At 43.0% G+C, this 288,358-nt stretch overlaps 1 protein-coding gene across 1 annotated transcript; it reads right to left on the reverse strand.

Moving 5' to 3' along the window:
* Positions 1 to 29,696: 29,696 nt before the first annotated feature.
* ADGRB1 (adhesion G protein-coupled receptor B1) lies at positions 29,697 to 239,544 on the reverse strand (the record flags this gene model as incomplete). The annotated part of the gene is made up of 32 exons (XM_080338844.1): positions 29,697 to 30,095; positions 43,207 to 43,311; positions 44,687 to 44,722; positions 45,710 to 46,389; positions 50,643 to 50,697; positions 53,353 to 53,448; positions 55,047 to 55,218; positions 63,314 to 63,412; positions 68,780 to 68,865; positions 73,269 to 73,335; positions 81,332 to 81,401; positions 85,870 to 86,020; positions 90,297 to 90,399; positions 95,493 to 95,588; positions 96,749 to 96,852; positions 116,917 to 117,058; positions 146,267 to 146,310; positions 148,547 to 148,649; positions 152,774 to 152,849; positions 155,861 to 156,004; positions 157,293 to 157,401; positions 161,211 to 161,279; positions 162,313 to 162,507; positions 163,271 to 163,377; positions 164,897 to 164,998; positions 168,403 to 168,567; positions 170,906 to 171,079; positions 174,555 to 174,719; positions 176,269 to 176,433; positions 182,953 to 183,060; positions 191,897 to 192,055; positions 238,797 to 239,544. The coding sequence occupies 32 exons, from the start codon at positions 239,542 to 239,544 to the stop codon at positions 29,898 to 29,900; spliced, it is 4,893 nt and encodes a 1,630-aa protein (XP_080194970.1). The 3' UTR covers positions 29,697 to 29,897.
* Between the last annotated feature and the right edge of the window lie 48,814 nt (positions 239,545 to 288,358).

Consider the following 288,358-nt stretch of genomic DNA (forward strand, 5'->3'; position numbering starts at 1 on the left):
GAGAGATTTCTTTTAGTCCCAGGACTGAAAACTAGAGGGTGTTTCAAGTTTGAGGGCAGTAGCATTTCTTACAGGTCTTTGGAGTGCATCGTTAGAAATATATTAATTTCTAAGAGATGCTAGCTGCAGTGCAGTTTAATTAAAAAACCAAAATACAATGTAGCAATACATCCTTTTGTTTTTAAAAAATAATAACTCTTATTTATGTGCTAATTTTCAAAAAATTTATGCAGCCTGACATTTTGTAACAATATGAGGCAACCTATAATCTAAATAGATAGATCTTAATATATAGATTATAATTGCTAGTTGACAAGACAAAAGGATGTGAGGCAAGGAACAAAGCTCCACTGAGTGGTCAAGTCTACTTTCCTAAAGCCATACAGTGAAGATCATTTCAGCAAAGAATTCATGGAGATGCACTGTACAGAAGCACATAGATGACAATAAATACAGGCTTACTGAACAGACTCTTCAATTCTCTGTTCTGCTAATAGAAAGCTTTTTTTATTCATATTCTTCCCATATCTGTCTCTCATCTTACCCTTCTTAACCTTTTCTCCCAGTGCTGTTTACTGACAGCATTGACCTTTTGTAGTAACTCAAGCACACAAGGGTGGACCTTACAACATGCAAAGATAGAAGCAGAGCTAAATTTAAGTGTAGGGATTGACCCTTGAAATACACCTATGATCTGTTTTGGTTTGTTATTTGCATAATCATATGCAACAAAAAGATAAAGATATTATGGAATAAATGAATAAATAAACACGCAAACAAGCAGTTAAATAAAATGAAGTATGCGTGTGCATGTGTATATGTGAGTATACAGAAGATTCAAGAAATAAATTACGAGCATTGGCAAAAATAAATATTTAAGCAAAAGAATATAAAAAATGCAAGGAGCAGTGTGACAGTTCTGCAGCTTTCTCTGGAGATGCTGGTGACATTCTCTAGTCTCTTCCATAGGCTTAGTTTACTAATTTACTAATAAGAAAGTGGACTTCAAGATGTTGAGGTGCATGTTCAAACACAGATGTTAAATGAGGTCAGACTATGTATCAGAAAAAACATTTCACACTGACCACTTCCCCAGACCAGCTCCAGAGTTTTGAGCCTGGTCAAGTGATAGAAGGATATTAACAGGAGATTTCTGGTCTTAAAAGTTCAGAAATTATATTTGCAGGTTTTATGCTGCTGTATTCCCCCTAATTCTGGGATATCTGGTCCAAAATAAAGCTATGGAACTCATACTGCAGGAGTATCTGCATCTCCAGCTGTCCATACAACACACAAAAAAAGGAAAAAAGAGACATCATTGTGTTTTGTATAATCATATAATCACACTTAATGTAACTAATCAAATAAATGGACTACACACATTACCTCTCTTTTTGCCCCCTTTTAGCTAATACTTGTGAATCCTTCAGCCTTTTATTCTTTAGAGACACAAGCAGTAATAAAACATTATGCCCAGAGAGAATATTCTGTCTCAGTCTTTTGGCTGTTGGAAGGTCTCCAGGACAAGATATTTCTCTTGGTTTTTGGGGTACCTAAAGTAATAACATCTCTGTGATAAGTGATGAACCTCAGCACCAAAGGGTGGATCTGCAGTTGGAGACTCTCCCCTTAGGCAGGGACACCACCTAAGGAAACTTCTCAAGATTAACATGCTTTGTCTTGTAGGCAAGCGATTGAACATTTCGAATCACCATTCCAAAGTCTGGGGATCCCCAGAGTCAGCTGTGTGGTAAGTGGATTTCCCTTGGTTTCTCGAACCTGTGCTTTACTGAATGTTTCTCAGAGCACAAAGTGATTTTGATTAAGAATATGTTTTATTCTTCATTTGTCACCAGTTCAATTATTTTGGTCAGGAGAAGAAAAAATAATTCCCTTTTGAGTCTTCCATCTCCCTGAGTTGATTTTTTTACTTTGTCTGTCTCTGCGACACATGGACCTTAGGGTCAGCCTTAGGGTCAACCTTGGGATCAACAAATGTATTACAGTCTGTTATATCAGAAATTATTGCTGATTTATCCTCATTTGCAACCTGGTCCAAAAGTGTGTGGTCATGGCTTGCAGCAGGCTTAGGCCAGCTTTTAAAATCAGCTCTCACCATGAACAAATAATTTTGCATTTCTCATTACTGGTGGTGAGAGAAAGAGTTAACACATCCTAGAAATGTTCCTATTCCCCATTGAAAGCTGTTGACTACAATAAGCCTGGAAACTGAAAGAACATTCCTGAAGGTCTCAACCATTCCCCAGGCTCAGAAGCCTGTCTAAAACTTATAATCAAAGACAAAGCTACCCTAAAAGAATCATGGAGGTGATGAATAAACTTCTTTAGCTGCAGTCTGCTGTTTTCTGAAAAGCCTGATGGAAATATTTGTTATACCTGGTTAAAATGAAAAATAAGTTACAACAGTGGGACATGCTACCAGACAGGAGGCCAAAGAAAAGAACAAGAATTGTGTCACTTCTCATGCCAAGAAAACAAGCCGAACCCAGCCTCTTGGTATGTTTAAATCACAGTGTTTCTATGCAGAGGCGAGGATTAACTGTCCCCTTGCAGATCTTCAGTACAACAATCACATAATCCCTCCACTGTCGTATATTAAAGATCTTTTCTCTTCTATAGCTGAGGGTCAAAAGTTTAGTGAAATTAATTTGCCAGAATATTGTTCTTTTATTTACAGGAGAAGCTGTGTTGCTTAAGCTCCAGTGTAACTACTGAAGCATGAAGCTGTAGTCATATCTAACAGGGCTGTAGCCCTCTTCTCCTTCATTGCCCTGTCTGCAAGGGAGGAGAAAAAATGCAGGGAGGGCAAACAGAACCCTTGCCCTGGGTATTGCAGTGTTATAGTCATAGATCAAGCCTATTCTTGAAGATGGATCTATCATTATAAATGTTGAAGACAATGCTATAGGCAGAAACGCTGGAGCTCTTTAAATGAGGAGCTGCTGAGCGTATTAAACCCATTGCAGCAGCCCAGATTTATGAGCAGATCCATGAGTGGAGGATTCAGAATCACAAAGATTCCCATGATTCCAAAATCTGCCATCAACAAATTTATTTAATGAAGTCTACAAAGGTGAGCATTCATGTACTGCAATGACCAGCTCTGGTACATCAAGGCCCAAAATCTTCACTGCATATATAGGTGGCGGAGGATGTCTCAAGAAACAAGTTATCCAGAAAGCACCTTTGTCTTCTAAAAGCATCACAATGATGTTGCTTGTCTTCTGCTTTGCCTGATCTTCCTACAGATCCTACATTTGCTGAGGCAGTAGAAATGCTGGGAGAAGGCAGAGGCTATTTTTTCATTTACTTTTGTGACAAAGAATTACAGAGTTGGAGTGCAACTTTGTGAGTTTGGTCTATGGTCTTTCATCTTTCTTTATGTAAACTTTGAGTTACCATGGACAAAAATGGTACAATCACTGAAAAATCTTTAAAACTGAAGGACAAAAATGCACAATGTCTGTTTCAGAATAAGTGGGTAAAATGAACAATTTAAACTGTTTCTTTGTATTGTGAGGCTTTTTTGAGGCAGACAAAAATATCTGCAGATGCAGAGTGTCTTCTGTTAAGATGAGTATGGTTAGATTAACTTTATGAACACCACTTTGTTGAACCAGGCTGTGAACTGAGCATCTGTGAGCTGTGAACTGTGAGACTTAGAGCAACCACATCTCAAGAATCACAAGGTTGCTGCACGATGCATAGCTGTAAGGATAATGTGAGTTATCCTGTCTGTGTAATGAGATTTAACATATTAAGAAGCCTGTCATATGTTAAACTCCATGTAAAAAATAAAAGGACACCAAAGACTCTGAGACACTTTGTGGAGAAGCTGGAAGATTCACTTTGTAGGAATAAACAGTCTCCGTAAAATACTTGTGTGCTTGGTTTTAAAAATATATAGACCTTTTTGTTCAAAGGGAGACACTAAGAATCTGAGGCCCCTCTTTTCCTTCTCAAAGACTAATTTTCAAAGCTTTCTGCAGATGGTCAGATTCAGTGTTTACCAGCTTGCCTTGGCATTTTGCGTTAGGAGAACATGACTCTGCTGCACCTTATCTTATAGGTTAGCACAGACCAAATCCATAGAGGTGTTTCTCCAACAGGACACTTTCTGAACCAGAACTGCTCAAACTGACCCCAGTTTGAGCTCCTATCAAAATTGTCATCTGTGCTGTCACGTCTATTTATTTTAGCTTTTTTCCATACAATGAGCTGCTGCTTGGAAATTATGTCTTTTCTTTTAGTTCTATGAAATCTAATAATTTAGAGGCCAATAGAATCTCTGAGATTCTCTCTGCTTTTAATAGCTGCTCATTCAAATGCTACAGTCCTGTAAGTAAAAAGGCAACTGAAAGCTTTCTCTTCTCACCTTGTTTTAGCAGCTAACAAAATAATGGTGGGGCATGGGAACAGAAATCCATAAATACTAGGAATTAGAGCCAAATATTGTCACGTCAAAGGCCATTGCTTTTAATTCACCAGTTCCCAGAGGATTATTCCAACTGCTTCTTGTGTGACCCAGCTTCTCTTTGTGCAAATGACTCAGCCCAAGAGAACATTTTAGATGACATTTGTTATTTACATTTTTATATCCCTTTGGATATTCCTTCCCTTTTCACTGTGCCCACACATCTTTTTTTTTTTTCTGATTTCTGTCCCAGCTTTCTCACTGTGCTGTATCATTGTGACTGTGAGAGTCAGAGATGAGGAATGTATTCAAGACCATTTAATGGAATGGTTAATCTGTCGAAATTTTAGTTATAACTCAGTGTACTAAGTCAGTGAAACAGCTTGAATTTTCGTGTAGAATTTAATCCCAAAGGGCTTTGTAGTAAAGATAATTTAGCAGGCAGCACTTTTCCCTTATTCAGTCACAACAAAACACTGTTTTGCTGGATATAGTGTTTTCATGATAACATAAGACCACACTATTCCTAATACGCAGCCACAGTTTGCCTTTATTTTTTTCACGCATCTCACAATTCCTTTAGCTTTCCTGCAGGTATGGGTAGAATTGTTAATTTTAGCTCAGAGGTGGCTGTTGAGAGGGGTAAGAGCATGTGGGTGAGGAATAGCATAGAATTATCTAAGAGTAACTTCCAATTGCAACTGAATACAAAATTATTTTCCCACACTATGAAGCATGTTAATAATCTATCTCCAAATCTTTCCATCCTTTCCAGGAGTAACCCTTGCATTTCATTATTCTTGTGTGAGAAAAAAGAAATCCTTTGCTTTGCCTGAGAAGTGGAGAAGTCATTGGAGAGGTAGGAGAAGCAGAGTTTGCCTGATCCAAAGGAAGGATTTTGGCCAGAGCAAACAGCCTTCCCTGGGTCTTTCTGGAGGACCAAGTTGAACTTTCTTCCCTTCTCTTCTTAATGCTGTTACACAGTGATGCCGTCTGCTACTTCAGAGCACACCTGGCTATCCAATGAGACATTCAGGCTCTTACATCTTCCATGTGAATCATCTTCAAGATTCCCAAAGAGCAACTGCTGAGATACCTTAACTCATGTTAGCAAAGGTGAGTTCAACCTTTGCTGAAATGACCCAAATACAGGTCTTGCTCTCACTGATGAATGAGGTAGCTCCACATATTCCATATTTTAATAAGAAACGTAAGGAAGTTACTCATTTAAATACATTCCTCAGCCACTAAAGAACAGGAGGTATTACTTATAAAGTAGTCCATTTTTAATGTGTCGATGTCTGAACTGATAATTTGTTCCACAATCACTCTCATTTGCAGCACTTCTGTGCATCTGTATATGATCTGTAAAGACTAGATATTTTAAATTATAATTTGCAAATCTGAAGCACCTTTTAGCCAAAGACAATAAGACAATTTACTAATCTACAATCCTGGTTAGTCCTTTTTACCTCTCCCTTAGTAGCAGGAACAAAGATATTTAGAGACATGTTGTCATTCATGTACTTTGCTACCTTTGCAGTGCGTGTTGGGACAGCAAGAGAGAAAAGTTTCTGTTTTCAAATGTAAAAGAAAGAGGAAAAGTAAGAGGTGGAGAATTTATGGCAGAGAGAATCACAGAATCATAGAATGGTTTGGGTTGGATGGGACATTCAAATGTCACCTAGTGCAAACCCCCTATAATAAGCAGGGACATCTTCAACTAGCTCAGGTTGCTGAGAACCCCATCCAGCCTGGCCTGGGATGTCTCCAGGGATGGGGCATCCACAACCTTTCTGGGCAACCTGGGTCAGTGTTTCACCACCCTCATTGTAAAAAAAAAATTTTCTCATGTCTAGATGAATTTGGCATTTACTCTAGACAATTCCAGAGGGGTTTTCCAGAGGCCACAACAGACCCCAGTGGGGTAAGCCTGACTTCTTGATATCACTAAGGATTGTGGTACTGACTTTCATCTAACCAAGTTTGCACAGAATACTTCAGGTTGTGAGCAAAAATGCTTCTTCCCACTCACATGACTTCCCTGTGTTTGCACTTCCAAAACCCATGCTCAGCTGTGCATCTACACTCCCTGCTAAGATCAGGGCAGGACTGGCACAAAGGCTACAGAGGAGGCTGTTTGATGTCTTGGTTTTGTAGGTGGTTAATAACCACTAACCTTTCTGAGCGATGGCCTTTGCCTACAGAGTAGGGCAGGAACCTGGGGCTGAAACATCTGTGCTCTGAGAAAGGGACTGACTTCATGAACTTTTCTCCTTTGTTAATGTACGAAGGGACATTGCAGTGTGTAAGATACCTCAAGTTCAGACATCTGGTGTTCTGTGCAACTTCAGGCACATTCAACAACTTCCCCAAAGTAATAGTTATCTCCTGGAGGGAATAAATACTGTTTGGAGACACTAAAAGGGGGAGGGATGCATTTTAATTCTGTAGGTCTGAACTCCCAGTGAGCACAGACTGTCCCAGCAGGGAAGCAGCTGGGAAAGAAGCATGTGCATATGTCTGCTAGACCACAGCATGAAAAAATGTTTGTGGCTTCATTGGCACTTTCTTTAAAAAAGTAGAGTTTTTGCTGTTTGGAATGGTACCAAAAAAATTGTCAAATCTGAAGGAAATGTTTCAAGTCACTCAGTGCTTTGAACTGTGGAAATGTTTCAATGATTTTTTTTTTCTTTTTTTTGTAAAATGAAGAAAATATAGAAATGAGAGTCTGTTTCAAACACCAAGTGTGTTTCATACAGGGAAAATTAGAAAGCAATTATCCTGCTTTTTCAGCTCCCTATGCTCTTTCTTTCCATTGAAACTTCAAACACCCTTCAGGCTCTTTACTCATTCATAAACCCAGGACACTGTCACTAATTTAAGAAGAAAACTTATTAAGGAAATGTAAGAGGATCATTCACACACCGGATAACTCAATATCTCAGAATTTATTCTCATTTACCAAGGGACTATTCTTGTTTACCAACATCATTGGGGAGCCAATCAAACAAATAAGATTTGGTAAATATGATTTGGAAGCCTGGCATGGGATAAAAAGCACACAACCCTTTGCAATCAGCACTATCTACTGCAAGGTACCACTGCTGTTTTCATACCCCAGCTTCGTATGAAGACTTTGATAGACAGTGCAATAATAGCACTTCGAAAACGGTAAGTGGCACATTAAACTCTGCTCCAGTTCCCTAGCTCCCAGTGATAACAAGCATTCACCAAGAAATATTAGTTATAAAGATACAGCACAACATGTGCCAGGCAATTATAGACAGAAAAATCAATCACCTCAGATGACATGAATGCAGCACTAACCTGAGCTCTAAAAGACAGAACTTCTAGTTTTGTGCCTAAAATGTCCTGGCAGAAAAGATCTTATCACGTGCTGAAATGAAAAGTTCAGCTTTTTAAGAACATGTTTCTGAACCCAAGGAAGAAATGTCAGTATTCATTTTTGGAGGAAGGAATTCAGTATTCTCTCTTCTGCATCTGAAAACTTATAGAAGGTGGAGATATTGTGTGTTAAAGGAAATGCAATAAGTCACTGATTTGTGGCTGGTAAATTCAGAGTATCGCCCCTATTGGTAATGTTTGTAGAGCCTATACTTAATGCAAGATGAATGAAAGACAATTTTCAAGCCTTACTAGACTCTTCTGAATGGCTCAATAACCTTTCTGTGAATTTATAATTTGATGTTGCTTTTCAAAATGCCATGCACGAAAGAGAGGGAGAGAGACTTGGAAAGGTAGTTAGCAAGTGGATAGGGTTATTGGGGAAGATGATTGAAGAATCTCATTGTGCTGAAGTTTTACTGACATTTCTTTCTACAGCAGGCAGCCTGCCATCTCAGCATTTCTTCACCTATCCTTGAAGTGTCTTATCTTTTCAGCCATGTGTTCATATGCTGTGTTAATGAGCATGATATATAATACATTTCACATAGAGCCAGTGCAAACCTGATTTACAAAGGATGGGTGAAAACCTGCCTTTGCAATTGGATGTGAATCCTAATGTAGCAGAATTTCCTGCAAATGCAATATAGTTGTAAATAATGAAAGAAGGATAAGAATAGACAAGTCAAGCCAATACCCGAGTTGCATCTTAATTACCTTTCTTGGCACAAACAATTATCAACACATGTTGCTTCAAGTGAGCTCAGCTGGGCAAATATTTTAATGCTTTTGGCCCAATTTTTATGACTTGCAGTAGTTATGGATTATAGATCTATTAGTCAACCTGCCCCATCTGAGTTACACTAGTGCAAGAGGAAAGGCTAGTCCTGTCTCACTGAGATTTGTTTAGCTATGTATGAAATATTTTTCAGACCTCTGAGCTGGCTATGTTTTGAGGTCTACAGAAAAGTTTGGTGACACTAAACTCAGTGGGGAAGTGAACACTTCGGAAAAGAGAGCCACCCTGCAAGAAGACCTGCATAGACTGCAACGGTGGGCTAACAAGAACATTATGAAGTTCAACAGAGACAAATGCAAGATCTTGAACCTGGGAAAACATAATCCAGGAGTGTAGCACAGGCTGGGATCTACCAAGATGAGGAGCAGGTCTGTGGAAAGGGATTTGGGGGTCCTGGTGGACAAGCTCAATATGAGTGAACAATGTGCTATTGTGACACAAAGACAACAGGATGGTGGGTTGCATTAGCAAGGACATCACCAGCAGAAACAAAGAAGTCACTTGTCAGGCCACGCCTGGAATATTGTGTTCAGTTTCAGTCCTCACTATAAAAAAATGTGGACAGGCTGAAGAGGGTCCACAAAAGGTCCATAATGTCCCAAATGACAGAGAAGCTGCCATGTGAGGAAAGGCTGAAAGAATTGGGTTTGTTCAGTATGTTCCACTATTTAAAGGGTGACTACAAAGAAGATGGAGACTCCTTTTGTACACAAAGTCACATGGAAAAGATGAGGGGTAATGGGTACACGCTACTCCTGGGTACATTCTGATTGGACAATAGAGGAATTTTTCCACAATGAGAACAGTCAGCCATTGGAATAATCTTCCCAGGGAAGTGGTGGATTCTCCAACATTGGACACCTTTAAGATTCAACTGGACAAGTGCTGGGACACCTTGTGTAGACTGTGCTTTTGCCAAGGAAGGCTGGACCAGATAATTCTGGAAGTTCCTTCCAAATGGTATTCTATGATTCTGTTATACAGAACTAGGCTTCTCTGAGCAGATCAAAGAAGGAGATATTCAGCTATATTCAGACTCAGCACAGATTTATAGGTCTTTATGGGGACAAACAGATTTGCTTCCTCCTATTACTCCATTTCACTTGTGCCTTTACTTTTTCTTCCTTTCAAACCTTTTCCTAAAGTGTATTGAAATCACTCTTGTATTCACTGTTGCAAATGTAGGACAACCCTCAGTACTAAAATCCATAAGGATCTCTTTGACCCTTGGTTTTTCAGATATATATGTTTTCCTAAGAGTTCAAAATGAAGTTTTAACAAGACAGAATAACTTGAGATATTGGACTACTGTTTCCCTTTGAATTACAAAAGATTTTGTCTGCCACTGCAAAAAATATTCTCCTTTCCACTGTGAGAATCAGATATCAAACCTTCTCTACTGCTTACTGTGCCCTCACAGAGAACAGGTTGGAGTGTGCACAGCAGGCTGGGAGGGAACACAACCAAGGAAATGACCAAAACAAACCAAAGAGATATTCCATACCATATATCATCAGCAATAAAAATTGGGGAAATAAGGAGAAGAAAGGAGGGACATTAGGAGTGATGGTGTTTGTCATTATGCACAATGAAGCCCTGCTTTTGTGGAAATGGTTAAACATGTGCCTGCTAATGGCATGTCATGATTTTTTCATTGTTTGTACATGCAGTTTTTTCTTTACCTATTAAATTGTCTTTATTTTCTATCTTTTGCCCTTCAGATTTCTTTCCCCATTCTACTGTGGGGCAAGTGAGTGAGCAGCTCTGTAGGTCTTAGCTGCATACCAGGGTTAACTAGGGCAACCCTAGTTAATCAGTATTTTCCAGTTAAAGATTATGGTTTAGGAAAATCTGATTTTTAAAAAAGGAAAACAGTATCACATAAACTGTGGTCAATTCGGTGGAGGACCATTGCGATGGCTGGGGCACATACCCTGTGCAGAGAGGCTGCAGAACCAGGGCTTGCTCATCCTGGAGAAGAAACAACTTTGGAGAACACCTAAACAGCAGCCTTCTGTACCAAGGAGATTGTCAAGGAGACAATCAGACCCTTTGGAGGGATGCATGGATAGAGGATGAGGCATTAGTCACAAGTGGAAATAAGGGATATTAAAAGTGGATTGAAGGATAAACTTTTCAACAATGAGTAACAGGCTGGCCAAAGAGTGTGTAGTCTGCATCCCTGGAGGTTTTCAAGACCTCAGTGGATGAAGACCCGGACAGCTTGGTATAACATCATAGCTGACCCTACTTTGAGTTGACGGTTGAGCTAGAGACCTCCTGGGTCCCTTCCAGACTGAATTAATCTGTGATCCTACTGTGTAGACACTACAGTTTCCCACCTACTTTTCATAGTATAAAAAAGAGTATTTTCCCTGAGGAATAATATGTTTGAAATCTAATACAAAACAATGCACTAAAGCAAGTTTTCAGGACTCCAGGTTCTTGCTGCTACTTCATCACAATGAGTAGTCCTTATTTGGGAACAAAATTCTCAATTTCTTTGGGGTTTATTGAAACAGAGATGAAAACAAATGATAGCCATTGAAAGCTGAAATGCTCTGGCCTGCTATGACTCAGTCAGCTGCTCCTGTGACAAAGTACTGTCTATATACTCAGCAGCCAGAAATTCATTTTCCTGAGAATTGTCCTTAGAAGCACACACAATTTTTTCGTCAACATATACCTGAGCTCTTCAGGTAAGACTCATGTCTGCTGCAAGATTCAATGGCACTGAGAGAGACATCAGGCACTTCTTTCAAGGTTGTTGAGGTCCTTAAGTATAGGTCCTTAAATATACAAGATGAATAGATGTGCCTTGAAAATAATGTTTACTAAACATCCACCATCTCCTAGTAGTAGCTTTTCCAGGAAGCAAAAACTTGGAATTACACAGAGTCAGAGTTCAACATCTGAATCAGAAAAATAAGTGGGTGTGTTTCAGCTGGATTCGTACAAAACTGAAAGTTTAGTTGGTTTGGTTTGAAATTTACTTTCATGTTTTCTTCACTTGTAATTGAATGTTTTGCTTCATTTTCAGGTTGTTAAAGTATTTCAGAAAAATCTTTATAGCTAGACACCAGCTGAAACATACAAACAAACAAAAGCAAAAAACAAAACAAAACAAAAAGCAAAACCAAACCAAACCAATCCAAGCCCAAAACAAACCAAAACAAACCAAACCAAAATAAAACAAAACCTGTTATTTCAGAAAGTAGGAGTCAAAGCATTCTTCTTCCACAGAAATTTGGTAGATCTTTCCAAAATGTTCCAATGGAAATTTATACCACACAGTGCATAACTTTATTTATTTGATGATTGAAAGGAATGACCTTATTCAACTCAATCCAAACCATTTAAAGAACAATTTTCATCTCTTTGGATGTCCATTTTTTCTTGATTTTTAAATATTTAGTTAAAAATATTAAAAAGGGAATAAAAGAAAAAAAAAACAAAAACAAACAACACACTAGAAAAAACACTCAGAATAACCCACACCCAAAAAAGCAAACAAAACAAAGCAAACCTAAGTAAACTAAAACCAAACAAAAAATGAAAACCTTAATTCAGATATAGTCAGAAAGAGTTTAACCAAAAACATATGTTGAAAGCTCTGTTGTAAAGACCTTGCCCAGTCATCTTGTCACTAACCAAAAATGCCTAAATAAAAAGAACGCAAACTCCCCAGAGCACCTTCAAACCATTGCCTTTGTAAACACACAGAGGCTGATCCTTTGCAACATCTTATGATCCCTTACATAGGACCAACATGTTCCTTAATTTAATGAGGCAGAAGATTTGATAAAAAAGAAAAAAATCCTTTGAGCTCTTACCTAGGTGTATGTACTTCCTGTATTTACCAGGAAGGGAACTACCATCTTCCACATGAAATACAGTTTCAATAGAAAAAACAGATAATAAAATTCAGTTTCTCCAATATATGAAGCCACCATAGCTTGCTGTATTATACACTGTCTTCCTCACTCCATATGACTTCTAATGCAGTATTTTTCTTTAATTTACGTTAACATTAAACTTTTCTTAGGATTTAGAGGAGTTTCTTTTAATGCTCTTACTTGCCACATCATCAGCATTACTCTTTACTAGTAAGCACTTGTTAAATCTTCTCCCATGTGTAATCCAGCAATAAAGTGCTATAGAATGGATGGAACGGAATCTTAATGCATTTGGAAAAAAATGGTACCCTTGTAGGACAAGGGGAAAAAAAAATAAAAAAAAAATAAATAAAAAAAAATGTCAGTTTAATTTTTATTAAGAACATCTATATTGGAATTCAGAAAATCAGGACATTTTCTTTTGAATCTTGATGTGCTACTGTAATTTCTTTTGGGGGATGATGGGAAGCTGGGAAAAGGGGGTAAACAAGGGAGCGCTAAATTACAGGAAAGCTATCTGAGCATTTTGCTAAAATGACAATTGATAGGGATCAGTACAACCTGATATTTAACCACCATTTGTACCGGTAACTGGAGCGTACCTCTTCTTCCAGAAGACTCACTACAATTCCACATGGGGCTCAACCAGATTTCAAAGTGCAGCTTAGAAAGAAATTACATCCTGGTGCACTGGAGCAGGACATATGGGATGAATAAACAACTTTTTCCATTTGTCTAATTTAATGTTAACCTCTGGTGCTGAAAACACACATCTTTGTACCTTGAAATAAGGATCAAGCTATGGGCTAGAGCTAGTAGAAGAAAATTTTGATTAAAGGCACTATTTATCTCAGAATCCAGTGTAAAAGACTATTCTTCTATGTAGGTGGAGCACAGCTTTTGTGACCTGAAATAACAAGATTCCTAGCTAGATTTCCGCGTGCATCATGGCAAAGATATGGAGCAACACCCTCTACTACAGAAGTATGAACTACAGACCCAGAGACCCAGGGCTTGGATTTAATCAAAAGGAAAAAAAAAAAACAAACGAGCACAGGTCATGTTTTTCCCTGCAGAAATGCCATGACCTCACCAGTGAATTGCTTGCTGGCACTGGTTTTAAGCATGAAAGTATGGCCCTGGTAGAGCTTTTTGTAAGCATCAGAGCCAGCTGAAGTGCCTTCATTTTTTTGGAAAGTATCCCTGGAAACCATGTATTGGAGAAGAAGCACAGAGAGAGATCAGCATAGCCAACTGACTGGTTCACCTTCCTCGGTCTTCAAAGAGTTGTGATGAATATTTCTGCTTTCACAATTTTAAATTATAAAACCAGGGGAATAAGTAAAAGGTACAATGTGATTAGATTGTTGTCCATTGTCTATTCTTCTGGACAGATCATTTTCAAGCACCTACTGACTAAAACGCTAAGACATAGAGCTAGTCCGAGTTGCAGCAGAAAATCAAACTCAGTAAACTGCTACAAGAAGTCTCTTTCTTTCCTTCCTCTGCTTTAAGGAATCAATCCAGGTAACATTACATCTGGAACACTGGCAGGAATCAATACTATTGTGCATTATCTTGTAAATCTGTTTCTTAATAAGAGAGTAAATATTGACTCCTTGAGGTAAAAGTCTTTGGTAATTTCTAATCAGACCATTTTTTTCTAAGAGTTAGACATTCCAAGACAAGAAGTCTCTTTTCTCCAGCACCTTGATTCTTCTTCAATCATTTGCACTCCTCTGAACCAACCTGATCAATACATAGTTAATGAAAAGCACCAATGGAGCTGGTCATGGAGAAACTAGAAGGCAGGGCTGGACTAATTTCATCCACATTGAAGGAACTGTGGTTTGTCTCCCTACAACCTTGTCACTCATTTTAAAGTGCACAAAGAGAAAAAGGTGGATCTGATAAGTGATTCAAGTGACATATTTTGAGTGTCTAAGATAGGATGCTTCAAACTCCATTTCTAAGGTTGATGACCTCTCTGTGGACTATCAAGGGAGTATGGAGTCACCAGTTTAGGTGACATTGTCTGCACCAAATCCCAAAACAACTGACCTGCCCAAAGCCTTATGACTGAGATTACTGAACCGCCAGAAAAAGGTAAGTTGTCCAAAAATCATGCTCCAAGGTCCTTTGTGCTGGCCCAGAATCTTCTCCCACCATTTGGGCTCTGATCTCTAAATTCAAACAAGAGGCTTTCCATTGCTTTGGAAAATGCCAGTTGGTTGCGTTTGTGTTTACAAGCCACTTGTCTTTGAATGCTCAGAGGAAACAATTCTGTCAATTTTTCTTTCACATCAATATTTACAACTCAGTCGTAGGGACTGAGGTGGTTTATTTCAGGGTGAGTAATCATACCAGGGATTTTGTACGTGAAAAATTACCAAAAGAAGAAACTGATTAATTTATTTGATCTTTACATGGAGGTAGAAAAAAGCCAAACTGTTCTGATAAGGAAAAATGTCCTGTTTAAAGCTTGTACTCATGTTGTGAAGGTTATCTTAATTAAGGGCAGCTGTAATTCAGTATTGTATAGGCAGTTTCGCTCCTTGGTTCTCTACAGCGTTTTCCCACTCAGCCCTCTCCGGTGGATTCACCCATTCTCACATCACATATAGGTGTTTTCCTCTCCGTCGCACGTATATGCATGGCATAGGAAAGAAAAAACACATGGGGGGTTGGCACAGAGCTCCCATTGATCCCCCATCTGGTAGAGCCCAGGACCTCTGTTCATCTCCCTGGCTCCAACTACTTGACTGAACTCGATTTTTTTGATAAGGAGTTATTTAATAAGATTTTTTTTTTTTTTTAATTGGCTTTCTCTAGGTTTTGTATGGACCAAATTAAACCCATAATGTGTGCAGATAAATGTACTGCCACCCCAGGGCTGGTATATCACACAGTGAGATGCTCTTTATTAAACCAATTTTTCTTTTTAAATCACCTTCCTCAGAAGAGAGTTAGAAGAGAAGGAAGATGCTCTCGTGGCCCACAAGCCAGGCTGGAGACATGCTCCCTGTTCTTTGCTACAGCCCATGATGACTAAATATGAATGTATATGAATGCAAGGGGAGCTGCTTGTTTCTTCGCCTAAGTTCACCTTTGATCAATGTGTATAAAAATAAAACTCCTGGAGCAAGGCACATCTTCTAGGGCAGTGTATGAAGCCCAGCAGCCAAACTCCTCTTGCTAAACTCAAGCATGACTGGAGGCTTAAGTACTTTAACCACTATATGTGTATTTTTTATGTCACAACCTAAAGTACATAATTTGATTGAGATAGAACAGAGATATGAGAAAGCCCTGGAAAATCTACATTGTCTGTACCACTGAGAGAGCTAGGAAACCAGTTGCTCTGGTAGCTTCTTGGGGTCACTGCAGTCAATAGTTTCTTTGTGTTTTCCCTGATAGGCTGGTTCATAAAAAAAGGGCCTGATCCCTTTGCTCATAAAACTCAAGCAAGCACACTTGGGCTTTAAGAGCAAAGGTCTCTTTTTCAGGAACCAGGATCACAAATAGGGAGTGGGACCCATTTCACAAAACAGAGTAAAATCATCTTTATCAATAATGTTGCCAATGTGGCTTTAAACTATGTATTTCAGAGGACTTGGTAACAGTTCACAATTAATTGAGGGAATTGGAGGTCAGGGTAGTAAGTACCGAAGTGATGAATGAAAGGCCCAGGAAGAATGGAAACAAGTTAGAAAATTGTTATCTTCCCATGCTTTTGCACAAATGGCTGGCAAACAAGCAGAGGAGAGAGATTTGCTGCACAGTTTCCTCTGCAGTGCCATAACGACACCCCTGAAATGACAGAAATGTGATGGGACAAGCTTGCAGGACTGAATCCTACAATGGATATTATGGGCTCCCTAGGACAGGCAGATAGGTCAGACCAGAGACCTCCAGAGATGCCCTCCAATCTGTGTATTTAGGAATCTGAATTTGTACTCAGAAAATTGCTAGTAGCAAATAATATCATTCAAAGCAGGTGATCTGTGGAAGATTGCACTCCTGCTGCACTGAATACACAAAAGCTGTTTTGAGCTGTGACTTGGGAAGATGAGAAAGGACAGTGTGCACAGCCAGTTTTGAATGTGATGCAGTCGGTACTCCTCAAAAATGTGCTTGATAATATAGGAATGTGCCTATCTCCCTGATGGTCACTTAGGCAGAGGGACAGATCCCTGCAAAAAGCAGATAGAAATATGAAACAGAGCCAAGGTCAGGATGAAAGATTTTCCCTTCCTGCCCAGATGACCTGCTAGGGAGGATTTTTCTCATTCTCCTTTGCTGAGTCTAAGAGATGCACCCTTAGAAGAATTTGTTTCAAGGGAGAGAGAGTAAGGGATGAGAAATGAAGGTGAGGCTGAAAATGGAGAAAACCTGGAGCAGGACAGGACCAAGAGAAAGTGATTCCCTGATTGTGCCAGATTTGTGTCCTGGTGGGTTGGCTTACAGCATGTGTGCAAAGGCGAGTGGAAACAACTAGACAATAGGAAACGCGACGGCCCACCTGCAAGATGGGATAGTTATCATGTCTGTCTTTCTGCCCAAGGAACATACTGCCCCACCAGTAAGTATTTCTACAGGGCTAATCCTCCAGAGCTCAAAACCAGAGATATGTTGTTAGAGCCATTTCCAAGCACAAGAGACACTCATATGAATGAAACACTGCAGGAAATCACATCAGCTTTTTCCTGACATTTTATGCCTGGAGTTTTGCTTGTTTTCTCGTGAGAAAAAGGAGGATGAAGGAATGAGAGGTGCATCAGGAAAACAAATAAAAGAGATAATGTAAAATATGAGAGGTCAAGGAAAAAAAAAAAGATAAAAGGGGATTGGACACAAGGACGAAACATCCAGGGAAAAGAAGAAGGAAGACATATACTGGCTTTGCTAGTCAGTTACATGAGAAATAACCAAGATCTGCAGTGTTGGACAGATGTGTAGGACCCCATCAGATAGCAAGAGATGGAGAAAGGGAGAGAAGAAAGATAGAAGAAGAAAGAAGGGAGAAATTAAAGCAGCAGTAAGTGAAAAATAATCAAAGATAAATAGACACAAAAAAATGACTTTCATTTTCTATTGCAGGCATTCTGAAGTGAGACGTACAAGAAGAGACTTTAATTTGCCTCCTTCCTACAAACTCAGCCCTGCTGATTCATTCAACTCGGCAAGGCTACGCTGCTCACTAACCTATAGTACCAATTTATATGCTAATCACCTTCGTTTGTAAATCAAGGCAGTCTTCTCCAATGCCTCCCCCCCAGCCTAAATTCACTGGCTCGAAATACTGTCCATCTCTGTACGCAGGGCTGGGAATTGCCGACTCTGAGATTAAAAAGACATCAAATCCTAAATAATTGGAGTTCATCCCTGTGGATTAAGTTGCTGTTTCATCTCAGGCCCTCACCTGCTCAGCAGGAGCCTTTCCAAAGAGTTCTATAATTAGTCAAGCCTGGGAAAGAAAACATAAATCCCTCCTTTTCCTCTCTGTCCTCCAGTTTTCCCTGATTTTCTTCTTCATAGATCTTCTTGGAAAGACAAGTCAGAACAGAAAAGGGACACTGTTTGTTTCCTACATCCCTTTTCCACTTTTGAAAGAGTCTATGACTACTTGAATAGGGCAAGTCTGGGAGGAACCTGCCCATATCCAGAGGACAAAGTGGAAATCAAATGGAACTAGTAAAGTCCTCAATTATTTCCAGTTTCCTGCTGAAGTACTCCCAAGGGACCAAAGAAAAAAAAGCATCCTGATCTCCCAAAGGAAAGACGCCTTTGGAAATCTTTGGAAAAACAAGAAGTCTGTTTTCTTTAACAGAGGTTGGGATTGTGCTTAATTCATCACCAGATTCAAATGAGATCTTTTGATCCCTTCCATTCCCTCTGGGAGAATCTCCTCTCACTGTACAGTGCTGCTCCAAGCACCCAATTGGGTTATGAATCATCCTAAACAGAAAGGGATGTGAGTCTGGGTCTCCTACTGCACCACTAGATATTCTGCAGTGGACACACATGCTCAGATACTTTGCACAGAAAGTCTGTCCTCTTCTTGAGAAATAATATTTTACAATTGCTGGATTTCCAGAAGCCAGTGAAAACAGCATAGTTTGGTATGCAAAGGTTGTTACTTGGAGAAATTAATGCTGACCTTTAACACTCCAAGACTCCCAGTCAAGTTTCTACCAATTAATAAGAAAAAAAAAGGAAGAAAGTTATAGACAAATCATGCACTTCTACCTCCACAGGCAGGCCCATCTCTTCCTGGAAGCTCTTTCTTCAATATATTTTTGCGTCCTTGCTGTCAGCTTTTGTGTTTTATGGCACCTAAAGGGATCATCAGCATTCCTATATGGACAGAGGAAACCCTCTGCTGAGTCTCTAGACTGGACCCCTAGGTTTCGTAGATGGCCTTTGGGTGAACTTTGTCCACTTTCCTCTTTATTTGAAAACAATAACTTTCAGAAGTCCTGTATTCACAGCAATGGAGGTAAAAACTTAATGAACGGCAAAGGTGGCACAGGGACATCCACATCTCTCAAGCTTCAGGTCAGGGCACTGATGTCAAACCCTTCACCTGACCACCATAGTGTCCTGTCTTCTTATTAGATGTTATCCTTAAGGATTTTCTGTCCCGCTTTGATCTGCTGTCTGTATCTTGAACCTATGTGTCTCTCTCTTGAAGCATCTCCATGTTATTATGTCCCCAGTTCTCCCTCAGTTTGGAATTACCACGCTGACAGATAGAAAACACATCCTAACTTCCAACCTTAATTTTTCCATTTTTGTCCTTATAATTAGAGACTCTTACGCCATCAGCATCCTTAAAGTTAAAGAATTCTTGTTCTCTTTTCCTGTTTCCTCGCTCTCTTCAACAGTCATCAGCAACAGTTATGAACCTCTTGATATGGTTTAAACAAACTAAAGGAAACAATATCTCTCAACCTAACCACATGGTCTCAGTTCATCTGAGCCTTTGAATAGCCCTTCACAGTTTGAAACTCTCTTCTCTGACCATGCATGACTGGTTGTGCAGGTCTCACCACCAAGGAGGCACCAGGAGCTCAGGCAGAAACACACAAAATGCTTCAGAGGAATCTCACTGGGTTCTTGCAAAATGCCATCTTATTTTATTACTACTGGAAATGTCTTTCCTGGTACCCCCTGAGGTTGGCATTTGATTTTTCTCTGATTGATAAGGGTCCTGAATGCATATAAGCCTCTCTCCCTTGCCGCTCCCATCTGCCGAGCCTTCCAGGCTGCAGCATGAGCTCTGCATTTAGCTTGACCGTGTGCGTTGTACTATAAAATGTTATTCTGTTCCTCTTCCTGATCTCACCAGGCATCTAGTTCTCCTTGGATGATGTCTCAATCCTTCTCTGCATTGGCAACATGCCTCAAAATTTCAAGTCCAAATCTTTTATTGACAAACACTTAACTTTTTTTGTTTGTTTGTTTGTCCCAAGGCTTCAAATATACTAAAGACAAAATCTCCAGCTTAATTGAGGAACATGATTATTAATTCCTGCCCTACTCTCATCATAGTCTTTTATCTCCCAACACCTTCCTTATCCCCCACCCACATTTTCTCCACCCATATCACAATGCAATAAATAGTCTATGAGACACTTTACTGAGAAGAGACAAATTATTCTGATTGCAGATCTAAGTTTGGGAAATTCAGCTGTTTTATTTAAGGAAGATAATTAATTACTATGGAAAAGAACTCTTTAATCAACCATCTATGGAGTGTGATCCATTTTGTATTTCTTTTTGCCTTTATTGATTCTTATACTAGGTTCAGAGCCCTGCCTGACACTGAATGGGAGTGACCTTCTATAAACCAAACTAATTTACATTGTCCTGACCTAGCTGTACTAAGATCACCAATGAGGCCAGGCTTTTAAATCACTTTATTTCATTAACAAACAGTAGGTGTCAGTCCTGAAATGTCACCTGTTCCGCATCTCAGGTCAGAAGAGAGCTTATTTCATGGGCAGCAATTGCAACCCAGTGATTTCTTCTAGACCTTTGACCCCTTCCAGAAAATCTGGCACAAATGAGTGAGAAGATTCAGTACCTCAAATGGTCACATGGCTTGGCCTAAAGAGCATCTGTGGGGCAACCAGATGGTGAACATTTAGCCCTTCCCTCTGCTGCTGGATTTTCTGTGCTCAAGTCAAGACTCCCTGCCTTGCTCTTGTATTTCAAACAGGTTTCCAGGCTTTTGAAGAGGACATGGCCTCTTATTTCCTATCTAAATGCAAAACACCTACAAGTGATGGAAGCCTATGTTGGCTGAGGCCTCAAAGCTTGAGTTACAATATTAATAATAGGTCCACACATGAGCTAATGTGAAGGAGCTGTCAATTATTTCAGACAACAATTGATCAAAGCCAAGAAACTCCTGTTATACATTAAGCAACACTTTGATTGCCCATTCCCTGAAAACCCTCAGCCCACACAGACCAGGAGATGACAATTTGCCTTTTCAGTCAATTATTTCTTCTGAACAGAGACTCCCCTGCACTTGCCTTTCTTCCTGCAGAATTTGCCTTGTTCTTTCTCTCCTGCTTTCAAATCACTTCCAATATTTGCAGAAATTTCTTTGGTCATTGCTCCAGCTCTGGAGAGGTCACTTGTCAAAGTGTTGTTGTGAAGCGTGATATTTTAATTTTAAATTTCCATGTCTTTGAAGCTGACATTTTCCATTAAAGATAAAAAAACATGTCTTTGTCCTGCTGCATACCACACAAAGCACAGATATGTGCCAACAACAGCAGCAGGATGCTTTGCAAAATCTGACGGACACACAGGGAAATGTAGCCACGCTGGGTACCACCATCAGTGCCCAACAAATTGGAGAGGCCAAAATGTGGGAAGACTGTCACGGTTCATTCGGTGATGGACTCATGATGCTTCTTTTACCTTGATCTGGAAGTGCAAAATTAAAGCAACCAAAATGTGAGGGGGTTATAATTCAACCAAGCAATGTTACTTTATTAATTTGCCGGTAAAGCGGCACGCGATAGAGAAAGAGAGTAAGAAAAAGAAAAGGGAAAAGAAATAGGGAAAAGTGAAAGTAAAGATGAGAAATGAGGTTGCGTTTATCACCAGTCCAGTTCCAGAAGCTCCCTCTGGTCTCTGGGTCCCATGGAGTTCTGCTGGTCCTCCATCAGGGTTCAGGATTCTCTGGTGGGAAGACCTTCAACAGTGTCCATTCTGGAGTCATCTTTTACGCTTCTTCACCCCGCCTCACTCCCATTGTTTGAGGCCAGTCTCTGCCTTGATTTCAGAACCCAGGCTTGTACTGCACAGGCTCAAAAGATTCACACTTTCTTTTGCCAGCACTTACGTGTCCAGCATTCAGGGGTCTTTCTCTGGTCCATTGGGTGACCTCAAGACCGTTGGCAAGCTTCTGGGCATGCTTCTTTTCATTGGCCATTGTTTGGGGGAGCAGGTGGGGAACACATGTAACTGAGGCTGCAGGTGAGAACACATCTTCTGGATGGCAGCTGTTGTCCCTGGGTCAAAGAGACTCTCATAACAATCACTTTCAGGAGGTGGGGGCTGGTTTGGCTGAAGCAGCAGGTGAAGTCCATACAGCAGCTATTGTTAGTGCCAGCCCCCCCCATATCAGAGAAACCAGTGCAACACAATGCTTCTCCTCGGGCCTCTCTCCAAGTCATTGTCCATGTGTTCTTTCTGTCAGGGCCTCAGTTCTCTAAGTTCTTGATGGTGATGTTCAGGCAAATACTGCTCCATCTTCGGACTGACTCTCACAGAAGACTAAGGCATTTATGCTGCAAGGAAGCCTGTGACAAAAATAGAAGCTGAGTCTCCATCTCAGGAGTCTCCGATCAGTATCTGCTCCACAGCAAAATTCAAATTGTCTTCTGTGATTCTACTCCCAAATAGAAACCCAAGCTTGTTTTTCACCCCCATGCCCTGAGCTCTGTGGTTTTCATACCTGTCCTGATCTCTGCAGGAGGGCAGCATCTTGCTGAGTTTAGAATTAAATAGTTAATTTGCAGTTGTTCACCTGCGGGAGGCAAAACTGAAGCAGTCCCATAGGATCAGGTGAGAAATGTAGTCCTGCTTTGCTTTTCCTTTGCCAAAGCTTGACTTTATTACCAGTCTGACTGGTTAAAAAATCAGGTTCCACATCATAAATAAATAAGGAAAAAAAATAAAGGAAAAGAAATTAAAAAGCCATTGCATATGTGCAGATCAGACAAATGCTACTGCAGCTAATTAATTCCTTTATCTTGTTTAATTCACATGCTCTTTCTGGAGTCCACTGAGCACATTTTACACATAAATCATAGCTGCTGTCTCAGTGCCTTTTTCAAGTCAGTTTGCCATAAGAAAAGTGTGATGTTTAACCTGTCTCTATATATTTTAATGGTTCTTTCCATGTATTGATATTTACCTGTGTGTTTATGGACCAGTGGTTGTGTGCATGGGTGCGTGTATGAATATTTATATATATGGGTCTGTGTATATACATGTGTATGTGTCAGAGATTGAGGATCAGAGTGCTGTTTTGCATCATGTAAGATATTTTACCCCACAAACCATGTGTAGGACATGGTAGTGGCTCTCAGCACAGGGTTGCATACACACACTGAGCACTCCTTGGGCATGTGAAAATGCTAAAGGACTCCTACTCCCACCAGAAAAATGCTGGGAGATAAATGCTGACTTTACTTGGGACATGTTGATTTTGATGATCAGGCAGGTACTTGTTTTTCTTTAGAAATCTGGATTAATTAACTGAAGTGATACCATGGTAATGTCTTGTTTTCTGCATGATGCTCTAAGCTTTTGAATTTTAACCTCTTCTAATGAAGAAGTGCTGCCCAGCTGCAGCTGCTAAGGGAGCTGCAGGCATTCACACAGCAGAAAATTTCATGCTAATGACTTCTTTCCTCAAATTTGGCCTTTTACCCAAAGGACTTTAAAGGCAATGGAAAGTGGTGGTGGTGAGGACTCAGACTTGGTGTGTCTCTGCAGATATGGAGTCATCTAACACAAACCAGGGTGCAACAACTGAGAGTGGCACACTTGGACTTATTTCTTAAATTAAATCTGCAAGGTGAAAAAGCAAACAAAACCATCCAAACCTTCCATAGTTTTTTCTCCTCACAGGCTGACAGTCCTGCTCGTCCTCTGTTTGCTCACAAATTACATCTGTCCTTTCTTTCCTAATGTAGAAATTCAAGTGGTTCTTGCAAACTCAACAGGAACCAAGAGATGATGCTTTTCAAAGAAGCAAAGAGCTGTAAAGCAGCGGGGTGGTAGGAACCTGAGCCAGGGCTGTCATCTTGAGAATTCCTCTCTCAAGATGCCACAATTCTTCTGGCTGTCGTGGTGGTTGCATACTCTCTTCAGAAGCCACATTGCTCCTCACTGATAAGTCAACACCACAGTGTCTCTGGGACACAGGAGGAGATGAGCAAGGCTGACCTGCCTGTGGTACAGCTCCACAGAGAGTTGTTAGGGAGAAGGAAAGTAGTTCATGTTGCACGGTTGACTTTTCTCAAAATGATCAGCAAAGTGCCTTACTGGAGTGAGTTCAGAGATGGGCAATGAAGCTAGCGAAGTATCTGGAGCACAAGTCTGATAAGGACCAGCTGAGGGACCTGAAGTTGTTTAGCCTGGAGAAAAGAAGGCTGAGGGGAGACTTTCATGTTCTCTACAACTACCTGAAAGGAGATTGTAGCATGGAAGGTGTTGGTCTCTTCTCTCAGGTATCAAGTGATATGACAAGAAGAAAAGGCCTCAAGTTGCATCAAGGAAGGTTCAGATTGAATATTAGGAAAAAATTCTCCACAGAAAAGGTTGTCAGGCATTGGAACAGGCTGCCCGGGGAAGTGGTAGAGTCACCTGGAGGTATTTAAAAGATGCGGAGATCAGATTCTCAGGGACATGGTTTAGTGTCAGTGTTGGGTTAATGGTTGGACTCTATGACCTTAAAGGTCTTTTCCAACCAAAATGATTCTATAATTCTGTGAGACTGAAGAGTGGTTGAAACCTGACTACCGCATTCCCCTGGGTCTCTCTTTTGGCATTATTGTCATAACAACTACTCAACTTGCTAACAAGCCAATGTAATGAGTGATGCTCATTACTCAAACATAACATGCATGTAATCAGCAGTGAGGTTTGGTTTGTTTTTTTTTTTTTTTTTTTCTGTTGCTGCTATTTGTCATCATGTCCTAAAAGTATGCTTAAGTTTTTAAGACTAGGAAGGAATGATTTTGACCATCCAACATGATGTCCTGCATGTCCCCGGTTTAGGAAATGTGGTTGTCTTCTATGTTGTAATTTCTAAGGGTTGGTGTGAAATCAGCCTAGCCAAGGGACTTACTAGCATAAGGGAGCTTTCAGCTTCAGATACATAAAAGGGTTTTTGGAAAATCATGAATGAAAATAGGTTTGAGTGCACAAACACCTGGAGAGGTCCTCCACATGGATTCCCTGAGGGGTCCTTACTCAGAAGGCTGTTGAAAGCTACTTTGAAGGTGTTTTCTATTTGCTTGAAAGCTGCAAAGCAGACAAGTCTCTGGGGAGGCACTGACCTGTTTCTGAGAGGACTGGGCTGATGAAAATAAGAAGGAAAAAACCCAACAGTCATCTTCCTTCTTCTCTGTTTACGTCTAGTCACAACAGAAGCTTAGGAACAGATATTCAACTCAGGCCCAGATCCACCCTAACTTATCTTGGACACCTCAGATAGAAGCGTAGTGAGCCCAAGTACTCTCTTCAGCCACAAAATAGACCTTAGAGAGTTAGCCCTCTGCCTTGCTCCAAATCTTTCAGGATCAGTGTCTTGCTCCATATGGGCTATTTCCTATATGGGCAGCCCAGGGGAAATGGTTTGCATTTTCTTCAGTTTTCAGATTCTTCTAATTTTTTCCAGTACAGCCAAATTTTCTCAGTGTAGCAACCAAGAGCGATTTCTTACATGTACAATATGCTATTTATCCACTGTCACAGAATGGTTTTGCTTCCTCCTTGGAAGACCATGTTATATGTACAGATTTTCTCTGCCCCATGGCTAAAGCCTGGGGTGGCTGCAAGACAGCGTCTCATGATGATGGGATGGTTCAGGATGACTTCAGGAGGCCCTTTCCAAGCTGAATTATCCCAAGACCCTCTCTTGCAGCCACACCACCTTATAACCACAGTGCAAACCAAAATCACTTGTACATACACTGACCTCCTGCACCTACCACCTCAGACGATGCTGTTGTTTATTGTCTAATGAACCCAGCAGGAACTAGTGCTCCTTCCTCCCAGTTTCCTTTGATGAGAAGCAGCAGGATCTTCTGATCTTCAGGGCTGTGATCTGAGCTTTGGGCTCTCCTGCCCTTCCGGGCCATCACTTCACATGGTGCTTGGTGGTTAGTATTTCCTCTCTGCCTGTTAATGCTACAGAATCATGGTATGGGAGATGTAGGACAAGAAACACCCCTGCAGAAAGAATGGAGAAGTCCTGAGACTCACCAGCAGGTGCTGCTGATTGAAGAAAGTTTGGATCATGGGGGAACTGGGCTAAGAGCCTCCATCCAGACACCCCACACCTCTGCCACAATTTCAGTTGTTTCAGGACACACAATTCATTTCAGTTGAGCCAAGATAAGTCATTTCATCGGGGGGACCTTCTGGGACATGGTGGCTTTGGATCAAGGCTCTGAAAAGCAGCAGCCTTGGATCTGATTTGCTGGACCCCCTTAAACCTCCTGCAGTCCTGCCTATAAACCTAAAAACTGTCAGTCAGGTGATACAGCAGAGTCGAGGAGATAAGGACACATTTTCTTGCTGGAGGATTTCAGCCATTTGAGGATAATTGAATAATCCCTAGCTCAATTCATTTCTTCTCATCTTTCATGACTGATATCCTCAAGCCCCTCGTGCACTGAGTCATGCTCCTGCTTGCAGCCTGGTAATGCAGGAGGTGGCAGGGAAATCCAGGTGAAGTTGAGATGATTTGTTTTGTAACCATGCAGGCAAGGTAGCATCAGCATCACCCTGATTCGATTGGAAACTATATCCTAGCACTGCTGCCCTCTACCAGTAAAGCTAGTTGATCTGTGTTAAATATTGATCATCTCACATCATATGTTGGGATGAAGGTGCCAAGGCTTGGGTTAGAGATACACAGAAAATGGAACTCCTGATGCACTGGAAAAGTCCATCATAGGAGAACATATTTTTTGGGCTGTCGAGAAGCTACAGAGCTAAAAGCAAAAGGAGACAGACTTTTCAGCAGGGCCTGTTGTGATAGGACAGGGGGTAATGGATTGAAACCAAAGGAGGGGAGATTTCCACTAGACATGAGGAAGAAATTTTTCACATTGAGGATGATAGAACATGGCAAAAGTCACCCAGAGAGGTGGTGGATGCCCCATCCCTGGAGACATCCCCGGCCAGGCTGGACGGGGCTCTGAGCAAACTGAGCTGGTGAAGATGTCCCTGCTCATGGCAGGGGTGGCACTGGGTGAGCTTTGAAGGTCCCTTCGAACCCAAACTATCCTATAATTCTGTGATTCTATGATAAAAGATGTAGTCATTGGGGCAAGTTTGGCCACAAGCTATGGCTCTTCCAGAATAGAGAGCCAACGTGGCAGTTTGCAGATCCAGGAGAGGTGTTTCTCAGCACCCGGGCACAATGCAAACTGCCCATTGGGCATGGGCAGGGGCGCTTTTAACAAGCAGACATCGCTAGAGTTTACACCTCTTTTATTAGAAATAAGACACATTCATTTTGTGCTCTGAAAACTGTACAGAAAAAAAAAAGTTGACGAACACAGAGAGGAGGGAGGGGAAGGCATGGCACGGGGCAGGGCATGGAGAAACAGAATTAACCGGAGGAGCTGAGCAGAGAAAGTCGAATATCAACAGTTATTAAACAAACATTTATCTCTCTAATTACATAACACTGTTAATGTCCTGTAAGTTTTCTGGAGTTGAATGGGTGAATGGGGAAGGTTGGAGAGAAGAGGGCAGGCTCAGGGGAAGGGAAAAGAAAAAAAGATAAAAGAATTAAAACACAGTAGAAAGATATCTGTATGCTAAAATTCATAATGTGTAATTATAATAATTACAATATCATACAACCTGGCATCTGAGGGAGGCCTTTGTGCTTTCCTGTTTCATAGAATAATCTAAAGTTGAACAATAATATCACAGTTTTTATAAGCAATTCATTTCCCTATTTTTAACTATTTGGATTTTTTTAAAAAGTTTTTCTTTCCATCCTTCATATAATACAATTAATGGCAAGGTAAATGCCACTGTCCTTAAAGATAACCCAGGTGGCCCAAAGGAAAGTGGAAGCAGAGACATTTGCTTGTCAAGCAACATTTCTCAGTGGGGGAAGCATAACTGAGGTCAGTGATTGTTTTGCATCTTGTAACCATTGCTAGATGTTTCCTAAAAATATTTTGTTTTGTTTTTATTTTTTTTTTTAGACACCCAAAACCACTGTGATAACTCAGACTCTGATCAAGACTTACTGCTGCCTGGCACAATCTGGCCAATCACAACCAGAGGTTTGTCACCACAGATTTCCAAACCTGGGAGATTTGTTCCAAACATCAGACAGTGCTGGGAATGATTAGAAAAATGAAGTCTGCATGTAATGTCAGTTGTATATTTTTTAATGATTAAAAACATTGCACAATATTTTTGTAGGTGAAATGCAGATACCTTATTTTTAACATGTATATATGTATAGCCTTGAAAAATGTTTAATGAAAAACAAAAAAAATCATGGTGAAATAAAAAGGCAGTATTTTATGATGAGGAATATCCTCTTCTCCTGACCAGCTCCACCTCTTCCTTCTTGTAGGGCCACAAACCTGCTTGCTTGGCTCTGGGCAGTGGGGAGGGAGGAGAAGAGCCAATGAGGGGAAAATAACCAAAGCCCAAAGTGAATAAAACAAAGCAAAACAAACATTGCAAGCTAGCAGCACAGGAGCTGTGTGTTCCCACCATCCCAAACTTTCCACGGATCAACTTGCCTTCCACCTTCAGCAGGTGGCATCCTTACCCCATGCCTGCGCAGTCCTAGAGCACAGAAAGGCATTCGAAATGACAAGAACCAAAGAAAAGAAAGGTCTTGGGTTTCAAGTTCTCTTTTTATTGAAGAAAAGAAAAGAAGAAGGAAAAAAATAGATTATTTTGTTTGTTTGTTTCCAAGTGGACGTTATTCATGTTGTCAGTTTGTCTCAATGTCCTAAGGCAACATCTCTGTATACCAAATATCTCCAGGTACATTGGCAGATCTGTCTTTCCCTGTTTCTCTCTCTGCCTTCCAGGGAGGGGCAGCTTCAAATAAATCTGAGTCCAAAAGCAAGGAAAATAACAGAAAAAAAAGGATGAGGCCAAGAGGAATTTTGCAAGGCCTGTGTTGAGTTTATCTATTTAACAGTCAATGAAACAACTTATATTCTTCTTATTGGTCTGTTTTTCTAACACTTCCAACCCTCTCCCTGGAGACGAGAAGTTTTTTGGAGGTGGTCCTTTCCTCCTGCACCTGTCTCACTCCTTGGAGTATGCAGAAGCTCTGCTGTAGAGGGATGAGAGGAGGAAGCCCCACCTTACCTCTCCACCTAAGCCACTGATGATGCCACCACTTCCTGCTCCAGGCCTTGTGGTGACTTGCTGCGGGGATGTCACGATGCCAGGTCACGATGTGTCACATAGGAGTGGGAATGTCTTCTCAGCCACCGCTGTAAACATCCCAAGCATCCTGTCTCCTTCCTTCTTAGACGAGCCCGTGTGAGAGAGGTGAGGGGGAAAGGATCAGCAAGGGATGGGTCTCCCCTCAAGGTTGGGTCTCCCCCAGTGATCTACGGCCAGGCTGCACCCCAGCAACGCTCCCACTGGTGTCACTTCTTGTGGTCCACAAACAAACCTCGATCTTGGCCCTTCATGGTGGCTGCTGGGCGTCCTTCCACACCTCCCATGGCAGAGCAGAAAGGGTTCCGGCATGTGGCAGCAACCCAAAAGCATCTTGGTAGGGCTTGTCCCCTGCAGCCCCTCCCCACCCTCTGCCTCCTCCTCGCTCTCTTCCAGGTTCACTTCTTCTCCAGTCCTACCTGGGAAAGCACATGTTGTCCTGAACCTACAGCTACTATACTCTATGAAGTAATATTCCCCCTCTCTGCTGAGAACAATACAAAAGTTACTCTGTCTTACCAAAGGTTTCAAAAGAAACCAAACACTTCTCTTGCTCTGTTCCGATTTAATTTAATCATTTCTTTAAAACGTGGTTTTGTTTTGTTTGTTTCATTTGTTTTCTGGAAAAAAAAAAAAAGTCCCTTTCTTCCCTTTCTGCTCAGACCTCTGTCTGAAGGTCAATAATGTCTTGTCCCACCAGGGGAATGGTGGCTCCTGTTTTCTCCCACTCTACAGTTTTTAGTTCTAGGGGAGACTGTGCCACAGGTTCGATGTCCTTTTTAACCCATGATGGTGGGGACTGGACTTTCCTGATTCCTTCCCAGGGTCTCTTGTTTGGTGTCTGCTGTTTTTCTTGCTGCAAGAGGAGGAAGGTATAAGAAAGGAGAGAGAGAAAGAAAGATAAGTTAGTATTATACAACAAAAAATTTTTTTTCATCTCCTTCTCTTATATCAAAGGCATTTTTTTTCTGTGAAACTCCTGATTCAAAATAAAGCGGTGTTTCAACGAAAATTACACTTGGTGAATAAACTGTCTATTTTCAGGAAGAAAATACGCATTTTTTTTTTCTTTCCCATGGCTATCTCTATCACCTAATGCCTAGATATTTCAGCTTTCAGCTGAAGTTTTTGCCACTTGCCTTTCCACTAAAAAAACTGAATGTGGTTATGAGAATTTAAGATTTTTTTTCTCCCTCTGCAGAATATCCCCACATAGAAATCCAGATTACAATGAGGCTTTTGTGAACATACATCGGCTGCATTTTATATAGATGTGAATACATTCCTTATGTAGCACAGCTATTTATAGGCTATTTAATTGCAGCAAAACATGCTAACTATTTAGCCAGTGAGCCCATGCTGTTTGATGGGCTGTATCATCTGCTCTGAAACTGGAAGCATTTCCATCAACTCCTCACCAAGCCTTCGAGGCTTTATCGACTGCCATTAGCCCAGTCTCATGCCAGCATCCCACCATGGATATCAATCTAGAGACCATCTTTCAATGTTTCTGCTGATAAGACACTGGGGAGAACTTAGGGTCTGTAAAATGGGTGTATTCTTCAGTGCGTCTATGAAGAGAGTTCATGCAAAGACTTTAAATGAGTTGTTCCCATAAGTTTCTTGCCCCCCACACACCCCACACTGTTTCTCACAGTTAATTATCCCCAAAAAACACTCCAGCACTGGGTGAGAAAAGGCTTCTTTGCACATAAGAGGAGCACAGAGCCCTTTCAAGCCATCTGCGGAAAGGAAAGTAGCTATGAGATGAACAGGTGGGAAGAAATGCAGCTGCTTGGAGGATGACAATGAGGACAGAAACAGCTTGGGGATAAGGCGAGGAGACAGACATGCAGGTGACATGCAGCCCAGGAGGAGTCATAGCTCGATGCTGTCACCTAATTGTGTTGACTTTAGGGAGATGAAGCCACATGTAGACTGCAGTGTCATCATCCTACTCCAGGATGCTGCAGATTGCTGTAGCCCCATAGGAAAACTAAATACCCATCCACTACATGCTAATCCACCTGTCTTAGCTTCTGATTTTGCACTTACCTAAGAGGCTTTTGTTAAGTCTGTTTTTTATCCCACCTCCATATTGCAACACCGATAGGAAAGACACTGTAGCATTATCCCTACAGACACAGTTTTCATCATGTCCCTCAAGCCAGGAACTTTACTTTTCCACTCTCTCACTCTTAATATAAAAATAAGATACATTTGAAGTCTGCTCCTGCATGCTTGCTGCTGCTCAGAGGTGAGGTCATCTGGCAGCTAGAGAATGGCAAACGTAGAATCATAGAATCATTTTGATTGGGAAAGACCTTTAAGCTCATCAAGTCCAACTGTAATGAGCCACCTAAAGCTAGTCTTCTCCATGTGAAGTAAAAACATTCTGACACTCTCTTTATTTCACTTCAAAGGGGGAAAAATAACTTTCTTTTAAAGTCCTTTTGAAAGAGAATTGTTTATTTATAAAGTCAAGTTTTAGAAAAGTACTGTTCAGAAGAATGTAAAACAGTTCTTTAAATCTGCAGCTGAGGTTTTCATTAAACTCTATGACACAGAGCTTTTCATATGCTGTTGGTGTTCATTATTCTTGCTTTATTCCATGATGTAGCACAATGATGATAAATACTAGTACGAAAGGAAAGTTGATAAAATTGTTGTCTTCTTCCATTATCTATTTTGGAACTTATTTAAGAACCACTACAAGAAAAAAACCGAAAACTTTTTATCTCTGTGTGTGTCTTAATGAGACAAATTTGAGACTTGCTGCAGTGAAATTGCTTCCTACAGTGTTTTTGCAAGCCATTAGGTGCCATGGAAAGATGTAGCAAGAAGGTACACATAAGGACAAAAGCACATATAGAGCAAAAAAATTTAATGAAACTAAGAGATTCTCAAGAGGCGAAGAAAGAAAAGCTTTCAGAATAGCTCTTCTCAATGAAAAATATTTTGTTTTGCCCCACAGTTGCTGTGATGCCACAAGTTTTTGAAGTTACCAATGTCCACACCTGTATTATTAAACAGAAAGCAGCACAAATGATTGTGTGTACAAAGTTTATATATTTTCCCTCAACTAAAATCCCTTCTTTGATGGTATTATTTCTGGACACCTTCAGCATCAGGTTCTTCTATTCCCAGCCAATCTCTGTTTTAACAGTCCCTCCGTCTACCATGCTCCTGACCTTCAGCCTATTCTCTGTGTTGTGAGGATGAAGGACCCAGATCTGATCACGTACGGTGAATGTGATCAGCAAAACTCAGAGCCATTCTTGTCATGGGCTGCCTTTGATCTACTGAGCAAGTGCAGCTGCAAAGACATTTAGGGAACAGAAACTGAGGAGCAAACAAACAAACAAAACCCCAAACAATAAATTATGAGTTAACAACTACAGAAATAGCCTCTGATAGATGTGTCACTGGGCAACAAGACCTAAGGGTTCCAGTAATTATTCAATGGTGATAAAAACCAGACATTAAATGTTGTCAGTTAATAAGAGTAGATAATATAGAAAGAAGGAGAGAATGAAACAGAAAACATGACTATACCATTGCATAACTCCACTCTACACCTGAATCTGGAATATTATGTGCTCTCCATTGACTTCCTGATAGAAGGATATAGGGGAAGTGATAAGGGTGGACATTTTACAGCCATGAACAAAGTTAAGGAGCGTGTTCTGTAGGAGCAAAGATTACACAGACTACCACATTTCAGGCTTGAAAAGAGATTATGGATGGATGTGAAAGAGGTCTATGAAATTCTCAGTGGCTTGTTGACAGTAGGAACAAACTACTGAAGATACGGATCATCTCTTCAACACAAGAACCATAGAGTATGATGAGACACCAACAAGTGCTTGGCCAAGATTGAAGCCCAGGAGCTAGTCCTGCACACAGTGCCCATCTCAGCTGCAGACCACATTTCCACAGCTCTCTGTTGATGCTTAAAACTTGCAAAGCTATGAAAAGTGTGTGGAAACATTTAGAAAAGCAAGATTCGTTCAGTACTATGAAGTAAAGTGACACAATTCTGCATCCGTGGGTCTTTAAGTGCAAATCACTGGAGGTTTGGGGATCTTTTTCAGGATGCATTACCACATGGTTGTCCTGCTCTTTCATTTTTCCAAGATGCTTTAGAATCTGCTATGCAGAGGAGGCAGGGCCAGACAGGCCTGGGGTATGATCACATATGGCTGTTCCTATCTTGAATATCAGTGTGGTAACTTATCTAGCTATGACTGTGGCAAGTTTAGTGACTCCAAACACATCTACCACAGCTAGAAGATGAAAAGTTAGCCTCAGGAGACCAGCAAATGGAAAGAGGAGGCTTGCTTTTAGTTTACCAGTTCTTAGCAAGTAATTAGATTTCTCCAGTGATGATGGGAGCAGAGGTGCTCTCTCAGCAGTGGGATGCACCAGCCGTACACCACAGTGCACCAGCAGATCACAGAGCTGCATGCACAGCTGTGAAACTGAGTACAGGTGCAGAAGAACTCAGAGCCTGGTCGGATCTCCAAACATGCTAAATACAATCAGCCTGGCTGAGCTCTGGCAAAAATGCTGGAAGATAAAAGAAAATCTTCTCCTCTTGGCAAGAGGCACCCTGGGAATTGGTAGCAGGCTCCTGGGAACCGCTCCCTTTTTTTTTCCCTCCATATGGAAAAGGTTTTTATTGGGTCTTGGCCACTTGAACAGCATATATAAGCAGCCACTGGGCTCATAGTTCAACTCTGGCATTTTCCTCCAGCCCTACTGTGGAGTCTTAACAATCCTTGCAGACAGGACTAATGCACAGAAAAGAAGAAAAAAACCTGGAGAGAGGGCTGTGTAATCTGGCTGTAAAAGGCGCTGGTGCTGGCCCAGTGCCTGGAGACTTGGAGACAGCCAGGAATGGCCCGAGACAGGAGGTGAAAGCAGTGAAGGCTGTTCTGCCAGTAACTCACAGAGACAGAGCCATTACTCTGGCCTGACACAGCCCACGAGCTTCTGGCCATTGTAGAGGTGGAGAAATCTTAATTCATTCCTGCCTGGTGCCGGGACAGCAAATCAGAATGCCCTGGCAGAGAGGTGGGAAGGGAGGGAGTGCCCAGACCCAAGGCTGAGGCAAAATCTGCCATTCATGGCATGCTAGAGGTCTTCATCACCCTGGTGGCATTCAGAGTTTCCTTCATTCAGTCGTGGCTTTCATTTTGGCTGCATATCTTCAAGGCAGAGGGAGAGTACTTGAGAAAAAAAGCATTTAAGATGCAGTGGCAAAAAAAAGCTAACCACAGAATCATAGAATAATTTCAGTTAGAAAAGACCTTCAAAATCATGGAGCCAGACGGTTAGCCTAACACTGTCATTAAACCACGTCCTTAATAACCTAATCTATGCATCTTTTAAGCACCTCCAGGGATGGTGACTCAACCACTTTCCTGGGCAGCCTGTTCCAATGCTTGTCAGACTGCAAGGAGTCACCCGAGCTGGACTCATGGTGACTATGGGAAGGTGATGGTGGTGAAGTGAGGTATCTCCCTACCATGGGTTCTTCTGTACATTGTCTCTCTGCTGCCATTAAAGGTCCATGCTGGCTTCATTCAGAATAACTGGATCCTAGTGCATCTCTTTGGCTTAGGAGCAGCACCAGTGTATTGCATAAGGTGAAAAGCATCCTGGCGTGCATCAAGATTAGTGTGGCCAGCAGGAGTAGGGAAGTGATTGTCCCCCTTTACTGGGCACTGGTAAGGCTGCACATCAAATCCTGTGTTCAGTTTTGGGCATCTCATGACAAGAAAGCCCTTGAAGTGCTGGAGCGAGTTGAGAGAAGGGAATGGAGCTGGGGAGGAGGCTGGAGCACAAGTGTGATGGGAGTGGCTGAGGGACCTGGGAGGTTCAGCCTGGAGAACAGGAGCTGAGGGGAGAGATTCTGATCTCTGAACTGCCTGAAAGGAGGATGGAGCATGGAGGGTGTTGGTCTCCTCTCCCAAGTAACAAGTGATAGGATGAGAGGAAATGGCCTCAAGCTGTGCTGAGGTTTGAAATTGGATACTGGGAAAAATTTCTTCCTGGAAAGCATTGCCAGACACTGGAACAGGCTGCCCAGGGCAGTGGTGGAGTCACCACCCCTGGTGGTGTTTAAAAGACCTGTAGATGAGGTTCTTAGGGACATGGGTTAGTTGTAGAGTTAGGTTATGGTTGAACTTGATAATTGTGAGTGTCTCTTCCAACCAAAATTATTCTATGATTCTATACATATAGCATGGGAGACTGACTGATTGCTCTAAGATGCAGCTTTCATTTCACACTTTTGTTGAACATGATATAATGTCCAAGCTGCATCTCCTTGTGTTTGTGTTTTTTTGGGTTTTTTTTGGTTTTTTTTTTTTTTTTGGTTTTTTTGGTTTTTTTTTTTAAATATATATCTACTTTTTATAACCTGATGAGCACATCAGTGATTTCTACAGAGCACTCCAGGATAACTCCCCTGTAACCAGCTACTCCCATGCTGTTTTCATTGTTGCTAATGTCAACTTCAAGGATATTTCATGACCCAAATGGTCTCTCCCCATGACATTGATGACTCTGGGTCTGGAATGAAGTTATTCAGACTATATAGCAGGGAATCTGAAAGATAAATGTGGCTCACATTGTCTAATCCATCTTCAGATCAATGTCGATGAAAAGTGATTAGAAAATAGGAAAGCTGTCTTGTTTTTCTAAAGAATGACAAATTTTACTTTCCTTGTTTGAAACAAGTAGCTGGAGTTTCTTCATTTTATGCTACTGAACTAAAAATAAGTGGGTTTTTTTGTTTTTGTTTTTGTGGGGGTTTTTTTGCTTTTTTTTGTTGTTGTTTTCTGTTTTGTTTTTGTTTTTGTTTTTTTCATTTAGGAGAAAAGCAAAATAAAAGGAAGTGGCTGTCTTTGTTCAGAAATTCATTTTTTTTTATAAAGAGAAGAAAGAATTTGTGGTTTTAGATTGTAATGATGGAAATCAGTTAGGAAACTTGAAATACCCAGCATTTACTGGGTTATAAAAATATATCTTCTGTTTCTGTATCCTCTTAAGTTCAGATGGTCTAACCTGCAGAGGTTGCTGTGAGACAAAGTCTAGTGAGGCTGTGAACAGCTGAAGGTGAACAGGCACCGAATAAAGGTCTTTCACAGACTCTGAGGAGTTATTTTCATTGATTCATAAACTGCCTTCTGCCTCAAGGTTTTAGAAAAAGCCCATGGTCCCACCAGCATGCACAATAAACTGTTCTCCAAGCTATTTTGCCATTAATTCATCTGGTTAACATACCTTTCTTTTTGTGGACAATGCTTATGGTATACTCAAGAGTACACTTCACCAGGTAGACATGGAGGACTGGGTGTTGCCCAAAATGCTGAAATCATTCAAGGTTGTCCCATGCCTCACAGGGGCACCTAGGGACTCCAGAAGGGGACCAAGAGTACCCAAAGCATGATTCTTTATAAAGCCCTTTTTTAACCAGCCTAAACATACAGGAGCTTCAATCTTCTGGTAGCCACTGCACAGTTTTAGAACAGCTGATAGCTGGCTGGCTTCAAAAGGCATGGCAAGAACTGACTGTTGGTACAGAGGATATGGGGAATAAGATGTTTTTCTGAGCAATAGAGTAACTGATGCCCGATCCTTGGGACATGAGGTATCAGATGATCTACAGGAGGAGGTGAACTGCTGATTGATGGTATATTTGGACACCTGACAGCTGACAGATGGTTTATGGCTGGATGAATTAAGGTTTGACATTATTTTTTTAATAGAATTTATTGCAGTAATTATTATACTTTATGTAGCATTCCTCACTATAAAACTTACCCTAACCGGTCTTTTGAAATTTGCCAGTTACCAAAGAGGATTAAACACATGGCACAGAGGAGACACCCTACGCATAAGTGGAGCTTTCCTTGCAGAGGCATGACAGCCTGAGGGGTGCAGCTTCCCAATATTTTAATTCCTCAGTGAAGAATGAGCCTGAGTTTGACGCAACCACCACTCCTCAAGCTCTTCCAACTCCAGCTTCAGCCCATGCAATGAGTTTTCCATGGACAGGAGCCAAATTTTCTCACCTGGGAGCAGGGCTGCCAGCTCCCCAGTCAGCTGGCAAAAGGACAGGTAGTCACCAAGAAAGTGAATTAATTCTGCCATGCAGCAGAACATGTCAGAGAGACACACAGCCCTGACTGTTAATGAGCTGCAATATTGATCAATATTCCTTTCTTTTTCACTACTCTGTTAGATGCCAAAACAAGTGCTGGTGGAATGGATATATCCTCCAGGTGTCCAAAGAGAAAACCTAAGAAAAATCTCAGCCTGAAAAGAGAAAGTGAGTAGTCGAGACAGAACCACTGTCTAGAAGGACATAAGAAAATGTCATTAGAATCATAGAATAGAATCACAAAATAATTTGAGTTGGAAGGGACCTTCAAAGCTCATCCAGTCCAACCATGAGCAGGGACATCTTCACCCAGATCAGGTTGCTTAGAGCCCCATCCAGCCTGGCCTGGGATGTCTCCAGGGATGGGGCATCCACCACCTCTCTGGGAAATCTGAACCAGGGTCTCACCTCCCTCATTGTAGAAAATTTCTTCCTCATGTCTGGCCTGAATCTCCCCTCCTTTAGTTTAAAACCATCACCCCTTGTCATATCACAACAGGCCCTGCTAAAAAGTCTGTCCTCATCCTTCTTATAGACACCTTTTAAGTACTGAAAGGTTGCAACAGAAAGGCAGAAAGAATTTTCTTTGTATTTTTTTTTTTTTTTCCACTGGGTTTCAGAGCCAATGCTTTTTCAGGACCAACAGAGAGACGGGACTGAATTTGAGACCTGAGTAACAGACAATCAGATCCTGTTTGTGGGCTCCAGGACAGAGCTCCAGCCAAAGCAAAAGCCATTTGAGCTGCAGAAAGCTGAACGTAGTAACTCACTAATAAGCAAGAATGAGAAAATTGGAAATTTGCAGAGCTCTGTTTGGCATGACTTTTGCTGACCTCGGCACAAGTAAAGAGCCACTGTTTAAAATGAATGCAAAGACAGATGCCAACAAGAGAGGAATATGTATGTGATTCAAACTTCTCTAATGGAGCTGAATCAAAGGACTCCTGCCGAGGGGGAAGGCAGGAGTGTCACTTCCATCGCTTTCAAAGCTGGTGCTAAGCATAGAAGAAACAAAGCTTTCGCTTCCTTTAATGGCTGCAAAACCTTCACTTTCTTACCGTGCTGTTGCAGAGCATGTCAACCCCTCCCAATGCCCAGCCCAAGCAGTGGAAATCCTTTAGCAATTAACTCATAGGGAGGAGCAGTGTTGGAGATGCTTTACCGTGACATTACAGATCTGCACAGGAAACTATTTCCACTGTGGTACAAAGTAGCTTGAAAATAGCGGCTACCCTGCTTTAATGTGCAGAGCTCCCAGCTGCAACAATTTAGACCTTGAGAAGTGTGTGTATTTAGGAGGTAGCAGGGAAACAAAATTGCATATTGGAGCCTACAGTCTGCCAGGCAAAGGGCAGACTTTTAAATGGAGAAACAAACTTGCAGTAAGGTTTCCAACAATGGGATTTCTCTTCTCTTCTCTTCTCTTCTCTTCTCTTCTCTTCTCTTCTCTTCTCTTCTCTTCTCTTCTCTTCTCTTCTCTTCTCTTCTCTTCTCTTCTCCTCTTCTCTTCTCTTCTCTTCTCTTCTCTTCTCTTCTCTTCTTTCTCTTTTCCTTTATAGTTTATCTTCTTTTTTCTTTTTTTTCTTTTTTCTTTTTTTTTCTTTTTTTTCTTTTTTCTTTTTTTTTCTTTTTTTTTTTTTTTTTTTTTCCCCCAGCAATCACATAGGTAAAGAATAATTCAAATTGATGGAAGAGATTAGGAAGGAAAAGCTCTGCTGTCTGAGTCAGTACCAACCTACCTAATGTTTCAATATGCATCCATTTAGGCCAAAAAATGTACCTTAAAGCTCCTATAAGGACATATATATGATCCCTATACAAGCTACTCACTACTTATTGTAACTTTAAAAAATGAAGGGTTGGTGGCTCCTGGACACTAAGTTTTTAATTTTAATCACTTAGGAGGTGTGATGTGGATGGCTGGGGGTTTTTTAATGCAAAACCTGTTGTGATTGTCTCCAAGTCTTTGGTTCCTTTAATGCTTCCTGGCTGCAAATCAGTTGTCTAGGAGATAAATATTCAACAAACACAGCTCATTCAGTTTTCTGCTCAGGGTCTACAGAAGCTTCCAGTTTGTTCTGGGATAAAGTGAGAGAGCTACAGTGTACAACCTCAACACATAGGCTGGCTGCAAGTCCTTTGGGAGAAGGATGAGCAGAGTAATCCCAGCTGTTCCTGAGATACCCTAGATTCAATGTCCCTTCAAGTAGACAGAGATAACCTGCCCCAGATTCCATCATAACAGCAGCAAAGAAGTCTTGTCTACAAGCCTGTAACTTCCTTTTTTAGTAAGAGCTGATTTTTCAAGAATCATCTCCATCTTCCTTGCCTAATCTGAATGTGAAGACTGTAAGAGAGAGAAAAGTTACCATAACCTATGGTAAGGTCATACAGAAATCTTTTAGTGCCTTAAAAAAATGACTTTTCAACTTGAAGTCATCAGATCTTGCTGTATGTCAGTCTACTGATATCTTGATTCCCCCTCACTGAAAAGTTAGCTTTGGATAAGAGTGTCTGCATCCCTGATTAGTTCATAAAGCCACAAAGGACTGAGACCCTTTTACTCTGCTTTGGGCGACCTGGTCTAGTGGAAGGTGTCCCTGTCCATGGCAATGGGTCTGGGACTAGAAGATCTTTAACATCCTTTCCAACCCAAAGCATTCTATGATGATTTTGTGATATTTCCAGCTCTGCTTGTAACTACTCTGTGACAGTGGGCAAAGGACAGTCTTCTTTATCTTTCAAGTATACACTGCAGTAATACTTATCCAAAGTGTAAATGTGTCAGAATACATAGAGAGAAGGAATATATGTGTGGGTACAAACCTTCAGGTCTTTGATGAAGACCCCTTAAAAATAAGGTTTTACCGCTGAAACTGAAGAAAATTCTCAGCAGTAAACACATTTGGTGGTTGAATTTTCAACCCCTCTTCGTATAGAGACAGAAGATATGTTCCTTCCATTCTTCCATTGGTGCTTCCTTCAAATGTGACAATCATAGAATCACAGAATTGTAGCATCATAGAATAGTTTGAGCAGTTCATAAGAGAGTTCAGTGTGATGGAGCAATCAGTTTTGGCCAGTGCACTGAAGTACAGAGAGGACTAGCATTTACATCAAAACCAAACCCCCAAAACAATCCCTAAAAAGGGCCAGCACCATTCCTAGGAATTCCCAACGGAGTTCTGTCCTATACAGACATTTACTTTAAGCCTCAGCAGCATCTTTCTGACCTTGGAGTTGAAGGAGGAGAGGAAATGCAAGAGGATTAGAAAAAGCATCATATCATGGAAAGGACTGAGGACAATGGGACATGCTGCCAAGAGAGGCTGAGAAACTGCCAGGGATGGAGAGAGACTTCGTAGCTTGACTTTGTGGTTGTTTATTTAAAAGATAAATCAAAGATACAGCAATGCAGGCAGATGGACCTGACCCAGTAAAGATCCCTTCAGTTCTTTGATGCTACACCTGAAGGGGTTCGGGGGTATTCCAGGATCCTTATGACCTTGTTGATGCCCCCAAAGCAAGGAGTTTCCTGCTGGTGAAGTAAATGTTTTCAGATTTGTCCATCATGGAAGAGTTTGGGACAGGTCTACAATGCTCTTCAATGTTAAATGAAAGACAGACTTATGCTAACATTAGTTTTATCACTTACACCAGAAGAAATACTCCATCATTTTATAACCTAATCATACTTAAAAGATAAAAATGTCTTTTATTGATATTTTAATCCCTGGTATCTGCAGCTTGCCTCTCAGGACAAGCTGAAGATGGGACATGATTTCCAAAGGGGTCACCCGCAGCAAATGGTAGAAAAAGTGTTTGGGGGGGAAATGCTATTCATTTTTCTTTGTACTGCTTTGGATGTTGCAAAACCAAGACCCACTACTGACTTGTCAATACTGATCTTTGCAAGTTCACCCTCTCAGGTTACATCCAAGGAAAAATCCCAACTTCAAAAAGATTCAGACAAAAGGCAAAGGCCACCTCCACAGCTTCTTTCCAGCAATTCAAAGCTTTTTGATGCTGACACTGGCATCTTTAATTCTAGATAGATGCGTTTCTGAAATGCCCTGAACATGTCAATCCATAAAACTCTCCTGCAAACATGCTACAGTTTAGCTTTTACATGGTATTTAAGCATTTCTGATTTTACAGCTGTGTCATACTTAAATAATAGGAGAAAAAATAATAAAAAAAAAAAAAAAAAAGCAGAGAGATGGAATTCAGTGCTTTGTGATTCTGGGCAAACATAGGCTTCTCTGATCTGAACCTGACTGCTAGATTCACTATTCCTCTTACTCTGTAACACTGGACAGTCCATAATGACACCTTGTCACACAAAATAAAAGTAAGATTTCCTGGGACCACATCTCTCTGGAACTCAGTACAGCAATGCTGTGAGATCTGAAGGGCTCTGCTTCCATAAAGAACCAAACTAAGCCTCTTGTTTAATCACCTTCTTAGCTCTGGTCTTGTCTCTAAGGGATTCCAATCAAAATAAGCTCCATTAGTGTAGTCTTGGCCATTCTGCAGGTGACTGTGCATCCCTGATGTGACATTGCTTAAAAGCAACTGGGAATGTCATAAACAGCTCACCTTGCTCCTCTCCTGAGTACAGGTACAACCCAAATTTAACTTTTTACTGCTGGCCTGGGTCTGCTACTTGTTTTTCCCTTCTATTGGAGCTGATATACTTCCTTGCAACCTTTTGTCTCCTTCCCAGCAGGCCTAATGGGCTGACACATCATCCTGCCTTTGCTTATTTGTGTTATCCATGTTGCCAACTACACAGGCTCCTGATACTCATTTCTAGTACCAAATATCTGCCTCTCTGAAAGACTGCAAGGTTCTTCCCTCAGACTGCCTCCCTCTAAGTCTTTTCTTGTTCTGGCAGCTTGCTCCTGTGGAGGAAAGTCGTGTATATGCTCATCAACTGCCACAAATACTTAGCATGAAGTTCCCAAGAAGTTCCCAAGAACTACTGCCACCATAGAATCATAGAATCATTTTCAAATCCAACTGTTAACACTGTCAAGTCCAACACTACACTATGTCCACAAGAACCTCATCTACACATCTTTAAACCCCTCCAGGGATAACAACACCACCACTTCCCTGAGCAGCTTGTTCCAATGCCTGACAACCCTTTCCCTGACGATATTTTTCCAAATATCCAAACTAAACCTCCCCTGGCACAACTTGTGGCCATTTTGTCTCATCCTATTGCTTGTTACTTGGGAGAAGAGACCAACACCCTCCATGCTCCAAACTCCTTTCAGGTAGCTGTAGAGAGTGATCACAGCTTAAATCCCATTGCAGTGGTTTTCCTAAATAACTATGCCCAACACTGTTGCCTTGGCTTCCAACACAACCTCTGCAAGTGAGACAGAAGATTCCGGCTGTCCCCACCTTCTCTCCTTTCCCTTTTCCACCTCAAGGCTCTTCTGGCTTCCAGTTGCTAGCTACGAGTGGATGGAGATGACTTTAATGGGGATGACAAGAACAGACAAAGGGAAGAGACTAACAAGACAACACAAATGCCATTCACCACAAACAGACAGCAGGACAGACATTCTCCTTCTGAGCTGCTGACCACTCTGTAGATAAGCTAATGGTACCTCTGTGACTCTCCATGTCCTGTGTGGTGCACATGTGCTTGTGGCAAAACGCATGGGCAGAAAATCAAGGTAAAGCACTCAATGAGTGCTCCTAAAATTTCCTGCTTCTTCCCATGCTCCTGCTGGCACTAAAGAGCTCTAGCAAATGATGGTTCTGCAAGTGTCTGACTCACCTTGCTGTCCGTTGTTGGAGATTCCTTCTCCTTCTCTGCGTGCTGGAGTTTTCTGTTCAGGTCTTGGAACATGTCTTGGTGACGTTTTCTTGTGTGCATGATTTTCTGAAGCAAACACAAGTGACACAGGTCAGCAGCTGTACAGAAACAAGAAGTCTTCCCCCCAAAGTTACATACATTATTAAAATGTCCCTCTGTCTCCCTGAAGGTGCAATCTGGTGAGCCTAAAATACCTTCATATTCACTGAGGACCCAGTGTAGCACTGCCTTTATTTTCAGGATGAGATAATGGGACAAAGTGAAAAGACTAATTTTTGACCATATGGTTACCATAAACCTGAAACTGCCAGCTGTTTATGCTGCATAATCTGTTTTTGACTGGCAATACTCTACCAACTATACCTAGGAAGTTTTGCTGACCTTCATTAACTGACACCTGACCCAATGCCCACTCTGTTCTGAGTGTGTCTTCTTTGCAAATGTGTTCAGAGTTTACCCAAACAAGTAGAATTTGGGTACAAGAAGTTTCATCAGAAACTCTTCCACAAATTCATTTTCTTCGTATTTTGGCCCTTCTGCATTTCAGTCCTACCTTCTACTGCTCAGAAGGAGAGGCAAGACTAATTTCCATAAGGATTTCTCTGTGCGTGTAAAAGCACACTGAATATGGCTTTTTTGTGTTCTGCCAAGTGATATATAATCAGAGAAGGTGGCTCAAATAGAATCACAGAATCATTTTGATTGGAAAAGTCCCTAAAGATTATTAAGTTCAACCATTAACCTAACACTCTGACTAAACTATGTTCCTAAGAACCTCATCTACATGTCTTTTAAACACCTCCAAGGATGGTGACTCTACCGCTTCTTTGGGCAGCCTGTTCCAATGCCTGACAACCCTTTCTCTGAATAATTTTTTCCTAATATACAATCTAAACCTTCCCTTGCACAACTTCAGGCCATTTCCTCTCATCCTATCAGTTGCTACAAGGGAAAACAGATGAAGAGCCTCCATTCTACAACCTCCTTTTGGGTAGCTGTAGGGAGCAAGGTCTCTCCTCAGCCTCCTTTTCTCCAGGATAGTTTGAGACCAACCTGAAGTGTCAGCTTAGCTGTTTTGGAATAAGCTGCCAGCTTTGAAGGGAAAGGATAGGTCTGCCTAGAAGGATGTAGGGCAAACCAATGTAGAATCTTGATTTACAGATGTTTACATAGAAGCTACTGGTCCATAAATTAAGCATGAACCAATATAAATCACACATTTGTTTAGCTGCAGAAGGTAACCTTTTAGCAGGCATCCAGCACAAGCCTTTTAGCCCATCATTTTTAAGCCCTTGAAGAAGCTCTTTAGCAAAGGCAGCACTTCTGTAAAGGTATCAGGAATAAAAAACCAACAAACAAACAGCATTTCTCATTCTCATCCTACCCCTCAAGCAAGCAAACAAACAAACAAACAAACACATTCATAAAGGGAGCTACTCACCTCAAAATCTAGCTCTGCATACCGGGATTTCCGCCTCTGGGTATTCAAAAGAAAAAGAGATGAGCAGAGGTTAGTAAGGCATTGATGCTGGTGAGTGGGCACAAACTCAAACACACAGTAGATAAAATAGAGAGAGTCCTTTGCCTTTTTCTTCTTCCTACACTTTGACATGTTTTTCTGGCTCTTCATGATGGAAATTGCCAGCCACTTAGAGTGATCCCTACCAAAACACACTGAGCACCAAGGAGTGCTGAGCACAGACTAAGCATGGGAGTTTGGCCAATTCAAGCCTCTGTCCTAGTGATAAGCTTGCAGGTGGTTCTGTGAATGGAAATCACAGAGGCTGAACCAGCTCATCTGCTGGAGCTTTTGAGCACCGGTCAGCCAAGACTGAAATTTGGACAGCAATGGCTGACACCTATTCTCTACCATCGTAGGGAAGAAAAGACACAGATGCTGGAAAGTGCAAAACCAGACATCAGCATAAGATCTATGGTCTAGGAAAATGTGCTAATACATGTAATGAGTTACCACAGATCAGGAGAGGCTGTATTTATGCAAGACCTCTGCCATCCCTCTGAAGCTAAGAACATTATAGGGCATGCCTTAGGGACATTTTACACCTTCAATCAATCACAAGGGCTTCCTCATCTGTTTGGTGACTGAAGCCATCAAAATGAGAAAGAGAGCAAGAACTCAGAAGGAGAAGAGGTAACGTAAACCATCTTCCTTGCATTAAAATGAACAGTCTTTGACCAACTAATATTTTTATTGAAATTTACATTGCCTGTAAGGCTAAAGACAGTTTATCCAGCAATGGAACACATCTCTGGAAGTCATGAAAGATTTTAATAATTATATTACAAAATAGTATCGTATGCCAGTGATCCCTCATGAAAATCTAATACTGTCACTGCATGGTGGGCTGCGTTTGGTGTAAGGTGCTTCTCTTGAAACACCTGAAGTAGCCACCATCAAGGCATCATTTTGGGCTGAGAACAATACAGTAATTTACATGCTTACCTCCAAGGAGCTCATGGAGAGGGTAGAGACGGTCTCACTCTTGGACACCACACCTGAGTTCCCTGAGTCACCTGTGTCACACAGGCTGTTGGGAATCTGTGACTCACTGGGGATATTTTGTGGTGCCAGCTGCTGCTGTTGTTGTATCATGGGGGAACCTTGCACCTCAGTGCATGTCATGGTTACAGGCTCCCGTGGAGGACTCTTGACAACAAAGCCTGGGTCAGTAGCCATACTGAGGTGGATGAGTCGTGTTTGTGGCATCTGGTCAATATTGATGCTGTATTTGCTCTCATCTTTGGGTGGTTTGGCCCGTAAGGTAGATGTGTTGGTAGGCAGAATGACATAGCTGGTGTCCAGTGTTTGCTCTTGAGCTCGGGAGAGTTCTGAGTCCAACTTCTTGAAGATGTCCCCATCACATATATAGATGGACTTAGGTGGTTGGTTCTTGTCCTTCTTCAGAGTGAGACTGTGATTACTGAACTCATTCAGGTTGATGGCCCCCAGGTAGTGTGGTGAGCCCTGAAGATGCATCTTGGAGACATTGGCTGGAAGACTATTAAAGTTTGATGACCCCTTCTGGTGATTGAGTTTCAATTTCTCTTCATCTGGCAGTGATGGACGCTTCAATGTTCCTGTGATTGTTGAGGTCCTGCAGGTGGTGATGTCTTTATTCAGCACTAGGGAGACAGATAAGTATCCTTAATATCTCACCTAGGTTTTTGTTAACACATCAACACACCTACCAGAGTCACACCATGCCAGCATGTTCTCTTGGACCTCTCAGAAAGAGGCTATGGTGGAAGAACAGTGTTTTATACTGTTTTTTGTTTCTTTCTTTCTTTCTTTCTTTTTTAATCCAAGATACTGAAGATAAAGCAAAAGTTACAAAAGAAAAAAAAAAACAAAAAACAACGTTCTCATTTTAAGAGAGTTCTCTTTGATGTGAATTTTCCTACAAAATCATGGCCAAAACTCCCAACTAGGCCAAGATATATTATCATGTTGATAATAATATCTTGAAAAGCAAATACTTGTATGTATATATGTAGCAAATGCAGTACACTTACATATGTGAAAAATACATATATTACTAGCCTATGGAGATGTAGAATTCTTTAAAATAAAAGGTTGCTTTCATGTAAAAAATTATTTTGATTCAGAAAATAGTTGAAATGCAGCAGTATCAATGATTTCAAATGTATTTTAATTTTTTTTTAATTAAAAAAACCCTTGCTGAATTGTTTCAGGTTGCTCATTTCCCTTGAAGAATTTCAGTATCAATAATCTTGTATTTTAAAATACACCACATTTTGTTATAAATTTCTAACTGTTCTCCAAAAAAACTTACATTCTAGTAATCACGCCAAGCCTTTGTGAGAGCTAATTATTTAGTGTTTCTCAGTTTCCCTTGAGGAAAGACAGAAGTGCCATGAATATTCCTTAATAGGAGAGGCAAATCTCAAGCTGAAGACGAGGTGAACATGCCAATTAGAAGGTATATAAAGAACACACAGACACTCATTCCCACATAACACTGCCCACAAAAAGACATCTGTTCCTTTTCTAGGCGCAAAAATCTATTGCTCAGTTGATTTCAGGCTGCAACAAAGATCTTAGGATGATAATGACATCAGCTTCAATGCCTCCAGGAGATGGAAATCACAAACTGTGGGGCAAGAGCAAAGTGGTGCAGGACTGAAAGCTACTTACCCAGTATTTCAGCACTGAAAAGGAGAGAGAAATGTCCCCCTTTCACCCATCTCAGAAGGAAAAATAAAAAAAAAAAGGCTTTTTACCAATTTTTTTCTCAATGGACCAGAGAAAAAGGATCTTTGATGTAACCTGATACTATCCAGCTGCTCCACCTGGGACAGAGGCAGGACATGATATAGACATCCCATGGAACTGAGGACACACTAAGTTTTCTGCCATCTCATACTGACAGTGATGGGTGCTGGAAGCTCCTCAAAGACTACAGAGCGGGCACGGCAGGATGACAAGGATCCAAGGAAAATAAAATAACTTTAAAAAGGTTTTAAAGCTAAACACACTGGCTGTAACTATGGCAGCTGTGGTCATCTTGACATTGCTGGTGGACAGATTAGAATGAATCAGAGCATTACAGTGTATTCACAGCATACACTGCAGGAAGATGTTACTGAAGTCAAACCATTTATTTGGGACAGTCGTTAAGGTTTATTGATTCAGAATTTTCTCCATGTTCATATGCAGAAAGCAGATTTGGAGAGGTTTGCAATCCTCAAGCATGGAGTGGAGTGAGCTTTCAAAGCTGAGCCACGGACACTGTCCTAACAGTGAACCCAAGGGAGGAGGTTATGAGAGGTATCAGGCATACCTCCAGTCCATCAAAACACAGAAGCTGGTGGCTCCAGGAGAAATGACAGCCAAAAAACAATGGAAAGATTTCTATTTTTGATTATTCAATAAGCATAATTAGTAGGATGATGCACCCTGTAGAAGGGTCTCTGAAATAGGGAATATTATCAACTACTTAGCTTGGTGCCGACTAACAGCACTTTATCAGAGGAGAAATATCTCTTCAAGCATACATCAACAAAAAAAAAACCTTCTGATCCGGGGTCTTCTGCCCTGAAGTCATATGAAAACAATCAGCTCCTTCCTTTCCTCTGGAAAGCTCAATTTGGGAGCAAGAAACTTGGTAAGAAATCCAAAAAGGCTCCTTTATTACAGGAGTCCAGGATCTGCCTTGGTTTCCAACAAACAGCTGTGTAGCTGGGTGTGTATGACAATGCCCAGCCTGGATGCATGTTCATTGAGTGTGCATTCAAGTCAGATCTGGTCTCACATGCCATGTTTTTCGCACATGATTTTTTTTTGGAAATGAGATCTTTGGTGTCAAAAAGGAAGGAGGAAGATGGACGAGAAGAGTGAGGCAGCTAGAAATTAGATTAGAGAGTGTGAGACAGAGAAACAGAAAGAAAAAAAAATGGGCAGACCCTGAAAAGAGATAAATGGACAGAAAGAGACCATGAAATAAGATATTACAGGGATAAGTGAGATAAATATACCGTGACTGTGATAAGCATAGGGAGGGGGAGCGAGGCAGAGAGAGGGACGAGAAAAGATAAATAAGATATAGATAGATATTAGATAAATAAATGACAGTGACAGTGATAGACAATACACAGAAACACAGTGACAGAGATAAACGTTGACAGAGATAGAAATACATAAATAACAGGTACAGCAAGACAGACAGCCGAGGACAGAGATAAATAAGTGATTGCAAGACAGGGAGAAAGAAATGAATTATAGATAAACACATTAGAAGCAGATAAATAAATGATAGATAAGATAACAAAAAAAGATAAATGAAGGGGACAGGTAGCTGTGTATAGAACAAGAAAAACGGAGAGAGGGAAGGAAGGAAGGAAGGAAGGAAGGAAGGAAGGAAGGAAGGAAGGAAGGAAGGAAGGGAAGGAGAGAGAGAAAGAAAGAGAGAAAGAGAGAAAGAAAGAAAGACAAAGAGAGAGAAAGAGAGAAAGGGAAAAAGGGAGAAAAAATAAAAAGAGAGAGAAAGAGAAAGAGAGAGGAAAGAAAGAAAGAAAGAAAGAAAGAGAGAGAGAAAGAGAGAAAGAAAGAAAGACAAAGAGAGAGAAAGAGAGAAAGGGAAAAAGGGAGAAAAAATAAAAAGAGAGAGAGAGAAAGGGAAAAAGGGAGAAAAAATAAAAAGAGAGAGAGAGAAAGAGAAAAAGAGAAAAGAAAGAAAGAAAGAAAGAAAGAAAGAAAGAAAGAAAGAAAGGATAGAGAAAGAGAGAAAGAGAAAAAGGGAGAAAAAATAAAAAGAGAGAGAGAAAGAGAGAGAGAAAGAGAGAAAGAGAGAGAGAAAAAGAGAGAGAAAGAGAGAAAAGAAAGAAAGAAAGAGAGAAAAGAAAGGAATAAAGAGAGAAAAGAAAGAGAGAAAGAGAGAAGAAAGAAAGAAAGAAAAGGAAAGAAAAGGAAGAAAGAAAGGAAGAAAGAAAGAAAGGAAAGGAAAGAAAAATAAATTTTCCATGATGGTAACTCAACACACAATATGTACTGTCCTTGGCTAGGGGAGATCCTGGTTTGGAAGATATGAATCAGATGCAAGTGCCAAGCAAGCTAGTAAGTCTCTTGCTTAGGATAGGGTAGAAGTCTAGGAGAGTAAATTAAAGCCTAAGTATCTACAAAGGGTGAGAAAAAAATCCCCAGCCAAATGGTCAGTCATGCCAGGACCAGGAGAGGAGAAAATCTGCAGAGACAAACAGGCAGCAAAGGAGAATCCAGATAGCACAGACACCCCCAGGGGAACAAGAGAAAAGGGAGTTATTGGAGAAAGGAACTGTCAACTCATGCAGAATTTCAGGATCAAAATGCACGTGTGTGACTGAACACACAGCAGAAAGGTGAAGGCAATGGAGGAGAGACCTGACCCAACTCCATATGTACTGGCAGCTTATGACTGCACTGGAAGTGTGCATGGAGCCAGGTAAAGTGGTGGGAAGGTTCTCCAGATTCCAGACCTTCTCAAAGACACCTCCCTTGAGCACAGAGCCATCAGAGGTTGGTGTGACCCCCTCGGGCAGGAGTTGCTAAAGTAAAAAAAGATCAGAGTAGGAAGAGATGGATCCAATCTCTTCTTCCTTGATACGCTTCTCTGCCATTGTGTTACATGGGCCACAGGTAAGAAATAATATCTTGGAGGCAAGGCTTAATCTTAGTTAAAAGGTCAAGAGAGCTACAGGAAAATAGGATAAGCAAAGCATAAGGGAGAATTAAGGGTCTTGCTTTCTTTTTGGCCAGGGTTGAGAGTAAGGGCAGCACACAAAAGTACATGCAAGCCACTAAGACATACACAAATAAAACAGAAAGGTAAAAAAAAATGGCCTAGTTCAATCCCCAAACCAGGTCACTTGTTGATTCTCACCTGTGATGTGCTCACCTGATCTACAAGCCATATCCACATCCTTCTCAAAATCGGTCTGAAAGACAGAGAACACAGGTTATGGTCAAAAGGAGGTGGTGGGGGGAAGACATTTTGAAAATGCAAAAACTCACTTTAATTAGTAGTGCAGACACAACCAGAAGAGTGGAAGAGCAAAGCTTTGTTCGGGCTTTGAAACATGGCAAACACACCACTTGTTCCCACCTGTGGCTTTGTACCCCAGGCAGTGTTAAAACTTTAACATTGCTTTTCAGCTGGATTCATCTGCTCATCCATATACTAATTTCTAGAACAGGTTTATATGCAATCCTAAAAATAGGGGACAGGTTCCTGGCCTGATCTGCTTTGGATATATCACCCCACATATAGTCTAAATGGATTCTCCTCCACTCATTAAAAAGATCTGGGGATGAGAGTTGTGAATGCTTCATACCCACTGGGCTTTCCTGTGATCTATCACCAAGTCACATGAAGTGGAAACAAGTCCCTGCTTTTGAAACTCTTAGTGTATAAAATCAATGGTCCCTGCAGGTACAAAGGCTGAATAACTTTTTCAAGCATTCTGTACAGCCAAATGAAACTCCTTTCTTTTCCCAGTATGAGTTAATCTCTTTTTCTAAAGCTTTTAGCAGATAACATTTCAAAGAACTGGATACACTGAGTCACAGTGGGCCCTGCGTTTTCATGGAGTAATGGAAAAGTCACAGACTAGTAAAAGGCAGAAGAGTTCACTAATTATTTCTAATGTAATTTCAGAAGGAAGACACTTAATATAATTATATTAATGTGATTAAATGCATTCCAGTTTAACACTACGAAGAGCTTGAAAAAAAATCTCCATCTCTCTGGGATAAACACTTTAATATTAACAGGTTGAGATCCAAGAGTTTTTGAAGAGCTGGTTGAGGAATAATCTCAACCTTCTTTATGCTAATTTCTTAGTAAATTATTTGGGATACCAAATAAATCTGAAAAGAACAGTAGAGAAAGAAGACTAAACTAAAGTTTAAATAGGCAAGTGGGATGACACAGAAAAATATAATCTCATTTTCGTGCTAGGAGTTCCAGAAAAATGTAACTGAACAGCCTGTACTAGTTCTACTGATAGAAAAATAAAAAAAAAAATAGGTTTATATTTAATACCAGTCAACAAGATTTTGTGGAAAACAGTTCTACTCAGCTAAGCTTCTTTTCACTTATTGGGCAGATTCTGAGTTCACTAGAAAAGGTAACAGCAAAAATGCCATTCTGCAAATTTTTAGTTATTTTAAACTCAGTCACTGTAAAATAACATTATCTCCTTCTAAAAATATCAGTGAGGAGTCATAATTCACTTCTAGATTCTGGAGTTTTTTGTGCCTGAATGCAAAGAAACTGTAAACTCTTTACTTCTCAACACATCCATCAACAGTGCAGAAGTAAATGTAATCTCGTTGCTAAAAATCTTGTAGCTGACACAGAATTTTGTGAAGTGGTTGATAATAAGTGAAAACAGGGATTTATACAGAGGCAGAAATCTAAAATTTCAGAATACAGTGGTTGGGATGGTGACAATAGAACAACAAATACAGCATCCACATTTCTAAAGGATGGTAAGAGTCTGAACAGCATGTGGAAAAGGGTTATATAAATAATTTGAAGGCAAATGTCTTGCAGAGGGAGAATAAAAAAACTTATTGTGTTTAACTCATTGAAAGGAAGATTGAGACTAGATATGATTATGGTGTCTGTTATTGAAAGAGTGAAAGTAGCACGCAAGGGGCTTTCTAATTATATATAAATAGGCACAGCAAGAACCTGTCCGAAAATGAGAAGACTATGCATCTAAATTAGAAATGAGGCCCCTGTTTTTAACAAACACCTATGAGGTGTAATAGAATTAAGTATCATTTGATGTCTTGACTTAAAGATTTTGCTGTTTGAAATGAGACCTTGTACCCAAGCATAAGCTACTTAGCACAGGAGTGACCAGAAAAACAAAACCAAACACCATTGTGTTATGATATAGTTCTAATATTAACTAGACCTTTCAGAAGTTGTTCAAATATTGTGATTGCCTTGATGTCCTTACCCCAGCCTCAGAAATCAAATGCTTCTTATATTATCTATATCATAACAGCGAAGCAGGTGCAAGACCATTCCCCATAGCTTATTCTTCTACAGCCTTATCTGGACTTTGTAAAGGACTTACACAAGAGGACTAAGGTTTACAATGCTTAAACTATATTCCCAGCAAAGTAATGTAAATACATGTGTTTTTCAGAGAAACAAATCCCTTTGAGATGGCATCTTTATAATAATGAGCCAACACACTGTGATAAAAACAGTATTAAACTACAGCTTCCTAGCTCCACCTAGGACAAGGCAATGTGATGGGGATGAAAAGGTCTAGAAGACCTGGGAGGTATATTTTGGCTTTTCATTTTCTGGGAAAGAAAGAATCTCACAAGATGTCTGCAAAACCCACTGTGTAACTTTAAGTCCTTTAATATTATGATGAAAAGAAACTGGATTTCTGTGAAAGAGCCTGTGTTGAGTGCTATGTTTGTTCAAGTGTGGGTTTAAAGGAAAAAAAAAAAAATAATAATTGTGATTGCAAAATCTATGATGGACAGAGCCTTTTGTTTACCAGTTATGAGTTAAAAATCCCCATAGGTCCCTTAAAAATAGACTAGGTGGTAGTTTTTCCTACCATTAGCTGAGCATGTCCATTCTGAAATGACCCCCCTGAGTCTCCATTGCCTTCTTCCTGACGATCTACTACTCGGCACTTCACAGCATCCTGAACCTGCAGGAGTAAATGGACATGCACAAGTCAGAGTCAGGTAGGAATATCAAACCATGTTAAATTCTGCTGAAGAAAAAAACAAAACAAAACAAAAGAAAACAAAACAAAAAACCACACACCAAAAAACACAAGTCCAAGAAACTCAGATTTTTTACATATATCGTGGGTCACCATGTAGGCCACTTCTAGTTCTTGATGTATATAGTCAAGAATAAAAACATTTTCTACTTCGCAGCTTCAATGTGTCTACATAGAATGCTATTGTATAAATCATTTTATTGGGGTCTACAGTGTCTGATCATGATCTTATATCAGCTGTAACATAGCTCTGATCGAAAACTCACTGAAATCAATGGAAAAAAATGCCAGTGACTGCAATGGGACTTTAATGCAGGCCCATATTAATAATGTAGTTAGTTGACGGAGTCCCAGCCAAATAGGTGGTGTAATTCTATTGATTTCATTGGCATGACATAAGAAATTAATCTGTTTTACCTAATTTAAAAGAGCTGTAAGAAGATAAAATGAATATTGAAAAAAACTCTTTCCTGTCTCTGTTATTAATAATCTATCCACTCAGTAGAATGAAAAGAATAAAAGAAACATAAAAGATTCATCCTTTTCTTCCCTGATATAATTTACCATTTTAAATCTCCACAGGGAAGCTGAAGAGAATTTACTCAATTTCCTTGGTTGGTTATTGTTAGCTTTCCTTTCTAGCCAGGATATCTAGGTGCAAATGCCAATGTCTAACTGAACTGTAAACCTCGATGCAAGATTCCTCTCTTGAAATCAAGAGATCAAATTGTTTTTCTTAATATTCTATTTTCAGAGATGGGGTGCAAACATTATGGAAATATCAATTTTGGAGTTAAACAAGCAAAACTTGACATGTTAGCTAATCTAAGGCTGTCTCTCAAATTCCACTCGTCCATATACTCATCATGACAAACATGGATTAATTCTTCTTTCCCTCTGACGGATACTTTCTTGTTCATTTTTAATAGAATCATAGAATCATTTTGGTTGGAAAGGACTCTCAAGATCATAGAGTCCACCTATTAATCTAACACTGGCATTAAACCATGTCCCTGAGAACCTCATCTACACGTCTTTTAAACACCTCCAAGGATGGTGACTCCACCACTTCTCTGGGCAGCCTCTTCCAATGCCTGACAAACCTTTCTCTTAATGATTTTTTTCCTAATATCCAATCTAAACCTCCCCTGGTGCAACTTGAAGCCATTTCCTCTCATTCTATAACTTGTTATTTGTCAGAAGATACCAAACCCCTCCATGCTCCAACCTCCTTTCAGGCAGTTCAGAGATCATAATGTCTCACCTAGCTCCTGTTCTCCAGGCTGAATCCCCCAGGTCCCTTAGCTGCTCCCCAGCACTCTTGTCCTCCAGACCCTTCACCAGCTTTGTTGCCCTTCTCTGAACTCACTCCAGCACCTCAGCATCTGTTTCTGTGGTCTCTGTCTACACTGTCAAAAGTTCACAGGAATAGAAAAGCTACCAGGCTCACCAGACATTTTTTGATGTTTTCTATGGGAAGTATGTTGGTTATATAAAAGAGAAAGACTCATTCATCTCACCTCCCGCCTTAGGATGCAATGCACCATAACAATGACAAAACCCTCCAATGAGTCAAAGACGGCAAAAAGGATCTGGAAGAGTGCTGACCGCCGATCTGTGATTGCCAGAACTGCAGACATCCAGGTGAGAGCCAGGAGAGGTAGGACCACACAGGAACTCCAAAGGGATGCCCTGTCAAAGGAGAAGAAAAGAGAATTCAGCTCCACCTCAGTGCCACCCACTTTCATGTGGGATGGTAATTCAGCCTCCTGATCCCATAGGGCTTCAGAAGACTTCTTCAGCAAATGTATACTTCTGCTAGATGTCTTTTGAGCCCCTGTGGCAGGGAAGTAGGAGGATGCTTCGCACACTCACGCTACCAAAACAGGTGACACGTGTTTCTACAGGAGGGTCTACTTTTCAATGGTGCAGTCATGCATAAAACTTGAGGTGGGGAGGAAGGATGCAGATACCTCACTCCCCCTTTCACACCCTTCCCACTCTATGTCACTAGCCCACAACAATGGCATTTCCCAAGGCGGGGAGACAAAACACAATCACTGTAGGTTGCCAAAGGGAACGAGAACAGTTGCAGCAGAGACTGGTTTGTCACGATGGCTGTCAGCACTTGGGTTACAAACACTTGGACTTCCACAGCACATGGAAGACACCAACACTGGGGACATGTGTCACGGTTTCAAGTGACTAAAACGGACAAGAATAGAGCTGATGTGGAGACTCATCTTTTGCTGTTGCTCTCTTGCTCTACAGCTGATGGTCCTTACAACACTACATTAATGAACATCAGGAAAACTGAAATTTGTCCAGATTTTTCAGTGAGCAGAAAATTTTCTGCTTTCTTTTGGGATCTCGCTAGCTGAATGCTTTGGAAAAAAATACAGTTGATTGTATATTTAGCAATTATTATAAATAAGTTTATTCTTAGGTGGACATTCTGGGTCAAAATAACTTAAGATTCAAGACACTTCCAAATTCAGAAGACAGAAAACCGAACAAAATGGTTTTCTGTAATGCAAGTACTACCCCTTGAACCTCCACTTTATCTATGAATGATGTGTCTAGAAATGGAAAAGCAACTCTGTTCCCAAGGACTATTTAGCCATTCAGCTTTCTGATCAAAAAGGGTCCCAAGCAAATTTAACAGATTACTAGAGAGATTTTAAGCTGTCAGTCATGCTACGTTTTTGGCAGCACTGGTGCACCGAGAGTATCAGAAGAATTCCTCTGTGGGCTTTTATCTAACATAAGAGCAGACCTATGAACAGGCTGCATAACAACTTGAGCTAAAAGATCTTTCTGTGTAGAAAACCTCAGCCTATATACTAACAAATAAATACAGGCAACACAATAAATTACAGGACAGATATCATGACACACATTTTACAGTACTTACATGGGACTTGTACCATTCTCTGATATATGATCAAATTTTTAATAATGTTTACTTGCTGGTTATCCAGGTACCACTCTCACAGAGGTCAGCAAGAGTTTTACCTGAACAAAGCTGGATCTTGGACGTGGGTAGGGACATCAGGATTTAACATCCTGGCTTCAGTTAAGAGTTTTTCAAGGATTGTTACATCAATTCTGCTGTAATGACCAAATACTGAATGGACAGGTTATTTTTATAGTTATAATGATATTCTGATTGCAAATATTTCTACAGCCTGTCCAGACTTAGATGTATTCATTAGTGGTATAATTGAGAAATTTATTTTACCTAAGGGAGTAGCAAAATAGACTACAGTTGTGTGTTGTGATATTTATTTATTTATTTATTTCTTCAATTAAAACAAGCATTACGAGACTTCCATGTAAGGTAGAAGTCATAACATAAACTGATACCTCATAATTTTGTAAAGGATGGCAAACTGAATGCTCTTTAATGTCCAATATGAACTATAATTTCAAAGTATTATTTAAAAATAAAACAAAGAAAAAAATGCAGTAACCAGACAGCCCTCAACCAAGCAACTGCTAAACAGAAGTTTTTATTCCACTTCTCCCTCAGCCCTCTGAAATCTGCCTCATTATTCTGAAATATTTTTTTGCTATTGTTTCCAGTGGGACATTAATAAACCTGGCTCAGCAGTTAAGTGCAGCAAAAAAAATCAGAGAGGCAGAAAAGACAAATGGAAATATAAAGCTTTCTCCATAACAGGCCACTTTAGATGTGTCTTCCACGCAAGTGTCACCAACACAACATGTCTGATATATGGCTTGGTAGATGAAGTCATTCCAGTAGCAGCTTGCAATTGGGATTGCTGGAAAAGAGCAAAAATCAATAGAGGCTGCTAGAAATGGCTTGTATCAAACTCTGCTTCCTGGAATTATCTGGTCTCCCAGCATGTGTACATTACTACCACCAATGTGCAAACAAGAAACCTGGCAACCACATCTGAGAATGGATCTGACCAGTAAGTAGGGGTCTGAAGCACCCATCTAAATTTGGATGTGTTTTTCTATTCTTGAAAAGAACTACCATCAGATGGACAATGATTTGGATCTATATCCAAGATTTAGATGCAGATTTGGGGTTGTAAAGGATGCTGCTGAGGAGGTAAACTATGTTGTTCTTCAGCAAACAGTTAGATTTCAATCCACTAGCTTGAAAACATGTTTTAAAAAAATACATATGCGAGCAAGCTGCTTTGGCAAGGTACTGTGTGAGTCTATTTGCTACTCAGAGCATAGATGCAATGACCCATAACTACAGTGGGCTCCCTTCAGAGCTCCTGCTCTGGACTCAGTGAGTCCTTCCCAGCCCCTTGCTCTATGTGTCTATATAGACAAACTATTAAACTTCTTTCTGAGTCATGGAATCATAGAATCATTTCTGTTGGAAGAGACCATCAGGATTACTGAGTCCAATCATAACCTAACTCTAGCACTAGAGTTGAGACATCCTGTTGGACTTCACTGTCGGTCTCAACATAAGCAATGGCAAATCACCCTTGAAATCTCTGGCCTACCAACCAGATAATGAAAACATCATCTGCCCTTCCAACTTGAATGATGAAAACAGTCTTATGCCACACATCCTGCTGGAATAAATCAGTATTTTCCCAACTGAGTTGTGCTGATTTACACCACTTAGGATATGATCTTTCTGCTCTCGTTGTGATTCACCTTGCAGATGCCTTCTCAACCTTATTCATCCCTTTCAAATGTTATGGAAATATTGCCTGACACTAAATGCCTAATCTTTATTCTCAGGCAGCAATGTCAACAGGTCACAGGAATGCAGCTTATTCTAATGTCACTTTCAGAGCTCTGCTTAGCTTTTGAAATATTAAATTCAAAAAAAGTTCCACTTAAAAAAACATCATATCAAGATTGAAATTTCAGAAGAATACTCAGGGAAAGATAAATGAGTTTCCTGTGACATTGTGCTTAATTTTACTTGCTCTGAGCTGAATTCATAGCAGATCTCATACTTCTGCCACCTTTCAACCCCTCCCTTCTTTAGGAGGTACTGTGTATCCTTAAAAGGTTCCAGAAGAACTTAACAGGACATAAAAAATTTTATGTTATGGCGACACATGATGTGAAATGAAATTACAATTTGTTATATAATAACACTATGATTACTTAATGAGTCTTCGTTATGGATTATCTATGATCAATGAATCCAGGATTTTTATTGCTCAAGACAAAGGCATTAGCTGTCAGATCCTGTTATTTGTCCCACACATGACAAAACTCATTATGAGTGACGGCAACATCAAGGGACATTCATTATACTAAATTTGGAAGCATGATGCTGGTTTATTGTGTGAGGACCATGACATGACAATGTTACTCAGCAGTACAGTTGTAGTGTTACATTGTTCCTCTCCACCACCCTACGCAACTGTTACATTGCAGAAGAAGGACATCACTTTGGAATATAGCAATGCCACAGCCCGGTGCAAACAAATACGACGTGTAGCAACATGGCCACAGGATAACATCATCCACAGCTTTATCGAACATGGCAAAGACTTAGCCTTATGAAAGCGCATAGCAGGCCCAGCTCTGGCCACAAGCAGGTGACAGCCTTTGGTCATAATGACAAAAACTAGCTTTGGTTTTATTCTTTAGCTAGCTGACAGCCTTGAGAGTCTTCATCTTTACAGAAGCAGCAGGATAAAGTGATGGCACTTAGAGGACAGCAACGGAAAGAGCAAAAAAAAAAAAAAAAAATTTTTGGAAACAAAGATCTACATGAAGAAAGATTAAGAGAGATGCACCCTGAAAAAAGACAAGTACAGAGGGACACACAGTACATGTCAACAAAGATGCAAAATGCCATTATGAAGATGTAAGTCATCAATTCTTCTCATTACACAACACTGACAAGGCAGTCACTACCATAAGCTAAAGCAGCAGAAGGAGAAATAATTTTATAATTCAGAAAAAGATCCTGTAGAGGAACTCCGAAAACAAAAATGGTAGCTGGACTCAACACATAGAATCATGGAATCATTTTGGTTGGAAAAGACCCTTAAGATCATCAAGTCCAGCCATAACCTAACTCTAGCACTAAAACCGTGTCCCTAAGAGCCTCATCTATAGGTCATTTAAACAACATGGATAGCTCCTTACATGCTGCTAGGAGTGGCACATACAGTTTCACTATTCTGATGAACATGCTGTTCCTGCATTCAGCTGTTACACCACAGGAAACCCACGGTATAAGGATTTGTTTTATTAATTCTCCCCTGCTTTATCCCTCCTCTAACTTGTATTCCTCCTAAAACCAAAAGTGTCACCTCAATTTTAGGGACAGAAACAGAGAAAACCCATTTAACTCAATGTCCATATAACGAAGATAGGAAATCTGTAGCTAGAAAAGAGGGGGCACTGTGCATTCTTTTCCCATACACAGGCAACATAGAAACACAGGATATTTCTGTTTTCTCCAAAAGATGATTATATGATTCTTCTCTCAGTTGCTGAACCATATAACTAAGGGAAAAGGAAATAAAATGCCTCTAACTGGGACAGGCAGGTAATGAAGCAGCCGTGTGCAGATTGCTCAGTTATTCACTCCTAATAAGGGAATTTGTTCTCTAAAAGCCCAAGCAAAGATCTGCAGGGCCCAAGTATCATATTATGCCAAGCTAAGGATATGATTTCAAGTTCTTTGAACTATGAGAACAACACTCTCCTGAGTAACAGTCTCCTCCATAAAACCAGTCATGCATAGAAATATTGATTCACATTAGTCCTGGAACTATAGTATGGGCTGAAAATTTGACATCTAGGACTTTCTGAAATGACTTTGAGCCAATAAAAAAGATCAAATCCTTCACATGAGAGATTTGACAGATGAGCTGTTGATGACATAAGAGGGATGATGCATGAGAAAGGTCATGAGGAATCCCTGACACTGACTCTTGGGTGGGTTCCCAGCAAGAAGAATACAGTGTGTCAGAACTTTAGTCTTGGGTCAGTCTCTTCCGTATGGTGAGAACTTGAGAGTCCATATTTGTAATGCACTGGCTGGAAGGAATTAAATCCATCCATCCATCCATCCATCCATCCATCCATCCATCCATCCAATAGCAGAGCCAATAATTATAATGAAATGTCATGCACCTGAGATATTTTTTTCCCTGTCTCAGATTAAAAAAACAAAAAAAACAAGTAGGAAATTCAAATTCATTATAAGGCAGTATTTCACTGGCTGAGGCTACCCTACAAACAGCAACAAAAGGAAGGAAATGTGGGAACGAAGATATTCCAATGGCAAAATATGCCCAGCATCTTCTCCAGAGCAACCTAAAGGGAAGGGTTTTTTTTACCCACACCTGCTAAGTCTAGGTAACCCTTAACAGGTCATAGACATCCAAGTCTTTCCTTTTTATATAATTTCCTAAGTCAAAAAATAGCACAATTTCCAATGCTTATTTATTTACTTCTGTCATGATTACTACCTGCTCTTCCATCAGTGGTTTACCACATTTTCCCTCAGGTACATATCCCCTTCTCCGGTCCCTTCTCTTTTAGACACAGATACTACCACAAAGAGTTGCTAAAAATGTATATGATTTCGAAAAGCCAAGAAAAATGTACTAAGGGATCTATCCCCATACTATCCCAGAAATGAGCCTCTGAAACCTATGGGAGGTAAACTGGGAAAGGCATGAGCAACCCCAGCAGAAACAAGGCAGGAACATCCTTGGTGTCCTCTCTACCAAAAAGCTATGGCTAATTGTAGGTCAGAGAGGAGCCAGGAATCCTCTCAGCATCTGATTTACATTACAAGTCTTCAAAAGTAAATGGCAAAGCTGGTCCAAGATCTGGGATGAAGGCCAGCAGAATGGTAGCAGTGGCATGAAGCACAATCAGGGCTCTGCCCTGTTAACAGCCTCATTTACAATAGATTTGGAAGAAGAAAAACAGAAACAGTTCAACTGTAGAATGAAGTGGACGACAAGGGTAGATGCAAGCTGAGCGAACTAATTTCTGTATTATCCAGTAGTCCTTTTGTATGGACAAGGCCATAGGACACTTCAGGACAAACAACAAAACCAGGACTGGAATTTATCATCTAAGGTATTCTATCTGCAGGGAAGCAAAAGATGATCTCTTACGAAAGCCCTTTAATTTCTATTAAACCACTCAAATTAGAAAAGCAGGATAAGTAGCAGATCTAGATTTAATATATTTTATTTTTTTTCTGATTTGAAGATGAATCAATATGACAGAACAACGTTCAGAAAATACGGGAGAAAGACTCGAGATTGTTTTACTTTTTAAATTAATTTACTATGAGCTGAAAGCCTATCCTATTTAACAGTCTCATTTATTAATAGTAAAGCTTCTGTTGTTTTAGCATTCCTTTGCAGTCGTAGGAAACCAAAATGCTAATTTCAGACTTGTGGTACGTGTGTCTGGACCAATTTGTCTCACCGTCTCAGCAGGGCACTGTTGCAAAAGGTAAGTAAACTACTTCAGCAGTGAAAAATAAATGAGGTTTTGTTTAGTTTTTGCATCTTATAGAAACTGCTAGCTCTTAATAGAGTTGATTGCATGTTCTGTTTTTCAAACACTTTTTTTTTTTTTCAGAAATGTACATTTTTCCCTACATTCTTTTGTATTTTATATAAATGGCTCAGTTTTCAGGAAAATAATAATAATGCTTAAAAAAAAAAAAGGATATAACCTTGTGTTTTGTTTTTCTTTTATATTTCTACATTTTGAAATTTGGTACTCAGCTGCCTACTCTTGTTTAGATTAATTAAAGGTGGGAGTTTTCAAACTGCAAATGTCTAGATCTGAGACTGTTTCTTTCACATATTTTGGGTATATTACTTTAGACTTTGAAACCAAAATATAGCATCACTTGGAAATGATGTAGATAATAAAATTTCAAAAATAGAAGGAAGAAAGACAAACCTTCCATCATCACTCTTCTTCCCACCTTAACCTTTTGGAAAAAAAAGTCAACTATATAAATAGCAACAATTTCTCCAGCAGAACAAAGCTCTGGCATTTTTTATATATTATTTTATATATATTTTTTTTCTTATATATATATTTCTTTCTAACTCCAGCTGCATCTAAGAAGAGACTTAACAGCATTTGATTTATGTAATTCAAAGCTATGAAACACTTTAAGATTTTGAGAACTAATTCTGAGTGCTTTTAGGAGTCCAAAAGAGGCAGTCAACACTTATCAAATCAGAACCGCAGCCCTACAAGGTATTAAACTTAATTCTAGCCTTTTATAAGAGAAAAAAAAAAAAAAAAAAAAAAGCAAACACAACACTTATAGGTGATTCACCAACTCACTTAAATGATACTTAATGCTCTGCAGCCTCTGGAGTAAAAAAAATCAAGCACATGCTTAGGTGTTTGGCTCTCATCTATCATCAAAATTAATGGGAACCACAGCTTTAAGCCTGTAACTCCAATAACTAAAATAAATGGGGGCATTAAACATATACCTAGTTCCAAACAAATTAAGAGTCCCTTTGTCTTCCATGGGCTGTTCACATGCTTAAATCTAAGCATGTCATAAAGTGCTTTTCAGGATGCAGCCCATCAGCTTTCCCTCCAGGGATGTTGCAGGAGCCCTACACTACTCATGACCCACAGAATGAGGTCAGGGAGAGCTGGGGATGTAAGGAGGTTGGCAGGGACATGGGGAGAGAAAACAAACAAGGCTGGTGAGTGCAGGGAAATGAAAGAGGGAAATAAAATACAGAAAAAAGAAAAAAGAAAAAAAAAAAAGAAGTGGAAAGAAAGAAAAGAAGTTGAAATTAGAGGAACTAACATGGCGTTACTGGTGGCTGTGGCCGAAACTTCAGCAGAAGAAACTACTCCACACTTGGAACATTTGAGCGTCATGCCGTAAAGGGGCACTGCCATCTGACTGCAATTAAAACCAAAAGACTGAAACAAAACAAAACACTTTGCTTATGAACACAAACGTAGAAAGGAAAGGGAAAGAGAAGCCAAAAGAACGAACGAAAGAAAGGAAGAAAGGGAACCAACCAACCATACTCAGTTTGAAAAGAGAAATGAAAGACAGGCAGGAATAAAACTCTTTCATCTGTACCACTCCAGATGCGGGAAATGGGAAAAATGTAAAATTCGGAGATGTGTTGTTGCCGCTGGAGAGGGTGGAACTGTGTTGGTGAATGTTTTGCCAGATTCAGGATTTCTCTCTCTGCCACCCATGGAAGAGAAACCAGTACTGCTCTCCCAGTCTCCACCTCCTTCTTTTGGTTTGTTTTTGAGAAATGGTTCTTTTTCCTCCCTGGCCTTTTTGCTCCAAAACAAAAAAGGTGTCAGTGTTGTACAGTAGAAGGCAAGAAGTAGGGCTGTGGGGACTGTGCCTGCTTATCTTCTCTCCTGAAGCAATGCAAGGGAAAAGTCAACTATTTTCTCCAATGGCCCTTGTGTGCTAATCTTCATCTTGGTGGGGATACCCACGTGGCAGCTGACAATATCGGGAGATAGGCCACTCTTTGGTTGCTTAATCTGTGATGAAGGACATGCAAATGGGGTTGTTTATGCCCTGGAAGATAAGCATGAGCTCAGGTGTTTTGTAAGACCATCACCCTGTGCTGAAAGGAGCTGGACTGGCTAACTACTTTTGAGACATTTCATCTCTCAGATCTTGCTTTGGAGCTGAAAACGTCTATGGGATGAACCCTGAGACATCTCCACATGGGATGCTCTCACTTTTTCTAGATGGGATTAACCACAGAGCCAGGCCATTGTGGGCTGCTGCTATAAGGGGCTGCAGGGATCTGCTAAAGGGCATGTCCTCATGATTTTTAGAATCTGATGTGCATGAATCTATCTAACTGACAAGCCAGCTCTTACTCAGGAGCCCAGAAGCCACATCAGCTTGGCACTGGCCCCGTTTCTTCCCAGAATTTACTAGTTGGTATGAACCCTCTTATTTGCACAGATCCATATCAGATCTGGCTTAGAAAATGGACAAGAGTCTACAAAACATCCTACAGACCTGTATGCAGTGCCTAGTATCAGATAAGGCATGAACATCACTGCCAAAGGACAGTGGGACTGCCACTCTTGGGTGGCGACAGTGCACTGATGGTGGGTGATATTTGCAGGTACCAAATGTTGGGGGGTTTTACATCCTTACCCTGCATGGGAGAGAGATTAGGAAACTTGACAGATTGTTTCTTAGCTTTTATGGCTTTGTGTTCAGTCTCACTGCAACAAAGGGCATCCCCATGAACACCAACACAGCTTTATCAGTGGTCCTAGTGTCTCACTTTCAAGTGGCTGTTGAGTGGTCTTCTAATTAACTACAGTGACATAAGCTATTAGTGCCTTCCAGAAAAATGGCTAAGGTATCCCACAGAAAAATTCAGCCTTCAGACACAGAGAAATTTAGCTCCTGTGTCAATAGATACATATCTTCCAGGAAAGATGGTGTAAATCCAGTGAGGACAATGGCTGAAAAAATTATAAAATGGGTCTTGAGAGGCATTAAGTGCATGACCCTTTAAAAAAAAGACCGCTTATCCCCGGATCTGTAAGCCACAAAGAACAGATAAGCAGAGAGACAGAGAAAGGCAGAGATAGGCAGCAAAAAGAAAATAGATTGATTTGAGGATTTTGATGGAAAACTATACCAGAAAAAACATGAATGACAATCACAAAGAACTGGCCAAAAAGACCACTATAACACACAACTGTAACTGCCATTGGGTGTATTTATGCAGAAAGTTGTAAACAGTAGGCACAGATGTGGATACATTTATATTCTAACTTGTTCTTGTTGGGGATATGAGATTGTTAATATATTAGATTTCCATAGCAGGTTTATATTGTTGCCTGTATGTATGAAAGGGTAGCTAATGAAATAATCACAGTGAATAATGCATTCATTTAATTTAGCTTTTTCCGTTTCCTAAATACCCACAAACAGCTCACGGACTCATCTGGTGTGTTCACTGGAGCCTGGACTTTTCTGCCTTTTATTGAACAGTGCTTTACACCATGCATGGCCCAAAGAGCAGGTGCATCACTTCAAACGAGAAACATCCCCAGATGAAGAGTAATCCAAATCTGCCCCTATTTTAATATTGTTATTATCTTTCCAATTACTTTATTCTCTGTGCACCGACAATCCAGCTCTGTTATACTCCGCCAAGAAAGTTGTAGAGAGAATATTTCATACAAGGTATTGGGGCAAACTTTCTCAAGTCCTCTCTATAATCAACAGAGATAAAAGAAGTGAAGGTCCTCTAAGGGGCAAGTTGGAAACAACTAAATAAGGCTTCCGTCTCTCTCCAGTAGTTACAGAGGAAGCCTAGGGAGATTAAACTCAGCAGGCTAAAATTAGACTTTGTGAATAAACCCTGTATTCTCATTCTTCTTCCCTGGCTGCATGAGCACACAAATGCTTCTGGAATAAATGCTGGCTGAATAAATTAAAAAATCATTTTAAAGGTTCCTGCTTCTGACATTAAAACATTCATTTTTAGTTGCACTCTCCCATCAATAGAGCTTGAACGTTGTCAGTGCAGCTGACCATGAACAGCGCCAGTTCTACTAAGAGACACTTGCATGGTTTTCTCTCGTGCCCAGACAGGAGTTGGGTGAGCTGTGTGCATTTCTCCAGGTAATCACACCCATCTCTCTACAGCCTGGTTTTGTGATATATCTATAAAGTCACTGCTATTAGAAAGTCAACATTTTCTGACAGATGCAACCACAGTAATCATAGCAATTTCCTCTGCTTAAGTATAGGGAAAAACCTATTATGTCTTGGATATTATTTCGCAGGAACTATGAGCACTGATTAATTTGTGGCAATCAATCTACACTATGTGTGCTGGGCTCCTCTTAATGTTCAACAGGTCTTTTTTTTTCCTCCCTTTTTCTGTTTTTCTCTCTATTTTTTTTTCCTCTTTGTTTTTGTGTTTGCAACACTGAACCATACTTCTTGCCTCTGCTAAAGGAAACACGTTTCTTTATACCATCTCCTCAGATCCAAACATCTTCAAGGCCATTACTCATTCTGATTATCTTCAAATCTACCTTCCAACACGGTTCCCAAACCCAGGCCAGAAGCGGCTAGCTAAAGGAAAGGGGCACCAGAGCTCTCAAAAGTGCTTCCACGCTCTCGGCGGGTGCACTTCGAAAGGAGAACAAAATCACTGAGCACAGAGAAGGCTTAAAAGTGCTGCACACACACACATGGACACAAAAGAGGGGGAAAATAGAGAAAAGAAAGAAAAAAAACAAAGAACATCAAAACTTTTTTTTTTTCTTTGTAGGTTTTGTTTTCAAAGTACAACTATGAATGTGATCAATAACCAGCTGCTATGTATTAAATAAAGTCATTCTGTATGCAGTTTAGATTAGAGAGGGAGAGACTGATAGACAGTAACTTGCTGCACAGTTAATCCAATAAACCATTTATTTCAGCGCTGACTTTCAAGTGCAATTATCTTGTTTCAGAGCCTGCCTGCAGTTCGAGTATTTTCTTTAGTTCTCTCTTTGTGAAGAAGGCATCACCTAGAACAAAGCACTTGCTTGATAGAAGCTGCTTTAGGCAATGCAATGCACCAAGGTCACTTCTTTGCCTACCTGTTCAACTCACTGGCAACTGGCACCTCTTGTCTTAAATCTCCTCTTATTATTATGACCATGGCACTGCTCAGGCATTGAGATTTCCCTCTTTGCTGCACCAAGGGACCATGTAAACAGCACTGATAAAACATGAACCTTCACAGGTCCCTGCACTTCTCTCCTGGCTGAGTAAGAGCTTGCTTCTGCCTTCATTTTGCTGCCATCACTCAATGAAAAAACACTTCCACCAGAACTACTCAATAGTGTAATGACAGGGATATTGAACCTCATCTGTTCCTTCCTCCTCTGCCCTCTGAGACACGATTTTAGGGCCCAAGGCTTTTGCAGCACTGCAGTGGATAAAGCAACTTAAGCTCTCTGTGAAGACTGGAAATGCAGCAAACAAGGCTGGTATCCACCAGGCTCCCTCTGCTTTCATAGGTAGGGTATATCCTGTGTCTTCTCCACCAACTTTCTGAGGTTTTAGTCTCAGAATACCTCTTCCTCTCCTTGTCTCTTTGTAAAAAATTTCTTCCTTCAAGAACACAATCGTTATCCACAGTGATAAATCAAATGCTGTCAATGAACAAGTGAGAGCACACAACACTGTCTTTCCTAGCAGCAGGTAAGGAGAGAGTTTCTCTGACTGCAACAGCAAGCCAAGTAAGGCAGGGGAAAATAACATACTAACATCACCAAACAGATTGACCTATGCATCTGATTTGACTCAGAGTATCAGCATGCCATTTCTGTCCTTTGCTCGCAGCACAGCATAACTCAGGGATAAAATCTGACCAGGCTGCAGACTCCTTTCTAGAAATGAAGTTGAAGGGGGAGGTCTTATTCTGCTGGAGCCGATGACAAAATAGCCATTCTCAACACAGTTTGTTAGTAACTCAACCAAGATCCCTGCATGGTAGCAGCTGCCCCAGACAATCCCTAGAGACCAGGGCGATAAGAACTATGGAGTCAGCTCTTCAATTTATAATACAGAATAAAACCAAGTAGCCCAAGCACCAGACTTCAGGAATGGAGGTTGGGGTAGTGGCTGTGGGGGAGATAAAGAACCTCAGGTGACATCAGAAATGTTTCTTGCAGAAGAGGTATTTGTATTTACCCGTCCTCTTCTTTACACATCCATACATCTAATAACCTGTTCACTGCTAAACCTCCAAAGACCCTTTCCTTAAAAGTATCACACACCCTTGTTGTCCCTCAGACATGTGCCAGCCATTTTCATGACTTCTCTGTCACACAGCCCATGCCAAGTGCTACGCTCAGCAATGGTGAGTCTCCCCCTTCGATCCAGCTGTTGTCTCTAGGAGTTAGTGAGAAGAATCACTTTGCTCTCCCTAATCTTTGGCAGGATACATCAGCCTGGGATGAAGCCATTTTAACAAAGAGATGAACTTCTAACCTTCCCCCATAGTAACGTAGTGCTGCTTCTTGGATCTTCTGTCTCTGCTGCACTGAATGACAAGGCAGAGAGATTAAACCAACTGTTCAGTAGTTTGTTTTTGTTTTTTTTTTTTTCTTTTTAAATTTTGTTCAAATCTGCTTTTGCTTTTTGTTTCCATCTCCAATCTCTTTTTGCATTCCTTGCCTGGTTATTGATCACGACCTTCAGTCACTTTTTTTCTTTTTTTTTCATTCTTTACTTAGATGTATTGATAAGGCATACCCTGCCCGTTCCTTCAGTTTCTTATCTGTTATTCCATCTTTGGATACAAGTTTGTTAAAAACCAGAATGCCAATAACCATGTTCACCTGTCAAAAGAGAAACAACACACATTTTTTTTTTCTCAAGTGGGTGAAGTGAAACTTGGTAGCACAGAAGGTAAAAAACCCAACATTTGACGAGCTTAGTCTTTCCCGTTTCTCCCAAAGCCAGGTAGCGTGGTCACACTTCTGCAGGCCACCACCGCTTCTGTCCCCCTCCACTCATCCCACCTCCCTTGGCCATGCATCAGTGAGTCCAGGAGAGCAGAATGCAGCTGGCAGCAGATTTGAGAGGTCTCCATGAACCAGGATAAGACTGTAATGATTGTTGTAAGGCTGTTTGAAACCCAAAAGATGCTTGGTGTCTAGCAAGGTAAACTCTAGGCACAAGAACAATTTTTCAGGGTAATACAAATAGAAGGTTGCCAATAGAGGGGAGAACAGTGGGTTGACACGGTCTACTTTGAAAAGTGCCTTCTGGAGTCTGTGCTACCAAAGCAGCAACCTCAAGAGCAAGAGGTGATGTGGTGCAGACAGCTTGTCATAGTTCTTGCTTGGTGAACCAGAACCTCGGTTCTCAAAAAAAAGAGGTGGAGGGGCACTGCAGCAAGCAAAACCACCAGCTACTATAGTGAGTTGTCTTGACAGATACTGTAGATGACACCTCACATGGATTATCCATCTAATAATTTAAAAACTAATCAGTGGGCAGGATAACTGCAGGCAGTTCTTCAGTCTGCTTTGTTAAGGTGAGAGCATTGATGCCTGTATCAATCATGTATAAATATTCACAGTAAAGTGTAGACTGTGCAGAGTTGGGATCTTGCAAAGTGAGCCTAAACTTCTCACTGTGTCTTTCTGACTGCATTCACTGCTGCCAGCTGCATCTGTTTTACAAACCTCATCCAAACCTCAGCAACCTCTGAATGTGAACACATTAGTAACATATGAGCACCACCCTCTTCGTGGAGGCACAGCACTGATGGTGGAAAAAAGTGACATTGTCCTGGTTTTGCTCACAGTGAAACATCTGGTGTTGGTAAAATGATGTGCTAGATGCTATTCTGCATGTGGAAATTGCAAATAAATGTTTAAGGACAGATTCAGAGATGTACAACATCACATGTTAGCTGAGAGCCTTGGTGAGTTTAATAGATCCTTGAGAGGTAGTCTCAAGAGACATCTAGTACAATACATACCCCAAAGGAAGGGAGATGTCTGCAGCACACTAAGCCTCAATCTAATTATCTAAATCATTCTCAAGAATGAGCAATCTTTCTGAGTTTGGATTGCTGGTTTCAGCGGGACATGACCCAGCTCACTGATGCGGAGTTCGCAGCTGGGAATAAATGGAAGAACTCACAAATAGCAGTTATTTTCCTTTGCATCAGCTGCTGGGGCAGTGGACTACTTTCCACAGCTGTGAGTCCATTTCTAGAGCATATCACGGTATTGTTTCAGAAGAGACAACACTGGCAAATCATATGCAGTAACTCAGCCAAGGATCAGCGGGAAATCAAACCCTGATTATGTGCTTGAAGAGAGAGCTCACTTTCAGTTCACTGATCCTTCTTCACCATGCTGAAGGCTGGTGAGTACAAGAGATACTTTTGTTTAAGATGCAGGAAGGCAGTAAGAAAGATGGAGTTGAAGTCTGGCAGGCTGGATGGCTCCTGAGGCTGGGCATGACATGCTGTTTTAATAAACAAATCCAATACACTGACTATCATGATCAGCATCCTGCAGAAACCTGTTGCCTTCATCATGCACAGGATTATCACTGGGTTGCTTCCCTTGAGATAGGTAAGTAAAACTGTTTGCAACAGGTCTGAATTTCAGTTTGCCAGGATTTCTAGGGCTAAATATCAAAACTTTCCAGTCATTCAGTGCTAGTGGACTGGCTGCAGGTCCCAATTATTGCTGATGCTGCAGGTCCACCCTCTTAAGAATATTGAGTATTCTCCAAGCCAAAGCCTTTTTTCCAATGTAGAGAATAACAAGAGAGGGTGTGGAGGAAGGAGGTTACTATAGGAAACAGAAAAATCGTGTTGATAGGAGAACTGCCATACAGAGATACTTGAATACCTTGGGAGGAGTGAGCACAAGTCTAGCCTGGCCAGGGCTAAAGTAGAGGTAACAAACTCACCTGGAGCTAAGTCAGCTCTGTGCAAAGTTACTTGGGTGTCTATGTATCACACTCAGAGTTTTATGTGAAAAGGAGTTCATGCATTGAGTCAAGTAGCACCTCGATCTGTGCATCCCTGCACAACAGGGTATTGTCTCTGAAGAAGACCTGTTCTGAGTGCAGTACACCTGCACATCCCCTGTGCAGCCCTGCAAGAACCTGACTGTCTTCATGTTGAGTCAGGTGGAATGTTTCCCCATTACTGGCATGGCCAACATGGCATCAGGACAAAACACATGGAAAACAGACAGCTGTTCAGTCTTGTGGACAGCCCATGCTTGAGAACTGCGTATTCAACTTCTTGCTTGGTTACAAAGTCACAGGGTTAATCTGGGCAATTTACTGAGCTTATAGTTTCTCAGGATCCCGTATATAAAAAGGCTTCCAATGCTGCTTCTTCCTCTCCTTCTCCAAGCTTCCCAGGATATATATGGCATGTTGGGCAGCATTCACTTCTCACTTTAGCCAATGAGTCAGGTAATCTAAACTAAGTGTGCAAGATCTCTCTGTATGCACTGAATAGAGATGGACACCCCCAGAAATGATTCTCCACTTCCTAAGATCAGCTGTATGAACCAGCATTTGCAGGTGTTGACCTCTCCGTAAGAACACTTCCATTTCCAGCTTCAATGATGACTGAAGCTGAGATGACAAATGGAAGCAGGTTTGTGTGTTTTCTTGCACTTTAAAAAACACTAAGGAAAGATGAAGAATTACTCCTCTTGTTGTTGGCACAACAAAAGCATGATGGCTTGAGGCAGCAGATTGACTCCCCCTTCTCTGGGAACTCCCAAAGCTCCTTCCCTCCTAATCACTGCTGCGTATTGAGCATTCCAACCACTGAGCCAGAGCTATCAGCTCTTATGTTGTTTGGGCAAAGAGCTAGTTCATCTGAAAACACTAAGCCACTTAGTACTCCTGTCAATTATCCTGGCTAAAAAAGAAAACCCCGACCTCCATCAGCTACATTATGGAGGGAAATCCAACTATCACGTGCCTACAGAGATCTAATGACTGGATGGCATGAACATCTGCTTATCCCCTCTCTTTGCTGGATGCTATCAGAAGGTGCAAGTATGTATTGAAAGCCCTATGATAAAAAAAAAGACCCTAACTGATATAAGCTTTACTTTATTATAGAGGAGGGTAACTGCTGGCTTGTATTTTTGTCATCGTGATGAAATGATGGCACCAATGTGGTTTGATGTGTGATGACGGCAGTGAGAATAGAGGTAGCAAGAGCTTTTGTGCAGTTATTCTTCTGTAATCCTGATCCTGCTGCAGGGCAGTTATAACCCCCTCGGCAATGCATGAAACAAAAGCCTGATCCAAAAAAGAAATTGTGCATGTCAACAAGCCCATTCCTGTGGGACCCTCTAGGGCACCTGAGCCTTAGAAGACATACAGACCCTCCACTGGATAAAATGTTGGGCTGGAGAGAAACCGCAGATTATCACTTATATGTAGGGGACCAAATGTGGCATTAATCTTGTCTGAAATTGCTTCAGGAGGGATTTCATAGAGGACTGGCAGTTCTCAAGTTCTTTGAACCCTGACAGTTGAGATTTCTTGTGGCCAGTGAGTCTTTGACAGCAGGGAACCTTGATGAAAGGTATGTCATGTCTGGAGTGACACCTTCAACTCAAGTAATAACTGGCCAAGGCTGACTTTGGTGCTATGTTGAGACAAGGGTGAGGGGACAATAGAACAGACTCCCACCATGCACAAGCTGGTGGAATGTTCACTTTAACCATGACATCTTTTTGAACTAGAAGCAAACGTGATGTTTTTAAGGTCCCAGAGGCACTGATTTGAAGACCTGCATGTCACCTGCAACCAAGGAAGCTGCTCACGTGCACTGGCCATCTAAGACAGACTAGGAATAAATGCTGGCTGTGGAGGTACAGCCTGGTCTGAAAGCAACTGCTGGCTGCAGAAACAGCAGTTTCTGAAGGACTTATGTCAGAGTTTTCCACCATCATCCTGCTTTTCCATCCAGATAGGGAAAAACCAAGGCGTCATTAATCAGACATTTAGGGCACTCCAGAGAGGTCTGAGGTGGAAGGCTGAGAGCTGAGGCATATTATATTTCGGAATCAAACCCATCCCAGATTGCTGTCCTCTAATACTTTGATCTTCATTCCTGAAGGAGAAAACTATTCAAAACATGAGTGGAAATAAAGAGGGGCAGTCTTGGGTTGAAAGAACAAGCAAAGTACTATAAGAGAAAAAAAAAAAAAAAGAGCTTTCAGCTGAGCTTAAATACCAAAACGACAGCAGCCGCCGGTCCCACGAAGGCATAGAGAAGACCTCCCTCTAATGACAGCCAGCAGCTGGAAAATGGAGAAAAAAAAAAGAAAGTTACCCAGTGGCTAGCATCACTGACAGACATGTCTCTTTGCCTGCAGAGTTCATCCTGGGAGGTGAAACCCCATGGTAAAAAGAAGTCTCAGACTTTACAGAAGCAAGTTTTGCTTCCTTTTTCTCCTGAACTTGTACAAAGGCTCATTTGCCCATAGCTCTGCCTGTAGATTGGCATTTGACTGTTGACAGAAGAATGTATGCAAAATTTATGATGGTACTCTGTTTCAGACTAGGTCCTGGAAGCAATTTCATCAGCTTGTGGGCAAGATGATGCTCATGTCCTACTCACTCAGGCAAAGAAGTGGAAACAGTGGAAACTGTCCCTCGTTCACTTGCTAAACACTATGCCTGCCAGAAGCTCAGGTCCTGGAGTGCAGCTTATTTCTTCTCCTGGATCCTCCCTTTTGGGCTTGTTGCCATGGGGAAATTTTGCAACACAGCAGCAAGGTGGAAATTCATAGTGCCCCTTAAGTGGGTGCTCTTAGAGAATGAACATGAAGTTCCTGGTGCCTCTTCTGGAAACCAGCTTGTTCCTTCTCCCTCACACCATGTAACTTGAGGACTTCTCCTTTCTCCACTGACCACATGTGGAATTAGGGCTCCTAAACTGCCTGGTGCCCATATCCTGGAAAACTCTTCTAAGTGCTGATATGTACCATATTGGTGCCTACCACAGAGCCAGTTTCTCTTGATAGCATTTCTAGTCATTAGAGATCCAATCCACAAGATCCAAAGGAGTCCAGGATGAGGTATCTACATTCAAATCAGATTAATCACATCCTGAATTCCATTGACTGCTTTGATCAGATCTTTACCATCTAAGTAAGCAATACACCTAACCCAGTTGGAGACATCACTGGGAAAGTGAATCTTGTCTCTCATGTAAATAGTAGGAATATGTTTCAGGGGTCCTCACGATGCTCCTGCTGCACCATACATTCTGGTGCACTGCACATTACACACTGACATCCCCATACTGACAAACCTGGTGTAAAAAAAAACAAAAACAAAAACAAAAACCAAACCATTCTCACAGCTGAGCAGCTTGGGGTGTCTGGAGAGCCAAAAGGGACTTTCAGGCTGGACCATAAAATCAGGAAGGAGACCCTTTTACACTGTGAGGACAACCAGGCACTGACACAAGCTGATCAGGGGTGTTGTGGACTCTCCAACCCTGGAGATATTCTAAAGCAGTCTGGACACGATCCTGGGCAGCTAGCTCTGGGTAACCCTGCTTGAGTGAGGTGGTTGGACCAGCAATTCAGAGCATGGACACATAAATTCCAGGGCAAGAGAGGATGCAAATTTACACCGCACACAGCAACCCCACAGAAAGTTTGCGTGCTTTGACATCGCAGTGCCCTGGAGAAAATGTGTGATGCAGTAATCCTGTTTCAGCAGTAAACTACCGTACCTTTGCCACAGAATAAAAGCAGGCAACCACAATGGAGAGAAGACTCTCTCAAAGCTCTTAACCCATCTAACCCTGTGGTAATTCAGTTATGTGTCTGTACTCCTGGCAATATGGTTTCATTCTGCATCAGAAGCAAACTGATGTTGCCTTTCAGAGTCTCCCAGGAAATAAAGCCTTCCTGGAAAAATTTCTGGTTTGTTGATCACCCTCATATGTTTTTGTTAGCAATTCTGACTTGCAGAAAATGTTATTTTTTCACCCCAAAACACTGAACATTTGGGAAAAGAAAAAAAAAAAATAAAATCAAGAATTGAAAGCAGGACATTCTGTTTTTCTCTGAGGCCTGAATCTTGTTTATTTCTAAATTAAACCTGTAATGTGTTAATTTAATCAATTCTGATTTCTTCCTGATAGCAAGTTGCTCTGTTACAAACTGTTTGAGCAGCTGTAATAATAAAACAAGTAATCAGCTGGGGAGGGAGGGAATAAGAATGAAGCTTTGCAGGGCTGCAATAACTAGAGGTCTCCCTAAATGCAAGGAGAGGGCAGGGAGAACGGAAAAGACAGGGAGAACCAGGAAGGCTCCCAAATCCCAGTCCTTGCCTGGAACCTTTTCACAAATGCTCAATCCTAATTTCAACACTGTTTTTCTCAGGGTTTCTTCCAACTGACAGCTCAGCTGAAGAAAGGAGCTGACAGTCCTGCGTTCCAATTAGCAATGAGGATGTGGTGCAATGAGGACTCTCCTCCATGTCAGGTTGCTGGCAGCCCCTCTTCCCCTCTGAGCATCAGGATTTCTGAAGGCGAGTTCACACATCACCAAACACTGGTCCTTATCCCTTCTGACTGCCTGACCTCCCTGCCAGAGCATTTAATCAAAGCGTTTCCAAAGCTGTCAGAGGTGGTGGCTGACAGCAAGGGAAGAAAAAGGGTGAAGTGATATCTGAGAAGGGGAACTGACAGCAGACTCCAGCAATATATTAATCTAGTGGAGACGCTTTTAGCCTTCTGCCTACTAGGCGCAGAAAGATTTGCATTTCGCTAAGAGGTTCCCCAGGACTCGTCAAGGGATCTCTTAATAGATCTTTTAAATAAAATTACCACTAGAAGGGAGTGAGTGGTTTAACAATGCTCAGCAATGCCAGACTACTGCTTCCAAGCAGCACTTCCCCAATTGACAGCCGCTCTTGTGTTCAGAGCCAAAGACCTCTTTGCAAAACATCTGATCCTTTTGTGAATCTGCCACAGCAAAGATGTGAGGTTGGATGGCTTTTGTCCTGGTTCCGCGAAGAGCTGGCTTCTACCAAGACCTTCTTGATTACACTGTACAGCACTGCCAACAACAGGTCTCACCTCGCTCATGTGCAAAATTAAACAGCCCCAGTGAAACAACCAAGATGTTTGTATACCTAAGACTACAGCTGGACATCAAGGATGTCCCGCCAGTGTTAATTTAGAAATTAATACAGGAGCTGCTGAGATACCTGTGGGTGACAGAAGCCCTGATGCAATGACACACAAGGACCTCTGGAAGTTTGTAGTGTCCTGGCACTGCCCTCAGAAAAAATTTCGTAGACTCTCTTGTGGGGAAGGATATGAGTTCCCAGCTACAAGTAGCACAACCTCAATTACTCCCTTCAAGCTTTAGGAGGCAGTTGTTCAAGATTTAAAGGTCCAGAGTCAGTCTCTGGAGCAGTGGCTAAAAGGAAAGTTATTATTTAGGCATTCAGCCCATTACAAGGAGGTGAGCAGTGGCAGGTCCTCTGGAACTCCATTACATTTAAGACTTTCTTTAGGACTAGAAGTACAGCCTGAACCCTACTCCAGCAAGTCTCAAAAAATCTGCTAAATCTCCTTTCAAATATTGTTCATATTAGTAAAAAGAAAAATCCCCTTGTGTCCTCCTCCCCTCATTGTAGATGGAGAGTTCACACCACTGCAGAAGTGTCCTGAGCAATTAAGGCCTCTGAGTGAATGGCTGCTGGGGAATCACTGCTCAGAAAACAAGAGAAACAAAGCCCAAATCCTGCAGTACATATTCAAGTTTCGTCTTACCACTTGGTGACTCAGTCTGGCCAGCTAAATGGTAAATATTAAACGTTATCTTCAACCTTCTCTCATTTAGCACTGTGTGTGTTCTCTCTGTGTTATGCCTTGGAGACATGGCCAACCCTTCACCTGCCACCACATCTTGATGGGACAGGTCTCCATACTGCTGACCAGTTGTGTTTCACCATTACAGAACAGCTTCATCCCACGTACAAAAATAAGATAAGACAAAGGTGGGTGAAATCTTGCTTAGGGCCCAGGTAAACCACACTGTTGGAGGTTCCTTCCTTAACTTGCTCCACTGCAGCTGGCCACCTTGGTGTACCCTGCAGGTGTACAGTTTCAGTCATCATGAAAATAAGACATGTCAAGCATTTCATGCTCTGTCCCTTCCACCAGCTTTGCCCTGGGAATCTCTATTATGAAAATTAGTGCTACAATGCCTTCAACAGTTGCAATTGTCCCCAAAATTCTCTCTTGATCATATTCCACAGATGGATGCCAGGATTTGTGAGTGACATGAGAAAAAAAATCTTATGTTGAGTGTCGAATCCTGTGCTCAGCTAAATATTCAGAGCCCTGCGCTGTCTTAATGCTAATTTCCACAAGAAAATCAATGGGTGCTAATGCACTGCTCTCAGGATCAAGAAATTGAAGGGTTGGAAGAAGCTTTGGAAGACACTATGAAGTCCCTTGTGGTTTATCATGTCAGGTCCTGTCCCCTGCTTCACAGGGACGGATATGTTGTGGCTAGTATCTTTTCTTCTTTCTGCAAGATGGAAACATCATGTCTTGAAAGTCTGTCACTGTCCAGTTGAAATGTCCTGTGCCTGCCCTGTACTAACTAGAGACAAACCTAAACCAGCTTCTGAGCTCTGGCTGTAGCCTTTGCAACTACCTCACACATTTCTGCAATGCTCAGAAACCAAAAAACATCATGGGACAAGCTTGGATCCAAGTCTGTTTTCTGTTTATATGCCTTTCACTTTAAAAAGTGTTAAATCCAGGTCTGAACAACCTCAAGTTTTTGAGTTCAGCTCTGAAATTAGTGCTATGTAATGTTGACTTGGCTCTAGAGGAGGGCTAAAAACCAAGGGCCTCCTAACATGTAAATGTAAGAGAGCTTTTATGACTTCTGAGCAGGAAAACAAGGGTAAGTGTGAATGCACTGCAGTCTGTCGGGGCACCCTGCCTAGCTTGGTCCATATGAACATTTGTTTCGGGTTTTAAAATGCACCAATGTGCAAATGTAACTCTTGCTCCAGTGATTCTGTGATCCAGGGAACTGCTTGAGAGAGTCCAGCGTAGCCATGAAGATGATTAAGGGAGTGGAGCATCTCCCTTATGAGGAAAGGCTGAGGGAGCTGGGGCTCTTGAGCTTGGAGGAGACTGAGGGGTGACCTCATTAATGTATATAAATATGTGAAGGGTGAGTGTCAGGAGGATGGAGCCAGGCTCTTCTCGGTGACAACCAATGACAGGGCAAGGGGTAATGGGTATAAATTGGAACACAGCAGGTTCCACTTAAATTTGAGAAGAAACTTCTTCATAGTGAGGGTGCCAAAGCCTGGAGACATTTAAACCTGCCTGGACACCTTCCTGTGTAATCTCACCTGGGTGTTCCTGCTCCGGTGGGGGAATTGGACTGGATGATCTCTTGAGGTCGCTTCCAGTCCCTAACATTCTGTGATTCTGTGATGTTCAGCACCACTTTATGCTCAGCATCATGGCTTATGAACCCATCACGCCACCCATCTGGTGCAAAACCCAACTCGCCCCTCACTCCATGGAGATAGGACTGGGACCTCTTAACCAGCACACATGGGGACATCCATGCTGCTCGGGGCAGAGATGCAGGCTTGAATGCATTGCCAGTAAGTCATCTCTCTTTAGCTTTGGCTCTCGATAAGGCCAAAACCAGGAATTACAATAAGACGATAGTGTTAGGAATGTCTAATGGGCTCTCAGTGGAACTCTCACAACTTTGCTGGGACTCACTAGGATTCATAGAATCATAGACTCATAGAATAGTTCAGGTTGAAAGGGACCTTCAAAGATCATCTAGTACACCCCCTTTACAATCAGCAGGGACATCTTCACCCAGCTGAGATTGCTCAGAGTCCCATCCAGCCTGACCTGGGATGTCTCCAGGGATGAAGCATCCACCACCTCTCTAGGCAATCTGATCCCAGTTTACCACACACGGGGCTGCAGCATGAAAGAAGGACCAAACTGGTCTTGCTGGGGGATGAAGACCCCCTGTTATTTCAGTGACAAGCACTGTGATAGCAGAATGAGGAGACTGTGTCACTTGGGCTGCAGTTCACGGTGAGAGCAGAGAATCCTCTGCTACCCTCAGGCAACCAGCCAGACCATCAGGCTGCAAGGCCAGCAACATCCAGCAATTGGATGCAAGGAATGACAGAGCTTTTAGGGCTGAAACAAGTCACAGGATTAGCAGCAGCAAAAGAGTAGAGCTGCTGTGGTTAAACTTCCCCTGGAAATGATGGAAAATTGGGGCAGCCTGTTTGCCACCTCGCTGGTATGACAATTTGAGAGCAAAGCCCAAGGCCAGCAGATTTTGTCATGAGTTGACACCCTTTTGGCTGCAGTCTGGGAGGGCTTTACTCTGGAAAAAGGGGAGAGTTTTTGGCACACAGTGCTCCAGGCAAGTGAAACAGGGTGTGAGTTCCTGCACGTTCCTCCCTTCCTCATCCAGGTTCTTTTGTGTGGTCAACGTTGACGGGAAAACTGTGCTCTGGCTCTTAAGCATTAATGGGAAATGAGCTACCAAGCTTTTTTGCACCAGTTCCCACCAGTCTATGAGCAGAAAAGGAAGCAGAAATATTCAGGATATCCTTTTCATTTCCCTGATGCTTGCTCAACAAGTGATAGCACAAGAGGAAATGGCCTCAAGTTGCACCAGGGAATGTTCAGATTGGATATTAGAAAAAAATTCTTCCCAGAAAGGGTTGTGAAGTGTTGGAACAGGCTGCCCAGGGAAGTGGTGCAGTCACCATCACTGAAGGGGTTTAGAAGGCACGTAGACAAGTTTCTTAGGGACATAGCTCAGTGCTAGAGTTACACTATGTTATGGTTGGACTCAATGATCTTGAGAGTCTCTTCCAACTGGAATGATTCTGTGATTCTATGATTCATTATGAATTGTTCTCATGGACTTGCACAGCATAAAGTACCAGAAACAGCAGACTCATAGAAAAAAAGCTAAAGGGAATTTGGGATCTCAGCATCAATCCAGAAAACCAGGCTGTGTGTTGTCCTCCTTTGAGTCATACAACAAACACTGGATTCGTCTCCACTAGAACACACTGAGCTGGGTTGGGCAAGTCCAGACAGGTACAGCCAATGAACACAGATACCAGCACAGGCTTCAGCAATTGTATCTATGGATTTGCATTTGAGATACCCACTTTCCTGAGCACCCTGTTTTGTACAGGAATTTAGACTGCAGTGATTTAGACTGCAGAGTAAACTGAGAATGCTGCTGCTGCTGTGTTGTTTTAACACTCTCCTGCAATCTAAATGCAAACCCTGGACCATTTGGTCGTGGGTGTGCAGAATTACGGTGGGAATTGAGAAAGAGCAGGGATTTCACGTGACATCTTCTTAGTGGACCTGTCAAACTCTCGTCTATTGCTGGCCACATCTCCAGCTTCTGTCTTAAATGTTGTTCGCGGAGAAGACAAACGACTGGCCAAGAAGGCTCTGGGTAATGACAGGCTGCCGTAGGGATGGGCCTGATTTATTGCTAAATAGAATATTATCATTTTGTTGCCACTATGCATAGAATTTCTAAGCTATCTTTTCCACAACACAAAAATTAACTCTCTTTTTCTTCTTTTTTTTTTTTTCAGTTGTACTAATGTTCAGCTCTGAGTGATTCCAGCCTTGCCTTAACATATTTTTCACCTCTGCACAGTCTTATTCTGTTATTTCTACCCTGCTTTCCTTCCCTCATTATATACAAATAAGAGTTTCCTAAATGCAAATCCTGTGAAATTCAGAAAATGAGCAAATCCAGATTGCTTTCACAATCTTGGTTTGAAAAACCCATACTCATTCTAGTGCCTAAAAGTGAGCTGAGCTATTTTGAAATCCTGGGACCAATCAAGTAAAGCATTAAATAGATAAATACAAAAGCTGTTTTTAAATATCCTAAATTTCAAATGTGGCACATTTCCTCCTAAAGAATATATTAAAAAAAAAAACACTCAGTAAGAGAGATTTAGATCAAAGTGATGTCATACATGCAAGAGTTAAATCTAACTAGTCCCTATGAATTTGTTTTTAAAGGGATAAACAATTCACCTGGGCCACCTGATGGCTTGAACAGACAGGGAGGCATAATCCCTGCTTCTCTCTGCCATGGGCAGCACATCAGAATTTAGCTCCTGCCCTGATCTTGTGGGTCAATAACTGGATTTTGACAGAAGGGATGGAGAGTCAGATAGGAAGAATAAAGGAAAAAGAGCTTTACTCACTAGTTCACAGTGCCGTACCCCTTGGCTTTAGTAAATCCCACAGAAATGGCAACCACCAAGGCAGGGAGCCCTACGGAAATGAAACAAGAGAAAATTGGTCATTCAAGCATATGTGCATTTCTTCTCCCACTCAACCACATAATATGCCCCATTCTTCCAAGTGTTATCCTAGCACCATCTCTTCTACCCTGGATCTTCTGCAGAGACTGAATTCAGGACCTTCAGAGCCAAAAGCACGAACCCTTATTACCTCTGCTAATGAAGTAAATGCCATCAGCTGTAATTAGCTCATATCCTGTTGTGGTGTCAGCAGTTGTGTAGGGACTGACAGTACATGCAGATGCATAAAATACATTTATTTTATTCTTAGGTGCACAGGCTGCCCAAGAATATATAAGGGTGTCTCCTGAAGATGGAATATTCAGCCACAACCTAACACAAAAAAAACTAGCAAGGAGGAGATTAAGGGCTATGTTTGCTCTTAAAATAAAGTATCATGAACAATCCAGGTTCAAATCTCACCCTAAGTGAGACAGGAAAAGAAAAGGAAGCTGAATTTGCCCCCATCCCAAACAGGTCCCTTAAGTGCTGGGTCATGATCTATAACACAATTGACCAGGTGCCTTTGAAAAATAATGGGAAAGAGCATCAGAACATCAGGTCTTTCTGTAAAATAGACTACTACTTCTCTTGACAGAGAACTGCTCTCTTTTTGTGTCCAAAAGTGGAATAAACAAGAGAAACCAGCTGCCCTTAAGAAGACAGACTTTGTTATGCGTGTTGCAAAGGATGAGCAAGTTAGTCTGTGGCTGGGACACCACAATGTACAAAGTACAATGTATCTTCAGAGATGCCAGCATGGGGTGTCATTTCAGGTGCATAAAGGGGCAGAAGTACGGCCTTGATCTTACTGTTAGAATTTTCCACAGAATTAGGGTGAGAAGCATAAAGAAATCCTACTGGTTATTGGCCTAAAACTCTTAAATTCTGAAATTCTTAGGCCCTTGAACACCTAGACACAATCAGAACTAGCAAAAGACGCTAAATCTTGCTAATAGTCTTCTGATCCTTCTTATCCCTGCCACAGTAAACTGCTCAAGGATCTACAGAGGAGATTGGGAACTTTTCTGGTTCACTAGCACCAACCCCGTTCTTCCCTTTCACTAAAGAAATGTCTGGATGTCGGCTGGTAACATCTGCTTCTTCAGCTAAAGGGGTCTCTGTGTGGCTTTTTATAGCCCTCCTTCCTTGTGACATGATGAATTAAGCTGTCTCAATGCTAAAGATGGGCAAATCCCATGAAGAATTAGCAGGATCAGTAGCCAGCCAGGATTAGTGTTTCTTGACAAGACCCTAATTCGTGTACTGTAGAGGTCACAGCAGGTGGCTGCAGAAGATGCTGTAGATCGAAGAGTGTGTGTGCAGACACAGCATCCAAACTATAACCCTGGCAAGGTGGCCACTCAGCAATAAAAATCATTGCAAGATTGATTAATAGTGAGGGTCTGCAGCCAGCTGGGAGCTGTAAGGCCAAATTGGATGGAATATACAGCATTTGAGATTTATCATAAGGAGAAATGTTTCTATTCCCATATAAAATTTCCAAGCACAGTTCACATTTGATTGGTACAAAACCAACAGGAAGTGGGTTTAAAAGATACATGTTTGGGGTTTATTTGGTTTAATGTTCTTCTTTTTTTTTTTTTTTCCTTTTCTATTTTATTTATTTATTTTTAATTAATGTTATTTTTGTCACTTGTTTCTCTTGCTGAGCCTCCTTTACACCTCCTCTGGATATATCCCGGTTCCTGAATTCACCATGATGCCATCACTATGGCATCCCATGGCAAGCACACCAAGAAATCACATGTGGAAGGACTTTTACAGGAGTATAGTTTGATGCAACAGACCCTGTGAAAGAGGAAAAGTTGGCAAAGACTCTGCCAAAAATAGCAACTTGTTCCTTGCAAAATGTTTCTCTTAGACGTGATAATTATGCAGAAATACAGACTTGGGCTGTGAACTCGCTGGGTTACAGGGACTGGCTTATACTGAGCCTGGCTAGGAGTCTCGGCTTGTACTGAAAATGGATCTGTACAAGCAGCGTTTACTGAAGGTGGTAGCTATACCATGGTACCCTGTTTCCCCGAAAATAAGACAGGGCCTTACACAGTTTCTGTTGCAAAAGGTGCTTATTTTTTTACATGTATGGCTGCCTGAATGCTATTTAAATTAACTTTCTTAATGAACTGTAACTGGGGCTTATTTTTGGAGTATGACATGTATTTTGAGCATCCTCAAATATCCTGAAAAATCATGCTAGGGCTTATTTTTGGGTAGGGCATTTGGGGTAGGATTTTTGGCTAGCTGAGTCAAAGAGCATCCTAACGAGGGGTGCTGTACTCCTTTGTCTTGGGAGACCTGTTAATGGTCTAATCACAGTTAGATTTGATTAGATTGAAAATAAAAATATCAAAAATTTTAATCTACTTTTTGATTATTTGAAAGGAAGTTATTCCTAACTGTTCTGTTCCATATACTGTGTGTGTTTTGTATCTTTCTAGGCAGTTACTCATGCTATGTAGTCACTGGCAAGATTTTTGGGAGCTTTCTGCAAAAAGTGAGTTTTACATTCACAATTCCAAAGAAATGCATTAGAAACCTGTTTTGAAGAGTTTTGTACTTCCAAGTCAAAGGAGAATCAGGTCGTGTATTCATCATGTCCCACTAGAAAAGGTTGTTTGCTAGTAATTACCAAGAGCTGAAACTCTTATGGATAACTGACAACCCACTCAAAGCTTGAGACATGGCAGCATTAAAAATCCAGTTGTGGAATCTATTAACACGGTTGTGAAAAGACTGACAAAATTATTTCTTCTTTAGTGGGGTTAAATATGATGACTGAATTGTTTCTAGGGAATAGTTTGTTTATCTGTCCTAAAAAATAACAGAAAAAAAGTCTCTATTTGCTAAAAACTCTTTTCTGGAAAGGCAAAGTTACGTGCCCAAGAGGAGAAAAAAAAAAAGGGAACAAATGTCACTTCTGATGAAAACCACTGTAGCTTCAATGAGCTACAGCTGACAGCAACTGAGAACTTGGCAAAGATGTCTAGAAAAAGGGCTTAGAGAAATGCTAATACGTGAAGGGGGAGTGGGGGAGAATGAGCCTATGACAAAGTAAATTGTGCTAATGATTTCAGATTATGCTCTTTAAAGCATATTTTCAGCTTCTTTCCTCTTAGAAGTACCATTAATCCCAGCTCTACAGCTAAAGTCTAGCAGGATGCTAAATATCAGAAATTCCCTTGCTGCTTTAGCAGGCAAGAATGTTCTTCATTTCTTGTCCTAACCTATTCTAAATGGTTATTATGCATCATTTATCAGCCGGTGCATCCTAGCTCAGACATGATTACATTTTACTAACAGTGCAAATTATGCTTCTACACATGTAGGGTTTTTTTTCTTTTAATCTGTACAGACTACAAATGTGAATGTTGCTCATCCAAAATTCCATTGGCTAATGCACCCATCTGTCCCAGCTTTTAAAAAACAGAAAAAAGAAATCCCTTTTTATTACCTAGAAAAGCTATTAGTCTGTTGTGTTTGATATCCTTAATGTTCTTTGTGTCACAGAGTGTTTGTGTATTAACATATGCACAAAAACACACAGGCACATGCAGCCTGTGCTTTGCACTCCTGCTACACACAATCACTATAATTCAATAATACAATTTATCTTCTACTGTAAGCAAAAGCTAGGAGGGAAAACTTAAAGGGATGCAGGTGCTGGAATGAGGACGGCTCTTGATGTGCCAGAATAAATCACATCAGGGAACTTCGTAAGCATCAGAAATATCTTGCCTGGGGTGAAATGCTAGACTTCAGTAGTAAAATGAGACACTAATACAGCTCAGACATACAACGCTTTCTCTCTCCCTTTCTCTTTTTTGCCTGCTTGCTTTTGAGCAACTTTTTGTTCAAACGCACGCGTGTTATTGCTTTGAAAGCCCAGGTTATGAATTTGTGTTTGTTTTCTACTACAGAATGCATCATTTAAGGCTAATAAATTAAACATACGGAAGAGGCAGAGGGAGAAAAATTAGCTACAAGCATCTGCACCAGTCTCATAGTTTATTTGTCTACAAAAGGCCCTGCTGCCATGGAGACAGGATTTCAGAGCTTGTTTCACTCCAGATTGCACGTGGAAGGAGATAGCAAGAGAGAGAAAAGAAGAAAGCCAGAAAGAGACTCACATCCAGGAGAAACCACCCCCAGTACACCCTTTAAAAACTCATCCCCTCTCAACTCATCTATTTTGTGTGACCCTTGGGTGCACTGGGCAGCAGGCAGGACTTACAGCCCCCGCTTATGTTATTTTTAACCATCTCAAACCCTCTTGACACCCTCAAAAGTGTTGCAAGCAACTTCTGACAAATCTTCTACAGAGCATCAGTCCCTCTTGTGGCCCCGTATCCTGGAGGGAGACACCATTTCACCACCCACCCTGAGGAGATGCCCCACAGAGCCAGGATCCTCACCCCATCCGAGACACAAGAAGCGCTTGCGGATGATGCGGTTCCGTAACCGGCCCGTCACGGCCATGTAGGACTGCCAAGCCTCGGTCAGCACCCAGCAGAAAGAGGAGAGGAAGAAGAAGTGCAAGAAAGCCGCCACTAGCGTGCAAATCACCTGGAGAGAGGAGGGAAGGAGGACACATGAGAGGAGCAGCAGGCAGAGAGGATAGCAGAAGGAGCAGGGAGATGCTTCCAAACCAGGCTCTGGAAGACAGAGTCATGGAGATCAGGAGATGAAAAGACATTCTAGGAGGGGGCAGTCCCCCCACAAGCTTCAACCTAGCAAAGGACCAAATAGTTTGCTTCAAATTTAAGTACTGCATGGAAATCGGCTTTTCTTAAGCATGAGCTCTAAAATAATCCTAAGGTGTTAGGGCAAGTGGTGATGATTTTAAACTAAAGGAGTGGAGATTCAGGCTGGACATGAGAAAGACATTTTTTACAATGAGGATGGTGAAACACTGGCCCAGGTTGCCCAGAGAGGTGGTGGATTCCCCGTCCCTGGAAACATCCCAGGCCAGGCTGGACGGGGCTCTGAACAACCTGATCTGTGTGAAGACGTCCTTGCTCATGGTAAGGGTTGGACTGGATGAGCTTTCACTGTCCCTTCCAACCCAAACTATCCCATGATTCTATAGATTCTATAAGTCCACAGTTAACATTTTTGTTGAAGTCGTGAGCCCACATCCCATCCTGGTGCTTTCTTGGCTTCAGTAAGCTATATTTTTTTCCAAGCAATCAAAGCCATTGCCACAATACTTTCAGGGAGGACGGAGGAGTTAGTAAGCCATGCACTAATCTGAGCTCAAAAGGTCTGCAAAACAGCATGTCGTTGACAGCTGAGCCATAGAAATGTAATCAGAGGAAGGCAATTTAGACAGTGTCGCTGCCAGGGAAGGATCGCTGAGGGAAGGAGTTAAGTGAAAGAGTTAAGCTGTGAGAGTCAGGTGAAAAAAAAAAAAAGCACACAACAAAACCTACATTAGAAGGAATTTCATAATGGTGAGCTCTACTACTCGGTGGGGAAATCTCTCAAAGGAAATGTAGGAGCTAAGCCATTTAAAATTAAACTGAGGAAAGTACTAGCAAATGCATTATGAAGAACAATCTTGTAGTGCCAGGGAGATGGACTGGAAAGCTGACAAGCTCGTCTTTGTTTTTAACTCAGCAAGGCCAAATCTTTCACTGGTGCAAATTGGTGCCGCTCTGTTTAACTCTGCCAGAGCTGTGCTTAATTTCCACCATCTGCGAGCTGGAAAATGTAGATCAATTTACTCAAGAAGAAAATGATGGAAGGAAACTTCAGTGGCTGCTAAGGAGAAGGGAGAGAAAATGGACTTTAAAAGTGACTCAGGAAAAAAAAAAAAATGGCTTAAGGGATTCAGGGTAGGGGGATGGGGAGGTTTATAATGAAGAATTTCTCTGCTTTGAGCTATATTAGGAAACACGGACTTTGGGTTTACGGTCAATGAGTCTTCCTCTTTTTTCATTCACCAGCATCTTTTAACACAGAGTTCTCACGCACGGAATGTCTTTTATCATGATTTTATCAGATTGCTCTCAATTCATACACTGGTACAAACCGATGTTATCAGATAATGTGAATAGAAGTAAGATCGTGTGTTCTCTGAGATGGAAACCATCTTTTTGTTCCATATTTGTATTTGACACCAAAACTCCTGGTATTCTATCTATAAATGGATTCTGGGTGACAGCTCAGTACAAATAACACAGTTCAATATGATAATTTCAAGTTATTTTCACATTTTAAAAGAACCTTAAAAAGATGGTTGGTATTCATCAGCTTACAGACCTACATAAAACAGTTGCAAATACAGGATGTTTTATGGAATGGATTTCAAGATACTGTTTTTTTAGAACTGATTTTTGACTAACATCAGATATGACACTGTTTATTTTACTGTTTTGATTCTGTTCTGCACCAACACAGTTCTGCCCATTTCGACAGCAGTTTGTAAAGGGGAGAAAAAAACTTTGCTTTCCAATTTTACACCAGCAAGATACCTTTTCCAGGTATTTTTTTCTCAAACAGGCAGTTTTGATAGAAAGGGAAGGAGAAAAGAGGAGGGGAGCACAACAGAAATGTGCGCATCTCAGCTGGGCCAGTATAAACTCGTTGCCTCAAAATTCCAGCTGTGAATTTGGCCAGCTGATGGGCAGGCATATATTTGCTTCTGCTACCTCTGCTCCAGGATTTTCCTTCCTTGTAAGGAAAAAAAACATCTCCGGGAAGGTCCAAGCACAGGGATATGCTGTCCCAAGCTGCTGCAGAAAGATCTAGCAGAGCTTGTCAGCCTGTCAAGGCCATTAGCCCTTGTTTTCCTTTAAGAGGAGAAATCTGTTTCCTTGCAGCACATGGTCATGCCTTTGAGTATGGTCACTTCATGCAACATTCATTTCTTTTGTACCACGTTATTGCTGACTGTAATTTTTTTAGCCATTTCCCAGGCCTTTCATCTTCAAAAAGCTTACGAAATCCAGGCATGGAGTCTTGCCTTTGAGGTTCCACGGATGGAAATCAAGGGAGAATTTGGCATTTCCAGGGTAACTAATACTGTAGAAATTCTCCCAGAGTAACTGCAATTATAAATCAATCACCAACATTTTAAGGCACTCCATTGTCAATAATTGAATGTGAATAAAATCTTAATTTACACCCCTTCGTCTCTTCTCTGTATAGTCTTCTTTCTCTGTTCCCTGGCAGAGACTGTTTACTAGATGGCTGAGCGGAAATCCAAGAATAACCTTTCTATTTATGGTCTTTCATGCATATGTATGTGCAAAGAGCTAATCTGCCTCATGCAATCACAGCCGGGAGCTTTGAATCCTTACTAACAGCTCTGACAGAGAACACACAGAGTGATGTGAGAAAACAGCACGAGGGAGAACTCGGGCTCACAACTCTGCTCTGAAAGGGGTGGGAGAGGGTGAAGACATCCACTTCCTGCCTTGGAGTGAAGAACAACCAAAGAGGACGTCCATCCGTGGTTTATCATGTTGAGTCATTGCATAGATAAGCTTCTTAAGGACATGATTTAGGTTAATGGATGGACTCAATGATCTTGAGGGTTTCTTCTAACCAAAATACTTCTATGGAAAGAAGCTCTTAGTACACATGTGGAGCTGCAGACAATACAATCAGGGAAAGTGAGACCTTATCTCACCTTTTCTCCACCTTTTTTCCCTAAGAAAACCTTTTTGGACATGAAAAAAAGCTCTGCTTTGTAAAGATAATTTCTGAAGGGCACTTCTTTAATAGAAACAGAGCTGGTTGGCTGTATCTCTCTGCACTTCTCTATACACATTTGATTCAAGTAGCTATAAAACTTTCCTTAAGACATAATGTAGCACTAACACAAATGTTAGAAATTAGTCTCTGTGATTGATTAAACCTTGAGGCTTCTCTGCAGAAATGCTTCCAAAAGTGACAGCATGCTCTGGCTGCCAAAGTAGACATTTAAAAAAAACTGGCTGGTCACTAGTTGCTGTTAATTAAAAACTAAATTTTGACTTCTGATAGCAACTTTGGCAACAGGAGTAATGGAGGACACTTCTTGCCTCGGTTTTTGCATAGCAGAGTTAGGATGGTTGGAGCACTTGGGAAAATGTACAACATGAAAATGCTAATGATGAACAGTGATTTGTTATATGTCAGATGTCAATGGGGAAATTGAAAGTACTTTAGCTGGAGAAAAGTCATACAGGCAACACGCGCCTCTCCATCTGGGTCTCTAACATGTAAAGGTATGTACGTGCAATCAGTGCACATGGCTTGAAAGTCCATGTTATATCTTGCCTTTATGGCTCAAGTATCACTGTGATCTGCAGTGAGTTCCTCGCATTCCCCGGCTCTGCAGTGTGCACAGTGCATCTGACTGATCCTTTCTACCCTGAAAAAAGCTGATTTTTTGGGGGCTATGTTTGCTAACATCTGCCAAGCGCTTTAAGCTCAGAGTATAAAAGTTGCTGGAGAAATAAATGTAAAGCTAAGATGTTGGATTTGTTTTTGTTTTTGTTTTTGTTTTTTTTTTTAATGCCTTTTCTCAATCTGTCTTTCTTTGTAATTTTTGGAAAATAAAATAGTTAAAGCCTTGGAAATAACCATGTTTCTTCACTGTGCCATGTGCCAGCTACTCTAGGCAGATATTCAAAAATATCACATTGGTTTTAATCAAAGCCCTGAGGATGCTGACAAATTATCAAAGGGAGAGTGAGAGAGAAAATTGAAATCTGCCATTTAGTTGTGTCTTTGACGTGTTGCTAATTAACAGATGGAGGAAAAATGAGGAAGCATTGCCTGAATGGATCATTCCAGTGCTAAATCAGGGGAAAAAGCAAACAAACAAACAAAAGCCCCACTGGTCTCCTACCTTATTCCGGGTCTGGGTTTGTCCGATTAAGATGAGAGCGTTGGAGGAGATGATGGATAGGCAGAAGTTGATAAGAATGACAGAGCGCTCTGAGCGAATATACCTGCAGCAAGAGAAGAGGAGGAGGGAGATCCACCTTGTTATAACTTCATTAGGTTAATTCTGAAAAGCATAAACCAGGTGCAGGTTGCATTGGGCCAGGCTCTAAGGAGGCCATGGTAAGACTTTGCCCATTTTCTGCAGATCTCGTGTGTTAAGCAGACAAGAACAAGGGGAAAAGGGAGGGGGAGAGCTTGGGTGTAGTGCTCAGCTCACACATCTCTCCATCCTCCCCCATCAATGCTGGAGTTATGAGCATGAGTCAACAAACAAGGGGCCAGCCTGGTCCCTAGCCTGAGCTGCTCCTAAAACAGTAGAGTGCTGCAAGTCTTCTTCAGTTCTGGTTACTTGAAAAGGGGGCTTGAAAGGGAGCTTAAAAGAAAACATACAGGCAACACATGGAGAGAGTCCCAAATAAGAAGAGCCACAGGCATGCTGGCGATGAAAGCAGATTACGAATGCATGCACCTTCACAACAAAGTGTTTGTGATTCAGCATTCCCCTTTCTTTAACTTAAAAACCCATCCCAAAGTGAGAAGTATTTGTGGCGCCTTTTTTTTTTTTTTTTTTTCCCTTTGACGGAGAGGCTTAACACTTCTCAAAACTAGGCCAAATACGTAACTGCAGCTGTGGGTCTGGGACATTAGGGATCTAAGTTAGGAAACTGTTACCTTCAGCACCTTGCAGGAGAAGGCTATTTGTCATTTCTGATTTGCAAAGTGCAGCACAGCACCGACTTGCTGCTGAGGTATGTGCACGACAATTAATTCAAACGACTGGCTACGGAGGAAATTTTCTTTGAAGGCACTATTATGTACCTAATAAAATTAAAAGGGAATTGCAAAAGTGCACGTCTTCAAGGATTGACTCAGGACCTGACCATACCAACACTCATACACGTGAATAATCAAAACGATTCGGCAAGCACCTTGCTTGAATCCTAAGTGAGTACAAAGTAGATGCTGATGCTTATATAAGTTAGAAACATATCTATTAATCATCCACATCATCCTTGAAGGCTAATGCAGGATTATTTTCTACATTCCAGCACATCAACTATTTATATTGGGAATTTGATTTCATTAACTAGTTTTAGCAGGAGTGATTTGGTCATGTTTTGGCTGCAGAGTTTTGAGTTTCTTACTAGGTGAGCAGGACAAGTTTACTGCATTCTCTGTTATGCCCAGGGTAAATTTCTGCTTTAGACCTAGTGAACACTGCAAAACTTAGATTTTAACTTCCCTCTGAGTTTTATGTTCAGATAAACATCAACATCAAGGATATGCTTTCCTGAATACAAAAAGTCACTGAAGCTATTATGAGTTTGTTGAAAACCTGGTTAACATGTACTTATCCCTGAAACTTGCCCAACCTCATAACAGACTACAAAATTCAGACTTCCAGCCTGAACCCAGGTAGAAATGGGGTTGACTGCCTGAAAAAAATGAGCCTTTGGTTCCTTTCATGGCCAATCTGATCCCAAATTTACCTGTGTAATAGGATTCAATACAATGCTATGGATCACCTGGGTCCTATTCCGTTTGTGGCTACCAAGGGTACTGAGCCATCAATCTGTCTATGATTGTTTGAAGCAAAACATAAAGTATCCAGACAGCAGCTTCTGGGGGATAGAAATGGAGATTTGGACTCTGCCCTGGTGGGAATAAGATGTAATAAATCTGTATAACACCATTATGATCCAACTGACATTGGTGTGCACTTCGAAAGACTCCTCACATCAAAAAAAGGTAAAAATTTAGTTGACCATAAGTATAGTCTGTATATGAATGTAAGGGAAGATAATCCAGCTGTCTTCAGAGTTTTTACCCCCTTAAACAAGCCTCTCCTTTCTCCACATTTCCCTTGATGCATCCTGTTCCCTAGACCCCTGAACCTCTGAAGAATGAGACAAGGATTGACAACATGCGGAATCACAGAATCAGAATAATTTCAGTTGGGGAAAAACTTCTCGAGTTCCCAGTCTAATTTCAAAGTCAGATCAGGTTCCTCATGGTCTTGTCCAATCAAGTTTTGAAAATCAACAAGAACAGAAAAGTCACCACCTCTCCCTGGTGACTTGTTACGGCACTTAACCATTCTCATGGTCAAGGATTATTTTCCCTTACATCCAGCTGGATTTTCTTCTGCTGCATCTGGTGCCTCTAGGTCTTTCCCTGTATAACTCTGAAAATATTTTGACTCTTCCAATTGAATCACGCCTTATTCTCTTTCCCTCCTTTTACATCATATTACCCAGCTCCCTAAATATCCGCTGGTCTTGCTGCGACATGCTGACATACCTACAGAAACCCTTCTTGATGCCTTTCACATCCCCTACCAGTTTCAGATCCAGCTGAAGTCTGACCTTCCTAATTTAATCATGCAATGTTTCCATAGTCATCCTTGGTAGTCTGACCTGGCTTCCAAACATTTCCTTGTTATGGTTCAGCTCAATCTAAGTTTCCATGTTATACTAAGACACTCTTCTGCCATGCTTGCTTTTTTTTTTCTTTCCATTTCCTCTTCCACAACACAGGATGCTTCACAGAAAGAAATCACCATTCCCATCCAGATCCTCTGGCCAAAGAAGTCAAGAACTCAAACTAAAGAGGAAAAAAAAGCACAGAACTTGAGGGATTTTGCCAGAGGAGAGAGCTCCAGCAAAGGCAGAGCTACTCCAGGGTGCTACACTTCAGCTGATACATGGACTCTGATTACTTATCAAAATATGCTGTACTCAGTCACCGAAGAAGGGGAAAGCTCACTGCAAATTTAGGGAACTTCTGCTCTGGCCTGGACCCTCCAGGATGTGGGGAAGCCCTGTGCAAACTGGGACAGATGGAAAAGGTGGGAAAACCCCACAGTCTGTCTCTCTGTCCCCATTATGCTCCTTTCCTCTCTGCAAACACTGAGTCACTCTTGCTTTCTCACTGTGCACACACACATCCTTCTCCACACAGTCACTTACTCATCCCTGTTACCTCCCACCAGGGCCACGGAGTGCATCAGCATTTCTAGTGAAAACAGAGCTCCTGGGTTTAAAGTAAGTGTTAAAAGCCCCTTGAGAGCTCATCGACAAGCACTAAATCAAGCCTCAGGCTTCGATGGGCAGGGAGCGAGAAAAGCTCACACTCATATCTTTCAACAATATTGCATTCACCCAGCCGACGCCAGTGAAAAAGGTCTGCCGTGCCCCACATGCTGATGGACTGGTGGAAGAGCTATTCAATAGCAAGAATTGATCTCCATGCTATGGAAAGGTCACTGACTCCAGAGGCTGTCGAATTGCAATGAGTTCAGGGATGGAAAACACATTGGGGGCACTCCAGAAATACCACCGTGTCAAGGAGCTGCTTGAAAAGAGTGGTACAAACCAAAGCTTAGAGAAACAGAGTACTAAGTCATTTCACCTGTTCTGACCCTTGAATGGTTCCTTTTCTCCCTAGTTTTTCATCTTCATGTCAGTTTTCAGTAGGGAAGTTATTTTTCTTTCAGTTTCCCCTCTTTTTCCACATGGGTGGTGGACCACGTGGCCCACACACAGACCATGTCTCCAGCTGTGACCCGGGACAGCCACTGCCAAGATGTAATAAGGTCACTCCACTTTTATGGTCCACTGTGTCACTGACCTCTCTGTTGAAGCTGCTAATAAGGCCAGAGATGCACCATCTGCAGCAGAATTTTCACAGCCATCTGTCTACTGGGAACTGGAGTGAGTCCACCAACAGGCCACCAACAGCCGTCAAACAGAAACAACGTCCAGTTTTCAATGAGACTGTGCCAAGTTGGCTGCGTCTGAAGCGATTGCTTGCATCAAAAAGCTCATGCCATTCATGCTGATGGCTGAGTAGGTGCCACTAAGGAGTGACCATCATTTGGGGCTTTTGAATGGGAAGCGGAAGGTAAATTAATTTCCTCTCCGATATGCAGCCCAAAGCTGTGATCACCTCCTTTTTACTCTGCCCCTTTTTTCTTTACCTTGTTCCTTTCCCTCTTTCTCCTCTGCCCTTTCTTTCTGCTTCCCATGTATAAACAAATCCTAGCTGGGCAAAATTCTGGGAAAGCTTCCAGACTGTCAGCCTCAGTGAGCCTATTCATCAGAAGTGTTTCATACTCAAGCTGATCCTATGTGTGCATGCTCCAGATGCCTTTGTCCAGAGGTCTGAATGGGAAATTTCCCAGCCAAAGCTCTCTGAAACAGCTGAGCTCTGGTGAGTGCTCTCCACAGAAGACCAGGCAGCTAAGGCATGAGGATTTTCTCCTCTGCATGGTGAAAAAGAACTGCTTTGATATGGCTCCTGTATTTTATCAACAGCAGCTGGAGTAATACTGCTTATCCCACTTCTTAGCATTGCTCCAGCTGTTGTCTATTGGGCTATATAATGTCTAGGGCAAAACAAAGTGGGAGCCAGGAGACAATGTTGACTTGACTATGATATTCCTGAGACCATTAATAGGACAGCACATTCATGTCCAGCAGTTATGCCTAAAATAAAAAGGACACACAGAGTGCTCAGGGCTCGGCCATGGGAATGCTGTGAAGTTCAGAAAACATGAAAACATGATCTACAGAGAAAAAATGAAACAAACTCAGCGCACCAAAGAGAAATTCTAGAGATCACTTGATCATGCTTTACAAATATTTACACAAAGAGACTTAGGATAGAGAGCCCTTTAATCAAGATATAGCTGGTCTCAGGATCACTTGGAAATACATGTCCATCCTTGGCTAGCTCAGAAATGCCCATTCAAGCCTCCCATAAACATGTCTCCATACTCATGCTGATAATTTTGAGCATAGGCATAATGCAAAGGCTGGAATAAGAAATTAAAAAGAGCGTATTTTAAACGGGGCAGGAAATTAACTTCACTGTCCTCAATAACAGTAAATATTGAGGGGCACACTCCTGGAAGAAAATACATCATGTTATTCCAAATGACTCTGGCATGCTCCAAACTGATTCAACCTCATGTCTAAACTTGGGTTTCAGATCCTGAACTTGTTTCTGATAGGAAAGACAGGGTGAGGCTCGAACACTTGCTCTGTCCTAACTTTCCACTTGATCCTGACACCAGTGACACCAGTAAGTCACCTACCAGCGCTGCCCAGTGCTGCCCAGCCTGAGGAAAAGCAGGAGAGGACAGGGACTTGAGCACATCCAATGATACCCCAGGCACGGAAAAACCTGAGTTCTAGATAAATGTTGTTATGATCAGTCTTCAGCTCAGAGCACTTGCCATAATCAACTAGCCACTATGCACTGTCACAGTATCAACAAAAAAGCTGCAGTTTTGCCCGTTTTTTACTCTCTTGTTTCTTTCCTCTATCAAAGGGTAGAAAAAGTTATCTCAGTTCACAACTCTGAACTGAATTTACCCTTTCCTTCCTACTAAGAAGAATCACTTGCCAAAATAGCATCCTCAGAGCGATCCCTTCTCCCAAAAGGGTAATCAATAATTTCCAGACAGTATATTATCTGTAGCCACTCCATTTCAGTTTCACAGTCATTTACCTGGTTTTGGTTTTCTTTGTTTTACTTAGCTTAGAGTCATGAAGCATGTTTGCTGTGGGTTTAGGAAAGGCATGGGTCTAGTAGTATAAATTCAGACCTCGTTCAATGCAGTATGGGGAGATAATCCCTTGCACACCTCGGGTCCTCCAGCTTATACAATACATCAAAACGTTTCTAGCAGGAGTATGAGCCAATGTGGGCCTCTATTCAATAAAACTTTGCTACGAAACCACTTCAGCTGCTATAAATAATACAATTTAATGTTGCACCTGACCTGCTTATAGGTGTACAGGAGCTCTCTGCAATGGGTGGTACTGAGTATTCCAATATGCATCTGAAGCAAAAGGTAAAACATAGCTAAGAGGTTGGAGAGTTATTTAGACCATGCAGTTTATCATCCTTAAGCTCCTGAAAAGTGCTGTCAGTTCTTCAGGCCAGGTGTTTTCATAGCAGGTCATGGGTGTTTTGATGTCATCAAGGACCCAAGCCAGAATACCTTGAAGCAGTCTGCCTGCCAGAAGGCAGTGCAGGTCCACCTCTCCACAAAACAAGGTTTCCTGGGGTATACAAAAGCATCTAAACCAGTACACGGCTTTTGAAAATGGAACAATGCGACTCCATGGGGTCATGGCACTAATTTCACTGTACTAATTTCTCTGGCACTAAAAGGAAAGAATAATGCCAACTAAGTCACCATGATGACTTTTTGCAGGACCCGCTCGTTAGCAAACGGTTGTTCCTCAGGCACCAGACACCCAAAGCAGGAGAGCAAAACCTCCAGAATCCATGAAGATCAAGAGACAGTTACTTTCCCCAACAAGAAGAGAATGAAAGTCATACCTCCAAACAGAGACATAAATGATAATCAACAGCAAAAGTGTCAGCGAAGATACTCCACAGCCTACAATTAATGTGACAGAGGGGACCAGCACCTTTTCCATGTTCTGAAAGAGAGAAAGTAAGACATTAAAAAAAATTAAAAAGAAAGGAAAAAAAAAAAAAATAAAAGATGCTCAGCAAATGCTACCAGCTCAATTTCATGTCAAGAGCTCCCCTCTTAATTTTCTATGTGTCAACTCACCTGACCTTCACATCGCACTGCACATACAAATAAAGAGGAGAGAAGATGAAGATCAGGATCTATTTATGTTTGACCCAGCCTTTTTTTGGACCTGATTCTGGCCCCGCACACACCAGTGTTAAATCTGGGTGACAACTCTGATATCCATGGTGAGGCAGGTGTGTAAAAGGTGTGGGTTGCAAGAGAAGTATCAGGTCCTTCATATCCAGTGCAATACTTTGAGGATAATTAATGAGGCAACAGCAAAAGGCAGTGCCTACACTAGAACAATTTACAAATGAGCTCTTCTGGGAATGACGGTGATGAAGGTGGGAGGATGAAAAGAAGGTGAAAATCTTCTGCCAGCTACTAACATCCATCTGGAAAAGGAGGAGATGAAGCAAGCAAATGAAAAACAAGATGTATAAACTCCCCAAGGACCCATCATCCAGTCATATAATCCATCACTTCACTATTCTTACACTACTGCACAAGGTATTTCTTCCTATGCAGGGGTCCTTGCTGGAAATGCTGGTGTGGAGTGGTTCTACTTTCCTGTCTAAATACAAAAGATCTGCTGATCATCAGCTCTTGCAACATCAAGAAAAACAGACGTGCTCTAACCTTTCCTAATCTAGTTCTCTGCATCACTAGGATTAAGCGGGTAACTAGCCAACATCAGCCAGACTAGTTCTACTAAACTACTCTTGTTCTCAGCTTAGAGTGAGGATCTTGATTCCACTTGGTTTTCCCTGGCGCAGGCTTTTTATCCATCATGATTCTCCTCTCCACATCAGTGATTTCTGCTGGTGTGAAGGCAGAGAAGCAGAGACCCACCATGCAGTATACACACAAGAACCCTCTGTTTAGGGTGATTAGGCAGTATGCAGAGGTGTGGGAGCACAATTAAAGTTGTTGTTAGATTGGCACAGTACCAACACCTATTGCTATAGTCATGGAGATTAGATGGTTTCTGACATAGCAAGGGCTTAGCACAGGAGAAAAACAAAACAAAACAAAACAAAACAAAACAAAACACAATTATACATGAGTTTGGGAATGGAACAGGCAATCCTCTAAGGACTTGTCTACACTGTTTTGTTGGCAGGCATGAGGCTGCTCAACCTGAACCTTCAGTCAGCAGAACACCATGAAGCTGAGGCTGCTGCAGCTCTGTTCCAGGCTACCGAGCCTGCTGCAAAGCAAAATATATCAGGCAAGGCTCAGTGCTATGCTTATATGGAGTCTGGCCAGCTCAACACATGGGCAAAGCAAGCATATGTCCATTGACTCCAGGTCCACCGTCAGTACAGGTTTACTCCACAGAGCCCACCACAAAGAAGAGACACACAACCCTGATATATTGGGATCTGAGATGAATTGTCCCTGCAGTCTCAGGAGCTGGGGAAGATCCTCTTTACTTGCATATTTTGACCAAGGGCACCTCACATATTTTAAATCTCATTGGGGTGAATTAAAGAGGAAGAAAACTTTCTCCATACCACTGCAGTGAACCCCACAGGAGCTATTGGGAGGGCTGGCACAAGAGCTCAAGGGATCTGAGACAAAAATTTAGTGACACATTCAATGGCTTGAATGCCCAACTGGCATATATACCCAAAGGAGTACAGGTTGATTGAGGGATCTTTACTGGATGCAAATCAGCTACAGACTGGAAGCCAAACTGCACTGCAGTGTGGTGCTACCTCTCTGCAATGTCCCCTCCCTACTGACCACATTGGCTCCGACACATCACTACCCCAGCATGTCTGTACGCTTTCCTTGAATTTGCTCAGTGAAGCAGGAGGCTTGGGACCCTTCAAAACTACACCACAAATATGTACAAAGGGTCTGGATGCTGAGCCTGGTTCAACTTCCTGAAGTTATGGAACTGGATTCCATATCTTAGTCCTTTTAACTGCCAGCAATTGTGCAGAAGTTGCAGGAACAATGTGGCACAGAGCCTCACCAATGCATCCAGCAAGGATCTGCATCTCACTCACCTAGAGTTTTCAAAAATGCTCGTAAAAAGTGTTATAGCTCACATGTGGATTCTTCCTCTAAACTTCTACAAACACTTGGATCACTGCAATTTTAACCATCAACTCATGTGCCTCTATTCCCATCCTGAGCATTTACTCCTGCCAAATATTTGTGGAAGGTTAGAAGCGTTTTTTTGGGGAACTAGGTAATCAGGAAGAAATTTCAATGAAAATATCAACATTTTGATTTGTCTTCCATCAAACAAAATTGAAATTAGACATACTCCAGACACCTCGAGTGTTGAAATATCGTATCCTACACCTTAAAAACTGAAATGTGGAAGGGACTTTCTTCTGGGAACAGAAGCCTCTGATTTAGTTAAGACTGGAATAGGATATGAAAGAGAGATGCAATCTCCAGTATGAAGCCACAGTTTCTTCCTTTGCCACTTGTGTTTTGTTTCTGCCCTTGCAGAACCCAGGTGGGCAACAGCCCTGCCCCACCTCAGAGGTGCATGTTCCTGATAAAAGCACCATGAAGTGTGAGCTCCTCAGATGTGAATTGCTCCTCACTCACCCCCTCCAAGTTCACTCCCAATCCTTTTTATCTCCCTGCTACTCCCCTCAGGGCAATATGAGTTCACATGGCACAAATGGTGGCCTGGGATGAGCATCGATTGTGACATTTGATTTAAGTAGGTCTCATTTCAGTGACTTTTCATGGGTAGCTGGATAAAAGTGGGGGAGGAGCTCCATTAAAGCAAAAAACAGCCCGACATATAGCTCACTCCTAAACCATCCAAGAGAAACTGAAGAAATGGCATTAGAATTTGAAGACATGAGCAGACTATAACCCTATGTGTCCAACACAGTAACCCTAAATCCTCTCTCTCCCACATGTTCTCTGACGTCCCTCCATCCCCAACAACCTCATGTTATTTCACTTCCTTTGCTATCCTCAACCCACATCACCCGTAATCCTCTCCTAGATCCTCCATCAGCTAAGTAAGAGTCTGCATGTACTAGACCATTCCTAGGTCAGATGTTTGCACATTGGCAAAGCATTGCACAAATGACAACCGGCCAAGTAGTAGCCAGATGGGTGGGTAACAGCTGGTGTCTATCTGCAGTCCTTCCCACAAAAACAGACCCTGATCTGCACCTCCTTCTTTATCCTTCAGCCAGACTTTCATAAACCCCATGCTCACTGGAAAGACTCTTCCTTAGGAGATGCCACAAACCTTATCTCTTCTTCCTACAGAGACTGGTGGAGTTTTTGTTGGCATCATGGGGGTGAATAACTATAAAAAACACTGTCTGCAATAAAAGCAGGAGCTTGCTAATTTGGGATTAATAAGATCTAAAGGCTTAGGCCCATGTAATAGCTTAGGATTCTCCCTTCTTTATTCATTATTAAGGTTTCTCTGTTCTCATCTTCCTTTCCCCATCCCCCACTTCTTCTCTTTGGCAAACGAAGCATCATTTATTTTATTTCCTCTGACTAATTAAACCCCATGACAGAAGGTGGTTGGCTGCGGTATGATCTGAGCTTTGCAAGAGAAATTTCCTTGGAGGAGAATGAGTGGGGAAAATGAGGTTGGTTTAAACGCAACAGTAATATCAAGAGAAAAAGAGCAAAGCATTCTAAAGGTAAGAGAGAAATCAGTCCTATGGGAGTTTCCGCGCACCACAGCTGAGGAGCAAACTGGTTGTCTGCAAAAGGCAGGCTAGCAACAGGATCTACACCTGCTTGGGCTGGAGATGATCCCAGATGGCCTGTCCCTCACCACCTCCTCATGTCTGTTGGTGGGTGCCATCCAGAAACACCCTGAAACACAGATGAAGCCATGTCTGGCTGGAGCTGGAGAGAAAACCCTGGCCTAGAACAGAGCAGGATGTTATATGTCGCAAGTCCTGCAATTCTGTCACCAAGCATGACAAGGGAGGAGAGAAGCAATCAATGACATCAGCTGCGATGGAAATAACGAGTGCTACTGCCCGAGGCTGCTTGCTGTCCTACCACTTCATCACTCTGCCTAGCAGGGCACAAGGACGCTACTCTTTTTCTTTCCAATTTCACTTTGCTTCCTTCTTCTATTTCCTTCTTTTCCTTTCTCTCTCTCTCTTTTTTTTTTTTTCTTTGTCTTCTTCCATCCCTTCCTTTGGCCATTTTCCATGATATATTCTGCCTTTTATTCTTGCTCTTAATGCATCTCTCTGGCTCTCCTCTCTATACATTTTCTGCATACCTCTCTTTCCTTCTCTTACTTTCTTCACAACACTGTGAGAAGCGATTTCATTTGAGTCGTGCTTGTTCCATTACCCTGCTCTGGCTCCAGGGTCAAATAGGCTCCAATTAGAACAAAGTCAAAAATGCTATTTCTTAATGCTATGGAGTTTGCCTGAGTCCTTACAAGCAAACTGTTCTTTCTGCTTTTTCCATCCTTGATACTGAGAAGGGCTGTACAAAGTCTTTATAAAATCATACTAACGAAGTCACTGAAAAATTGAACATCTATTTTTCTCCCAAATCAAACACAGATGTACAAGTTTGGAATTTGGGGTTCTGGGCTTTGTTTGTTTTTAGAAATGTGTTTGCTATTCAGAATGGTTGCCTTGAGCCTGATTTCCTACACATTTGAAATTAAAGACTCCTTAAGTCAGAAAATTTCAAGAGTACTAGTTACAAGGGACATCTAGAGCTTTCTAATCCAATTTACTGCTTGGAGCAAGGCTATCACTAACATCAGGTGAGGTTGGCCATGGTTTGTCTAGAGGAACCTTGGGAATTCTCAAAGATGGAGAGTCCTCATTCCTCTGGGGACCTGTCCAGGGCCATGTCACTCTCCTGGTGACAGGGGTTTTCCTAAGTGCACATATGAACCTCTCAAGTTACTGTGAAAACACAAGTGAAAGGAGATTGCTTTTATAATTTTTGTAATTGCCACTTCCATGCCTGTAGGTTCTGATTAGATTGCCCCATACATTCAATTTTGCAAGACCAAGCATGTCCAATTCCCTCTACCTCTTCGCTCATAGGTCATCAGCTCAAAACAATGAGACTCACTCTACTCTTCTGACAAAGAACTGGACCAGGTAGATGTGATTTACTCTGAGAATTGCTCAGGAACCCTTCAGTGTGCCACTGGCCTAAAGGCTTTTCACAATTCTTGAGAAGCTTTTTAAGCCACATTGTATTGATTTTGTTGCAGTTTGGACAACTCTTGTCAAAGCAGAAAGCTGGTTGTTAAAATTGCTGGAAAATAATGCTTTTACCAGTACTCACAAAAATGAACAGCTTTCTAAACAAGGGGTTGTATGTCAGTGCTGTAAGAAAACAACTGAAGAGGGTTGAATAGCAAAGGGGTGAATGTGCTCTTGTCATCTGCCAAAAAATCCTGGTTTTTCATGTTGTGTTGTTTTGTTTTAATCCCTGTTCTGTTAGATTCTGCGTTTCTCATTCAGGCTCAGACCCTTTGTATATACACATATATACAGTGGTGGTATGATACAGCACCAGCTGTATACTCTACCCCAGCGCAACCAGTTGACAAAAGGACAGCAGCCACCCCATAGGGCAACAATCCACAGCAATACACAGTATCTTTTAGGGACTTTGGTAATGAGTGATGCTATGACACCTTCACCCAGGTGAGAACCAGGCTCTTAACATACCTCAGCTGACAAAGGTGTAGCTGATGTCTGTGTCCACCCCCAATGACTTTGCAGAACCAAGAAGAACAAATCCTTGCACTTGCCTGCAGAAGAAGCAGATGCAAGGCAAGGTATCACAGGGAGCAGACCCAAGGAATAAGAAGATCCTGTTCATATTCCATCACTCTCCTGACCATTATGCAGTGCCCAATGAAAGTATCACTGATTTCCAGCTGTCTGTTCATGCCAGGGCATGGCAGTTGCTGAGACCCATGGTAAAACTACAAATACAGATGGAGCTGCTCAAGGGAAGACTCAGTTTTCCCCTCTCAGAAGAAATATTTCTTGCAGAAATTGCAAGACAAAGAAAGAGGATGAGCATGACAAAAGCTCTTTTGGGTGGACCCCCAAAAAATGGGCAGTAGCAGAGATGTAGTAAAGGTACCATTGGGCCACAGCTGAAATGAGCTTTTCTGGTTGGTCAGCACTATCAAAGGAACTACAGAGTTAATTCAACTCAAAGCAGAACAGTAGGGAAGAGACATCAAGCCATTTTTTCATAGAATCATAGAGTAGTTTGGGTTGGAAGAGACTTGAAAGATCACCTAGTCCAACCCCCGTTGCCATGGGCTGGGACAGCTTTCAGTAGATCAAGTTGCTCAAAGCCTTGTCCAACCTGACTTAGAATACTTCCAACGATGGGGTAGCCACAACTTCTCTGGGCAACCTGGTCCTGTGTCTCCCCACCCTCGCTGTAAGAAACTTCTTCCTTATATGCAATTTAAATTTACTGTCTTTCAGTTTAAAACCATTGCTTCTTGTCCTGACATTACAGGCCCTGGTGTTGTGGACTGGACCCTGGTCAGTAGGTAAGCACCACACAGCTGCTCACTGACTCCCCCTGCAGAAGGACTTGGGGGGATATAATCAGAAGTGTAACAGTACAAAAGTTTGTGGGTAGAGATAAAGATAGTTAAATAATTAGGAAAAAAAAAAAAAAAAATGATGCAAAAGAAAGCAAATGCTCACCACCAACCAACCAATGCCCAGTCAGTCCCAAAGCAATGGTAGCCAACAACCTCCAACCCTCCAATTTTGTTTTTGATGATAACGTCATATGGCAGGTAATGTCCCTTTGGCTATTTTGGGACAGTTGTCCTATCTGTGTCCCCTCCCAGCTTTTTCTGCACCCCAAGCCTCCTCACTGGTGGGGCAGTCTAAGGAGCAGAAAAGGTCTTGACTTTGTGCAAGTGCTGCTCAGCAGTAACTAAAACATCCCTCTGTTATCAACACTGTTTTCAGTACAAATCCAAATTATGTCCCCATACAAGGTACTGTGGAGAAATTGAACTTTATCTCAAACAAAACCTGTTTAAAAGTCTTTCTTCATCTTTCTTGTTACACTTGTTGAAAGGCCCCAATAAGGTCTCCCCAGAGCCTTCTCCATCATTTAACCTCTGAGGAGGACTTTGAGATCCCCACATGAAGATCATTTAGTCGCATCATTAACAAATAATCTCTTCACAACTTCTTTCTGGAACAACACAACATCCTTCCCAGCCCATGTCATTGCAAGGCAGGTCCAGAGGGTTACTACCTCATTTTGCTTCCTTTGTATCATAGCTACAGGCTTCTCATGTCAAAGCTAATAGTCACCCATTATCGGGAACACATTTGTGGTGCTGAGGGCCCTTTTTATGCAATTTGGCCAGTCTAACAGGCAATTCCATGTAATTACAGTACACAAAAATCACCCTGAGAGACATCTTAATGTGCTACTATTTATTAACAATTGCTAACTCTTCATTCAATATTGAGTCTGCTCTCAAGATACAACATGGCAATCTGCGTTTAGTAAACAGCCTTGATGAAGCTCTCAGAGCAGAAGAGTGGTCATGCAGCCTTTCGTTAATATGAACTGTCAGGATGATTTCCGTCAGGCTGGTGGGGAATTACAGGAGTTAACAGTACACATTATCTACCTGCCAGTCGTCAACGTCACAGTCAGCTTGCTGCCACTCATTGAACTACCAGACTCCTCTCCCAGTGTCTCAGTTTCCAGTCCTGATATCAAAGAGGGGTGGATCAGGCTCATATTAACTCTGCGGACCACTTTTCTCCTGCCCAGTCAGCTGTTACCAAACATGGTTGTGTCACCATCCCTGGAGGTGTTTAAAAGACATATAGATGAGGTTCTTAGGGACATATTTTAGTGGTGGACTTGACAGTGTAGGGTTAACAGTTGGACTTGATGATCTTAAAGGTCTTTTCCAACCAAAATGATTCTATGGTTTTATGAGTCTATGATTTTCACTAAACAGCTCGATGTCATTCTTTAAAATACACTGTGCTTTATTTCCCACCCCTTCCCCATTGTACTTTGCCTGGCCAGGCTACTAAAATGGCTATTTAAAAGGGCTCTGATGAATAGTTGTGAGCCACTTTGCATCCCTTTATAAGCTGTGGTTTGGGAACCAGCATACCAAGCAAGGGGACCGCATATGAGGAGAGGCGGGGGGGTCTATTCCCAGCTTGCCCACAGGTCAACTGTGTACACGTGGCTCCATCATTTAAGCCAAGCTTTTCAAAGTCCTCTCAACTGATCTGCTTTAGATTGCAAACACTGGCCTTAATTCTCGGGGGCCTATTTTAACCCCCCTGGAAATGGAAGAGAATAATGCTGCTCTCCATCTCTCTTCCAAAGCTTAATTCAGCTTAGATTTTTGATATGTGTAAATGCCTTAGGGGGTTCCTAGGGCTACATCAGGACAATCAAGCACCAGCATCTCATTCTCTGCTGTGCAATATTAACGTGGGGAGGTATAGAGGAGAGAGAGGAGAGAGCTTTTGCCTTAACTATTTGTGAGCTGGCCAGATGGAGTGTCTGCTTTTTAAGTCTTCACTTTTCATGCATATGGTAAGACTTGCCCTGTTCCAGTCTTTCCCTTTAAAGCACCCTGAAGAGAAAATAGAACTGTTTTCCACAGTAAAGCTGGTAATAATCAAAATGGCATATACCTCTATGGGTATGCACTCTTTCCTTCTGAGGCAACAGAGGCAGAATTGAACTTTAATCAGATTGTGCAGTACCACTCTCAAAGGCACTACAGTAAGCAGAAAAACTCAATCTCACTATGCTCATCCTAGAAAATGAAATGGTCCAGGACCAACTCTATTCCCCTGAGATGAAGTGATGTGGTATAGATAATATTCATAAAAACTCACCATTCAAAACAGAGGGCTCTCGTCTGTACTACCTAGTGGAACATCCATAGACCATGACATCCCCTGGACCACATTGGACATTGCTAGTTGGGACAAGTTAAGACACAGCCAGGAAATATTATGACAGTTAAACCATAGGGGCAGTTGTAGGACACTGCTATATCCTTTTCCATATAAATTATTATCATTATTATTACTATTACTATTGCTATTTCTATTACTATTGCTATTGCTATTGCTATTACTATTACTACTATTACTATAACTAACATTATTTTACAGTATACACATATGCTCTAACTACATTAAAAGCCTTCTTTACCACTCTGTTTTGCCTGGGATTGTCCCTTCTCTGCACTACACAAAGGATAATCAGTTCAAAGTTTCTAAGTGATTTACAAGCTGGCCCTTGCATTATCCATTTTTCCCTGGTTTCACAAGTGTGCTGTCATCTCCAGTAACTTTGCAGCAGCAGTGATGATCACCTTGCAGGGAAATGTGTTGAGATTTACACACAGTGAAAATAAAATAACTCCATGGCAGACTGGGAATGGAAAATAAGGGTGGAATCCAGACTGTGTTTATCCTGATTTAAGCAGTGTTTTGGTTCCATGCCAGGCGACAGCATTTCACCAAATCATTCCAAAACAGCCCGCTGTTTGTTTTACTTTATCAATGTCATGCTGATGAGTGATGCCAGACCGGCAGCTCTCACCACAGCATGGGACAACACTTGCCTCCTCTGTGCCCACACATCCTGCCCTTGGGAGAGACACAACTGAAGAACAGGGGAACACCTGAAGCCATGGAATCTGGAGGAAGAATTCTGCTAAAGATGCTCATATCACCCTGCTGCCTACCACCATGGAGAGCAAATGACTGTTTTTTCTTTCTCTTTCTAGCACCCTTGCCCACTGAAGTCCATCCTTTCAGAAAAGCTTCATTCAAAGCACAAGCCATAAACACCTTGTCCAGTTCTGGGGCCCTCAGTACAGGAAAGACATGGATCCATCAGAGAGGGGCCAGAGGACGTTACCAAGATGATCAGAGGGATGGAACAGCTCTGCTTGGAGGACAAGCTGAGAGAGTTGGGGTGTTCAGCCTGGAGAAGGCTCCAAGGAGACCTTATTGTGGCCTTTCAGTACTTAAAAGGAGCGTATAAGAAGGATGGGGATTTTTTAGAAGGGTGTGTTACAACAGGACAAGGGGTGATGGTTTTAAACTAGAAGGGCGGAGATTCAGGCCAGACATGAAGAATTTTTTTTACAATGAGCGTGGTGAAACACAGAACCAGGTTGCCCAGAGAAGTGGTGGATGCCCCATCCCTGGAGACATCCCACGCCACACTGGACGGGGTTCTGAGCAACCTGAGCTGGGTGAAGATGTCCCTGCTCATGGCAACGGGGTTGAACTAGATGACCTTTGAAGGTCTCTTCCAATCCAAACTATTCTGTGATTCTATTGTGTGAACACTTGTGCAAAGACTACACAAGCCACCCCTAAAACACCTCTTAAAACCTCTCTTCATTCACTCCCTTTGCAGATGTGATTCCTCTCCCGCAGGACCCAGGCAAAGGTTCCCATTTCTTACTGTTCTACCACTGAAGATGCATGCACTGGCAATGGCTTCTGACCCAAACTAAGGTTAAACCAACAACCTTGAAGGAAAAGATGTCTCCAGTTCATTATCAGTTCCCTGAGGCTTTCAGAGGCTCACTGGCAAGAGTTCTCTTCCAAAATGGAGATAAAGGGATTTCAGCCATTTAACAGATTGTCTGTACACTGTTATGATGATAACAACAGCTTTATTCCCATTGTAATCTGAAGAGCCCGTAGGATCCAGCATGTTTCCGCCCACCCAGTGCAATACACAGCTAGTTACTGGGAAGTTACTGGTGCTAATTCCCTCAACACAGAATCTCAAGGAATCAGCTTCTGGCCCTGACGCCCATCTCATTCACAGCTGAGTGACTGGGAAGTAAAACTGTAACAGCCCCTGGATTTACAACTGTACCACATGGTTATAAAAAAGACCAAAACGGGCCCCAGTAGTAGGATATTTCCCAACTGGGGAATGGCTAATGTGGTTGCCACATGTAGAAGAGCAAAAAGAACAATTTGTCATGAAAAATGAAAATGTTGTCTTGCTTGTGGGAAAATAGCAGAGTAATTTTTTTTTTTTTTTTTTTTTCACAGAATATATATTGAATATCTTCTGTATATCCTTGTGGTTAGTAGGGCAGGTAGGTAGTGAGCACTCGAGCTGCAGACTGTTGTGACTGACCATTATCACACACAACATAATCCCAGTTTCCTGCTTAGACAGCCCTGTCGTTTTAAGGGTATTTTCAAGATCAAATGTTCATCATTACAAGTCTGGCATTTGTTTTCCATGCATGTTGTCCATTTTTGCTTAAAGATTGACATTACTGCCAAAATCTGGCCAGTAGATTTGTCCATTCAGCTGTTCATAGATAGGAAGAGCATGAAAGGCATAAGCTTTTCAGAAACTGAGGTAATTTTGGTTTAAATAACTAGATATTTGTTGTAACAAAAAATAACGACTTAATTTCCACGTCTTACTGCATGGGAATTCAAGGACAACCTAAGCCTTTAGGCAGTGCACAACAGCACCCAGTGGTGTAGCAGCTTGCCAAAATTACCTAAAAAGGGATTTTCCACACCAAAATACTATGGAGATGGGCTCAGAACGGTATAAGAAAGACAAGCAACGCTGAATAGTTCAACTAACTCTTCAAACACAACATTCTTAGTCCTTGAAGTGCTTTGAAAATGAAGACAATCTCAATTTGCACTAATGCACTGACTCCCACCCCTGATGAGCCCATGAAACTCAGCCTCCATCACCCACTTGTTACCATTTTCAAACAAGCACCTTTGTGATGTCTCCCACGCCATCCTCTGCCTTGGGAGAAGCTCCCCAGAAAAGAGGAAAAAAAAAAGAAAACCAAAAAACTTAGAAAACTATCTAATGCTCTTGTTTTAAACCTCCTCTGTAAAGCCCTCCTTGGTGCAATGCCTACAAAACAAGCCTGACAACGGCAGATGTGCCACGACTTACTGCGGATCGTGATGACTAATGCCCTCGTGCTGTTTACATGTGCCCCCACACCCACCCAGATCCAAGCATCCTTGTATTTCAGCTGGAAATTTCATCTGTGTTTCTCCTATGTTGGGTTGGGGTGGCTTTGTGGCTCACTCAGATCTGAGCAGATTGAAGTAGTGCTCCACAGCTAAGACTCCCAGGTGATGCAGTGGTCCAAATAACACATGATAAAATACAAAATGACAGCGGATCAGGAGCTACATCAGGATACAGAAAGCAGGTGAAGTGGTCTCTCAGTTTATGGACAAACCCTGTGATTTTTCCAAATACATGCCCTAACCCACCAGATCTTCCCCATCTGCCTCCATTCTACTCCTCTACCTCCCAGCAACATGTCACATCTCTGCTACATTTTTCTCTTCTACATATCAAGAAGTGTCTGAAAAAGTGATCTGGTTTACACAATTATAAGTAAGATGGTGGGAAAAGACCTGACAAGCTCAGCTCATTCATTTCCCTGCCCCAAAACCATCTCAACCATTCCCAGACTGTTCAAGAAAACCTTTGCTGATGGAGGCTGGGCTCTTGGTGCTCGGCTATCCCTGCAGCCAGAAGGTTTTCCCTTGTGCCTAAATTAAATCTCTCTCACTGCAATTTGAGTCCAATCCTCACCAGACGCAGAAAGCCAATTACTCCCTTTCCACAGCTACCTTCTACCTATTTGAAGACTCTTTCCCCTCAGTCTTTTCTCCTTGAGAAAAAGAGTCAAACTGTCTCACAGACCCCACCTCCAACCACCAGTGTGGAGGTACCACATTAAACATCTCTGACACATCATCCTCTCCCACACACAAAATCACAGACTCCGACACCCACGTACCATACCAGTCATTCTCCTTGAACACAGAGCAGAGCATCCCGGAGAGGTACCACTCACCCACTTCGTTCACATTTCTGGCCCTCGATGGCTCAAATCTGCACACACTGAGTCTGAGAGGTGCTTTCTGAGCTTGTAACAAAGGAGAAAGTGGGAACTGGGAAGACCCTGGTGTCCTGGCTTAAATCCACACCTCCTTTCACAGAGCAGTAAGCTGTGGCTGGGTAATAGGGCAGCTGTCATGCTTGCTAAGCTGCCTTCATGGCAACAAGCCATTAAGCACTGCAGCTCAAAACAAGCACCAGACCCATCAGGAATGCCTGTACACATGGTACGTCAAACTTGCAGGGGGTGTCTTTAATTTCAACTGAAGACAAAAAACTAACCTCAGCCCTGGTCTCCTCCTAGGGTCACTTGGTTAGTGCCAGTGCTGCTCTTGCCTTTACACCGATGGCTGAATTTGGGTTAATATTACTCACGCTGAAGCACTGAATCCCACAAAGGTTTTTAAGCTCTCAGGCACTTGATCATGTTCCTCTCCCACGTCCCCTTCCGATGAAGAGACAGAGGGTGATGCAGCATTTGCCTGCAGAAGAGTCACTGCCAGGGCTGTGCGGAGCTCGCTGGCTCGCAGGGGAAAGAGCTGCAGACCCATGCTGCTGCAATCCCACCGCCTGGACTTTTCTGTTTTTTTTTTTTCATTGTGAGCTAAAGACCTGAGCAAATCCACGAGCACAGAGCAGAAACTCGGCAGAGGAAAGCTGTCGGCTCTGAATATCTACTGAACTACCCACTGGATCGACAGACAGCTGAATCCGCAGACAGCCGCGAAGGAGGCGGGATGCTGGATGACTGCTTATTATGCTGAGCCAAACCCTCTTATTATTACTATGTGTGCTACCTGTCTTCTTTTAATATATTCAAGTGTTGCCTCTCCTAGACGCACAGAACTGAAAGGGATTTCCTATTACTCTTGTCTCTGATTCCTTTCCTATATATATTCAAAAACCAATCACTTATTTGCTGATGGGATCCCTTCTTAAATACTGGGTACAGCATATAGCAATGGCAATCTGCATTTACATCTCCCAGCAAAATAACGAACCTGGGGTTACTCTGCTCCCTGGCACCTGGAGCCCAGCACAAGCCCTGTGAGAAATCCCCTTGTTCTAAAAACCCAGCATAAATCATCCGTACATCGACCCCAGATCCTCTCCAAACTCAAATGAGATTTAGCCCAAATCCACTCTGCGATCCATACTGACAGACATACTGGCAAACATTTAAAAGCAGGTGACTTTCAGCAAAGTGATGATGTAGGATCACAATTCAGGCTCCTCTGCTAAGAGGCCACATTTGAAAAATAATGCAATTCTTTTAAGAGGAAGTTAGACTGTGGTTGGTCCATTTGGCCATCTAAGGGCATCACATATCTGCTCTACCTCCTAATCATATTACAAGAGAGAGTTAGAGGAGAAAACCATCTGCCCAGCTGGTTTGTACTCTATCTATGCTATCAATGCCAACTGAAACTCAGGGGGACTATACTGAGTTTAGTGAAAAGAGCATCCCTGCTGAGTGAAGGAAAGACAAGCTTGTGATTTGCAGAATCACAGCCTGCTCCTACAGGCTTGCCACAGATGTCAGGGAAAGGCACCCTTGAGAAAACACAGCAGCTGCTCCTGCTGTGGAGCAGGAGATGGGCAAACCCCAGAAATCCCCAGCAGCACCTACACCATAACCTTCCCCAGTCCCACCACAAAGCTCTCCTGAGACAGGCAAGAGTCCAGCTGAAGTGTCTCTTCATCACTCCCGCTTTGGCCTCTACATATCTAGGGAGAGTCCAGCAGTAAGAACACAAATCCCCAGAAAAATTTAGGAAACATTTTGAATTCAAGGGCTCCCCAGCAAGAGGCACATTCAGCTCCCAAGAGACACTCCATGCACAGCAGCATCCCAGAGAGAACAGGGTGATTGCAGGAAGAGGTGCCAATGACACAAGCATGGGAGGCTTACAGAGAACCTGGACCTCAAAAGCCCGAATGTTTTCCACTCAGCAATGTTCACCCTGGCACAGCTCTTGCTAACCAAGCAAACAGAGGTTTCTAATGCTCTGTCAGGGAAATGACAGCACTTGGTGCTTTCTGTAGCACCCTTCAGGCTTGGGGCACTGTGCAAATACAGATGCACACAGCTTGGGATGTCACCTGCAAGGGTGTTTCAGCTGGAGAAACGGAAGCAGAAAACAACGAAATGATTAGCACAAGGTCACAATTTCCCTTACAGGCACAGAAACAGCTCTGTCCTGCAGCTTAAGCCAATACACTCAGATCCATCAGTCGAATAAGCTCTTTTTCAGACTCTCTGTACAAACTGTAGTAGTTTGATGCCTTCAGACTTCAAGCTAGGCAAAACTGAGAACTTCTCTTCAACAGAAAAGTCCTGATTTTGATTCAAAGAGTTAATACTGCAAGAGAAGCAGCACCATTATTAACAAAACCTGAAAACCACAGTAAATGTGAGAAATGGATGTTCTCAAGGTATACAAAAGGCTTTTTTTTTTTTTTTTTTAATTCAGACTCCAAATCTCGCCTGACAAACAATGGTAGAATATAAATGTTAAAACATCCAGCTCTAAATAAAGTGCTCTGGTCTCATCTAAGTGAAACACTCTTATAATTTTTCATCAAAATTTTGTCAGAACAGCTACACCCTTACAAAATACTTTAATTCATCAACATCAACATTTTTCCAGGGGGAAAAAAAATGCTGCTGGAAAACTCGGGTCTACTCCCTGTGCAAGTGAAGCCTTACAGAGTTTTAGGACTTTAAAATAACCCACTGTGCGCCTGCACACACTCCCTGAAGTACACAGACCTCCCATAGCATAGGGGAATCTTTTCAAGAGGAAGATCTTGAAGACAGAGCAAAAACAAACCAGACCTGCATGTTGATTCCCTTCCTACAGCCCACTCAGCCAAGATGTACGCTGAAAGTCTACTTTCTATGCTTTCTTATTTCCTCAGGATAAAAAGGATTTCTTCTCCTCTACTGCATACACAAAGTTGGGATGTTTTCAGGAAAGGAAAGTAAATTTTGTGAGGTGAGAGAAGAGCTCAGAAGCTGTTGTCCGTTTGGGTAGGAAGCACATCAGGAAAGTTGCTTTGCATTCACACAAACTGGAGGTAACAATGAAAAAAAGCCTCTTGCAACATCCTGGGATATCACAGGGTCAAGGTTGCTCGCTGTGTACACTCACCCGCCTTTGCCAGCAGGCTTCCAAGTCAGCTCTGTAGTTTGGTGTGCTACAGTACATCCCACAAAAATACAGAGGTGTTGTACAGCCCTTCCAACTAATCATTTGCTTGTCAGCAAACACCATCGTGGAGACAAGATGTTCAAAAAATTCAGCATGGGCACCACAAACTCAGCATCTATACAAGTTGTTGCCATTAGCATCTTTCAACTTCTGCTTACACTGGAAACGAGAGCAGAGCTCAGATGCCCAATTCTGATCAGCCTCATCTCTGCAGATGATGATAATAAGGAGGGGGAGAGAGATTTATTTGTACTGTCTTACTACAGTCATAAGTTCTGTAAGAACCCATCTCTAAAGCTTGATCCACTTTATAAAGACCAATCATAAGCTGGTAGGTAAGAGACACAACATGAGCCAAAATCAAACAAGACAACCAGAGATGTTCTCCTGTACATCCTGAGGCTCCTGCTCTCTCTTTCCTTCCCATCTCCAAGAAATTGCCAATACCAGCAAGAAATATTGAAAAAACACCACTAAAAGACTGTTAATCGGCCTGACCATGGTTTGCAAAAGTATAGTTTGAACACTTGGCTCTGCAATTTCCTTTTGCCCTTATTCTTTATTAGCACTTCTATTATGCAGATGTAGCATCAGAGCATGTCAATACTATTGCCCTAACAAGCTAGGCATGTTATAAAACCTAAACTAAAAGACAGACTCAAAAAGCTTGTCTGTGTTCCTTAATTTAAGAGGGTTTTAATCTTTCATGATGGTCAAACAACAATCATGCTGAATCAGTGCAAGAGGCTGGCTCTGTCTATTTGAAGTAGCAGTGTCCAAGGGAAATCAGAACCAGAGAAAGAGTCAAACTTTAACTCCTGCATTTGAGCTGGATCTGAACAGCTCCATCATGGTTTAGGGACATCTGCCTCTAAAACTGATTCAAAACACATCATTTTCAGCCCCTAGCTTCACTGAAATCAAGGAAAACTGCTTTCCTCTCAGAGTCCAGCCAGGGAAAAGTCTGTCCTTGGCAAGTCCGAATCGGCTGCCTGGGCAGCAACAGTCATCCCCCAAAAGCCTTTCCTGGTCCTTTTTCATTGCAATGAAACTGTTCCCATACCAGGGTTGCAAATATTTCAAGCTGCCAGGGCCAAAGACTCCAGAAGGGAGATTTATAGCAATAAATAATATTAATGACACAGGCGGACAGAGCTTCTTGTCCTGAGAGCTCCAAAGGCACATGAAAAACTGCACTATAAATGTCACCATCGCAGACACCGACGATGACGAGATGCCACCTCTGGGGAAAGGAAGCAGCCTGGGCTTGCTCAGAATGACACTTGGTCAGGAAACTGAGGGTGGTATCATGAGAACCCGGATGAATGACACTTTACATCATCAACCAATTCTGGGCTTTGCTTAATGGGGGGACTCAGGAGGTAGCAAGGCCCCAACATGGCCAAAGGACTCATTCTGATGCTCATGAGTTGACTCCAGGCTGGGAAAAAAAAAAGGGAGTTGTGAAAATATAACACAACCAGTAGCTGGCGGAGTTGGAAAGAGGATGAAGAAAGCAATTTTAGGCCTAAACCCCAAAGGACTAGCTGAGAGGTTAGTTGCAGATATAATAAAACATGCCTAGGGGAAGGAAGCTGCATCCTCCTACAGCCAAGCCCACTCTTTGATGCTAAAATAATTGCACTGATGATAAAGGGCTTACACCAATCCTGTGTTATCCAGATAACACTCCAAACACATACAACTGAGGGAGTAGCAGTATCTGGCCAAGTCAAATTAACCATTTTTTTTTGCTAGCTGCTTAGTTAAGTAATACCAAGCACAATGTGAAGATAAAGTCTTAGTGCTCCATTAGAGAAACTCCTGCTTTAGGCAAGCTAAAGACTTTTCTCTCTTCCCTTACTGCCTGGTCCTCTGCCTGCTTCCAGAAGAAGGCTTAGCAGAGGACCTTCACCAGCAGCTCAGCTGCACATGTGGGCTGGCTTCATTTCAGGTTTTGCCTTAAAAGTATTTCTGCAGCAGAAATCACAATTTATTTTATCCGGCCATGCAACCTCCTTAAACTTTTTCAGGTTTGGGTTGCTTGCAACAATAGCACAGAGTCTTTCCCGCACTGGACAAGGCTCAGCCATTAATCTTCCTGGTGGTCATCAAAACCTCTGGAGCCAGACACTTAAGCTGCTGTAGCTTGTGCTGAAGGGTGAAGATTTGCTGCTGGCAGGACGCAGCCCTGCAGGCTCACAGGGCATGTACAGAACAATAGGGTACAGAGCTGGTGAAGACAGTCCCAGCTGGCTCACCTGAGCTCAGCCTGGTCACATCAAGAAGGCTGGGTACCACTCCTGGGCACTAGCCCAGCAAGCTGCCTCCCTGCTCACCCAGTTTCACTCAAACCCCCACCTGCCCAATGGGAAGACAAAGAAAAAAAAATTACTCGATAAAAAAGATGAGTGCAGGGATGCCAGCATGAATTCAATCAACTCCTTCCAGGCCCCTTCCAAGCAAGAACCCTGTCCCAGTCCTACCTCCAAGCATCCTTTGAGCAGCACAGCTCTGCTGAGACCAGAAGCTCAATGCCTCTCTCATGAGGACCATGAGAGCAGCTCTACCTGACACCTCAGAGCCTATTTCACAACACTATAGTGGTTGGGCCTGCACAGGGCCCGGGCAAACACAACCAACACTGTATCTTTAAACCCACTTCAGTGCAGATGTTGTTTCCATGGTAACTAGTGGACCAAATACATTAGTGTTTCTAATAATAAACCAAACCTTCATCTTGGAAAATGTGATCTCCCCCCCACCCTTTACCACCGTCACCCTTTCTTTCTTCCTATCCCCTTCCCTTTGGCTGAATTAAGCCAGCATTTAAGAAGCAAGGCATAATTAGTAAATCATTGCAAGGGCCCAGTAACTCCCAGTGCCCAGGCACATGGAGAAGCGCTAGGTGGAGGGGATAGGGAGGGCTTTACTCTATGAACCAGAGAACTATCGAAAAAGGGATAAACTACTTTAAAAAAAAATAAATAAAATAAAAAGCACAAGGTATAAGAGTGGAGACTGCAAAGCCCCTTTTGACCACCCTAGTGTTGCCTTTGGTGCTCTGGCACCCACCCCGCTCTCTCACTCAGGGTGCAGCCGCCCGGTGATAATTTCTAGGAATCTTGTACTTTTTTTCCAGAGGTTCCGTCCGAGACGCGGCACCCGTTTCATGTCACCAACAGTGGCCAAAACTTCACAACTCTTCCCTTCCACTGTCCCTTATTCTGGAGTGGTGAACACACCCCATCCTCCAAGAAAATAAAGTGGGGTAGTGAAAGGGACCCTGAGGCAAGGAAGAGGGACACGAGCGAGCAGCAGAAGGGAGCGGGAATGGTGCGAGGCGATCAACCCCCCCAAAATAAGACACGTGCAAAGATTTCCTGTGTGGGGGGCCCACGGGAGTGAACACGCCCGACGGGGGTTGGTCACCCCCCACATTTGACACTATTCATATTCAAACGCACAGCGGAGTGATGGAGGGATGGGAGGATGCAGGGCAGCGGCATCCCCCAGTGTGTGTGTCCCCCTCCGCAAAGCTGCGGTCAGGGTCGCGAGGGGGAAGGGGAGAGGAAGGGCGGTGATGAAGGTGGGGAGGGTGATGCAAAGCCTCACGCTGTGTCGCCACGGTCCCGGCGACACCGGGCTGCAGCAGGGCTGGGGTCTGTCCCCGGCGCCTCTCCGCGGTACCCGAAAGCCGCACGCCGAGGATGCTCCGCTCCATTCCGGTCGCGTCCCTTTCCCTCCCTCTTTATTTCCCCTTGTCCCCCGTGTCCCCCCCCGCCACCTGCTCCTCCCTCCGCGGCTCTGCCGGCGGGACTCACCATGTCGGGGCTGAGCTGGGCTAAGATGGCGAAGGCAGAGAGCCGGTCACACAGGCACTTAGTCCGGGAGGCGTCGAGCGGGACCGTTCGGCAGCCGCGCCAGGACCAGGCGCCGGGCGGGGAGGCGGAGGCGGAGGCTCTGCTGGAGGGAGGGAGGGAGATGGGAGGGAGGAACGGGGCGGCGGAGCGGGGAGAGGGGGAGAGCGACCGTCAGGGCGGGCGAGGAGCGGGCATCGCGCCCCCTCCCCCGCCTCTGCCGGCCGCTTCCATCACCACCCCCATCCCATCACCCACAGTCCCCCTTGGACCTGGATCTTCTAGTCCTGGTCCTGGTCCTGTCCCGCCCCCTACTTCCCCACCCCGCTAAGATCTTTCCATCGCCCCTCACCCGTGTAAAAGTCCCCCTCCAGCCCCCGGGCTGCACTGCCTCAGTCTCCCCATATGCACCACATAGCTCACATAACCATATAGCCCTGTCCCACACACCCACTATGTGAATGCATAACCCTATAGCCCTATCACATACACCCCATGTAAGGATGCATAACCCTGTAGACCCGTCCCACATATCCCATATACATCTCCTTAACCTTACAGCCCTGCCCCACATATTTTATATATGGATTCATAACCCTGCAGCCCCATCCCACATATCTCATATACACCTCCCTAACCCTATAACCCTATCCCACACACCCACTTTGTGAATGCATAACCTTAAAGCCCTATGACATACACCCCATATAGGATCCATGACCCTACAGATCCGTTCCACACATCCCATATACATCTCCCTAACCCTATAGCCCTTTCCCACATGTCTCATATATTAATGCATAACCTTATGGCTTTGTCCCATACACCCACTATATGGATATATAACCCTATAGCTCAGATACACACCCCATAAATGGATAAATATTCCTATAGTCCTGTCTTGTGCAATCAAAATACACCTCCCTAACCCTATGGTAGGGTTATGTCCCATAAATGGATGCATAACCCTGTAGATCTGTCCCACAGACCTGATACACACCTTGCTCCCTCCCATAGCCCTGTCCTGCTCCCCATATACCCTATTCAAACCCCTGCCCTACACCCCATATAAACGTATTCCCCTGTATAGACCTCCCTCAGCCACATGATCCCTACAGGAGAGTGCAGCCCTCTCCAACCCCTGATAACCAAAATATGTGACTCCACCCTACACCTTCCCTACCCCCCCAGATGTCTCTACTCCCTCCCTTCCTTTTTTTTTTTTAGTTAGTTTTGTTTGTTTGTTTGCTTGCTTGCTTGCTTGTTTTTTCTCCCCCCAGTTCTCTCAGGCCAGGGTCTCCATAGCCCACGACAGGACCCCTCTCAGAACTTCCCCACCCTCCCAAGCTCCAGGAAGGGATGCCTCATGGTCAGAGGGACCCCAAGAGATAGAAGGGACAAAGCCGTTGCTTTCTCATGGTATCATTTCAGCCTGGGAAAGAGCAGTAGAATGGCGAAAGGGTTGTAGGTGGGAAAAGCTCAACGTGAAATTGGCCATTGTCCCACAGATGGGATGATTTCTTCGGGAAAAGTTATTGCAGCCCTGTCTTCAAGTGATTACTAAGGTCTAAGACAATGAAAAGGGGAATCTCATGCTCTGCCTTGCATGCCAAGGTACAGTTGTCATCAAAAAAAGTACTGTTATTTTTCCACCCATTGCTTCTGCATCTTGTCCAGACCCCTCTCCCAAAATGTGGTCACGTACGGGGTACAAATGCAGAGGGTAAAGTACAGAATTGCAATGGATGAGAAGGTCAGGATCCATGTGGATAACCCAGGCTTCACTGGAACGTGGCATGGGATGTGGAGGCAAAGCAAAAATGCCATATGCCTTCACTGGAGGAACATAGATGTCAGATGTCCACTATCCACATCTGACCATCCTCAGAGGAGGGGACCTAGGCAAGAATGCCAGTAGCAAGCTCAAGGCAGCTCCAGATGGAGCCAAGCTGCTCAGCAGCCTTAGGTGTATCACAGATGGCCTGGACTTCTCCATACTGCTGACTCCAGCAGACGTGCCTTGAGTTGCAGAGAAGTTTTTTGCAGGTTTTGACTCTGTGCACACACTGACGTGTTCCTCACATAACAAGACGGAGTTTCACTCCAATTCCCTAACCACCGTGCAAGAAAATGGAGAGAACAGGCTTAATACCAACAGGGTAACAGAACATCAACACATGCTGTTGATTCTGTTGTGATTATCTACTTGGATCCGGTTTAACACATGACATTGAGCCTTCCTGAATTATCTCTGTTTTGGTTTAAAAAACTTCTCACAGGAAAAAAATAAAAAGCCAAACTAATTTTACTGCAGAAGTTTTCAGCAACACACAGAACAGTTTTGTGGTTTGTTTTGTTTCAGTTTGTGTTTTTTTCTAGTGCCCATCCAAGTTGTTTTTCTTTTTGGTGCCCATCCATCCAAGTCTTTCTAAACATCTGGACCCTCCTGCATGTCCACAGGACATAAATCTGTCTTCCCTGGATAGTCAGCTCTTCACTGAGCTAAGTCACATCATCTCTTGGAGACTCTCAGCTCCAGGCATGTTCTCTGGTCTCTTCCATGAACCTTCCACAATTCACCAACACCCTTCATGGAAGTGACTGGGAGGTCCAAGGTCAATCTCAGAGGCAACACAAATTCTTTATTCTCCCCTGTATCTACCAACTCTGTTTCCAAGAACTGCATTAGCCAGTCATTTTGTTTATTCATTGTCACCAAGACAAATGCCTTATTTATGATGTGTACAAATAATGACAAATGCTCAGACTCTACCAACCAGTTCTGCATTCTCATAGAAAGCATTAATTTAGCTCGACAAGATCCATTTTCCATAAGCTGATTGCTATTAATTCCTCTGTTTTAATGAGTGTGCTATTATTCAATTATAATCATAATATTACCCACAATCCCCTAATTTTTGGATCCCCTATCAGATGGTGTGTTATTGTGACTAAGACAGATGTGAGGCGAGTGGCTCTGGATCCAGGCTGTTGTACTTCTCTCTACAGATTTTGGGAACACTTCCACCCTTCTTTTACTAAAGAGCAATGATCCCTGATTAGCCTTAGCCTGCTCTTTGAAAACTCTTGCATGCAAAATTACTCTTTTTTTTTTCTCTTAAAAAACATCTTACTTTATCAGATGATGGATAGCATGCTTTCTAGCTTCTGCTGTAATGAAAAGTATTTCATTAGCCTGGGATGTGGATTAAGTAACCAGGCTCTCTTCCAATTACAGAATACAGGCGTTTATTGAAATTTCTTCATTATTATAAATAAATCTGTCATTTCTAGCTAGTAACAAAATAAGACCATTAAGATTTATTTATACTCTTAATTTTACTTCCTTATTCACTTTAACCATCTTGAACAATAACATTTTTACTTTTTTTTTTATCTGTTTCATTCAAGCTTCTAATTTGTAATACTCACTATCAATTTTTCCTTTGTCTGTATCTCTACAACAGCTTTTATTTCCCTTCTAAACCAGGCTGTTGTTGTTTTTTGTAGATATTGGTTTATTTGTATTTGCTTGGTTGGTTGATTGGTTGTTATTGTTTAGGTTTATTTAGTACTGTGCTTATATTTTTTTAATTTATGGGTTCGTTAATATCTAAAAAAGTGGCCTTAAAATGGCTCCTAATTGTGCTTAACATTGTATTTTTAAGCAGGCTTTCATGACAGATAGACACGCTGCAAGTTATCATTCTTAAAGCATCAAATATGTGTATATTGACACACACGTACGCGCCTGCCCCCAAGCAATTTGAACTCTCCTGAAATGTGTGAATACAATTGTCTTAACATCACTTTCAATCCCAAAACCAGCTTTACTCATTTACCAGCTTTCAGAGCAGACTAGGACAGATCTGGGCCACGTATCAATAGAAGTAACCTCATCCAAAAGAAAAAGAATAAAAAAAGAAAAAAAAAAAGAAAAAAAAAAAAGAGCAAAAGAAATCAGAAAGCCTAACAAAATAGGAAACCCCAGGGAAGGTATCAAAAGACAAATAACACTCTCTATATGTTGCGTCTGCTTTCACACTCTCACGGCAGAAAAGCTGACAGTAGGGGATTGAACGCAATATCAGAAAAAAGTCCATCCAGGGCCAAAGCTGTACTTGGCACTGTCTGATATCCATTTTTAGATGCACACACAGAAAGAGCACATAGTGATATCTAGGCAAAAAAAAAAAAAAACAAAAAAACAACTCGTCACAACTTGCCCTTTGTTCTGATAAGACAAGTCTGATGCCTGCTTATTTATCCAGCTGAATTCAAATAAATCAATTGAATCAAAGCTATCCAGTTTTTACCTTAAAAGCCACTAGAAATCACATAAAGGATTGGTGCTGTGGGACGTTCTGAGTCAGAAACTCGGTGTAAATCACCTCAGAATAAGTCCAACTATGACATTTAATAGAAAATCTGTCCCCCATTACTACCAGAGATTATTAATCTATTATTACCAGATATTAAACTATGCAGAATATTCAAATGCTGAGTACTCCAAAAAAACAAGTCCATTTTTAAGCTTTTAAGTTTTAAGCTACTCAGAAGAATAATTAATCTCTCACCCTTTCCTTCTCTTTGTAAATCTGTTTAATTACCTGTTCTTTTTGCCCTACAATCTTTTTGATACAAACACCTCTGAAACCCTTTTGGGATATGGTTTGGAGCTGGGTTGAAGGCACGTATTTGTGGGCAGGAGGACATGCCAGAAGAGTCACCAGCCTCTTTTCACTCTCCATGTGCTACCATGTGGCAAGCGGCAGGCTAAGCTCGGTCTTCAAAGAGCTGAGCTAAAGGTTTATCCAATATTGCACCATCACGAGGGTTAACTGATACATCATCCAAAGGTTTGCTCATCGCTTCACTCATGGCACTCAGGTAAGGTTTCAGTGTTGTCTCATTCCCAAACTGGACATGATACTATTGAACCTTCATTCAAGCCTAACTTGTGGATTCAGCCTGTATTTCTTTATTTTAAAATTAATTTCTAGTCCACATAGCTGCTGAAAAACTCCTAAAGATGTGTGATTAAGTTGCAACTGGAAAGCTTCAAAATCACAACTGTATTGATGTGAAATACCGTGAATAATGGCAGTACTCTGATTTTTGTGTGATCCCACTTGTGGCTTCTGAATGGTTGAGCCTGTTCAGCAACAACTGCTGCAGATGAAATATTCAATACCAACAAGAGAAATCTAGAGGGTTCTCTCTGTGGTCCAGGGAATCACAACAGAGAGAGTTTCAGTCTTTTTGGACATAGAGATTGTTTTGCCCAGAGAAAGGTTCAGCCAGCAAGTATTACCAAAAACCTCCTAGCTCAGGGCAAACTTCAAATCCTAAATTATTAGATCACTGAATTTTGTAATATAAAGATGGTTTCACTGTGATCTGTCCAAATTACAAAAAAAAGTGATATCGCATATATGTATGAAAAATATTTTTATCAAAAACCTGTTTAAAAGCTGCAGAAAAAAGTGGGATTTTGATGAACAGGTCCTTAAACAGCAGTATATGTTTGTAGGTGTGTATGCACACCTGTGTGTACAGGTTTCATCTGTGGGTCAGTACCAAGCCTTTATCTTCTACAGCAAAGCCTTTGATTCTGCAGAAAAGTGCATTGCGTTTGTAATGGAAAACCCATGCTCACAACTCAGTGGCAAAGAAAAAGAGCAGAATTTGAGTTATTCACAAATATTGAATGCAGGTGTATTAATAAGGAGACAGAATTATTTCCAGGAGGTCTCAAGAGGGGAGGGAAGAAAGAGGAACTGTGCTAAAGGGAAAACGTGGGCAGAATATTAGAGAAGAGTGTAGTCAGACTGATCACCAAAGAGGAATTGTAGAAATTCCCAAACCAGGCTGGTGTAAAAAACATTGTACCGGAAGGGTTAGTAGGAAACCTGACAAGTTGGTTCTGTCTCTAATGTCTATGGTCAGATTTATAATATCTCCAGTGTAATTCAAATGATCTTCCGCAAGAAAATGTTTCACCATATGTTACAACATGACTATGAACATTATTCGAGCACTTGATGGGAAAAAGCAATTAAGCACTGTCTTGTAGATTTAAACAGCAGCTAAGCACATGCTTAAGGGCTTTCTTACAAGTGCCTTTGTTGCAGGAAGAGGTTTTAAAAATGGGGTATACATTTGAGACTTAAATAATACAAACAATCTCCAGAGGTTTCTTCCAACATCAGTGATTCTCTGGTTCTCTGATATTTCTTGCTTCACATAGATTGTTTCTCCTTTGTTAACCAAGCAGGTCATGCAAGTGCTTGGCATGGGTCCAGCTGGCAGATTGGTTATTAATTTGGAGAACGCACCAGAGATGAAGTCAAAGTTAATCCTTTTTGTGGGATTCCCAAAAGCAATTTTCATTTCCAGCCAAAGGCTGCCCCAAAGAGCCTTTCAAACACTTTGGCTCTACACAATGGCTCGGGACAAAAAAAAATGTACAATCATTTTGCTGCAGCAAGTGTGTCAGAGTCACCGTTTCTGCAAGACCTCAGGGCTGGATTAAAAAGTGGATGGTTCCCAAGGAAAAAAGGACATGAAAAGGTCTGCACCTTTTGAAAAAGGAAAAAAAAAACCCAAACCAAACCAAAACAACACTAAACAAAAAAAAAAATTAAAAAAAAAAAAAATCTTTGATTGGCTGCTAAAATAGTCACAAAGGACCTCATGCCAGAGAGGTAAACACTGAAATAAATTAAACACTAGGCAAAATATGTGCCAAAATTGATCTTTAACACTTTAGCTGCTCTGGAAGTTTTGGATTGTCAGTGCCAAAGCAGTAATCACACTTTGGTTAGTTTAGACCTTCCTAAGAACTGAATCAATGCTGTAAAACTTTCACAACGGTCATCCTATTATCCAGGAGATAATTTTGCCTTTCTGTGATCAATCCACTGATTCAAAGCCAGGCTGAGCTCTCCGTTATGCTACTGAAAATCCTATGAGACATCTCACACATTCAGCAAGTGGGGCTTACCGGAGCAAAACTTATCTTCCTAGAAAAATCATGCACTTCTGTGTCTCTGAATTTGAAGTGCAGCACCCGTTCGGTGACATTTGCATAACCCAACCTGAAGGCTGAAGCTTCAGTGCAAAGAACTGATTGTCCACCACTTTTCCTACAATCAGTTCAAAGAAACTAAGGTTCAACAAACTCATTTACTTTGCAGTCCAGAAAGCCAACAGTACCCTGGGCTGCATCACAAGGAGTGTGGGCAGCAGGTGAAGGAGGTGATTCTGCCCCTCTGCTCTGCTCTGGTGAGACCCCCCTGCAGTGCTGGTCCAGCTCTGGGGTCCTTTGAACAGGACAGACATGGACCTGCTGGAGAGGGGCCAGAAGAGGCCATAAAAATTATCAGATGGCAAGAACACCAGGCTGAGAGAGTTGGGGTTGTTCAGCCTGGAGAATTGGAGGCTCCAAGGACACTATCCTGTGACATTTCAGCACTTAAAGGGGAATTACAAGAAAGATGGGGAGAGACCTCTTAGTAGAGCCTATAGTGATAGGACAAGGCATAATGATTTTAAACTAAAGGGGGGTACATTCAGACTAGATGTAAGCAAGATATTTTTTACAATGAGGATGGTAAACACTGGCCCACATTGCTCATAGAGGTGGTAGATGCCCCATCCCTGGAGATATCAAAGGCCAAGTTGAGCAACCTGATCTGGTTGAAGATGTCCCTGCTCATGGCAGGTTTTGGACTAGATGAGCTTTGAAGGTCCCTTCCAACCCAAACTATTCTATGATTCTATGATAAGGAAACTGAGGCACACAAAGGACATATGAATGGATACAGTCCTGTAAGACAGCAATATTAGAGCTCTGGTATTTGGAGTAAACATTCACTCTTGAAACTACTAAGTAACATTTCCTGCCAGTAAATAAATTCACCCATCCATCCTTTGACTGAATTCCCCAAATTTTCACAGAAAGCAAAAAAAATAAAATATCTCTGGAGCCACTTTAAAATTTTGTGGCCAACTGCTGAGATCATTCTGTCTCCTTATGAGTTTTGTTTGGCACCGATGCCCTTTTTCTCACCTCTACCTCGACAGCATAGACTTGGCACTGAACAAAACAATTTTCTGCTCGTAGGAAAGAATCAATAATCAGATTAGCAACTATTAAATTAGCTCTTTAGGAAAAACAATGAAAATGGAAAAAAGGAAAAAAAAAAGTCTACTATTGATCCAGTTGCTTGGCAAAAGGAAAATGAAATCAGAGCAGGATTTTTATTTATTTTTTTTAGAGGCCCCTAATTCCAAGTGTTTCAAGCTGATTTACCTCAAAACTGATACAAGTAAAATGAAGAGAATGGTGATTTATTAAAATATTTGTGACCTATGGGAAATGAGGGATATCTGGGATTTTTTTTCCAGGTCTTTTTCTTTCTTTCAGAGGGGGAAGTGACAGGAAGAGAAAGTTATAAGGAGGTTAAAGCAAGACCTCCGCCAGCTGTGGATTCATAATCATGGTTAACTAAATTGGAGCATTTTGCAGGGGACAAGGTTACTTACTATTTGCAAATTAGCCACAGAAAAAAAAAAAATTAAAAGCGAAACAGTCCATATGCAGCATCCAGTCTGAAGACTTAATTAACATAAACAATGTTAAAACGCACAAAGAAATACATATTACCATTGAAATAAAGCATATGGCTGGCTAAATACCCGTAAGATTATCTGGAGATAATCTTTTCAGACACCATAAATACAGCTGACGCTGAGCTGTAATGACTCTCATCAGAAGGCCGCGCCATCCCACCGGAGAGGAAGCTCAGCACTTCCCAGCATCGTCAGCCTCCTGGGCTTTGGGCTGCCGTTTAAAATCCAGAGCATGTGGTTGGTAATTAATGAGCACTCTCCTCCTTTGCATCCCTGCTCCACACCTCCAGAAGGCCTGAAATGAGACATCATCCCTTGCAGATGAAACTCACACCATGCTTGGGTCTCCAAAGACCTGTCCCTGTGCACAAGGAAGGATTGGTATGGGAGAGGAGAACTTGGCCATTTGGTCCATACTCTACAGTTGTGATTTCTTGCACTTCCCTGACAAACATCTTTTCCAAAGGCAGCCGAGGGTGTTTCATCAGGATGGACCCCCAGAAGGACCATTCTGCCTTGTGTGTCCTGTCAGGTAAGCCACTGAACAGTCCTCAACATATGCCACTAATGTCAAAGCTTTAATACAGAAGATCTGACACCATGGGCTACAATGGGCCCTAGAAAAGAGCTGGAAAAATCAAAGACACTGTTAGTTCTCTTGGCCTTAAAGGCAGAAAAAAAAAAAAAAGAGAGAAAATCCTTGTGAGGTGTCACAATATTCATGTTGCAGAGGAAACCAGTTCAATAGCTCCTGCTTATTGAACCTGGAGACATAGTTCCTCCTGACCCCAGTTCTAGTGTTTGCTTAGTAATTACGGATCTGATCTCTTTCACAGTAACACAGTTCAACTCTCACACAACTTGAAACATCATGAGGGGTGTTTTTTTTTTTTTTTTTTTTTTTGTTTTTTGTTTTTTGTTTTTTTTGTATAGCATATTTAAAGTCTCTTTGTCTTTTGGTTTTTCTCCTTTAGAAGAATGACGTTTTCAAGCTCCCTTACAGAACGCTATGAAATAGAAGCAGAAAAGCCTGCAGCTCCCAATATTCCTGTGACTTCATGTCTCTAAGAAAAAAAAGAGAAATCCTCTCAGATCTAGCTACACTGCAAGCACTGGTATCATCAGGTTGGCTCACCTGTCAGTGACTACAGAAGATGACCTTGGACTACTTTCCAGAACAGATCAATGTTTTATCCCTCCAAGACTTTAACCTCTGCTCTTAAACTTGCTATCACCATCCAGAGCTAAAAGCATCATTACAGCATTTCTGGAATCTCTCCAATGCAAGATGCACAGACTATACCTCCTAATCTTATTTTGGGCAAATTTGCACTGTTGGAGCTTTCCTGCTACACTGGAATATCTGTGCAATAAATAGTTCATTAGGTATCAGGGGGAAATAGATGAAAACAGGATTTACTATGAAAGTATCATGAATAGAGACTGGGACCTTCTGAAGCTGACTTTCCCAACTGGAAGGAAGTATACCACCAGGACAACAGGAGAATGGAAAGGTGAGCAGTAAGATGGCTGGTCTCATTATCATATAGGGCTTCTTTCCAACAAAGCACAAGGTGAAACCAGTGAGTGATGTATCTGTCTCCTTCCCACCTCTATGTGACATCTACAGCTGCTTATCCAGGCTTTGCAGGACCGTTCTCTCCAGGGGCACCTCCTTGGGTGTCCTTGACTGGAGAATTTGCACGGAAATGTTCTGGCAAGTCTTGCAAAACAAAAATGAGAGCTAGGACTGTGTTGAACGGGCTACCACCCATTTGTTGTACCACACTGCACAACCCTGCTGAAATCACCTGTTTTAGCAAACATGTAGGAAGACTGTGTATGTTCCAGATGGACACAGAAATGTTCAGCTTACCCTATCAGCTTTCATATCAGCTTTCCAGCTGTAATTTCTCAATTACTATGAGATGACTGAGACATCAAAGATTTGTGGCTGGTTATGCAGACTGGTCTTCTCATGCTAGGAAGATTCAAACTGGATGATGGTCTAAAAGATGGGTACTCTGCTTTTCTATTTATAAAATGATGGGACTCCACAGCAAGCATTAACCCATATGTTGTCCAGGCAATCTTCTTTTTCTGCTTTGTACAGCAGCCAGACATCCTACGATCATTTCTGAGAAACCGAGAAAGTTTCCTGGTAACACAGAAAATTATATTCAACACATCGAAGTGATAAGCAGCAGCCTCAACAGATGTACTGAAAACATTTCAGGGAAAATCCTCAGAGGAACTGAGCACATTAGCAGAACACACTTCTGTGCCTGGACATCATGGTCCCATGCTCTAGTCTCATGGGAAGAATGGGATGAGAAGGTAATAAACACTTGCTGAGTGTACCAGATGCCAAAATAAATGTAAGACATTTCAGGCAGCAGTTAACAAGCTGGAAACCCTCCCTTTGGCTAGTCAAGGATGTACAAATGCACTTGGTTTACAGGCAGGGAGAGGAATACGGACACCTGGTAAGAGATATCTCACGTCCTCTTTAGGGCATGGTAAGACTGCCTAGTACACAGCAGCACCTACGTCCTGTCTGCGGTTCATCACTTCCATTTTCCTAGATGACACCAGTGGAGCCTAAAAGGACTCAGAACTCCACCCCAAGCCCTCAGCCAGAGCAGAAGGATGATTAGCTGACATGAGAGATCACAGAATCATAGAATCAATGTCCTGAGTTGGAAGGGACCCACAAGGATCGAGTCCTACTCCTGTTGCTGCATATGACAACCCCACAGTTCACACCGTGTGTCTGAGGACGTTGTCCAGTTTCTTCTTGAACACTGTCAGGCTTGAGGCTGTGACACCTCCCTGGGGAGCCTGTTCCAGTGCTCCAGCAACCTCTGGGTGAATAACCTTTTCCTAATGTCCAACCTGAACCTTCCCTGATGCATCTTCCTGCCATTCCCTCACGTCTTATCGCTGGTCACCAGAGAGAAGAGTTCAGTGCCTGCCTTTAGTACTCCCCTTGTGATGAAACTGTAGACCGTAATGAGATCTCCTCTTGGTCTCCTCTCAGTCTCCTCTCATTCTCCTCCAGGGTGAAAAAACCAAGTGACTTTAGCTGCTCCTCATACAGCTTCCCCTCCAAACCCTTCACCAACTTCATAGCCTCTTCTGGACACTCTCAAGCAGCTTTATATCTTTTTCATACTGTGGCACCCAAAACTGCACACAGTGGTCCGGGTGAGGCCACACCAGTGCAAGAGGTGACCACAACCATCATCCCATGACTGCTCACACCAAACCCTGGCAATGACAGAGCAGTAGGCTTGCTTCTGCATCTCCAGCTGGAGATTTTAAACATTGCTCAGGTGCATGAGACTGAAATGAAAGAGGAAGATGTAAGTGTGTTATTACTTCTGCACAAAAAGTCTACAAATCCCAGCTCTGGTCCAGATCTCCTGTCACTTGTCTTCTCCTTTTTTTAGCCTCCTTCTCTCTGAAATGGTCCCAGTAATCTTGATGCTCTTCCCCGCTTTTCATGGCAAAATCAGGGACAGAGACACAGACTGTGTCTTGTCTATCTACAAACAGCACTTTTCAAAACAGCAGGAAAACACTGTTGCTGATATCCCAGCCCTATTTCGAAAAGTACAGGAGGCCCAGATTGGGAAGAAGGATGGCTATGGCTCTCTCACCACCAAAACACTAGCTCCAGGGTACGTTGCTTCTCTGAAACCTAAACAAAAAAATTGTAATGGCTGAGTGCAGGGCTAGCAAATAAAGAGACAATGAAAAATAAATCAGGCAGATGACAGAGGGGTTGGGAATGGGAGGAGGTAGCAGACGGTAAAAGAAATTAAATCAAGAAGCCAAATTAAGGTGCTGTAGGCAAAGATGAAGATGCTGGATTAAAGATTAACCGTAACCAAGAGGGAGATGCAGTCCTTTAAAGGTATAAATTACTTCAATGCTCTTAACAAAACCCCCACAAATCTCCTATGAATAAGGTCCTCACAGATGCAAGTGGATCACAGTAACAGATAAATCTGGACCTGGAAACTCTGGATAGCTTCATGCGCCAGTGTTTCCAGCTGAAAAAGGGCATTAAACGCAAAGGCAATGATCCTAAAAAAATGGAAAGTCCTGTGGTGGTTGAGGTAAAGGGGAAGGGGTGCAAGAAATCCTCCGAAGAGGACTTAGCACTGTACAAATGAATTCTGGGGGTATTTTGAAGTTATTCTGAATCCAGGGGAGCTGTTGAGACCTTCAGGGCTGTATGTTCACTGAGAATTTCCTAATCTATCTTTTGCCAAATAACTCCAAAGGAACAGTGGGCGAGATTGCAGTGGAAGAGCACCTTTAGCACCTACTTCTTTGCAACCAAAAGCAAGAGAGCTCAGCAATGCATCGCCATCAAACTGCAAGCAGGTGAAGCAGGTCACCCTTCGGCTCAGCTGCTGGGCACCAAAGACACTTGTTCCATCGCAGCACATTACGTGTTTGCCCCATTTCACATCACCGCTCTGGGCTTGCCGGGAGAAAGGTCACTTATGCTTTGCCACCTCCTTTTAGCACAAGCAACTCACATTTTGCAATTGAGCATCTAAGACCTAGTTTACATAAGAGTGAGGAGAGGGTAGAGGAACTGGAGGAGTTTGTTGGATTAACATTTCTAAAACCCTGAATATTTTATCATGTCTTTCAAACATACTAATAAGGTTCTCCTGAGCAATACAAAGGTGGTAGTGGCTGTACAAACCACCATAATGTCAGGTTCCTTCTGGCTGTGTTAACTTGTCTGTTACGGTCCAACCCTGGTCCTCAGGCAGACAGATGGAGCTTTGAACCTTGCTGACATTGGCACATGTATCCCATGATCAGAACCTCAGGGAAACACCAAAACCAAAATCAAGACCCACTTCAAGCCTACAACTGTACAACAATGAGCTTTGAATCAGGAGCTGAGAGGGAGGGTGCTAAATAGCAAGAGGCAGCACACATGCCCATGGGGATCACAGAATCATAGAATGGGTTGAAGGGAACTTCAAACTTCATCCAGTCCAACCTCTGCTATGAGCAGGGACATCTTCACCCCGTCAAGGTTGCTCAGAGCCCCGTGTAGCCTGGCCTGGGATGTCTCCAGGGATGGAGCATCCACCACTTCTCTGGGCAACCTGGGCCAGTGTTTCACCACCCTCATTGTAAAAAATTTCTTCCTCATGTCTGGTCTGAATCTTCCTTTCTTTAGTTTAAAACCATCGCCCCTTGTCCTATCGCAACAGGCTCTGCTAGAAAGTCTGTCTCTGTCTATCTTATAGGCCCCTTGTGTATATTAAAAGGATGCTGCTCTGTAGATGAGAAGATTTAGTTCGTGTGAGTTCAGCTAGATGCATTTTTTTTCTCTGCCAGTGCTTTCTTTTGCTCCTTCCTTTTCCTTTGGCATCCTCTTCCTTCTGCATTCTGCAAAATGAGCATTTCATGGAAGTGGAACAGCCAAGAAAAGTAGAGCTGACAGCTCCTTGAATGCATGGAGTGCCTCCCTTGTTCCCCAGTTCAAATTTTGGAAAGCAGCACCTGCCCATTCCTGAAGGTCATTTGGAACCTGGTTCAGCAATGCTGCATCGCTGTTCAGTGCCTTCTCATCATTATTCTGTGCCCATAGCCATTGTAGATGTCCTGTCATGTTACATGCTAGTTTGTTACAGGTTTTGGGAGGTGGAGGGTAAAATAAAATGTAAAACAAATGACAAAAGCCCACCCTGGTGGGACCAGTGCGATTTCTGACTTGATTTATGTAGGTGTATAGGGGGTTTGCCTTGGATTTACATTAGCAGAAGAGGAGGAAGCCTCTGGGAAATAAAGATGATGCTAATGCAGTGAGGGGGCTGGTGCCCTAGTGGCTAAATTAATGCTAATAAATAAATGCTGATGTTTAAGATCATGCTGCCCCCTCTCCTTTGAACAACCTGTTTCCAGCCCTCCCGGGTTGCTGATCAGATGGTTTCTCATCGGGGGTCGATGTAAACAGCTCCCTGATGGGCAGGATCCAGATCAATCAGAGAGAGAGGGGTGAGATCCTGCAGCGAGGATGCACGGCTTGGCTGGCAATAGAGCAGCAAGCAGAGAGGCAGCTGAATTCATCGATCCCTTTCAGCCCCGAGCTACGCTGCTGGGAATGGTACCTTGTCACAATTTGACATGCACGAGAGCAGCGAGGGTGCAGGGATGCAGAAAGCCACTGACAGCAATGCTCAGGATCATAGTGAAACTAGAAAGCAGTGGAGCAAACTTCCCTTCTTCAGCCTGCTAAAAGCCTGGCTGGGCTGGCAGGAGGTTGAAACTCAAATCAAGCTCCAGACCTGCAAAGCTGGCAGAGGTTTTCTTGCTGGAAGATTTTCCCCCCACTGTGCAAGCTCGATGGTTTTATGTGGACAGCATGACTGTTGTCAGCTCTGCTCTAATTCCTGTGTTCCCCTGCCGATGGGTCTGGCTGGGAGAAAAGACATGTCTGACCCGCAGACATAGCGCCCCAGGATTTTGCAAAGAGCAGGAATAAGGAGCAGGTGCCGAGCAGAGCGACACGGATCTGTTTGCTCTTTTCTCAGGAAACCAGGTCACAGGGGAGGAGGGGGAGTTGTTTCCCAGCTTTGCTGTTGAAAATATATTTAACCGAAGCTATGCTAGTGAACCAAACACTCTGCCAGCCCCTGGAACTTGTGCAAACAGGGTTTGCTATCAAAACCTTTTAAACCCACTTTCTGCTAATGAAAACACTTTCAGAGATACAGGCTGGTGAAAATGTTTCTCCTCCCAGCAAAATTTCTTTGATAAGCTTTCTCCACATCCTGCCTTATCTCTGTACATCTAGGCAACACAAAGGACAGAGTCCTCCTCAAAAAACCCACAGAGTGGACTTTATCTCACATGTCCAGTGACACCCTTACCCTCAGCCAACCTACTTGGTAAATTGGACAGGTGTTGCAGCATCTGTGCCAATTTGAACTGTCTGATGTATTTTATGTGCTGATATTAAGCTGAGCTGCAGTAATGGGCTTTGAAGGGACTCAAAGTGTATTCACCAGACAGGGAGTTTCTAACTTCCCACTCAGTAGGAAGACACGGAAATACTCCCCAGCTAATTAAATACCTGCCAATTATAAGACAGGAAAAAAATGACTGCGCTGGCTAAAGTAATTCATACTGAAAAATGTCCATACTGTCCTGTTTGTGGTTTGCAGCATCAGGAATGGACTTTATTACAGAAAATGCTGACCATGCAGCAGAAGACACAGTCCTAGGGGTGAAGTGTCCTTTTTTCCTGTCAATCCATCCACCTCAATCTGCCCAACGATAATGTACACACATTCCAGTGCTAAACCCGTCCATTATTGCCTTCTCCCTTGGCTAACTGATCACTAAAGCCCTGTTTATCCACCTCCTACAGACCTGTGCAGACACCTTTGGCTGCAGTTCTATGCTACAACATCCTTGCAGAATGTGAACCAGCTCCTGCTAGTCAAAGGAACTGACTTGTGAGCCTCAGCCTTCCACAGAGCCCAGAAAGAGCAAGACTGAGTTTATAGCTCCCACGGTGGGAAATTCAAAAGCCCCACTGAGACTCACTGAGATCTCAGGTATTAAGCCACTCATAACAAAATGCACTCAGCTTTCATGGTTTTCTCCCAAACCGCAGGAGAGGGAAAGAACATGAGAATAAGTCACCTAGCATCACCACTACACATGAAATGCAGAGTCCCAGCAGGAAGATTTTATCCTCTGACTAAGCAGAGCTGCAAGTTGCCAGGGTGTTGGCTCCAAAAGCCAGGCCAGAACCTGGAGCCAACAGTCTCGAAAGGAGGAGATCAGCCTGGGCTTGCAGAGGGTGAATAAAGAGGATTCCTGCTGCTGCAGCTCTCTGGTGGTGTGGAGAGGGGAGTGTCCAGAGGAGAGCAGTAAATGAGCATCAGCAATAGCAATAGGAGTTGTCCAGATTTACTCTGAGAAATAAACAGCAGAGATTTTGCAGAGAAGGAAGTTCCTGGAGCAAAAAATAGCCTGTTGAGGAGAGTCTGGAGATCAAAGGGGGTCCAAGTACCTGCACATGTGTGCAGACAGGATGAAGTTGATCGGGACTTTTAGCTTGACTCTTATGGGTTCTGAGGGGAAAAAAAGGGGCTTGCTGTGTTCTCCCTAACCCATCTAAATGCTCTTGCCATCATTGCTGGCTTATGAATCAAGGTCTTCCACACACACCATGAGTACACAGGCAGGCTAGGACCAAAGTGATGAAGTTGCTGGTCCCAACCTTCACCTGCCCAAGGGTAACAGAACTGAACAGGAAACGTACAGTGGATGTGACAGCTCTGTCTCCATCCTCCTGTTTGATCTTTCTTTCTTTCCAGAGATGACAAGCCATGTCAGAGTGAAGGAGTACAGCTCACAAGCTGGGGGCTCCCTGGCCACCTCTTCTGATGGCTTTCCTGGGAGGGAGACTGGGAGAACAAACATTCTCCTTTCAGGTCCTGTGTTCAGAGGACCTAAGAGCAGATCCCCACGTGGCTCCAGCTTCAGAGCAGCAGAAATGTTCTGAGGCTTGCTGTCAGTTTTCCTGCATTTTGAAGCTGTCTTAAGCAAGACAGCCTCAAAAGTAAAGTGACACTTGTCATTTGACCAACAGTGCTTTCTCCTGCATTTTCTTTTCACCAAAACTCTTCTAAAACATTTATCTGGGTAAAGGCAAATGTCAAAGAATCTTCAGAGCTGCAAGTGACCTAGAAAAGGAGTTTTTTGTTCAGCTCTAGTTGCAATAGCACCACGTTGAAGGCCGTGAAATACTCAGGCACGACAGTAATAGGAGTCATGTAAGTCCTGTTTCACAGACTGCGGCAACAGCTCTTTACTGCTGCTGAAGATGTAACAGGCAGAACAATCTCAGCTGCTTTCCCAATCCCAGGAGGATCTAGCAGAGCTGGCAATTAGCAAAAGCATCTTTTGCACTTGTAAACTGAATGAATTAGGTGGAAACGAAGTGGGAAGCGGGGAAATGCCCAATGTCGTGATGCCGTTTCTAACTAACAATACTTCTGAGATGCTGATGCCTGAGTGGAGAGAAATGCAGCAACCTCCACAAAGCGGGGTTGGAGGTGGGGATTTCTTTTTCCAGCCACATGAAAAAAATCAAAACAGTTTTTTTGTCCCACAAACATAATACTCCTGAGAACACTGTGGTGGGATGCACTTCCCCATCATTTCAGACTGGATGTTAGGAAGCATTTCTTTACCAAGAGGGTGGTCAAGCACTGGAACAGGCTTCTTAGGTTGTCAATGCCCCAAGCCTGTCAGTGTTTCAGTGGCATGTGGACAATGCCCTTAATAATTTTGGAGAGCTCTGAATTGGTCAGGCAGTAGGACTAGATGATTATTGTGGGTCACTTCCAGCTGTTTTGATTCGATTCGATTCGATTCGATTCGATTCGATTCGATTCGATTCTATTCTATTCTATTCTATTCTATTCTATTCTATTCTATTCTATGCTGTCCTATCCTAACCTCTCCTACCCTATCCTATATCATCTCCATACCAGTCCTTGTGTGGGCATAGAGGTCTCCTGTGTGTCTGCTCCATCATGCTGAGCCAATGCCAGTTCTTAGCTGCAGGTTATTTCTTCCCTTGCCCTGTTACCGGAATCTCAGGCAAAGCACATTTAATCTCCCACCTAACTCCACATTGTTTTTCTTGTGGATGAACAGCAGATTCTCTGCTGGGACTAATCAGTGCAACTTTAATGACTGCAAAGATGCTATGGCTGCAATATAGCTGCAGCTGTATGTGTGCTACAGCCTGTCCTATCACTGCACTCATGCTGGCTCCCCATGTGCTGGCATGTGTAAATTACACCTTAGGCATCAAAAATCCCTTCCCTCCAGGTAACTCTTCAGCTGAAGGGTGATTTTCACAGCCAGGACCAGGATCCTGCAGTAATATTTGACACAGGGAGCTCCCTTTATTCTCTATGTGTTCAGCAGTTCCGGAGACACTTTTTCTTGAATTTCTGGATTTTAGATATTTGCATTGCAGTGCTCTGCCTCACTCATCACTACCAGTAAAAAACCAAGTTGTTAAATGTTGGCAAACTCTCCAGCACAGTTTTGATCAATGCATGGGACACATGGACTGGAAAGAGTCTGCCTGAACCCAACAAACTTCCCAATACCAGTGATACATTACTGCAGCTTTTGTTTGGGTCTATATGAAAGATCAAAAGCAAAGGTACTCCAGTTGACAGTCAAAAGACCTGCACACAGCACTTTGCAACCCTTGTGCCTCAGCCTCAGATTAAGGTTGAAATCGGGAAAAAAAATCACATGCATATTGATAATCCTTGGGTTAAATCCTGTGGAGTGTGCCATTGAAGCTCTCAGGAGCCTTGAAGAGGTTTGAAGGATACTCAACATTCCTGAAGATTTGACACATAATCTAAATCCACCATTAAATAAATAATATCCACTGCTAAAAGCAACAACAACAAAACTAGTGTTCTCCTGGATCCTTGCCACCTCTGGTCTCCAGTTGTGTTAATACAGGACATAGATAACTTTTATTCAGAGCCACTAACACCGCTGTAAGACAAGAGATCTGAGTTGTGGCTCAGCTCTGCTACTCCTTGGTGACAGTGAATAAATCACTCCCTTGATTTCTCCTTCCCCATCTGCAAATGACAGCAGTTAGGTTTTGGGGACAGCCCATAACTCATCAGTGCAATTATGACCTTTTCCTTTTTTGTCACCTTGGCTATCTGGTGGTAGATGGGATACACCACCAAAAACTTAGGGGAACTGATGTACTTCCCACCCACTTTCCTGCCTGCACTTCCATCTACACCAGAAAGAAAGACTGTCCTCAAACCTGCAGAATTCACACCAGGAAGACCTAGGCTCTTTATGGGTCAGGCTTAGGGCCACCCTTGTTGGGTATTAGGAAAAGGTTCTTCACCCAGAGGGTACCGGATCACTGGAACAGGCTCCCCAGGGAGGTGTCATGGCCCCAAGCCTGACAGTGTTCAAGAAGAGACTGGACAACAACCTCAGACATATGGTGTGAATTTTAGGGTTGTCCTGTGAAGGGACAGGAGTTGGACTTGATGATCTTTGTGGGTCCCTTCTGATTTAGGACATTCCATGATTATTCCTGGCAGGCACCAGGCTCTGACAGAGGGTGAATTTATTCCCTGGAATATCCATCAGAGACAGGTAGCAACTCACCTGCCTGACTTACCATCCCACCAACATGGCACATGTACATTAAACCACCTTGAGAGCAGCTCTGTCCTAAAGCTGAAGGCAGCTCTGGGAGATTAATATGCATCTTCCAAAGGGGCACCATTGTAATTGAATTGAAGTATTTGCAAGGCTCTGGAAAGGGCCTTGACAAGTCTGAAAATCATTATATGCCATCTGATGCAGCTTTCTGACCTTATTGAGTCAGTTATTTTTCTTCCTGCAGCTCATGACTGTGGGTCAAAGTGGACCCAAATAAATCCAGTGGTCAGGACAAAGAGGATCTGTCCTCTCTGTGAGAAGAGCTTTGACTCTTGCCTTCCAGGAGGGATCAGCACTGCCAGCTCTATGATTCTGCCTGATCTTGCTCTTCACACTTGGACAGCAGGTTGGCTACAGGACATCGGTTCTGCTGGTGGTAGGAGAAGCTACAGTACAGGAAAGACATGGACCTATTGGAATGGGTCCAGAGGAGGGTCATCAGGATGATCAGAGGGATGAACTACCTCTCCTGTGGGGAAAGGCTGAGAGAGTTGGGGTTGTTCAGCCTGGAGAAAAATCCGGGATCTTATTGTGGCCTTTCAGGGGCTGATAAGAAAGACGGGGACTTTTTAGCAGGATCTGTTGGGATAGGATAAGGGGTGATGGTTTTAAACTAAAAGAGGGGAGATTCAGGCTAGACACAAGGAAGAAATTTTTTATAATGAGGGTGATGAGACCCCGGCCCAGGTTTCCCAGAGAGGTGGTGGATGCCCCATCCCTGAAAACATCCCAGACCAGGCTGGACGGGGCTCTGAGTAACTTGATCTGGTTGAAGATGTCCCTGCTCGTGGCAGGGGGTTGGACTGGATGAGGTTTGAATGTCTCTTCCAACACAAAATATTCCATGGTTCTATGATTCTAAGCTGCCATGCTCTGCATCGAGCCAGCCGTCAGAGCTGGCTGGATGCTGGATGTATTTCCTAATCTGCTCTGCCTGAGAAGCCACTGTTAGCTCAGGCAGTTGTGTGTTGCACAGGCTGGTGTCTCGTGCCATCACATGCTCGGTCTTGTAGTGATTGCTCTGAGCCTCCCTGGTCCCATTCCACCTCATAAAGACTAAAATTCCTGTTGTGGTACTTGCTGCTGCTTACATGACCGAGTGATGGGTGAAGCTGACACGATGTGAGCTCATCCCACACGAGTGACCGATTCAATCATAATGCTCACGTTTAGAGAATCACTTCTCAATGACAAATAATAAAACTTATTTTTGCCACTTACTATCACTTAATGGAGCTCCTCTCTCCTAGATTTCATGACATTTAGAAGAGCTGTCTGATGATATTAACACAGTAGACTCAGGGAAAACTGAGGCATAAATCTTACACTGATTCGCCCAGACACACAGAAAGTTCAGCATTAGACGAAGGCTGTAGGCCAGGCACTATGTCCTCTTTTTGCTGCTATTTTTTAGCAGAACTTTTCATTCCCTAGTGCGGTCAGGTTAAAATGAAAACAAGGCATTTTTTTGTCTTTAAAATCAGGGGCAAACTTTACCCATATTTATTCACAGTGTGACAGTTCTCAGCACTTTACCCCCACATCCATCAGTCCTACCCACCCTTGAGCAATGACATGGACTCATAAACTTGTCTCTGCACCCCGACCATTTCCTGTGGGCTCCCACCATGAGTGTGAGAGCTCTGCACACCATCTGGGACTGGAAAGAGGTAATATTGTCCCCTCAATTAAGATCCTCACTGCATGAAAATCCATTGCTTAGTCTATGAAATATGTGCTGGTGGCTTTTTGTGGTTAATACCACAAAGCAGACAAGAAAACCCCTAAGAACACCAACTCGGGAGGGTTTTTTTTTTAGTCTAGCTGGTAGAGACAAAGAACAAAAACTGACATGGTTGTCAAGAGATTTTAAGAAACACTGAGTCCCCCTAAATTTTAGCAATCTGAAATTATTGTGATTATGGTGGGTACTGCTGTATTTCTGGCTTGCATATCCATGTAGTTAAAAAAATGAGGAATTTCAATATGTTCAACTGAACCTGACTCAGTCTTGCAAGAAAGTTGAGTGAAGAAGCCTGATTGGGAAACTTTTTCTTATGTTCTTAACAGAGGCATATAGGACATAACCTTCTTGAGCATCTGCCTAGTGCTGATGGCCTGTGCTTTGGACAACCCAGGCCCTGAGATATTTGTGGTTATAATACACCTTCCTCACATCATGCACAGGCTGTTCCACAGCCTTCAGCCCCCAGTAAAGTCAAACAATTCTCCAGAGGATACAGACCTGATATCCTCAGGATGGCAATGCCATTTGCAGGTTTAAAGACAGAATAGTTTGGAAAGTCCTGTTCTGGTTCCAGACAGACTTTCTTGTGCTCATATGGGGAAGAATAAAGTAAATTCAACAAGGAAGTACGTGGAGTTACAGTGATTCTGCTCTGAATTTTACACACAGAGGGTGCTGAGCATTTGTACACTTCTATGTAGTCCACACAAACACATATATACAAATATTGTCTTGTCCTTGCAGATACCTGCATACCTCATGTGTGCTTATGTTCACACTGACACACCAACAACATCCTGCAGCTCTGCTTGTGCACAGAAACACACTCGTGTGTGTCCGTACTCACATTCAAGCACCAGCACTCACTTGTTCACACACATTAATTCCTGGAAACATTTCGGGCCAGGCTGGATGGGGGTCTGAGCAACCTGAAGTAGTTGAAAATGTCTCTGCTCATAGCAGGGGGATTGGACTAGATGACCTTTACAGGTCTCTTCCAACTCAAACTGTTCTATGATCTTATCCTTTTATATCCTTGAACATAGTCTGCATATGTGCCTGTATATGCATATATAGCACACACATGCGTGAGCATACAAGCCATCCAGAACCCCATGGTGTTCTGGCTTACAGCGCACATTTAGCACTGAGTTTAGGTTGGGAATCACCCACTCAACCAAAAGTTCCTTCCCAATGGGAGCATCCTCCAGGACTCAGAGCATGACTTCTGCTTGTTCCGTGAAGAAAATTAATAAGCTCCATCCACATTATTGACGTCTTTACTAGAGAAGCAAGGGAAAAGCTGGAGCATTTGATTCAGAGCCTCTGAACCCTCTTTCCCCCCTTTCCTTACATCAAAAGCCATTAAACCATGTTTTATTGGACGACAGCAGAAGTCCTGTATTGTGTTACTTAGCTTCTCCTGCATCCTGTGCTGTGAAAGGAGTTGGAGAATAAGCCAGCTCCTGCTTTTCCAGTCCCACAGACAATGCTGACTGCTAGGCAGAAGCTCAGCAAAGGCCACAGAAATACAACTTTTATCCCAAATTGTGATAGACATAGCACTGAAGTGTGCTGGTACCTTGTGCCACCTGCTTTGGGCTAACAGGGAACTAGTCCACCTCTTTCCTGCAACATCTGGAAGTCCAGGTGACAAGATGTTTCCAGGAAAAGGTGGCCTTGGGGTAAGGCAGATTCCTGGGAAAATAATCCCCTGGAAGTAATACTGCTTGATGCTTCCAGCAGCCCCAGAGCCCAGGTTGTGCAGGGAAGATAAATTCTCAGGCTCCAGAGGTGTGACTGGGTTTCACTCCATCAGCCCCTATTTTGTCTCCTCTCATCCAGGGTTCAAAAGAGGCTCATGGGACTATAATTCAAACTGCCTGGTTGCACAATACAAGTGCAGTCAGGCTGAATTAGGGGGCATTTTTAACTGAGTTTAACACAGGGGAACTAATGGGAATATTCAGATTAACCTCCCCCCATGCCCTTGTGTAGACAGGTTTTGCAAGCACAACACAGCTTTTCTTTGTTGTTGTTGTTGTTTTTTTCCACAAATATCACCTCAATACTTCCACAGGAGCACCCAGAAAAGGCAGCATTTGCAGCTGGAGCTAAAACTGAAGATATTAAGGGCAATGCAGCTGGAATAGGGGTACTGACAAGCCCCAGTACAAACACCATGCATGGGATCCCGTGAAGGGTATGTCACTGGCAATGTTGCTCCCCTGCAAACGGTTAGAGTGTTGTAGTAGAAAATATACAATATATGTGTCATGCATAAGTCCAAAGAGGAGAGGAGTGCACTGATTTCTCATGAAGCTTTGGGGTTCCAACACATTCCCTCCTTGTCTCCTTATTGCCTCCAGTTCAGTCCTCTTGAAGGACCAGTATATCCCCTGTTCCTTAAGTGGTTCCTGTCTGGAAAGAGCCCATGAGCAGGACTGTCCTCAGCATCTGTGAGATATATTTTAGGACAATGAAACTTTCCAAATTGGGACAGATTGATAATCTACTTTGTTTGGCAGCGTCATAAAATGCCTCACCATGCAGTTGCAAATCCTCAAGGGAGATTTTTGCCTGACCTTGGCTAAGCATCAGATCCAGCCCTGAGCCAGGAGATTTAGCCTTGCCCCACTCACTCAGGCACTGTTCCTCTTGTTCTCCATGCCTAACCTTGCTGCACATAGGGCACCTTCCTAAACAATGAGGTCTGCATTTCCTAAGTTCGATAGGTTAAAGGCTTTAATTACTGCAACAGACGATTTTTCCCAAGGGAAGGTAAGAGTATCCTTGAATCAAAAGCACAGACTCCTGAGACACATTTTCTTCCAAGAGCAAAAAAACTTTTATGCAAATATTTGTGAAGGTTTGGAAAGCTGCTCAAGATCAATTATTATAATGTCTTGCTATTATGTTTGTCTTGGAGACAGAGAAGCAAAGTTGGTGGCTGGAGGCAGGCAGCTCCTCCAAGAGGAAGCATTCCCTGTGGGATGAGAGGTCTCCTGGCAGTGCAGACCTGTTGGATCCCAGCCTCTGCACGGGACCGGATTTCACACTGGTATGGCACAATGTTCACTCATGTGTCATGAGCTAAAATACAAGACCCAGCTGACTGGCTTGGACCCTGCTGTCACCAAGGCCAGGTAGGCTGGAGGAGAGAATTAACATTCACCAATGTCTGTGGGTCCATTTGCGGCAGCAGACAGTCTCATAAAATCACAGAATCATAGAATGGTTTGGGTTGGAAGGCACCTTCAAAGCTCATCCAGTCCCACCACTGCCATGAGCAGGGGCACCTTCACCCAGATCAGGTTGCTCAGAACCCTGTCCAGCCTGGCCTGGGATGTCTCCAGGAATGGGGCATCCACCACCTCTCTGGGCAATCTGGGCCAGTGTTTCACCACACTCAGTGTAAAAAACTGTTTCGCCGGAATCTCCGCTCTTTATTTTAAAAACATCACCCCTTGTCTTATCACAACAGACTCTGCTAAAATGTCTGGCCTCATCTTTCTTACAGGCTCCTTTTAAGCATGGAAAGGCTACAACAAGGTGTCTCTGGAGCCTCTCTTCTCCGGGCTGAACAATCCCAACTCTCTCACCCTGTCTGCAGACACTTGATGGTTTGTGACTCCTCCCTTTCATCTCACAACCGTCCCCATCATTTGAGCTGATCCCACACTGAAAGAACACCAAAACTCAGCTTTGGAGGTTTGAATACACAAAGTCATCAGTCCCATGTGATAGCAGGACTGCTCTGCAATACTAATCAATCCCACATCTTCTGCTGCAGCCATGAAGAAATGCTATCGCCTCTAACAACAAACTTTGGCACCTATCTCCCCATTCTCCATGCCACATGGCAATCCTGCTGTGCACCAGTGCAAGACAGGCAAGAATTACAAATCTAGTGATGCACAAGAACATGAAAGCACATAAGATGACTTAATCCATCAACTCCCTTCATCCTGTCCCAGCAGGAGAAAGAGGGAGCAGGAGACCAGATCCTGCCTGGGTTTTAATTTCAGCAGGGTTAAGCAGCTAATAATTAGTCCAGATGAATACCCTTGGAGGAGAACCAGAGAATCCCAAATCACCCTCCAATTTCAGCTTTCAATTTACCCAGCCAGAGCTTAAACTCATTAATCATACTCGCAGCACCCAACACAACAGAAATTAGTCCCTGATCTTCTCTTATTTCATGACATGAGGAGTTTGGGGCAACAAGAAGAGAAAAGAGATGCAGAAGTGCCACCCACGAATCTAGCAGTCACTCAGAGGGGCTGGGATTAATAAATCAAAAATCCATTATTAATATTACAAGCTTAAATATCTATCTAAATGTAAATGAATGAACACTCAGGGGTTCTTCTTTCAACAACTCTGTCTTGGAGGAAGCACATGCCCACATGACAATTTTCTGTTATAATTACAATTTTACGGTTCAGGCCTTCATGGCCCACGGATTTTAAGTGGCCTGTAAAGGGCTGTGGCACGTTTTGGATGGAATGGAAAGCTCAGGTGGCTGCAGTAACAAGCAGAAGCTCTCATGTGAGGATTGCCTTGAGTTTCCTGCCTCTGTACCTGATTAGTCACATTAGCTGCAAGGGGTTAAATCCAGAGGTTGGTTCAGTGGAGTCAGGTGGAGTTTGGATCTCCAAGATCCACAGCCTTATATGGATGACTGTGAACACAGGGAAGGTCCCCATGGCCAGCCAGCCTTGGAGCAGGAGTATGAAGATGCTGTAAAAGAGCAAGCTTAAGAGACATCAATGTCTTCCGAGCAAGCAACACCATGAGAGGCTGGCTTGGGCTGTACAGGGAATAGGACACGCTGAATAACAGTGAGAGAAATGAAGCTGTATATCCATTAAATTAGTCAGAGCTGGGAAATGTGGTTTCCAGAGATTCACCCACTTGCACAAATATTTTATCAGACTGATCAATATTTCCAATTTAAGGAGGAGGGGTGGCAGGAAGGAGAAGGTGGGAACAAAGAGAGAAACCTGCATAAATGCAGCTGAACCTCAGGGATTCCCATCTCAGAGTCACCAGTCATGATCTCTACCATGAACAAGGCAACAAACAGGTCCAGGGTGTAACCTAGAAATCCTTGCTCCGAACAAGAAACAATCATCCAAAACTGTGATGCAAAACCTTTGAGATCTCCAGAGCACTGTTCAAGTTCGAGGTGAGCATTCAGGCCTGAAGAATAGGGTTTGCATAGTATGCCCTTCATTACATTTTCCCAGGAGGTGGCAGTGATAGCAAATCAGATTTAAAATGTTTCACAAGCAACTTTGCAGCTCCAGATTGGATCTAGCTTTGGAACATCCCCTAGCAAAATCTGCTGACACCGGCATTTTTGACTTTTCAAGCACTTGGGATTGCAAATGCTGGTTGAAAACACTTGAAGACATGCACACACATCCCCCAACACACACCAAAACCAGTCTTAGTGGCAACATTTGTGCAACAAATCTGCTGGGGTTTTGGAAACCATCCTTGACAACTGAACGATGGTGTTGGAGCCAAGAAATTGTCTGTCCAACTCTTAGCATCTAGCCCATCTTTTGATATCATGGAATTGCAAGTATTAAAGACTGAAAACATTCCTCAAGCTCTCAGAGAGATTACAGGCAGCTGAACAAGCTGCCAGGCTTTGGGAGCAAGTATTAATATATAGACCAGCCAGAACTCCTAGGACAAGGCAGAGGTGACGATGCTGAACCGGGCACTGTTTTGCCTCCAGATCAGCAACGACATTCAAGCCTCTCAAGCCAAGTTCAGTGCTGGGCAACCCTTCATCTTTCTTGTACCAAGCACCTTTCAGTGCCAGCTCTGACAGATAGGTACCCAGCCTGAATGCTGCCATTCTCCCTCAGATCCAACCATGTGCAAAATGGATTTTGCCCTTTTATTGCTCAGACTACAGTTTATTAAATTCAGCTCTGAGTGTAGCAGGGCATTAGCTCCATCTTTCTGGATAAAACTCTCTAGGACATAGGAAGCCAAGAACAATGAAATGCTGTTCAGACCAGAAGGTGCATTGGTTCCAGCTTCTGCCTTTACTTGCCAAAAATGGGTTTGTATACAAGTGCTTTAATCCCATTCCAGCATGGAGAGACAGCAGATTTAGCAGAGCAGGCCAGCTCCCATCCAAGTCTCCTCCTGATTTTGCCCATCTATATACAACCCTCTTCTCTGGGCTGATCTACAGACTCTAACACATAGATAATATAATAAAATCCCATTTTACTAATTCCATGAAGGTTCACTGCATGTAGGGTCGACATAGCACACAAGGGGCTCCTGCATCCCAGCCATTTTCTAATGCTTGAACATTTTTCACTATAACTCAGAGGTAACAATTCTGCCCTGGGCTACAACGTAGGTGTGACTGCACAAGAAAAGGGTCCCTCTGGGTTCTTCAGCCTTGCTTTGGATCCACTCATATGTGCCAAATTAATCACAGAACAACAAGAACAGTAATCTGGCTGCAAATATGTTGCCTGCCTAGTTGTGTATATGCTATTTAATGGACCATGAAAGGAGAAAAATAGAATGATTTTTCAGATACTGCAGATAATGATAATAAATAATAATAATAAATGCAGAAGTACATGTCAAATGCATGAGATCTCAAGGAGAGAAACTGACTGCAAGCAGAAAATGATTCAGGTTGGTCCTCAAACTGAGATACGAAAGTCAATGGAGTAAAAACACCACTAAATCAAACACTTTGTATCCTTGTCCAGCTCACTAAGGATTTAAGACCACACTTTCAGAGTGTATTTTTTTTTTTTTTTCTAAGATGTACACTCTCTGACAACCAGTTCCCGTATGGGATTTATAAGCCTGACTCTTTCTGGTAAGTTGGGTCTTCTTTTTTCCTGCTGACCACAACCACATCACTCAACACCTCCTGAACAGCACCAGTCATTGCAAGAATACTTGCAGAAATAATTTTACTGTATCACACCAACACAACACGTATTTCACCACTGCAGGTCATATTTGCATCACTGGGCTCTAATTTTGCATTACTTTCCTTATGGCACACAATTTGGGGTAAGCACTGAAGAGGGCCAAGTGTTTGTATGCCAAGCTCAATTTAGGGAAATCTGTGAATGACTTCACTGTCCTGGATCACAGTTCACATATTCCTCATGCAGGAAAATCCAAAATTGGAATAGGCGAACATTAGAGGCCACTTTTGAAAAATGTAAGTCAGGTCCAAAGTATCACAGGAAAACACAAACACCCCTCTCTGTGAACAGAAGCACACATGAACATCTTTGCTTGGACACTGAGAGATGTTTCCTGGTGCAGATAGATGATGCTCCTGGCACAGAAGACACTTCACAGGCTATACTGACAACATCTAATTGCAGATCCTTAAATATAAGACCCACTTCAATTGGCACAAAAAGAAAACGCAGAGAGCAGGGGTGCATCTGTGTGAAGGAAGAACCACAACTCACCATGGTGGAGGAGTTTGCCAGCTATGGATGTAGAAGCAAGGAAAAAAACTAGTAGAGAGAGCCAAGGCTGAGATAGACTCACACATAACTGCTAAAATTATAATTTCACCCCCCAAAAAACATGGGTCCATGAAAGTGAACAGAAAGCTACAGAACTCACCCAACAGTTTTGTCCCACAGGATGCAGGTCTGGTTGGTGGTTCCCTGCCAGGAGAGAAGAAAAGAAAATATGAAGCAAATCGGTGCTGTGTTGTTTATGGGGCATTTGGAACAAGAAAAATGAAACATGCAGGTCCTGTAGAACAACTTTCACTCTTCTAAACACGGTGTGTTTGTGATACTCTAGATGGGAAGGCACATATCTGTGTCCTTGGAATAACTTCTTTCATCCTTGGCTTGAAAGTTAAGAGTAAAATCAGCCTCCGTTTGTTCTGCTCCAACACCACTGTAGAAGGATTTGACTCTGAATCTTTCCTGACTTAACTGATGTTCTTAATTTTCCTTCTCTCACACAGAATCCTTTTGCTGCTCCCTTCTGGAAAGTGGATCAAATACAACATGTGCTTTTGTGGGACACAGTACTCAGAAGAGCCACAGCTCTGCACCTCGTCAGGTGTGTTTAAAGCCACCTGAAGGAAGTTTAACGGTGACTCCAGCTGCAGCTGTCTTAGACCACTTCGGAAAACCCTTCCAGGAAAATTCAAAGCAAAGAAATGATGGATCAAATATTCATGTTGCAGAGCCTCAGGAGGACACCTGAAACCCACAACAAGAACAGGCTTTGGGTTATGTAAACATCCATCATGTATATCTGTTTAGGGTTAAGCAGAGGAACCTGCAGGGGATCTTTGACTGTATTTTAAAGCACCAATCACAACAGTAACATTCATGTCTCCAGTTGTATCTTAGGACTGCAAAGAACATTGCAAGTATTAATAGAAGAAACCTCTCCATTCCCCTTCTTAAGGAAGATCATTGTTATAGCCCATTTTTTAATGAGTAGATGGTTCTTCTCCCTTGATCATGCCCACAATGAAGTGATGTGAACATGGGACAAGTTTGCCCGTGTTCTCTGTGCAAGCAGTTCTCTCACCTTCCTCCTGCACTGGCAATGCCAGAACAAGCAGCACAGAGCACATGGTTTGCAAGGCTGACCCATACAGTGCATCCTTAGTACTGAGCAACAACAGGACACCAACACCAGCCCCATCTCAGGGTGGTAGACAAGTTCCTTTGCAGCCTGCATTAAGGGAGACTGAAAGGTCTTGCATTGGCAAAGAGGGATTGGGAGTCAAGTATTCCTTACACCAATACATTTGACCTGTTGGAGAAGGTCCAGAGAAGGCCACAAAAAATGATCGGAGGGCTGTAACAGCTCTGCTGTGAGGACAGGTTGAGAGAGTTGGGTGTTCAGTCTGGAGAAGAGAAGGCTCCAGGGAGACAGTATTGTGGCCTTTCTGTACTTAGAAGGGGCCGATAAGAAAGATGAGGACAGACATTTTAGCAGGGCCTGTTGTGACAGATCAAGGGGTGATGGTTTTAAACTAAAGGAGGGGAGATAGAGTTTGGACATATGGAAGAAATTTTTTACAATGAGGGTGGTGAAACAGTGGCCCAGAAAGGTGGTGGATGCTCCATCCCTGGAGACATCCCAGGCCAGGCTGGATGAGGCTCTGAGCAACCTGATATGGGTGAAGATGTCCCTGCTTATGGCAAGGGAGTTGGACTATGGATGGACTATAACGGACTATGATTTAAATTTATTATATATATAAAAAAAAAAAAATTCTGGCTTTTGGCAAATCCTTATAGATGTGAACCCTGAAAAAATCTGATTTTCATGTTACATAGACAACTTAGGATTTAACAAAACTATCTCACAACACGACAGGGTTAGACCAAAAAATATTTCAATAAGACAAAAAAAGGGAGGAAGTGATCACTTTGATCAATGTAATGAAATTAACTGACCTCACTATTTCCCCAAGAAGAGATTATTTTTATTATTTATTTATGTGATGGAACTGGATTACTTTTCTCTCGTTAAATGCTACAGATTTATCAGCCAGTAGGAATACAACGTGTGCTTCCGCAAGAGTACTGGAGTCTATCTTCTAGCCTCAGAATAACAAATCTTACAAGTGCTTTAAAAACGGATCAGCACACAAAGGAAAGAGGAGATGCAAATTTTAGTTTAGGGATGCATTTTTTCTATTATATTATTACATCATTTTGGGGTAATTTTGGTGGTTTATATAGTATTTGAAGTTCTACAGCTGTAGCTTCTAATGAAAAAAGAAACCAATAAAACTCACAGCAATTCTTCAAAGATGACCTTTGAAGTTCCATTCCAACCCTAACTGTTCTATGATTTTATGACTCCTGCTATGCAGAAGCAAACACAGGTGCGGAATGGTGCAGGTTCCTAGGAAAGACTTACATTGTACAGGTGAGAGAATTCAATTTCCAGGGGTGTGAGAAGAGACCGAGGAAATGGCTTCACAGTCACGGAGATGACTTTGGAGTTCAGAACAGTGCTGTTCCTGGGAAGAAGAAGAGAAAGAGATGCTTTAAACAGGACAGAGGGAGTTTTGCAGAGCGGTGAATCCCGCTGTATTGGTCACTGGTGCTGCAAGGTTTGGTGTACACAGTGCAAAAGGACTTGACCCCTTTACCTTAAAATACCATCAAAGACACTTGCTGCTGATGGACCCCATCCTCTGCCCTTTGATCTCTCCTCATAGATACTTTACATTTATTACTCCAGGAAATCAGACCATTTTATGAACCACATATACCCCTAAAGCCTTTGGACTTAAAGGCTGTATCTATCCCAGTATTAAAATGATCCTGGACCCATTTTCTTTCCCTGACATGAGGAAACAGAGTTCATTTAATATCCTTTGAAAAACAACACCCATTTCCCCTCTGAAAGGCTGGCTTAATCTGCACTGCAGTAAGTGTTGGTCATGGTGGCCATTAAGAGCAAATCCATGGATCAGCCCATGATCCTGCCCGGTTCAGGCACTGGTGTGTATCTCCATTCTCTGAGGATAAAAAAAAAAAAAAAAAGGGGGAAGGGCAAACCTTTCATGTGGATGTGTAAATGTCTATGCCCAGAAAAATACTCTAATAAATCTGTCAGCCCTAGGAGATTTGGCTGTTGTGAGGGGCAATAAAGGAGGAGGTATCTCCCATACCTGTGCTCTTGCTCCTTGAAAAGTCAAACTCTTTGTCAACATTTCCTGGGACATTAGACACCTAAATACACGGGGGTTCATTGCATTTCTGCATCAGGAAAAGACTTGGGTGTTTAAATAAGGAAAAGTTTAAATAAAAAAAATTTCAACCGGTGTTTGAAAATGCTGCCTGTTAACTCAACATGAAGGAACTGGTAGTAGAATAATAACCAAGCATCAGACTACTTCCTGTGTAACCTCATCTAGGTGTTCCTGCTCCGGCGGGGGGACTGGACTAGATGATCTTCGAGGTCCCTTCCAATCCCTAACATTCTGTGGTTCTGTGATTCTGTGCTCCTAGCCCTTCTGGCACCCATGGGCAAGAGTAATCTTTCCCCATCTGAATCTTCATAAAATCTACAGGCATTGGCAAAATCTTTCACTTTTCTTTCTGGGTCTTATTGTGCCTTTTACAAAAGAATTACATGGAAAAGATTTACCCTTGCTTAATAGCAAGTTGGAAAAACATCTAACCAAGCAAACAAAACAGAAAGTATTGGAATCATCCAGGGATGTGTAAGTGGATGCTCAGAAAGCCACTGTTGCACTGACACCAGAGGGAAGAACAACATTGTTTTATCAGGGTAAAGAAAAAAAAATAACATTTTCTTAAATATATATATATATATATATATATAAGCAATAAAGAACAATATCAGTTTACAAAGGAAGAGTAAAAGAGGAAGCCAGGGGGATCCAATATCAGCTCTAAGCTTTGAAATAGAGGCAACTGCAGATAAGCTAAAGCCAAGAGCTGCTGAAAGGTAAACACCAGGGCATGTCTTCATTAGCAGCTGGGTCTGTAAGGGTCAGTCTTTGGCTCAGCACTGTTGAATATTTGCATGAACAACTAAGTGACATAGAAATATCCTTTTGAAGGCTGAGGACAAATGACTTAATGGCCAAGTAGTCACAGTCCAACCAGAAGTTATTCCAGTGCATCCATGAGTCAGGAAAGGCATCCGAGCTTGGAGAGAGCAAGGTCTGCACGGAGAGGTACAAGCTCCGCTCTGAGGGATCTGTGACCCAGAATGTATCCAGGGTCATTGACTTCAGTGAAAAGAGCTGTGACAGAAAGGACAGAAGTGATCCTGTGCAGGAACAAGGGGATAAAATAGTCATCTTTTCTATGCATCCCTTCTTGTCAGGGTGCCACTGTACTGTTGGGTTCAATTCCACTTCAAGACGGGGAAGTAGAGAAGAGAGTACAAAGGAGAAACACAAAATTGATCCAGAAAACCAGGTGCCAGAAAACCAGACAAAAGATTTTTGTTGAAAGGCAAGTCTGACAGCTTGTTGCATGTGAGGGATTTCTCAGTCGCCCACCTGAAGGCCCAGTGCCTGGAAGTGAAAGTCAGACAAATTCAGCTTTAAAATAAGAGAGAGTCTCCTAGCAGAGAAGGCAATTAAGCATCTGAGCAGCTTGCCGGGGGAGGTGAGGGACTCAGCATCACGGGGAATCTTTCAGGAAGAAGATGAGTCGTCCTTCAGAAAAACATGTTGCAACCCAGCTTCTGGGAAGAAAATAAAACACATCAAGATTTGGCTTGGACAGGAGATCAAACAAACTCAGAGGGCTCTTGCATGGCCATAAAGAGTATGCAAAGAGTTGTAAAAATGCTGTTTGGTACACGAGGCTGTCAGGTGCCAGGTCATTGACTCTCCAACTGCTGCACGTGTGTTCTGCAGTGATGCTCAACTGAGATCAAATGCTGCTCACCTCCCTGGCTTGGAAAATCAGGCATCATGTGTATCCCATCTTAATTATCACAGCTGCCAAGAACCACAGGGTTCTCTGGATCTGAGGGAACAAAGCAACATGTGGCTCAGATAAGGAATTGTTGCTTGGGGGAGGTAAATTGAAATTGAGACAATTAGGAAAAGCAGAGCTGGTGTTGTTTGCTCTGTGAAAACTACTTTTTCCTTCTTTTCTTCTTTTCTTTTCTTTTCTTTTCTTTTCTTTTCTTTTCTTTTCTTTTCTTTTCTTTTCTTTTCTTTTCTTTTCTTTTCTTTTCTTTTCTTCTTTTCCTTTCTCTTTTCTTTCCTTTTCTCCTTTCTTTTCTTGAAAAAAATCACACTGCATCGAATCAGTGTGGTCAAATCCAGGATCTGGGTCCTTATTGCTTGTGTGTACCCAGGAATAACTGCTTTTCTTTGTGATCAGAAATATTTTTACCCCATAGGCAGGTGCTATACAGCTACATAGTTATTTAAAGATATTTCTCTTTTTCTGTGTTCATTTGCACAGTGGTGAAGTAAGAGGCACTGTTCTGCTGATTTTTTTTTGTTTGTTTGTTTGTTTTTGTTTTTTTGTTTTCTTTTGACTCTCCACAGGTGATTCAGGACTCTGGATCCTTTTAAAGAGAGACTGTCCTTTAATTAAGAAACATCTTAAATCAGATCTCTTGTGGGAAAGCTGTTCAGAGGCTATGGCTTCTGCAGCTGCTGGTTATCAGAGCTCATTCACTGCTTGGCCAGAGAAAGCTGAAATACCACTGGATCATTTGAGCCAATGATGTTTATTGCCTTTCTGATCTAATTCCCAGTGCTGTAATGGAAGATATTACAGAATACAGTTGGCTGGCTTGCTAATTCCTCTCTGCACTCACTCAGAGCTCTTTTGCCATTTCCAGTGCTAAATCTGTAGGTATTTAAATGATTATCAGTGAGGAGAGATGCCCTGGTGTTTATGGTAAATGGGCTCAAGCTAATCAGTGCAGAACAGATTTAGAAGGTGCCTTAGGATGCTTAATTTACTGCTTCAGTACCAGCCTCACCAAAAAAAAAATAAAAAAAGAGCAAGGTAGTGAGAAAGAAAGAGAGCGAAGAAAAGGAAAGGGCACGCTGAACACAAAAGCTTCAGTGCCCAAGGCAGTTTGCAGCAGCCGGGAACATGGTGGACATGTGCAGCCAGGCGTGCTGCTATGCTTCTCTCTTCTCTCCAAGCCTGTTTTCTGCCGTGATGCTCTCAAAGGGCTCAGTGCAGCTGGCAGCATCCTGGTAGCTTGGGAGGATCAGGGCAGCTGAGCTTTCCCCATCTGTTAAGCCTCCTAAAATCCCTCGTGACGAGGAGGGCAGCGTGAGGATCCATTCTGGAGGGCAAAGGGTGGCAGGCAGGGATGTGGCAGTGGCAAGCGCGCTGTGCCTCCCCTCACATCTGGGGTGCATGGTGCTGCACATGGATGGAGAAAACCTTCCTGCCTTTGCAGTAAGCGATGCCTGCAATACGTGAGCCTGGCCCCACCTGAACACATAGCATCAGCTGGAGGGGGACGAAAACATTTGCAGTACCAAGTCAAAGTCTATTTTTTTTGCCTCCAGTGACCTTTGCTATTTCCCTGGAAGACCAGGGCTCTGCAGCCAGAGAGATGGGTAGGAAAGCTTAGTGATTTTCCAGCTGCTCGCCCTCCCAAGGCAGCCCCTCTTACCTCTGGAGGGAGAGGATGTTGCCCACGTTCCGGTACAGCACGGTCCCCACCACGAAGACGGAGGAGTCGTCTGTCTCTGCAGAACACCAAAAGAAAGGGAAGAAGATAACAGCACTGAAACAACTGGGATGTCAGCTGTCCTCACAGGACATCCAGGGGCAGGATTAGATCTCACATAGATGGGATCTTGTTTGGGGAACAGCCAATGCCAGCATCACCATGGTGGGATGCAGTGCCTGCTGTCACCATGCAGGTCTCCATTGGTTCCAAGGAAGTCCTCAGCACCCTTGGAGTGACCTGATGCCTCAGGTGTCTGCCCTCATGCAAAGCTCACTCATACCAAATGACCAGCCTCACACTGGCCCATTCAGAAACCCCACTAATCCCTCCAACAGCACCACAGCGGACAAATCTACAGGGCAGAAAGGTCTCTTGCAGCCACCCAGATGTGTTTAGACCTGTCTGCAACTATCAAGTCATCAGAGAGAAGAGCTATGCTCAAGTTGACAAGGGCAGCCAAGAAGCAGGGATGTCCCACTGTGCCCAGTCTGACCCTACAACTCATGCACTGCCTTGGGAGGCTGGGGGGGCCATGGTCCCAAATGAGCCTCTGAATGGTCTGTGTGACTTCTGGGCACGTCATTTGGCCTCCTCCTCCTCCTCCTCTGTTTTGTGATGCCCAGCTGCAAAAAGCAACAACTTCCCCGGAAAAAAGCACGCGTGACAGAGGCAGCTCTGTGGTGGATTTTCCGGGGGAGAAAAAGCAAGTGGCTGGGTGAAAAGCAGAGTTGCGGAGGCCTGTGGAAGCACCCTGATGTGGGACTTCTCTGATATCTTGTACTGAGGTTGAACTTACAGTGCACCTTGTCCATCAGTGCAGGGCAGACACAACTTTGCATGTCTGTCTTCCTCTTTGTCAAACTGGGCTCGGGCGAGATAGCTGGTGAAAACATAACTAGGAGAGACTGACGGACAGGCTTGCAGAGCAATTGCATAAAACTTGCTTCTTTAAGAAAGCCAACACAGTCTATTGGCCTTTTCCATGAAGTCCTATGCAAACAGGGATCCTGATGCCTTCAAGGAGATTTTTCCCTTTTTGTGCTCAGAGGATGCAATAAGGCATTTACAGAAGCAATGTGTGCTCCTATGATACTGTAAGCAAGCAAAATCTTAAGTTGATTTGGTTATCACAGCACCCTCCAAGGAAGGAAAAGGATCTTGGTTGTAATCAAGGTGAAAGCTTGGTGTACAAAAAATAAATCCTTTGACATGTTACCTAGCTGAAAAAGCAGTGCATTTTGGTCATGTAACGACTCAGTGATGTTCACTCACCAGCAGTATTTATACACCCTGTAACTCAAGTCACATAACCCAACTATTAATATGTAAATTAGTGCTGGTCCACTGAACTCAGCTGTCCAAAGTCAGCTCCCAGCAGTGAGGAGGGTCCAACTTTGGTCTCAGCAAGCTGCCTATCTCCATCACTTTGCTTGGGATAGTTGCACCTATTCCCTGTGGTCAAAGAAAAGTAAGGATCAAAACTAACAGAGGTACATCTCCACTGTTAATCACTGAGTAAACCCTCAAAAAGATACCATCAGCACTGGACACTGAACAAAGCAGAGGCAGTAGAGCTCTGGGTGGTACTCAGGAAGCCACAGAGAGGAGAAGACTGATGTCTTCTCCCAGGAAGACAATGCTGTCTTCAAGGCACAACAAAGCACAAGGAGTGCTGGATGTGATCCTTGGTCTGCCAGTGATTGTTTGTCCTTGGGGATCTCAATTGTTCTTGGCCTCTGTAGGTAGAAATGATTGCTGTGTTTTTTCTAGCCCCAGTAGGGAAGTCCATGACAAGAGGCCCTGGTAGGACAAGAAAAAGCCAAAGATTTTCTGACAGCAACAACTCATAGTCCCAGGCCTCTGTCCCAAGGAAGGACAGTGTAGCCTGATGCAGAAGCGAGCATCTTTCTCTCTCAAAGTCACTAGTTCTACACACAGAACAAGAGCATCCACAAGTAAAACCTACTGTCCCAGCAACAAGTCCAGCTTAAGGTCCTGCCTTTGAAAACCCAGGGCTCAATCCTGCCAAATGCTAAAGCTTTCTACCAGAAGCTGAGAAGCTTAAGGATGTTGATTCCTGGGACTCGCATCCAGGTAAAGGCTGAATGGTTGAGCAAAGCACCCCTGAACCCTTCAGGTTTCCTTTCAGATCTGGCAGTGAGGCCAGCGTAGCTGATGCACCCAGCACTCCTGCCTCCACACTGAGCTCATGTGCATGCTTTACTGTGGAGCCAATGACCCCAGTGATAAATGGCCATGCTTTTCATTTCTGAGAGCAGAAAACTTCACGACTGCCATAAACCCACAATCTAGCAAAGCTTCTCCATGCAGCAAATCCAGACCCACCAATTGCTCAGTCTGATGTGCTGACCCCCAGCTGTGTATACCTACATAGTCCTATCAGGCCTGGATTTAGTCTTGGAGGACATCTACAACATTGTTTGCCTACTGGCCAGAATCATACTGCCAATACATATGCCTTTTTTGTGTTGGTTAACCATGACTATATGGCACCCACAGTGATAACTACCATTCCCTGTCCCTAATGGCAACCCAGAATATTTAGGAAGGCATGAGAGACTCATTTCGGCACCCAACATGCCCTGCAGAGGATTGAAGACTCAGCTCAGCACCCACATGCATCGAAACTAGAGTGACCCAGCAGATATATTTTCACTTTTTCCCAGATTCGGAAGCCTTGGAAGAAGGAATCATTAATGTGTTGCCTTGACTTTTTTGTGCTGACTCCTGCTCTTTTCTAAATATGCTGCTTATTTGGGAAAAAGATACATATCCACATCCACACAAAAAAACTGCCCCTGAACCTTTGAAGGAGTTTAGATTTGACTCTTGGCCAGGCCAAATCTGAAGGCCTTATTTACACCCAGAAATTATTTTGGTGTCCAAGGTTTTGTGAGTAAATCCAGCTCAGCTGGAAGGAGAATTTGAAGACCAACCAAATGGAAGCAAACTTTTGTAGAAATGACGAAAATATTTTCTTCTGGGCTGCCCTGGTTGCGAGCCTACCTGTCAGCCCTGAAGACAGGATGCTTTTGGAGACAGTGACCTTGTCCTCTGAATTCTTGGCCCAGTCCACCATGCCCCTCCAGCCTTTCATGGGGAAGGTGATGTCTGTTGCTGCATTAGCAGGCAGTTTGTGAATGCCGAGGACTAGAGAGAAGCAAGAAATAAAACCAGTAAGCAAAACCAGCTTAAATGAATTGAAAAGTGTTAAAAAACCCATTGGAGGCAATAGTGGGATATCGGATAGCAGAACAAGTGAGGCTGGATCTTGGTAGCTGTGGGAGTGATGACCTAAAGAGGATCTACAAAAAAGCTTTTGTAAAAAGAGAGGAACTTTTTACAAGGACATAAGGTGATAGAACAAGGGGCGATGGCTTTAAACTGAAAGAGGGGCGATTTAGATTAATTAAAAGGAAGAAATTCTTCACTACGAGGATGTTTTGGCACTGGAACAGGCTGCCCAGAGATGTTTTGGATGCCCCATCCCTCGAAGTGTTCAAGGCCAGATTGGATTGGGTTTTGGGCAGCCTGGTGTAGTGGACTAGTGCACCCCCCCTTTGGCAGTGGAGTTGGAACTAGATGATCTCTAAGGTCCCTTCCAACCCAAAGCATTCAATGATGACATTATTTTTTCTTCAGGTAATGTTTATACACGAAGAAAGACAAAACTAATTATTAAGGCTCATTCTTCTGTTCACTGAAAAGGACCTGCCTGTACTAAAACTGGCTGAAGAGAGGTCAGTCTATTCCAACATCCTGTCTCCAGGAATGGCCCATAGCAGCTGCTTAGAGAAGAAGTGTGAGAAAGAACAGAGCAAGACATCTCTTGGTCTGTCCTTTCAGCTTCCAGCAATCAGCAGGACTTCCTCAGCTAGTGGCTGTATCCAGACCATTAACTTTAACAGCAACCAATGGACCTCTCTTTTGTGCATTTTCCTAATCCCATCATGAACCCATCTGTACTTTTTGGCTTCTGAAACATCCTCTGGCAAGAGGTTCCATGCTGTGATTGTGCATACAGCATAAATCAAATACCGCCTGCTGTTTGCTTGCTGCCTGATCTCTTCACTGGCTGCTGTGAAGCTCTTGTGTTAAAAAAAAACAAAAAAAAAAACAACAACAACAAAAAAAAACCCAAAAAAACAAAAGGAAGCAATCACTTCTGCCCAATTCATCATCTGTTCTCCATTCATGTTTCTATAGATATCTCTCAGATCTCTCCATGGACATCTCTTCTCCATGCTGAAGACCTAAATTATTTGGAGAAAAGCCACCCTATATTTATGATCATCCATGTCTTTCCCTAAACCTCTTAATGTTCCACCACCTGCTGCCTTTCCCCATTTCCCTCCCCACAGCCCAGGCTACACATACTGCATAGTAATTACAGCTTGCTGGGATCTTTACCCAACATGGGAGGTGCAAATCAACTCACCCAGATTGTCCGTCACTTGGTAGGAATCCCGGAAATCTTTCATGCGAAAGCCGATGACATCAATGAAATCCTCCACAAGCCTGAACAACTCCCTGGCGTTTGGCCCTATCTGCAGAGAGATAAAATACTTGATAGCACAAATACTAATGAGCGCAGCATGCGTTTTTTTGAGGGCAAAGCTTTCTACCCTCACATGTATACTGGAAGCATATGCTGGATATAATGGAATATTATGGATCTGTGAAGAATGAAGACTGAGAAATCCTAAAAGGAATCCTATAAAAATAAATGATCTAGAAATAATAGGGAATTCAGACTGATAAAACTTAAGGTGGAGGGCAGTATCTCAAAGCAAAGGGAAATATCTGGAACTCTCTGGAGCAGAAGATAACCTATCCATCTCCTTTCCTTTACTGGGACTACCCTCATTACCAACAACTCCATCTGGACCAGGTAAGAGACACCTGATGTTCATTATTATCCTGCTCCTGCAGTTAATGTAAGAAAATACATGCTAGAACAGATGCTTAGCAGCCACGATTTAATGTACAGGGTGTTTCAAAAAGGTGGACCCACTTTCTTTCCAAGTCCATTGACTATTTGGCCCAACCTAGCCATCAACAAGTCAAAGGCATTTTCATTTGCACATCCAGAGACTTTATGCCAGAGAAAGAAGCTGTGTTCACGTTGTCGTATTGAAGCTTTGTCCTTTGTCAAACTCTGAGAGCCTTTCCCAAGGTTCAGACTTCGCTGACACTCAGCTGTTGTGATACTCTGCCTGAGAAACATAATTTGGGCTACTTCTGATGGCATAAATATGTTACCCACTGTAAGAGAGTCCACAAAACTTTATCTCCATGTAGTTAATTTTGCTATCATTCCACTGAAAGCAGCCACACTGAAGGACCACTATGGTCTAATGTCAAATCTCAGGTACCAAATCACATAAACCCATCCAGAAAAGTATCAAAGTCTGGTTTTGTGCTTTCCTGTTTTGCTGGCAGGATCTCACTCTCCAAATAACTACCTTGCTTCTTCTTGGGACCAGTGTGTCTTGGAGTTTCTTTGTCTTTTTTCTTTCCTGCTGTTCCTCCAGTGACAAAAATATTTACAATAATTCTTCTTCATCTGTATTTTGCCAGGCTAACACAAGGCTGTTAAACAATAACTAGTTTTCCAGTGACAGATTTCATAAAAGATAATCCACCTGAAATGAGTTGTGCTGACTACCTGTCTTTTCCTCAAAGCGCATTTGCCTACAGGGGCTTAGCAAATACCACGAGAGTCTGAAGAAAAGCAGTTCAGCTCCTTACGTCTCTTCTTTTCCTTTAACAACACTTTCAGAGTGCTTTCAGTTCCTCAGGAAAATCCAGACCTCCTGAGGTGGCTGAGCAGAGCTGAAGGGACAGCTAGGGACAAACAGGACAGCAGGATGGGATGGAGACAGAAGAAAGGTGAGGGTATGACCAAAGGAGCACAGGAGTGGCTATGAATGTCTCTCGGTCTATCTGAAGGAAGCTTGATAAGACTTAAACTGTATCAGGATCAAATAAAAAAGTCCAGCCAGAACAAAATATGTGCACATCTGCTCGAGGCAAACCTGCCTTAGCATGTGGGTTGGACTAGATGGTCTCCAGAGGTCGCTTCCAACCCCAACCATTCTGTGATAGGAAGAGAAGCGAGTGAAGAAGGTATTTTTAACAGCCTACTTTTACATTCTGTTACAGTTGGAAATCACAAGGTCAAATTAACTGCAGGGTACACTGACCATTGTCTTTCAGCATTTTATCATACAATGGCCAACACTATCTCCACAAAAACAAAACAAAACAAAACAGAACAAAACCAAAAAAACAAACAACATGATAGTCCTTCTCTCAATACTTTTTTTGGTTCTTTTGGTTTTACTTTATTTTCCTTGAATAACATCTTCGCCTGAGGGGCCACAGGGCACTGGGATATGAGACTGCAATGAAGTTGGCTTTACTTTTAGTGAACAAACAGGGAACCAAAGACCTTGTTTTAAAGGAACTGGTTAATCTTGTGAAATGCAGGGCATAAGTTTGATCCAGCAGCTTTTAGGGAGAAGGACAAAGACTGCTGGAACCTCCAGCTCATGGAGATTTCTGTGTTCCAAAGTCGTGGTGCTGATCTGTTATTTCAGTCCCCACTAAAAATACATACCAGGCAAACATTGACCCTGTGATGGTTGCCTGGTAGTTCCAGTATAGGTTATGGCGATGCTGGCAGCAGGCAGGGCCATGTCTATTTATAGGTGCAAAAAGCAGATTGTACAGGGAAAGATGGTGAGAACAAATTGCCCAGAGAGAAAGATGCAGCTGTTTTTTAAGGGGATCAACAGGGTTTCCCTGTCGTCATGACAACTTGACATTCTCCTCTGCTCTGTGCTGAAATACCTACACATGTGCATGCTTGAAACTGAGTTTTTAGTCACAGACTCACAGGATCACAGAATTGTGGAGTTTGAAAGGGACCTTGGAGGTCATTTGATCCAACCTGTTTGCTCAGGCAGAGCCATCTACAGCTGTTTGCCCAAAACCATGTCTAGATGGTCCATGTCCAGATGGTCCCTTACTTCACCTGGAACCAGACTATGTCATTCTCTTCCAAATGAAATGGGAAACCATGAGACTCCAGGGAAAAAAAAAAAAAAAAAAAAGACAGATTTGTGAGGCTGCTCATCTCCTGGCAGAGTTCCTGTTGCATGAAGGAACTGTATTCAGGTCCATGTCTAATGTTCTGGACTGCCAATAATTGTGCCAGCACTGGTATTAAGAGGGTTTTTGTTGTTGTTGTTTGTTTTATTTGTTTGTTTGTTTGTTTTCCCAGAGGAATTCCCTGTTTGAGTATAAACGGACTCCAGGGTTGTTTTTTGTGTTAGGTGATTTCTCTTGATTGTTTGATAGTTCCAGACCTTTGCAAGGAATTTTGTAGCAGCAGTAGGTGGTTAAAAAGGAGCTGTCATATTTTGATACAGACCTCTGGGTACCTTCCACAGGACTAATCTCTCACAGAGGCTGAGTTATGTTCCTTGTCTGGGTTATTTTCCAAGGTGAGGTGGAGTTGAGCTTGTGTTTCTTTTCTAAGATAGAGTAATAAGGAATGAACGTAGAAGCAACAAATGCTAACATGAGCTCATCCAATAGAGCTGTTTGTCTGAGGCAGAATTAATTCACTCTGATGTGATCCCCAAAGGTTGTAGTAAGATGACAACACCAAAAAACCCAAGGGTCACCAAAGGAATGGGAAAGGGGCAAGGAATAGGTTTCACACAAGAGAGTTCAACTGGGGCAGAAGAAACAAAGGACAAATAAAACATAGATAGAAAAACAAACAATACCTTGCCCTGATACACAAGGATTTAACCATGGAATTATTCAGCAGGATCCCCAACCTTGAGAGGAGAGAAACAACTGAACCCTTGGTCAGTTCATGCTGAGCTGAATCAGAGGCCCAAATCTAAACCAAGCCTGACATCTGAGATCTATCCAAAATTTGGTATTCACCACCAAAAACCCCACTGTTCTTCATGCAGAGAGTCTGGCTTAATCCTGAGATCCTGTGGCTCACTGGATTACTCCATAAATATAGCACTAAGCTCACTCACATGACCAGTTGCATGGATTGGCTGATTGTCAGTCAACTCCGAAGCTGACCACAGCCAATCCATGTCTGGATTGTCCATCTCTTTCATTAAAAGGATTTATCCAAGGAGAACAACATTGGTGGATGGAAGTATTTTGTGGTCTGTGGTTGAATCAAATACATGTTGTACACAATACATCATGAAAAGGAACAGCTAGGAGGTCATGTAGGTGCTTGGAAATTCTCCTTGTCATGGATTAAGCCTATTCTGAAAACCTATCTTGTTTCAAGGAAGGTGCTGAAGGTTCATACCAGCTGAGCTTCCTCCCATTTGTCTCGGTTTTCCTCTGATAAAAGATTGCTGATGATCTGGACAAAGTTCTGGAGAAGAAAGACAAAAGAGGAAAAAACAGGTGTTTAGCCAAATGTAGCCCAGGTTAAGAAGGACACAGTGATGAGCAAGGAACATGTGAGAATCAACCATGCTCCAAGAAGGTTCTCATAGTCCCATTCTCAAAGGGTCCCACAAGTCTCTGCCCCCAAGGATGTTAACAGCAAAACAAGTTACAGTAAGGCCTTTTTCCCAAAGCCTTCACTTAGACTACTCGGTCTTCTGAGGCACTGGATTTGGAATATATCTTGTATCCACTACTGAAGTTCTTTAAGAACAGATTAGGTAGATGTCTGTCGGGAACTGGTTACAAACAGATGAACTTGCCTTGTATAAATCCCTTCCTATCCTGTTTTCTACTATTTCTGTTATTTACAGCATAACAAAACTTTATGATCATCTTTTCTCTGTGACTAGGCAAGAGAAGCAGTAATGGATCAAGAGGGAGCTATGCATGGTAGTATCATTGCAGCACACTATGAGAAGGAAGGAGGTATTTCAAGACCATCGATTTTTTTCTCTAGTTTTACCACCCACTGCAGATCCTGTAGGATCAGATTAATGTTTCAAGTCATGTGCTGATATCCTATCCCAAGTGTATATCTTGTAGCCACTCTGCATGCAACCACTGAAAGTAAAACCCTGGGATGAGAAGTCATCAAGATATTTACCCACGTCAACATCCAGATACCTGATACCAGAGGATCGTCCAACCTCTAGTCATTAGAGTTCCATCCCTTCCAAATAACGTTCTCATATCAATTAGACTCCACAGTAATGTGCTATCAGGTTGAAATAGTTCAGAATGACTTTGGTTTTCAAGCTCTTACTTTATAAGACAGGGAGAACCACTTTGAAAGGAGAGTTTGTTAACACACAAAGACATTCCACTTGGGCAGAAGATACTCCTGTTTTTCATCAGCATCGTAGCAGCTACAAAGGAGACAATCAAACCTTGAGCCCCGTGCATGCACACACACCTGTAACCTAGCCTTGGTCTCCAGTATATGCATCTCAGCTTACCTGCACGTCCCCAGAAGTTGGGCTATGATAAGCCCTACGGAAGATCTCTGTCATGTTCCTGAGTACATCGATGGTGGACAGCAAGTCCCCACTGTAGCTGGTCCCATCCTGAGAGATTTCCACAAGGTTTTGGAGCACTTCTGACAGCCCATCTCCCATCAACCCACGCTGAGCTTTGGAAAGATGTTCCCTGGTCTGAGAAACAGAAGGAAACATGACAAACACTTTAGTGACAGTCAAAGTCAAGTTAATGAGCTCAGTGAAGGAATTGCTGGGGGGAGGTTTCTGACCTTCCTTGTAATTCAGAGTGCAGATTAGATGAATGTGACAATCTTTGCTGGCCTGAGAGCTTGTGATATTTATAAAATGGTAGGAGAGCAGAGCGGAATTTTTTGTATGCCCACAAAGAAAAGGTTGTGTACAGGTTCAGAAAAGATTATTCTACTACACAGATGTTATTCTGTTCCTAACCCAAGGCCAGCTAACAGAAGATTTTTGCCCCAAAACCTTGTTTTCTTATAACCAGTTTGGAACTACTTTAGGAAAGACTATATCTCATCCTGAACAAGAGAGGGCCATTCTCATAAAGGCAATGCCTTTTTAAAGCAAGTTACAGGAGGTCAGCAGAAATTCACCGTAACGATGATTTTAAGACTAATGAAAAGTAAGTGGCTTATTTAAAAGTGATACAATCAGGGAGATTCTTACAGATAATGTGACAACAAAGACCTGGTAGGACCTGGATTCTGCCAACCTAGATATTAAAATACCAAGTGAGGACCCAAGTGCTCATGTATCACAAGTTAAGAGGACAAAACCAGAAAGAGAAAAGTCAAGCAGAGCTGGCATCTCCCTTTCATGTGAAAATCTTGCTTTCCTCCTTTTTTTAAATACAGCTGTGTAAGAAGCATTTGAGGAGATCCAAAACCTTGTGAGCTGAGAAGCTGGTCTGCCTTACCATCATTTGTATGTTCCTGTAATCAATAGAAACACACTTGATGTATGTTGGAGGCTCCCAATAAGCTATTCCTTCTTCATCTAAAATGCATCTTCGAAGGATCAGCCCTGGAAGAGGAAAGAAATGGATATGGGAGTGGGGACAGCAGGATGAACATCCAAGTACCTTCATGGAGGCCACCCAGACCTGGTCAATGCACCCATATAGTCACACCTACCAGCCAAAAGGGCAACAGGGGAATCTGCAGATACCTGAACAACATTTGCGAGCATGTAGGAGAGATTATTTTTATTTTCTTTTCCTGCATTTTCTTATGGAGGGGCAGGACAGCAAAAGGAATGAAGACAATACCTAAGAGATAGAACACAGCTAGTCACAGTGAAAGAAGGTTTTGTCTATCCTGGAGGGTAGCTTTCCTCCTGGCTCAGGAAGTCACACGAGCCTCCCCAGGTGGCATGGTCTGGTACTTGCAACTAAACCAGCCGCAGTGGCTTGTGCTGCCTACACAGTCTCAAGAAGAATAAATATCCAACAGTACCATCTTTACATCAGCTGAAAAATTCTGAAAGCCGCTTGCAGTCCTCCCCCAGGCCTCTCCTTAACTTCAGCCTACAGTGAGTTTTGCGGTGGTAATCACACTCTTTTGTGATGCAGAGGAATAGACATATCAGCAAGGAGGAAGGGGAGATGGATCACATTGCTCAAGCAATTATGCTGCCATTTGGGGAGTCTCCAAGGAGCAGACTTTGCTGTGTCTACAATCCCATTGTTACTGCTAAATGATTCAGTGATCTTGCTATAGACACAGCCCTCCTTCTAGACTAGCATTTGGGATGACACTGACTGTCCCAGGTTGTGTGAGTCAAAGAGAGCTGTGGGGTTTGTCTCTGTCTGACAACCTCACTCAAACAAACTAAAACCTCTATATTCATTACAGACACTGCTGCCCCCATTTCCGTTCCTGCCTGAGAGTGAGGAACATGCAATTCAGGACAAGCTCCACCACCAGCATGTCTCCTGAGTCTTCTCTGCACTGCCTTCCACTCCTTGGGGTACATGTGGCCACAGCCAACAACAGATAACGCCTGGGTGCTCAGATCTTATCACTTTACACCATCATGGTCAGACCAGCAACCGGAGCACTTGAATATAAGTGTAGAGAGATGCTATGGTTTTTAAGAAAGAGAGGAAAGCACCTAAGTGTGAGTGGACAACACAATTCAGATTTCCAACTTTCAGATAGCAGCTTCTTTTATGGACAGTGGAGAGAAATGTAATGCTCAAATATAGAGGACTAACAAATCTCTGCCTGCTTTTGCAGAGCTATTTGTAGATACTGGGTAGCACACACCATAGTAATCCTTAATTACAAAGTTGTCCTAGGACTAGGCAGTAGATGGATGGGGCATGACCTCATATTCTCAAGTATGAACCAAGAAGTTCTTGTTAAATAATGAAGGAGCACAGAAACCCAGGGAGAACTAAGACAGCTCTGAGTGAAGGGAGGGAAGTCCATTTGCTTGTCCTGTCCTCCCACAACCAGGTTCTCCTCATCTAGGAAGCAAAGGATGAAGGGTGCTCTGAGGGTGGACCAACTACCTGACCAAAGCATGCAATCATCCTTACCGGTGGCATTACGAGGACAGCGGACAGCTGCGGCATCCCCAGCGGGTGTCTCTTTCCAAACTACAGAACCAAGACTTTCCTCGTCACAGATTTCATGAGGCTCTGAAGGGAAGGAAAAACTGCATTGGTAAAGTCTTCTAATTAGGAGGGACATGTAAAACACAGTGGAAAGAGGAAACATAGGAGTGTGGTCTGGAAGGAATAGCAGTGTGGTATGAGCCAGGAGGATTGGAGATGAACACTGAAGCTGCTTCGCCCATGCCTCCAGACAAAGCCACTTAACCTCTCCAGAATTTTCTCTGGAGATCTGAGCACCAACATGAAGGATTCGCATCAGCAGCTCATTTCCAAACACTGCTACGGAGCCCAGGAGACTGCATAAATATGTTTTGCGACATCATAGAATAAGTTCTTCAGAAGGTTTTCAGATGCTTCTGTCAATGGGTGGAGCTGAGCTGTCCCCAGAGTCAGTGGGACATGGGCAAAAAAATTCACCATAGGAGAGCTTTGTGCCAAGAAACTCATTATGGGCAGCATGTAAAAGGGGGGCAGCCCTGAGGATTATTTTAAAGCTATTTATTACTCTTGAGGGTGAGGCAGAGAAAAAACTTGATTTAATGATTTTCGATCACAGCTTTTATTCATCAAGAATTAAAAACTACCAATAAAAAGGAAGTAGAGTGCATGCCTGCAACTGGTCAAGACAGGCAGCTACAAAATCGAAGCCAGTCAACCATGGAACCTGGAAGCTGCCATGCAGGAAGATGCTGCCCATACCAGGGTCCAGTGGTGTCAGTAGAGACATGCCAAGATTGTAGGGAAAATGTTCATCTGCCATAAGAAAAGACTGGGAACTTGAGTTTTGATGTTGCTTTCAAGAGAGTTGCAGGGTAGTGATGGCCCTGAAGGCTTCCTCTACAAAGGATAGTTCAATGGACATGCTTGCATAGACCGTTTCAGCACCTTCACCATGTTGCGAATGCTTCACAATGGACATACCCCACTGCTACTCTGGAGCTACCCAGAGCACCAACGTGGCTATGGGAAAGGCTCAAACTTTAGATTATGGGCATGGCAAGTCCTACTTCTTTGAAGTACTCATACAATACACAAGAAGCTGAATACACATCATTGCTCCTGGAGTTACACTGCAACACTCCGTGGCTTCAACCTCAGCTGCAGTTCAAAGATAGATTCCTCCTCAGTAGACACTGGTAATGAGCAACTTATGCTCTCTGCTTGGAAACAGATGCTCCTTCTCCTGTTTTAAAATTCCCTTTTGAGTAATCTCTATTGTAAGGAAATCCCAGAGGGCAGGCGGGACCCCTGCTGTGCTCTGCACATATGCAGAAAAAGTCCCTGTGCCAAAAGCTTATGACTTCTGTAGGTAAGGTAGAATATAGGTAGAAAAGAGTCAGTTTTATTTCCAATCTGTTGACATGAAGCTATAAGACAGCAAAATTAAGACACCCAGTTGTGATTGTGGCAGAGCAGGGAGATGAATGCAAAACTCCTGCCTCCTGGACTGGCGCTTTGGTCACAATCACAGATTCTCCACATCAAACTGTGGTTCGAAAGAGGGTTTGGGGTGTGGAGTGAGAAGGGTCTTGCATCCTTGTCTACAAAACAACAGAGCACATCAAAAAGCAGAGGGAGCATGTTCACATCTGCCCTCCCCATTCTCCTCCTCTGACCTGTCAAACCTTCCCGGTCTCACCACCCCTGCAGTCTCCCTGGGGACCGCTGAGGGATGCTGTGGATCAGAGATGCTCATTAGAAATACACTGATTGTCTGGTGTTGTCTTGCCAGTGAGTGCAGAAGCAATTCCCAGGCCAGGAGAGACTCATTTAATCCTTTTTATTTCTTTTTTTTTTTTTTTTTTTTTCCCCCTCCTTTTTTTTTTTTTTTTTCCTCTTTTTGATATTGCTTCATAACAAACTCTTTTTTACCAGAGTAACCTATTAGCACTGGGAGATTTTAATAACTAACCCAATTAAGTTCAATTCTTCTGTTCATATCAAATCATGCTGGCATTTGATACTTTCTCGAGAACAAATTGAGCGGGTTTATTTTTAGCTTCTGATGACTCCCCGCCTTTTTTTCCTTCCCCTGCAAATTAACAACTGCAACGAGACCCTTCTGGTTTTGAACCCTAGCAGGGCTCAATCTCTGAGACATGCCTTTTCCTTTTGAGCACTGTGCAGGCATCAACCCCTGCAGAAAGAGAATAAAAGATTGAGCTTGTTCTGCCAGGGCCCCAGCTGGCACACACTGAAGCTGAACTAAATCTGCATCACTCTGTAGACACCACCAGACAACCCGGTGCTAAGATTTTCTATGGTGAGGGAGAGCTTTGTGGTTGAGTTAAAGGAGACTCTGACACACCACTGCTAATTGAGAGGCACAGCTTGTAAAGAGAGGTGATGCCTTTTATTAAAGCGTAGCTGGAAAGAATGAATATGTTCTCTCAAGCACACAACCTCTTGCTCTGTTATCTTCCAGCTAAATGGGCTGAAACTTCCATGCTGAAGTGCTTTGGCTTTCATCTTTGTCTTCAGGAGTTTGTAAGGGAGTCTGAGGGTCAGCTGTCCTCAATGTGGCAGATCCGTCCCCAAAAACATTGGCACCAAAATAGATACTGCTGTGCCGAGCTCCACCTTGTCTTTCAGGGAGATGCTTCTTTTTGCTAGGACCACCAGGATGCTGCTGTGAGAATCTCTCCTGTCTCTCCCTGTGATATTCTGACAATTAATTACCCTTTTGGTCAAAAATCAGGGCCCGTTACGATCGATGCAGTCTGACTGTCAACATCACACAGGCCATTGATTCCCCACCAGCTATTTTATCAGACACTTCAACTGAGACTGAGAAAAAAAATAAAAGTGGTGCACAGGCCTGTTTTTTTGGCCTCTTTATGCTATGTGAGAGACAGAAACAGATATTCCCATTTGCAAGTATCTGTTCCTGCTTATTTTTCATGTTAAACCCCAGTTTTTCCCCTGTCCTAGAGCTCATTCACCCTCCATTCAGGCTCTTGCACTCTTTTTCTCAAATGGATGCTGCTCCCATGGCTGTAGCTGGAAGATAGTGAAATTGGGACTCTGGTAGATGTAGAAACATCTGTCCTTTTTAAAAATTAAATGATGTGCAGGTCTCCCAGGGGCTAGGTAAACTACTGTGGCATCTTCAATATTCGACTATTTCATGGATTCGAGACTCTGATATCAATTTTTACTTTCAGTGTGTCTTTACCTCTTATGACTCTATGGTAATGAAAACATGAAAATCATTAAGGTTAGCCTGGTGGGACTTACCAAACATCCACTGAAATTAGTATGGTTACACTGGTTTGGGCAGGAAATAAATCAAGCCTTTGGCTTGTCTTGTGCCTGAGTCATAAGCAGGGTTCAACTAGATCACAACTACATGTTGCATTCATCTCTCTGACAAAGGACAGTCTTTCTTCCTCATGCAAAGGAAAGCATGAGGGGTCTGGGGTACATACCAGGACACTTTCTGTCGTTGCACTGCTTATACTCTTCCTTAGGGCCCTGGCAAGTTTCTCCACCGAAGAAGGGTCCATAGCACATGCGGTCACGTCTTTGAGTCCCACCTCCACACGTGGTGGTACAGCTGCCCCACACTCCCCAGGCCTGCCACTTCCCATCCACTGGAGACAAAAAAGAGAAGAGAAACAGACTGTCATGTCCCAAATATAATCTGCAACAGAAGGAGACGATGTCCCAAGATGACCACTGGAACACAGGGTGAGTAGAGCACGCCTCGGTGGGAAGGAAGGTCTCCTGCCTCAGATTTTTGTCTGGTCCTCAACAGACACAAAATCAGTGTGTCCTCCTTCCCATTGTAGCAGTCCTTTAATGGTTGAAGGGTATTCTTGTGTTTCTCCTGAGCATCCTCATCTCCTGCAAAAACAGCCCTATCTCTTTCCTTGGGCTCAGATTTGGGGCTGTGGTCATGAACACTCTTCAGGTGGGCAGGGATTCAACCTGTCTAGCAGCCACATCTGCCAGTCAAAGTCCACCACTTGAGTTTGTTTGGGATGCACAATGTATGCGTGAACACTGACCTTCCCAGAGAAAGTCTGGCCCAGGGATTTAGAGACCAGCAGAGCCCTCAGGCAATAAACTATAAAGAAACATCAAATAAACCTCCCTCTAGCCATTTCCAAATAAACCTCCTTCCAGCCTTTTCCATTGCACTGTTGCTTCATGGGCCTTGGAAATAAAATGAGGACGTTGTCTTGTTTCATTGTATATTCTCCTAGGATCTTTACAGATTCAGCGGAAATGCTACTTCTTTATGTTAACAATGGCATTTATCAAAATGCTACTTCTTTTACATTAACAATGGCATTTATCAAAGCACTATAAAAATGTTAATTATACCTCACAACAAGCCTGCAAGGTAGGGAAACATTCTCTGCTGCATCACACATGAGAAACAACAATTTAGTGACAGAACTAGAGCAAAGACCTAAATCTCCTGATTCTTATTTGGGTTTTAATTAAGAGTTAATATGTCATGGGTTGAATAACTCTTTTTGGGAGAGTAGAGGATCCCTGTCTTCTTCTCCAAGAAGTAAAATAAAATTATCATCTTTGGTGATGCCATCTGTAGTGGAAGCCATGACCAACATTGCTTTGATAACTAACTCAGAAATCAGTGGGACAAGGTTGTCTAAAAAAGAGTGAGGCCCTTTTTCTGTTTGAAGATCTCCATAACCTGCAAAGAAGGAGTGAGACACCCAAACATCAAAATCTACTAAGGACCATGTAGGAAAGTCCAATATCTTCATTAAATACTGGTTGTGCTCTGCTACAGATGGTGATGCTACCAGAAAGGATAGGAATTCCCTGAGGAAATGGGTATACTAGGCTGAAGAGCTACTGGTTTTTATGTTTGTGGAGTAGAGAAAATGGCAGTATTTGCTCACAAGGTATGAGAAGTGCCTCTAAGAACTGACCTGTTTCTGGTTGTCCCTTTTCTTGTGGAAAAGGGTGGAAAAGGGAGAAAGTCCCTCTCCATCTCAAGGGTCCAAATCTTCTCAGTCCTGTGGGCTTAATAGGGGTGTAGCACCCTGGGAGAGCCAGGGAATGGTCCAGAAGAAGCAAGGCAAGAAAGATAGGTTGCTGGTCCCTCTTGAAGGCTTCTAGTTTAAACCTTCTTTCCAGATCAGAATATTTTCCACACTAGCAGACCAAACTAGTCCCTTTTCAATGTCCTCCCCCAAGACTCCTGCACAGAAAGGAGGAAACTTCACCTGCAACTCTCTAGTGCTGGTGTCAGTCTGAGAAATGCAGATTTGTGGTGTGATCTGATATTTGCTTCAATTTTCTTTGCTTCTCCTGCATGAAATGGCTCTCCTGGAGCACCATGGTCCATGATATGAAGACAAGGTGATTATGCTGAATGTAAGGTACTGGTTACAACAGAAGGAGCAGCAGGAATTATTACTATTATCATTATTATTGTTGTTATTATTATTTGGAGACAAAGCTACATGAGTAAAATAAGTGACAAGTCCTAGGCATGAATTAAAGCTTCATTGTGTCAGACCTCATCACAGACAAGGTTCAAACCTGTGACACAATGGTGGTTGCTTCCCTGTTTGCTTCAAATATAACTAGAAGTGGTGATTTGGTAGAAGAATAAGAAAAAAGAAGGAAAGGTGAAACATCTTGGAGCATGAAAACACAAAAATGATTTCATCGATTTTTTGTTTGTTTTAAAAATATGCCAAAACATGGTACCTAAGGTTAGAAAGACATGTTCCCTGTAGACAATTACTCACCTCTCTAGGGTCTTCTGGAGCATTTACCAGCTATGGATTTTGGCTTACATGGTCCATTGTTATGACCCACAACCTCCTCATTACTGCATTACTGGTGAAAACTGTTCTTCTCCAAAGAAAATAGGAGGGGATTATATGGAAGCCTACCTGGAACTGTAGAGAAGGATGACCCAAGACAGAGTTGTAGTTTACTGACCTGGGCATTGGCGTAGGAAGCAGTTCCTGGTTTCCACCCAGTGTCCCTGGCATTCAGCTCCCCCATAAGAAGGTCCATTGCACTCCCTTGTCCGTTGCTGGGTACCGTTGGAGCAGGAGGCCGAGCAGGAACTCCAGCTCGACCATTCATTCCAGTTGCCATCCACTGAGTGGCCCAAAGAGAGAAAACAAAACTGAATGTGAAAATCGCTCCCTCTGGAAGAAGGAAGGTACATGCAAGAGTCTCTGGCCTGTGCCTACAAGGGACTGAGACAAGGGAGGACAAATTGGAGTCACCCGGCATGAGAGAGGGCACGGATAATAAAGAAAAAGTTCAGATAACTTTGGCAATGGCAATTTGTTGGAACTTTATGCAAGCTCTGACTGTTATGTTGCAGCTCGGCAGGATGCAAGTACCATAACATTCTAATTTTTATATCCATACTCTACATGACACCCCAACAGTTGAAATTATTGATATTACACATTCCAACACTAAAGTCAAAACTACTAATAGTGCCGATTACAACATAACAACAAAACAGAGAGCACAGATCATGCTTTCACTGAAAATTTTAGAAGGAATCAATACACTACCATGACATTTCCCATTTTGGGCAATCAGCACTTTTTGAGGCAACCCATTTTTCACCAAAGCAATGCAGAAATCTGCAGGAAGGGAACTTTCTCCAGCATTCAAATGCTCTGTCTATCATTAAAGCACACGCAGAAACTCAAATCACAGCGTTATTCACAAGTATTCACACTGCTGGCTGGGAAATGCTCGGAGCAAAAGTGTGCTCCAACAAGAGACCACAAGCAGAGTGTGTGTGTGTGGTCAATGTTCTTCTCTCACAGCTGAATTAACACTGACAGTCTCGATATGTCTCTACACAGCAGTGTCTTTGGTAATTAAATAGAAGAGGCAGGAATAAGAGAGGTTATGATAGGGACAGGGCTGGAGAGAAACATGAATACATCTTATTAGCGTGATGCAGTGTGAGACATTCCCAAGTGTGGCAGTTGCACCCTAATTGGTCCCTGATCAACAGATCCATCACCCAGCCGGCTATTCCTGGAGCACTTTTTTCTCATTAGCAGCGGTCATCATGCTCTGTTTACCTCTCGCTAGCTTCTAGCTCTCACTTGGAAAAAACACAACACGAATCCCTGAAAAGTCTGAATTCTGGCACAAATCACGTTGCTGTACATTGCAACTCATTTCCTTTTTTTTTTTTTTTCTGTCAGTCCAAGAAAAAAATAGATGTCCTGTGTAATCTGCAAGGACTCAAACAGCCCCAAATAAACCCTATTGCAGTTGTGTAGTTGAGCCGCTGTTTATTTGCAAACACATAAAATAGTGTCAAAAACATCCAAATGAGCAACTTTTAGAGGGCATCACGTGAGATCAGAAGGTGTGTAAAATGAGGCAGGCATAAAGGTACTTCCAAAAAGTGTTTGTTTTCAGCAATCCAAGTCTGGTGCTTTCTTTGTACATAAATTCACAACATCATGTCAATGTGTATCAATCCCAAGGCAGGGAAAAGCAAAAAGTGGTGACTCACAGGTGATTCCTCTCTGGAAATTATCCAGAATTGTGCAAAGTAGATCCTACCACATATAAATCCGTGTGATTTTTCTAACTGAAGGAAGTGCTGGTAGTTACTATGAACTGATGGTACCTGCCCTTCATTTGTATTCGCCTATACTGAGAAAATAAGATTGCATTTACCAAAGTAAAAGTTGTGTTTACTAAAAAAGTTGAATTTGTTAAAAAAGCTGAATTTACCGCAGCCCTGCCTGCTGCTGTGGAAGTCGTGATTGGCAGCTTACCACAAGTGTGAGAATTTGGAGACAGGAAAATAAGGAAGAGTCACATGCATAAATTTCTCATTCAGTTGGAGACAGGGAACAAGTAATTTCCTTTGAGATAAGGGATTATTTATTCATGAACTGTAATTTCAAAGATGGTTAAGAAAATGGAGAGAGATGGTCGTGTTGCACCTTTAGCCACATGTGCTGACATTAAGATGTCTCTTGGGCAAGATGCTGAGGGCTCTTCATCGCAGCCACAGCAAAGACCCTTCAATGCCATTGTCACACCTCAGTGTGAGTCTATCAAAAATGTTCTTTCGAATTTGGCTGGTGTAGCCTAGACAGAGAATGCCATTGTCTTCCTCGTCTCTCTTCAAAGGACTTGGAGCTCAGCTCGTGATATCTACTGCTCTGAAGGAACAAAAGTTCTGTTGTCCCTGAAGAAGAGCATTTTTTATCAGTTGTAGCAATAAATTCTCAGAGCAGGGTGATAATAAGTGATATGACTGTCTGGTGTGTCAAGTGCTGAGCAACGCCCATTGTTGTGCTTCAGTGCTTCCCCCAACGTCATACTCATTTAGCACAGCAAAGCCTTTGTGGCATTAATTAGAGCTTAAGTCTTGCAGTTGGACTGCTTGTCTTTCCAACCACTGTTTCATTCACTGCAGTGTATCCACGTATTTATTTGTATTTAAATTAATTATGGATCAATGTTAACTCAGGATATGTTTTATTTCCCAAGAAATGCCAGATCTGACTTCTTCAATTAGTTGTTTGGTTGTGGTTTTTTTGTTTGTTTGTTTTTTGTTTTTTTGTTTTTTTGTTTTTTGTTTTCTTTTTATGACAGAGTCAATTTGGTGTCTGGGATGTTCTTATTCTGAGTAGAGTCTTCTGGACAGCAGCCAGAAACTCAAGGATAGTTACCTGAGGTGAAAACTGTGTGGGAAATGCCAGGAGACTTCTCACAAATGTTTTCACAAAGTTCTCATCACTCCCACAATCCCTGTCCTCCTCCAGGGACATAATAATGCCTCATAGTGATTCTCATTAAACTGGAAAAATGTCAGTTGATGTTACTGCAGGAGAGAGCAAGCGTTGGGGATCTCCCTCTTGTTCAGACCATGTTCAGCAGGACACCCTGAGATAAATTAACAGGGTCTCTGACCCAGGTCCAGTCTGATTCAGGAGAAGGAAACAACAGGGACACAAGTGGATTTCCAGTGGGTAAAAGCTATTTTATCTTGAAGTTTCTTTCTGGTGTTTCGAAGTAAAACTCAGGGAAAGTCATTTGGAAGTTAAATCTATGGTGGGGAAAAAGTCCTTAAAAGTATTAAAATATGGATGGAAGGCTTTCAGAAGACTCTTGGTCCATATCAGCAACCAGGATCAGGTACAGAGAAGACTTGCATATATAGTGAATTAATGCACATATAATACTAGCAAGTAAAGCTACTAATTAATTCCATCACAACAAGCCCAGTCAGGCAAAATAACTTTAAACCAGTCACTGGAAGTAACAGGTGAGAAGCTTAAGATGGTCTTGGAAATAGAGATAGCTGAGTCAGTCCAGATCCAATCCATATAATGTGTCCTCTGAAAGTTTTTACAAAAGGCAAATGTGAACCTAAGACAATGCCGAGCTGAATAACCCCAAAAAGCACCTCTAGATTGTTCCTTCTATGTCATTTCCTTACAGATCTTCTTTAGGACAGTGCAGGCCATGTACTCATTCAGCTGAGGCATCTACAGACCCACTCGATGGTGACCATGTGTGGGCATCTTCAGAGACAGGGAGACCTGCTGGAGGGAAGGCTTTGAATCTCTAACTGCCTTACCTGGGCAAAGTGCAATGTTGCAGAACTTGGTTTGCTTCTCTGGGCCCTCACAGGGGTTCCCACCAAATTGTGGGGGTTTGCATGTCCGGGTCCGGTCCCTGTACCCTCTTCCACACGTGGAAGAGCACAGGCTCCATGGAGACCACTCATCCCAGGTGCCATGCACTGCAATCAAAGCAGAAATAGTAAGTTTCCTTTCCAAAGGAGGTCTGGAGAAGTCAGTAAGCACACGGAACACAGTATCTTTGCAGTCAGAATGAGAAGTATGTGAGAAGGGACTGTGGGAAGGCCAAGAACAAACCAACCCAAAATGTGAAAGAGGAGTGTCGCGTAACTTTTTACGCTTTGGTATTGACACCAAACATCTGTTACTTTCCAGCCTACTTGAAATAAATCACAACACACTTTTAATTTATCCCATTTTTTCAGATTTTTGAGCCAAAAGAAGGGATATTTTGTGAGCTAGAGATGCATTTACCTAGAGAGGAACAAAAAAACCCAGCACCTTTTGGGAAGCAGCATCACCATAATTTTGTCACTTTTTACCCTTATTTCCTTCCCTCAACATCTTTGGTACTACATCATCAAAGGCTACAGAATTTTCATGCTCTCAGAAAAGTTTTAGTCTGATTACTATTTACTACCATACATCAGTGATACCACAGGGAAAAGCTAGGAAGACTTGTAAGAACAAAATGGGATGGGAAACATGGTCCGTCACTGGTGACTCCTGGAATTAGACATCTAAAGCCTTGTAATAGCCTTGTAATCTAAACTGATCTAGTCTTCTCCAGTCTAATCTAATCTAGCCAGGTGATCTATGGAAGGTTAGTCACTGTAATCTCTAAAGGCCAAATGTTGCAAGAATGTACTGTTTCCTCTTAAGGGACTTCATCCCTTGCAGCTTTACTGGAGAAGGTAACACAAAATCAATAATGCTTTGGGGAAAAAGAAAAAAAAAAAAATATATATATATATATACAGGTACTTTTCCAGTCCTTCACTGGTTGCTAACAGTGACTGATCCACTAGTCTCAGGAAAGGGCATTCAAAACTAGTATTTTGTAACTGTCATCAGATATCTTGCATGATAAAAGATAACTAGAGGAGGAAATGCAAGAACAAGCATGGGAAAACAGCTTGGCGGTTTCACCATTGTAAGATTGGTTCTGAACAATGATGTTGCTGGTCAGGACTTGTGAATAACACACCTGAGTTAATAGCATACTTCTTCGAAATTATGTCCAGGCTCCCCAGATGGTGCTTTTTCATTAAAATTGTGGAAGAAGGAATATAAAAACAGAAATGAGGGGTGTCTCCATTCATAAACATACCAGCAGCCTGAGTTTTTTCCTGCTGATTTTGTAGCATTGTGACCAGTGTTGGTATCTGGGCAACTGAGAGGGTCATCTTCTCCTTCCCAGTCTGCTCCATGCTTGGAAATACCTCAAAGGGCACATGCCTTTCAGATGTACCGTGTTCATTGTGTTTAGATAACATCTAATTGTTCATACCACGTGAAACAAGTGCCCATCTAATGGTGCTTGGTCTAGCAAAGGTCTCTGTATGAGGTTTTAGGGTACAAAGACAAGGAATAGGAAATAAAAAACATCTCCTTCCAAGAAGATATCACAGTGGAGATATCACAGGCAGTCAGTTCTCTGTGCATCTCCCTTCCCCTCCTGCCCACATGTACATGGAATGCTCAGCCCACCTGGGCACACAGCAGAGTTGTTGCACTGTCTCTGCTCCCGGAGAGGACCACTGCACTGGGTGCTGTAGGAAGACGACACACAGAACCTCGTCCTGGTCTGCCAGCCCTCCCCACAGGTGGTTGAACACACGCTCCATGGGGACCACTCCTCTGCCGCAGGGTCACCTGTTGGGGTTGGAGCAGAAGGTGAGGATGTGGCATCCTTGGCACCCGGATCTCCAGGGTAGTGCTTTCCAAGTTGCACTTCACAAGTTGCTGGCAATCTGTGCAATATGTCCCACATGTGGTGTGACCAGAAGAGTGCAAGGGGATTGGTGAGAAAATGTGAGGGCTGACAATGGGCTACAAGTTTTTTGGGGGTACCGCATAGAACTGTAGCACAGAGGTACAATGGAAAAAAAAAAAAAAAGAAGAGGAAGGACAGTGTGGAAGCATTGGGACACTGGGCAAGGCAGACTTGACTACTGATGACAAAGTGGTGTAGCCACTGCAGAATCATGTGAGTTGGGATATAAAGCTTCTACTCAGAGACAGTACCAATTAAGTAACAATTATTAGATAGATATAGTAAATGTGTCCATAAATTGAGCGGTTGTAAAGATTCAACTCCTTTCCTTGCTTTTTCACAGCCCCTGCCAATGCAGATTGGCAGAGGAGAAGCAGACAAAACAGAAGATGACAGTGCCTGAGAAGGGCATTGGCTGAAGTAATCCCATGGAGATTCCTCTTGTCATCTCCTTCACCTTTGAAGGGGATCTGCTTCGACCATGTGATACAGAACAAGGTTAACTGTTCCCAGCCAACATCCAGTCCCTATCAGCTGCTTACCTGATGGGGTAGGATTGGAAAGGTAAATAAAAGCATCCCATTGATCAAGAGATGGGACTGGAAAACAATGAGACATATTCCGTTTGTCATTAATATCCCTGTAGACAAATGGTCATGCCAGGTTTGTTTCAGCCAGGCTGCAGCCACCAGATAAATCACCAGAAGTGTGACATGGGCAGGGAAAGGACAGTTTTCCATTAGTTTCTTAGGCGTCACTCTATCCTTGAGAAAATACCTCTCTCCCCCAGATGAAAGCCTGCTCTTTTTCATTTCATTAATTTATGCATTCTTTAGGTTTTTAGATTTTTTAATAGGTTGTTAATACTTATACATGATAAACCTAGAACATAACATCTAGTGTGTATAGTACACAGGCATATGGCACAAATAAACACCAACACATCTTTGAGGATGCATACTAGAGGGGCACAGAATAGATAATATGCATAACAAATACTCTTCAGAACATCAGACTGCACTGTGTCACATCATAAGCAGATTCATCTGGCAGACTATGAATGATATAAGAAGGATCATGGCACTGGGTGCAGAAGGTAGACGTTACTTCAGGGCTTGTAAAACATGGCACAGCCTGAGCTGCACCCAGCAGTTGGATGTGTTTTCCCATGCCACCAACCCATTCCCAAATAGAACTGGACAGTAGATACTGTGTTGGACTGACCAGCTGTAACATAGAGCATGGAGAGGACTCTAACAGGGGGCTGCTACAGCTTGAGATCTCAGCCTGCTTGTAGGGTAATATGGGTTGTAAATCAGCTGAGTGAAAGTCCATGTCAGTACAGGAACTGTCATGGGTACTGTAAGGGTTGGAGACCACCAAGCTGTCTAATATTACCTCAGGTATCCTAAAGTTCTGCATGTCTGACTTCTTCCTCAAGGTGGTGTATTTATTTACTGGTTTCTTAAAGGAGTGTTTTGCATGTAATTGAATTTTTTGCAAGATTTCAAGTGTTTGTGACCCTTATCAATCAATTGGGATTTTTGGTAGTTATCTGTGTTATTCATTAGATGTCATAGTTTTCAGCACATCTACTTTGAATCTCTCCAGTCATTCAGATGATTTGTAATTAAAAGTATGCCCAGTAATTGGAGGATGGTGAATCAACATGTGCAGGACTGTTAAAGGGTGATAGCGTAGAGGAAAACCTATCCTCAATGCAAAATGGACAGGCTTTCATTCCTCCATTTACTGGCTGGAGTTGAAAAGAAGTGGAGGTAATGATGACTCTTCACCTCATCTATGCCATTACAATGATAATCCTGAGATGTAAGTGTCTTTGTTCATTAAGCCAAAGTTGCTCAATACTATATCCCTTTGCTTTTGTGTTTTCTTTCAGGAATATGCATAGCTGGTTCCAGTTAAATAAATGTTATGAACCATTGGTCTTTCTCTGGGATGTGTAGAAAACGTTGCGTGTTTTGAGACTTTGGGGCTTCAAGAAAACTTCACTCCCATATGCTGTTTCTCAAACATTAGATCTTCTGGTATGTAGAGATCTGCATTTCCATGGTAATTTTGCTGTCTTTCCAATAAGGAACTCAACTGGCACTGTCAGATAGACAGTCCTGTGATACTCTGAGTTCCCCACTGAGAAGTTACTTTTTTGGTACCATCATTTCAACATTAGCCACCCAGAGTGGCTCAGATTTCAGAAGATCCCTCTTTGGCCCACAGATCCCAACCATTCCTGCCACCTAGCCTGCTTGGATGCTGCACCGACAGACAATGCCTTTACATTGCTCAGAGAATCCCCTCCCTCGACCTCGAGTAACCTCCCCAATACTGCACCAAACAGCATCTAGTCCCACAGTAGCAGGGAGCTGGCATTTTTTGGTAGCCAAATGCTGCCAGTTTTTGCCTAAAAAGTCTTTCTGAAAGGCCAGGGGAAGCCTGCAGAAACACAGTTGCCTCATCCATCACAGAATCACAGAATCACAGAATCGACTGGGTTGGAAAAGATCTCAGAGATCATTGAGTCCAACCCTTGGTCCAACTCTAGTCTGTTTACTAGATCATGGCACTAAGTGCCATGTTCAACTTCACTTTAAAAACCTCCAGGGACAGCGAGTCCAGCACCTCCCTGGGCAGGCCGTTCCAATGCCTGATCACTCTCTCTGTAAATAATTTCTTTCTAATATCCAGCCTAAATTTCCCCTGGCAGAGTTGAAGCCCCCTTGTCCTATTACTGACTGCCTGGGAGAAAAGACCAATCCCCACCTGGCTATAACTTCCCTTCAGGTAGTTATAGAGAGTGATGAGGTCACCTCTAAGCCTCCTCTTCTCCAGACTAAACAAGCCCAGCTCCCTCAGCCTCTCAGAAACTCATGGCTTGGACATGCTGCCGTCCACCACCATCCCAATCAGACCTGGCTTTGGTTTTGCAATCTCCATATTCAGACAAGAGTTACTGTGCTACTAGATGAATTAATTGGGTCTTTGAACCAAATTTCACTTCTGATTCTTTCCTCTTCTTTATTATTTTTGACCTTTGCCTCTTCACAGTAGAAATATGTGTGATTAGACATAAACTTCCTCAATTATCATCACTCACATTGCACCAATCCCTGGTTTTTAAATCTGTAATATAGTTCATTTTCCAAGTGTTGGCTGTTCCTTTGGATTTGGTGTAATTTTGAATGAACTCAGCCTACTAGGGCATTATGTCAATTCTGGTCTCGAACATTGTAGAAATTCAACTGATTTTCAGACCATTCCAGACCTGGTTCTAAGACGCTCTCAGGAATCAGAACAAGCTCTCTCATTCTCCACCCAAGAGAAGCAGAATGTTGCCCACCACCAAAACTATGGATGAGAAGGATTTCTGCACCTCTGTGTGCAGCAAATACAATTTACTGGACTTGGTATCTTCCAATTATTTAACCCAGAAGTGGATGCTGGCTCTGCTTTTTGATATAAGGGCATGAGTCTACCATGCTAATCGAGTTTAAACACCCTGTAGTACATCTCATTACTGTCATATAATTAGACCTTCCAGAGATGCACTCCACCAAATTGGTCTTCACGCGACAGAGGACAAGGAGCCACGCACTGCCCTCCATCATGACTGGTGCTTGTAGACAGATGTGTCTGCAGGACTAAGCTTTGATTAGTCCTGTAATGCTCAGGGCTGGCTTGGGGATTAGCAAGAGTGTCCCAAAAGAGTTAGGAGGGGTGAAGATCCCACTGCAGCTGGGAAGATGGTCCTTTGTAGGGCTTGGTGCTCCCATAGAGCCAGCTGCAGCTCCTCTCCTGCAGCTGGAGAGGTTCCAGAAGGTGCTGCAAGACATATGTTGGGCAACACTCCACAAGACATAGCACAACAATCCAGGATCCTTTCCAGCATCTGGCCAGCCCTGAGTCAGCCTTACCGAGAGCTCATTGGGCTGCAGAGTCCCTGTCAGTGCCTGTGGCTTCTCCATGATGCTGCTTCTCTCAGCACTAATGTAGCAGCACATGGTTGTCATCCCTTTGCCAGGATGCCTTTTTTTTTTGGTGTCATCTGCCAATCTGATATCTCCTCACATGCAGCCACTTCTTCTCTCACATCCTAAAGCTGGCAAAGACCTCCTGGAAGCATTCTGTGGGCTCAGCCAGAAGGGCCCATGCCAGGGACCTGCTGGGCTGGATCTCTCTCCTGTGCTATTGCTGGAAGAGACATGTGGGCAACCAACAACACCACAGCTGAGACCACAAGAGTGCCAGAGCCTGATGGCCAACAGGACCTGGATGCCAGGGCTGCGGAGGACTGGCAGGAGAAGGGCCATTCCCTCATCCCTAGTTCTTACAGCTAGCATCAGCTATTTTTTGTATTTCACATTTTTCCAGGTTTTGAGTGTATGTGCAATGTTCTATTCCCTACAAACTCTGTTAATTGCTAGGGAAGATGTTGGCTTTGCTTTGGCATCCTCAGCTAAAGACTCTTTCTAAATCCCTTCCTGAGTTGTAACTTCTACCTGATATTTAGATCTCCTCCATCTTAATTTCTTTGAACAACTTGGCTGCAGTTGCTGCTCCTGGGACAGTGGCAGGAATACGGCAAGCTTGCAGCAGGACAATGCCCATCTCCCAACTCACGCTGCACCCAGGGATACCACAGCCCAAGTCAGACATGCTATAGTGGTGGCTATGATGGCAGGGAGTTATTACAGATATCACTGAGCCCAGATGATGTATCATCTGTGCCATGAGGATGGAGCCAGGCTCTTCTCGTTGGCAAACAATGATAGGACAAGGGGCAATGGGATCAAGCTGGAACACAAGAGGTTCCACTTAAATTTGAGAAAAAACTTCTTCTCAGTAAGGGTGACAAAGCACTGGAACAGGCTGCCCAGGGGGGTTGTGGAGTCTCCTTCTCTGGAGACATTCAAGACCCACCTGGACATGTTCCTGCGCAACCTCACCTAGGCGTTCCTGCTCCAGCAGGGGGATTGGACTAGATGATCTTTTGAGGTCCCTTCCAATCCCAAACATACTGTGATACTGTGATACTGTGATACTGTGATCCAGCTTCATGATGGGAAGAAAAGCCAGGCTATGAACCTGATGGCTGAGCCACGGGTTGGAATAAAGCACTGGGCCACAACTTGGGACCAGGAGGAGCAGGAACAATGAAATATCACAGGACTCGCCTTGGAAGGTCTACTTGTGTCCCCCATTTGGACATGCGTGACAGAGATTGAGCTCATCTTCACCAGGTTACAACGGTGCAAATGCATTCCTTTTCCTGCAGCCTTTTGCCAACTGCCAGTGATCCTGCAGGCAGTGGAGCTGCTCTCACTGCAGGGAGCAGATGCAGTACATGGTGGCAAGGAAATTCCAACTGTTCCCTGCCTTGTTTTGAAAGCCACAACCCCATACTTTGCCTGATCATTCCCAGAGACTCCACACCACACAGCTTCCTGACACTCTTCACTGGTACACACTGACAAAGTCCTGTTGTGTTGGATGGAGCACAGCTAATTTATATCAGAATATGTCCCACACTCCCTTATAATATGTTTCACTGGTTCTTCAAATCACCTGTATGAAACCTTTTCAGACCACAAAATGTTTGCAAGGTCACTGGGTAATGATTTCAACCTGTAGCCAGGATCAGCACACTTTGTATTGCCTGAGACTCATGAGGTGTTGAGGCCTTGCCACAAAAGGCAGCTGTGAAAGGAGAACACAAAACCTCTCCAGATTGGACCTGGCATATATCTCAGTCCAATTCATTCCCATCTTCCTGGGTGATACTCTCAGATATTGCCGCATATTATTCCCCTCCAAGTGCAGGAGGGTGGAATGTCCTGCTGCAGAACCTACCAGATATAAATTCTTGCATAGCACTGAAGACCCAGTGACAGAGGAAAGCAGTTGTGCTCTCTCCCCATCATACCAAACACATCTCCTCCTACAGTCAATGAGAAGGCATGACATGGACATCAGCAAAGAGGCTATTTTGCAGTAAAGTCAGCTTTGGCTTAATGAACCATGGCTGTTTAGATAGTTCAAACAAAGCAGTGGCTTAGAAGTAGGCAGGGTGATGAGAAGCAGTCTGTGAGAAGCGTGATCTGGTTAGGGCTTTGCATCTAACCCCTTTTGCTTTCTCTGGCTAATGGCAACAGTACACAACCCTGTAGGGCAATGAGATGGGAAAAAAACTGGCCAACAACCATTTGCTCTGTGTGTGATTTGTTGGAGAAAACCCACACTAACCTGGGAGGAAAAGAGTTTGTTAGTTGGGTCATTGAAACAGCAAAGCGAGTCAATGCAGACAGCCCAGCCCAGCTGGGAAGTGCAGTGACCAGGCAGTGTGACAGATCCAGAGGCTGTTGTGGTAGGTCAGAGCTTACCTATTTGAGGTGCAGGGTACCCGTAGTGCTGCAGTTCATCAGTGTCCTCTCGCTTTCTGTTATCTGTGGACCTCAGCGATTGGCTTCTGGAATTATAGCGTCCATTGGCTATGGCAAGGTAATGGGTCATGTAAATACACCTTGGTTCACTCTGCAAGATCTTTCACTACAAAGGTTACACGTATATAAACAACAGCAACCTGCTACGTTCAGTTCACAAGACCATCTGCTTTCCAGCCCCAGCAGCCCTGGTGACCAGCAGTCCCCGAGGCTTTAGCACTGGGCCAGCCTGCGAGACTTGGCCTGACTGGCAGTTCAACCCCTTGTTTCTTAGTGAGACTTGGACTATGAAGAATACGATCCCTTATTCCCAGTCTTTAATCAATTGCAATGATTTTCTAGGGTGTTGGTAACTTTTGCTGTACTTGTGGAGGATTTAGCTTTTTCAGATGTGCTAACATTGAATCCCATTATCTCTAATAGTGTTTTGAGATCTGTGGTGAGGACTGGCAGTATTTTTTGGTGGAAGACTCTGCCTTGCAACCAATATCTACTTAGAAATGCTCTGTAGACTAACCAGAAAATGCTGAGTGGAGCAGGCAGGTGAAAAGGAAAGGGATAGCTCAAAGAAATGTCTCCTTGACAAACTCTACCCTACCACCACTGACAAGGAGAGATGAAGGTCTAGTATCAACAAAGTGACCTAGGTACCAACAGAGCTATGGCTGGGCACCTTTCCAATTTAGGTGAAAGAACAAAGCTCTCCACTCTAATGTCCTAATTGAAAATCTCCCACTGAAGACCATGAGGTTGAGATCAGAAGGTAAATAATTCATCCACTGTAAAGGCATTTAACTCTCAATGGACATTGAACACCCCTGTTGCTTCCAAACTCATGGTTCTGCAAGCTTTGCATTTACATCCCATGTGATCAGCTCTGAATTTGCTACAGGGAAAAATAAAACCTCTGTTCTCTGTGGTACTGGGCAGGTTGCAACTCTGACACATACACTCCCTAGTAAAAAGAGAAACAATCAAACAATAGCAACCAAATTCCACCCACCAGTACTGCCTGCTGTAAATCAGGATGGCTCAGCTGACTCCACCGGAGTCATGCAAAATAGGAGAAAGCAAAGCTGAGCCTGAGTAATCTGTGATCTGGCAACCAATTTGTTTCCAAACAGCAAGTACCAGACAGAGGATCTTTTTCCCCAAGGAGGTAAAACAGTCAGACATCTTTTTCAAGAAGTACAAACTGCCAAGAGATGAAATGGTGACAAATTTGATCCCGGAACCCTGGGAAAATTAATAAAGGTTAATGAAGCTTCAGTGTGGTGGCAGGAGTCTTTATTTCCATCCAAAAAGGGAAAGCAGAGGAGGGAGAAGAATGATTCAGAGAGTCCCTGCCAGGAGCCAGACTTTATATTCAGCAGCTTGGTTCATGGAAGGAGCCCATCTATTTAATTAAATTATATTATTCTCCTTTACTGTTGCCCAAAAGCAGGGCTTAGAGAACATAGAAACTGCCTCCTCCAGACTTTCCCAGCATCAACAGATTGCAGGCTGCTGACCAGAGGGGATGAGATACGGGAGACACTCACCTGCCACTACCAAGGAAAAGGAACCAGTAGCCAGATATCAGGACTACAAACATAGTGATATTTGCATACAACTTGTTTCTTGTCTGGCTCTTTACTGGAATAGAAAGGGCCAAAATCTTTATTTTTAATGGCTACAAAGTCATGGGACTTTGCTTTGTGCAATTCAATTAAAAAAAATAAAATAAAATAAAATAAAATAAAATAAAATAAAATAAAATAAAATAAAATAAAATTCCAGCCTTTAAATAGCTTTCCAAAATCCAATGTCTTGAGTTTGTTTAGGGAACAGGTTAATTAGTCCGATGTTTAAGACATATCTAAAACTCTGCTCCATTCTCACCATCCACTGCTGGCTAGAACCATGCATCATCTTCTTTTCTGATTTAAGTTCTCTTCATGAAAACACACAAACCACAAGTGCACACGAAATCTCCATCTACAGTAAATCCCAAAGGATTCTCAGAGATTTGTTTAGGCTGGGAGGAGAAAGAGGGGCCGGGAAACAAGAGGCAGATGTGGAGCTTGGATGGCTTTGTTAGCTGCCCAGAACAAGGAAGGTGACAAGGAAAACTTGAGATTAAATATCCCAGAAGCAGCTCGTGAGCATGGAGGGATGGAAACACTGGAACAGGTTGCCCAAAGAGGTGGTAGATGTCCCATCCCTGGACACATCACAGGACAGGCTGGATGGGACTCTGAGCCACCTGATCCTGTTGAAGATGTCCCTGATCATTGCAGGAAGGTTGGATTAGATGAGCTTTGAAGGTCCCTTCCAACCCTAATTATTCTACGATTCTATGATCTTATGAAGCAAGATAGAGGAAGGAAATAAAGAGGAAGTTACAAATGCAGCCTTGGCATCCTGGACCTCCTCTCACCAACTATTTGGACCTCATGTTCTTGGTATCTCTTAATGATTGATCCTGGTCTCAAAGGAGCTGCAAGATTTCCTATGCTCTCTGATGGATACGACAAGCACAGAATCACAGAATCACAGAATCGACTGGGTTGGAAAAGACCTCAGAGATCATCGAGTCCAACCCTTGGTCCAACTCTAGTCTGTTTACTAGATCATGGCACTAAGTGCCATGTCCAACCTCACTTTAAAAACCTCCAGGGACGGCGAGTCCACCACCTCCCTGGGCAGGCCGTTCCAATGCCTGACCACTCTCTCTGTAAAGAATTTCTTCCTAATATCCAGTCTAAATTTCCCCTGGCAGAGTTTAAGCCCATGCCCCCTTGTCCTATTGCTGACTGCCTGGGAGAAGAGACCAATCCCCACCTGGCTATAACTTCCCTTCAGATAGTTATAGAGAGTGATGTGCTGTTATTGCTCATCCTAATTAGAGTCAATCAAGTCTAGTGGCTGAATGTGTGATCCTTCTAGCTTGTCCCAGGACTCCTTCAGCAAAGACAGCCTGCAGACCCATGCTGAGGTCTCTCCATTACAACAGGCAGGCTGCCTCTCCTTTGGAAAAGGTGCTGCAGAGAAGCAAGTCTGTCTCTATTTAACATGGAACATGGCTTACGTTTGTCCTGTACAGTTGGCTTGAATGTATGCAAAAATCAACCATGATTCTGAACAAAGCAAGGGAAGCTGTTTTCTTTATGTGTGAGGCAAATTTGGAGCAAGTGCTGAGGACAAGATCATAAAATAAAGGCAGTGGACAACTGGTCAGATTTCAGCAGCCCGCTTCCTACAAGGAGGTCAGTGGAGAGGAGTAATGTCAGGATCAAAGCAAGACCTAGACTTGATTTACATCCCAGCTCTACAAATGTCATGAAGATGGTACATTGTTGAAATAATCGACACCTTGGATAATTTAACATGAGGGATAGAGAAATAAAGCCATTGGAGGGAAAAAAAGAGAGATTTCAATTACAAACAAAGGCAAGCATGTGAGATTTTGTAAGAACATGGCTTAAACATTGATGGGAAAGATGGTCTTGCAATGCCAGCAGCAGTGGGAAGTGGAAGCAGGAGACCAACCTTTCTAATGAGGACTTGTAATACCTCAGCACCTTGAAACACAACCGAGGGAAAAGACAGACATGAACTCAGAGATGTTGCGGTGTGGTGGGCCAAAGTTTTAATATCCAAACATGTCTCAACAGAGCTACACACTTTTCCCTCTATACTCAGGCCCTGAACAGGAGAGGCAAAGAAAAAAGCAGGACCATGAAAATTATTCAGACAAGCTGGGGTAGTGGGACTGAAAGTATGGACCAGAATGAAGTGTGGAAAGGGATGATTAAAACAAAACAAAACCAAACAAACAACAACAACAACAAAACAACAACAACAAACAAAAAAACACACAAAAACTCCCCCAAAACATTGAAATGGCATAAATATATCTCAGTGCACTAAAACTGAAGGAAAAGGTGTTGGCTGTGGAGTTTCTGGGGCATCTAGCAGCTGCTAAAAGAGTAAAACTGAGAAGGGCAGAATCACTAACAACCCCTAATAACCAAGATCTAAGCAGACCTAGAAAAGGGTCATTTTGGAGGCAACTGGATATATGGCAATTGCACCAGGTAAGGAAACAGCACAAAGCATTTCAGTTCAAACATCTGAGACTTGTAAAAATGTCACTGGGGGAGATGTGCAACCCCCGGATACTAAATGTCTGAATCACCATTAAAAGGGAAGACAGGGTGAAGTCCCTGCAAGCAGCAGCAGGTACGTATAAGACAAGGTGCTCTTCCAGCTTGCAACGAATTCTAGCCTGGTCTGTGGGGCATAAAGATGCTCTCACACATCCACAGGATATTTCAGCTCAGTGGTTATAGCAAACAGGTTATTTTTAATTAAAATCAGGGGCGGCAGAGAGTGGGACTGAGACTCAGTCTTTTGAATGCCATGTGGAACATGCCTTTCTTCACACCTCCAACATTTATACAGCCAAAGGGCCAGATCCTGAACTCAATTCATGCTGGAAATCCAGCATGAATTGACAGGACTGCACCATTGTCACACTTAGACACCTCAGGGCAGGATGCAGCCACCCCTTTCCCAGACTAAGGGAGATGTATCTGCCCAATCTGCATATTCATAAATGTCAGAAGATGGTTTTGCATTGCCTCTGCCAGATGGGATGGCAGAATTTCAGCTGGCTCCTCTGCTGATTTTCATTCCCTAAGAATAAATGCAGGCTGCCTACATCTCAGACTATTCTTGCGTTTCTCCAGTGCTATCGAATTCCAGTGCCAGGGTCAGACCCATGACATCCCCTCTCTGTTTTGGACGTTGTCCTTATCACGTTGCGGGTCCAGCCTCCATGCCAGGACCCTCTTTGTGCCAGGCTGTGAGCAACCACAGCATTTAGCACCACAAAGACAAGAGAGGCCAGTGGAGCACAGCGGGTCTCCCCTTTCATCCAAAGTGGGTGGACCCAGAGAGCTTCTCTGCAAGCACTTGCCATCACACTTGGGTTGGCTTTTTTTTTTTTTTCCTCTGTCTGTAAAACAGAAGTTTCTGGCCAAATCCAACAGATGGAGGAAATCTCCCCTGTCTGTGCTGGAGAGGAGGATCTCACCAAGTCCTTTGCCTCTAGCAAGGAATAATCAGAGTCACAACAAACACTGGATGTTGTCCTTCAGATTATGTCTCTTGAGCTGAACAGCTGCCATGAAAAAAAGGCTCTGTCCAAACCAAGATGCTATTACCAGACAAAGTTTCCTTTCCAGTTTGAGATGAGCCTTCATTACAGTTTTTCTTCAGAGTTTTGCAGCTTTGGGTTTGGTCCATGGAAATAACTTACCTGGCTCATTTTTCATTGGGCTTGGATATGTATCCTTGTGGAAATTTAGCCAGATGAAAACCATCAAACAAGAGACTCCATTGCATGAAACACCAGAGGTGGTGGCTCAAGTGAGTGGAAAAACATAAAGCCCACATACAAGTAGCACCTGTGGAGTCATTCAGCCATCCCTGTGAAATGATTTCAAACACAGCTATGGCCTCCAGACAATAAATTCAGTCTAATCTCTGGGAACCACGTGGCTATACCTATGTTTTGGTGACCAAGCTGCACAAAGTTACACCTCTTGGAAAGTCTGGAAGAAGAAGGATGGCAGGACCTGGAGAAAATCCACTTGGGGGAGGACCTGCATGGTAAGAAGTGTGGGATCCCTCTAGTGCATTTACCATAGCCAGGTAAAATAAAATGACCAGTGAAGCCTTCATAGATCCTTCACAAAAGTTCATCTCAGCAGCTCCAGGGAGCTAAGTGGCAGCGACCAGAGTTGCTCCCACTGAGAACCTGACCCAGATGTGGCATCAGACTAAAATCTCTTCCTGCTGCTGGAGATCCAAATAAACAGTTAAAACACCCTTGCTAATCAGCCATGAGGTTATGAGCCACTTTGGCAGAAGAAAGGAAGGAGAAGCTAAAGAAAAGAGTTGGATTTACCCTTGTGGGTGATGGCTATTTCTGTGGCATTCTAAGCTAACTTGCTTGACCAGCAACTGATTTTACTTTTCAGTAATGGTATTAGTTTCCTTGGACAAGTTTCTATTTACGCACACAGCAAAGAGGAAAACATTCAAGTGTTCATCCCTGGTTTTTTTTGCTGCTTTACTAAGATTGTAGATCTTCTTCTGTCCAGTTCTTTCTTTTTTTTTTTATTTTTTTCTTTTGTTTTATTTTTTATTTTTTGGTGTTGTTTAATTTAGAGAAAAAAAAAAAAAGGTATTAGAGTCTATTTAACTACAAGCTATAATGAACACTTAGGAAAACAACAGTTCAAGTGGAAGAATGAACATCCTACTCATCCCTAACAAATCTATGAGCAGAAGTCAGTATGACAATAACAGACAGATTTAAAACAGAAGGATTTCTATTCTACCTTTATATTCTCTCAAGTTTTGTGACAAATCATAGCAAAGAGAAGGAAAGGCTGTGTGCAGAAAAATTAAAAGCCCTTCCTCAGTCAAAAAGTGCACCTCTCTTTGGCATGGCTGCAAAGACAACAAGGGACCAATTCACTGAGGAGCAAGTTCAGAACCAAATGCACAGCTTTGGTAGATAAAAAAAGCTACAGGTTTATCTTGAGGTAGGATGTGGACTTCAAGATGTGCTTGCACAAGTCTTGAAAGATTAATTGTTCATATTTTCCCTTAAATGCTTTCTAGCTTGTCAGCTTGCAAGCATCACAACAAGGCTTAGCATTTTGTCTGTGGAGAGACCTTTGGGAAAATTAATCACAATTAACTTATTTATTTCAAAACGATGAGTCTATTTGTGCTGTCACATTCTGTGGGTGTACTCTCTTTCCAAACTAGGTACTTTCATTTGGTTCAGGATCCTTTCTTTCCAGATAAGATCAGCTAAACAAACCACACTGCAATTTGGAGCAGGAATTGACTGGGTATGCAATGGAAAGAAGACAGAAAACAAATTAAATTATGTATTGAATCATAGCCTCTCCATGTACAATCAGACTTTTCTTCACTTAGGATCAGCTTTGTTGAATGTTTTGTTATGGAAAGGATGAGTGAGTAAATAGTGAGTAAACAGCGATTCATCCTTCATTGTTGTGCCCTGCACAATAAGCGGAGGTGGAAACCTAACCCAAACTTCCAGGGTCCATGGCTACCCAGCATCCCATTTCATCACTCTTTGCCACAGCTACCTCAGGAGATCTAGCATGGAGAAAAGCAGTTTTGTCTCTGGGACAGATCAAGGGAAGATGTTATGCCCGTTGCCCAGTGCCGGTGAGGCTGGACCTGGAAAACTGTGTCTAGTCTGGACCTCCCCTTAGTTCAAGAGGGTTGTGAAGGAACCGAACAGGTCCCATGAGGGGTTAAGGATGGGGACAGATGTCCTGCAAAGAGACTCTGGGGACAAATCCAGCATAAGAGGGGCACTCAGAGGAGTTTTTTGCCTATAGTAATGTTTGTCCCCATGTTTAAAGTGTGGCCATGCTGGCAGAGCCGCTTCTAGCTACCCACAATGCCACCTCCACGTTCTTCTCCTTCACAGAATTATCCACCAAGACCAGTGTGGCTCTACCTTCACCTCCATTCAGGTGCCCTCAAATCCCGCAGCTGGACCCTCTTTCAGGTCCAGCTTCCAGATCCCTGCCCACGGGTGGATGCACTCTTGCCTTTGTTGTCTCAAGCCACAGCTGCGTTATGACTCCAAAGTCACCAGTAAGTGTGGGTGACATAGATTAAATTTCCCTAGTGTGGGCAAACCTCAGAGTGAAATTAGCAACTGTGAGTCAAAGAGATGAAATTCAATATACTAGAAGGTTTCATTAAAAAAAAAAAAAAAAAAGCAAAAAAAAAAGCCTAATTGCAACATGATTTAAATTTAAAGAAGTGGTAAAAAATGCATGAAATCATTTTAGCCCTTATTAGAGGAGTGTATTTATGTCCCTCTATTTGAACTTCTCCTTTATCAGGAGGTACTTCCTTGCCTTTGAAGACAGCTGAACTCTCCCTAGTTATTTGACTAGTCAGAGGAGTTATTCAAACATTCTCTACTATGAATGAGAAATAAAAAGAAGGGAACATTTATAATCATCATTTGCTTGCATTTGCTGGCCTGAGCTTTTTCTGCTGTTGTTTTTTCCTTTTCACCTCTCCCTCCACTCAGCTAAGGCAAAAGAAACACTGGGGATGGAAGTGCTGCAGGTCACCAGCTCTAGCCATCGATATCTACCTGCTGACTGGGGTTGATAATTTGTCCTCTGACCTCTGGAGAGAAGCTGCATTACAGGAGGAGAGCAGAGCATCTACTAAAGGCTTTGCCTTGCTCAGGCCCCATGTTTTGTCTGCCTAATGGCCAGATCTTTCTCTATATCTTAGTCTTGTAGTCTTCATTTTGTAAAAGAAAGGGACAGCAACACTGTTCTTGACCCGGAAAGTGGACTAAGACAAAAGATTAGCGTCTCTCTTAGCTGCACATTTATTTATTTATCTAGGAGAGAGGATCCAAATATCAAAGAAATGCCTTTAAGGATGTATATTTTGCTATCAGTGGCAAATCTATCACCAGCATATAAACATTTGGTGTAAGCCTGCTTATAGATTCTGATAGATTAACCCTTATTCTTTGGGGTAAAGGTCTGGATCTGCATGCGTCTGTGTGTCAGAAGACATGTGTCAGCACGTGTGCATGTGCATGCGTGACCACGAGACAGGCAAGGAAGGGCAGGGCCATGCACAGCTGAAATCTCATGCTCGCCTAGGCTTACTGCTCTGATACAACTCTTTGGCAGTTTCGCGGTGCCTCTAGAGCATCCTTCATTATTTATGGTGATGAGGCCAAGCTCCTTTTGAGAAGAGTGACACACACACTCGTGCCCGTACAAGGGAACATGCCTCTACTTACTATTGCACGCCTTCCTATTGCACAGCCGTCCTTCCTCCAGGACTCCCTCGCAGACAAGACCTTCATTGGGAAGGGGCTTGCAAGTTCGCATGCGGGTCTGCAGGCCTCCCCCGCAGTCCTTGGTGCAGTCGCCCCAAGCCGACCATGGGTTCCAACCACCTGGGCAAAATCCAAAAAAGCCCCATCAGCTTCAGTGAGAGCCTAGCACCTAGGAAGCCAACACAACACTGGCCCAGTAGACCCTGCAATGTACCCCCTGCCCGGCTCCAAAATTGAGATGTCTTTTAATGTAGTAGGACAGCATAGTGTAGCCTAGAAAGTCAAAAGGTAGGAGAGGAAGGAAGAAACATCGTCCTTTCATCGACTTCTCTTCAACTCTTCCCTATGTCTAAACAGGGACTTCACCTTGCTGGAAACCCTGTCCCATTACTAATTAGTCCAGCTCTTTCTGTGCTTGCTGTGGCAAAGTGGTCCCCTCCTCTGAGAAGAACCTTTTCCCATTTTCGTGTCTGTTGGCTCCTAACCCCAGAAGACACTTGCAAAAAACACTTCAAGATACATGTTCATCATCAATGAGGTTATCTCTCCTCCTTCTTTCCCCATGCAATGCACGTGTCTGTCTGCAGATAGAACAAGTGAGCTGGGAAGGGATAGGGGTCCTGCCATCCACTGCCCCCCTGAAAAAGACACTCCTTTTCCCCACACTGCAGATACCATCACCAACACTGAGGCACTGCTCTCAAGGACAGCACTGGTGGGGGAATGCAGTAACCACAGGGAGCAATCTGCGAGCACCATAAGGTGAGAGTGCTTTTTTGGCTTCCCTTCACCATGGAGGTACTGAGGGATGAAAGATGGGACATGAACTGGTAATGTACACTTGCAGCCCAGAAGGTAAATCAGTTCTTGGGCTACATCAAAAGGAGCATAGGCAGCAGGTCAGGGAAGTGATTCTGCCCCTCTTTGCTCTGGTGAGACCCGCCTTCAGTGCTGGTCCAGCTCTGGGATCCTCAGCACAGGACAGACATGGACCTGTTGGAGAGGGGCCAGAGGAGCCACAGAGATGATCTGAGGCTGGAACAGCTCTGCTGGGAGGACAGGCTGAGAGACTTGGGGTGTTCAGCCTGGAGAAGAGAAGGCTTTGGGGAGACCTTATTGTGTCATTTCAGTACTTAAAGGGGCTTATAAGAAAGATGGGTACAGACTTTTTAGTAGGGCCTGTTGTGATAGGACAAGGGGTGATGGTTTTAAACCAAAGAAGGGAAGATTCAGGCCAGACATGAGGAAGAACTTCTTTTAACTGAGTGTGGTGAAACACTGTCCCAGGTTGGCCAGGGAGGTGGTGGATGCCCCATCCCTGGAGACATCCCAAGCCAGGCTGGATGGGCCTCTGAGCAACCTGATCTGGGTGAAGATGTCCCTGTTCATGGCAAGGATCAGACTAGATGAACTTTGAAGGTCCCTTCCAATCCAAACTATTCTATGATTCTATGATTCTATGATTCTGTGATTCTATGTTCAGAGTTGGTGTCAGCAACGTGCAGCTTTCCTCCTTGTACCAGCTACAGCCCTGCAAGCTGATGGAGCCAACAAGCCCCTTGCTGCAGGAATGATCTTGCCACTTGCAGAAGGCAAATGCTGAGTCTCTGCAGCCTTCTCTACCCTGAATCTTTTTAGCTTGCTGCCAAGAGCAACTGGCCCTGGTGGAAAGACCATAAATGATGATGACAGGATAGACTGTGAAGACCATCTTAATCTGGCTTTCCTCTCACAGTCCAAAGCATTGCAGCAGAGCACCCACAGGGAGCCCAGGAAGGCTGGGATTTGTGTTGTAAAGAGACAGCAGGGCACCATCCAGGCCCTTCAAGTGATGGATAAGCTGTCACATCTCTCAGTGGTCAGTTTTCTCCTCATTGACCATATGAAGCAAGCTAAAATCTGCTCTGTAATAGGCCTCTGCTTCTAACAGCTGGTGACTGCTTCTGATCCATCATTTGCCCAGCTCACGAGGAGAAGCAGAGGTGGTCCTTCATCCCAGAGGTGGCCACACTCAGATGGCTGCTTTTCCTGCTGTGCATTCTCTCATTACCCAAAGCCACCCTTGGAGACGTTTCAGGTCCAAGAAATTTAGCTATGTACCATGCACAGGCAGAGATAAAGATAATGAGCTGAAGATGTAGTTTTTCGAATAGATGAAACATTGGGAGAAAGGCAAATGCTGCTTTTTAAAATAAAAATCAAATAAATATCTTTTTCTCACCAATAGTCAGAGATTTAGAGATGCAAATGATCCATTTCAGCTGACTCAGCCTCCCTGTATTGTTGTTTATGAGACAACAGAGAGTATGGTTGTCCCCTGAGCTGTGGACTCGGCTGCTCCATCTACATACCCCAGGAAACCAGACCTTTCTGGAAAAATGAGGGTCCTCAACAGCCCAGTTAGGTGTCAGATCACAATATGGGCACATTACCAGCACCCCATTGCAGATAATCATCTGCCTCCATAGCATAACATTGTGAAGTTCTGTTTCTGCTCCCAAAACAGGGATAGTCTACTATCACCAACCTAGCTGTATCTAATTTTTTCTCCCAAGGCAGTCTGAGAATAAACACATGCTCAACATCATTCCCTCTGCTGAATGTAGTGGAAGTTGCTTAGATACTCAGTAATGGGGATAACGTGGGAAAACAGAGCAGGATGGAAACACAGGCTGGTGAAGATGCTCAGAGATCCTGGCAGCAGTGTGGAGGATGGAGTTGTTATTGGCACACAATATATATTTGACCTTGAGGAAGACTCTCCTTTGCTTGAAAGTCACATTCTCTGCTGATTCGTTTTCTGAACAGCAGAGAGAAACAGGCTTGTCTCTCCTGATGGGAGACAGATTGTGTTTCAGTTGTGACAGAGGCCATTGGCATAATGGCAAGTATCCTGATACTTTGCTTCAGCTGATCAATAGGATATCTGTAACCAGACACATTTAGGAACTAATCAACTCCTTGCTTGCCCTTTTGAGGATGTCTTTCTTTACTCTCACTACCTTGCAAATTAAGAGTGTGGCTGGGGAAGGGAAAAAGCAGCTCCACACAAACCCTGGCTAGGCTTGTGATTTAACTTGCTTGCAATGCTTTTTGAGTCAAAATGCATAATTGCTCCAGTGCCTGAAAAGCTCATTTTATATTGTGTTTGTAGGTAAAATACAGACTTGTTAGCCAAACTGATTGCCTGTCACTATGTCTCCAGTTTGATGATGGGTTATTCAGACAGGTCTGCATTTCAGGATGTAACCTATCATGAGACATAAACCCCCCCAAAATAAATAGAAATAATAGATGCTGCCTTGTCTCATTACAAGAAAGAGTGGGGGATAGTGTAGGTTCCAGTTTTTGACTTCTTACTCTGCTTGTCAGCAGCAATGGGAGAACAAGTCAAAATAAGATAAAAAACATCATGATCTCAAGCCCTTAAATGGAACGAAATCTTTTTATGAAGCTGAGCACAGATAACTTCCTTCCTCTCCTTAGTCCTCAGTTTCCATCCCATTTGTGTGTACTAAAGAGAAGCTAGAGTAGAAGTACCAGAACACTTATTAAATCAACACAGGCATTTATAGCCAAGACAAAGGTATTCCCCAGTTTATGGAGTAGTCCTTTTTTATCATCAGGTTGTCCCATGGTCCTGACAAATGAAATACTGCACGTTATTTATCCTGTTTATTGGCTGCCAGATAAACCTTTTGAAATCTCCCTTCTTTTCCTGGGTCTAGTCATTTGCTATTTCAAGTGATTTGTCTTTTTTAGTGGTGCTGTAAACAAGCGGTTAAAGGCCTATTATATGAAGTTATACCCATCCAGACTTTGAGGAGGGACAAAAATACTGTGCCACGAGTAAAACACTTTGCTCTTCTGCCCAGGACTTGAAAGCATGTGGCTGGTAGAAACGGACGGCTGGGTAACAAGTGAAGGAGCTACCATGGCCATGGAGCAACTGAGCTGTGGCAAGACACAGATGCTTTTACCCAATGCAGATGTTGCAGAAGAGACATGAGTGAGATTTTGTCACTGCAGTGAATGCATACATGTCCCATAACTCAATTGATCTGGAGTGACTTGTTGAGTTGCAATGGCACTCATGGATTCCACATCTTACAAGAAATCACAGAATCACAGAATGGTTGGGGTTGGAAAAGACCTCTGAAGATCATCTAGTCCAACTCACCTGCTAAAGCAGTGTCACCCAGAGCAGATCGCACAGGAATGTGTCCAGGCGGATCCTGAATGTCTCCAGAGAAGGAGACTCCACAACCTTTCTGGGCAGCCTGTTCCAGGCTCTGGCACCTCAAAGGAAAGAAGTTTCTCCCTGTGTTTAGGTGGAACCTCCAACGCTTCAGTCTGTACCTGTTGCCTCTCATTCCACCATTGAGCACCACTGAAAAGAGTCTGGTCCATCCTCTTGATACCCATCCTGGAGATACTTATCAACTTTGATAAGATCCCCTCTCAGCCTTCTCTAGGCTGAACAGACCTAGCTCTCTCAGTCTCTCCTCATTAGAAAGATGCTCAAGACTCCTAATTCTCTTTGTATCTCTGCTGGACTCCCTCCAGTAATTCCTTGTCCTTCTTAAATTGGGGAGCCCAGAACTGGACTCAGTACTCCAGATGCAGCCTCACCAAGACAGTTGTCAAGCTTTTCTTAACACACCCCAGGCACCATTTGCCTTCTTGGCCATAAGGGCACATTGACCTTTTGTCAACCAGCACTTCCAGGTTCCTCTTCACAATGCTGTTTTCCGTCAGGTCAACTACTTACCTGTACTGGTGCAAATTCTCACCTGTCTGCCACACAATTCCCTGTTCTGCCCCTTTTTACATTTCAAGCATAGGGTTGAAGGAGACCTCACTGATTCCAAGAAGCGAGTAACTCATGCAAAATACAAGATGGAATCCCACCAAAGTTAATGGGACCCTTTGCAGACATTGCCTTTTGCCCCTGGAGTCCTGTTTCATCAGCTCTCAACAAACTGCCGCAGCCCACTGATCAATGCAGGTTGAGTTGCCATCTGTCCTTAATTCAGAAATAATGAGTCTGCTGCAACTGCTTTATGGAGGATTTTGCTTTTCAAAGGCACTGACTTCTGTGAAGGTCACACACCCAACCTGCTCCCACTTAGCAAAGTTTTGCTCTGCTACAGCCTTGCAGAACTGAAGACCTTTCTCACTTTGCTCTTTTTCACCTTTAACTGGCGTAACTGTGGCTCACGTCTCCATCTCCAGAGGTCTCCATCACAACCAACAGCTACCACCTCAATCATATAACAAGATTTGTCTTGTATTTTTTATTTTTTTGAGAACAGTCCTATCTCCTAGCATGAGTTTTGTGAAGGTGGCTGCTGCACATGAGGCTGCTGCTCATGGTACCATTTTGAGTGCCACAGGAACTGTCATTCAGGGAGGCCTTTAATCCAGTTTCTAAAGGGCTTTCTGATCCTCTTCAGTCAGTTCTTAACATGATCACGTACTAAAACATATTACTTTTCACGCTAGGCTGATCCAGCGCATTCTAATTCTCCACAGTTAAATGAAGAAAATTTCAAGGTGGTCAGAATCAGCTGGCAAGTTCATATTTAGCATTTCTTGTTCAGAATCTTAAGCAGAGATGCCAATAGAATAGGTCTTTCCTAGTACAAATTAACTGAGAGAGCTCCATTTAGATGCCTCGTCCAAACACCCTTGATCTTTGGGAAGATTTGCATCCTGATCCAGAATTTATCTTTGCAGCTGACAGCTGTGATGTGTCTCAGATGCCAGTCAGTCAATCATGCCTTCTAATTTAACTGCAATGCCTTAAATTAGATGGCAGTGACAACAGCAAAAAACTAAGGAATCAACACAAAACAATCAATAGATCACAGCAAAAGGGTCTTTGCTGACACACTACATCCATCTCTGATTTTGTGTTTTGATTTTTTTTTTTTTATTTAGCCTCCCACTGACCTCAGCTGCAGATACTTCTTGTTGAGCTCTCTCGGACTCATCAGGCCAGGACACCTTGTGTCTGAAAAACATGCCAAGACTAAATAAAGCTACCACAGTTCTGTGTGCTACCTCTGGAAGGATGTGTAGTCGACCTTATATCACAGTATCTGAAAGCCTGAGAATATGCAGTGGTTTGCAAATTCATAAAAATAAAAAATGTTATTTCTTATGCAAATAAGGGGAAGGATGATGAAAGGAGATTAAGATTATTTTATACCATCTGAAAGTTAAATATTTTATACAATGGGGAAAGAGAGAGAGTTGCTCCACTGGGTTTTATCACTCTCCTTTCTTACTGTGCTGGGAAAGAACAAGTCCAGAAGGGATAATTCTGAAGACAGCCCTCTATTACACAAAACAGTGATCTTTCCCTGGAGAGCCACGCATTCACTTTGCTACTTCTGTGGAAGAAAGGAAAAAAAGTCTTTCTGGAAGATGTTCCCTCCTTCTGCTCCTTGTGACGAAAGCCTCTGGCAGCACAAGTGAGTTGCTCCAGTGGTTCATTCACTGCCCTTTCAAAAATAAATCCTGTGTAGCACCTTGCTGTTTTGCATATTATGCTCAGTAATAGCAAAACTGACCCCCCAAGTTCCCTAAAAAGCAAAATCATTTATTCCAGCTCCTTCCTCTTTCAGATACCAAAGCTTTTGATGAATGACCTATGAACTTGACACCTCCATTATTGATGGAATAAGAAAAAAAACAAATCAAAACAAAACCAAAAAGGCTAGGGGTAAGTAGGCCCTCCTGCTCAACATCCACACTGTGTATCATGAGGTTATCATCTGGCTAATGACAAATTCAATTAAAACAAAGACCCAGAGGTGAGCAAAGAAACATGATAGGCAGAGGTACCTTGGAAATATGTTCAGTGAAAATGGACCACGCACAAGGAGTAATTTCTAAGGAAAGAGATTCAGCAAACGAAACCAATTATTGTGAGTCCTCATGAAAGACAGTCTTCATAATGCCATGAAAACCCTTTTCTAAAGAGCTATAGGACCTTTTGTCCTATAAAGTAAAGGGAATTTGGGGATGAAAGTCTGGAGTGGATAAAACTTTCTTTGGGATGCTCAAGGGTGGAGCAGAAGGGAAGAGATCAAGGCTAATGCATGCATCCATACTAGCAAACTTCTAGCTAAAGTAGCGAGTAGGATAAGGGAAATCCAAGACATGGACATTGATTTGCACAGCCAGAATAATCTTTTCTATGATGTGTGTGTTTATATCTGACAAATTTTATATTAATCACAACCATAACAACACATTAGGACTTTTGTCCCGGGAAAGGAGATGGTGGGGATAAGGAAAAGATGAAGGCACAATAAAGGTTTATGAGTGGCCAGGACATGGTAACCAGGGAATGGCTGTTCATTTTCTTTTCCAGTATTCAAATTGAGGGGTGTCAAATGAAACTAGCAGGAGGCAGGTGCAAAACCAGTGAAGGACATAATTTGCAGACACAGAGCACTGTCAAGCTGTGCAATGCTTGTCACAGCATGCAAAAGGTACCAAAGTTTCTACAAGTACAAAAAGTAACTAGGGAAATGTATGAAAGAGAAACCCATCAAATACTATTAGATGCAAAGACAGCATCTTTTCCCCAGTCTCTGGGCTGCAAGATGCTGAAGGGTGGAAAGATTCTATATGCTTGTCTTCTTCTGCTCTTTTCCCTTGATGGTCATGGTTAATGAGAAGATATTGGGCTGAAAGACGCCTGGTATGGTTAACAAGATGGTTTCAAGTGCTTTTCCAGTTGCTCGGCCTCTTCCTACCTTAATCATTGTCACTCTCATGGAGATGTACTCAGAGCACATGCAGCTCAAGGTCAAGCCAGTGTTCCCCACCAGAAACCTAAAAGCCACTCAGATCCCTCATTTCTGGATACCCAAAGAAGTGATGTGGTTTTCAAAGCTGCTGAGTGGCCAAAGCTGTCATTGATTTCCATAACATTCACAAATCCCTGCAAATGAAGATAATGAGGCCCAATTTGGTCAAACATTATAGGACCAGTTTCAGTCTCCCCCTGTTCTTAGGATCACTTAAGGGGGATGGAAATGAGGCCACAGTGCTCAGCTTTCAAAGAAACCCAGCATAAAGCTGTGCTTATTACATGAATTCCTGCAAATGAAACACTAGGGATAAAGAGAGATTATTTATGTGAAAGTAGTGGGGGAAGTGGGCAGGGAAATGAGAAAGGGAATGTTTAGTCTGGAGCAGGAGATCAAATAAGATTGTGGAAAAGTCTTCCACTAAGAAAGCCGTAGAGGCCTAATCACTTAACTTATTTCAAAGCAGAGCAGGCAAAATATCAGAGAACAGACTTGTGAAGAAAAATTCAGCATGCACCCCCGGGGAGGAATGAAATGCTTTCCCGCCCTGAACCTCTCTGATACTGTATAAATCACATCAGAGCTGAGTTCACACAATATTTGCTTCTTCAAGTTATTGCAGACCCCAGTGCAAAACACAGGGGGGACATATTAGCATAGACACATGCGTGCCTCTATATGGTGAGAAATATATGAACACATTAAAATCTAGCTATGCAGCCCAAGTTGACTGAAACATCTCCTGATATGAGTGTCACTATCTATTTCCATAAAAGCTCCTTTAAAAAGGAAATCAAACAAGGTCATTTGTAAAATTTCCTTTCATGTTCCATTTGGCCTGGTTTGAGGGGTCTTGGTTCCACCAAAGGTGTTTTCACCTTTTATAAGAGGTATATAGCACTTGCAGAGCATTACATAATCACATAAATGCAGTGGCATGTTGTAACAGCCAGAGCTTTGCAAGCCACATGTAATTTCAACTTGTTTCCTGAGCAGCATTTCCAGCTGAAGGATTTCTATGGTCCCCAAGACCACAATTTCTCAACCCTCCATGAGCTACGACATATTTCTCTTTGCTACTATTGCCTCTGCAAGATGTACCAGAGAGGGGCTGAAAAGCTAAAAGGCTTCCCTGCAGTATCACAGGACATCTGCTGTACAGCACAGGCAGGAGTTAAATTTTCTTAAGGTAAGCATATTACAGGAGGTTGTAAAGTAAATCAGACAGGAGGACAACCTAGGAGCCAAGTGTCCCCCTTCTCAGAGCAATTTTGCCAAGGAGATGTCGCTCTGCAGACACTATTCGTGGCTCACAGCACTCCTGGCTCCACTAACTGCTCCCGAGACAGAGCCAGGAACGCGAACTCCAGTGCAATGCTGAGGCAGCCGCCTTGGCAGTTATTAAACCAAATATTTAATGACGTTTTGATACGCACAGCCAAACCCTCTTCACACAGAAATGTCAGTAACAAGGATTTTGCCCGGAAGGGGAATGAAGGCGGTTGAAAACCGCATGAAAGCGCTCGGTGTGTGTGCACACCTCTAAGGAAGGCTGGCGAACAAGCAAGTTGTCAGCAGGCATTTCTCCCTTCGATGTCCTCTCCTTCACAGAGCTGTCGGTTACACTCATCCTGCAGTGGGAAGATGCTAATCCTGGGTGCCTTGCTGAGCAGAGGTTGCCTTTACCCGCTCGTCCTCTGACATGTGTTTTTCATTGCAGAAGGGAACAGGCTTTAGGCTTGTCTCTGTGTGCAGTTTGTCTTTGTCTCTTGATAAGTCCCCTCATGAAGATGGGGACAGAGAAAATGGTCAGGTCATGTACCACTTGGGCAAGGTGAGTGAAAATATCCAGGGGAGTTAAATGCTGGTGTGTGTCTAATGGGTTAGAATGTAGAGCAGAGAGGAGCTTATCTGGGAGCCAAAGTTGGGGGTCGATAAGGATGCATGCCCAGGAAGCTCAGGAGATCACTTTGCTGAGAAAAGATGCCCATCAGTGTCTGAAAATAGCTAAAACAGCCCTTGGGAGAGATGCTGTCTCAACTGGATTGTTTGGGAACAGAAATTGCATTGTACCAGTGAGCATCTGAGATCCTTTATTGGGCTGACCACTCCCACTGGGAGCAGCAGTGATGTTATGGATTAACACCTGGGACCAGTTTGGGCATGGTAGAATCCAGTCTCAGCCTTGAAAATGACTGAAGGAAATAATGTAGAGATATATCTGCAGTTGAGGTGTTCAGGGTAAGTGATGGGGTTACTGCACCAGGACAGGTCATGAAGATGAGGAACAAATCTGTCTTTTACTTTCCTCTGCCAGACCCTAAGCTCCCAGGTGAGCAAACCGGAACTTCTAAACAGGCAGAGAGATGGCAGCATCTTTCTCTTTTTCAGGAATTTGGGGTCTTTGATTGGACCATAATGAGAAGGGGAGGGAGCTTTCCACTCTAAATCCCACTGTTTTGAGAAGGGATTTTCTTCCTGGACCTCTGTTCCCTAAGGTGTTTAAAAAAAAAAGGAAATCTTTAAAGGTTTTCATGTTCCATAGGATGCAAAAGATCAGCTTAAGTTAAAACCCTGAATTTTTTACTGGATGCAGTCTTGGCATAGGCAGAGTTTGCCCTGAGTTTGTACATGATTGGCAAATATTAGCAGTAACAAAGGAAGTGCACACAATTTAGAGGCACTGTGTAGCATACAGGGCCAAATCTTTCCCTCTATGCAATCATATGAACTGGAAAGAAATACAAGTTTTGACCTTCACACAAGTCTCTGAAGGTCGTGCAAGGTATGATATGAGCCTCTGAAAAGCCTCATATCCCATTGCCAGTCATTTTCCACAAAAAGTATCTCTCCTCTGATATACCAACTACAGTGGACCAACTAGTAGGTGATCAAATCCTTGGTATCATAAACCTTGAAGTTTGTCATGAAGTCTTTCACTGTCTGGTCTTTGCAGGGTGTCTGATTTATTTGATGCTGAACAGTCAGTATTATCATCAATTGAGCATTATTGGATGCTCAAATTAATTTGAGCATTTTGGAAATGGAGGGACGTGTTTCTTTGAATCTGGCAGTGTTTAAGGTAGGAACCATGAATCTGAGTATGAGCAGATTGTCCTTGGGAATCCTGGCTGCAGATTAATGAAGGGGATTCATTATATAGCAAACACCTGTGGTCAGTGACAATAGCTTCATCAGTGCGTCCAACAGGCAACTGAGACCACCACAAAAAGCTACAGCTAAATTGCTTCATGACAGTTTAAGGAGACAGCAACAGCAGTTCTGCATCTGGGATAATGATCACATGGTATCCAGAATGCCTGAGCATCAGGGTTAAGAAATCAATATCATCAGTCTTGATCAACATGATAATTAAGAGGTTAATATTGATCTTTTGACCTTGATGCTAAGGTGTGGTGGGTACATGAGTCATTAGCATTGTTGCTGGCAATCTCAAGTTGTAGCACTATAAAAGAGACTGCAGGCACAGCAGTTCACTCACAGATCCCTTAGAGAAGCTGGATTATAAAGATTAAAGCAATTCTTGGCCTGATTCATAAACAACTGTTCCCAAAGTCATCACCTTTTCTATAAATGGTGAGAAGGATTACTCACACATGCCTGTTATGTCCCTTAAAAGTCCCAGGGTGACACAAGGAAATGTAACTCCATCTGGTCCTGCAGGCAGCAAAGTTGTGGTCTCATCCTGTGCTTTTATCTTAAAAAACAAAACAGGAGTTGAGATCTTGTTCTTCATAGTGGCTTGATGCAGAATGGCCTGGGTAGCCAAGTTACCTTGCTACAGGTGAAGTGTCACTCTGATTTCTCCTGTTATGACTGCTAAAATAAAGACTTTTCCCTAATGAATATCAGATGCAATTTTATGAGCATTTTCATGAGCATTTTCTAACCCTGAGTCTGCTGTGCCAGACCCTGATACTCATGATCTTCAGCCAACAGAGATCAAGGTCTATCCTGTTTAAAACCATTATTTCCTGCAGAAAAACCTGACATGCAATTCCGTTGGTCTGAGATCTTGCTTAAGAAAAGAAAGGCACAGTTTTGAGAGATTATATCAGTACAGATGAGGAGGAGTTGGCACAAAGACTCAGTATTCACCCAGGCATTTGGAAATTATTTTTTCTGTCATTTGTATTTGTCATTTATATTCCAGCAGTGTTAAGAGACCTTGAGTAGCATGAAAGCTGTCCTGGGATTGGCACTCTACAAGTAAAACAGTCACAGGCAGTCCTTGATCCTAAGGGCTTGCATGAAGCAGTGCCTAAATACTGTTACAATTGGTATTGCAGAGTGAGAGAAGTGAATATGCACAGAGAAGGAAGAGTGGGTATATTAACAGATATACAGAGATTCAGACTACTTCATACATTATTGACTGTACTTAAATGTTAATCATCATGTGCATCGGCTATTTTTTTAATGAGAAAATGCAGATAAACATCCCTGAGCTGTAAGATTGCCTGCACAAATAGATGGATTCGCAACAGACCAAGGACGTTATTTTTCTCCCAGCACAATCCTGAAAATTGTGTGGAAATGAATCCATATGAGAACCGAGTATGGAGAATCACGGAGGAAAACTTCTCTGCATTTCCTTTTTTTGTTCTGTTGCCATTGGTGCTCAGAGGAGTCAGGGGTGGCTGGGTTATCATTGATTGCCAGGACTATTCAGGATGGAGAGCCAATACATCAAGCAATTCATTTTCCTCTGACACTCCATGAAACTAAAAACATTATTAAATCCCATCTGGATAAACACATGAATACAATCCCCAGAGTTCAGCCTTGCTTTCCACTCTGCTCTCCATGACTTGTATCTGAAGCCATCAGACATACATGATACCTGTTCCACGTGTCACAAAAAGATCACCGTGTTCCACTCCAGGTGAGCCCCCACAGCCCCCAGACCAATGTCTGCTTGACTCTAGCCTCTCTTATCAGTTCTGATGAGTACTCACCTTGCTGATAAGTACAATCCAGTACCTCTGCTAGAAATATTGACGTCTTGTTCAGTAATTCTCACTTAGCACAAAGCAAACAACAGCTAATAATTATATCTACTAATTACAAGTGACTGCTGCCTGAGGAGTTGTGTTGTATTTTATTTTTCTCTCTGGTCCTCTGAGTTGCTCTGTAATGGCCAAAGCAGAATGCTGGATGAAGGACGGATTTGCACTATGTGATTTCAGAGGGTTGCCAGATGTCTCAGGTTGGATACGTGTTTTTTGAGCACATCAGTGTGAGCCAAGAGCAACATCTACTGGCCGAGATGTTTAGTAAGACAAAGTGTAGATCTGACACAACCTCATGGACTTTACAGACCCCAACACATCTGTGAGATATATTTTGTGAGTACTTAAGCACGAGGTTTAGCACCAGTACTTCCCAGCTGTGGAAGTTGTTACCAAAACAAATATCTCAACCCTGCACACCTAGACCTACTGCAGATCCATGCCTAATCTGAAATTTTCTGTTGAAGCCCACTGTGTCCTGGTAGACAGTAAGTATCTGTGTATCTCCATGACTTCACAACATAGTCCTCCTTGTGCTTCCCATAATGTGTCCCTGGGCTGAAGCAGCCTGAACGTGAGTAAAGGTCCATCTATTGCCATCAAAGCAGCAATAAACTTGCAGTGAGGGGTATTCAAGTGGTCTAACTTTAGACATCAAAAATAAAAGGTCCAAGTCTGGAAACGACACCAGCTGATGTGTCTGCTGGTGTGCAGGGTGAGACATGACAGCACATGTGTGTATTTCAAGGGGGGAGCTAAGTATAACAAATGATGCCAGTAAAACTAGATTATGAGGAAAGATGGAAGAAGGGAACTTCACCCTCCAAAGAATCTGTCTAGGTGTGTTAAATTCAACATTGTTATGAACCCTCATTCTCCTTTACCCTCACCCTCTCCCTTCACAATTCTTGACAAAAGGGAGCGCAGGAATGTGTGTGAATGGAAGAGATAAATAGGTGAACCTTCACCAAAAATACTGAAGGAAAAAAGACTGTGAGCTCAACTTATTAGGAAGACTGAGTCTAAAACTCATTAATAACAGGCATAAGTCATGCCTGCATCTCTGCAGCCAGGAGGACAGGACCTTTTGGGCATTGATGGGTGAACGGAGCTCTAGGGAACTTCAAATCAATTACATGTAAATATGATTTTCTACCCTCAAGAGACCCACTTCTCCCTGCAGAGCAATATTTAAAGGGAAGCAAAAGCAAAGCATTCTGAACTATATTCTGAGTTTGCTGCAAGACTACATGCAATCTTCCAAAACATTGACAGAGTGGACACATCTCAGCCAGTTTTAGAGGTCTACAGTACAAATGTGTCTATCCGAGCCCTTCATAATTAAAGGAGGGAAATAAGCACTTTTAGATGGCAGGCTATTTTAACATCTTGTTTTAGAGTGAGATGCATCTCATCCCAGGAACACCCATTTCTCTCATTGTAGAAGGAGACCAGATGACATAACATTGGGAACTGAGAGATGGCAGAGAACCCTAAGTGGTTAAAATGAGCATGAACCACAAGCTAAAACTGAATAAAATGAGGAAGAACAACCCTGCCTGCTGCAGGCAGGTGGTGAACTTGCTCTGTATAGGTGTCTCGCCTGCTGACTCACAGCCACATCCAACTGTTCATTTGGCAGTCTCATTTCAGGACAAGGTGTCCTGATGTTCCTTGCAAAATAGGTTGAAACCAGGACACCTGAGGTCTGCAGAGAGACATGCCCTTTGGAGGAGTAGGGCCCAGACTTCTCACAAGATCATAAGCCTAGTAACTCAGAATTTCTGGTAAAGCTTCTAGAAGTCTGGTGTGTGATCTCACAGAGTCATCCTCCCTCTGTCTCTTTTTCCTAAACTAGTGAGGGGCTCTGATCTTGTTGGGAAATATGATGACATAGGAGGGTGCTTAAACCGGGAGAGGAAAGACAAATTTTGCTCTTTTTTTACTATAATCTGTAGGCACAGATTCTATCTGGAAACAGTCCTGTGTGCATTTTACTGAGCCTGGTGAAACCCAGACCCCATCAGACTCCTCAGTTCCAAACTTCAGCCAGAAAGTGCCCATAATCAAAGACATCTCCTTGAACAAGCATGGTACCTGTCAACATAAGCGGGTAAGACAGAGAAGTAGGACAAGAGGAAATGGCCTCAAGTTGCATCAGATTGGATATTAGGAAAAAATTCTTTATGGAAAGAGTTGTGAAGCAGTGGAACAGGCTGCCCAAGGAAGTGGTGAAGTCACCACCCCTGGAGGTATTTAAAAGATGTGTAGATGAGATTCTTAGGGACTTGGTTTAGTGCTAGAGTTAGGTTATGGTTGAACTTGATCTTGAGGGTCTTTTCCAATCAGAATGACTCTGTGATTCTGTGATCCTCTGCTTGGTTCTGGTCCACAAATGATGGCACAGCTGAGTCCTTGTTAGGCCCTTTTAGGCTTCTAGCACTTCTTGGAGAGGACAGGCAGGTTCTCACAGGGAAACAGATCTCCCAGTTCCTCCAAACTGCCTCCAGGACTAGCACAGAGAAATGGTGGTCCATACTCAAGACCAACAGAAGTGGAACAGGATCAGGAAGATCAGGATGCTCATTAAGGCTCGTTTTACCTCTTCATGTCAATTCCTGGCCTCATCCAATACTTTATGGGAGCTACTGTGATTTCTACTTGGCTTCACACTCAAATTTATAGACATGGCTTCACTGCAGCACTCTTGAGAAAACAGAGGAAGTCCATGGACAGTTTGAGTCTACCTTGTCTCTCTGTCAGACTGTCATCTCTTGGTTACAGCAAATAGCACATGGAAGGCTTTAAGGGAAAGTGTCTACTTGTGCATTGAAAGGAGGAGTCCCCCTTATGTCTAAAGAAATTATTACTCTTGGCTACAGAAGCACCGGGGTCTGGTTTCAGCCCCATGCTTCCCAGCTGGCGCCTATTTCTAGATAAAAGGTTGAATTAAAATGCTGCATCCAACCAGATGGAATGGTTGAGGTTTTCTGATCCCCAGCTGAGCAGGCACACGAGGATGCACGCAGGTAATGTGTGAGCAGAGGCCAAATAAAGAACAAAATATAAACCCAAGACAGGAGGGGCACTAATCTAAAGGGAAAGGTTGAGCTCTTGTGTCTCCTTGAATAACGCAAGAGGCAAAATATTCTGTTACCAGCCTAGGGAGCAGACAATTAAAACACTACTTGAAGCAAATGTCTCCTGACTCTGGCTCAGAATTTCAATTAGTCTGCAAAGTCTTATTGCACTTAAGTGTGGGTTAGTGACATTTCAGAAAGGAGAGATTGATTGGGAGCTGGGTTACAGCTCAGCCACTGGGGATCAGGTCTAGGGGTTTGTCCTTAAAAACAATGTGTGATCTCTGCATGGCATTTTCCTTGTTTAGCTCTTTTATGTTTCCTATGAGAATGAATAATCCCGGTGGCCAGAGCTATTTCCCCTCTTTTCAAACACTACCTTGTTATCTTTCTCTTTTTTTCCTTCTACTCTTTTCTCTCTATTGCCTTTTTCAGTGTTCTTTAAACATCTTTAGATGTCCAAACAATATTTACTGTAGCATTATATTATCTCAAGAATTAGGCTCTGACTTCCAGGAAACTTTCTTCCTACCAGTTTACCAGCTTTGCAGAGCCAGAGAAATCAGGAGACTGTCTGCTACTTTTTGTCCCTGATGGGCAGTGACCTCTAGATTGTTGAATATGACAAATCTGGAAAAGAAGAAGGGGATGTATTGTAGCAATATCGTAGAATTACCTGCAGGTACAAACAGCCCCGCTTTACCTATTCTGGCTGCAAAGCAAAGTGGGAAAATACCCTCAAACATCTCAAAAAAATCAAAAACAAAACAGTAGGATCTTTGGAAGATGCCAAGTGGTCTCCAGGGAAAGCCTAGAAATTACAAGCCCAGATAGGACCAGACACAAGGTCATTTTGAGAAGATACCTGATGTAGTTAGATGTGCCTAAGATAACTACACTTTTGAGGAGCAGATAACTACACTTTTGGGGAGACATGCATAAGACAGGAGCCAAACAGGGAGGATTTTCCTGCCCTGAGTCAGTGTTGGAGACAGGATTTTTTTCAAAGAAGCATCCCAAAATTCATCTCCATGCCACAACTCAACCTCTTTTCTCACTATTTCTCCTGCATCTATAAACAACTGCACATAGTATTAAAAACATCAGATAAAACAACACCCTTCCGGAATAAAACAGTTTGATCTAGAACTTAAACTCCAGCATAACCAAAAACTCTACCAGAGACACACACTGGAAGTGAAAAGTAGCAATACAAATTATCAGATAGGATTAAGTTTTCTGCTACAGAAAACTGTAGGTAAATGAGCCTGAATTGGACCAAAGATGGACACATTTATGGACATGCTGAACATGTGCTGTGCTGTCAGTTGTATCTTTTGCTCAGAGGTGGTGACTTTATTTTTTAATCACCATAAGTGGATTTTTTTTTTTCTCCATAAATCTGTTGAATTGGTTTCGGGACTCACAGACTCTTCAGTGTTGTCGGTGTCCTGCAGCGAGTGGTTCCACAGACTCATGATACACTGCCTTGGCATGCTGGGCTCACCTACCAGTCAAAAAGCCCAACTGAAAGCTGAGATGTATTAGCTCAGTAGGACACTGAGCTGTGGATATGAATTCTGGCTGGCCTAGAGACAGACTGCAAATACAAAGCTTTCACAATGACTGTTTTGGATGCTTTCTTTCCTTCAGTCATTGTGGAGACCACACCAGTGTGTGATCGATCTGCTGGGGCAGAATGACTGCAGTTCCAAGGGCGTTGCATGTCTCTGAGTGGGCTGAGATAACCACTGTCTGTGAACAAGTCATACAACAAAGAGAGATGCACATGATCAATAACTGACTCTTTTAGTTTCCTATGACCTTAACTAGCTCTCTACAGCCTCCCAAGATGCTTTTGCACATAAGTAGTTGTATACAGGCATGTGTATATCAGGAAAATACAAACAACTGTGAAGACACAAGAGGGGAGAGTCAGGCTGTATATGAGGAAGACCTTTTTTGCAGTGAGTGGTAAAACACTGGCCCAGGTTGCCCAGAGAAGTGGTGGATGCCTCATCCCTGGAGACATCCCAGTCCAGGCTGGATGGGGCTCTGAGCAACCTGAGCTGGATGAAGATGTCTCTGTTCATGGCAGGGGGGTTGGACTAAATGAGCTTTCAATGTTCCTTCCTACCCAAACTATTTGATATTTCTATGATTCTATATGAGGTGTAGCCATTAGTCCTGAACAGAACTTGTTGTCCCAAACTAGGTTTGCTCTTCAAGATCTGGTCACTGCCTAAAGCAGTCAAGACTCTTTGATCCATGTAAGCCTCAAGCTGCCTCACCAAACCAATGCCAAAGCAGCTGAGATTGAAGCAGTCTTTGTTGATTGAATTAGCAGGCAGGTTTTCAGATATGTGGGCTTTTCTCAGGTCAAAATGTAGGGGTTTTCTAGTGAATAGCCATTGTCATCATAGTTTATTTACTGAATTATAATCTCAGTTTCTTACGGAATGTAAGGTCCCTTCCAACCCAAATTATTCTATGATTCTACGGCACTTTTCCTCCTTCACTTTCTTCTTTTTACATGACCAAAACCTCCCAGATAAAACCACCTTATTCTCAGTATGATTGTCTCTCAGGTATGGACTTGCATAGCGCTAGGCAGCAGCATTCCTCTCAAGAAGAAAACTGGCTGCAGCAATGCCAGCTGTCATCCTGCCTTTTCCACCATGGTACCAAATGTTGCTCGTCCAGGGTTTGTAGGTCCTTCCCACCCCTTGGCCATACAGGAGGGAGCCACACAAGGACTTCTAACCTCAGACACAACCAGCCTGTGCACAGCAGACCCAGCAAAAACCTTTCCAAAAAGCCAGATTTTGCTTTTGGAAATGGACTTGATTGTGGCTGAAAGGCAAATACTTGCCAAATCAGCTCTTGCTGGGTCCTTCAGGGATCTCTGCACATACAGGTTAAATAACTGGTTCACTCTGCCTAGGAGCACAGGAGTAAAACATGATTTTTTTGTATTTATGTATTTATTTATTTATTTTTACAAAATAGTGTTTTCTCCTTCCCTGGTCAGATGTGAGAAAGGTTTGATTATCAGAGGAAACTCCATTTCATGTAATTACTCATCCTTTTCCATGGAGCCCACATGAATTGCAGCCGCTCAGAAACTACCCTGGACACTTAAAAGAATCCTGGACGTTTTCAAACATCCCTTCAACAGATTGTTCCTCTTTGCATCAGTGAAATAAGATGGATCAATGGGGGAGCTGGGGGGGGTATTTTGCCCATGAATTATTTACACTCACTGAGTAATATTTCATTTTAGACTGGTCTTGTTTTACACTTGTAATTTTTAATTCTTATAATTCCACCTCCAGCAAGCAGAGACTCCTGAGAACACTAGATTATATCTCATTGGGCACACTCTTGAATGCATAAATACCCTCTTTTCTGCTGACAGCACAGGGGAGATGGGTTGGGCTTTCAGTGAGGTTAGATTTCCACCCCCCCTCTAGCCCTCTTAAAGGAATCTTTATCTCTGTGCATCTATTCTGTAACATGCCTCTGTTTGGTAGCAAAAGCACTATTTAAATGCAAATGTTGACTTTCTGCCAGGGACTGAAGGGAAAATACTTGTCTAATGATGTCCTTTCAAAAGTACAACTGGTGTCATTTTTTAAAAGAACTGCGTCAGAAGGGATTGGGATTTTGGTTCCTTGCACTCCTAACTGCCTCTGCCAATGCTATCTTCTGTCTCTTGGAGTCACGCTTATCTTCACAAGAAAAATAGAGATATATATACATATATACAGGCAAAACTAAAAACAAAGAAGAGTCTTTCGATCAGATTCCCCCTTTCTCTGCCCAGCCTGTCCAAAGATGGAGACACAGCCAGTGCACATTAACTCCATATCAAGATATTTGGGTTTTTTTCCCCTCCTCTGTCTTGGCACAGATGTCCCAGATGTTAAATGCTTGTGTGACAGGGACAGTAAGGTGACAGCTGTCTTGGGGCCCACTTGAGTGTGCTGGGAATGAGTCACCTGGCAGGAAGGGAAAGAGGAGATTCACATTCAGGAGGTGGGTGGGAAGGAAAGGAAACCTGGGGTCAGTAAGAAAGGGAAAAGATGCCTGGAGCAGGATGATTAATTTGGTCTGGGGAAACCCATTGCTCACTGTTTTGTACCATTTTTCTCTATTGAAATGCTGATTCTGATTTAAAGCCAAAATTAGGCAGACCTTCTAGACATGCTTGTAAAGGTAAACAGTGTGGTAATGCTGAAGGAAGACCAAAGTTAGGCCAAACAGGGAGAAGAGAAAGAAAATAAAACCATGCAACCTATATCCCCACAAAAGTGCCTTCACCCACCGCTGTAGGGGCTTGCAGTCAACACATACCCTGGGTTTAATTTTGGGCCACGTCCACTGCTCCCCATATAGTAATATTTTGTGTAGGAGCAGGAAGGACTCAAATCAATTGAAGACAAGTCTTGTTCTCTCCCAGATGTGTGAGCTTCACCAGAAATAGATGGGGCTGAGAAAATGCATAGGGACACCGCAGGTTTTTCTTGGAATAGGGAATGTTGGGAAGGGGATGCATGTGCTGCAAGAACTGTCATACACGAGAGCGGTAGCACAAGCCAGGAGCTGAGACAAAACACGTGGCAGTGGAGACTGTACATCTGCGTGAGGCACGTCACCAGCCAGACCAAGGACTTCCCACGTCCTTCCCCCTCCTTCTCATCTCATCACTTGGGCTCTGCAGGCTGATGGATTTCAGTCTGTTTTTATCCAATGTGGTTCAGTTGCCAAGGAGACAACAATCTACAAGAGGGAACCTTTGGCATCCGAGGGAGGGAAAATGATGCAGATCATGCAGGGGTTAAAGATGGCCTCGGGCCCAGAGTTCAGGAGATGGAAAGCATTTGCCCTGGCCCATGCGAGTTGTTCTAGGAAGGCTGCAGTCCAGAGTGCTGCCAAAACAACATTTCAAGTGAAATCAGTCTGTGTCTGTGGGATGAGGAAGAACCAGTCTCTCCTTAGCACCAGTTGAAAATTCACATCCTCTGGAAAAAGCAATTTGACAGTTATAAATGTTTTGTTTGCCTGCTCTAGTAGCTTATGAAATGTTAGAGGTCAGGTCCAATGGTTCAAGCAAAGCAGGGAGCAGTATGGAGTTAGACACCCACAGTTGTGGCAGAACAATCATGGCACCAGGACTCAAGTTGTCCCTGCTGTCCATCTGCTGGCTGCCCCATCCCTCACCTTTTAAGGATTCGCAAAAATAAGACGCTCATCAGCTTCAGCTCAACACCACATATAGCATCCAACAGGGACATCGGAGATGAGAAATGATCCCTCTGTCTAACATCACCTCACAGCCCAATGAAGATGTTGGAGAAATAAGGACCATGGTGCCCGTACCCTCACTAAAGCTCCTTCAGCTACAAAGAGAGAGACAATCAAGGATTCAAGGCAACAATTCTCCTTTAATCAGAGCTAATATTTTAGAGCAGGGTAGAAAGGTTTTACAACCTACTGTTAGGGCCCTGTCCTTCCTTTTCCCTTACTTTCCATGGATCAAGTGACCATCACCCTGCTCAGAAATTTGGCCAAACCAGACAGAGTTGAAAGATGCAGCAGGAAGGGCAGGCTGCATTGCTTTAGAGGTCAGATGAGACACATCTTCAAACACATGGTTTGTGAAGGATAAAAAAAAACCCCTCAGCTGGAACACTACAGATTTTGTTATTCTTGACTTGTCTTTAGCAATCACTTGCTGCGAAGCTGGGGAAAGCACTGAGCCAGCACAATCCCTCTCACTCCTTTGCTGCTGTAACACCACAGATCAGAAAGGCTCCCTCCAACAGGCAGAGCCTTTCAGATTGCTTCCTAATCCCCACCTGACGATCAAATCATGACCGTGAAAGACGAGTGTCGGAGGACCTTGCTAACTAACAAGAGAGATTGTTTAGCGAGTGTCTGCAGAAGTGGGTTAAAAAACAATAACTCAGGGGAATGTCCTTCCTCTAGCAGCCGGGCAAGAGGGAAAACATATTTCAGTTCTGTATATTTTCCTCACCTGGGGAAGGCTCTGTAACTGAGATGTCAGGTTTAATCTCTTCCCAACTTGTACTTTGCAAATAACTCCTGTGTTCCTTTTTAAGTTTGGCAGCTAATACGCCGGAGCAGTCGCAGTCTCCAGCAGTGATTTAATGGAAGAAAAGGTAGGCTCCTCCTGTGTCACCTTTCAGAAACACTCAACATGAAAGAGGCTGTGAAAGAAGATGCACTCGAGATGTGGCAACCCCACAAAAGGTACCTGGGGTTGCTCAAGCCATGTCTGTTCCCTTTTTCTGCTCCTTTTTCTGATAGGTATAAGCAGAAAACAGGGCAGGGATGGGGCTGTTGTGGGAGCACATAGTTATTAATTAGCCAGAAGAAACCAACATTCCTTTAAACCTACCCCCCCCACACACATTATTTTAACAAATTTCAAATATTTTCCAAATATCTAGTCTGAACCTGTCCTATTTTAGTTTAAAACCATTGCTTCTTGTCCCATTACTACAGGCTCTACTAAAGGAGAAGAGAACCTTCAAAGTGCTGGTAGTATAGTATTGAACCAGCACAGTGACACATGTTAGATGAATGGATTTTGTACACTTTTTCAATAATCCCAAATATCCACAAGACATGAGAATAAATCTCCTGGAAAGGATGTGGTGACTCCTGCTCTGGTTTTGAAGAACAGACTGTTGGGGATGGTCTGGGCAAGGATTAGGGATGGGTTGAATGGCTCCTGCCCTAGGGATGGACCAGTCCAAGCTGGCTCTGATTCTCAAGTCTTGGTATATCAAATAAAAAAAGGCAGGTCCCAGTGCTATAAAATATTACTGATTAGTCTGGGGATAGACTTGTTCAGCAAGATTTTTGCATCCATACTCTGCTTGAGGGACCACAGGAGCTGATTTTTGGAGGAGGAAGAGAGAACATGGAAAGCAGACATGCAGTTGTTATGACAGGAGTTGGTACCAATCATGCACATTTTCAGCAGCTATCAGTGCTATTTGTATGTGCATCAGTTTACAGGAACATCACATAGTTTAGGGACAAGTGGGAAGAATAACTCATTTTCTGTCTAGTAAGTCCTCCAACTCACACAGCCTGAAACACCCACAGTCCCTACCCAGGGTAACCCAGGCCCCATCTGGAGTATGCTTTTCAGGTAGAAGTCGTACATTATTTCCCAAATCCCCAGCTAACCTGAAACAATACTCTAGGTGAGGCTTAAAGAGAGCTACCAAGACCTTACAAGATGATAAGGAGCTTGATAAGCAATTAATAAAATTGGATTTTTTTCCAAACTGCATCTATCCATGGCTCACAGAATAGTCACACAACACAGCTGTGATGAAAGAAGGACTACAAAGCTTATTCTACTCAGCACCAAAATGCAGCTGACTCTGATGTGAAACTCACCAGCTGCCAACTGCACAACAGTGTGGGGAAAGCCATGCTCCAGCAGTCATTGACCCATGACTTTGATACACCATGCGATCTCCAGTTTGAAGATGCTTTTGCAGGACCTCTTTGCTAAGAGCCTGCTCATGAGTAGGAAGGAAAAAATAAGTAGCAAACTACCGAAAACCCTGAAAAATCCAGTTCAATCTACTCGTCTAATGAGCAGCAGAGCCAAGACTTCAGCAGAGACCAGAGCAAAGAGTTTTCATCAGAGCATTTGATGTTAAGCATTCCCTAAAATTCTTTTTATTAAATAAGTAATTACTTTCTGACTCAAAGACAATTTTTCCATGGAAGCATCTGGGTTTTTCTATATTTTTGAGTGAAAGAGGGAAATGTTAGAACTCAATCTTCTGTGTGGGACATTCCTACAAGATCCATATTGAGGGGGAGCAACAAGACAAGAACTGGGAATGTGTCACTCCTGGGGGAGTTAGGAGGAGATTTTTGGTGGGTTTAGAAAAAAAAAAAAAAAAAAAAAAGACAGGGAATTGTAACTAAAACTTTTTAAGTGCATGAAAATTTTTCCCCATGTCTAACAAGGAACTGGTAGAAGGTTCAAAAGGGAAAGATCCCTGTGTGAACCATCTGAGACTCTGGAAAGAAAATAAACTTTTCTATCCTTGCACTTGGATTTCTGGTGCCCTAGAAATGGCTCAATAAAAAGCCCAATTCATGGCACCCCCAAGCAGTGGGGCAGTAGACTCCTTCTCTGGTCCTCTTGTCTTCTGCAACTTTAAAGGACACTTCCATGAGCCCTGGGTGGGAGTAGACATGTCTGGATAAATGGATATTGCAAGGGTAAAAGAAAAAGAAGGGAGTAAAGAGAAAAAGGCACTGAGAAAGCGAGGAAAGAGAGAGAAAGAAAAAAGTTGTGTCTCCCAAAGAAAGAGCAGCGTCTGCTTGGAGGAACATGGTACAACCAAGCAGAAAAAAAGGTCAGCTGCTTCCCCCTTGTTACCCTCTAGGTTGGAAATGGGGAGAGCTCTGGCTGGCACTGCACAGCACCTCAGATTTTCCCTGGGCTCATTATTCCCCCCGATAATTATTCCACCAGGCTACATGAAGACACAGAGGCAAAGATCCCTTCATGTCCGCATGTAACAGAAGTAAGAAAAAGGGAGGACAAGCTGAAAGCTCCCATTCACCCTGTCTCCCGGAAAAAAAGAAATCCAAGCATCCAGTCCCTTCCTCATGACCTGAGCTCACCCCCAAGTCCAGGAAACCTTATGGGTTGTGACACTGGACCTATTTGCATGTTCGGTTTTCTCAGGATGCCGAGAACTGTGTGGGGGGACACTGCATAGGTTCAATGTCATTTCAGAGGTCTGGGATTTTTTTCTTGTAGTCTTCATTTAATGGGACAAACTCATTTCTTTCGCTACCCAGCTGTACTTAATCGAAAGGAAACCTCTGCCCTAGGCTGAGATGTGGCATTTGGGAGGCCAGAACTGTCTGTGAGACCCCACAACCACATTAACCTAAGCTGATAGTGACATACATTTGGTCCTTTCCTGTTGTTCCCAGACATTATGGGGTGACTCCAAAGATGAACATACAACTTCAGATCTGACTTTCAACCTCCAGCCTAGCACCCCAGCCCCTTTTTATCTCTCTTGCTCCATGTACCCACTGCAGATCACCCCACTCTGCCCATTATGGGCTGCCTCTGCAACACTCATATGCATTCACCTGCCTTTTCCTGGTGTCTCCAGGCTTTAGCAATTTGCACTTATACTCTGGAACCCTCTCAATGATAGAAGGTCAGAGGTCCATTTCTAAACGGCCTCCAAATATCAGTTATTCCCAGATCACCAGGAGGTGGAGATCTTCAGGCTGGCCAACTGCTAAATTCCTTGAAGTCTCAGCAGGTTTGGGGTGAAGTCACTCATGTTCACTCAGAATATCTGCTGAAAACCAGAAAAGCATCCTAGATAAATCCCCCATGCTATCGACATCCTGCAGCCCCTGCTTCACAGCACTGATCAGTGCATAGGAGCTAAACCTCTCCTTTAACATCCTAGAGTATCCAAGAGCAACGCGCCAGGGACAGATTTGAGGCCTGCAGGAAAGAAAACATCATTTTACACCCTGAGCAAAGGGAGAGCTTTGCTTTCAGCAGAGCATATGCCATCTGTTCCCATCGCCCACAGACCCGGCCATACCGCATGGCTGCGTCACCACACTGCCAAGCACAAAACATTAGTGACAAGTTCCAGCAAGACAACACTTAATCCACCTCCATCCTGAATAGGATGGTGCTGCTGGAGCAAAAGCAGAGATTGGGGCACCCTGAAGACCACTACACTTGACTTTGCATAACACAGGGCTGGTGGATCCAAGAAGGCTCCCAATTAAGTTGCTCACAAGCTCCCTGGGGATTTTGCATCCAAGCAGGGCAATCTGCAAGATTCAGACAGAAAGTCCAGGGAACACTCAAGCTTGCAAAGCAAAAGGAAGACATCCAGGTTTGGCTCATTGCTTCTGGACTTGACCCATCCCATTATCACCAGGAAAACCCTTGCACACCCACAGAAGACCTTCAACAGCAAAAGAGCAGAGAAGCTCCCCTGGGATTGAAAGCACCTCTACCAGAGAGAGGAGAGACCTGGAGTAAAAGGGGCAGAGGAAAACTTGTTTCCTAGTCTTCCTCCTCTAGCTGAAGCCTGCTTTGTTCAGAGAGGGCTCCTGCATCTCTGTTTAATGATCCACTCTTCATTTACATTTAATTAGAGGAATGAAAGAGCCAATTAACTAGATTTACACTAAAAGCAAACAAAAGGGATCGCTGGTGACTCAGATGCAGGGGTAGAGACAAGAGGTGGAGCTTTGCAGGCAGCTTAACCAGACCTTAAGGCAGGCTGTGGCCAGAAGGCACCTTGCCAGTTGTCGCCTGTTTCTGAAATTTGGGTGGTTGCACCACAATTTGGGTCACCTCATAGATCTGAATCACAGAATCACAGAATGTCAGGGACTGGAAGGGACCTGGAAAGCTCACCCAGTCCAATCCCCCTGCTGGAGCAGGAAGACCTAGATGAGGTTACACAGGAAGGCATCCAGGCGGGTCTTGAATGTCTGCAGAACAGGAGACTCCACAAGCCCCCTGGGCAGCCTATTCCAGTGTTCTGTTACCCTCACTGAGAAGACGTTTCTTCTCAAATTTAAGTGGAACCTTTTGTGTTCCAGTTTGAACCCATTACACCTTGTCTTACCATTGGTTGTCACCGAGAAGAGCCTGGCTCCATCCTCCTGACACTCACCCTTTATATATTTATAAACATTAATAAGGTCACCCCTCAGTCTCCTCTTCTCCAAGCTAAAGAGATCCAGCTCCCTAAGCCTTTCCTCACATGGGAGATGCTCCTCTCCATCATCTTTGTTGCCCTGTGCTGGACTCTCTCCAGCAGTTCCCTGTCCTTCTGGAATTGAGTGGCCCAGAACTGGACACAATATTCCAGATATGGTCTCACCAGGGCAGAGTAGAGGGGAAGGAGAACCTCTCTCGACCTACTGACCACCCACCTTCTCATACTCCCCAGGATGCCATTGGCCTTCCTGGCCACAAGGGCCCAGTCCTGGCTCATGGTCATCCTGTTGTCCACCAGGTCCCTTTCCCCTATGTTTCTCTCTAATAGGTCGTTTCCCAACTTATACTGGAACCTGGGGAATTAAAACTCATCTTTTTTTTTTTTTTTTTCTCTTTCCTGGAATTGTCTTTCAGCTGGATTGGTGAACTGAGTCACTCGCCGCCCATTGCAATATCACTGGTGCTGACATTGGGGGGACAGCAAGACCATACTCATGGAGAGAAGGGAGAGGACAAAATAACCTTCTCAGGGCCAGTCCAGGATGAGCCTGGATCACTCAGATCTTAGAAATGCACCAAAGGATACAGCTACATGTGCATAGGTGCTGTGGGGGCTTTAACCTGCACCCCTGGCCATTCATCCCACACCACCCCATCACCCCTGCTTGTCACAGCACAGCTACCTATGGGTCCACACAGCAAATCAGCCACCTTCAGCCTTGGTCTTGGGTCAATCCCTCTGCTAAAAGTGCAGGCCATGTAGCTTTAGGAACATGTGCCTACACCATGCTCAGCTCCAGATGTCTGCAAAACACAAGCACTACAGGGTTAGGTCTGCTTTTCCCCAGTGCAATGCAATGAAGGGGTAGAAGACCATGACATCTCATGGTCCAGACTTTCCACCTGCATGGTTGGATGAGAGTGGTCTGCTCATAACATGGGCTGGTGGACTGGGCTGTGTGAGCTGGTCCCAGACATTCCTGCAGCATACAAATCATGTGCAATGAGCCTGAAAGTGCTTCCAGTGTGGGTCCAAACCAAGCATAAACAGACCCAGGTGTGTCAGTGCAAGCTTCACCTTCCTCTTGGGGTTGGATCTCATTAACATCAGATGAAGAAACATCTGTTTACCTGTGGGCCGCAGATCACTGTCAAGCCTAAAGTCAAATTAAGATGGACGTGTGAGGGAGTAGGCAAGAATCACTTCTAAGAATCACTTCTAATGGTACCCTTTCAATAAGGGATCATTCTAGAAATTATGGAAGTAATCAAAGGGTGGGGAAGGCAACTGCTGGCCAGGGACATGGGAGGATCATGAAGATGGGGCAGGCAGAGATATAACCTGAAGACTTGCTGGAGGTGGTGTAACAGCAGATCTCAGCAACCATGAAATAGGAAACCTCCCAAAGGTTTAGACTTACAGGGACTTACAGGGAACATCTTTTTAATTTTAATTCCTATGATTGATTTATTTGATTTTTTTTGGTTTTGTTTTGGGTTTTTTGTTTGTTTGTTTGTTTTTGTTTTGTTTGGTTTGGTTTTTTTTGTTCTTGTTGGTTTTTTTTGTTTGTTTGTTTGGTTTTTGTTTTGTTTTGTTTTACTTTTAATGCTGGAGAAAGAGACAGCTTCAGTAGGAAAAATATTCTGGGATGCACAGGCTTTATTAACGTCCTCTCTGCAATGTCCTCGTGCTCCAGCCATTAGAGAGATCTTCTGCAGAAAAACCTCTGCTGGAAAGGGGATGAAGAGGACTTAGCAGAGTCAGGTGGCTTTTACCAGGCATGGGCTCATATCAGGACTAACCTTGGTACCACATTTCAACCCAAAGACAATCACTTCACTCACAGCCAGAAGCAAGGCTGCACTCAAGCTAAGATGCCACCCATAGCCATTACTCGTCCTCTAAATCAAGTATCCAGTGTCTTTGCTATAATAAACACCTTGTCTCACTCCCTCTGATGTCTATTTTGAGATAAGATGAGGCAAACTCTCATACCCACCCCCATCATGAGCAGTGTTTTGTTGACTAAGAAGGGAGCTCAGGGTGACTTGCTAAGATGTGAATGTGTCTACTGGGGACAGCTGGAGTTAGTCACTACAGCACACAGGAGACCAATAGTTGAGATCCTCTACTGCTCACAGTCAGACAAACAACTTAAAACAGATCTGAGAGCCAGAACTCGTGGCTTAAAGAGAACAGCAAACCATTTGCTGAGTTGGATGTCCCAGATACAATAAAAAGGTGTATGATCGAACTGAACTTGGAGATCTGTGATGTAACAGCACATCCTAAGACATAAGTGCTGGTAAATTAATTCTTGTCATTCCGTGATCTACCCACATCTGGGCTTTCCTTCCTCTGACGGTGCTCTCAATAAAGTTTTGCAAGTATTGAGCAAGAATTTTCACATTGAACTCACTCCTCTTATTTGGCTCCCCAGTTGCCTCGTGGCCCTTAAACTTTGTTAAACCACCTCCAGCTCTGCTGATGCATGAGGCAAGAGTGTGGATCCTTTATCAGATAATAACCTTGACTTGGTCACCTTTAGCTCACACCAAGAGAAGCAGCAGATGCTCCAGTCATTACCAGGCAGCATACAAGCAAGATCAGTCCATCTTTTTCACCTCCACAAACGGAGCATCACAGAGGTGACAGCACTTTCAGAAGACAGAATGGAGACTTCTCCACCAGGTAATCTATTATTAAGACCAGCCTACCCGTGTGCTATTCAATCCAAAGCCCTTAAACCCAGCTTGGCAGAGTGATCCCATCATTGTACCTTGGCAGCTGATGGTCAACTCTAACCCTTTCCTGACTTAAGATGAAAAAAGCTACTAGGCAGGTAGCAAATGAAGTAATCTATATGATAAATAGAAACATCCTCAGGGCACAATATAGTTCATCACTGAAGCACTGAAAATGTACACTGGATGGTTAAAAGATATTATATTTTCTCTGCACCACCTACCTGACTCATTTAATGCTGGACAATCACTCTCTTTTTAGCTGCCAAAAAGCCTTAATGCAACGGTGTCACACTGTAAGAGATGATACTTTTCCAAAAAGAAAAGTAACTTCATAACAAAACTTTAACAACAGTGACCAGTGGGGCCTTTATTAAATATTAAATTATTTAGATTCAGTCTTACTACAACCTACCACCACAGCCCAGGGAGTGCTGGTGTTGGGTTGTATACATCTGTTTTCCAAGAAAGTGCCATTTGCTATCAAGATCTGAGTCAGGATAATGAAAGGGGGATAAAAACATGATTAAGTGCACCAAGTGCACAAATGCCTGAACTTCTTCGAGGTCATGAGCAAATGCAGGAACAGAGCACAGGTCCAGCATCCTTGGGACCCCCTCATCACAAGACCACAGCTCAGCTGCACGCAGAGACCCATGTCATGCAGCACAGATGACACACTCAGAATATAAAATTAATCGCAGTGTGTTGCACCATAAGAAAACACCTACACAGAATGAAGTTTAATCTAACATTATTTTTCTCCTTTTTTTGGCAAAACCACATAACTGGCAATACCAGATGTTTCACAAATTTATGCATTCTATCAACTTGTTTGTCTTAAAAGCAAAATCCATTGCAGAAATGTACAGTCAATATTTGGGTTTTTCAACCCAGATATTCTGGGGAAGGGGACTGGTCCAAACATACCCTCTATTTTATTTTGTCAAAAACATTATCCAAACTAAACCAAATGCATTCAGTTTCCAGTTTCAGCAAAAGACTGCATTCAGCACCAGACACTCAGAGCCCTGAAGTGTCCTAGATCACTACAGCTCTGCTTCCATCTCCACCAGAGCATCCTCTAGATGTAAATCACTGCCCTTCTCTGCCCATTGCAGAGCGTGATGCTCATCCAGAGGAACCAGTCTCTGCAAGAGGCCTGTGAATTTACACCGTGCTCCACATTTATGGAGACACATCACAAGGCAATACTCAGGAGCACGTGGGTTATAGAGAGCCCACTGGCTGAATGACCCATGGCTGTCATTTCTGTGTATCTTTCAAATGTTTATTAAGGAAATGTATTAGGCTTTTTACTTCCTAGTTTTCTTTCAAGAACAAACAAAAAAAAATGTGTTGTGCCTCAGGCAGTCTTTATTATCTTACATAGAGTTCATGCAATAAAGTCTGTTAATTAAAACATGAATATTTAAAATGTCTTTCAAGAAAGGCAGTCTTATCTCACCAGAAGGAAGAAGAAAGAAGAAGGGGAAAAGAAGGGGAAAAGAGTGGTACAGCACAAGAAAGGCAGACAATAGTTCATTTTACCAGAGAAGCATTCAATTATTTAATTACTGAATGAATGCATTTTCCCCAACTGACACTAGATGTTAATTTTCCTTGAGAGGGACAGGGCAGGGAAGGGTACAAAGGGAAGAAGCAGGGGTAAAGGAGAATGGCTAGAATTTTAATTGAAATGTGAGGCAGGCAAAGCTGTCATTTTTTGGCAGTGTTTCCTTTTGAATTTGGGACTTTCTCAATGCAATGGTCCTGCAAAAGCCACAATTGTTCATTGCACTGAGACTGCCTTGTTATCTCAAAAGGATCTGACAGTCAAATGATGCTCAGCATCCCAATACCTGCCTTAGAGTGACTTTTCTCCTCAAAATTGTATCACAGGGTCTTAATGTAATAAGAAACAGGTCTCAGGATAGAAGAAAAGAAAGGGCAACGGGGTGTAGGTGAATCAGAGGTGTGTGTCTGCACATACAAACCAGCACGCAGCTGGAAACACGTGAATTAGCCTGCATGTGCTGCACAGGTCTTGTGCAGAGATGCTAACAAGAGAGCTGAGATGTGGGGGAGGTAGGAGGGGAGATGTTGAAGAGCAGCTAATAGTCCCCAAAGCCACAGATGTCCAGTAAAACTTCCCAAAAACCAGCATGCATGCTGCAGGGATGATGCTCTCTCATTGATAAGACAAACATCAGGCAGTGGAGATAGAGGGATATTATTTATGCTTATAGGTATCTCAAAGGTGGGTGTCAAGAAGATGGACCAGACTCTTTTCAGTGGTGCCCAACAATGGGACAGACTGAAACAACAGGCACAGACTGAAGCACAAGAGGTTCCATCCAAACATGAGGAGAAACTTCTTTACTTTAAGGGCGCCAGAGCCCTGGAACAGGCTGCCCACAGAGGTTGTGGAGTCTCCTTCTCGGGAGACATTCAAACCTACCTGGACAAATTCCTGTGTGATCTGCTCTGGTGAACCTGCTTTAGCAGGTGGGTTGGACTGGATCATCTCCAGAGGTCCCTTCCAATCCACACCAAACCAGGGCAGAGGGAAGTATGTCCCATCAGCAATGGGGTTGAGGACAGTTTTAGATGACTGAAATCTCAGAGCAAGTCCTTGCTTTGTGCCCTTTGGGTGCCAAGACGTGCAGATTTTCCTTTCCCACCAAGCTGTCAACAGCATTGGGGAATCAGCTTAACTTTGGCTCTTAGGGGTTTAACATAAGCTGTACTTCTGGGAAGGATCCCACAAGTATAAACAAAACCAGTTTCTTCTGAAATGCACCATGAGGCACTCACTTTCCAGATAGGTCTCATGGTGCACTTCAGAAGAAACGTGGAAAGGATGAAGCATGAGTCAGCTCCTTATTCCTGCCGTGAGTTTGCACGCTGCGAGTCTCAACAGACACGCAGTGTTTCTCAAATGGGAAGCAGCATGTCCCACATCTCTCTGTGCATCTGGTTATGGGGGTCCCCACGTTGGCCTCAGCTCCTGGATATGTTCATAGGTGTGTATTGGTACTTCCATGGCTGTGGGAGTGTGTAGGGATAGGGATGTGCAGTAGTTGTACATGTGCACTAGTTTGCAGACTCATTTACATGTGTGGATCCACCTCAGAGCATGTACATCCATCTGTTCAGCTCTGTATGTGCTTGTATATGTTTACTGTCTGCTTTGCATGTGCATGAAGATACATTCATGTCATTTGTATATCTGCCTGTGGTTTTACTATGCTGTGTGCAGGCATATGTTCATATACATGTGCACTTGGGTATTTGTATATGCGTTCATGTGTTCCCCAGCCATTGCTCAATGAGAGGAGCTCTCTTCTGAAGACAGGGAAAAGGTGCAAAGACAAATATCCCTCCACAAGCCCTTGAAGCCTCCACCACTATATATGGCATTTCTCCAAAGGCCTCCTGACCACCCTTCCCTACCCAGAGTCTGCTCCAGAGAACAAGACCCACTCCTGATGTGCAACCCAGATGTTTCCCCAGGGCTGTGACCCACACACCAGCTGCTTCTGGCATCACATAGCAGGGAAGATGCTGCAGAACAGCCCTGTGGTTATGGGAAAAGCTGTGTATGGTGGGCTTGTACTCAAAGAGCATGGACACAGAGAGATGCTCCCAACCCATAGTGACACATCATCAGAAGTTCTGTCACATCACCTAAGATGAGGACCCTGCCTCAAGAAGAAAAGCTATTGGTGACTCCAGACAAGAGCTTGTTGTCTTTTTCTACCTGTCCCCTTTTAGAATGGCAGTATATGCAGATGGAAGTAAAAGCAAGATGAAACATGAGTGAAATCATAGTAGAAAAGGTAAAGGAGTGATCTCTGGAAGCAGAAGTAAACAGGCATTTCACATACTGACCCATGTTTATAATATTCAAAGAGTCAGGGGCTACTCATTCTCCTAAAAAGTTCATTGGGGCACCGATGTGTGTCTCTGAGAACCTACTGCTGCTCTGAGAAACTCAAACCCCATGAATCAGCATCATGTTTGTAACCCAGCACAAATTGTAAACTCTGTCTCTCCCCTTTCTCTACACTTGGAATATCACTTGCTTCTCTTATGTTTGTTTGCCTCCAGATCCTGGCTCAGGAACCTTATTAACCCCAGGACACCCCCAAAGCCAAGCCACACTAACTCAAAATCTGAGGTCCCAGGGCAGCTGCTGAAACACTGGCTTAGGTTTCTTTTCCAGGTATCTCCCCAAAAAGAGACCACCACTTTTGTCCCCATGACTTCTTTCCCTTCACCCATTGATGTTTGAGGCCAGTCTCATCCCAAAGATGCTCAGCCCATGAAGGTTTCTGGTGGGCATGAGGTCATCCTAGATGATCTCACTCACCAAAAAATAGGTAGTACAGCAGTTATCTGGTGTATTTGGCATACCATCCAGGCCAGAAATGCTCCAGGTGTGTTACTTCTTGTTCAGAAAAAGACAAGGGGACCCAGCTGGTAACAGGAAAAGCCCAGAGGTTTTGGTGAAAGATGAGAGCCATGAGGGATTTGTATTATACACAAGCAGCGATGACAGTAGCTGGGATTGTCACAGTAGGGTGATACAGGACTTCATGTAGTAGGAAATTAGGCTTCATCCTTTCTACTATTTACAAAGTCCTACTTTTAAGAGTAGAAGGGACAGTATGACACCTTGCCATCCTTACTGGCAAATTTGGAACCAACACATCAGGCCTAACAGTAAAGAGGAAGGTGGGTTGTTGTGTTTAAAGGCTTGAAAAAATCCTTTTGGAAACTCTTTGTCTGCCTTGCAGAAAGTAAAAGGTACCAAGTTATGCCAAGGCAAAACTCTGACCCAATTTGTCAATGTCTCCAATGACAATAAGCTCAATATGGCACTGCTGAGCTGCCCATGGGGCAGGGACACTGGGGTGGTCAGGAGAGAAGGGACTGTACAGAGGGGCACATTGCATGCAAGAGCTACTGAGTGAGAAAAGCCATCCCTACCCTGACAGCTGGTGGGATCCATCGTGGATCTCCTGGAAGGTTTGTTGTTCTCCTTGATGGTTCCTCAGATGCAGTGGGTGAGTGGGGGCAGGTGGCTGAGCTCCCCAAAGGGGCCTCCTGAGCTCCTTTGTGGCCAAAAAGCACAGAAGCATGAAAAGCAATCTCTTTAAATACCTCTCTATAGCTACCTGGGGATGGTCCTGGTCCCTGTATCTTTTCTTCTTCAGCAAGTACAACCCCAGCAAGCCAGCCATCTTTCTGAACATCTTCTCTGCTGTCTGCCTTCCTGTTATAAACATTACTGATCTCAAGTCATACCATCACCCGCTGATCTTGGATGAACATAGTGCACAGTAGCTAGCTAAATTTCAGGCCAATTAAAGGTGACTCTAGAATTTAAAATCTAGACATGGCAGAGGAGAGTTTGGGGGGGCTAACAAGGCTAAGCATCTCATTTCTGTGAGGAAGGTGGTCAGCCATGTTTAGATGCTGCGTTGCTGGGTCATGATGAAAACATCATGAACACCTCCAGGACGAATCACCCAGGCAGGACGATGCCCACACTGGACCTGACTCTTCACAATTTGGTTGCAGCATCCACAGATTTTCAGAGGGCTAGAACATCTCTGCTATGAGGACAGGCTGAGAGAGATGGGGTTGTCCAGCTTGGAGAAGAGAAGGCTCTAAGGAGAATTTCTTGAGGCCTTTCAGTACTTAAAAGGGACCAATAAGAAAGATGGAAATGGACATCTAAGTAAGGCTTGTTGCAATAGGACAAGGGGTAATGGTTTTAAACTAAAGGAGGGGAGATTCAGGCTAAACGTGAGAAGGAAATTTTTTACAATGAGGGTGGTGAAACACTGGCCCAGCTTGCCCAAAGTGGTGGATGCCCCATTGCTGGAGACATTCAAGACCAGGCTGGACGGAACTCTGAGCAACCCGATCTGGGTGAAGATGTCCCTGCTCATGGCAGGGGTTTGGACTAGATGAGCTTTGAAGGTCCCTTCCAACCCAAACTATTCTATGATTCTATGATCCACATATTGAGTTCATGGCTACCCATCAAGCAGAGCCTCACATGGCTGCTCCTTTTAGTCACTCCAAACCAAGCAGAGCTCCCTGAAATGTATGCTTTCAAATGCTTAGCAAAAAGTGTATAGTGGAGCAGGAAGCTTTGTAGTTCAGTACATTAAAATGAAAAAGAAAAAACCAAAAACAAAACAAAACAGAACAAAACCAAAGCAAGCCAACCAATCAAACAAAAATACACTAAACAAAGTAGGAAGAAGGTGTATGGGGAAGAGAGGATTTTGTGGGCAGAAATTGTTATCAGTCAAATTTCTTAATGTTTCTTTGACTGACTCGATGCAAACAGGACAGAAGACAAATACTGAACAAGTCCAGCTGTAAAGAGCAGCCCTGGCCCAAATGCCTGGATGCTTTGCTGCTGGGCATGGCCCATAACAACTTGTCAAGCACATCTCAACAGCTGGAAGTCTGGTGCAAATGTCTCCTTGGTGTAGAGATTACTAACCCACTGACTTTGGAGAGTTTAGTCCCAATTCTAAATTAATTGATACCAAGAGCACAAATGATACCACCCTTGTGGACTGGAACTGTTCATGGGCACTGGACAGCTCCCTAAACCAGGACTATTTTGCCTATTGTTAGATACACATGTACAGCATCCCTGTCTCTTAGCCTGATTGCCCCACGGGGCACTAACTTTAAAGCCAAGAAGCTCTGTGTACAATAACAGAGATGCTTCCTTCCCCATCTGGGCTCTAGGCTGGACCCTTACAGAGGCCTCTGATTGCAAAGCTGAACCTGCGCTGTAGTCTTCCCCACGGCAGATGCCGTGCAATGCCTTTCCTCCACACCTCTACTTCTGATCACAGAACTAGTAGAAATGGGATTCTCTTCAATGGCATGGTCACACAAACAAATTTTGTTGAAAATGGCTAACACAGTCAAGTTATGAGAAGGGGACAATGTAACTAGACCTTGATTTCATCCATCAGACACGTCAGGCAGCATATAAGCCTATATATAGAATCATAGAATCATTTTGGTTGGAAGAGACCCTCAGGATCATCTAGTCCAACCATTAACCCAACACCGGCACTAAACTATGTCTGGAAGAGTCTCATCTACACATCTTTTAAACACCTCCAGGGATGGTGACTCCACCACTGTCCTGGGCAGCCTGTTCCAATGCCTCACAACCCTTTCTGGTAACAAATGTTTCCTAATATCCAATGTGAACCTTCCCTGGCACAACTTGAGGCCATTTCCTCTTGTCCAGTCACTTGCTACTTGAGAGAAGAGACCAACACCCTTCATGTTACCACCTCCTTTCAGATAGTTGTAGAAAGTAAGAAGGTCTCCCCTCAGCCTCCTTTTCCCCAGGTTAAACACCCCCAATTCCTTCAGCCACTCCTCATAAGACTTGTGCTCCCATATAAATTGGAGTTCACAGAGATAACAGAGCTCTTCATGTGGGTTTAATCTGAAGGAGCAGGAAGCATGGGAACACATGATAAAGTCATCAGACCTAATGTCCTATCACAGCTTCCAGTAGGTCCTGAAGCAGAAACTTTATATGCATACTATTCTGCATCAATCCTAGGGTCTCAACAAGAGCCCATGGGCCAATAAATAACCTGTGTCTTTGTCCTTCAGTGTTCAGATTCAGGGGCAGGACCAGTGCAATGAAATAGAGAAAAAAAAAAAAAAACATGCTCTTAGCTGTTTCTCTTTCTTTCAGTACCACATGCTGAACTCCACTGTCTTCCTCTGCTTTGCGCACCTTCATTACAAAGATACCCAGGCCCCTGCTCCCAAAACTAACAAGTGGGGAAGAGTCAACTTCCATACAGGCAAAAAACCAAACATCCAGGCTGGCAGAAAACAGGAGAACTCCCTCTTCATCCAGGCAAGATGACAAAGCCAGGGACCTGCACCAGTAATTTACTCCCTTCTGTTAGATATAATTTCATGCCCATGCTTTAGGATCCTGACAAAATTCTTGCACTCGTATATCTGCTGCTCTGTCATCTCCACACATACAAACTGTTGCAGCCTTTCTTTGTGCCTGTCCCTCATTGCTGCTGGTGTTCATGTGGATCCAAGCCCATGTATTGCAGCAAGAACACAGCTCAAGCTATCCCAGAAATTATGGCACAAAGCAGCCACTCTGCCAGTGTCTTCAATGAGCCTGGAGTTGCAGCTTTCATTCCTTCAGGTCCCTTCTTTTCCTTGTTGCTTCTAAGCATAAGGAATATCCCAAGTCAGTAACTGTTTGTTTAATGGCATGGACTGTTCAAGACCTATTGAGAGCATTCAGCTTAATGAGGTGTGCAGCAATTATCGCTCTATCAGAACTAGAGCCAGGGAACAAAAAGAAATATATTTAAACTCGAGAGATCTGCAATTCTGATGATGTGCTAAAGGACGTCCTTTCCTTGCAGGGTTGTCTCACCCTGCTGGAAGAATGAAATGTAGGATATCAATATCAGATTGCTGGCTGCAGCAAGTGCAAGAAGTGAGTGTACTACACAGAAAGTCAGCAACGGGAGGTGACATTGGCAGAGTCACCGCAGGGACACACCAATGCTGAGTCTTCACTGGGTTAAAGTGTCACAAAGCCACACTAAATGATACCTGCTGAGAATCAGTTTTCTAACCTATTTAGCTCAAACTTGCTTCAATGCTGTCTTGGGGGATGACGGGCTCATGGGAGACAAAATCAGTGCCCACAGTTGTTGTAAAATGTCACTGGATATCATAATTGGAAAAGAAAAATATGGGAGAAGAGATGAGTTGCAGAAGTGATGATGATGCTCTGGAAGAACTGTGAAATATACTATGCCCAACATGTTAAGTGACTGCTGTGTCTTAGACCACTCGTGTCCACTGTCAGAGTACTCATGGACAAGATCTCAATCCTGCTAAAACTCTGTTCCCAGTCTGTTATGCAAATATCAAAGCCTTTTTTTCCCTCCTGGATTTGTTATCTGCTAGATCTGTAAGGTAAGTAGGCTTAGTAACATCACTACCAAGTCCTGTCTTCACCCAAAATCTTTTGGAGCTGCATTTAGATAGAGGAAACCAGCACTGAAAAACACAAAACTCCCTTTCAAGGCAAGCTGGAAGAAACCCCAGAGCTATATCCACCACAAGAGACAGGATCCACCAGGTGAGAGAGCTCAGCACCAAGGAAATCCATAGAAGTCTGGCATCTCAAGGCAAATCAGGCAGCTGAAAAAAATCCATGCATCCTGTTACCCTTAGAATGACAACATTTTCTATTTTTCAATCTCATCCCATCACCATAATGCATCAGATCTTCAGGGTGGGTGAAAAGGGCCAGGAGTGTTTTTGTGCAGCCTCCCTTCTGAGACATTAGCATCCTCAGTCTCACATTCAGCAATAACAGTTGTAAAACTACACTGCAGATGACATGATTTTGAATCTGATATCTGTGTTTCCCTGTATCTAAATTTCATCTATTATTGGCATACAAAACATTTGGGGGCAGTTGCTATGGGTCCTGAATATAAGAGGATGTTAAACAATAGCAAAAAAAAAAAAAAAAAAAAAAAGAAACACATAACTGAAAAGCTGAGCTTTTCACAAGGCTGCCACTCATTAAATTGCCTGTAAAAGTCCCCTTGTAACAATAATGGGAGTAGTTGCCTGTGAAACTCCCTCAACAACTGGATGTAAATTCCACCTTTAGTCTCCCTGTTACAACAATAGCACATTCAGACGGTAATTGCTGATGTTTCTGCATTGTGATCATGTTCACAAGCTGTTGGGTTCACAATGGAACTGATCGCTTTATTTTTCTCATTTTTCTCTCCCCCTACATTTCCCAAATAGGACATCTCCATACAGACCGATGAAGGAGTAAATTTAGTGCTGAAACAGCAGCACAGACAGAGGGAATCTCTGCCCTGCCACTCTTACTCTCATTCCCAACTCTCCCTGGCAGCCAGTGATAGAATGTGTGGGAATGCTTCAAAGCTGCACAACGGGAGGTTTAGACTGGGCATGAGGAAGCATTTATTTACTGGGAGATTTTTCAAAGACTGGAACAGGCTTCCTAGAGAGATGGTCGATGCCTCAAGCCTGTCAGTGTTTAAGAGGCATTTTGACAATGCCCTTTTTTAATAACACACTTTCAGTTTTCCTCAGCACTGCAGTGGTCAGGCAGTTGGATCAGATGATTTTGTAGGTCCTTTCCAACTATTCTATTCTATTCTATTCTATTCTATTCTATTCTATTCTATTCTATTCTATTCTATTCTATTCTGTTCTGTTCTGTTCTGTTCTGTTCTGTTCTGTTCCGTTCCGTTCCGTTCCGTTCCATATTGCAAGATCTTGGATAACACTAGAGGAAAACGGTGGGACAAGTAATGCTCATACAGATCAGAGATGTGAGTGTTTAAACTGAGTCAGGAACCCCCTTTTCAGCATCCAGAAAGAAGTAACACTTTTCTCCTCTGTAAAACACCCCAGTGATTGCACACAAGAGCGGCAGCCCCATCAGGGGCTGCCCATATGGGTCCAGTGGGGATTCACTGCAGGAGACACATGGTCAAGGTCCCCTGTTTTCCAGGTGCCAGGCTTTGTTCAACCTCCTCTGCCATGAGCTGTGAAGTAATATCAACTCTTGCCCACAGCTGCTGAGGTTTGGATTTCAGCTGGGAATATGTTGTAGAATCATAGAATCATAGAATGTCCCGAGCTGGAAGAGACCCACAAGTATCGAGTCCAACTCCTGTCCCTGCATACGACAGTCCCAACATTTACACCATGTGTCGGAGGGCATTGTCCAATCACTTCTTGACATTGTCAGGCTTGGGGCCATGACACCTCCTTGGGGAGCCTGTTCCAGTGTCCAGCACCCTCTAGGGGAAGAACCTTTTCCTAATGTCCAACCTAAAGCTGCCCAGGAACATCTTCCTGTCATTCCCTCGGGTTCTGTGATTGGTCACCTGAGAGAAGATATCAGCACCTATCCTTCCTCCTCCTCCTTGTGAGGAAACCATAGATGACAATAACATGACTGATATCAAGTAAAATCCCCAGTGCTTTTAGCAGGGTAACACTGGAAAATTTCATGTGTGAACAGAAGCCAGCCCTTCCTTACCCTGTGTTTTGCTGGTACTCTGTCACTGTATCCAAGCTCTGCTCTCAAGGATGTACAGACTAGACAGCAGGGGTAAACACAGATGGAGAAAAGAGGAGCTGGAAGGCAGCACACCTTCCCCAGGCACACTCAGCAAGTCCATGCCAGAGGAAGGAGAGGCAATGGAACTGCACCCATCCAACTCTCTTTGCCATTTGGTTGGCAAGTCCAAAAGTGAAGCAAATCCAAAGCCAAACAACTTTTTTTTTTTTTTTTTTTCTGCAAGCCCAGCTGTTGTTTGTGCCTGGGGAACCCATGTGGGAAGTATAGAGCTTCTGTCTTTATCACTTTCTGAGCTTTCATGGTCACTAAAGCTTTCTACAAACATGGGAAATGATTTATTGAGTTATTTCTGCCCTATGGGAGATTCAAGAGGAAGAGAGATGTACCACACAACATGATTTGTCCAACAGGGAGTATGGTGGTTGATTCATTTGTTCCTGTGCCTTTGGCCTCCCTTCCATACCATCAACCCCCTTCAGCAGTCACCCAGACACAAGTCCAGGCAGAAGCTCAGCCCTGCTGAGGAGGCATTGTCTTTCAGCCAGCAGAACTGGCCAAGCACAAAGCAAAGCTTCTCAATATCAACCGAGATTTGGAGGATGTGTCCTGCAGTGAGAGATTTATGGAGTTCATTCTACTTAATGCAGTAGAGGTTAAGAAGCAACTCATTCATGGGTCTATAAAAGCCTCTCCAAATAACAGAGAACCGATGTTAGATGGCTTCTTAATCTAGCAGACAGAGGTAGAAAAAAATCTAAGGTCTAAAAGGTGAAACACCACTAACAAAACAGAAGTGAAGTAATGAGCATGTGTGAAGAAGGATGATCTGCATTTGTTCTGAGCACTGTGGACAGCAAATCAACAAAAAAGTTTATCAAAAAAAGCAAGAAAATCCCCAGCACTTCAGACTAGTGTTATCTTGATTCATTTTTTTTGAGAAATAAGAAGCTCCATTTGAATCTCAGTTTCAAGTTCTTTGCTGGAATGAATTTGCAGAATTCTCTAACCAAGATGCTGAACTAATCAGACTCATTCATCATAAATATCCCTCCAATTCTGGAGCCATCTCCTTTATCAGGGAGCAAATAATATATTTCAGGGGCACACATTTAACCCTGTTTTGCAGTCAGCATTGTGGATCACTGTGAGAACGGAATAGGAAGAACAGAAGGCCCTTATCACACTGGTTATCTCTTTGAGCCACCAAAAAGTGACAGCACTGCAATGGCCTTCCAGGAACAGACTAAGTGGAGACAAGACTAATTAGATATTCATTAAGTGCCTAACTCAGCACAGCACTTAAACACACATTTAACCTTCTCTCATTACAGTGTCACTTCAGTGTCCCTTTTAAAGCTCCATCTCTGATTACAGTGAAGCCAGCTCACATATGGGAGCATCACCAGGATTTTCAGACCATGAAGTCTCTATGCCTCATGTTTCAGGAAACTTTCCTATCTTCAGCCCCCTGGTCTCCTACCCCAAACCAGTGCAGGAGCCTATTCTGGGAGTGCAAACTTGTGTTCCTAAAAGAGAATTCACCTTAAACATCAGGATCTACAACCAGTCTCCGCCTTTCTTCCTATGTTGCTTGAGTCAGCCAAGGGAGATCTGATGCTGGCCAAAAACATTTCCCCTGTTGAATTGTCTTCTCCTAGAAAAAATTCCCCATGAAAGCCTTTCCAGAGCAGTAACTTGATGTAGCAGCAGCAAAGAGGGGAGAAGTGGGGGGCTGGCTGCTGCTGCCCAAACATCTCCAAGTGTGCCTGATCACCAGGACTAGTTCCACGTGCAGCAAGTCTCCAAAATATCTCCTGCTGACTTTTCACCCTGAAAGATTCTTGCCACCCCCATCATTGCCCACTGTAACATCTGCAAGACCTGTGTGGGACAGTGAGTGCAAAGAGGGTGTCTCTCACTAAACATGGGAAGCAAATTTGAAGCGTTCCCTCCTGCCTCCAGACATTGAAGAACAGATGCTGTGGACTAGTGTGAGAGTTGGTCTGAAGATGGAGCAGTACTTGCCTGAACATCGCCATCAAGAACTTAGAGAACTGAAGCTGAGACTGAAAGAACAGATGGACAATGAATTGGAGAGAGGCCCGAGGAAAAGCACTGTGTTGCACTGTTTCTCTGATTCGGGGGGGCTGCTACCAAGAATGGCTGCTGTGTGGACTTTTCCTGCTGCTTCAGCCAAACGAGCCCCAGCCTCCTGAAAGTGATTGTTATGAGGGTCTCTTCGACCCAGGGACAACAGCCACTGTCCAGAAGATGTGTTCTCACCTGCAGCCTCAGTTACACGTGTCCCTCACCTGCTCCCCCCAAAAATGGCCAATGAAAAGGAGAATGCCCAGAAGCTCACCAAGGGTCCTGAAGTCACCAGAGGAAGATCCCTGAATGCTGGACACGTAAGAGTTGGCAAAAGAAAGCGTGAATCTTTCGAGCCTGCGCAGTACAAGCCTGGGTTGTGAGACTCGCCTAAAACAATGGGAGCAAGGGGGGGGTGAAGAAGCATAAAAGGTGACTTCAGAATGGACAGCGTTGAAGATCTTCCCACCAGAGGATCCTGAACCATGACGGAGGACCGGCAGGACTCCACGGGACCGGAGACCAGAGGGAGCTTCTGGAACTGGACTGGTGATAAACACAACCTCATTTCTCGTCTTTACCTTTATTTTTCCCCGTTTCTTTCCCCTTTCTCTTTCTTACTCTCTCTCTCTATCACGTGCCACTTTATTGGCAAAAGTAACACTGCTTGATTGAATCATAACCCCTTGGTATTTTGGTCGCCTTAATTTTGCACTCTGAGATCAAGTTAAAAGAACCATCACGAGTCCATTGCCGAATGGACCGTGACAACTAGGCAGGGTTACTTTGGCAGAATCACTTTGTGATGTCCTGTCATAAATGTCCACAAACATCCCTTCGTACTTGAACTAAGTGCACATTCATTCACTATGTGTGAAATCAGGTTTTCAGTTCATTTTTTTGAGTGTCCTGGTAGCTCTGGAGTGATAGGGTCAGTACATCTATTTCTCCACCATGGCCAGGACATCTGTGGCCTGAGTTGGTAGCAGAAGTTCATCTCCTAGCTCTGTTTCTTGGCTGTCAAAGCCAATGCCCAGCCCAAAAGCTCTATTCTCAGCCTGATATTGACTGTCTTCAGGCATCACCTAATCCAGTACACACCTATGTACATTCATTTTTCATCATTTGACATACTGATGCCAAAGGATGGGGAGTGAACATTTTCAAAGGGGTCTTTCTGTGTGAAAAAGCATGGCTACTTTTAAAGGAGCATCTCACTGTAGCCTCCTTAGATTTACACCCATGCATTTGCTTTGGAAATATCCCAGGTATACAAGGGGCAATGTCAGGGTCCATATTTTGGGGTGGTATCTGGGTATCTGTCAATTCTTTAAGTGCCTTGAAAGTCATCCAATTAGATTATTACAACACACACATGCAGTCTTGTTTAAAGATGAAAGTGTCAAGACAGGGCCAGAAATAACAAATGGGTTGGGAAATATCAGAGGAAAAAAAAAAGTTTGTAGGGAAAAAAAAAAAAAAAGCGCTACAAATACAATCAGGACAACAACGACAGCAATAATCAGCATCAGCACTCAGAAATCAGAAAACCTATCAAAATATTCCACCCACAAAATGCTGTTAAGGTATCTCTGGCTCTCTGTCCAAATTGGATCTCGCCTCCATCTTCCTGATCAAGCCTTTTCAAAAATCAAAACAGACACGGTGACAGACAGAGCAGCACATGGAGAGGCTGGGCACTCTGCAAGCATCGTTTCTATGTATATGGCATCCCACCAGTGAAGACGATAATTCTGTGTCATCAATATGGAGCAGATGTGAGCAGCCAGACAAAGAAAAAAAAAAAGAAAAATTAAAAAAAATAAATCTTCTTTCTCTACAAATATTTGACACACAAAAAGGATTTTGATTCAGCCACCTTTGAGACTCTTTCATATTTATTTTCTGGGAACATTCAAGCACTCAAGCTGGACTAGGAGAGATCTTTACAAAAGCCAATACTAAGCTTGAATGCTTCACGATTTGCTGAAAATCTTATTTCAAATTTCACCTTTGGTTGCAATGAAAAAGGTCACGCTGCTTGGATTGAATGCATAAATCATCCAATCAGCAAATGCAAGGCATGACACATGAGTTAACGAAGCTCACATCGCTCCAAGGAGGCAGTCAACACGGTCCTCCTCGCAAGTTGTTCACACAGGAGAAAAGGGCATTGCAAAGAAATCTGAAATCTGAAGAGCGAATATTACCTTGTGCTCATAGGCACTGCTGAAGAACTAATTTGCAGGATTTATGGCTCGGCTGTGTGCCTTCACATATTGATTCACAGATTAGTGAGAAACAAAATCTCCCCCAAAATACACCAACGAAAGCACTAATACCTGATCATACACTAATCTCTCGGCTAACGCCAGACTGCGGCCTGCAAGAAAATCACGCTGCACAGATTGGACCTGTGCCTGGTAACCTCCTTCCCACTGCAAGCAAATTTAGCCTCCTTCCTCCTGACTTGATACATTCTCTCCCAGACTGGGGGTGGCTACAAAAGCCAGGGAGAAGCCCCAAAGCCCAGGTCCAGACAGATTTCAACTTTCTCCCAGTGCTAGACAACATTTCAATCATAGAATAGAATCATAGAAGCATTTTGGTTGGAAGAGACCCTGAAGATCATCAAGTCCAAATATTAACCCAACACTGTGACTAAACCATGTCCCTAAGAATCTCATCTACACATCTTTTAAACACCTACAGGGATGGTGATGCCACCACTGCCCTGGGCAGCTTGTTCCAATGCCTGACAACCCTTTCCAGGAAGAAATTTTTCCTAATACCCAATGTGAACCCTCTCTGGCACAACTTGAGGCCATCTCCTGATGTCCTATCACTTGTTCCTTAGGAGAAGAGACCAACCCCCTCCATGCTCCAGCCTTCTTTCAGGCAGTTCAGAGATCAGAAGGTCTCCCCTCAGCTCCTGGGGGGTTGAACCCCCCAGGTCCCTCAGCTGTTCCCATCACACTTGTGCTCCAGCCGCTTCCCCAGCCCCATTCCCTTCTCTGAACTCACTCTCGCACCTCAAGGTTGTTGTAAGGGGCCCAAAACTGAACACAAGATTTGAGGTGCACCCTCACCACTGCCCAGTACAGTGGGATGATCATATCACCTGAAGAAGATGAGACCCTGGGGTGGGGAATCAGGTGAGGGTCTGAACTCTACCAAATTGGAGGCTCCCCTCCCTGCTGCCCACATTCCCATCTCTCATCCTACCTCAGCTTTACATAACCTGCAGGCTGGCAGGTGGGATGAAACTGAGAATAAACACATCGGAGCAGATCTGACACAGACACTGAAATAGAGGGTTTGATTTCGGACCCTCCCGTTTCCCATCTGCTTCACATGACACCGTAGCACCAGTGGATACCACATTGGATATCTGCAAGGAATATGACCCACTCCAGATCAATGCTCAGATCAAACCTCAGGAGCATTTCATCCTTATTTGTAACTCTTTTTTGTCATGTGTCTTCCATCTCCCTAGTCTCTTTCCAGCCCATACTAACGATCATAATCAAAACACTGATGAAATATCTGAGGAATGAGCCTCAGCAAAATAACCAAGTAACCTCAAAAAAGCAGCATGATGAGTCTTCTTTCTAAAAGCCTCCAAAAGGAAAATGAGGTTGAGAACAAAATAACCATGCTTTCTGTTGCCGTTCCCTCGAACCAGACCCAATAATTAAGTTTTTCCCATGAATTAAAATGGTTGATAGGGCTGCTGAGTGCAGTCTGCCTCAGGAGGTAGTTTGGATCCTGACTTTTCTAGGACATCTGTAATTACGTTGGAAAACTGCTTGCCCTCAGGTAAGACTCTCCCTTCAGCAGCTTTGAGGCTGCAGAAGTAAAACAAATGAGGGACAAGTCCCAGGAATGAGCAAAACAATTTGGGTTGTATTTAGGAGAAGCTGCTTTGCAATTCTGGTTGCAGACTCATAAAGAACCACGAGGGGTTATCAATTAGCATATAATATTTTCATACCTGGCACCTGCAGATGTAGACAGAGATGTGATAGGGACAGTGTTAGACTGAGGAGAAGAAAGCCCAACCAGCCCTTCCTTCCAAATCCCTTCAGCTGCCCACAACTCACCCAAGAACTCTGCTCCACTGCTGTCCTTGGGGCTACTCATGCAGTTCTCCAAATAAATCCCATCCTTATAGCAATCTTCCTTCTTCCTCGTGAATCCCAGGATCTCGCTGGTCTGATCTAGGACCTCCCCTCCTGAGCAAGAGCACGGGGTCTGCATAATGCCGCACGGGTGGGAGCTGCTGCTGATGGCCAAGCACGCGTCCAGCCACTTGCAGAGCATCTGGCAGGCAGCTTTGCTAGGGTTCCTGTTGCCCACCACGAGGTACTCCACCGAGAAGTCCCTCTCCTGAGCCTTTGTGGGCTTCCACCGCACGGGCCAGCTCTCCACTCCTGGTGGTGCGGTCTGCTTCATCTGGAGGAACTGTTTGTTGGACTGAAGGAAGGCGTAGCGGGTGGACCCATCACAGAGCTTCAACACATCATCAAAGCTCTCCATGCCCAGGTAGGTGCGCGTGGACTCTAGGAAGGAATCAAACTGGTAGGTACGGATGTGCTGGTGGTCACATATGCCAGTAGGTTTTAGGATCTTCATGTACAAGGTGTATCTCCGAGGGTCAGGGTTCTGAATAATCCAAGAGCAGAGAGAAGAGTTCAATGGGAAGACAGCAAAGGAGGAGAAATACCCAAAGAATTTCCCCTGGACCAAAGTGGTGCAGGGAGTTTGTGCCAGGTCCAGAGCGACCACGGTCCACACAAAATAGAGTGGTGATACCAAAAGCAGGTTCAGGGCAGATCCAATGCTCCTCATCCTAGGTCTCTGGTCCTCTGGAACTCAAAGTAAATGTCAAGCAGGCGCCAGATCCTGGACATAACAGGGACCAGCTTAGAGGAAAAGTGAGAGTTTAAGAGGCTCTGGATCCGAAATCAAGCCAATCTTCCCATGTCTGGATTTGAGCTCCCTCCTGTGGCCATAAACAACACCTGGAAAAAAGGGAAAGGAAGGAGGAGGGGAAAGAGAGAGAAGAGATTTGGATTTTTTCATGGTGATTTGTTTTGATTTTATTAACCCTTTGCAAGTCTGGGATTACACAGAGCATCCGCAGTCCCTGCACATCTTATTACGGGAAAATTCAGCCCCCCATCACCATTCCCATGGTAGGTTTGGGGGTGTCCCCATCCCTGGGATGTCCTAACTCCCAGAAGGGATCCAACTATGACTCACAGTGGGGGACAACACAGCTGTGACTCCATTTTCCCTATGCTCATACAGTGCCCCTGTGCCAAGCTGAGCAGAGGCTTTTGCAGTGATTTGCAACCATCTATGCTAAGAAAACACTCTTGATCTCTGTTTTTAGGGAGTTTCTACTCCTCTCCATCCCAGCAAAGGTGCTGGTTTAACCCAGACTTCATGCTGCACCTGGGAAGGGTGGGATGGAGCTTGTCATGGGCAGCTGGGCTCTGCCCCTTTTCTTTCTCCTGCCAGCCTTTGGTATTTTTCTTCTTTATGTCTCTCCTTTTCTCTCTTCTGCCTTCTCTTTCACCAAACTAGTGCAGGTGAAGGGAGTTGTTGCTCAATACCTCAATCCTGGTCTAACCCTGAGCCCAGGCAGAAGGGCAGGTCTGGAAAAAGCCATGCACAAGGTATAGGAGAAAAAAGAAAGGGGTGGGGTGGGGGGGGGGGTGGGGGGTGGAGGCAGATTTTAGGTGTTCCCACACCATACAGTCACCCTGGTTTGCAACCCTGTGTGCAGGACACCCCTGCAGTACTACAACCAGGCACAGAGCATCTCCCGAGAGTCCTCCTAGCCACCCCCAGGACCTCCTTAAGCCTGCAAAGCCTCTTCAGCAAAGGTAATATCCCCCTTGCATTGCTCTCTTGGACCCATTCCTTTGTAGCCCAGATCTCCTCTTCAGCACAACTGCCCAGACACCTGTGCCCTGCTCTATGATGAAGATATTCCTGTGCTCTCTGCACTCTTGTACGTTTTCCTCTTTCTTACTCCACCAAGAAGGTATCCCTGTGCTTCCTTTCCCCCATCTTCCCTCTTTCCAGGGGACGAGAAAGAGGGGGAAGCACCATCAATAGCAGCATTCTCTTCATTTTGTACCCCCTCCCCATGTAACATGCACCCCCATGTTTGGGGAGGGGACCTGTTAACAGATGCAGAATTGATGGGCAGGAAGGTCAGACCCTCAGTGTGTGAGGCAGAGCTTCTCCCACCATCGGGCATACAGCCTTCATACCTTTTTCTTCTCACCTTTCCAGGCATTTCTTCTTGATTCACCCCAGGTAGAGAAAACCAGGAATTTCCCCTTGGGGGAGGCTTGTCCAGGCCCTGCAGTACTTGCTGCCTCCAAAATAGGGCTACTGTCTAGTTTCAAAAGGACAAATTGGACCCCTGAGAAGAAGGTTTCCCCTACTAAGCCTTGATTTCAAGAGCCTCTGTGGTCCACAAGTTAGTGAAAAGCAAATGCTTAGGGACTCTGCAGTGAAGCCTGAGTGCAAGCATCCCAACTCCTGGGATGTTAACATTGTCTTACACTGCAACCCCAAAATAATTCAGATCATCTGGGATGTGTTTGTCCATGACAGAAGAACATGGTGGCACCAGCAGGAAGGAATGAAAGTGCAAGTCTATGGAAAGGGACATCTGCTGCAAGGGAGGAAGGAAAACATTGACCCTCCTCACAGACCCATGGTGTCCACAACGCTCATCCCCATTCCTGTTATCTCTCACCCCATTGCCAGGCTCTGCCTTCCCAGACTGCAAACAGAGGAAGCTTTCATAGCAGCCATACAAATTCCCAGCAAATCTACAATTCAGGTAGTTAAACCCAATCCCAGGAGCGACTGAAAAATAAGAGATGAAGCCCATAGACCATCCTGTACATCTGGAAAGAGATAAGAAGCCAAATGTATCTTCACATTCATCCCCTTATTTTTTTAACTTGCTCTCTATCAAGTTCTGTCTCTGCATTTCCCCTCTTTTGAAAAGCCTTCTTTTTTTTCTTTTTTTTCTTTTTTTTTTTTTTTTCTGGAAAGGAAAGGGGCAGACAATTCACAAATCAAATCCACTATTTCCAAGCTCTGTTTCATCTGAGCTTCAAATCACTGTAGCCTCTGCCAGCAGATTCCTGAGTGTCTCTTAGACTTGACACTAATCAGCATGGAGTACAAATGCATTTGCACTTAAATTTTTTAGAAGTCAGGTCCCCACTCCTGACACTGGTTTGCAGCCTGCAAAGCTCCGCAGTGCAAATCTCCCAGATCTCAGGAATGCAACCTGCTTAGCAAAGGCAAAGCAACGAAAACCACAGGCATCAAACAAACATCCTATAAATTTCCAGAGAGGTCATCCTGATTAGCAGGAGGGGTTGCCTGCAAATGGCTGTCAATGCCTTAAAATTCAGATTTAATAAGTGGAAGGTGCTTGCTCAGCTGAGAATCTGAAAGGAACAACTAGGTCTCCTCTTCCTTGCTGTAGGGCAATGCTTGAGCAGCTCAAGCTGTTTATGGGCTTTGCAAAGCTGAAATCTACCCAGCCTTCACACCGATGAGCCTGCCAGGGATCATCTTAGCCTCTGGTCCAGTCTGTGAAGAAACTGGCCTCTCCCAGTTGGAAGCAGGAGCCAGCGGTGCCTCCATAGCAACGAGATGATTAGGAGATAGGGCTTGCGCTGAGATCCGGTCCCTAACAGTGATTTCAGAGTGTAGAATTCAGCCCAAGACTCCTGCCCTGCACAAATCCAATTTTTTCTCACGCTGGCCATAACCCTGCTGCTGAATGGGGATGCAGTAAGCACAAAATGCAACCCCTTAACTGCCCCTCTCTGGGAAAAGCACCGTAAAAGCCAACAAACTTTAACTAAACAGACCCATTAATAGGACGCTGTGTTACGGTTGTTAGGTCTCAGAATTGATTTCCCTTGAATGTAGTCCCATCTGGAAGGTTTCACCATAAGGAACATAAACATATATTTTTCTCCTTCTACCAATCCTTGCTGAAGTGGAAATCTTTACTTAGAGCAGAAAAAGCAAAGAGAAAACCTCCCCTGCACAACCTGGATCTTCAGCTCAACAAGTGTGGGACCTGATAGGGAGGAAAGATGCAATGGGAAGTTGACTGGCTGCTGCATTTCAGCAGAGACATCCATCTTCTGCATTTTAATCCAGAAAAATCCCAAAGGGAACATATACCAGAGGCTGCAACCTGCAGCTAGGGAAGTGATATTAAATGCATGAAAAGACAGATGATTCCATTGTTGGAGACCACATTCCCATGGCGCACAGGCAAATTTACCCATATTCCCATGGTTGTTGCCACAGCTAGTGTTTAGATAGCCTGGGTATTTCTGTAATTTTCTGTGATGGGAGACATCCATGCCTTATCCCCTCCCCTGGAACCAACCTGGATACTTGCTGCCCCTCCTGCCCTTTCTTTCCAGTCCCGCGTCTGGGAAATGGCTCTGGCAGAGAAGCTTTTTCTGGAGCAAAGCCTGGGGACAGCAGGTGACCATGCAGGATCTTGGGATGTCCCTCACCTGCATTTCTCAAGGACAAGCTGAAGGACAAAAGTATTGTCATCTTTGTGTGTGTGTGCCCCAGGCAGAAGGCAGGTGTTTAGCTCAAGCGACTCACAGAAAGAGGTTGACAACTTTGTCTGAATGGTCCTTCTGCCTTGGTTACCTTGTGCAGGTGTTGGAGATGATGAACCAGAGATTTTTGAAGAGATGCAAACCACTGACACGGCTCCTGCACCTTTGCACCACTGCAGAGCCCTGGTAACTTTTTCTGCCTTCTTGATGAGTATTTGCCATCCCATCCTGATAACCACTGGAGCAGGTACAGTTCAGAAACACAACCCGAGACAGACTTTCACAGCTTGAACAAAAACAATCAAGCACTGAATCATGTTACACCTGACACCTGCGTTGCCCAGGGGGTTTAGGTATCCAGTTTGCACTGGTCTCAGTTAATTTTTGAGCTCACAAGCTCTGGCGAGATGTTTGGTGGTGCAGCCTGCATTCCTGCAGTAATCGTAAACCAAGATGATCTGTGTCTGAGACCAGAGTTTTCACCACTCTCACATCCCTGCTTGTTTTCTGCATGTTTGCATGCCCCAAGCACCCCCTACACGCATCCTGAGGTTGCAGGCAGCATTGGGACGTGTGTGAGAAGGGATGGATCAAGACATTCCTTGACTCTGCCTACAACTACCTTCATCCTCTGCCTGAATAGGGCTGCATGCCAATTCACCTCATCCCATCAAGACCTTCCAGCTGGACATCTCCAAATTGCTGCATCTGACTTTGCAGCTGTGCCCCAGCACAGGGATTTCAGCTCTGCATGAGCAGGAGGAGCTTGTAAAATGCAGGCAGGGCTGCAATGTGCTCTGTTTCGCACGGTCTGTGCATCGCACAGAGTCCTCCCACATGAAAAGGGCAAGAACCTCCCTGGTTGCGCATCCACCACCTTCCTTGCTTCTGCTGGTGACACGGGACTCTTGGTGCAGCAGCCGGGATCTGGCCAATGGAGGGCACTCTTAGACATCCACACAAATACACACACAAACACTCCACAGAAAAAAAGAAAAAGAGGGAGGGGTGTGTGGAAATAATAAAAACAACGACTGCAGAAAGGCCATCCTGTGTGAAGGACCTCTCCCAACACCCTCACCCTGATCTGCCCCCAGTAGACCTGCTATGTCCCAACTCCCCTCTCTCTACCTACAGACTCAGACGTGCTATCGTCCACGATTTACCTCCCTCTGTTTTTCCTTCTCCTGACCTTGGCACAAGGCTGACATCCCAGCAGGGTGAAAACCACTCTCATCAAGCTAATCCTCCTTTCCTGGGGCTTCCCATTTCCCTGTAAGAAGTCCTCAACTATCAAGAAAAATATCCCTTCTGCCAGAGGCAGAAAATCGCCTGACCCTGAAAAACTCAGTCCTTTGCCACGCTGAGAAAACACGGGCAATGAGTATGCTGTGTCCCTATTCACAAGGAACTGCTAACAGCTAAAAAGAATAAAAACAATTAAAAAGAAAAGAAAGAAAAGAAAAGAAAAGAAAAGAAAAGAAAAGAAAAGAAAAGAAAAGAAAAGAAAAGAAAAGAAAAGAAAAGAAAGGAAAAGAAGAAAAAGAAAAAAGCTGCAACCACTTGGAAATTTTATTTTTGCTACCAAGGCAAATGAGTAAATGCCTGGAAAAACAGGGTGGCATCTGTGAACCGACAGCATGTGAAGGAGTCAATAAGGGCTGTGACTTGACTGTCGTTTGGCTGCAGTGGCTCTGCTGGGCTGCAAGGAGAGGAGTCAGACCTGGATGACACCTAGAGAGGGATGGAGCTTAGACAGGTCCTGGAGCAGTGCCTCTTCCACAAAATCGGTGCTCAAAACCAAGATTTTGCTTAGCATTATTTTTAATCATACATTTTCTTTCTCTGCTGTTTTCTATGAGTGTTTATTTGACTCTGGCCCATCCCAGCAACAGGTTATCTATAGAGATGAGTGCTGATTTTCTGACAAAGTGGAATCTAGTAAAGACTAGGACCTGAAAGATCAAAATGGTGACTTGGTGGGTATTGCAGGATGGGGAAATCCTTTATTGACTTCAGTTCACATTCGTTCCCTAGAGAGGCATTTCAGATGCGGAAAGTCTGCTAAACCAGCTCCAGCTGGAGCTCCCCAGGTCAGAATCTGTCCTGGCCAGATCTATAATATCTTTGAAGCAATTCTTAAGAGCTGGACTGGAACAAAGCCCCTTTGAGAAGTAAAGAGGACAAGGGTCAGATAGACAAGAGTTCAGCCCTGCTCCCCTCCTGCTGTTTCACTTGCCGAAAACATATTTCTGCATGGACCCCTCACCACCCAGCACATTTGCTCCACCGCTGTAAAGACTGATGTACTTCCTGCTGCTTCTATCCATCTCAGTCTCCTGAGCACAGAGAAAGCCTGATTTTCACATGTTTACAGTGTTAATAAATTATGTTTATACACACTAACATCCTTCATCCCAAATTTCTCTCAGCTCCAACCTCCAAAGGCACCCACTTTGGGGGTGGACTTCAGCAGATGTGCAACAGCCTGCATGAATAGGATGATAAATATTTGATCCTGTGATGGGGATGGGATTGTGGGGACAGAGTCACAGTCCCTTTTCAACCTTCAAAAGCTGAAAGAGGTGATTTGGGGAAAAAAAGAGGGCTGAGAGTTGATATATAGAAATAGATCATACCGGGATGCCCAGGAGGCTTTTGGCCGTGTTGAGGAAACTCCAAAGCCACTGAGCCTTAGTTGAACCATTCCATCTCTGATCCCTCTCAGCCCTGGCCACACGGGGACACAGTATCAGGGGGAGCCAGGGGCCAGATTTTAGCCCTGGCTTCAGGATTAGTGCATGTTCCCAATTAAGCATCTCTACTAATTTGTACCTTGGTTTTCCTACCTGACAAAATGGATGTGAGAAGCACCCTCTGCTTTCTCTAGTACTCTGTGAGCTGAAAATCTCCAGCTACATGCTGCTGATGTTGATTCATTTCCAACACACTAGATCTCTTCCCAAAATAAGATTAACAATCTTAAAGACTAAGTTATCCACTCCAGATCATGTTAATTGAAGATGGACATATAACTAAAGCTCTCAGGGAAAGATGTAGATGGGTCAGACTCAGTTCCTGGATCTGCATATTTTATTTTATTTTTTCAGTGGGATAGATCAGGAGGCAACTGAGAAGGAAGACTGGACCCTAAAATCTAGGACCCAGTAAAACTTCTGTAGAGAAAATCCCAGCAGACAAGGAGGGCCAGATGTGCTCCATCTGGTCCCAGATGTGGCTGCCCAGGGGAAATGAGCTCAGGGCTCTGCAGCACCTTCTGTCGGGTCCAATGCTGCCTCAGACAGATGTTGTGTGTGTAATTCATGTGTTTTAAACATCACCTTAGACTAAGATGCAGCTGGGTTTGTCCTCAACTTTCCTCTACATGGGTACAATGTTATTGGGATGGCCTCTTGGGAGTACTACCGAGATGGGGAGTTTCTCAAGGGCTGCATGACACAGTTAGATGCCATTGCATAGCAAAGTCAAAGAGGCTACAGAGTTCTTCAGCTGATGGAGGTTGTCATAACATTACATCTTTCTCTGCCTCAGTTTCCTATTAGCAAAGCTGATTTAAACCCCAGTTAAAAGTGGTAAGATACAGCCCACTGTGGGTTTAGGCTGGTTATCACTTCACACTGTTCCCAGACATTTTCTTGCCCCCAGGGGAATACACAGCTCTTCAGATCCTGGTGAGGTCAGCCTTTCCTCCATGCTAGCATCATCCATACCCTCTGACAGCCCTAGGTCCCATTTATCCCCATCAGTGCTACCACCTGAGGAGCAACACACATGGCCAGAAACACCCTAGATTCCTCACCAGAACACGCTAGAAAACTTCTGCTTTCCCTGTTGCCTTGTTTCTGCCCATTAGTGTTTCACAGCTGACCCTTTGGGACATTTTTCCCTACACTCCCACCCTGCTCCTAGATGGGAGGGTTACACAAGAGGGCCTCTGAGGTCAAGGTCATCCTCATGAGTGACAGTAAGCAGGCAGGGGCCAGACCACTTCCATCACTGCTCATTCACGCTGGGAACAGGGATGAGATTGATTGGAAATTCAGCTGGAGGTTAAAAGCACTGGTGTTAGCTGGAGAGCTAAGTGGGAGCCCCCAGGGAGGGACAAGGTTTTTAGGGGGGAGGTGGGGGCGGATCTGGATGTGCATGCTGAGTCTCAGACTTGCACAGGCATGTGGGCAGAACAATGGTTTATAAACCCCAAACCAGGATTTGCAATTCACTGTGTGGCACATGCACAAACCAGAGATCAGTACACATCCTGACGCTGCTCACTTGCACATCCCGCATAAATCATATGCATCAGGGCTCATTTTCTGGCCCCTGAGGCAAAGAGCCTTGACATAGCACATGTCCATGTAGCTAAAATGCATATCCCCCAAAGCAGAACAGCCTTGCCACAGTGCCTAATGCTGTCTCCTGATCTCTGCTCATGCATGGTCTGGGGTGATGCTACTCAGTTGGGGCCAAAACCTTACCAGGAATCATCCTGAGATGTGTGGGCAGCAATGGGACAGTGTTTCAGCCGGTGTCTTGGCCAAAGTACTTGGAGCTCTGCTCCTGTCTGGTCTGTCCACACCCCCAGGGACTGAATACCAACTAGATTTCGCCCTTTGCCTGCCCCATGGCAGCCTGGAGCTGGGCTGGTCAAAAGAAAGCAAAGGGGAAAAATACCCAAGTAGCTGTTTTTGCAACCAGCTCCTGACTAGGATCTGCACAAGCTTAAGTCCTAGTGCTTCTCCCAGCAGCAGGGAAGCAGACTTCTACTTTGGCACCCTCCAGCTCCTTACATGGCTGGATAAGATCAGCAACAGGGGACAACCACAACCAGAAGCCTTTGACCAACCCTGGGCATACAGAAGTTTTAATATGTGCTCTTCTTCTGACTACTTCCATGGCTTTGAGCTCTCTCTCAATGACTATGCCTCAGTTTCCCCATCTGACAAACAACATTGACACTACCCCAATGATGGTAGTTTTCTTAGGCAGCAGCTGCAAAAAGGAAAGGCTGCATCAGGGTCCAATTTTGCAGCAACCCTGAAGGTGCATCATGAATGCTGAAGACTCAACACAGTTAAAACTGGACTGGGAATGTTTTCCTTTCTGACAACAGGAATCCAGCTCATAATTTTAGACATTCAGTTTCCAGTGAGTGGTGAGGATGTCTTCAAATTGCACACAGAAGGACCATAAGACAGCACTGGTCAGATTTACAATTTTCCTGTACCTCTTAGCAGGAAGAAGATGGAGATTCAGGTTATGGCCAAAAGAGACACCTGAAATACAGGTTTGTTTAGTAAACCAGGACCATCTCCTGCCTTACTCTCACCCTCCATAGTCTAAGCAGCACAAAAGTACTTGACCTACAGGATTGTGCTACCTACAGCTGTGATTGCAGCTGCTTCTACACAGTTTAAAATGAGGGGCTTTGAAGTCTTCTAATACCACACTAACATGGGAAAACAGGAACTTTCCAGTGTCATGGAGAGAGTAAAAATATCCAAGCTTAAGTAGGGTGTGGGAACTTTCTACCAAGCTGAGCACAGGCCCTGTAGTGGGGGAGAATCAGGAATGTACCAAGTTCCCTTTAAAGCCCCAGGTCTCAGTGGTTTTGGATCCAGCCATGACCTTGAAGCAGCAGAAGTCTTCAACCTGAACTCATAAAGGAAAGAATGATAAATATGTGTATTTTTACACACCTTATCTTCAAGGTCCTTGAGGGACATGGGGAGCAGCAGTGAATTAAGCCTCATGACGCAGAAAGCCATCCTTACTGACCCCAAAGGCTGAAAACAAACAAAAGGAAGTACTTTTTCACACAACTCATAATTTAATTGGGGACCTCATTGCCACAGGATGCTGTGGAGTCTAAAGCTATAAAAGAGTGCCAAAATGGATTAGAGAACTTGTGGAGGACAAGTCTATCAGTTGCTGTTAAACACAATGATCCGGGTGGAACTGCAAGTCTCAGAAGTGTCTACTTTTCTTTGCTTTTCCTTCAGTTTTTCATTGTGCATCTAGATGGCTCTGTGGTCCCCTGTACAAGAAAGACATGGACCTGCTGGGGTTGTGCATCCTGGAGAAGAGAAAGCTGAGAGGAGACCTAATTGCAGTCTTTCAATATATAAAGGTGGCTTATAAGATAGAGAGAGGCTTTTTACCAAGGCCTCTAGTGACAGGACAAAGGTTCAAAGTTTTAAACTGAAAAAGGTTAGGTTTAGATTGGATATGAGGAATAATTTTTTTTTATTATGAGGATGGTGAGACACTGGGCCAAGTTGTGTCTGCCTCATCTCTGAAAATGTTCAGGGTCATGCTGGATGGGGCTTTGGGCATCCTGATCTAGTGAGATATGTCCCTATCCATGCCAGGGGAGGAGTGGAATAAGAGATCTTTAAAGATCTCTTCTAAATAAAACAACCTCATGATTCTGTAACTCTATGATTCTATGACCTATGCTCCTTCCTTGAATAACCATTATTACTTTTATTTTAGAGAGATGCAAGGATATTAGTAACCACTCCTAAGCCACAAGACATATGTCCACACTGCTAAACAAATTATAGCAAGAGCCTGAAATTAAATAGAGTGTCACAAGTCTCATCCACGTCACTGAACTCCTCTACTGAAATAGGTTGGTCTGATCCAAGGCATATAAGGAGCAGCTCAAGTCACTTGATTTGTTCAGCTTGGAGAAGAGGAGACTAAGACGAGACCTCATGGTTACAGCTTCCTCACAAGGGAAGGAGGAGGGGCAGTCACCGAACTCTTCTCTTTAGTGAACAATGACAGAACCCAAGCAAATGACAGGAAGATGTTCCAGGGAAGGTTAGGGTTGGACATTAGGAAAAGGTTCTTCACCCAGAGGTTGCTGGACACTGGAACAGGCTCCCCAGGGAGGTGTCACGGCCCCAAGCCTGACAGTGTTCAAGAAGAGACTGGACAACACCCTCAGACACATGGTGTGAACTGTGGGGTTGTCACATGCAGAGACAGGAGTTGGACTTGATGATCCTTGTGGGTCCCTTCCAGCTCAGGACATTCCATGATTCTATGATTTAAGTCATTCTGTTAAGTCTGCTATGTCTTGCACGGTGCCATTGCACTGCTTGGAAGAGCAGTTGTTGGGATGGTCATATGCCCCAACTTAAATCTTTCTGGAGTGTCATGCCCATATCTGTGCAGTTCCATGCCTGAGCTAACCATGATGGACAGAAAAGGATGCCCACCTGTTCTGTTTCCTGGAGACCCCCTATTTCCTTGCAGACTCCTCAGGGCACAGCCTGCCTTCTAGGCTCCCCTATAACCAAATCTGAGATACTCAAATGCAGACAGGCTGGCAGAGGGATGGAATCATAGCACAGATGCTAACGAGCTGGATTATTCCTTGCATCTCATCTATCAGCCTCATGACAAGCAGTTCAGGAATTTTGTAAGTGAGAGAGATGTATGGTTTTCCTCCTTTTCAGTCTTTCTCTCCAGGAACCCTTGAGCAATGTGACATGGGAGGGAAAATGACTTACTGGTAAAGGGCAACCATGGGGGTTATTAAGAAGTAAAAGACTCCTCTCTTCTTACTTTCCTGGGCTTTGTTTAATCATGGGAGGTGAGGAAGGATGTTATGAAGTGATTTGTGAAGCACTGAGAATGTGCCAGTTTAGGGCTGGGGTTAGTTAGTTGTCAGTGTGCAGCCTTGCTGAAGATGAAGGATTGAAGGACTATGGTTTATATTTATACTGAGAAGGGCTCAGATGATGCTTCATCACACAGATGACAGCAGAGTCTCTCATTTTCACAGGCTTCTTCACTTATGTGTTTTCTCCCTTCTGGCAGACAGTACTGGAGTGAGGAGCTGAAGGGGAGCTGGAGGTCTGCAGACAACAGGTAGGGCTTAGATTTAGGTTTCTACCCAAGACGTGGGAGGAAACCTCAGCTCTAGAGCCATGTGCAAGCAATTCTTCTGATTCCTATTTCTTCCAAAGATTTTGAGCCCATTCCTCCTCCTTCCAGTCCAAAACTGTTTAGAGAAGCATCACCATAATGTTCCTGAGATGCCCCTGCAGTGATAAACCCATGTGTACAGCACAGCAACCGGCCTCAATAAGTGAGGAAATGCAGGAGAGATGAGCAGTCCTTCTAGGAAGATGCCAGATGAGTATCATGGCCTATTTTTGCCCAGAGAGTAGGTGGATTCAACACCATGGGGCACAGTGGATGTCCTCAGGACACTATCTGGAGAGCCTGCCACATCTCCACATTTGGTGGTGGGCTGAAATCCAGCACAGGTCAGTTGTGAAAGTAAGCCCCCACCTCCTGCGAGACACAATGAGCAGATGGCCCTCCTTTTGTTCTTGAAGAACAGAAATCCACATGCCAACTAAATGCTAATTTGCCCTTTTGCTGTCTGTCTCCGCAGGCGATGTCTATACTACCGAACCAAATGGAGCAGGGGCTGTTCTTTGGCTCCCTGGCCAAGCATGGCACAGCTTGCAGCCACACACCTCAGCTTTCCTCCCCTGTGAAACGTGCTGGCCTCATCCCACAGACCTGTGGGAAAGAGTCCCTTGGCTCAGTGATCTACCAGACTGTGTCCTGGCATCGTCTTGTGCCAAAGCTGCACCAGGGAGCACGCGAGTAATTAAATAGTCTGGATGATCACAGGACCACACTCATGCCTATATTTAATCCCTCATTTATTTACGAGCATAGACATGGCCTCAGAGGGAGTAAATGGACATGAACAGCAAAGGGTTTTATTTTGGGTTTCACTGGAAGAACTGAGGGGTGGTAGAGATCTCCCCATAGGGAGCAAATCCAGGTACCATCTTTGTTGGTTCAGGTGGACTTTTGCATTGGAGCCGTGTCAACAGGGAAGCTTGTCTGTCTTACCCAAATCTGCACATAATTTGGGAACTTTGGCCTTGAGAGAAGACTGTGAACCCTGCCAGCCCCACCACAAGTGATTAGGGCAGTCCCTTCATCACTCCATGTGCCTGACCCCAGCAATTAGATGAGGAAAAGCATCAATTCAGCTCCTCCTTTTCATCAGGGCTGGCCGTCGGCATCTCAGAAAGGGCTGGTAAACATGGATAGGATGGGTTGACCCTGGTTAGGTGAGCAGAAGCACAATGTTTGTTGTTGATGCTTTTCATGAGAACTGGATTGCTGTTTTTTCTGCCTCCCTCTCCCTCCTTCCCTTCTTCTCCTTCGCTTTTGCAAAGTGCGACAGTGTGGGGATGAATCGCCCGATTGTGTGCTCCTCTTTCCCCCACCACGCCGCACCAACAGCAGGGTTGGGGGATGGAAAAGGAGCCCAGCTGCTTCTTGTGGGCTGTTCTCTCTCCACCCACTAGGCACTTTAAATCAGACACAAATTAACACCAACTCCTGGCATCCTTTATTAATCGAATTGGCTCAGTGTTAGTTTGCTTTACTTCTATCTTCTATTTTAATTTTTTTTTTATTTTTTTCCTCAAGCCCACCTTCCTGAAGAGCACACCTAACAATAACAGCAGTGCACTGGAGGGCAAGAATGGCCCCTCAGCTGTTCCAGGTAATGATCATTTACAGTTTCTCAAGCTTTAAATCCAGCATTGTGCTCCAGTAGAGGACAGCAGTCCCTTGAATGTCTCTTATTGCAGCAATCTCTTCCATCCATACTGCCCTGTAAGATTCACTCAATGAGAAACCCCGTGCACCCAGTCATGAACATGCTGAAGTGCAGCCACCTTAAGGGTACTGTGCATCTGTCATTTATCATTTGATAAGAAAGTTGCATAAGATCTTTTCTCCTAGTATAAGAAATTGAAGTTTCTGAAATTTGTCTGCCTGATGTTGGAGACATTGGAGATATAAAGCTGACTCCTGTGTAGCCACAGGTGACCAGTGTCTCCAGAGGCTCCACAGTGATTTAAATGTAGGGAAGTGTTCCCACACCCTGAAAAAGTTGGTACCAACAGAGTCACTGACCATCACCATGAACAAAGTCTAAAGAATAACCATCACTGATGGAGACACACACAAGTTCATGACCTGTTCTTAGAGATCCAAGAGCAAGATTGGAGACCAGACCTTCAGGAGCAAAGATGAGAAGTTTTGTAACCACTAACTAACCTCCTTTGCTGCTTCTAGCTTTGAGACAGAAACATTGAAGTGTATGTCCTTCAAAGTCTTCTATCTATTGAGTCTTACTAACTTTACAAATCCTCTAGTCTTTGCATGCCCTGTCCCTTTTACACCCCTGGTTTGTCAGCCTCCGTCAGCAAAATTCATGACAGAGGCAAGATGTAAGGAAAAACTTATGGGTTTCCTGCTGGAAGGACCATGTTTGGCTGGGGAACTGGCTGGCTCCGCTCTGCTATCCCTTTGGCCATGTTTGCCAAGCCACCCAATACAGCATGCACCCTTCGACAATTGTCAAACCTTTTGTGGATTTCCATCTCTGCAATATTCGTTTCTTAGCAACTGTTTGCTTTTAGCAAAAAACAAAATGTCTCTGCCTGTGGTATGCTATTTTGAGCAGAAATGTTGCTCTTTCAGGTCCGTGCTAGTCAGAGGGACCCTGGTGAAAATGGTCCTGTCTGCCCACTCACTCTTAAGAGCACAGGGTGAAATTCTTATTTATTTCCTTGTCATTTCACCTGCCGCAGGGAAAGCGTAGCAATCCTAGACACGGTTTGTGGCAAAGAGTGAATGCTTCTACAATGTTCTTCTATGGTCCTTGCCATTCTGGGGATCTTGAACCACATTGCATAACTCAGGCAATAAAGGTACAAGTGAGCAGCAAATTTTACAGCAGAACAAAGTTTCAGCAAGAAAATATCATTATGTGAACCCTGTGCACTTTATTGGAAATGTCTCTGGTCTTGCAAACTTTGATTGAATCCAGCTCTACAAGAAACTTCTCCAGCACATCCAGCTTAAGAGAAGGATCACTGAAGTTGGAGGTCTGACCACAGACCCTGACAACCTTGTAAAAAAGTTCAGCAACAGCAATTTTTTACATAGACCAAAAAAGGATGGCAGGAGTATCAGGGTCACATGTCATTGCAGGATCCATATTTTTCTTTTTTTCTTTTTCTTTTCTTTTTTTTTTTTCTTTCTGTTTTTGTGATAATAGTATTGATTTCGTTCCCACCAAAATTATACAAAGCCAGTCTCTGTCTAATGGAAACTGGAATGACTGGTCAAGTCTACTTATAGCCTCTCTGTAAGGTAAACCTCATCCATCTTCTTGAGCTACCAATAAGGAGTAAGGACACACAAACTCATGCTAAACAGCATCAGCACCTCTTGAGATTATGATTTAGGAGTTCTGATTGATTGGAAATTAATACCAATTAAAAACCAACCAGGCAGAAATGCTGCCTCAGTTTACAGGCTCAGGAAGGAGCTGGATGAAATGAGAGTCCAGAAAAATAGATGGGAAAAGTGCCCCAGCCTTCTGGCTAAAGACTTCTGACATCATGGTAGGGGAGATGGATGAATGGAGAGAAGGGAAAAATCACCTGGGCTTGAGACATAACTAAAGAGATCAACTTTCACACTCATCACAGGAAAGTAATTTCTCTATGTTGTATTGGCAATTTGAATTTAGCTACACACATCAGCCCAAATTTACCCTGAATCTCTGAACTCCTCAGAATATTTAGGACAGGTTAGAGATCTCACCACACCAACCCAGTCTACCCCTGGCAGTAGGCTTCTTGTCTTCACCGTTTCTCCATGTCCATGGTAACAGCTGATCCCCTGCAGTACACTTTGCAGCATTTTATCCACTTTGTAAGTGACTCAAATAATGATGGTTGTATTAATCCAAAAATCTCAAAAAAGCCAATTAAAAAACAGGGAAGATGAAAAATACTAATAAAAAAGAATACTTGGATTTTAAAGATCTGTAACTGGCATAACTACAGTTGCAGGGTATGAAAAGAGGAAAGAGGATGACCTGAAGATGCTCAGCAACTCCAGAGTTAATATCTTGAGGCCATCATGTCTCAGGAAGCTTCTGGTAAGCAGCGGAGTTAGAGATTGAGCTGAAGCAATGTGGGAACCTACTTGTATCGTTTGTAGCCATTAACTTCAGAAATAAATACCATCTGTCTTTGACTATAGATCCAAAGTTATTCACTGAATCCAAGAAGCCTCACTGACGTCAGTGGGGCCAGGAATCCATCTCTTTATTCCTTAGTTCAATGCCTACATATTGTTTTCATGCAGCTGTAAAGACCTCTTTTATGCATTTTCTTGATTTTTCTCTCGCTCATTCATCCTGATTCATCCTCCTCTGCTTGGAGCTCCTTGAATATCCTGTAAGAAGCCCACACACTCAGACATATTCTTGCCCAAGCCTACATCACAGTATATTTGTCCAACTAATTTTTACTGAAATAAAGTTCCTGCTTTGCAAAATTGCCAAGAGCGGTTGTTTTGGTGAATCATAAATAGTGCAGAAAGTAAATGTTGGTTCAGGTTGTTTGTTTCTGCCTTTGTCAGACCAAGCCAGAAAAATACATATATTCCCTAAGAAACTGAGATTTTAATTCAGTAAATAAACTATAATGGCAATGGCTATTCACTAGAAGACCCCTACATTTTGACCCGAGAAAAGCTCACATATCTGAAAACTTATCTGCTAATGTGATCAGCAAAGACTGCTTCAATCTCAGCTGCTTGTTCATTGGTTTGGTGAGGCAGCTTGTGGCTTGCATGGATCAAAGAGTCTTGACTGCACTGGGCAGTGACCAGATCTTGAAGAGCAAACTTAGTTTGGGACAGCAAGATCTCCTGCTCAGAACTAATGGCTACACCTCATATAGAATAATAGAATTACCAGATAGTTTGGGTAGGAAGGGACGTTCAAAGCTCATCCAGTGCCATCTTTGCCTAGGTCAGGTTGCTCAGAGCCCCGTCCAGCCTGGCTTGGGATGTCTCCAGGCATGGGGCATTCACCACCACTCTGGGAAACCTGGAACAGTGTTTCACCATCCTCATTGTAAAAAATTTATTCATCATGTCTGGCCTGAATCTTCCCTCTTTTAGGTTAAAACCATCACCCCTTGTCCTATCACAATGGGCCATGCTGAAAAGTTCGTCTGTATCTTTCTTATAGACCCCTTTTAAGTACTGAAAGGCTGTGATAAAGTCTCCCTGGAGCCTTCTCTTCTCCAGGCTGATTTAGCACGCACCCTGAGAGGTGAATCTGAGGCATGTTTTGAACTTCTTCCCGCCCAGGATCTCCACAGCAGCAACAGGGGAGGTGAAGCAGATGTGTGCTTGCATCCCTACTACTCTGCTCAGCATTTGCCTCTGACATTCAAAACATGCTTTTCCAGGATGAAGAATGACCCAGGAGAGAATGCAAGAAGATCCCAGAGCCAGAAAGAGAAGATAAAGTAGATTGTGCCACTGTAACTTGTGGGCTGAACTACAACGTAGAAAGATACAGTGCACTTTATCTGGAGCCTTCTTAAGGAAAAGTGCACAAGTTGCCCAAGACTTGAGAAAATTAGGACTTTCAGTGTGATGATGTAATGCTCTGTGCACTGGGGTTTGATATTTTAGATGTAGCCAGGACCACGAGTAAGATACTCAGAAAGGGTTACCTTAAACCATACTTAGATGACTAAAAGATGGAGATGCAGATCTAAGCTGGACACTTGAAGGTCCATGAGCTGTCCACTGAAGGAAATACGTATCTACAGCAGCACATGACTTTGGACAAGCCACTGTGGTCCAAAGATCTTAATGTCTCAGTCCTGCACATGCAGATAAGTTTTCATGGGCACATCTGTGAAACACTATTGATCCCATGTCTTTGGGAGGAGGCATAAGTTTCCGTAGACAAATTCATCAGCAGCACTGCTCAGTGAGGACAACTCTTGGGAAGACAGAAACTGTACCCCAAAATAAGGACCTGGACCCCAAAATAGGGGTCCAGACCCCACACCAGGACCACATGCCAAAAATCTTGTTGTTGAGCCAGAGTCCTTTACTAGAGCTCACTCTAGGTCTGTTCCTCAGTACCGATTGAAATCTTCTTTAGCAAATACCAATTAAAAGGCCTTCTAAGTTGTACTTTAATATAAATAATGTATAAAGATAACACTGTCATATTTCATAATATGGTGACTGTAATTCCACTCTTGTTAAGAGCAATTGCAGTGTAATTATGATAAGTATGTTCTCTGACACACTTTAATACCACAAATACAAATGTAATATCATTATGCTCTATTACAATATATATTAGTATTGCAATATAATTTTACAATAATGTAATAACATAATTGGTAATTATAGGACATATTACATGCATTCATATTTTACATATGTGCACCACACACATGCACACCACCTCTCATGGTTTGCAAAACAAGTGACTGGATGATTCACGGTGTGGCTGAGAATAAATACTGTAAATGTCACTGCAATGCTGTATATTCAATTCAGGTAGCATAGGGACACCAGAGAGCTAAGACAAACCATTCACTCGTGCAGCTAATGTTCCTATTATATCAACAGAAATAATTATTGATTGAGCAAAAAAAACCCACAGTGTAATTACATTTTAATTGCAATATGATTCTACTGTAATAACACTTTTTCTATTATTTGGCTTGGCCAATAACAATCAGATTAGTGAGACACTGTTGTAATAATTTTAAATAATGTATTATTGTGCAATATTGCACAGCCTTAGAAGAGGAGAGGATTCATCACTGATCAATTATTTCAACCTAAACCTGGATTAGTGTTGGAAAATTAACTAAAAAGAGAAGCATTGCTGAGCAGCCCTTCCGACCTCTTCCTGGCTATGGTATCTCCAAATCACTAGCACCCAAAAAAATCCAAAAAAAATACTAAATGGAAATAGGTAGTGCCAAAAGATGGATCCTTATGTTAAGTTTAACATCTTCTGTCAGTTTTCAAGGAGGCCACTTTCCTCTCTATTTTAAAATGCTTTACTGTTTTGAGTGGAAAAGAAATGTTATTATACTTAATTTTGCTTTGCTTCCCCATCTCACTCTATTCAGGAATGCTGTCTACCCAGAGAGCATGAGAAAGATTATTCATGCTGAACCCACATTACTCAAGATGCAAAGCTATGAGTAGCTCTGAGTCCCTCTGAATTTTGTGATAATGGAACATGTTGCTCCACAGAAGCACTGGAGAGTTAAGTTATTTGTCTCAGAAACAAGAAATGGTTGGGAGACTTCACAGATGACAACTGGCAATTATGTAATCATCACTCTCAAAGCATTTTTGAGTTTAAAGCATGAGCATGAAGAATTAACATCCTCCTTTCCTCAATTTTCCCTCCTATTTCCTATTCATTAAAAATAATGATAATTAAAAAAAATAAACAACTCAATGAAAAAGTTGGGAAGAGAATGAAATCCTGAGTGCCTCCTGGGTAGCCTGGATGATACAGTAGCCATGGCAACAAGCAGTTCAAGAGAACTCCTTTACCTTTGATTTTTCCATTTTTGTCTTAATGTTTACATGAAATAATGGAATTTTTGTTCCTGGTCCATCTCCTCTATAGGCCAATGATTACTGGTGAAAACACTTTGTACAATTTCTCATTAACTGCTCTCCCTCTTGTTCATTACTTACATGAGGTCACAACCCAGTCCCAGTTGAAATCAGGTTGACCATGAAATTTTCATGGTCCTTTATTAAAATCCCCAGTGAAAAAAAAAAACAAACCAACACCGGAGAGGAGGAGGTTGAGAGGTGGAAGCACGTAACAGTTAAACACTGGGATGACACAGGGTTTCAACTAGATGACCTTTGAAGGTCTCTTCCAATCCAAACTATTCTATGATTCTATAATTCTATGGCATGCCCTAGAGGCCAAATGTTCTGGTGAGCTCCAGGAGAGATTAGACAGATTCAGAGGCACAGTTCATCCATGGCTACAGAATATGTTTGTTCAAACACAGTTTCCAGTTCAGAAAAAGAAAACAAAAAACAAAAAACAAAAAATAAAACTTAATTAAATGACTGCTGGAAGTAAGACGTGTGCAACAAAGATGCGATTACTCTACTCTTACTCCTTCTTGCTTTATTCTTCTCGTAGGCATCTGCTATTAACACTAACTCCATAGATCATTTATCTCACCCAGCATGGGTATTGAGGAATTTTTGTGCTTCAAACTTTCCATCTGTCCTTGTGATCAGTGATGTTGCAAGGTGGGGGGTGATACCAAGGGAGAGGCTGAGAAAAGACTTCAATCTGGTCCCTACTTTCAGGAAGGTTATCTGAAGAGATCCTATGTATGATAAATGCAGGGAAGGCTCTGGCCAAATTGTAGTAAACCACACCATTGTGCAGATCATGGACTACTCATCTGACAGTCTCTGAGTTGTGCCTCCAGATCTGAGAATGGCTTGTGAATCTTCACGACATTCCAGGGAAACCTGGAGCAAGCACAGTGGTGTAGGCGATGAGCTCAGAGTCATGGCCCGATGCCTGCCACTGCAGAGGTATTTAAGCCTGGTGCTTTACTTGGTGCTTTTACTTTTTTTTTTTTTTTTTTTTTTTTTTTTTTTTGTACAAACGAGCTAATTTCAGGCCAAGACTCAAAGCAAAAGTTCAGGGTGCTGAGGCCATACCCCAGAGGCAACAGATTCACCCGAAACCTTCAGAAAAACAGAGATTCTCTTGACTACAAGGAAGAAGTCCAGCAGAAGAATTTCAGTTGTTTATTTTGTGGGTTGCTTTTGGCCAGCAGACCCCACAGGAGACACTGACAGGGAGCCTGGCTTCTGCCTCTTTGACTTTTGCTCTTTCTCATCTTGCCCAGCAGAAACACCATGGACATCTGAAGCAAAAGAGCCTTTAACCTGCCTTGCAGTTCCAGCTCTACCTTCTCCCCCAGAGCATGCAGACAGACTGCAGCAGCTATGAGAGAAGGGCCAAGTGTTTTCAGGCTTCTCCCCAGAGCCAGGAGACTGTGGCAGAGTCAGACTCTGTGCTTGGGCTTGCAACCAACGCTGACACTGCATTGCAGCACTAGGGAAAGTGGCAAGGGAGGGAAAAAAAGAAGGATGTGCACCCTGTGGGGAAAACAGCACAAGCAGGATCCTCCTGCCTATCTCTGATGGGAATTCTTGTCAAAGAGGGCTATAGTCCCTTAAAAAAATAAAATAAAATAAAATCAACACACATAAAACATGAAAAACAAAAACAAAAAGAAAGGGAAAAAAAAAGCTAAACAAATGAAAAAAAGCACACACACAAATACCCTAAAACAAACTACCAGATAGATAAAGCATAGTCTTAGCTGAGCTGGCAATTCTGCTTCCTTCCACAGCTACCGTGCTGCTCATCTAAGTCATTACTTTATTGAGTGCTCTGGGATCCTTGGAGTGTGAGACTGTGCTCTTAGAAAATACCCCACTGTCCTGCAGCCAATTCCATTCGTGTTCAATAGAAAGCAGATCAAGCTATTAGAAAGAAAACCCTGCCAGAACCAATAACTGTACAAGGCATGGCGTTATCCTGAGATGCTGCTTCAATAAATTATCAGCTAAGAAGAGCCTGGATTTTTTAATACTCCTGGGATTCGCGGCTGCGCAAACCTATGTGTGTATACAGATAAATGCAGTTAAACAGATATACCATATGCTATTGCCAGAGGATTCTCTGAGTAAAGAGGAATGGCACATTTGAAAGTCTAGGTTTGAATTGATACTTACTGACCCATCTCCAGAGATGAAAAACACCACACTTTAGGAATGTGGTAGATAAAGAAGGGGGAATATTACATGTCAAGAATCCCAAAAACGTATTTATGTAAAGGAAGGTCTGTAAAGGGTGATCTTTGCTGTGGATCCCTGGTATTCATTTATGTTGTCAGGGCATGGTATATGCTGAAAGCAACTTTCAGAAGAGAAAAACAAAGACTGTTTGGTGGATGGAAGAAGATTTGGCAGGACTGCAGACAGAAACTAGAGAAAAAAACAGGAGGCAACTTTCACCTCTGGGAGGGAAGTGTTATTTCACTGAATCCACTTGAAGAGACTGGAAGAATGGATGGAGAATAGGTCCATTAAGAAATATCAGTGGCATTTCTTTCCCCCAAACACATGGTTAGCACTAAGGACTCAATGTCATGAAGCCTCCTGAAGGCCTTGAGAAACCTCTCTAAAGGGAGCAAGTTTTTTTTTCAAGAGTGTGAGTAGTTGGTTTCAGAAAACATAGCAGGACTGGTTCCCAAAGAAGACGCCTCAGCTCTTCCTGGTGGCCAGACCCTTCATAGTGTCCTGAGCAGGGCCATCTGGTGAGCTGAGGCTTATGTTATTGAGACATCCTTTAACCCCTGGTGACATTAGAAGCAGTCCAGTGGGATCTGTGAGATAAGTTCCTCCTTATTTAAAGAGATCCAAATTTCCTCCCAGAACCAGGGCAAAAAAAAAAACGGTTAAAAACTTTTCCTAAGACCTCAAGGGTACAGCAACTGGCTACAGCATCCATCATCGTGTCTACCCATCACTCACCCTATCCTTAACCTTTTGAAATGTCCAACATATCTGTAGTGAACTAAGCTGCCAAGATCATCTATTTTACAGTTACATCTGCAAATACTCAAACAAGGCGGGCTAGGAAATGAGAGTTAGGGTTAGCTATGAACAACTGACTAAATATTAAGTTAAAGAAAAAGAACATCACCTGCCCAAACATCAGTCCCACTTTTCTTCCTTCTGCAGTGGAATCCCAGCTGAACTACCCATCAGCCTCAACTCATTGCCTAGCTGATGAACTCTGAAAGATTGCAGCCCCAAGCAGTTATCTTCCAGGGAGTTTCCTTGCATGTCTCTGCATAGCCTGTAATCGGATATGAAGCTTTTTTTGGGATGCATTAGCACAAATGATGCTCTGCAGAAAAAAACTGTGTTGCGGCGTCTGCTGCATTCAGCCATAAGTCCTCCCCCCCTTCCTAGTTGTTGTTACTATTATTATTACAGATTTCATAATAACATGAGTTGGAGGGTCACAATTTGTCTGGGAGACACAAACTCTAAAAATGATGTATATTTCCTTTCCATGTTTCCCTTGCCAGCAGTAGGATGTTGACATGATTGAATTCCTGGGGAAGAAAGAAGCAGGGAGGAAGGAGGGGGGCAGGCAGCAAATCCAGTGTGGCAGTGGAGTTGAATTCCCAGATCTTGAGCTGGAAGAGAATTTGCCATCAATAGTGTTTGTAAAATGAAACAGTGCTGTCACTTTTGTTTCATACTGGAGCTTGCATGAATTCTGTTTATTTTTGCTTGTTGGTCAGATTCTTTCTGACAGCCCAACTTTACCAAAAAATGAAGGAATTTGCTTTTACAGTGCTGGAAAGTTGCAGGTTTTTCTTCTGGGGGAACCTGTTTACAGTAAGATCTGCTTTCCTGGGAAAGCTGAGATAGAACAGCTCAACTTGTCTGTGTGCTGGAGAAGTGCCACTGTGGGAAGCTGGCTTGAGGGAACTTGGAATGAAAAATAGGGAGTTTCATTTCTAGAGGACTGGCTTGGATTAGTCACGAGAAAAGGAAATCTCCTTTTCATGGCTCCCTGATGGATTTTGTGGTTTTCCCTCAATTTCTGATCAAGTTGGTGTTTGCAACTCAGAAACTCCAAGGCACACGAGTACCAACAACCCTATCAATGACATTCTTCAATAAAACTGAGAGATGTCTCCTCTGCCATATGAGATCTGGTCTGAGAGACAATACTGAGGAAGGATGGATGGAGTCCAGTTTCTTTCTTTTTGTACCATGTACTACAGCCTTCAGTCCCACACATTTTACAGGCACGAAACAAAACTTACAAGCAAAGATTTTTCTGCTGGTGTAAACCAGGAAAACTCTAACATATCAAGCAAGTAACATAATTTCAAACCAACTCATTATTTTTTAGCAAGAGACCAAAGTTTTCTTTCTTACATTAAGAAAATACTTCTCTTTGGCAACTCAAGGAAGGAACAAAAAAAAACATCCCCCAGCATCCTAGATAGCTCTTGATTCCTGCAAAAGAAACATCCTGGCTTGATGCTTATACAACACCAATGAACCAAGCAAATAGTGCTCTGGAGATTCCTGCCTCACATCCTCTGGGATTTAACAGCAGCAAATGTTCAATGCAATAGTCCAAAAAAAGGAGCTGGTCATTTTCCAACAGCTAATGACAAGTTTGTTAGTTAATGACCCAGATCAAAGCCAAGGGCGATTAATGATCTAACAAATCAGTCGATAAACTGGTGATGAAGACCAGTTATAGTCCAAAACAACAGCTCCCACCAAAGAATCACCTTTTATAGTCTTTTCTTCCCTCTGTAGGGTCCAGGACAAGCAAGGGATTATTTCAGGAAACTGTTTGCTCCTTATAAATCAATATCCAATCAACACCTGGAGTTTATTCCGAAAAAAATGCATATGCCAACAAACATTCTAAGAAATATTTTACATATAAAGCAAATGAACTCACGTAATGTGATTCGCCTTGGATTTAGCTTTTTGATGTCTTTTTCAAGGGGACTTTCCTTTTTCTCTGTTTAAAACTCTTGAGAAAATCTTTACATTGTTGGGGAAAAGCACATGTAAGTGGAAAACCATTTCCTGAGGTGTAATACTGACTGAATGACCAAAGTGAGCTCCTTTGCTGTGACAGTGAAAAGGCTTGTCTGAAAGAAGCATGTATAACTTAGGGATGTTATTTTAGGATCTACAGAGTGCACAACAAACTTCCCAGATCCTTAAAAATCCCAAGGTTGAAGGAACAACATCAAATCATAGACAATACAGGGATAAACCCACTGCCTTTAGAGATGTTTCAACTTGCAGAAATCATCCCTGAGCAACTGCCTTCTAATCTGCTTTGGAAGCCTCCCAACCCTAGCAGCCCAGTGTACCTTTACCCATCTCTTTAGCAAAAGCTCTACCATGCCGAATTTAGACATCTTGCAATATAAGCTAATGATTTTTTTTGTACTGTGGCTTCAGAGAACTATCTTACTTTCTTTATCACAATTTCTCCTGTAGCCCTGAACCAGGCAAAATAGTCTCGTGTCTCCCTTTGTTGTATTTTTTTCTGTAGACTGAAATAAATCTTCTGTGTGAATTTATTTATTTTTATTTATTCTTCAATATCAAGAACATCCTAATCTAAACTTTGAACTCACCAGCTCATACCAGAGCTCATACAAAATTGCCCTACCAGAAAACCTAACATTCAGTTCCCAGCAGTGCAAATAGGAGATACTATTTAGGGAAACCGCATGCTTTTGGCCCATCTCTCCTATTCATAACTAAGAACTGCTGATTCAGAGGCAGTAGAGGAGACTCTGCCAGGTATCCTTTTCAATATCCACCCGGTTTCATCACCAGCCAGATTTTTTAGGAGTCACCATTGGACATCATAATGATGTGGTCTGCACTGATGTATTCAGCTCAAAACAGTGTGCTAAAATGTCAATCAAGAGCTTTGGGAGCTGTTGGAGCCAAGGACCAGAGATCCTCTGTCTTTTTCATCTATTCAGGCAGTTATATGTCACTTGCTTAAAGTATCTTTTTCCTACTGCTCCTTCTTTCCAGAAATGATTAGCGCATTAGATGCCAACCCCTTTCCAGTATGGAAAAAAATGTAGAAGGGAATATGGACAAAGGGAATTAGATGGGAGAAAGAGGTAGTTTGAGAAACTAATAGTTTAGAGGTCAGTAGACAGGATTAAAAGGCTGTTAGAACGTATATGTGCATGTGCAGCAGGAGTGGGATAAAATAAACTCTTCTGTAGAAAACAGGTGCAGCTTGTTCTCGTGTCCTAGTAGGAGACACCTTCTTTCTGCAAAGGCTTATATGTGAGCCCCCTGCTAAAAGTGTAAAGGGTTTTAAGTCCAACAGTCAGTATATTCACAAGATTACGATTAGTTTTAATAGAATCTTAGTAAAGTTTGGGTTGGAAGGGACCTTCTAGTCATCTAGTCCAGCCCCACTGCCATGAACAGGGACATCTTCACCCAGATCATGTTGCTCAGAGCCCTGTCCAGCCTGGCCTGGGATGTCTCCAGGGATGGGGTATCCACCACCTCTGTGGACAACTTAAGCCAGTATTTTACAGTCATAGAATCATAGAACGTCGCGAGTTGGAAGTGATCTACAAGGATCATCAAGTCCAGCTCCCGTCCCTGCATATGACAACCCCAAAATTCACACCATGTGTCTGAGGACGTTGTTCAGTCTCTTCTTGAACACTGTCAGGCTTGGGGCTGTGACACCTCCGTGGGGAGCCTGTTCCAGTGGTCCAGCACCCCCTGGGTGAAGAACATTTTCCTAATGTCTGAGCTAAACTTCCCCTGGCACACCTTCCATGCTGGAAGCACAGAGACAGGATGAGTGGTACAAGAATGTAAGCCTTCAAGCAGTCAAAACGTAATGTCAGAAATCTCCTAAAAGTGATTTAGCTCGCCGAAGAGCTGCATCACTTTGGTGTTGTGAGCAGATGATGGTGGTGGTTTCAAGGCCTGGTTTTAATTTTCACCCCTGGTTCTGCCACCAGCCTCTGTTTTTGGGGCAGCAGTGGCTACAGTGCATTGGTGCAGTCTGCATTGATGGCCTCAGTCCAACCTAGCTCTGACTGCTTTAACTGTGCTGGTGTAGATCATCTCTCATCCCCCCCCACGACAATGTGAGTCACTGATTCTGGCACTTGGCTGTCTTGGCAGGTCTCCTAGAATTCATTGCATGTCTCTCAGCAGTCAGGGGATGCTTTCAATGGGATTTGTGGGTAGAGGTATATTGACTTCTCTATTCCTTGGTTTCCTCATCAGTGGAACAAAGCTAATAACCCTTACCCACTCTTTAAAACAAGAAAAGAAAATCTTCATCAAAAAGCTTAGCCAACGGTGGTTTATGTAATGCTTTGTGATCCTATGGCAGAAAGAACTCTAGGAGAGAAAAGTCAGGTTATTATTAATAGTCTGAAAAGCCTTTCCTCCACATACTGTTGATTGGTTCACGCTGACTTAATCTCTCAACTCAGCTGAGCATCTGCTTGCCCAGAATGAGCCCTGGGAATGAGAAGCCCAATTCACATTCCAATTGCAACCAGCAAGGTGAGGCACTGGCCTTATTCACCAGCTGGAGCTGTTTGGAGGGAATTGTCTTGTTTTCTTTTCTAAACACTGAGCTGTCCTGCTAAGATTGTCCCTATTTGTCTTACTCCTTTGTTCCTTGACGAAAATTTGACTTCATTTCCTCTTCTTCTTCCACTGATTTACAAACCTTTATAATACAGCAGCTACTATTGTTGCCAAACTTTTTTTTTTATGTCAAGTTCCCCTCTACCACCATTCCATCAAATCTTTATTAATTACCTTTATTAATTAACTAGTTAATAGCCACCAATTATTCTGTAAATAAATAAATAGCTGAGCTGCCTCTGTGTAGTGTTTTTCTCCAGCCAAGTGGCATGGTACCAAATTCTCCTATACACAGTCACAGATATTTTGATAGAACAAAATTTGTACCCTGGGGTAAACTATATTGCTCTTGCTCAAGGGTGACCCATTTTGAATGTTTTGAGTACGATAGAACAGTGTTAGGATTGCCAAGTAGTCTTTTGAGCTACAAGAGGTTCAAGAAATCACAACAGAGCTCACCAACTCAACAGGTACCTTTCTAACACCACAGCTTTTGGAGTATGCTTGCAGAAATGCTGTGATCCATGTTGTGCTACCAAATTTGGGATGGGTGGTCACCAGATTTTTCATTATTACACATGTAGACCCAGTGGGCCAAAGTATAGTCTCATCTCTAGCAGCAGAAACAGGGAGGCCAAAGAGATGTGAATAGGATGGCTATTTCTCTTCAAAACAAGAAAATAGATTGGAAATTGTGTTGAAAGGCAGAAAGTCAGAACCTGTTCTTGATTCCCACATGTGTGTCTTCTTGGGTGCTCCTGGGTAAGTCACTTAGTTCTGCACCTTGGCTGCTCTTTTAAAAAGTGCACTGGGGGGTACTGAGTTTGCCTTAGAGTGTCTCAATATTTTAAAGTCTCACATGAAAAGCTCTGCAGGAGGGAGCAGCTGTTAATAGCAGAATCACACCAGCTTTATGTACATGTGAGTGGGTCTGCAAAGTCCCAACTTTCTCTGTTATCTGCCCTCAACAGCAAAGCTGTGGCACCCTCCTGCTCTGTCACATAAGTCACTTGCCTGAAGGTCCCCAATGCTAACATGATCAGAATAATAACACTCAATGTAGGCAAGAAGTAGTGCAAGTTTACAGATGAGATTAAGGATATGGAGAGGAGTTAAGGTGGGCCCCTTGTTGACTGGAGCTCCAGACAAGCCAACATTTGATCTTGTTTATTAAGACATGGTTCATCCTGTTGTACATATTGTTGAGGCTCTACCTATTCTGCAGAGACAGGAGATGCTCTTCAATCTCAGTTTTAGATACTGTTCCCTGTGACTCACAAACAAAGCAACTATTACTTTCAGTGACAGAAGATCTAGGGCTCAGTCCTCCCCAACAGACCCCTGAAATTAATAGCAAAATTCTCACTGATTTTAAGAAAGAACGTGTCATGGCATTAATTTCCTGCACTCCCTCTCCAGAAGGAACCATTTACTCCTCTCTCTCTGGAACAGTTGGATAAATTTTTCACCACTGCACTGATGGAAGAAACGACTCTGCTTAATAGAAGCAGATGGAAAAAATATGAGGTCATTTGGTCACAAATGAGAAACTTGCCTACTCTAGTAGTTTAATGCTGAGTTTGCCTGCCCCCTTCTTTGATTAGATTATTACTTATTCACTTATTCATCTATTTAATCATATAAAGAGAGGGTGCCCTACATGACCCTTCTGGGTACTTGCTGATTCTTTTGTTCTTTTATTCTGCTTTTAACTGAGATTATTTCCATACAGGTTCCTTTCATAATGAGCCTTGAATTATTTTACTTTATCATCCATAAGGTGCTCTATGGTTTGCTGGTGTGTCCCTGTCTATCTGAGCTATTCCTGCAGGACACATTACTCTTAAGTGACTCACAAGAATCAGCCATTTGCAGAGTCCTTGATTTTAAGGCTAGCAATACCCTTCTCTTTCTTACCTCCTGAAGGGTGGTGGCCTTACACATTACACTCATCCTGAATGTTTGGCTGTTATAGTGTGCCTTTTAGAAGTAATACAAATTAAATCAAGTGGTGCAAAACTTTTTAGGGCATTAGCGCCAGGACCCCTGAGTTTTCCTTATAGCTCTGAAAGGGTTTTTTGCATGGAGTCTAATTCCAGATCTCCTTTTTTTATCTTTACCTCAGCTTCCTTACCCATAAATTAGAGATTTTTCTATTGAAATGTCTGTGGGTTTTTTTTGTTTTATCTAAAGATGAAACTGGTTGTGTAAGAGAGAAGCATCACAGCAATATGAAACCCTACATAGGGCACACTGTTTATTGATTTATTGCAAAGTTATCCCTGTGAATAGCTATTATTTGTTTAAAAATTGACACCACCTTTCTTGATTGCATCCACTTAGTTTAACTAGGAATCATTACAGTGATTCTGTCGCAACACACCTGCACGACACATCCAAGAGACAGTAATATTAACATTATCTTACATTAAACAATACATAGCAAACAAGCTGACTTGCTTTTGACTGTATTGTTTAGTCAAAAGCAGAGGTAAAAGGAAAATTCTGTGGGTCTGGTGACCAGTTTTATGGTTGAACCATTAGATCACACCTCTGTATTATGATTTATTTGTAGTATTGCTTAGCTTTCCTTAATGATGGGACTGCATTGTATAACTTCTTGAGTTTTTTCTTAGCCTCACACCCCATATATCAAGATGGACACCTAACTATGCTTATAAAATCAGATGATCTTTTTGAAGCAGTAAATAAATGCTACAGATTAACATTAAATCTGCAACAGCACCACTACATCTCTTGTTAATAAAAGATAAGGTAGTCAAAACTCCATCTTTACTTCAACTAACTAACCAGTCATAAACACCCAGTTTAATCCATGCACAACTTAGGAGAAAGCTCAGAAACATGACTTAAACCCTGAGCTAAGGAAAATATAAAAAGGTTCATGTTCAGCTTTGGTCCAGAACACAGGAGTTTGGACTGAGACCCTTTTACATGACTGGCAGCTGAAAGCTGTGCCCTGAGAGGAAAGCCTGGGAAGAAAACATGTTCAAAGGAATTCCAGAAAAGCAGTGAGGCACTTGAAATGCACTTATCCTGCCTCATCTTACAGGTCAAAGGTTACTATTAATACCATTAGGGTCTCATCCAACAGCTGTTCACATGGCTTTGGAAAGGAGAACACTGGCTATAGGAGGATAGTTGGAAAATGTACCAAGCACCTAACTGGCATTCATGGCACTAAAATGCAGCAGGACTGGCCCAGGCAAAAGTTGGTTAATAAACGTTAGAACAATTTCTCATAAATCTGTTGATTTAATGGTATTGCAGGAGCCATTGAGTCCTAAAATACTGAAACATTTTGGTGTAAGAACACCAGAGACGCAGACTAGTATTAGCATCCCATGTTGGTACATGGTGAGTAAACACATTAAATGGGTATTTAGCCATGGTTTCAATTTCTCCATTCACAATGATCTCACCAGCCTACTCTGAGAAGATTCCTGAGCCCAATCTCCAGACATATTTGGAAGAAGAGTTTAAAACCTTTTTTGTTTATCTAGGTACATTGAACCAGGATGGACCAAGCTTCTCCTGCAGATATTCACTTTTTCAGGTCCTTCCAAGTATGGCGTCCATGCTAAAGCTTAGACTAAAGTTTGGCTAACAACCAGAAAGATTATCTCTGCTCTTCATATCACAGCTGATGATACTGCATGATGGTATGGACATCATATCTTGGAAAACTGATGATTTAGAGTTTGATTGTATCAAAAGCTGAGCATGTGTGAGAGCTATAGAACTTTCTCAGCCCTCACCTCCCAATGTCAGGGTCTGAAACTAATGGATATAGACAGTGGTATCTTATTTCCTATCTTTATCTGTTTTCAAGGCAGGTCTTCATACAAGCCTGTAGGCTCCCCATATAGTCAGCAGTAATCTGGAAAACAGTCAATGAAGAGTCATACATGATTTGTGAGATGAAAGGTAGATACCTCTCCACTGGCTCTCCAGATAGGTCGCATCTATGACTACCCTGTCAACATTGTGTGATATCCGGACATTTGAAAGACACATGAACTCCAGGAACAAATAGTACTGCAGTTTCAATTGGAATTTTACTGGAAAACAACTAGTGTGTACTCACTGGTTACTTGACTAATGCAGAAGGTGACTGGCTGGTATGTTAGATGGAGATGTTGATCAGAGTTTGTTCTGCTGTGACCAAAAACTTGAAGGACCAAATTGGTGAGAAGGTGGAGGAGCTGGCTTTGAGAGATTACAGAGATGGTCTTCAAATACAGCTAAAAGTAGAAGGAACAGCTGTCCACAGATAAGTGCCTTGTAGGTGGAAAAAATCCCTAAGACCAACATCCTTCACAGCAGTGAGGTCTACCACTCCATGGGCCAGACCCATTGTGAGAGGTGATCATGAATAATTGCAATTTTAATTCCTTCAGCAGGGTGGGCAACAAACATGCCTCATTGTGTTATGTTCACCCGTAACATAAGATCAGAAACACATAATAAAATAACATTCACATCATGCTGTGTTGTTATTAAAGCCAGAGGGTTTCTGATGGACTGGGAGCCAAGCAGTGATCAGTAAAAGCTGATCTGAAGTCTGAGCAAGAAATAAAGAGCAAGTTTATGAAAGAAACTGGCAGATGATGAAAGAAAACCGTCAGGTGATGCAGTCAGAAAAGGCAAACAAATAAAAACAAATTCAGGGAACAGCAATTTCTTTCTGAAGGCAGAAGAATCAACATGTCTAAAAGGAATGTGAAGGGAGAGTAGACACGAAAGAGAAGAGAGAAGATTTTCTGTTTCCATTCTGAGGAGAGAAAAACAAGTTTCAGACCAGACAGTCCAATGAGATGCTTTATTACTTCAACTTTCTGGCTATTTATTGTTGTCTATTTTTCTTCTTATTTTCTGAAAGTACTGAATCCATCTCCAGTGTAAAGTGTCCATTATATAGATTTAAAAATAACTTTCCAAACCAAATATGATCTAGATTGCAGCAGGAGCAATGAGTCAAATAGGGAAATACTTCTCATCTGCTGCTGCTGGTCACTTCAGTGTGTTAATCTGGATTTAACAGCATTAGAACATTTAGTGATTTTGGTCCTAGAAGAAAATGGGGTCAGAAACCCAACCTTTCCAAAGGTGAAAGCCTAATATTATGCCTCTTATCAAGATGGGTGAACAGGTTATGTTATCACAGTGTACCCCCTGTAAACACATGGAGGTGGGAAAAGATTTCTGATATTACCTTTTAACACTGATGTCATCACAGCTCATGTATTCAGCCTCTTCACTTTGTCTTCAAACACAGGAGAAGAAAAAAAAAAAAAAAAAGAGGACATCACATATCCAATGGGGTTTTGAATCTTGTGACTGTGGGAGATACCAAACATCTTATCTCAGGTTTTACTTGCTGGAAAGTAGGAGCTGCAAACGGAAAAACTCCTCATATAGGGACTTGGAATCATAGATTCCATTCATATATTAATGATGTAGATTAGAAAATCACAGAGAATTGCCCGGAGGAGAATAAGCTCTTATTTTCACACTTCTGACTGTAGTCACACTAACCTTGTCTAATCTTCATTGCACTGGACTATTCTCATAACAGGGTGAGCCCTATCAGATGGGGTCAAGATGATCAAACAGGTCCTGTCTTTCTCTGGTCTGTAAAATTCATTGGCTGCTACTCATCAAGTGAAGAGTGAACACATCTTACATGTCAATTTCAGCTCTGAAATGAGCTGTTACAAGTCAAAAATGAATGTTCATCACCCACCCATGAAAGAAGCAGAACTGTTTTCTTCATGTTCCAGACTGGGGCTTCAGACATGGGGACAGGGAGCAAATTTTTCAGGGTCACACAGGGACCCTGAAGGTAAGTTGTAGTTTCCTGCTGTCTAAGCCAACCATTTTCCTAGGAGATCCCTCCAGCCTCTGTTTGGAGGATGTTCTCTCTTTGCAAGCTCAAGGAGTGAAACGGTCTGAATGGAAATTGCTGGGAACACAACCACATGGCTTCAGGCTCTTTTTCACACTAAAAATACCCAATTGGCTGCCGTCTGTGGATACCTAACCAATTACTGCAATAATGAAAGAAATTAAATACATTAACTTGGCTTAGTAAAAAAAAAACAAAAAAACAAAAAAACAAAAAACCAACAACCCGCCAACAGCTGCCACTTCAAGAGAGAAAAAAATAATAATCCAGGAACACATTTGTCAGACTCCTGTAGGGGACCCTTTTACAGCAACTACCCTAGGCATAAAAAGAGAAAATTTTCCTGCCCTGGGTAGAAGGGCATATCAGCCCTCCAGCTTCACTATTACGTCATTTAATGCCTGTTGCCTGGATTAATAGGCATCTCAATCAAAAATACTTTTTGGAGCAGAACTTGGCTGCAGCTGCTTTCCTTTCTGGGGATCTCCTACAGTGCTCTATAAAGCAGCAGATTAAATACTGATGGAGCAGTGCTGGAAAATAGCAATTTTATCTGTGGTGATTGTTCACACTTATGCCTGGACATTAGATCCTGGCGTCTGAGTGAGAGAATATTTGTTGAGATGCTGGGGTCATGCTTTAGTATACCAGGATTCATATTTAGAAGGTATAGGTATGGCAGCAAACACCTTCACAATGCTAAAGGCACATTAATTATACTTTCTGTGACAGTCTATTGTCTTTGTAGAGATATATACACTGGCGATACATCCTAGCCTTGAAAAATCCAGGTGTTCATTTGATTTATTAATGGCAGAATGATTTCTCTTTAAACGTAACTATTTCAGGAGGTACATTATATAATACGGCCCTTGGATCAGCACTGCTTCTCTTCATTCCTCTGCAGAAACCTAGCAAAGTCTTATTTGTTTATAGAGACAGTATTGGGTGAGAAGGTTTTAGAGAAGAAAAATGCCAGCCTGTCTTTCTTTCCTTGCTGCCCATCCAAAGCCACAGGGGATAGGAGCTTTTTGAATATGGGCAGCATTGGTTACTCACTGATTTTTCTGAAGGAAAAAAAGCCCAGCTGGCAGTAACTTGGGCATGGGCAGGCTGTTTACTGTCTGTGTCTGTGCCCTCCTATCCCAGGAACTGAGTCCAGTGCTATGTGACTCACAGGTTGATGGGAAGTAGAACATCTCTCTCATGCCAAAGCTGCAGTCAGTAGAGATTTCTGAATATGAGCCAGCATGTGGCCAAGAAGGTCAGCAGCATCCTGGCTTGTATCAGGACTGGTGTGGGCAGCAGGACCGGGGCAGTGACTGTCCCCCTGGACTAAGCACTGGTGAGGCTAAACCTCAAATCCTGGGCTCAGTTTTGGGCCCCTTGTGATGAGAAAGACCTTGAGGTGCAGGAGCGAGTTGAGAGAAAGGAATGGAGCTGGGGAAGCGGCTGGAGCACAAGTGTAATGGGAGCAGCTGAGGCACCTGGGGGGTTCAGCATGGAGAACAGGAGCTGAGGGGAGACCTTCTGATCTCTGAACTGCCTGAAAGGAGCTTGGAGCATGGAGGGGGTTGTTCTCTTCTCCTAAGTAGCAAGTGATAGGACAAGAGGAAATGACCTCAAGTTGCAACAGGGGAGGTTTATATTGGGTATGAGGAAAAATTAATCCATGGAAAGGATTGTCAGGCATTGGAACAGGCTGCCTAGGGAAGTGGTGAAGTCGCCATCCCTGGAGGGATTTAAAAGATGTATAGACAAGGTTCTTAGTGACGAGTTTTAGTAGCAGTATTAGGTTAATGGTTAGACTCCATGATCTTGAAGGCCTCTTCCAATCAAAATGATTCTATGATTCTACTATTCGGCATTGTGGGATGCTGCCTAGCATGATTTATGCTGCTGGCCCTCCTCTGAGATGTTGCACTGTTTTACACCGTGGTCTGCCTTGCAGAGAAGCCAGGCTTGTTATGCCAAGGATTGTTCTGCCATCTAGGTCTGGGGATGGAGATGAGAAAACTTCTGTGATCTCCTCTCCTGCCTCTAGCCTTGACAAGGCAGGTTCAATTATTCACCCATTACTTGTGATGCAGCTGGCACCTGGCTATTAACTGTCAAGACCATCAGCCTGAAGTAGCACGAGGTAGTCTTGCTGTGACCAGCACTTAGTGGATTAACAGGAGTTTCCAATCATACTCACATCCCTGGTCTTTCCTACAGTCAGTTCTGTGTGCAATCGGAGCTCATAATGGTGTTCCAAAGGACACTCCAGCAAAGAGACTGAGATAAAATTGTCTGACACAGGTCACCCCTATTTTCTTGTCACTAGCATCACAGAGTGGTTCTTAAAACACTGCAGCATCTTGGGCTTGGACAGCAACCTTAAATCTCTGGGAACAGAACTGTACTAAGGGGCAGTGTCGTGTATTTTCCCTCAAGCTGTGAAGGGACAGATGTTCTCTGCCTCTTCCAAACCACCATCACATCTTGTATGGGAAGGCTACCAATCCCTACCTGCTGCCATCCTAGAAATAAGCAGTTTGAGACCAAGTAGCTGTCAAGGAGAGCAATACAACAGCTTATAAGAATCTGAGAAAAGATTTAATGCTAAGCCCATATTTGCTAACGCCTTATAAATATCAGCCTTGTCTGCTTTCAAATAGGTAGGGGGAATAGAGCACAGACTACTTGCACGCTGTGTTACTTCAATCTAATGCTGTCAGAGCTGGATCTGGTGGACTGCAGATGAAAATGTAACTCAACAGGTCTCTGACATCCTTAAACACCTCTCCTTGTTTCCCTAGAGGAAATTGGGATCTGGAGCCCGCAGGGATTATGTGAAATGGCAGCGGAGGAATCCCAGAGGGACATGTAGCTGGAGGCTCATAAGTGAAAGAAGCAGAGAAAAGATGTGATGTTGGGTAGAAATAAAATCCTCGAGGAGGTAGCAAGCTTGACTAAACAGACTTTCAACCCACCTCTGTTCATTCAACTGAGGCCACCACCCTGGTCCCTCACAGAAAAACATGAGGTCCTTGGTCATTGTGCTTGGGTAGTGTCAGTCTGCTCGTCCCTGGAGCAGCTGGCAGGAGATGTCAGGTTTTAAAGTGCATCCTCAAGTTAACAACATGATTGCTGTTTTACTTCTAAATTATGTATCACACACCCCCACCCAACACACAATCCCAGCAGGTGTCTGCCTCGAAGCTTTACAAGGGCACTGTCAGCTCCATGCTTGTCATCAGCCTGGAGCAATCCAAGAGGAGATGGTCCCATCTCCCTTGGTGTTTCCAGTTCTTTTAAAAATGAAGCCAGCTAGATCAGCAAATCAAGAGACAACACTGTGATGGCTTTCAGGCAAAGGAGAAGTAGGGACCAGGACTGGTAACCCCTCAGTTGAGGAGAGGTGACCTCAAGGTGGTGTAGACAGTGGGGCATCAGCCAGGGATGGGGTGCGCAGGGAATTTTTTAAGCCACTCAAAGCAGTCTCACTTATTGCAGCTCAAGCCATGTCCATCTGGCTTTTGAGACAAAAAAAAAAAAAAAAAAAAGAGTTTATTTTTGCACTAACAGCTTTACTGAGTGTCTGTTAGGATGTGGTGTCACTCTTCCAGGATTATATTGGCTTATCTGCAGCACAAACAATACAATTCTTTTGGGTTTTTTTGTAGTTTTTAGTCAGGTGAGAAAGCAGGGAGGTTCAAAAAGAATCTGAGCAGTGACGTAGGGAAGTCACACCGCTTTTATGTTAGCTCACTGATGTCCACTTTTCATGTGGATTATGACCAGTGGTCCCCTCACACAGCAAGACCATCCTGGTTCAAAGCATGCTGTGACTCACCATGTGCCTCACTAGAAAATAGTCTTCCCTTCTTGTGATGCATTCACAGTGCTGGCATGAATCGTGCCCCATAAACTGTATAGACAGGGCTGAAGCTAAACTTATCTCCAGGGAGGAATGCAGAACTGGAGAAGGGAATTTACCAAAGCTCCCTTAATGTGCATGATGAATGCCTGACCTGAGGGAATGGACTGCAGCAAGTGACCTTTCCAACATCAGACCTCCTTCACCACAGCTTGAATTATTCTGTGATCTTTGCAAAAAGGACCCTGGGATCTGTCATCACAGATTCAAAATGGCTATTAAAGCCATCTGACCTGGACCTGACCTGGTTTGCATTCTGATGCCAAATAGGTATCATGATCATTTCTGGAAGACGGGGAGCACTGCTGCTACACACACAAGACACATGCAAAACCTCTTCCTAAGCATCTAACCTAGATTCATTTTCTTCTTGAACTCTCCTTTGAGGTGATATTTCCAAAGCACTGACCCAGTGACCCCATTCCCTCCCCCCCGCATCCCCGGCCCTGCCCCCAGTAGGCCTCCAATTAAATCCAAAATTGCCTCTATACAAAAGCAGCTCTGTCAGCTCCATTCAGAGAGGAACAAGTGGCCTGAATAGCTTTGGGTGCATTGGAAACCGAGAAACAGTGTGGTCTTGTGTTAAAGTTGAATGGTGGTGAGGGGGGTGGTTGGAGTTTGAGGGGGAGTGTTGAATCAGTTAAAGTAATTATTGAGTGATTCAGGAGGCTGGGGAGGCAGGAGGATTCTTCCTAAACAAAGTCCTGCAAGAGACACATAAGACATTTCACCCTTTAAGGAGGTCTTGGGCGGAAAAGGAAAGTATCAGGTATAAAGCAGCAACTTGTTGAAGTCCGAGCTCTTGTGATTCTCTGGCTTCTTGTTCTTCTTTCAAGATGGTTGATCTTGGACCTAGCTGTTCTTCACTTTTTAATTCAATTCAGAGAGTCTAAAGGTCTGATTCACTTCTTCTGGTATGGGGGGTACAGCTGAGTGTGTTTACATGTATCATGTAGACAAGGGATTTGATTGCTTTGTATGTCCTGGAGTCATCTAGATAGTGAACCCAGAGAAATACTGTCAGGATCATTACAGAAAAACCTCTGTCATTTTTCTGACAGTTAATACTAATGTGACAGCTTCCTAAGCAAAGTACTCTGGGGGTAACTTTAACCCTAAAACTTGTCACCCATCAACTCAGCAGAAAGACCCTTAAGGGTCTTTTCCAACCAAAATGATTCTATGATGCTACAATCCACATACATGTCGCAATGCTATCCATCGGAAACTAACCCACAGTGAGAAGAATAGAGAAGACAATAATTTAAAAGGCCAAAAGAGAAGTCTTCATCAGGGAGATGAGACAGCCATCCAAAACCAGCAGTAGCTTTCTACAGAGGTTCCTCTGCTTCCATAGGGGATTGGATCTCTCTGAGAGTAAGGTGCAATTCAGAGGCAGGAAAACAGGTTCTGATACTCTGTCACAAAGAACAGATTCCTGGTAACATCCCATCCATCAGAGCACACCTCCCTCTCCTACCCAGAAGAAGATCTCAAGGCATTTTTGCACATGCCCTTAGTAAATACTCTCCAGTTGACGCTCTATTTATAGGACCAAAGCATACATAAGAACCAGAGTAGACTGGAAGGGCAAGATTTGTAGTAACAGCTCATTTAATCTACTAATTCCAGGCCAGGAAAGACTGCCCAAGTGTTCATTTTTCCAGTGTTTTGCCTGTCCACACTGAAATGTGAGTCCCAAGGTAGAAGTTAGTGAATAGTCAACTTCAGGTAATGATCTGATACAACTTGTATTTTTCCCTACTGAGATATTAGAATTTCAACACATTTATTAGTTATTTTCACTTATTCAATTATTTGTTCCTTGGTGAATGCTTTTTTTTTTTTTTTTCAATGCCACTTTCACTACAAATAAGAATTGCTACTGGGACGTCTTGCTGGTTAATGATATCAGTCAGAGAAGCCACAGATTGCTGCTTCTGCTCCTTGTTGGGCAGTGTACAATAGTCCTGCTGTCAGAAACACTCTGATGTGAGGGTAAAAATCGTACACGTTAATTCTGTTCTCTTCCAGAATCTGTTCTTCCTGCCAGTGAAATAATCACTCTGTTTATTACTATTTATTGGTATTACAGTAGTTTCCTAAAGCCTGGGTCACTCCATAGAAACTGTGATTATCCCATGCACTATACATGTCCAACATGTAAGAGGTTAATAACAAAACCTAAAACACCAGCATAATCAGATATCTGTTGTTGTTTTGTTTTGTTTTAAATATGAGTAAATATTTATACAAGACCTTAGATTTTGAGGATTTGGACAAGATTATCTCTTCTCCTTCAGAGTACCAATTCACAGCCTTACAGAGCTCTTCACTAGAAAATACACTAAATACAAGATACATACTTTTCCCCCTAATTGCCAAAGTTAATAATAATCCCACTGAATCTCAGTGGAAATGAAATGTGTTAATGCACACAATACATAGCAGAGAACAGGCTCAGCCCAGAAATAGTTTAACCTTGTAGTCAGCCTATATTTGCTTGGATAAGCCATGTGAATACATCCAAGATGCTCCAAAAGTATGATTTGATCTGTACAAGACTTAACAGTGTATTCTTATGGCTCTGTGCTGTGCTAAAATGCAGAAACACTCTTAGGTACTTCTGAAACTGTGAGTTTTCAATTCTAAAAACTCCCTCTTGCTCCTCATCACAACCTTGAGGTTTCTTCTCTACTTGACCTTTTCTTCCTCTCATGGCATTTGCTCTGCTCTTCAGATGCATCTTTATAGCTCAGAGTTGATGCCTTCTCTTTCACAACAACAGAACATGCTACTACAACCTGCTGAGTCACGGTCTGGCGCAGCTGAAGACAATGTCATCTCCTAGCAACGGTGAGGCGATGCTAATGGGATTCTTGCACGTGCAGAGCTGCAATGGCAAGCATGTGCAAAGGCTCCCGGGGAGTGTTTCTCTTCTGTATCTCATGCTATGTCTTGTTCACCAGCAGCAGAGGTCATGGCCAGATGAGGTTTTTAAGTGGACCTTCTCCTGGTCCATCCTTTGACCGGAATTGCCATGAATTACAACATCAAGATAGCAGAAAAATCCTGGCTAAATGCACCATGATTTAAAACCAGCAGCAGGGCTCAAGCTGAGCTCTGTCTCAAAGGAAAGTTGCTTTATGCCTGTCTTACAACAGGCAATTAGTCATAAACTGTTAATGACTTGGCTGGCCTTTGTGGAACTACTCCCAGGTGGAACCAGAATCACTGGAGCCTGCCTCATAGATGCTGTCCTCACAGAAATATTTTGTATCTCAAGGCCTAAAAAGGCCCATTATCTTGAAGTTGAGTTTGCATTCACTGCAGCTTTTGAAACAGATGCTTCCTGCTATAGTGGGATCTTGCAGATGCTTAAGTATCTGCAAAAAAAGTGTTACCTCCCAGTTAGGCTAACACATTGGAATGAAAAAGCTCTGAGCATTTTCTGCCCTACAAAAAACTGCAATCACATTGTTCATTGCTTTTCATTGGCAAAGCAGGTGGAAAGGAGGGTTTATGTCTCATCAGCACTGTGATTTCAGTGAGAGCTTAGCGCTCTAAATAAATCATAGATGTGGTCCTATCTACTTGAAAGGAATCTGATTAAATGGGGTGCAGTTTTAGCCACAGCTTTTAAGCCTTTCCATGATACTTTTAAGGTCCTTCCTTTTATAGACCTTTCCTCCGTCCTCATAAAGACAATGATAATCTCCAATATCATGTTCAAGATTTTGAGAATGATAAAGAATGAGTATAGTCTAACAGGATGGAAAAAAAATAAAAACACTGCATTTTTTTCTTTTATTTCCAACGCTAACTTTATTTCATTATTCTCTTGAGTCATATATGACACATAGGAGAAGAATGCAAAGTGGACAGGCCTTGTGAAGAAAAATGAAATGTATTATGTCTCTACAAGGTACCAGCTAACTGTATCATTATCAGCAACGGTAATAATAAATGCAGTTCTCTCACCTTAAGGCGATTTGAGTCACTGACATTTTAATTAACAAGGTTCCCATCTCCCAGCATCAAGTTTGCATTCTGCACAGACTTCTCCTTGCTGTAATGGATGGAGATGAGATGTCTTTAGCCCTTGGTGACAACAATGCCATGTGGACATGACATGTCCTATTGTGTATTGCACTGAGGACTGGTCTCAAAGCAAAATGGGCAGGAGCAGGCACACCTAAAAAATTATGGTCTTTCCCTTTTAAGGGATAAAACACCCAGAGGAAGCATTTGGCAGAAAGCAGGCTGCTGGCAGCCTGTCCACATCAGTCACAAAGAATGGTCAGAAAAACCTTGAGGAGTTTATAAAAATATACAATCCTAGAAATAGAGTGAGTGGGCAGGGTACTTTAAAGAGGGAAAACGGGGAGCAGAGCCTGGCGCAAAATCTAGTAATAATCTAAAATACTGAACTTCTTCTTCAGGGACTGTAGATGACTATGCAATACATCCAGAAAGCTCTTGGAGGTTGTTTTTTTTCACAGCCTCATAGGCCACAAAACAGGCTGACCAACACATATGTCCTGGTTGTCACACAGGTGAAGTAGGTAGCACCTCCTTTTTTGCTTCCATGAAATTCATTTGTAGAGGTAAAAAATGGCAACAAAAATGCATGAAACTCACTTTTCTTGCTGCCCAAGACAAGGAATAGTGTCTCTAAGATACAAGGATGAACTGGTGATGGCTGGAAGGAACACGAGGAGAGAAGGGATGAAGGTGTCTTTGTCTCTAATAGAAAAGCCTGTAGACAAAGAAAAGAGAGAACATGGGCATTTCCAGCCTCCCTGCAGGTAGAGTAGAAAGGTATATGTGGGATTTTTCCAGACGATACCAGGAACAAGGTTATTTCCAGTCCTGCTGCCAACTTGTCTGGCACAACATGTACAAGTTAAGTACTTCACTTACCCTTTCCATCAGTGCTATATTGATATAACCTGTAATTTGTGTGTGTATGCATGTCTTCTAAACTTCTAAAGTAATCATAGAAGGGGCAGCAGCTTCTCTGTTACTGGAAAATATTAAATTGAGACTGGATCTAGTTCTCCTGCTCAGCCTGAGGACTGCTGCAGAAACGGCTGAGTGATGCTTTCTGGTTTGCTCCACACAGATGGCAAATCATCATGTTTCCTTCTGACTTTAAAACGGTTCTGTATAGTGAAGCCTGGGGGGTCCTCTATTCTCTGTAGTACCCAGCAACAAAATCTCCCTTCATTCAGATATGTTTGGAAAAGCAACTAGTACATGCAAGGAAGAGATGTGATTTCAGTTTTTCAAAACAGGGAGGTTAGATGCATAAAAGTAGCTATCTCTTAGTCAGGTGTCCAAAAGACACCTGAACACACAGAGCCATGTAGAGATCTGGCACCACAAAATAGAACAATGGGATTTTAAAATGAGGAATTTTTCGTTGTTGTTTGAAATCCTCAGAGAAGGCAACAGAGCATAAAACATTTTTTAAAGAACCTTTGTTTGTTATATGTTAGGAAATCTCTTCAGCCAAAAACTATCCCAGTCTAAAACTAGTCCAGTTTCTTGCTTGAACATAACAGAAATATGGTCATGAGAGTCTATCATTCAGGCTCCTGTATTTTTGAAAGTTAGTCCATGTAGTCATCAGACAGAAGATGACTTCTGCAAACTCCAGCTAAGTGTGCTGGTGAGATTTAAGATTGCCCTTTGTCTGCCTCCTGACAGTCACAAAGCCCTTTTGTGACTTTAATATAAACCTGTACAGCTCTTTCCTAACAGCACATTTGCCTCTGGGTATTACCTTGTCTCGACACAATCCATTTTTAAACACCAAAGCTGCCAGTTAGTGCAATGTTGAATTGTGTGTCTGGAAACCAAATGATTCTTTAAAAATAGAGAAAATCATATTTACAGTAGCAGTTACTGTATCATCACTATCAAATGATTTTTTCAGATGCGATCTTTTTGATGAAATGATTTTTCTTTCCCCACCTCCTAACACAGAGGTCATCTCTCAACTCTCTTTCATCATCGTTCATATTATAGTCCTTTTTAAAATAGTAGCAAGAAAAACCTATTTGTTTTTTACACAATACCTTCTTTCCTCTTCTAAAACTTAAACTATCACATTAGAAAACACTAACACCTTTTTTTATTTGAAAGGCTGTCCTGAGTACAGAGTTTTGCAGGAGTAACTTGTCTTTGTAAATTTGACATAAGCAGCAAATCATGTTTGATTTTTGAGGACAATTTGGAGTGTTTTAGAAAAAAAAAAAAAAAAAGACATTTTTTGTCCTTAGGATATGACAAGAAAGTCTAAGCTCTTTAACAGAGAAGAAGAGTCTTGTGGATTTTGATAATCTCTTGTGTAGGAAGTAGATGTGGAAAACAGGACTTACGGTACCAAGACATTATTGTCACTAGATCCATTGCCTTACTCCATGTGCATGTCACAGCTGGGCATGATCAAAGCATGTTCAAACATGTTGGCCTGTTCAGGCACAGTTGACTGCTGGATACTTCCCATTGCCAAATATATTCTTCCCAAAACTCTATCTAGCCCACCAGTCATGAAGTGACAAACCTGAGATAGAAGTCTGCCTAAAATCCTAAGCAGGTATCACAGAGAGTCTAAGAGTATCACAGGGAGTCTAAGAGTGTACGGAAGGCGAAAGCAAAACAATTTTGACTAGGTCCTTTCTGACTTCATAAACATGAAGGAGAACGCACCCAGGTAGAGATCAGAAAAGAGTGGAGAGCTTCATTTTCCAAAATACCTTTTTTTGGGGTGTTCGTGGTCTATGTATAAATAGAAAACGGAATTGTGCACTGCTGCGATAGAGGCATGTGGAATAAGGGAAAAAAGAGTGAATATAAATACAGAGATGAAATACCTTCAGAGGTACTTCATATAATTGGGCTCTGCTTGTATTTCTAGCACTGACCATGTTAGAGTATGAGGCCATTTGGCTGGTCTTTGGCATGAAACAAAACTTTCTCAACACATAGTCTCTACTAAATCAGAGGTAGAAGAAAAAAACTAACACTAAAATCTATCAGTCATCTAAAAAAGTAACAGAAGTGATGTCACAATGGTTCCCAGAATAACTGTTGTGCTCCCAAATAAGATGACAGTACTTAAGAGCTGGTATAACAATGTGAATGGAAATTTGCTTGAAGAAAAAAGGGCCACGCACTGGGGAAGGGACCTGGTGAATATGTCACTAATAGAAAAATCTGCTGGGGTTTCCCTCCTTCCCAGATTAAAAACATCTAGAGATGAAGCATACATTTGTAACTCCACAGGATTGTCATATCTATTGCCTGCATCATCTGATGATTTCTGCATTGAACCAAATAACTCATATTTAAGCTAGAGCCTGTCTTTCAAAAAGTCAGGCAGCTTTGACTCATGATTTTGAGCAATGGAAAATCTACCACTTCTCTTGGGAAGCTGCCATAGCAGTTAATTAATTTTGCTGTTAAAACCTGTTTTCCATAGCTCCAGCTTGAATTCATCTACATTGCTTGAAGGATCTTCTTCCAGATTGTTAGCAATTTCTGGTACTTATACTCTACCTTCATAAGATCTTCTTCAAACACTTGATAAATGTTAGAGAAACCTCACAACATCCCTATGAGACATAAAAATGTAATTATCTTTGCACGTTACATGGATGAGAACAAAGAGAGAGAGGAATTACAAGTCTATTCAAGCAAAGCTAAGATGTGAATCAAGTGGGATTCCCAGGAAGAAACCCTGGCACCTCAATTCCCCGCCCCATATCACTGTCTCCTGCATCCATGCTCAGGAACAGTCAACATTTAGTATCCCATACAGGTCACCCCAAGGGGATGATCTCCACAGTCCTGAGGACCCAGAGCTCCAGGAAGAACTGAAGACACCAAAGAGCAAGCAGGATCTTTCCTTCTTTACCTAACAGTTGGCATTGATCTATGCAGGAACACAACATTTTCCCACACGTTGTCACGGTTGGTAACACAAGATGCTTAGTGGAAAGTCAAGCCTCTCTTTCTCAAACACAGCAAGGAATACAGAAGTTATTTAGAAATACTGGAAATTTCCAAGACATCTCAGTCAGGTACATAATTCCCTCAAGTCCTTTAGCAAAATCGTTACCCCTGCTCGCTGTTGACCACCTGGTCAGTGACGGGTACTTTATGTCTCCATAAGCATTTTCTCCACTGCTTAGCCTCCAATGTCACCAGCTCTTCTCAAATGGGATTATATGCCATGGTTGGCTTGATGACCTAGAAGGTCCCTTCTAGCCTTATGTTGTAGTAGAATATTAATGACTCTGCTAATTCAGAGCTGTCTGACCTCCACTCTGTACAGCCACAAGCAAGATGATCTCTCTCTCATTATAGCTGTCATGATCTCAAATAACCTCTTCATGCAAAATGCATGCACAGTTTCCTTCTTCTCCTTGAAATACAGTGATTTCTCTCTACCCCAAAAAGCCAGTTACTGTTCAGATTATCTCCTCTATAACCATCTGGAAAACATTTTAAAGGATATTCCTTTTTATTCCCAGCAACAAAACCAGGTATTTATCTATGAAATAAAGAGAGATATTAGTATGAATTAATTTGACTTAAATTCTCTAAGGAATCTAATGTGCTTAATTTATCTCATATATTCCTCCCCATCCTAACTAATGCATGTAAGGGCTTGATAAGTGAGGGAAGCCAAAGACACCTCTTCTGTTCCCTCAAATAAGGATGGCCCATACTTGCCCTCAAGACTACACCTGCCTACCTGCTACCTTGGTAACTCATAAGCTCAGCCAAACAGACCTTTCAGATAATGCTCATCACCTTCATGCCTCCGTGCATCAGTAAATCACTTGGGGGTCTCCTGTCACCACTCAAACAAGTGCCCAGAAGGGTGGAAGAGGGTGAGATGTAGAGCACACCATATTATAGAATTGTATAATCATAGAATCATTTTGGTTGCAAGAGACCCTCAAGATCATCGAGTCAAACAGTTAACCCAATACTGGCACTAAACCATGTCCCTAAGATTCTCATCTATGAGTCTTTTAAATATCTCCATGGATGGTGACTCCACCACTGTCCTGGGCAGCCTGTTGCAATGCCTGACAATATTTTCCATGAATAGATTTTTCCTAATATCCAATATAAACCTCCCCTGGTGCAACTTGAGGCCATTTCCTCTTGTCCTATTTCTTGTTACTTGGGAGAACAGACCAACCCCCTCCATGCTCCAAGCTCCTTTCAGACAGTTCAGAGATCAGGAGGTCTCCCCTCAGCTCCTGTTCTCCAGGCTGAATCCCCCAGGTTCCTCAGCCACTCCCATCACATTTGTGCTCCAGCCCCTTCCCCAGCTTCATTCTCTTCTCTGAACTCACTCCAGCACTTGAAGGGCCTTCTGTTGTGAGGGACCCAAAACTGACCCCAGGATTCAGTACTAACCATGGTCCACCTTTTCAGAGCAATGCAGATAAGCCAAGACTTTTTCATCCACTGGAGCAAACCTACAAACTTTCTGCCTCTTAGAGCTCTTAATGTTATCCAAGAGTCTAAGTGATGGATCAAGCCCATATCATACATTGCACAGTCATGGACAAAGTCTTTATCCAAAGCCTTTATAGGAAATGCATGCACAGAATGATAGTATATGGAAAGTAGTAATGATAATAATAAGAAAAGATTTTCTGCAGACTTCTCAGTAGATTTTAGGAATATAAATTTTATACCTTATAGATTCAGGCCTTCAGCCAAAGTTAGACCAAAAAGAGATATCAGGGGAAAAGGAATCAAGACATAAGTGAGCGTAGAAAGAAAAAACTATTACCTTTACCACATAGCAACATCAGATTGATTCATATTTCAAAACAGACAGTAAGTTAAATTTAGTCTGACCAAGGACAACAACTATTTGAAATGATACAACATACTGTAAATCTTATGTCAGAGACTGGACAATAGGCAATTTCTTCCCTGGAGCAGTGTTTTGCTGGCACTGGGCTCACGTTCACGCTGAGATTCCCACTTGCAGGTAAAATAACACCCTCATTTCTGTGCAACTTAATATCTGGTGTTTGGGAAAGATTTACCCCTACCAGGCTGGCCATCTGTTAGCCTTCTTCAGTCTCTTCAGACTTATAAAGGTATCAGTAATTTTCCTTCCTCTCTGTCCACTTTATAGAAATAATACTGCCTTTGCATTTCTCTCACAAAATATCAAAATATTTCTATTATATTACTTTATTTTCTTTGTGGCATTTCATGATTAATATTCTCACAAAAGCTTCTTTTACAGGCAGTTCTTTGGCATATTCTGATGTTCTGGAGCTGATTCTTTAAACATCTCCAGTTCCAACCTAATGTCTAGTCAACATCTGCCACTTGCCAATAGTCTACCACACATAAAGTCTTATACACACCCAGCAATCTTCCAGCTCATGGGGAAATCTGAAAGGAAACCCAACAGGGAAGCCACATGTCCTGATAGATAGTACACTACAACGTGCATAAATCCTCCCCCCATTCCAGGATGCCAGTCTTTTCTAAAGAAGAGACAGAGAGATTGAAAATAAAATAAAAAAAAAAAATCAGAATATTAAAAAAAATCAGAATTTATTAAAAAATGAAAAAAATAAAAATAAAAAAAAAATCTTAGATGGATACTCCCTGTTTTCTTGCAACAGTGGAAACCTGAACCCTTTCTGTCCCAGGGAAGTTAGATGAAGGTTAGACAGGGGAGAATAGTCAGCAGGGACCGTTTGGACTAACAGAGATGAACAAGTCATTTCCATTTCTTACCAACCATGATCAAAAGACCAAAAGCCATTGAGGAACAGGGAAAGACTTGCTTATCAATAGGGAAGTATTGAGCAAAATATTTTGTTTTAGTGAAATATTTGGCATGTCCTGCAGTGATCAATGCCAGAGCTTTGGAGAGAACGATAGCAATAGACTATAATTAGCTACGATAACTGCTTACAATAGCAAATATGTTCTGGTTTGAATTATTCATGAACTACTGTTATTTATGGCAATTCCAACCTTTCTTTTCCTCTGGTAATGCAGGGTGTTTAGGTTTGGGGTAATTCTTATTTTATTTGGCCAGAAACAATGTTTTAATTACTAAGTAGAGGAACAAATAAATAAATAAGCATCAGGAAAAGGGGAAAAAAATGAAGTTTTCATCCAGAATCAAGTTTTCACTCACAATGAGAGGGAGTGATAGGATGTGAATTTCTATGTTCTCCATCAATTACATGTCTTTCTGGCAATGCAGTATATGGAGCGCCTAATTGGAAGCTTCTTTGGGAAGGACCAGTCTCCTCAGCTTTCTGAGCACAATTTCTCACCAAGCAGACAGAGGGTTTCAGCTTTCCCCCAGGGTTCCCTGAATGAAGCACCTGAGGAAGCGCTTGGCCAATGTTCTGCATCTGACTGATGTCTCTGCTTCCAGCAAATCGAGCCAACAGTAAGGAATTTTTGCCTTTTTATCTCAAGAGGTGCATTGTTTAGTTAAGTTCCAGCTAGCAAAAGTGATGTGGGAGGTATTATATGCATCAAAAAATAATTTACATTGGCAGCCCCAGATAATGAAGTCGTCCATTCACAGAACAAGTGCAGCCAGGGACTTACAGTTTACTATTGTTCCACCTTCCATTCTTGTTTTTATGACACTCTTTACCAGAAGATGTGATCTCTGCCTTACTGCAAGGAGCACAACTTGCTTTTTCACTGTAAAAGTATCAGTTCTCCAGAAGCAAAGGCTCAGATCCAACAAATCAAAGAAATAACTTCACTTTCCTTCAAAATCAGTGAGCTACACTTATAATCAAACCAAAGCAGCTTGCACACCTGGTCTGAAGCAGTCTGATGTTAGCAAAATAGCAAAATCTCCTTCCTCCTAGCTAATCACAATAATCATTTAGGGGAATCTAAGACCAAAAATCACACAAATCTATTTCTTCAGGTAGC

This window comes from Nesoenas mayeri (genome assembly GCF_963082525.1).
Source record: "Nesoenas mayeri genome assembly, chromosome: 2".
NCBI lineage: Eukaryota > Metazoa > Chordata > Aves > Columbiformes > Columbidae > Nesoenas > Nesoenas mayeri.